The sequence below is a fragment of the Leptosomus discolor genome, chromosome 1, assembly GCF_034619465.1.
Source record: "Leptosomus discolor isolate bLepDis1 chromosome 1, bLepDis1.hap2, whole genome shotgun sequence".
NCBI lineage: Eukaryota > Metazoa > Chordata > Aves > Leptosomiformes > Leptosomidae > Leptosomus > Leptosomus discolor.
Genome location: NC_141391.1, coordinates 167,639,349 through 167,927,706, shown reverse-complemented (window position 1 = coordinate 167,927,706; position 288,358 = coordinate 167,639,349). Strand labels below are relative to the sequence as shown.

The 288,358-nt window shown below is 38.2% G+C and overlaps 4 protein-coding genes across 8 annotated transcripts; 3 read left to right on the top strand and 1 right to left on the bottom strand.

The window, feature by feature from the left end:
• Window positions 1–17,907: 17,907 nt before the first annotated feature.
• ELK3 (ETS transcription factor ELK3) lies at window positions 17,908–37,673 on the top strand. Of its 4 annotated transcripts, XM_086470844.1 has the most exons (5): window positions 17,908–18,114; window positions 28,204–28,544; window positions 28,764–28,998; window positions 34,350–34,472; window positions 37,575–37,673. In XM_086470844.1, the coding sequence occupies exons 1-5, from the start codon at window positions 17,908–17,910 to the stop codon at window positions 37,671–37,673; spliced, it is 1,005 nt and encodes a 334-aa protein (XP_086326970.1). The 4 variants fall into 4 exon arrangements, with proteins under 4 accessions (XP_086326970.1, XP_086326975.1, XP_009946760.1 ...); XM_086470849.1 differs by lacking the exon at window positions 28,204–28,544 and having other exon boundaries at window positions 17,908–18,110; window positions 28,656–28,998; XM_009948458.2 differs by having other exon boundaries at window positions 28,204–28,998.
• Window positions 37,674–44,917: 7,244 nt separating this feature from the next.
• Window positions 44,918–100,099, bottom strand: CDK17 (cyclin dependent kinase 17). Of its 2 annotated transcripts, XM_009948425.2 has the most exons (17): window positions 99,979–100,096; window positions 95,374–95,412; window positions 85,502–85,666; window positions 78,904–79,037; window positions 62,138–62,263; window positions 58,193–58,249; window positions 56,467–56,581; window positions 55,849–55,943; window positions 54,930–54,992; window positions 51,659–51,782; window positions 50,541–50,661; window positions 49,914–50,011; window positions 49,499–49,604; window positions 48,699–48,741; window positions 47,408–47,498; window positions 47,096–47,173; window positions 44,918–46,635 (listed from the first exon to the last, which is right to left on the bottom strand). In XM_009948425.2, the coding sequence occupies exons 1-17, from the start codon at window positions 100,094–100,096 to the stop codon at window positions 46,598–46,600; spliced, it is 1,611 nt and encodes a 536-aa protein (XP_009946727.1). In that variant the 3' UTR covers window positions 44,918–46,597. The 2 variants fall into 2 exon arrangements, with proteins under 2 accessions (XP_009946727.1, XP_009946734.1); XM_009948432.2 differs by lacking the exon at window positions 95,374–95,412 and having other exon boundaries at window positions 99,979–100,099.
• Window positions 100,100–137,289: 37,190 nt separating this feature from the next.
• Window positions 137,290–148,321, top strand: LOC147416377 (uncharacterized). Its single transcript, XM_086461815.1, is given in 6 exon segments — window positions 137,290–137,424; window positions 137,427–137,742; window positions 137,819–137,907; window positions 137,909–137,964; window positions 147,935–148,239; window positions 148,242–148,321. Coding segments are annotated over 6 exon segments (981 nt in total).
• Window positions 148,322–162,119: 13,798 nt separating this feature from the next.
• CFAP54 (cilia and flagella associated protein 54) lies at window positions 162,120–281,753 on the top strand. Its single transcript, XM_086461804.1, has 70 exons — window positions 162,120–162,316; window positions 167,482–167,587; window positions 171,852–171,998; window positions 174,093–174,264; window positions 176,070–176,128; window positions 177,466–177,609; window positions 178,040–178,153; window positions 178,253–178,354; window positions 184,375–184,573; window positions 185,668–185,763; window positions 186,833–186,945; window positions 187,073–187,241; window positions 187,893–187,978; window positions 189,867–190,001; window positions 191,042–191,192; window positions 192,983–193,038; window positions 194,069–194,197; window positions 194,894–195,041; window positions 195,857–195,934; window positions 196,018–196,139; window positions 199,540–199,713; window positions 202,851–202,943; window positions 205,341–205,526; window positions 206,595–206,737; window positions 209,310–209,457; window positions 210,431–210,586; window positions 212,197–212,319; window positions 214,489–214,626; window positions 215,970–216,066; window positions 218,888–218,977; window positions 220,116–220,242; window positions 221,137–221,248; window positions 222,205–222,353; window positions 223,949–224,179; window positions 224,583–224,719; window positions 225,821–225,829; window positions 226,508–226,644; window positions 227,346–227,573; window positions 227,784–228,007; window positions 228,104–228,239; window positions 230,281–230,417; window positions 231,360–231,505; window positions 232,028–232,225; window positions 233,161–233,248; window positions 233,672–233,878; window positions 235,460–235,526; window positions 237,720–237,902; window positions 242,657–242,743; window positions 242,991–243,113; window positions 245,950–246,003; window positions 247,687–247,903; window positions 248,318–248,412; window positions 249,986–250,155; window positions 254,854–254,956; window positions 256,406–256,544; window positions 257,504–257,661; window positions 257,857–258,042; window positions 259,347–259,473; window positions 260,916–261,071; window positions 262,253–262,361; window positions 264,825–264,930; window positions 265,698–265,790; window positions 266,320–266,461; window positions 268,557–268,757; window positions 270,017–270,225; window positions 273,279–273,464; window positions 275,231–275,337; window positions 277,120–277,309; window positions 278,656–278,733; window positions 281,634–281,753. The coding sequence occupies exons 1-70, from the start codon at window positions 162,120–162,122 to the stop codon at window positions 281,751–281,753; spliced, it is 9,543 nt and encodes a 3,180-aa protein (XP_086317930.1).
• Window positions 281,754–288,358: the final 6,605 nt, after the last annotated feature.

The following is a 288,358-nucleotide window of genomic DNA, read 5'->3' as shown; positions in this document are numbered from 1 at the left end:
CATCGTAAGCAACAACCCAATAGAGTGACAAAAATTAAGCATAGCTTCGGTGTCATTGCATGTCAAGAACATTCTGAACTGTGTTTACTGTGCTGGAGTGATAAACCTCGTGACTGATAACAGCGCAGTATCAATTTTAAAGTGTTATGCATTGAACATCACTGATGCACTGGTCAGATAGAAAATAATGTTGTTGCTTACTCTGAGAATTTCCAAATAAAGTTAGAAATCGACAGTACAATGCAGATATTTGAGACGCAAAAGAAGACATAAAGGATGTAAACTCCAAATACTGGAAATGTGTCCCTTTTAATAAATCCGAACCAACGGTTTAGACCTGAGGTCCACACCTTGAGGCTCAAAACTTAAAACCCAATCAGCAAACTGCCACTGGTCTGTCTCTGAGATACGATCCGGAGCTGGAAGATCTAGCTCGGATACGACGATTTGAGTGCCCCTTGACTTTTAAGATGTCATTTCCCTCCCTTATGCTGTCGTGCCGTGTTGCACCCTTTCTGTACTTCGCCACCTACGTGAGGGCCGGCTCGGGAAGGCAGCCAGCACCCCACCAACCCCCTGACCTCCACCGACCCCAACCGGGGCCGCCCAGCGCTCCCCTCCGCCGCCACCTGAGCCCCCAGCTCGGCGGGACGCAGGCGGCCGCCTCTGCCGGGCCCCTCGCCGTGCCGCGGCGGGACGGAGCGCCGCTCGTAGAGCGCTTCACCGGCACCGCTCACCAGGCAGCCGGCGAAGAGCCGGTGTTGGCTCGGCCGAGCCACCCCCGCCGGCCGGTAGCCGTGTGCCGCCGGTGGGCCCAGCGCCGGGCCGGCGGGAAGCTCCTCCCCAGGGGTGTAGCACAGGAAGAGGTGGAGGTCGGGGGAGCCGGCGGAGCTCCCTGCGAGCCCGCGGAGTTACCGTTACCCGTTTGACTGCGCGTGTGTCTTGTGTTACAGCCATGCTGCACATCAGTGGCCAGAGCGAGGGGAGAGGGGAGGAAAAGCCTGTTTACACAGACTGCAAACCGCCTGGGGAATAATGCAGGAAAGGAAGTGAGCCGGCTCGCTGTCTGACTGCTCTGACTTCCTGCTCGCTCTCACACGGACGGGCACACACACACACACACACACACACATACACACACACACCGGCCGAAAAAAAAAAAAAAAAAAAAAGAAAGGAAAAAAAAAGGGGGGGAAAAAATCAGGATCTCATTACAAGAGCAACCGAGCGCTTGCAGAAGACTGTCAGCATGGAGAACCGGGGGATTTTACCCAGCTCCCTCTAAACTACCAGGAGAGAGCGGAAAAGTCCCTCAGCCTCTGGGTAGGTACAAGTGCTGCTGCGCCCGCCCCGGCTCCCGCAAAGTTTCGGGGGGCTTCGGGGAAGGGGAGGCCGGCGGGTGCTGCGGGGGCCGGCGCCCCCCTCGCTGGTGGGGTGGCGGGGAGGGGGGACGCGACGCGCACCGCGGGGACAACCGCGGGGTGGAGGTGAGGAGCGCCGAGGGGGCAGCGGGGGGCTCGGAGCTCCGCCCGGGGCTGGGGCCGGGGGTCCTGCCACGGGGCCGGGGCCGGCCAGCGCGGCGGTAAAAGGAGGGCAGGGGGCGGCGGTTGGAGGGCGAAGAGGGGCCCGCCCGGGCAGAGAGCGGCCACGGGGTCCCCACCGCCCCCCCCCCCCCCCCGGGGTCCCCACTGCCCCCCCCCCAGGGAGCTGCGGGGGTAGGTGAGGGGACGGAGCGTGTGCGGGGGGCGGGCGAGGGGGAAGGGGCCTGGGTGTGAGGAGAGGCAGGGCCGGGAGGGAGGCGCTGCCTGACAGGGGGCAGCGGGTCGGGGGGAGCCCTGCGACCCCTCGGCGGTGCCGGGTCTTGTCCTGACGCCCGTCCCCGTCGGTGTCCGGCTGCCGGGGCCATGCGGGCCTGCCCCGTACGAGCAGCATCGTGCTAAGGGCGGTTGGGGCGGCGGGGGCCGCCCGGGTGGCTGTCACGGCGGCGGGGGGGGTGGGGGGGAGCGCGGCGGGGTCCCAGCGCCGCTGCGGGGCCGGGGAAGGGGGAGGGGGGGGGGGGGCGGGAAGGGAAAGCTCCTGCAGAAACTGCAGAAGGGTCTTTAAAAAAGAAGGAAAAAAAAAAAGTGTCGGGAGAGTTTCTGGCTTGTCTGGAAACAGCAAGACTAATTGCCATGCGCTTCCGGTTTGAAACTGGCAGCAGACAACATCTTGAAAATGAGTCACTGCAGCTCACAAAGAAACTCTGTGGTTTTCTCCCTCTCAGGTTTATGTATTTGCTCCTTTTTACAGTTTCCTTTGTAGTCTTCTGCCCGGCCCTCCCCCTCCCCGCTCTTCTTAGCCACCCCCTGCCCCAAGACCCCTTGGCCGACGTGGATAGTTTCCACGACCAACCGAAAAAAACACTAAAAATGTTTGTAAAGGAAGGGGGGAAAAAAAAAGGGGGGGGGGGTGGGAGCGAGAGAGAGAGAAAGGGAGAGAAAGTGGAGAGTTGTTTTTGGATCTGGCTTTGCTGAAGGTTAGAGGGACTCTGATGCTGCAGGGGGAAAAAGTTCCCTGAATTTTCCACTGGCTGCAGGAAGAGAGCCCATTTAGTCATGGCTAAGTAATGTCTGCACACACACCAACTAATCTCATTAGGAGTTTCCGTTCCCTAACACAGGAGGGTTTTGTGAAGCCCTGTCAGCCTTTCTAACACTGCAGTTGAAAGGGAGACAAGTTACATCTTTATTTACTTAGGAGTGTAGTGCTAAGACAAGCTTATACAATGCAGCATCTTTTCAGTCATGAGGACTCCGACTTCAAAAGTCAATGGTTTCATTTAATTTCAAGCAGAAAGTCATGGCTTATCTCGTAATTTGCTCATACAGACTTTCTGATTATTTCAGATTAAATCTAATTTATGCATAAATAAGATTTATGCATAAATTTGGTAGTGAGATGCAGAGACGGGGTACACAGAAGGCAATGTTACCATAAGCATGTTCTATGCATCTGTGACAATTGTATGCAATTGCATGATTAAAAGACTCTTGTGCCAAGGTACTGAGGTGATGGGCGTATTTGAAAAGTATATTTGCTCGCATAACCTTCCTGTGTTGGTGCTTTGCGTATCTAATTTTCAAGCGACTTTGCACATACCAGTTTTGACTTAGTGGTTTGTGTAATTATTTCATGATGATTTATTTTCATAGCGGTCCTGAAAGAAGTCTGTGTTAAGAATTAGAAAGATTTTTGCCATGCCCCACTGATCTTTAATTTAAATTAGAAGTTAACACGTTTTGTAAAAAAAAGTTCGGAGCAAACATAGAAAATGGAGTCTTGCTTGCAAGTGGGTTAACTTAAGGAAAATTAAAAAAAAAATGAATAAAATTGCATGTAATAGGAGATAACTCTTAGCTACTTACTTGAATTATCATGTGATAGCATTAAACTAGCAAATACTGTGCAAAAAAGTAGTACTTGGATGGAGAACTAATCACAGAATACCATGTGTTTACCTTTGAGGATCTTCAGTGTTTCCTGTACTTCCTATGTCCAAGCTGCATAGAAAAGTTCTTCATTAACATCAGTTTACAAAGGAATTTTATTAGTGGATCAGTGACACACTCTCCAGACACCGATGGCTCTTGATTCCTTAGTTGGACAGAGAAGAATTTTTAGAATAGTATGTAAAAGAGAAAATGCCTAATCTCAGTTTTAATCAAATGCAGTCATCAGGTAGTGAGAACTGTTTTCTGGTTTTTGAGTTTTATTTTCTTTGCAAAATTCTTAAATTTTAGAGAGAGGTGCAGTACTGGGCATAATGTTCAAAAATCTGTTGAATATGTTATGGAGCAGTTAGTGTGGCGTACAGCACCAAACCTCTTACTGAAGGGTGTTCCCTAGCTCTTATTATCTCTCTTTGAAATATGGACATTAAATTGCCCAGTTACTGCATTAAATGTTGCTGGCGTGTCGGTGTGCTGTGTAGTGAGTCAGTGTAGGTGAAGCACACATTCATACATACAGATATATATAGTCTACCTACACTATGTAAATTTCATGTATTGTATTCACTCAGCATAAGGAAAAAAATCTTGATGTCCTCATAGAAAAACAGATGCAGCAGTAGTGTACTGGTTGTGTATTCTGTGTATTTGAAAGAGTGAATGAGAAGTAATCCACACGTGTTAAAAATACAACAGTTCTGTTTGGAACAGAAAAAAAATCCAAATATCAAATAGCATGTGATGGTTTCCACTCAAATAATAAAGGTGTCTTAAAGGTGTTTTCACTGCAAGCACAATTTTAGTCTTTACCTGTTTTAATTTCCAAAATATGAAAGTGTGTGAGAAGACTATATACTGTCTGCTAAGGGATAAGATATCATCATAATTGCTTACATCTTGATTTTCTAAATCACCTCTGTGAGTTGTGCCTAAAAAGAAAAAACCCACTTATATCCTTCCTGATACCACCGACTCCAGCAACAGCTGAAGTAAGCAGCACAGTGTCAGGGGGAGAAACCCAGCTCAGCCTTCCTTGTAACTGTGCTTATAAACCAGTATGCATATGGATGCTTTTATATGTAGAAACAAAAGTCTATGTGGTTTTATTCATTAGCAGTTCTTACTGCTTCACAGTGGTTCTTCACAGTTCTTACCGCTTCACAATGGTTCTTTGCTCCTGTTACTTAATGTTATTTCATTAAACTTAAATCATGAAAACAAATCCAGTATCTCATTCCAGAGGCTGAAGTATTCCCCTTTGCTGTGCATGAAGTCTAATTATGTAAACAGCACCTCTTCTTGTAATGACCTTCTTGGGATGGAGGCGTTCTTATGATAGAGGTATTCTTATGGAAAGGTGTTACTGGTCATATGACTTAATATAACTGAAGCTGAAATCTACCTTAGTTTAAAAATCCGATCTGGACGACTTGGCACAAAAGGAAAGTAATTTTGCAGGTTCACCAGGGTGCATGGAGCTTTGTTCCGAGGGGTCATATGTTTACATGAGGACGTGGAGGTCTATCAGCTGGACAGAAAATAGATGGATCTTAGCCTTGGGTATGCAATTACATGACAACATCTTGCTTCAGAAGAGAGAAATAGATGCTGAAATAAACAGACATTTTGCTACTGAAGGTAAGGGAGAGTGGGATAAGGCTGGGAGAACCAGCACACAGTTGTCTGTGATGCATGTATTTATAAAAAATTATTTTAGCTAGTGTATCTTGGTGACATCATACAGAGTTTGTATGCTCTTGTAGTTACTGTTATCTCGGTGAGTGATTCTCTGTCATAGTATTAAGTAATCTGAGATAGCAAAGAACTGATAAATTAGCTAGTACTTCCTACAAAGATATGGCAGGTTGGACTCATTTGTGCAATTCAGATTATTTATCAGTCCATGGTTTTCTTCTGGTGGCAGTGGCTCCAATGTGCAGCATGCCTGGAAGCTGCTGCTTGAATCCATCTTAGAGCCCTGACACTGATTATAGGGTGCTGTTAGCCTGGGCCAGTTTCAAAGAGTACTGTTGGTTTTGAGCTGCTGTGTAGCTTTTGTAACCACACCCAATGGTTCATGCAACAGGCTGTCACTTATGGACCTTGGAAAGTCGTGTTGCGCTCTGTATCCCCGGATTGATTCACCATGGCTTTCTCCTCGGTGTTTCCCACAATAGGGAATCTCACAGTCTTGAATCATTAAACAGATGTTTACTTCATCTGTGGCTTGTTAAATGAATCAACTAATATTCTGGAGGCTGTTGAGAGCTCTTGAAAGACTGAATATGTCTGTTCTCATGTTGAAATATTTTGTTGAATAATAAATGATTAAAGAATTAGTCACGATTTTGAGGAGAATGTCAAGGTGTAGGCACAGGAAGTCCAGCTCACTGCACTGCAGAATACGAGGCTGCATGTATGGAAACAAAGCAGATGAAACACAAAGTACCTCTTATCTGTGCACTTCACAAAGAGAAAACGCATCTTTGTCCTTAAAACTTTCTTTAACTCATTGTGGGTTTATATGCCAGTAATTATATCAGAATTCAGATTCTTAAAGGGTTTGCTGTTCGGAGTGATTTTTAATTCAAAAGCTCTTTTCTAAAAGTGAAAACTAAGGAAAATAGCTGCCATAAGCATTGATATGAAAGTGTCACTAAGGCACTATCTGCCAGCTAATTCAATGCCAATTAATAACTGTGTAGTCATTCTGCATTTTTAATTTTGTGTGAATACTGTGGTAGTTTCTGCACTACCAAATCACAGAATGTACCAAAAGTACCCTGGAATTGTTGACGCACTTAATCAGTGTAATTCATGGCTAGTATCTCACAGTGTATTGAATAACTAAATATTTAAGTAATTGTTTTGAAGTTATAGTGCGGTTAAGAACATTGGAGACCAAATTTTGTCATGCCCTAAGCAGATGCAACTCAGCTGAAAAATTATACTTTTCGACTCCTGTGGAGTTACCGTTACCAACACCACGTCTGATTTTGGCCTGCTTGCTCAAGTAGCATTGCTGGGACTAGAGCAGTGGGGTTTGTCCCCTTCACATCTGTGGATCCATAATTATTTTTGAACGGTGGTGCAGACGCCTGTGTTACGGTTGAGCCTGCTGTAGTACTACTGTGGTACTTTTGTCTCTCCTTCAGGAGGAATCCACTGCCTCCTGCACGCATGGGCCATGTGCTGAAAGCTGCTCACCTGTACGATGACACCTGTGAATTTTTAAGATAAATCGCAATCAGTATGTAGAGAAAGGTTTCTAAAGACTATAGCGTGTGCTCTGTCTACATCTGAGCGGGTAGATACAGCTTAGGGTCTTCGGGAGAAGAATTTCTGTAGGAAGCCACAAACTTAATTTGTTTTGATCTTTTAAAGCACTTAGAAGTGTATTTATTTTTGAGTGCATCAGCACTTCTGTTAATACACTGAGACTAACTGCGTGTTGCAAACGTGTAAATGCTAGCTTAGGCCTTGAGTGTAGCTAAGGTATCGGAATAGCTCTTGCTTGCTCTGGGTGAGTGTCCTAGTCTTCCATAGCTTTACTCTCAGTTTTGCAGGGTCAGGATGTACTGCCCATTCTGTGGCTTTCTCCAGACGCATTTCAGAGTCACTTCACTCATGTCTATGTCTCTGTTTGCCAATTTGCTACTCATTATTTGAAGATTCAGAATATACCTTGGATAATCTTTGCAAATACGATTACTATATGTTAATGTATTTTAGCTGTCATGCAAACAAGTCTGTCTTAATTTCTTCAGCTTAAAAGTATCAATTGCTTTATCTTGGGGATCCTAACTTGAAGATCATTTGAGGTACTAGGAGAGAAAAACTTACATCTCACACATTGTCTTTTAGGTTTAGCTCTCGTTAAATTATGGGATGAATCATTTGGTTGTTGTTTTTGTGATTTTTACCAATCTTTCAAAATTAGTAAAAGTTTTCTAAGCACTAACCTAAGTATTAAGTGCTGTTAATACAATTTTACAAGATGGGTCTTTCTCTGAAAACATTAGTGAACAAGCAAAGAAGCTTTTGTAAAATATGCTTTCGTAGTTGTACAAAAAAAGAGTAGACTTGGATTATGTACTTCATCTAAAGAAACTAAATGGTTCTAATCGAATGTCCTCTTATAAGTTTCCCATCCTCGTTTTGCAAAACAGCTGACAGCTCATCTGGAAAACAGATTCCTATTACACATCCATTTGCCTCTTATGTGGTGACAGCACCTCTTTACTGTATCTCTGCATGTTTCTTCAGCTTTTTTTTTTTTTTTTTTTTTTTTGCTGTGAAGAAAATTGATCAGATGTATTTCAGTTTAAGCTTTTTGGGAAGGATGCTAATGAGTGTTATTGTTTCTAGATGTTTATATTGTGGTAATATTGAGTGCCCTCTGTGTTTCAAGTCACAATACAGCACAAACAAAAAGTTTATAGACTCAAGTATCACCATTATCTCTTTCCAGCAATTAACAGTAATTCCTGAGAAGAAACACTCTTTAAAAAGCATTTAGAAGGCAAGAACAAATTCCTATTGCAGCTCTGTTAGCAAAATCTGGAGAAGGTTGACTACCTTCAGAGAATTTCATCTGTGCTATACTAATATAGCTGAGATGGGAATGTGGGTTTAGATTCTAGATATAGACCTCTGTGAAGTCTGGTGACTCAGAGCAGACTCAGAGCGACTGGCGTGTGTGGTTAGTTTAGGAGACTGTGAGTGTGGAATAGGGCTGGTATAGAAAGTATGGCAGCAGCACTCCTCCAGTACTGCTGCTTCGGTCCTGAAGCTCTGCCGTGCAAATGCTTCCAAACCAGCAGTGTCAAGGCTGGGGTGATGATTCTTTGGGAGTAGGGTACAATAAAACTGACTGTGCAATTGCATCCAAGCTGAGGAGAGTCTTCACCTTTTATTTAAATGTGGAATCTTATCCAGAATTCAGTGTACAAATCAAAGTAGTGGCCGTTATGTATCCTGAGCAGCAGAGACACTAAAAAACCAGTTGGCATATTGATGTCACTTCTAAACATAGGCAATCTAGGCACTTTGTATACTGCAAAGTTTGCTGTAATCGTTGACATAGTGTCCCGTTTGTCTCTCCTTCATAGCTCGCAGCAGCCATGGGAATTAGTTTAAGTACACAGGACACAGACAGTACAGGAGAGTAACAACCAGATCTTTTGTTGGTTGAAATCTCATTGGTTTATGATATATTCTGTTGGGCATTCCAGTGTTTAATGAACGACGTTAGGGGAAATGTGTAGGTGTGACCTTCAGGTTCTTGTTGGTGTAGTAGGCAAGTGAATAATGTCAGAAGATAGGAACTGAGTTTCAGTTTAGCTTAGTGCGTGGTAAACACACATATAAGAACTTTGATTAGCACTGAGGAAGGAGGAGAATAGCAGATTTCAGAGATTTTGACATGGAAGAATGATTCTTAATTTATGTTTTTAGTATGAGACCCTTGCACACAGAAATAGTAGCATTTAAAGTGAAAAATAAGGACCTTGAGTAGTGCTGTGACTAGTTGTTCATTTTTTCTGACTAAAGAGCTTACACCATGCCTTGTGCTCCAAGAACTATTGCAATAGCACTAATGCTTTGGGAAGAAATTGTCCAGCTAAAATGTCTCTATACATATGTAGGTTACCATCTGCTGAATAGCGTAACACCATTTTCAGTATAATGCTGTGACTGACTCTCCTTGCGATGTGAGAATGTACAAGTAAGCCTGTATGTTATTTAAGGGTTTAATGGCTCATTTTGCTAATCCAGCAAATTCTGAAAATTCAGTGTGCATAGGAAAGTGAGCTCTGACTGCCACTGTAAGCTGCGATGATGATGATCTTGCTGTGCTTCAGGTCTGGCGGAAATTGCCAGCCACCTCGGGTTGCCTGAACAGAACTCCCAGGACTACATTTCCTGTCCTTGTGGCCGGGTTCCTCTCTGCTCACGGTATTAAAAAGACCTGCTTGTTTATCTAAGTTTCTAGTCTAGGAAAAATCCATTAGAGAGGGGAAGATGCGTTTAACAAACTGAATATGAAGTATCTTAAAAACAGCATTTGAGACAGTTGTATAGTATTAATACACCATTTAAAATATTAGAGCCACTAGTGTAGGTTACTAAGCATTTGGTCTGCTGTCCCAAAATTGGAAAGTTTAATACTTCAGATTAAGGGAGTACAGATAAGGAAAAATCATTTACATTTGGGAGTAATCATTGCTTGATATGTTAAGTAAACTTTCAGAATAGCCACTGTTCCTGGAGGCTGTACCCTCTGTCCTCTTTAGCTATTTTTTTTTCGATTGTTTGTTTTCATGGATATTTTATCTGAATTTATCAAAGGGACTATCAGAAATTTTATATAGGACAGTCAAATAGTCATGATCTGTGTCCTACTGATGCTGACAAAAATGTAAGAGAAAATCATATGGGAAAAATAAACATATAGGGCAGGCTTTGAAAGCAGAAGTCCCTTGGATTGCAGTGTAGCGTATTGCCAGCATGCCACAGATGTGCACCACATGAGCAGACAGAAAGCAGTGTGAGGAGTCTGCTTTCATTTTACGTCTGTCCGAAGGTGAACGGTTTGAGCCATTATGGATTTATGTAGTTTTGTGTATGGCTAGCTTTAGAAATAGTTGAGCAGGTTATTTTTTTTGAGCCTTTCCCAGGGAGGCAACTAGCCATATTCCCTCCTGCTAAAGGCTTTTACTCCAGTGGGATTAAAACTGTTTCTTGTACTGCACCCTGATGGAGAATCTGAAAACACTCGTGTGTTAGAGGCGGTGTCATCACACCTCTGCTTGGCAGGCCACCAGTCCTTTGTTGTATTAATTTGGAGGTTGCAGAACTTTCTTCCTTTGGACATCTGCCTCAGCCTTTCTTTGACTTAGTTAAAAAAAATTAAAAACTGCAAACATTGTGTTACCAAATGTACCGACTGGAAGCATTACTGGACACGTGGATGAGTGCTTGCTTTTCTGTAGTGGAACTTGATGTTATCCTATAATATTTTGCTGGATCTTGCTGCTGTCTCTTTTGTGTTGCTCTTAACCGCAGGCATCTGTTTATTTTTTTTAAATGTGCTGGGCCAGAACAGTGGGTATTCTTGCTTGAGAAAGAGACCTTGTAAATTATTACTGTAAATAATCTTTTAAATTAGAATATAAAGTTAAGAGAAGACTATTATACAGGAGCAGCAGAGTAGGCGTACTTCATGTGACTCTGTTAAAAAATGCTCTGTGCTGTTTTGGCACATCCTTACACCAGGCTGGGTTTGTGTGGCAATATTACTGTAGTTTTGCAGCAAATCGGAACTTGTGTGCTCGGGCACTCTGTAACTTTTTCTAATGTTTCCACTGGGTGGTGCTGCAGGAATTCCTTTTTTTTTTTTTTTCTTTTTTTTTCACTTGAATCTGCATTTCCCAGAAAGACGCCTCTAAAATATAATAGGAGGAAGTCCTGATTTAGAAAGTTTTTGCAGTTTCAACACAATGGAAGAACTCGGAGGATGCTCTGGCAGGAAATGTCCTGGTAGCTGGATGTGGAAAAATTACCAGCATTCTGTATCATACACACAGTCAGTTCCCTAAAGTGCCCTGGGTATGGATCGCATCATTAGTTTGATTTATTACCTTTAACAGAGAAAGTTCTGCATCAAGTTAAACCAGATATATTTACACGCTTAGTTGCAAGCTTATTTTTTCAAGGCCAATTAAATTAGCAGTAAGATCTCCTTTGATGAGTAGCTGAAAACTTTCTGAGTAAACAAATTGATATTTGTTTTTCCTGCTTTCTGGCAGAATCACTAACTTTTCACCAACCACATCCTATTTATCACCCTTGAAGCATCTCTGTTGAGAAATAAAGTGTGAGGACTGACTCAGACTTTTGCCTTGTTCTTTCAAATGTTTCTGAGCAAATGTTTGGTCAGATTTGGCCATTGTCGTTAACTTCTCATGGTATACTCATTGTTACACAGATGAATTTTCAGTGGAATATGTTATGGCTGACTGATTTTTTGATTATTCTAGAAAAGTTTATTTTCTTGATCAGCATAATTTTGCTTCTGTAATCGAATGCAAAACAAGTGTGCTTTGATTTTTATTTTTTTTTAATAGAAACGAAACTGTAAAAGAGAAAAATCGGCCTAGGGGATTTGTAAGCTGTTCAACTTTCCATACGGACATTCACTTTAGAACTAGGTTGAAAATGTATATAGCTGAAACAGCTAGAGACTGCCTTATTCCGTATTTTTCTTTAATTATACTCTTAGATATTTGTCGTTATGGAATGGAATTGTTTTGGCAAGGTCCAACAAAAGTTTTTTAAAACTCACGTAACCGTTTGTTTTATAAGTATTACTATACTTTAAAAACGAGTATGGTTTAGCAAAATCTCAATTTCTAGTATTGAGAAATAGTGGTTAAAAAAAATAATGACAAAAAAGTCACATTCTTTCACATGTTATTGCAGCAGTCATCTCAAGGGTTAATATGAACCTGAGACACTTAGAAAAATAAAACCAGAGCTGCTATTACAAACTGGGACAGATGTAGGAGGCCAGGTTTCCTGTGGCCCATTTTCCAGTTTCCTGGCTGCAACCTGCAGAAATAAAGGAAGGCGAATGCTAACGTGAATGAGAAGCTAACAATGCCCCACGTCATGCTGCCCAGAGAAACGTGCTGTTGGCCAGAATTAGGATACAAAAGCAGTAAATGGAAATACAAAATATATACACACGTTTTCCAGAGTAGTCGAAAAGTTAAAAAAAGGCATCTGTTACAGAGAATTGCTGTGTGCTTGCAAAAGCACATACTTGCCTGTAAGGGAAATGTAAGTGGAGGTGTGTGCCTGCCGTGGTGGGGCATATGAAAAGGAGATGAGTCTTTTGCAGCTGCTTTGGCACCAGAAGGAATCAGCAGTTTCTTCATACACTAAAGGAAATTAATTTCCCTGCCCTGACTCTGCCTCTTAATCCTTTTCATGTACATATCTGATCACCATCTCTCTGTGACTACATGTAGTGCATAATGCTGGCTAACACCTTTTATGTCTTCCTGATTTAATTGATCTCCAGCTGATTTTTTTCAGCCTCTGGGCTCCCGAGCCAGTCTGTCCCACTCAGCTATCCCTCCTCTGCCCCAAGTCCCACGACCTGCTTTATAGTTCAGAGTCCCAGATGTTCCTCTGCAGACCCTTCAAAGCAACAAGGGGCTGGTTTTGATCCTAATGCCTGGAGGGATTCCTGGTTTTAGCCTTCAGAACTTGTTGGTTGTCTAGGATCAACAGTCTATCTCTTTATTTTAGAAAGGCTTTGGTGGGGCTAACACAGAACTGGGGAGAAAGAATCTGAGTAGGAAACCTGAAGCATGTGAGAGAAGGGAGGATAAGAACACAGCTGTAACATAGCTGTATGGGAGCTGAGGACCTCTGCAGAGGTCTTGAATGCTACAGAGCTGCTTTCCAGTTTTCTGCCTTCTAGCTTTTCATATGCAAGAGTGCTACAAGACTTAATGCTCCAAAGAGTGTCCTACTTATCTCACAGTTCATGTTGTAAATCTTTCTAATACTGAGCTTTTTATTTAGCTGGCTTTGTCTCTGAGCCTCCTGGTTTTCTACTGCTTGGATTTAAAATGGCTTGCTTATTTGTTTTATTTTGCGTAGCAGGTTAATGACATTTTTTGGTTTTTTGGACCTTAGTGCCACTTTACTGACATTTTGTCATATGGAACTTTGTATGTCTTGTCTTGTTAAAAATAAATGGTAATGCAGCTTATCAGCATGTGTATTCATACATCTTAACCATTTCTAGTGTAACTTGCATACTGTTTGCATAATGCTTGCTCATGCTGGTAGAAGTCAGTCTTCGTACACTAAGGGGAGAGCCAGTGTTTGGCATTTGGGCACCCCCTTTACAGGAAAATCATCTCTTAGATGGGATGCTTTGCCCTGTGGATGTCTCTGTCCTTTTCTGTTATTCTCTTCAGGGAGAGCTTGTGGTGTTGACTTTGCTGCCGCTCCAAGTTTAGGCATTTCCGTTAGTCCTTAATTTGGTTGAAATGAATAGGGGCACTATTATCAGCACAGATATTCTGAGTTGTCTCCTTCCCACATCAGTCCTGAAATTAGAATTTGATCACTTTGTGTCACACTGCTCATGCAGTTGGTAGGCTTTCTGTGGGGGGGTGCACATCTGAAAGAATGTACATTGGTAATGGAGAGGGTGTTAAGTGTGGTTACCTGTCACAGCTGCCTGAGAAATGGACTTTGAGGGTCCTGAAATATCCCTTTGCTGTCTAACACAGCATTTCCAGATATAATTCCTTCTAGCTATGCCAGTGATTAGTTGCATCAGCGGTAGTGGAACTGATCACAAAGTAAAATTACTAGGCTATTTAGGTCGGGTCAACCTAGCAAATTTTGTTTCATGGCTTAGAAAATGTCTTTTGACTGTCCAATGCATTGTATAAATATTTAAAAAATGGTAAGATGGCAAAACCACATGTGTTAAAGTTAACGGATGAAAAAAATAATTGACTCTTTTGTCTGTATGAATCTTGATTAGGCTTTCCTTGACATAGAATATATGTTTCTTACATAGATTGCCTGTCTCATTCTGTACTGTAGATGGATGTCAGTATCTAAATAAGTGATTTTTTAAAAACTATTTTTCTTCTAATCCATGTAATTCAGTATGTGGTTCCATGTATTATTTATTGCCCAGCGTTCAAATCCTGTGCTGAGCACAGAAGTAACAGGAATGTTTATTATTACTATTTAATATTAATAAAGAGTTGAATGAAATGTGAAATACGTGCCCTGTAGGAAGTGACCACATCCTAACTCCCGTTTCTGTCAAATTAAGGCAAGACACTGAGTTCCCTTTGGGTCAGTAAAAATTCAAAAGAATTAGAAAATACCTAAGTGAAATACAATGTTTTCTGAAGATTTCTGACTGCTCACAATTATGATTTATAATAATTTTTAATACAGGTTGCACATTTTTTATTAAGTTACATGTCTTTTAATTCATCTGTCATGTGATTCTTTTGCTCCATCACTCAAATCAAGCACAAGTTAAGGCTTAGTACACTGTGTGGCCACATTATCCTCCCAAGAGGATAGTTAGTAGTTTGTGGAACCCCAAATTGGTGCCCACAGAGAAAGGCAGGTTAATACTTCTGTTGCCCTGATTGGAAATGAAATGTTTTGCATCAGTTTAAAAATCCTGTCAATGCAAGATCTTAGATTTTTACTGTTTCCCTGCAAACCACATTTTGGAGAATGGAAATGAGATGCAAAGTTTAACACCAGTTTACTGAATTCAAGGTGTTTAAGATTTTACACCACCATGTATGCTGAACACAAAGCTTCAGTTAGTTACAACTGTAAATATTCAGTGCAACTCAGACTGAACGCCTCAAGTTGGGCGCTTACAAGAAAAGGACCATACAATTAACGATCAGCTGAAAATGTAATTGGTATGATTTGTCTCATGTAGGAATCATGTACATACAGTTGCTATACAAGCAATATGGGAAGCTTTATGCAGGAAGTCGGTGGCAGACAGAGGGGATGGAGTACAATGCAGCATTGAGCTGTTTTAATCTCGTTTCTGTACGGGCAGACTTGGGTCATATCCAGCAGAAGATTTATGCACGTACCAATTAAGCACATCAGTGCTGAATTTTGAGGTTCACAGGTCCTTTATATAGCCTATTCAGAGCTATGCACTTGGAGAGTTGATGGTAAGGCAAGCACGGTACCAAGGAGCAACCTAAATCTAGTCCCATCACAGCCATCTGCTCTGGATCCAGCACCTGAAGCGCCCCCGGAGATTACATCTGTATCTCAGCTGGTTGAAGGACTGATTGCCGAAAAGTGAACCACTTCGAAAAAGGTGGCAATAACTCTTGATATAATAACCTGATGGAGGTCGCCTCTCCTTGGTCACCGGGGCAGATGGTGTGGAGTGGATTCTCCTGTAGGATGTTCTCACCCAGGCTTGCACTGTTCAGGCATTTTAGATTATGCCTATGGCTGAGTGAGGCCCACACTCAGTAGATAAAATGGAACCCAAAACTACATTTTACAAATGATAAGCATCAGAAAACAGGTTCATAATGGGAAATGTAGTGCATCCTTAGCTGTAGGTTACCCTGTGAGTGTTCTTGGGCAGAGGTGAATGAGGATGGAGGAGACTGTGGCAAAATGCACTTCACTGTGAGTTCAGTTCCGTCTGAACTCTGAAGGTGCATGATCGGTGATGGTCTGAAGGAAGATGTAATTTAAGGTCTGAATGAGAGAATTGTGTATCTGAGCTATGGTACCATTTTGGCTGATGGCATGGTGGTGGAATTTGTATTGGTGCTTCTGTAACTCCCTTCCATCCTTAATTTCCTCAGCCTAAGTTCTACCAACAGGTGTTTCTAGCATGGGACACCTGTACATGTTTTAATGGAATTTTGAAGAAAGCTGTTTATGAGTTTAATTTTCCAGAGCATAAAAAGTTACGTTCGTGACTTCTTGTTTGGAAGAGTTGTAGGATACAAGCTGAAATTATGCAAAGTATAACTGTATAGTAAGTGATGTACAGAAACTAAGATAATTTTAAAGCAATATGGCTATATATGACTACACATGTATAGTGAAATAACTTGCAAAATGTATAAATATTAATGAAAAAGTATGTATATATGATGTCAGGTTAATAGGGATACTTTAGCTATGCAGTTATAGATAAATAATTTGTAAATTATGTTAGTACTTGCACAGATGGTGTAGTTTAAAGGAACTTTTAAAGCCTGTAAAGTGAATATATAACTTTCAGGGATATTTAATTCTAGATATACGTTTTTTCTTGCCTTACACTGTGTGGAAAAGGATTTGTATAAAGTGATAAAAAATGCAGTGAAGCAAATGCAGTCTTGAAGTGGTAAATCTTCGCCAGCCGTCTGCTCTGCTGTTCCATGTGGTAGATAGTTAGAAATCTTGTGCCCTCTTGTGGTCAGGACACCGAGGGAAACGTCGGGCAGTAAACCTGGCATACGCTGGTCGTGTAATCTATTAGGATACAAACAGTAACATATTAAGAAACAAAATGAGCAAGGGAGTTAAAAATCATCAGCTTGTTCAGATAAAAATATCCATTGTTACATGTACAAAGATAAGTCAGGTTAGCCCCGTTAGCACCATAGTCAGTTAATCCAGTAATACCTGCACCTTAAAATCTGCGTTCATTAGACATAACATGTCCAAATTAAGTATCAGAAGAGGCCAAGAAAGAATTGATACGGTGTTAACATGCTAAGGCTGGCAATGTTGTTGAAAGTGGGAGAGTATCTCATTTTGTAGTTCTGTAGTTTAAAAGGTCAATTTTAGCTACATCTTCATTTCAATAATAAATTGTCTTCTGTGGTAATACTCCTGAGTTTTAAGTTGTGTATATGCCTGTGCTGAGTTGGAATACAGTCATTCTTAAGTTTATCCTTCTGTTTCAGTGCCTGAAAAAAAGATTTATTCTACAGAGGGCTCCATAGCACAGGCAGTTAGCAAAGGAAAAAAAACTCAGACAACCTTTAGCAGAGAAAAAATATTCAAACAACCTTAGAAATGAGATGCAGGCACTGTTAAAAATATTCCTAGTTCTCAGTCGTACATATGATAATGAAAGGAAAGATCCCTGTTAGAGAAAGGCTCAGGGTAAACATCACTTTACTGTGCTGAAGTGTACTGAACTTTCACCATCTCTGCACAATAGTGTCTTTTGAGCTGTTTGAATCGACAAACAGAAGCAGCAAGAGGCATTTCAGGCCCTGGAAGAAGCAAAATGGACAAAGGCTGTGTGACACAGGGAAGGCAGATGTGTGTGATGTGGGGGGGAAAGAGTGTGTTTGCTGATCATCTAACCAAAGGCAACTGATCGGGTCTTCCCTTTTCCTCCACTTCTTCACAGTGATATAGTCGAATGAGTTCAGTAAACTTCTCATGACAGTAAACAGCAGGTTTTTAGCTCACTTCAGTGGGTAGTTACATCAGGTCCTTCCGCGCCCCCCGCCCCCCCCCGCCCCGGCCGCATGTGTTCCTGTGAAGGGTGGTTGCATACGTTGAATTGAAGACACCAACTGGAGATGACTCTGTACCATGTGAACTATGCGGGCAATGCTTTTCTAAATACTTACTCTGTTTTATGTGTCCCTTCAGAAAACAGCAGTGGAAAAAAATACTGAAACAGGAGTGCAAGACGTGTAGGTCTTATGGATGTTTGGCTGTAAATGATATAGTAGCTTCCTTTGCTCAATTACGTAGGATGACTCCTACACAGAGCTTACTACTGAAATGAGTTTTGGGTGGAACGCCTGCTCCCAGATGTTTTTCACACTGTTGCTCTCCTTTGTCCCTTGTAGGTATGGAGAGTGCAATCACACTGTGGCAGTTCCTTTTGCAGTTGCTGCTAGACCAGAAACATGAGCACCTGATTTGCTGGACGTCTAATGATGGCGAATTCAAGCTACTCAAGGCAGAAGAAGTGGCTAAGCTGTGGGGACTCAGAAAAAACAAAACTAATATGAATTATGACAAGCTGAGCCGAGCGCTCAGATACTATTATGACAAGGTAAATTTTGTTATTCTCATGCAGACTAAGAAAATAGAAACACTACCATTTAGTATTTCACCTCTATGTGGAACCTATTCAGAAGTTCCTCTAACTAATTTTTACAACACACAAACAGTATTGAAGGAAATCACCGTGGAGGTAAGAGGGCAGCTAAAAGATGCACGGGAAAACAGTGCACATCCCATTTCTTGAGGAGGCGAGGTTTTGACCTAGGTTTACACTTACTGATGCTTTCATATGTTTATGCATGTGGCTACCCAATATTTTCTGTAGCTTTTGACAACAATAAAATAACTGTTGATAATGGAGAACTGTTTGATTATTACAGCCTGCATAGGATCTTCTGGAATGCAGGGAGGCGGTAGAAAGCAGTGATAACTGCGATGCAGCAGGCAGAGTGGCAGCTTTACCAGCAGGTATCAGCTGTGTCAAGAACAAGGAAAAGGCAAACAAACAACCCAACAGCATAGAGGGTGGGGTTGAGTTTTCACAGTTTTCATGGGACACATCTCGTGGAGCACAGATCCTGTTGGCTGGTGTTTTGGCTAGTCTTGCCTGAACTTTTCTTTCCTACAATTGTAATGGGTCCTAATTTATTAGCTGGAAATAAAACACTGAAACGCTTCTGCAGTTCTGACAGTGCAGTATTACCTCAGCAGGATCTCACTGTAACTATTCCTTTGTTAATGCTTAGTGTTTCTAAGAGTTTGGAAGTTTTTCACTATGTATTTTAGAACATCTGTGTTAGCTTCAGCAGTAGTCTAGATTATATGTTGCTATCATTTAATTAGCAGCAATATATATGAGAGAACACTAATGTGATGTCTTACTGGAGGAAAGTGCAGGGTAGGAGTAGCAAACAGGGAGAAGTCGTGGGTCAGATGACGGGTGTCAGAGCAGGGATATGTTTGGGTCGGTCTGTCTGTCAAGGGAGTAGTCTCATGCTGAGCTCATCTCAGGTGAAGGCTGTATTTGCTGTAGAATGTTAGATTTACTCCCACTTGGGAACTTAACCTTCTGGGTATCTTAAGTCAAAATAGTGGAACACGTGCTTTGGTAAGGGTTTCTTCATCCAGTTTTTCTGCCCTTGCAAGACCTACTGAGTTTTGCCCCTCCTTCATGGATACATCTGTTGAGGTTCAATAGAACTAAGAATACCCAAGGAGTCAGCTCAATTTGGGCAGCAACTTTATAACTGGCAAGCTGTGGTTATTTGTGTGCTCTCAGGAGCTAGTTACAGACAGATAGTGTAGGCATACACTTGGTGCAGAGCTGTTGGCTATTGAGAGCTCCGCTTTCAACTTCTTTATTTAAAACTGAAATCTGAAATAATAACATATTGAACATAGTAATCTGGACTTACTTAGATCATTCAATTTGCTCTTGATTTTCAGACATGCCCACAATCTAGAAGAGGTCAGTAGAGGTTACTAGTAGCTAGCACCTCTGAAAATAAAATTTCTGTGGTACGGTGATCATAAGATCTTGTGAAACCATCCTGTACATTTAGTCCTTGGTCTTATTCTTCAGCATGAAGCAAGGTGGCAACAGTACAACAGAGAACACAAAAATGAGAACAGGATATGTATTAGATTGCTGTAGCAGAAAGATATTTGAAGGGAATCTCTCAGATGTGTCAAGATACTAGAAAGAAAAAATTGTAGAACACAAATACAGAGGTGCTTTACAGTATCTTGCATATTCACCTTTCTCAATTTTAGACTCCAGCAAATTCAAGAAGTTTCCAATTTATTTCTCAAGCCTTTTTTTGGATTAACATTTTGTTGTTTTTACCAATTAATACTAAATCTATTCAGGATTAGTTCCCCTTAAATGGTGGTTTTTTTAGAATATGCCTGAATAGATTTTACTATTTCCTATATCCTTGAAGATTAAATATTAAAAAGAAGGACTGTTACTGATTTTGTATGTAAAAAAGGAAAGCTTTATAGCTTAATGGTCTATTCTCATCTTGATTTTCAGAAGAGGCAGTGAGATTAGATTGTATAGTGTTCAGCACAGTTATGGCATGTTTGCTGCCTGCACAAGGCAGAGGAAACTAGGTATCGTTTCTGAACTGAGCTCAGAGTGCTGTTGTCATATATTATTTGCAGTGCACTAATTCTTGAAGGGCACAATGGGGCTGGGTGCTATGCAGCCACTCTAACACCGCAATCAAAAAACCACATTGACTGCAAATTAAATGTGCACAATTTGGTGATCAGACTTTTCATGACTCACATTGGAATCTGGCAGGACTCCTTCTGTAAGAATTTTTTAGTTTCAGATTTAGAGCTGTATGTTCTGCAATGAAATGTTTGTAGTATTTTGTCCTCTAGAAGTCAGATGTTTCCACTTAATGTTTTTCAAAGGTGGCCTGACTGAGAAGGCACAAAAGGATTCAGAGAGGGCAGTGCAGCGGCTGTTCCGAGCAGTTGGTGTAATGAATTCCCCTTCACTAAGTGCTCGAAAGGCTTCTGCTCAGCATGGGCAAGCTCACCTCATTATATGACTCCAGCCCCTCTGATTATAAACTTGACTGGGATCAATGGAGACAGAGTGCCTACCGGTGAATGAACAGCATATCCAGGCAGAGCCCAAATACACAGTTAGGGACTGAACAGGCATTGCCCCTTAAAAACAAGAGACAAAATATTTGCAGCACTTGTCGTTTGAGATCTCCGTGATCTCTTCAAATCAGCAGAATATAATGGCTCCTTACTTGAGGGTCCCTTTCTTCTTTTGCCCCTTAACCTTTTTTTCTTTTACCCTTGTACTGTTTTCAGTTGCCCCCCCCGCACAGACACACCTTTGCCGTCTCTTCTGTCTATGCTCATGCAGCATCTGCCAGAGGAGTGGCCGTACAGTTTCTTCACCAGGGCTCTAGCTGAGGTGATTGCTGGCTGTTCTTACAGCTGCTTATTTGGACTGTGTGCTTTCTTCTGTCTGCAAATTTTATCTAGGTGTGGCACGAGGATTTCAGCTGCTTCTCCAGGAGTTCTGCAGCCCAATAGGGGTCGTAACTCCTAGATGGAAAGAAGGATAAGCTCTTTCTTCCCCGAGTATTGCGATCAGGGTTTGAAACCCCAAACCAAAACACAGCTATTGCTATTTAAACTGAAGGAGTAACTCCATTATCAGAAAACAGTGGAAGAGTCTCACTCTCTTTGTGAGTATGGTGTGTTGTGTCCTCTTGGTTCCCAGGCGAAAGGTAGATTATTAGGAGAGTGCAGAAGGACAGGGAAACTTGCTGCAGGTTTTGAAGTGTGAGAGATTCTGTAACAGATAATGAATGATAGTAGGCTGGCGGGGAGTGCTGAGCAGTGGGTTCAGTCCTAAATGCTTCCTCTGTCTTCAGTTCAGTCTATGCTGCACAGCGCAGAGAGGGAAGGAGTTGAGGAGGGAAGGAAAGGCTCCTTGGCATTCTTCTTTCCTTTCTGCAAAACAAAAGGGGAAGGGCTGGTGAGGTGAAACAGTCTCTCTGACTTTTGCACTCCTCTCCTCTGGACCGTTCAGCAGTTTGTGGGATAAACCAAGAAGAGTCTAGACCCTGAGGTGGCCTTAAGGAGCCTTCTGAGATCCTTGTGCCCTCCCTTGCTGTTGGTGGAGGTGGCTGTGTTGGCAGCTGGATGTGCTGGGTTGAATGGGATGCACACTGAGCAAATGGGATAAACACTGTGCAGCAGGAAAGGCAAGAGGCAGAACTCTGGGTAAGATTCCACTTGGATTGTGGAATTATGAACGGGGACTTCTCTACCTATAACCCAAATGATCTGGCAGCATGTGAGTTTGATGCAAAGGGCAGCGATTTTTTAGAAACAATGGTGGCACATGGGATGGACCCTTCTTTCTTGGGCTGCCCTCTGCTGCTACTGCATACAGCTGACACTAACTGAGCTGCTGCTTCATGGTTTGTCTTTGAAATTATTCACTGTGGAGAAATGAAAACTGATCACTGGATAAATGGAGGTTTATGAGCTCTGCCATTTTGCTTGGGGGAACGCTGGCTTGTTAAAATTCATCATCTGATTCATCTGAACTTAAAAGTAAATTAATTCCAGTACTGGAGAAAAATAACACAATTAGGACAAGTTCCTTAGCCTAGCTTTGAAAGCAAGCATGATGTGCTGTTGAGGCTGATGGCTAGATTTATGTTAAATTCACATATAAAGCACCACAGGAAATGTAGAGTGTGTCATGTCTTGTAATTTGCTACCATGATTCTGATTGCTAAGGGTTTGTAGGTAATCTGAAGGCTTTCCATTTCCTGTTTCGTTTGTAACGTGAATTCCCCTCCCTTCTTTTTATTTAATGCATTTCCCCTGTTACCTCAACAGAGCAGCAGGACAGATGACAGGTAGCGCTGAGGAAAGACATCCTGCACTCTACCTACAGCTTGAGCAGCATGTCCATCGTGTCACACGCTTCTGCCGGTCAGAAATCTCTTGTAATGCTTTCAGGCAAGGAAACCCTTCACATCTATTCCCACACGGAGCACTTTAGCTTGATGTGTGGAGCTCAAATACCTTTATAAGTAGGATTAGTAGGTTTCTTTTTGTTGAAGTTTCCCAGGTGCTTTGTTTTTCTGATAGCTGTAATGACAGATACCTTTTGTAAGTCTCAGAGGTTTCAGGTCTACTAAGGGTCCCCATAAATATTTCAAGATGACACCCCAAGAGGAAAGCTAGTGAGTTTTCCCCATGAGGTGGTTTGTTGGGTTTTTTTTTTGAGGGAAGGAGGATGAATTCAGGAAATTACATGCAGATACCGACATTAATAGGATGTAACACTTGTGGAAGTCAAGCCCTCAGAAGTTAGGAAATGCAAGAGTCATAGTTCCCTGGGTAACCTTAACGTTTGCTGCATCTTTAATTACACAGTCACATACTGTTGCGATGAGCAGCTATTCAATATTTTTGCATCCTTTCTGAATAGTGTGTGGCCCCAGGCTTTACTCACTGAGTGCTGTTCAATCTGTCTTCTAAAGACAGAATAAATCATTTTAGTTTCAGTTAACAGCTGCCTGCTTGTTTAGATGGGTTGGCCGTATGATGTGTAGGATATAAATAGTACAGGCTTCTTTGTGCTTGTTGCAGTGCAGGGGACAGAGCTTCTCAGGTGCTCTTAGGATTCAGAGGTGCTCACGGCATTCCCTTCCCTCCCATAACAGGTCAGACCCAGTAGCTTGGTTACTGGTTCCTATTTTTAATGCCCAAGTGTGGATGGCAGCATGGAAGAACTGTTTTGGGAAGAGGGTCCGTTGCTTAGTCTGCTTACAGAACTTCAGGATATAAGGAGATAATGGAAACTATCATTTTACTTTTGGGAATGTCTTCTCTTGAATTACCTCAGGGGAAATAGAATATTACCATGAAACAATAGCAGTATGATGGTGCTAGAGTACCAGCTATACGTTTTGTGGTGGTACAGGTAAGAGGTGTTACAAGGAAATACTTGAAGGAGCAATAGAAAATAGCTTTATAGAGAATTGGAAGGAGTTTTTTTCAAGAGTGATCTGTAAAAGTCAAGAAAGTGCTTGTCTAAAATGGCATGAAAGTGGTTATTGAGTGCTGTCCTTATGGAAAGTTGGGAGTAAAGTATTTGATACTCACTAAGAGGTGATGAGTAGAGGAGAAAACCCAAGAACCCCCCTGAAAGGAATGACAAATCGTTCATGATTGATGTGAGAGGAAAGGGACACTCAGTGAACTGCAACAGAGGGAGCAAAGAACCTAGCCGAAAGTGCCAGCCAGAGGAATGGCCTTTGCCTTCCAGATGGAGGTGGGTGAGGAAAGACTGAAATCCAGCTAAATGAGAGCCTTGCAACTTCCAGAGGTCAGTGCAGGTGCACGATTTAGAGCACTTCTGCCTCCATCAAAAATTTCACAAAATCTAGCTTCTACACACACAGTATAATAAGCATTAGTGCATAACGTATGGTATTAACAGAGTCTGCCTGCCTGCACACGCTGATGTGGACACACGCCCTGTTTTTTGGAGCAAACCGTGCAGTGACAGGTACCTCCTGCCAGCTTATGTACTTCAGACATTGGAGTGTGAGCAGCCCTCGTTCTGGGTAGAGTTCCCAATAGCTGGAGGCAGCCTGGCTCCCTCCTCATAGAGTCTTGTGAGGAATTCATAGCCTAAGTGTCCCTACACGTGTTGCATCCCTCAGTGCTCTTGGAGCCAGGGAACTTGCACCACATCCAAATGGGAGTTAAGTGCAGCAGCTACAGCTCTGGTCCTTCTTCTTTCCCAAGCAGCGATGTTTAGTACCTACAGACAAGTTCATCCTGTTCTGCCATAAATTTTGAGATCTCAGGCATCCTGATTATAGGTCACTTCCTGGGAAGAGGAAAAAACTCCCAATCTGGTCTTCCTGCCCCTGAGGCCCCTTATTAATCTGAAATTCAGCTAGAAACTGGGTCCCATTTCCCAGCTCAGTCTCCCGAGTGGCTCCTGCAGCCAGCAAACTTGCTAGCTAATAGGTTTGAGCCAAGCCACTAAAATCCTTGTGTCACACTGGTAGTATAGTTACACCTTAGCTCTAAATGGCTCAAACAGGGAGTAAGAGTCAGAGCTGATGAAAATAAAACACAAACACATGATAGAAGAAATGAAGGCTGAGTTGTACCAATGCACAGGAAACCTTCTGGGAGGAAAGAAAAAAATGGAAACAAACCCAGAGGTCATGTGCTGTTGAGACGGGCAAACACCTCCTGTGTATTTTGGGAGGGCTTCCAAAAGTAGAAGTGCATATGCATAGTTGACACAAAAGCCCAACCACATTGTAGCTTGGTTTACGCTGCAGGAGGAACTAGGCCACCGAGCCTTTGGCATCTGGCTCAGCCAGCTGGTCTGTGAAGAAGGACAGGGGGAGAGACCCATCCCTCCAGCTGGTGATTCAGAGCACTTGGCTAAGGCTGGATGTGGAGGTGCTTGTAAAGTGAGTGTCCGAAGGGATATGGTGTGAATAAGCCTGAGCTCCTTAACACGGCTGATGTGCTAGAGCAGACATCCGGCGGTGCTGTACCCAGTTCTTACCAGCAGCTGTCAAAGCACTTTGCAGTGGGGGGTGGTCATGTTTGCTGTAGTCACTGTTTTCTAGACTGGGGACAGAGGAGGGGAAGTGTAAAGTGTTCAAGTGAGGAACAGTCAAGAAGCAAACAGAAGAGGGGCATTCCCAGCTCCCTGCCCTCTTTCTAAATGTCAGAGTGCTGTCTCAGGCTAATTTTTTGTTTTGTTTTGTTTTAATCTGTTGGACTGGAGCCCCTGCTCCTGGCCTGTTTGCCCAGTTCTCCTCCCCAGCGGCTGCACTGGCCCAGCCGTCACCTTCCCTGACAGCGCAGCCCCAGAGCTCCCTGCAGCCCTGGCCAGCAGCCACTAGCACTCATTGCAAGCCTGTTCATGAGGGAATATACCTAGAAAATTCAAACAACAAGGGCTAAATGCACACACACACTTAGGGTCCTGCTACCAAGCAGGTGGTCTAGTCTCCCTGCAAATGCAGTCCTTAGTATAAGGAAGCCTTTGCTCTTTCAAACTGAGGGTGGAAACCCCCTGCTTGTCATGATGCCTGTCACTGTCTTCTGTGGTTTGAACCATCGTCCACAGCTCAGAATGATTCTGACAGATCACTGAGGTGATGGTAAAAATAAGCTGCGTTTTACCTTGGCTTCAATTATTTGTCAAAAAAATCTAGAAAAGTCAGTGGTGTTTCAGAGGCACTTAATTAACTTACATCCTTATTTTCTCTTACACGCTGATGGAGATTTCCTCAGGCTCCACATTTAAGAGAAGCCTGCAAAGTGCTTGAGGGATCTGCACTTGAATCCTTTTCATCTCCAGCCATCGTTAAGTGGGCCTTTGCTGCAGGCTTATGGAGTCAGAGAAGCCGCACTCCTAACTATAGTTAAAATAGAACTATATTTAGTAATAACAGAGGAAGTATAAACTCACCAGCCCGTTCAGTTGCTTTTTATAGCAATGTTCCCCTGTTTCAAGCCTGCACCAATGTACGAGTGCCACCCTTAAATACATTTAATCTTTTTCTACTGGGAGTCACATTTTCCAAGTAGGGTCTCAGTTGCCAGTGCTTGATGTATCAATAACTCAAAGGAGCAGAGGGGAGGTATTATTTTAAATTAAAAAATGTATTTTTAAAAAAGAAAACAAAATCCAGTTGGGGTGTTTCTTTTGAGTGGTTTGGAGATTTTGCCTTTTTCAAGAAGAATGTAATATTGAGAGTGTTGAAAAAGTGCGTCCATCCGACGTTTCATCTAATTAATGCAAAAAAAAAAAAAAATCTAGGCCAAGCCCAAAGCCGTGGAATTAAAGCTCATGCAAACTGAGATCCTGTGGGCTAACTATATGTCCTGAACTTTTGGAGGGCAAAACCAAACATTGCAGGATCTTCCAGGTGGGTAAACCTGCATACAGTTTGGCGTGGAAGAGGGCAGTTTTGTGCCTTTAGTCTGAGCTTGCTGAATTTAATTCTCCTCCTTGCTACAGATCCCTGTTACCAGCTTGGGAAACAACTTTCTCCATTTCTGCTACAGCTCCTGACCTGTGAAGCAAAGCTACATCCCAAAGCTCTTTGTAGGATTGATTTTGTATTCAAGAAGGTGCCTGAATGAAGTGCCAGGATGTTCAGATAGATGAATTGCAGAGTACAGTAACTCAGCTGAAAGACAGAAGAGGTTCTGATACCCAAGTGCAGACTCTTCTTTCCCAAAATGAGCCTTGTTTTTGTGACGAAGAACAGGTGCAGTGTGGACACTGCGAGCACCCAGCACTAGGCACAGTCCATATATAAATAGGGGTGATGTTTGTATTCCTTTTTTTTTTTTTTTTTTTTGTTTGCAGTCAACTTAACGAATGTTTCCTCTACTGGTCTCAGACTCTGTGGAGAACAAAAAACAAATTAGATTTTTAGGAATATTGTAAATACTTACATTCCCATATGTACAGCAAAGCAAATGTCTCTGTTTGCAGAGTATCAGCTGGAGGTGTGGCAGACATGTGCTGCACTAAAGGGAAGCTGCTTTTTCAGAGGTGACTTAAAGACAAAGTCTCTGCCAGGGGCTTCTAGAAGAGAGAAATCACTATAGAAATCTCAGGAAATATTGCTTCTTGTCTTCCACAGCACTTGGCTTAGAGTGGTAAATGTTCCAGGTTTTCCTAGGCCAGGCCAACACCTGGTGCCATAAAGTGCCTCTGCAGAGGAGCTCACATCGTGTCCTTGGGGCACATGATGTTAGAGCAGGCAGCATACCAGTGTTTGCAGGAAGAGAGCTAGGACTGGAAATGGGACCCTCATGGAATATTTCAATTTCGAAGGGAATCAGTTCTTTCCATAAAGGGAACGCTTCTATTATGGCAAATGTGAAGAAAGAAATAAATAGTTCTACAAACCTTTGAGAGGTCTGGGACTTTTTTCAATAATTAATTTCAATAGCCAGTTTAGACTCATGAAAACCTTCTGCCTGCACCAGTGAGCATCCTGAGCCTAATGCGCACCTGGAGATAGCAGCAGGGAATACAGCAGGACACAAGTACTTTTCCAGCCCGTGCAGGTGATTGTATTTGTCACAGACATAGTTCATGACTGTTGAAAGAAGGACAGTCACCGTCAGCCTAGGTCAGTCCTTCTGTGGTGGTTTTGTCCCTTGCAGACATTCTGAGAGTATTTCATACTCAGGGTAGTCGGTGTCAGTTTTGGGAGGCATGAAGGAAGGAGTTTGCCTTCGTTGTGAAACACAAATGGTGGTATGGCTTGAGTCTTCAAGGCAGCAGAACTGTTTTTACTGGAAAGCAAATATTCCTGAGCTACCTCAGAGGAAGCAGGAGGACATCAGCCACTGGTAGGTCTTTATCACCTAGTAATGGTGATTTTGGTAGGCACCATGAGGAGCAGGGGGTGGTCTCCCTGGCTGAGCAGAGGTGTGGGAACGAGCCGAGGATGAGCAGCATTAGGAGCCCCACTGAAATGACCTGCCCCCCCTACCCTTCTGACCCCCCTTATGTTTGCTGTACTCAGTGCCTCTAAAATGCTGATCTTTCTAGCATTTCCTTTTGTATTTGCAGAACATCATCAAGAAAGTGATTGGGCAAAAATTTGTGTACAAGTTTGTCTCCTTTCCTGAGATTTTAAAAATGGATCCACATGCCGTGGAAATCAGCAGAGAGAGCCTTTTGCTGCAGGACAGCGACTGTAAGATGCCTTCTGAGAGCAGGGATCAGCACAAGCACAGCTTGTCAGCACTGAAAAGCACAAGCCGAAATGAATATATCCACTCTGGCCTGTACTCCTCTTTCACTATCAACTCTCTGCAGAACCAGCCAGACCCTTACAAGCCAATCAAAACAGAAAAACTGGAGGAGAAGTCAGAAGGAAACACACCGGTTGAAGAAGTTCGGACTGTCATAAGATTTGTGACAAACAAAACAGACAAACAAGTTATGAGGCCCATGGTGTCGTTGCCTTCCACTTCCGAAACAGCAGCTGCCTCTGCTTTTCTCAGCTCGTCAGTATCAGCTAAAATATCTTCCTTGATGCTACCCAACAGTGCCAGCATTTCATCTCCATCATCGTCTTCCTCCAGGTCGCCGTCTCTGTCTCCCACCTCACCCCTCCCTGCAGAACACAGGAGCTTCTTCCTTGAGTCCAGTTGCCACGACTCAGATTCCCTTGAGCCTCTGAACCTCTCCTCAGGCTCCAAGGCAAAATCTCCATCTCTTCCCCCAAAGGCTAAAAAACCCAAAGGCTTGGAAATCTCCGCCCCACCTATGGTTCTCTCCAGCACTGACATCGGTTCCATCGCCCTCAACAGCCCCGCGCTTCCCTCGGGATCCCTGACGCCAGCTTTCTTCACTGCACAGGTGAGACCTGCCTGTCTCTTGCTTTAGCCAGGTGTTCCCTCCGTGTGGCCAAGAGTGTTAGCTCTATGGGTCTGTCGTCATCCGATGGGGAAAAAAAAATACGGGGAAGAGGGAAACATAGCAGAGGTCTGAACAAAGGGTGGAAAGCTCGTTCCTCTTGGGGTTCCTGCGTGAGTGTGGGAAGAGCCATCACAGTTCACAGACTGCCTGGAAGGACAGCGAGATGGGCAGCCATTAGTTAACATGAGTGAATCGCTTGTCAGTTCAAACCAGCCTCCAGGTCTACAAACCAAGCAGGAAAAAGCCAACAAGAAAAACGCAGAAGTTTTTTTAGGTCACGACTTGAGCATGTGCATTGTGGGATGTGTGACCAAACAGTGTGACCTTTTCAGTAGTTTTTGACTATGGAGCAAATTAAGTGGTTTCTAAGACAAGGCTTAAGCTAGTTTTGACTTCCAAAGTTTTACAGATCCATAGAGTACTTGCCAGAGCTTCCTTTCAACGCAGATCTACTGAATACCCAGTAGGTTATTTTGTTCTTTTTAATCACATACTCATGGTAATGTCAATGACGAGTTCTCATTTTCAAGCAAGTCTATGAAAAAAATCTGTCAGTTCAGAGGAGGAGAGGAAAATCATATAGATAATGACCTGGTGTGTTCTTTGGTGAGTTTTGTCTTACGCTACCGCTGCAAAATTTGACAAAAAAGTCCAAGAGTAAAATTATCCCAGTGGGGAACAGACCCTAACATCCGCCCTCTGAACTGTAAATAAATAAATACCACGGTGTATGTTACACACTCTCATTTACTGCGGGCTGTCTAGGGGTCACATCGTATCCCGAGTCCCCTTACCTCTTCCCTCTTGAAGTGGTTTCGCACGGATGCTGCCTGCAGTGCAGCCAGGTGTTAGAGGTCTTTGAGCTGACCGTGGGCAGCATCGTGTGCCTGCACAGCACGAAGGTGCCTGGCAGAGGTGAGGGTGTCGGCAAGTGCTCTTGGCCAGCATAGCACTTGCTCTTACTGAGCTTTTCAGCTGGCTGCCCAGCAAGTCTGTGCAAAGCTGTTGCAGTTCGGACACACCTGTAAGCCACCAAGATGCGAAGTTGTGTTGCAAAGAAAGAGAGTTTTGTGGGCCGTTATCTGTCATTTTTGACATTGTAAAGCCTTTAAGTGAAGTTGTGTTTGGCAGGAACAACAGAAGTGTGGCAAACCAAAATTGAGGTGCACTGACAGACTCTTACAACCTCTAACTGTGGTGTAACCACAGTAAGTATTTTGCTGGTAGGGAGCAAATCTGACAAATAAATCATATCAGATGCCAGCCAGACAGCATGAGTTATTACAAACTCGCTTTAATCTACTGCTGCCCCCGAACTCGGTATGAAAAGAGATTTCTTTCCTCATTTTGTAATTATTTGTTTGAACATTGAATTTTCTCATTCATCTGTAAACTGGTGTACTTACTGCCCTGAAAGACATAGAAGGGAATTAGGTAGGTGATTGTGGCCCTGCTTTAGCAGGATGGCGAGCTAGGGACGTGATGACTCTTATTATCCAACTTAATGCCATTACAAATCTATTTTTACAGGTTATCCTATCACAGAAGAGGCAGATGGCACCCATGTAGGGTAGTTCCTGGTCCTTTTATTTAAACTTTTGGCTACACAGCAACATAGCTTTTTTTCCTCTCTTTTAGCCTTCTGTTTCTAGTGTGGATAAAAGCACCCTGCATCCTAAATACTTGACCTAGTGAATGTAAAATAAAAACTATATAACAACTGTGTTCAGATAACTGTAATACCACAATGCAAGATAATTAAAGCCGTAATTTAGGCTGGAAATTTGGAGTTCATCAGATTATCCTAGGAAGAGCATGCATCATATCTCAAATGATTTCTGATTTATCAGATCCCTGTGGTAGACACCTCCTGCCATGGGGCAGGTGCAGAACAAGATGTCAGACACCAGCTCCTGCTCCAGGAGTGATGTAGGTTCGGAGAAGGTCCTGCTGCCTCAGAGAGGGTATTTTGGATGGCTTCCCATTGTACCTGCCTGTCATGAGGAATACTCTCGGGTGGAGCATGTGTGAAAGGGCACATGATAGGCACAACCAAGTTCAGAACAGAAAAATGGATTTGAAGATGTCGGTGCGTACAGTACCATACTTTGGTAGAGAAATGTCAGCTTTCCCTTTGGTTAGCTTCAAAGGGAGGTATTTTGATTTTGTTCGGTACTTGCTTCTTTTACGTATTACTTATGCTTGTTATTTTTGTAGGCTCTCCCTTGGCCAACGTGGATATATAATTTTGACCTGCTCTTTTTCTTCAGGCCTCTACTTCAGCATTTGTAACATGTAAAACATGCTGTTTCCTTATGGACAAAGTAGTGTGCCTGCAGCCAGCACGTGTGTGGTCTGTATTGTATCCACATACACCATCCAGGCTCCAGCACGTGCCTAATGACCTGGGAAGTAATGTATGTGTGACAGCACTTGTCTGTTATCTGACAGCTAGAAGTGACAAGAAAGATTGTACTTACAGGCATCATTTGTCAGAGAAGTCAGACGCCACGAGCATCGTTGCTTAACCTAATCCTCTCTGTGCAATGAATTATTTCTATTTAAACTGTTCCTATGCTTAGATTATAATGCCTTTTTTAAAGTAGGAACTTCCCACTGGGTTCCACATCTAATACCAGATGTACAGCTGCATGAGGGCAGAAAATGAAGTGATACATCAATTTCCACGTGTAGTTTAAGGATAGCCTGTGCTGTGGTGTTGTTTACACTTATGTTTCCTCTGGTGGTTTCGATGCTTGGCTGATGGCGATACTGAGAACAAGCCTGGGAGGCCCTGTGCTCTTTTTGCATTAAATATTAACAGATTTGGAGGCTTGCTTTGGCTGGCTTTCGGCCCTGGCAGAACTTGCAGACGTTAGTGTTCTGATCATCAGAGGACGTGAGCTTTTGCTTAGCACTGTTGTTGGGCACGTTAACATGCTTCCAGAGATGAATGGAGGACAGCTCAGTTTCAAATCTCCTCTCTCTGAAGGCTTGCTGTGGCTTTATCTAGGTAGGAATAAACACCTCCAAGTTTTTTTCATTATTTTCAAAAGACCCTCTCAAGAGGGGTGTCTGGGTAGCTGCAGCTTCTTGGAGGAGAATTAAAGAACTGAGGCATAGCTCATTGGAGCTCTTAGTACGGTTGGCACAATACAGTGTCCTTAGTCGAATGTTGTTGGGTCTTTCTGCTTACACCTTGGTTTAAGGTTAGTAGGCTCTTCTGTAAGTAGATCCCTGAGTATTTATCCTGACCTAATTCGGTGTGTTCTTTGTGAGTCCCGTAAATCCCCAACAATAGCTGCCTGCCCGTGGAGCATCAGCTTGTAATGCAGCACAGGAAAGATGCTGTCACTGGTACTGCAGTTTTCCTGCCCCGTGAAAGCACCGTGGTCCTGGGAGGAGGGTGTCTGTGAAGGAGCCGTTCACAAATGCCTGCTTGTCAAGTATTTTTTCTCAGATATCTTAACAAGAGCTCTCACTTGATGAGTTTTCTTCTTGCCAGGCATCCACTTGCTCTTTGCCCCTTTTATTGTCATCCAAACCCTGAGCTCATTGGTACTCTTGCGACCACCGTACCTGCTGCTTTAACTGCATGAACACCTTTTGCTTTCCCAGCAGTACCACATGTTTATTACTCCTTGAAGTACATAACTGTGGTTTCTTCCATGGGGTTTGGTGTTTCTGATCCGCCTTCTTCAGCACGAGGGAGGTGGCAGCGTCCTTTCCCTTTGCGTTTCTCCGTGAACCCTGCTTCTTTCAAGATACCTTAGCAAAATCGTCCCCTTCAAGAGCAGCCGAGCTCTTTGTATTAAACAGCCTTTCAGACACCTTGGGACAGAATCGCTGCAAGGACCTTAATGTTTGCTGCGCTTTGTCTTTCCCATCTCTTCTGCTGGTCCTAAACTAATTGTTTGACCCTGTTGTGAACTCCAGTGCGAGCATGTCAGAGCAGGTCTGTATTCCTGTGCGCTTGCACAGAGCCTCAAACACCACAGCCGATCCCTCAGGCACCGCTTTGCAAATAATGCGTCCGTCATATTCGAAAATCCAGATGACCGGTGGCACCTGCCTTTCCGAGCCTGCTCACCGCGGAGTCCTGGCAACGGGATGTGACAGCCCGTGGTGTAAGCCGTTGTTAAGTGACATCCTTGGTTGCAGTTGCCATATGTGGGAGTATATATTTCTGGCCTGGTGGGAAGCTAGCAGGTACCAGAATGCGTGGCGTGCTGGTTACTAAGGGGAGATACTCCTTATCTTCTGTCTTCTTTTTGTGTATTTTAAAGTCTGGACAAACCGATGCCCTACTGAGGCGCTTGTCCTATACAGTGAAACATGTACTTACTTGCTAAGCGTGGATTCAAATTCCATTAAGTGCTTTGCTAAACAGGACTGATTTTGATAATTGGCATCAAGATCACTGGTGAGATTAACTCATGATGCCAAATACTTTGTTCAAAACTGTCACATCACTTTCATGTTCTTTTTTGGAAAGAAAGAAGTTATTCTGGATACAGAATAATTCATGTGATTCTTACTTCAAATGGACATTTGCATGTGTTTTCACTCTACCTCCTCTCCAATTGTGCTTTAGAAGTGCTGAGAGCATTCCCAGCAAGCCTTGTGCGCCGTGGCACTGGAAGGAGCCACCTCTGAGTTGGGAAAAGCCTTGGATTCTTAGTTCTTGCTATTTTAGTTCTTTTCAATTAGCTGTGCTCTCCGCCATCCCTCTGGGCACCCAGCCCGTACCCCTGCCTCTCGCTGCGTCAGCCTGGGCACTGCCAGTTTCTTGAAACTTCTTCCATTTTGAACAGGCGCCATCAGAGGAATAACCGTCAAAGGCCAGCAGTGGCTCTTTTGGCTCCACACGCAATTGCCTTAATGCTTCAAAAGCTGCAGTCGGTTCAAGCAATTGCTGCCCTTCACAAGGTAAAAAAAAATTATTCTGAAGGAGACCAGGCTGTGCTGACAGACATTGGGGCACGCGTGGTATTTTATACAGTGGCACGAGTGGGGTTCAAATAAACAACTGTACTTCTCCTTCAGCAAATTGCAATGGAAATGAAATCAATTTACATATGAAGAAATATTAAACGTGCAGGTATCCAGTATTGACCCCTGCGGAGACGGGATGCAGGGCTGGATGGGCAGTTGCTGCCAACCAGCGTACTCAGCGTGCTGTATGACCGAGTTCACTGGGAGAAAGAGCCAGCAGGTGAAGTGTAAGGCTTTAGGAGCTGTAACTCCTGAGGCATGCATCATAGGGTGGTTTGTTTTTTTTTGTCTTGCAGACCCCAAATGGATTATTGCTGACCCCAAGCCCGCTGCTGTCTAGCATTCATTTCTGGAGCAGCCTCAGTCCTGTTGCTCCTCTGAGTCCTGCCAGGCTGCAGGGACCAAACACTCTGTTCCAGGTAGGTCTTTCCAATGCACAGGTTTCACTTCTGAAAGCGCACGCGTGGAAGAGACATGAGGGGCAGCATCTCCTCACATCGGTCTGCAGCTTTTCAAATAGTTTAAGAAAATACAGGAGTTAACAGGCACTTTCAGAGAGAGGCCTGCCTACTTACTTGTACCCTCTTTAAACCCTTGGCAGCACAGTCAGAACCTACAGGGCAGTCTACTGCAGCACACACACACATGCATTGTATGAAGGAAAAAGAAATAAGTGCTGGACCCCAGTAAGAGTGGGTACCTGAGCTCTCAGAGCTTCAGGAGAGTGCAGACTAGTCAGGGACCAGCCGGGAGACTGGTGGAACGTGGACGCTGGGAATACCAAGACCAGTTTGGGTCTCACACAATAAGGAGTGTCTAGGTTTATCCTTCTGTCTTAATGAGCTACTTCTCACTCAGAAAGACAGAGCATAGTTGCATTTACAGTAAAGGTGCTCTGAACCTGAAGGCTCCGTTGCTAGTTCTCCTGCATATTATCTGTGACCTGAGATATATTACCTGTGACCTGAGAGACCCAAAGGCCTTAGAAATGATGTTTGATTCAGGCAAAGGCCACAATGACAAGTCTGTACAGCACCAAGCTTTATTTTAACAGCAAATAGGAAGTGACCACCACAGCTGAAGCCTAGCCAACCCCACCAAGAACTACTGGTCCCCCTGCGTGGGTGTCGGGGCAGCGCTCTCCCCGGGCTGCCTGCAGAAGCCAGCCTGCGCTCCACGCAGCCAGTCAGGGAATGGAGGGAAGAGCTGGAGCTGCTCCACGAGTTGCTTTTGCTTTCACCTGGTCATTCGCACTGGGAGCTGCAAGAACATTTGGTCATTGTTGAAGGAGTCAGAATTCTGCCAGCAGCTAGAGGCCAGGGCAGCTCTGCAGCTGCCTGCCTGCCTCTGCGCCCCTGCCTGCTGGTGTGCATGGAGGAGAGAGGGGGTTCCCGTATTTCTTTTTCTTTCGGGGGTGTGCTGCTTTTCACAATAGCGCTGTGCCTGGCACTGCCTACAGTTCTTTAGTACTACTCTTTGTTAGTACAAGGACCAGGATGGGAGCCATCCACATCCATCGTCCCACTAAGCCCAGAACAAGCCTATGGGAAAGTACAGTCCCTCCTTAAACGAGCCAGGAGGAGCCTGTTCTGGCAGCGCTGGACACAACTACGTGCATGCTCCCTCACAGAGCACGTAGGCACTTACTAACCAGTAAAAGCTCTCCTTCAGTGTTTATAAGGTGAAAATAATGCCCGTACACCTACGCCTGTACACCCTTACAGCCTATGTAGAGCATCACTGAAATCTGCAGTCTCCTTTCACACAATTTACCTTGATATAGTGACCTACCTGGAAAGTCTTCCCTTTGAAGCCCCACTGCTGTGTAATTAAACTTATTTTGACGTTTCGCCATTAGTTTGAAATTGCTACATAACTGGAACAGCAAGAGACTTGCACAGAATTGGTTAGGTCAAGAAAATTCAGCCAAACTTAAGGACTACCAAGTTAGTTTGAATTAAGTGTTAACTGAATTAAGTGCTAACTAAATTAAGAGTATTTTCTTTGTTACTGCTGCATAGATGGTAGGACTGAAAGAGCACGGTCAAGTCCCAGATTCCCACCATACGGAGGCGTACAAATAAAGAGCATCGTCCTGGCCCCAGGGGCTACAGAAACATCAGGAAGAAGAACAAGAGAGCTGGGCTGGGTGGAGATCAGGGGAAGGATGAAATTGCAACACTGGCATCGCGTGCCTCTGTGCCACCATGCCACCCGCCTCGACAGACACCAAAGATCATACAACCTTCTTTTTGTTAGCTTTAGAAATCACGTGAAACACTTGGTAATCTACGTGTCTCAGTTTACAAACCTAGACTAGAAAAGCAAAAGCTTGTAATCAAGTTCTGTGTTTTAATGAATCTTGGCAGAAACGATGGAAACATTTCCTGAGGTTTGGTTTGGTTAAAACAGAGGTACTAGCCAGTCCTGGCCACACCAGGAGTGTGGTGCCAGCCCCCCCCAGCACACTGCTGAGCCTGGGCTGCTCGGCGTGGTTTTCAGCTGAACGTTGGAAGACAGATATCATTAACTAACATCTTAGTGGAAGAGTAATCCTGTTACAAGCAGATTACACGCACGTGTAGAGGTTGATTACACCACAGTTGGCTGTCGAAGGACTGATCTGATAAGGGGTAAAAATACGTGAGGCACTTGAAGTCAGGAGCTCTGTTATTCAGCTCTGTTTCTTTCAAGCCAACAGAAACCCAGCGGCTTGTGGAACCGGGCCTTGAGGCCAGATCGGTATCTGCCACTGGGATCATTCCCGCCTCATGCTGTAGCACGTTTATTCCACCTACTTGCTTTGCTTTTTCTCAGGTCAGATGTTAAGAACTAGTCCATACACATCACTGCGGGCAAGTTACAGTCAGGATGCCGTCATGAACTAGGAATATGTGGCTTATGTTTAGAATTGGTATTTTTTGCACAGTATTTCAGAAGCAGAAGGTTAATACTAAATTACAAGGTATTCTGGTTCACATATGGAATGATCCGGCGTACCTAGTTCATGGCTTCTTAGTGAATACAGAGAGAGACTGCAATTACTTGAGAGTAATTTCCCCCAGTTTCGTATTCACAATTGTGCATTTTCTGCCCTAAAACCACATCTCAACTTCTGCTTTCGCAAAGCTCTTTCCTGCTTAGCTTTTATGAAGGGCAGATGAAAAGCACGGATTTTAACTAATGTTTTGAAGATTGAAAAACATTTTTGGAAGCAGAATGGCTGGCAAATGTTGCTCGACAGTATTCGCTTTCCCAGGGTGATGATCAATGTACTTATGTGAACTTTTATATAAAATGTAGCCATTAACAGATTTACACATCCCTGTGCATTTACAGATTACTCAGGTTTCATCCTCTATTTGACATTCCTAATGGCTGATGCAGGCAGTTGGTGTATCTCTTACGGTATAGAAATGACAAGTCTTGAAAACATCTGGAGTCGGTTGCTAATGCTAAATGCATGTGCTCCTGGCTGCACGCTTTGAGATAGTCATTTTTTACCTTTTGGCCTCTTACAGTTTCCAACTCTGCTAAATGGTCACATACCAGTGCCACTCCCCAGTCTGGACGGAGCCTCTTCTCCAGCACTGCTTTCTCCAAACGCTCAGAAATCCTGATGATGCCTCATCACACCAAGGACTTACTGGTGGATTTAACACTTCATTCCTATGGCCTCATTTTTCCTGTGTCATGAGAAGGACATTATGAAACCCTGTCTTACTTTGGTTTGCACTTTTCATTACATGGATAATCTACTTTTATTATGTTAGCATTTTTAAACAGTGTTTATATATAAAAGTATATATAAATCTGTTTTGCATTAAATGAATTATAATTTTTTTTATATCATAGCTCTCAAGTGTTGAACACTTCTGTTGTTGATGAAGTACTTTTCTTAATGGATTGCAACAAGTATCTAATAAGGATGTGAAGCTTCTTTTTAATCCCTTTTTCTGCATATTATGCATTGTGCTTGTGTAAACTATAACCGGCTGTGCCTTCTTTTGCATAATGTCATGTAAATGATTTATATATTTTCTAGTATTAAGATAAAAAGTTGAAAGAAAAAGCTAGTATTGAACAGCCCTATGGTAGTAGTTCAGTATTTTCTCCACAGATAGGCCATATGACGCAGTGTATTCATGTAACTTTGTATTAAGTGCTTTCAAATTGTATAAAAATAGCCTTATAATTTTTCTTTGCTGAAGTGAAAAACGTGACCAACGTTACAGTCAGGAGATGATGCATTTAGGAGTTACAAAGCCACATGTACACATTTATGCCCAGGTTCTGCTGTAGAGTTGCAACAGGGAGGAACTGGGCTGTGTGTATTTATGAGACATTTCCAGCAGTTGAGAATACTTCTGGAGGAAAGGAGATATTGCTCAGAATTTATTTGGCTTCTATTTCTTACGAACTGTCAACATTACAGCTGGAAAGACTGCAGGTAATCTCTGTCCTCCCAGGGAATGAGGATCATTCCCGACAGAGAATTTCCAGGTGCTTTGTTCAGTCGTGCCAAGTGCCTTCTACTATTTCCCTGGAAAGATTATTCTAGCTACTAAAGCTCAGAAGGTCGCCTTTCCCCTTCCCCCAAAGCTGGAAAAGTTACAGGACTGTAAATTAATGCCTGGTGCTTGTGAAGAGGCATACTGTACGTGTGGGATGTTTATGTATAAACATCTGAATTCTGGATTAAAAAACAGCACTGTGTTACTATATACTTGCAACTTGAACTTACTGGGTATGTCCTCTTACCTTGAGGTGATGGCTTAGTCATCTAAATGTCAGGTTAGGATTAGGCTAGACTCCCTGGCACCACAGATTCTAATCTTGGCAGGGCTGATGCAAATCTTCAGTTTTCTGAGGTGGCTGAATGGGGTTGAATTCAGCTTTACCACGTAGGTTTTTCAGATGGGACCTTCAAAAACCAAACCAAAAATCAGAATCCTGTTTGCTACAGGTCATTAGAGCTTCTACTTTGCTTTCTGGCCAAGCAGCTGGCCAAAAGTCCATTCTTTTTGAAATTTATGCAGTGAGTTGTCTGCTGATTTTCTGCTTGGATGCATTTCAGTGATGATGTGTGTAGTTAATTGTAAAGTGCTTTTGGAGCCTTCAACCTGAAAGGTGCTAAATAAACATTTTATTAATGCAGTTCTGATGTTGAAAAGCCATTTTTGGGGCAGAGGTAGTATGACAAAAGACAGCAGGAATTTTCCTCAGGCTCCTGGGTTGCACAACCAAAAATGACTCCTCAGTTTCACTCGCAGTAATTAATGGGATAAAACCCTGCCATATCTGTATGAAGTACCAGCGCTGATAAACAGAGCAATTAGATGCAAGACATCAGGAAAAAGAATGAAACGCAGGGGATGGCATTCGCTCGATTCAGTGTTTTAAGAGCTCCGAGAGGTACCAGCCCACGGATTCAAAACCAGATGAACCTATGCAAAATTCATGAGTGAAGGGAAATTTTATACGAAGTAAAATCAGAACAGGTTGGCGGAAGAGACAGCATGTAACTGAGGGGACTGACTCGTCTAATGGAGATTAAAAGTCATGGGCTCGCAGATCAAACATTTCTCTTTCAGTGGATTCCTCCCAGGTACACGGAGTATTTTTCAGTAACCAAGTTACAGAGAAGCAATTATTCACACTCTAGAGCCAACTCTTGTCTCATTTTTATAAAAGCACGAGTGCCTACTGCCGTCGCCTCTCGCCTTGTACGCGCCAGTAGCTAATGGGAGAACAGGGCATAGAGAAGCAGCATTTCTCACTATGTGTTTAAAAAGTAAAGAGAGGCACTCGGGAAAATTTGGTCTTCCACTAATAAGAAGTATTGAATACCACACTGCAAAAATCTAGAGGAACATGAGAGGAGAGAGTACGTGACAAAGAAGAGATTCTTAAAAGAGAAAGCAACTGGATTCCCGTGATTGTTTCTTCCAAGGTTTTACTATTAATGAGACAGATTTTTTTTCTTTTCAAAAGGCTCAACACACCTCACACACACACCCCCCCACACCCCTCCCCCCCGCCTCCTACCCTCCTGCGCCTCGAGTGACTTTGTTTTTCTTTTAAAGACAGCAGAAAATAGCAATTCTGGGACAAAAATCTATTTCAACAAACTATTGTAAAGGATCCGAGAGAATCCAATGAAACTTAAGGGAAGACACCCAGAAACAGGAAAGTAGTGCTGCCTTCTCACCTTTGAGAAACTAAAAATAGCAATAGAACACATTGTCTTTTGCTAATTGACTTTTCAATTTAAAAAAAATAGGTTGTCAAAATGAAATCTGCCTTCCAAATTGGTCAATAATGTGGAACAAAAATTCTACTTACATAAATTCTTCCCAGTAGAAAAGTCCAGCCTCTCAAGTCTAACACTTACCTAAAACACTAGATTGTCATGCCTTATGCTTCAAAGAAAACATTCTATTGGTAATTTTCTATTGAATTTTATTAACAGGTATCTTTTTAACTGTAGAGAAAAATCAAATAAATGTTTTTAAAAGAAACACTGTGAAAGTGTCACTATTTCTGTGGCATTGAGAGCTCCAAGACAACAATCCTGGGGAACAAAACGGGCGATATTCTCTCTTCTGTATTCTTGGTAACAACTGCAATTTGATCATACTTCAGGGATTTTTTTGGATAGGCTTACATTTTATTCATGCTGCAGCAATACACAGAAAGTTTTCAGTACTGTATAGGCTGGGTACGTGATTAGGCTGGTTTTGGCTTAGCTTTACATTGTATTTTCGGAAAAGCAAGTATCCACCAGTAGGGCCAGAGCTACTGGGCAGCTTTGCCAAGAGATTGCACACATCTTCTGCCCTGGCACAGGTGAGCGGCTTCAGTCCTAAACAACACTTTCAAGGTGGGGAAAGCAGTGTCGGGTGATAACAAACTACAGAAAAAGATTTGACACGTGCCCATTACATCAACAAAGAACTATTTGTTTTGTCTGAATAAAACCAGTCTCATCAGACAGGCACTTGCCAATCTGGAAATAGCTATCAAAGAAGTAATGAACTGTCAATGAGATGCCTGTTTAACGGGGAAATGGTCCTTTAAAAGCCTAGAGCATTTAATGGAACAAATCTGTAATTAAGAAGCGGTGTGCATCCTTAGAAGCTATCATGGCCACCAAATCAATTTAGAAAAAGCACAGTAAGTACAAGGAGTCTTTTACGTAAGCGCCTCGCTGTTCCCTTCTGATCTTGAGACTGTCTCTGTATCCTACAGGGTAAACGAACACAGGTCACTCAGATTTAGGCATACCTCCACGAAGTCATCAGAAAACTACAACTTTTGAAATCCCTTTTAGCCCCAAACTGTAACTGCTCTTACTAATTAATACGCAAGTGCCCTGCCTATGCAGATGGAATACAAACCTATTTCTTGAGGGCAGAGACTGACAGCATTAGTGAGAAGGAGTATAAATTTATTTAAATGAAAAAAGGAGAATGAACCTCAGGCAATGACTCTGGACCCTGATCAACATCATGCCCTGCCTTGGGCAGGGATGGGGTATTTGTAGAAAAGCATCCTAGAAGGGAGGACTCTCGGGTATCTTGTTTTTTTTCTTGAAACATTCCCATCGGTTCATGTTCACTCTGCAAGAAGTGCGAATGCATAAACGTAACCTTAATGATTCCTCCCATGGCTCCAGGCCAGCTGCTTCCTCCTGCAAATTAAGGAAAAGGACGTGGAGGAGGGGAAACAAAAAAAAAGGTCTTTGAGAAAACAAGCTCACGGTGTGAAAGAGGAGGAGCAGGCAGCGCCGACGCTGCTGTGCAGGGCCTGGAAGGAGGTGCTCCGCAAGAGCATGCTGGAGAGGGGACAGGGAAGAGCATTCTCCCCGGTTTGCAATCCTCAGCGATGGCAATTCCATCAGCAAGAAGATCCCACGGCAACAAATGAAGGAACTTCATAGCTCTCTGGGGAAAAATAGGTTTCAAGGTATGGCATCTGAACAAGACTCATATTTCATTAGGAGGACCATAAAAGCAATCTGCTCAGGCAGGCCTGCTTCTTACAGGATTTTGGAGGATGCAGCCAGGACAATAAATTAAGCAGTTATTTACAGCAGTAAGTATGTGCATATGTGTGCATTCACAGTTTAAGCTGGCTCAAAAATTACAGAACTTAAATGAGTGAAGGGATTTTAGAAAATGTGAAAATAATGGAAAATTGTATATGTTTTTCCACTGACATCTGTCTTTTTCTTTCAGTTAACGAGACAGGCACAATACAGCCCAATGAAAATCACACACACAAGATTAAAAAATTATCTAGAATAGCTAAACTCTAATCCCAGTTCTGACAACACGAATTTCCACTGTGGAAGAGTGCGATTTCTGTGCCAGTAAACTCCACAGATGAAAAGGCTGTATGGCATGAATTACAAAGCCCACGTATCTACTTGGCTTTTATACTTTTCAAAATCATCCCACCCGTACAGCCACAGCTTACTTTACAATGAACCACTCAGCTAAACGCTTGTACAGTGCTTCCTTTACGTTTTATCATCTGTACTTGTTGTCTTGTCAATCTCTTAAATTGGTCTGACACGGATGTTGCTGAGACACATGGATGTGGCTTGCCCACATACAGGCCAAACAGGAGCATTAAATCCCAAACAAGCCCAGTCTCTGAAACAACGCCACCACCAAAAAAACCCTGTAAGAAGTAAGCATTCAAGTTCCTCCCCCAAATTAAGAAATTTCATAGAAATGTTGCATTTGGTTCAAAGCCAAACTTTACTAAGGGAAAAAAGGTATTAAACCGTGCTAACAAGGTGCGCAAGTTATTTCGACTCTGCCCGTTAGTGACCAGACAAAATGATCGCACGCCTGTGAGCACATGTTGTGACCGACAAGGTTAAGTTCTAATTCTTCTTCAGTGTCACTACGTGCTATAGCTGTGCATTGCCATTTCCCAGTTTGTTTGGACTTCTTTCAAATCTGACCTTAATTCCGGGCATTTCCTGGGTTTATAATACTTTGCGTGGGGATAGTTACAAGGTACCTTTCATATATTTTGTCCTCAATAACCGAACGTATTCTTAACCTTAATTCCATCGTAACATTGGGAAAAAGAAACAACAATGTACCTTTATCACACTGAAAAACTCACGCGCAAACAACAAGCCCAAAGAACGCTACCTTGCAGTTTTTCCAAATAATTTGCAGATACAAAGAATGTTGATTCTTTAATAATTGTTTATTTTGACTTTTATTGCCCAATTCAGGGATACACTCTGGCTACTTAATGCTGTGGTAAAGCAGCACAAAGATAACACAGCTGAGTTGAGATGCACGTTTCACTGGAGCATTGCTGAGCAGCTGGTTTGCCCCTTCAGTCTCCCACTCTGCCCTGTCCTGCAAATCCCCGTCCTCCACCCACCCTCTCTCCCCCTCAACCTTCACCTCCATGTGCACGCAACTGCATCGCCACCTGCCTCTCTCCTGTCTTCAAGCCCACCTTATTCCTACACACACCTACACACGCACCTTGGCATTCCTACCCGGGGGTAGATGGGCTACACCGGGTATCTTCTAAAAATAACTACGTCAGCAGCAACAACAAGCAGGCCATTTCTCACTAGCGGCTCACTCATCGCCAAGCAAAGGCTGTCGTATCAAATCTTGAAAGTCACCCATTTTTAGCGACTCTCTGCTTGGTTTTTGTCACGGTTGAGGTCTTCTCCTCAAAAGGCCAACGCTCCCTACAGTTCCTGGGGACAGTGAAACCACGTCCGTAGTGCCTGATGCTGGCAGACAGGAGGCACAATGCTGAATTGGGTGAAAACGGTGTCAAGAGAAATGCCCAGCGACTTCAGACTCGCTGAGTAGTGCCCCAAACAGGCAGCTGCCACGGAACTGTCTCTGCTGATGCAGGAATTTCAAATCATAGATGATTTAAAAGAAAAAAATAAAGAAACTGGCTTGACTGCAGATGCCAAGTTTCTTAAGGAATACATTCTTTAAAGCTACCTCCTAATGAAGCAAATTGATTTACCTGCAGGTCCTTAGAAAAATCTCTTTATACAAAGTGCTTTAATTTTATGGAAGATCTTTTCATCTGTACCAAAAAAGCTGAATTCCTACTTAAAATGGAAACCTCCTTTTGTTAGCTGCAGCTGATCCCTTTCTAAATTGGTTAATGCACTTCATTTTACCAGTTAAACCTTTAAGTCCTTTACTCATTACTGTCACGTTATTACTTGTTCTTTTATGACCTCTAAAATACTACTGTTCTAGAAATGCTAAATCCCACATTTATCCACAGTGAACACCGACTCTAGATCTTCACTACTTTTGTAAAAAATGGAGATGTTTTTCTGATACTTCTTTCTTCAACACCATCACGCCTACAACGTATTTCCTACAAAGTTAATCAGTATAAAATCTAGATCAGATCCATAGCAACTATAAAAAAATAGATATAACAACTATTTCAGGACAAAGGTTTTTTCATCAGTGCCAAATCTGCCTCTGACAGGCACGTAACGCTCCCACTGGTACCAGCGGGAGACCCACGTGCGTACCCGAGAGACGTATCACGCTCCCAGACCTCAGCAAGACTCCCGGTACCGTGTGACACACTTGCTATCGGACTACGGACCGCGGTTACGGTAAGATCCTGAACAGCCCCAGTGGCGGATGAGTCGCGTTACTTTTCACTGCCACTACCACTGCGTTGCATGAACCAAGTCAAACCCGGTGACTCCCACCACACACAGATCCAGCTACACGTTTCCAACAATGCCCCGAGAACCGCAAGTTCACTTAAGTCTGTATTTTTAACAACACAGGGCCTTTGTTGTTATAAATTTCAAAACAAAACCAAAGAATTCCACATAATATTTATACTTTCGAAAGTACAATATTAATACAGGTCGGTCAGTTAGAAATAACAGCAGTTTGTTAGGTCTACAAGATTTAACGTAAAACCGGTTTACAAATGCTGAAAAGCAGTAGTGGTCCAATAGTCACCATTAGACACGAATTTCTCTCTTCCAGAAAATAAAAAAAATCCCAATTCAAATTTACCAGTATCAATGAAATATTAATAAAACACCCCCAAACATGCCACAATCACTATTCACAAATAAAGTTAAAATGAAATATACAAAAATTCACTTAATACTGTTAAATAACAATAAACTACAAGATTTCCTGAACAGAAATGGTAGGACCCCTGAATGTTTTACAGTGAATGTCAGGAAAAATTAAGTTACCTATGACTATTTTCATGATATACCAGCCAAAGATTTACATGACCATTTCAAAATATACCAATAAAGATTTACAGTCTCTTTAAGATGCACTAAACAAATAGGTTCATAAAGGTGAACACAAATGCTTAAAAATACTGTAACCATCACCAAGGGTGTACTTATGATACTCACTGAGATGCATAAGCATAGTAGTAACATGTTTACTATCTCTGGTAAACAGATAACATCTAAGATCTGCAAAACTCTCTAAGTTCCCATTGTAAAAGCTCTGTAGTATAGTGAGTTCTTATCAAGTACAAACTTGCATCTTTCCAGTTGATTTCAAGTGAATAACGCACAAATGGCAGAGCAACAAGGTGGGAAAAGGGTGACATTATTCCCATGTTCTTGTAATTAGTTGTCCTGTTCCTCTGTAATGAGATTCTAAATTTCAAAAGTAAGCCAGGGTCCAACGTATCATGAGTCACCTTTTCACTATTTGTATTTCTAAGTTAAAAACAAGGTAAAAAAGTCATTGCTTCTGCAGGCCCCTTGCGCACAAGAATGTGCAAATATCTTATGCTGGAGTAAGCCTGACAAAATTGATCATCCAGTCTCCATGCTCTAATTTATCGATAACTAATGTAGGATCTGAGAGCAAATAATAGTTACTGTTCACTTGTTTGAATCAACTCTCACACCATGTGCTTTTCAAAAACATAATATGCATTATAATTGTTCAACTATTTCAACACATACTTCCAATGTTAAATAAGGATTTAAGTGCCATGAACTTAGAGCATTAAAGATGGTTCACCTATAGCCAAGCAAAGCTATGCTTACATTCCAGGAAACACTGCAGTTTAAGAAATACAAAAAAACCCCGCAGCAGAAGAACATTTCATGAAGAGAAACAGATGCATTCACATATTCTAAAGCCATTGCAACTTCTTCAGGCATGGAACTGTTGTGTTAACTATACAGACAGTAGTTATTTAGCAGCAATGATTCCGCAATAAATAATGCACTGTGTTTCTCAGTCCTGCACAAAAATTGCAGCTACAGTTACATCAACAGCTGTAACCTACTGGCTCTAGTGGCAGAGGAGACCTTAAAACCAACTGTACAAAAAATTGTCACACTGTGACAACAAATATAAAAACATAATCTGCAGGTTGGAAATAAAAAGACTCCACTGTGAAGAGGACAGTGTAGACAAACTGCGATTCCAAGTCCACCAACAGAGAGCACTGCCTTCAGATCCCAGTCCTTGATCGGTAGGATAGGCTTGGGTTTGACTCTGCATCGCCCCATTTAAAAAAGCATGCTCTGCCTTCTGTTCTTCCCATGTCCTGCAACAGAACAGCAACCGTGGTCAGAAACTGAAGCACTTCCTCAACACAGTATTCAGTTACTATCATCTACAACTTCTGTCTTTCTATACTCTTAAAACGCGTATCAGCAGCTTTCTTTTAACTGCACTTACTGCCTTTTTTTGTGTTGCTGGGTGGTTTTTTTGTTTGGTTTTTTTTTTTTTCATTTTGTTTTTTTTTTTACTTTGCTGCCATTCAACACCCACACGGTGATGGTCTGAAATTCCAAGAGGTTCGCATGTTAACAGTCCCTCTGCCCATCCCTAGTAAAACTCACCTCCTGCTGTGCATTTATTTTACCCGTCTCTACAGGTATCTGAGCAAATCATTCTTGGTATTTGTTTGAGTACATTCACACGGACCAATTTAACAAAGGATTTCTCAGTCTCTGGCGCAGCATTCCTTTTGCAGATAAGAGAAAATATTAAGCTTTCCGTACCTGTCTCTGGGTAAGTGGAATTTCGAAAGCCAGGGTCTTTTTGCAACTGAATCTCTTTTAGACTGAATATTGAAACACCTGGAATTAACAAAGAAAATAATTCGTACCTAAACACATCTATGAGCTTTACTGAACAGTTCTATTCTTAATTTTACAGTTTAGATTAAAAAAATGTTTCCTATTCCCAAATATCTAAGTCAATAGAGACCAGTCTTCTTTAGTAGATTAGATTTGAGAGCTGTTCCTTAAGCAATGTACTTAGCTTTAATGTTCTATCTTAACAACACCCTGTTACTTTCCTACTCCTCTTACTTTCAGGCAAAGTGTGTATTCTTGTTCCAAGACTTCTGAAGTATGCATGTTTCATGGCCTCTTCTGCTGAAATTCTCTTCTTCGATTCATACTATTAATGTAAAAGGACACAAGTGTGTTGGTTTTCATTAAAAAACTGTGCATCAAGTGATTTCAAAGCGATAGAGTTCTACTTGCTCAGTATTTCCCACCAACTCACTAGGACAAATTTGTTTTCCTTACTTTTATTTCACACACGAAAATCTAACATATGTTATCTAAATCAGTATTTTCAACACATAACAAGATTGCTAAAATAGTCAAAAAACCCACTGTAAATAGATGCAAGTCAAAAATATACTTAATCCTTATTTATAGATCTAACAGTTAGATGACAGACTTCTGTCTACGTTATGTTCTAGTATTAAATTGCAATGAAATGCTATTACAGGAGATCACAAAAGTTTTCTAATTCGGTGGACTACACTGCAGCGATTTGCATTAAAATGGAACTTTAGACAACAAGGTCTTCAGTCTGTGCTCAGATGTCTCCTGCTTGGCCCGTGTGCACATCTGGACAAAGATGCGGACATTTGAAAAGCTGTAGACAGGTAAAGACAAAGTCCAAACAAGGACTGCAAGCACTGTTCTGACACAATGCGTAAGCAGATGAAGACCCGAGGTAGAATTTACATCACAGGCTGCAAAGCAGAGGAGCTGCACTCCACCTTAGGTACTAAAAAATTTTAATGCCATGAAGTTAGAGTGCTTCTGCATCTACTTAGAGACTTAAGAGCTGGCCTTCCATCTTGCTTCTGCCTCATTTTTAATACAAATTAAAAGATTAAACCCACACACCACTTCACCTTTTGAATACGGTTTGCAAGATCAAAGATTAATATTACACCTTTGTAACTGCTTAGTAACTGAACTTAGAAGCTAAGTTCATCATTACAGAAACAGCACTTGTATTTAAAAGTTCTGGTTTAATACTGTATTTCACAAGAGACTGAAGTTTTTTCAGAGAACTGCTAACATAGAATCAGTTCTATTTGTACAAAAAGTAGTAAGAGAAGAAATCACTTCTGGCAAAAAAAAAAATAAAAAATTAAACATCGGGTTTTAAATTCTTACAGTACACAGGCTTCCTGAAACTGCCGTTTTCCCAGATCTGTCACCCACTACAGATTCTGCTGCATATTCCACTCTGAGATAGATTTAACAGATACTGTAGCTTTTAATACATTTTGTAAATAACATTAAAACTCTGAACTTGCTCTTTGATAAAGTAAAGCCACAAGACACATCTTACTTGAAGGAACTTCGCTATCAATTCGATTCCTTCCGTGTCTAGCCTAAAAATAAAAATATTTTAAAAAATCAAAACAATTCTTGAACTGTATTTACAACAACAAAACTGCAAAGGAACTAACTTCATTAAATGAGATCAAACCTGAAAATGAAATTTAAACATGGAAATGTCTTCACCTAAACAACATTTCTGCGTGTTAATGTATGTTCGTACAAGTACCAACATCTCAGAACAAGATTCACTGAAAAACACCGGGGACAGATAGATCCTGAGGTTGGATCATTTATTTCAGTAAAAAGCTTTTTTTTTTTTCTCTAAAGCCGAACACTACTTGTTTACTAGAAGGACACAATGTTAGATCTTTTTCTTCAGAATTGATAAAAAGCATTGTTGTCTTTGCTGTAAAGTTTACTTATAATAATCACGCAGATCCTTCAAATTCCTCGTAATGGCTTCAGAATGATTTCTAGAGACCGCTCAAGGAAACCTTGCCATTTTAACAATGGGCCTATTACATAACAGAAGAGAATTTGGGTTATTTAGGAAGTGTTGGGTGACCCCTCCTACTATGTAGGCATTATTAATCAGAGTTTACAGTTCTATAGGGCATTAAGAAGCTGCGGTACCTTGAATAATAATAGTACCAGGATTACACTTTGCATTACTATCTGCCCCCAATAACACAACTGATGTGTAGCTTTCCAGCATTCAGTAGCAGATTGTACTTGGAAACATGTTTACATTTACAAAAAGGTGAAGCCATAGGGATGCACATTTTCTATTAATAAAACACAAAGTACCTTGGTGCGTGGTTGATGAGGGGTTGTGGTTTATATTTAGGGAAGTTGTAGTTTCTAAATTCATCACTGGAAGAAATGCCTGGCCATGTTTCTTGACATGGGGTTCCTGCATTTAAAAAAAGCAACAAATTCAACTCAAAAAAAATGTAAAGAAACAACTCTGACATAAATAGGCATTTAATCCTGTAAACAGGAAACAAAGAAAGAAAAAAAAAAAATCAGTCAATGAGTCTATGTTGTACAAGCTCAGCTGTGCACTCAGCTCATTCATTTTTCATCAAGAGTGCACTCATTCACCTTAATTACAATGCAATATAAAATATCATTGCTTATAAATATCTACAGTTCTCGTGGAAAAAGTGTTTAGAAGAACAAACATACGATATTAACATTACTGCTAAAAGTATCCATTTACCCAGAAGTCTGAAAATTAAGTGCAGTTCATCTTCAACGGTCGAACCAGGAAAAAGAGGCCTTCCTGATGCCATTTCAAAAAATATGCATCCGACGCCCCTTTATAAAAACAGAGAAAAAGATACATCAGAAATAACCCAACAACTTCAGCTTTCAGCTGTTAAAGATTTCTATGATTTCTCTTCAATTAACACAAATCATTAAATTAGTTGGTAGCCACGTGCTGCTATTAAAAATATTGTTTCGAAAGATATGTAGCAACAAAAGAACTGTCAAAACCCAAACAAAACCTGTCACAGCTATCTTACACCCTCTTCCTTCAGATGTCAAGTTTATCAATTGTATTAAAGTTCACAGTAAAACACCATAGAAAACATTTGTTTTTTTTTCCCCTAGCGCTGTGGGCCTAATGCTTGCTTCCTCTAAGCAATAAAAAGGTACTTTGCATTTTCAGAGAAATAATAGCATCTTCCCTGCCTGCCAATCCTTTCTCTAAAAATCTAACTCAGTTGTTGCCTTCAAAAATTCAAAGGATCAGTATTTGAATGCTACTGTATAATAATAAAGAGTTGACATTTTTTCAACTTGACTGAGAACAAAAATTTAAATTAGACAAATCTATACAAACCACATGTCAATTTGAGTTGAATACTCTGAAGATCCGAGGAGAACGTCAGGTGGTCTGTACCATAACGTGACAACTTCATTGGAGTAGGTCTTTGTAGGAACAGACTTTGCTCTAGCCAATCCTTGAGAAAAAGGGAAACAAGAGTCCTGCGCAGCTTGCCAAAATCTCTTTTTTTTCAGGAAATTGACAAAGAATTTTTAACAGCTAAATCAACCTCATTATACTCGCTAAATACTTTCCCTTAGTGTTCATTAAAAAGCCCTAATAAATACATTTCTACAACTTGTGACTTGTCACTTAGTATTTTCAGCAATCTCATGATCAGCGTTTTTAAGAACAGAAGACAGGTAAACAGATCAAAACCTGGAGTAATCCTATAAATTTCGTTAAAACAACAAAGCGTTAGATCAATATGACACCTCCCCCTGCGAAAACCCTTCTGCGCCATTTGAGAATTAAGTTGCAAAAGGCAGAAGGCAACAAACAAACAATGAAATGGTGGAAACAGACCAAATGAGCGTTGGATCAGCAGTGGTTTTCCATCCTAACACTGTTAGTTTGTCAGTAATATCTTCAATAAAATTTAGGTCTATCATGTTAGATGCAATCTTCTGAGCAACTTTCATTCACACACAAGGGGGTAAACCAGTGGTAGCACAACTTTCAAAGGACCTTCCCGACATAGAAGACAACAGGAAACTGTGACTGTCCCCCTCTACTGGAAGTCCCAAAGGAACCTGGTGGATCGGTGATGGAGTAACACCTGACAATTTAGCACAAGGACAGACCCTTCCTCTCTACCCGTCACGGCTACTCGGCTTTGGAGTGACTGTGGAGCGTCAGGAAAAGCAACTTGAGCTCCACCTTAGGGATCTGACTAATCAGTTTCAAAGGCAGCTGTAAGACTACTTTCAAACCACAAAGTCAAGTCACAGCATTACCTGTACACGTATGATTTTGATTACTAATATCCTGTAACAGGCTGACTTTCGTTTTCCATCTGGGAACGCACAAATTCACTACAGACCCAATGTTCTCATCTTTTCTTTCGTAAAGAAAGACGCCTCTCTCTTGCTGAGTGAAGAAAATATTTGTTACAGAATAATTTCAGGCCATACCGAAGTCTGCAAGCTTCAGTTCTCCTTTCTCATTAATTAGTAGATTTTGTGGCTTCAGATCTCGATGCAGTACCTTCCTCCTATGACAGTATGCCAATCCACGAAGAATCTGGTATAAAAATAGCTACAAAAGAGAACATTTATATAAATTAGACTAAAAATGTTGATCTACAGATTACACGACTATAACAGCCCATTCGGGCACTGTAGAGTTAAGTCTCTGTATCGTAAGCAGGACAAAAACGCTTCTCAAAAAGTAAGTTACTTTTCCACATGAACATATTCTGAATATCATTACTGTTTACAGATTTAAAATCCCTTTATGCTAATGCACTGCTTTAACGCAATACTTTACGTAAAGATTTTCAGGGCAATTTGTTCTGCTTAACTGAAGAGAACCACAGGGCTGTATTTTTAAGTAAGCATTTACCAATGCTCTTCCCCACGCTAATGTCTTTAAAGGTAACTGTCTCTCACTATACTCAAGTCCCCTTCTGCAAATGCAGCTCAGCATCCTTTCTATCCAATTGCGCAAAATATATAAAGAACGTTTTGGCAAGTTATTGCAAAAATACAGTTGGATTCACAAGCTCACGTATACGCAGAAATGGGGAAATGAGGATTACTAAAACAGCCCAACTGCCTCCGGCACTTATATTCACCCCCTCACCTTGACACACACAGCTTTATTTTAGTCCTTTGGAACAGCAAGCCAAGCAAGCAACTTCAGTCATGCATATTAATGCTGCACATATATAGACACAGAAGTAGTAAGGGATGAAGAAAGGTTTAGCAGCAGGCAGCCAAGCAAGTTCACTGTATCACTGCATTAAGAACTACTGTTTCGCAGTTTCTCTGTGTATAAAGGGTCTGATCTTAAACATGGGACTTCTGTGTAGCCGTTGTTGGCATTTACCACACAACAGTCCTCAGCCAGTACAGATGATCAAATGTACAATGGAAACATATACAGCATGACAGAAAGCAATGTTTACCAATGCAACAAATTCAGCACATAACAGGACTTTTGAGAAGAAACACTAGAATGATTTTGTATGACCATTTTCTAACACACGAATTTATTTTTGTACCAGGTGACACCACCAAATTCTTTTTCCTAAACTGGATAAATACACAGCAGATGTAGTTTATATCCATCTGTTCTCAGTCTGCTTATGTGGGATTTATCTGTTCTAGAAAAAAAGGAATTTGGATTAAGATTTTTCTTTCTTTCTTTCTTTTCTTTTTCAAAGATCAGAATGAGAAGCAACAAGTTTTGTTTCATCTACTCATGACCATACTGTTGCAGATGTAGGCAGTCCCAGGTAATATTAACAGGACGGCTGTGGAAATCAATAGCCACCTTTAGTGTGCACTGGGACTGCAAGGATTAGTCAAGAAGGCAAAGCAGATTATTCTAGAGAAATTGTGGATCTTCACCGCAGTTGGCAGGGATCCTTTTAGAAATGCACAGGACAACATCTATTAGCTCAAAATTTTGTTTGAAACAAAAATACCTGCAGAGATCACGCATGTCTTTGTATTATACATGTTCTTTTTGTTAAAACCCCAAACCCTAAAATTAGCTCAGGAATGTGAGGGGAGTGATGACAAGGAGGTCTTTTAAATGTTAATAATGACCCTTTAACCCCCCCCAGTTATTGTCAGGTAAGCACCACAGCTACCACAGTTCAGCACCTGTTCTGGTTTCCCAACGACAAAGGTACTGACTGTACAAATCTGCTCTTAGGGCACAGATCAAACCACGGGCAAACAAGGAAAAATAGTTCCTCCGCTTAGCTCGGATTACCGCAAGCAGATCCTGCTTGTTCTCTAAATGTACTTACTATAGGAGTCAGCTTCCCACTTACAGCTTTTCTTTATTTCTTTTTAACCTCAAAGCACTACTTATTAACTTGTAGTTAATTAAAAACACAAGCGTAATTATGTTTTTTGTTGTCTCTCTGAAGTAGAGACAAATTAAAGAATTTCCCTTTGCAGACTCTCAAAGGAAGCAACAGAGCAGACTAAGGGCAGACATCACATTACATACAGTAAGTATCTGTAGGGAAAGTCAACAGAATAAAAGAAAAAGCTACCCAAACAGTAACCAGTATCTAGACTGAATCCCATACGAAATTCAACTAAGAACAGATTTCTCACATGCAACTAAGCCAAAAACAAGGATGACAACTCTACTGGAATGCACACAAAACCCATCACTTCACAGCTCTTAGTAGACTGTGCGGTCAACCACATTTGCGCCATGTGCTACTGTGTAAGAATAAAAGTAATTTTCCTACCATTCATGCACACTCATGGTTTGGTTCTTTAGGATCACAGCTTTAATCTTTTTAAAGAGGCATGGAAGAGTTTCTCAAATACATCTACCATACAAATAACATCCCTTATATGAATTATATATGGCTTAATGAAGAGGTTTTCAAGGTACAGTCCAGTACCACTGGCTGCAACACAGTAGTGTGATATTGGTAACCCAACCTCCTCGGACAACTTCACTCCAAGATAATGTTGTCCTCTGTTTGGAATCTCGCTTATAAAGCCGTAAGTATTCAAGAACATAGTTATTTCAGATTTCCAAATCAAAACCTGCTTGTTACAAGAGACATAACACTTGAACCCTGGTTAGTTTCAGCAGGCCAGACTGGAAACTGAGTCCCTTGACCTGGACACAGCCATAGTTAAAAGGAACAGACTTAACTAAACCTTAAATTTAATATTTTCCACTTTATTACTAATGGAAAGAGGAACATCACTCATTCTTAAATATGTATTTTTAATTTCTTACTTGTGTAGTAGGCAGTGGCATCCAAACCCACATTCATGACTGAAGCTACAGTTTCCTCATATATAAATGCATATATAAATTTTACTTGAGGATATATCAAACTACAGACTTAACTTAATAAATGAGTATAAAATAATGCAAGGACTAGAAGAGGTCAAGTTACGAGGGCATTATTTTTAAGAGTATTTAATTTTAAATACATAACTTCAGAGAGAATGAAAGCATACAAGCTACATAATCTCCTGTTTTCAGTGCTTTAAACACTTAAAAGCCATCAAAACTAAAAAGACTCCATCTGATGGCAAATGTAGTTACGACAGGCTCAAAAGTTAAAAAGGAGGTTGTTTCTTTATTTCATTTTTTTAAAAAGCCCTAAACCATATAGCTCCTGATTATTAAGTTATCTGAAATTCTTAGAACAGAGAAAGTTGGATGACAGTCATGGTCACTAAAACCACTCACCTTTACGTTGTGCATACTCATGATGTTACCACAGTCATCCATGTACTGCTTCAGATCCTTGTCCTGCCAAAACACCATCATCACTGTTCAGTAAAATTGTGGACAACAGATTATGTGAATATTATTTATTATTAGAACTGAAATGATTCAGCAGAAAACTCAGTTTTCTGCAAAAGACGTTCAATGATAAAAAAGCTAAAAAGCCTGAACATGTAGAAAACTCTGGCTTTCCAGAGGATATAAATAACCATGTTTTCCAGCAAGCTGCATCATCTCAGGCAACATTATGTGTTATTGCCTTCTCCTCCATCTTGTGTGCAGCACAGTGTTTTATGAAACTACTATATTCTCCAATTACATTGGAAGCAAAGAGTTCTTCTCCATCCCTCTTATTACACTTATATATTCCAGCATATTATATGAAAAGCTCATTAGGTAAAGCTTCAGTGAGAAAGTGAAAAGTCTACAAATGCAAGAGGTGAGCAAGTGAGATAAGTAATTGTGGACACTTGCTTGAAAAGGTTGTTACAAAAAGATGGAATGTGTTGTCTACTTCCAAGTACACTTTTTTCCTTAGCTAACCTGAGAGAGCTGCATCATAACAGAAAAGTACCATTTGAATAATAGCATGATTTTCCTTTTTACAGTTAATTATTTTGGCACAAGTAGACAGTTTGCTCAGGTAGATCACCGCTAACTGCTATTAATGAAACTCTGAAATGATCAGGGAAGTATTTACTAATTTACAGCAATTTAAGAACTGAATACACCGTTCTCATCTTCAGCTGAATGACTCTAGACGCAGGAGAAAGCTGTAACAGTCCCAGTATTTTTAAAAACAGTACAGAATTTTGTTATGTCTGTGTTACTTAGAAGCAGTAAATCAAATGTAAAGCTCACTGGCTGTTTAAGCACTTACCAGATATTCAAAAACAAGAGTCAAAGACTTGTCTGTGTGCACAATATCGTGTAATGTAACAATATTTGCATGCTTCAGATCTTTTAATAATGACACTGCAAAAGAATTGTAAGCATAAAATAAATAAATGCAAAACACACGAACAGTAAATGTATTTCTATCAAGTTCATACATATAAGCTTTTTTTTAAAAATTGAAAAGCTATTTTTAAGAACATAATACTCATATAATTAAGTCAGTAAGAAAAGTATTTAATCAAACACCTGACACTTCAATAACAAACCGCAAACATTTCCTATATTATACATTGCAGGCAGTAGTCATTTGTTAAAACATATTCCGAATCCCTGAAAGTTACGCACTAATAATAGTCTAATTCAGAAAAAAACCACCCATTTATAACACTGCATTTGAGAACAAACCACCTCCCCTAAAGTAAATAAAATCGAAGCACTAACTCTTAATATGTCTAGACCAAAATTTTCCTTATCAAAACTAATACCAATTTCATTAGTCTCCATGTAGCCTATGAATTTCCAAACACCAACAGTACTTTGGTCAAAAAAGAAATTCAGAAGTATCTGAAATTAGAAGAAGTAAAAAAAAAAAAGTTATCACCTTCTCTTATGGCCGTGCACGGCGCTCCCTCTTCATGTTCCAGGCGGATTTCTTTCAGAGCTACCAGGTTCTCTGTCAATTTACTTCTCCCCTTATAAACTGTTGCGTAAGTACCCTACAAAGTGGAAAAAGAAACTTTTACAAATTGTCCCTTCATGGAAAGATAAGTTAAAAAAGAAAATATAAACTTGCATGTGAGATTCTAATAGGCTTCATTTTGGATGCGAATAGTTTTTACATTGTCTTCTTTTGATACATGTAAAACTACAAAAATGGTTTTTAAGCACAGGTCTGAACCCACAGAAGACAAGGGACGTGCATGCTTAACAACTCTGAAAATTACATGGGAAGCTACACACCACACAGCTACCAAAGAAGGCAGATCAGGTAGCGTTAAGTTCACTAAGTTCACTGCTGGGATCATTTACCCTCTTGAATGTCTTTATTTGATTAAAACTGGTTCAGGCATCTCTACGCTACACTAAAGTTATGTTTCTGAAGGCTGCAGACATACTCTTCCATTACTTTTATGAAAAAATATAACTCCTTCTGATAGCTTCTTTGTTTTGTTACATATTTTATATGAGATTTTGGGAGGGGGGAGTTGTCAAAGTTCCATTTTGATTGACATACTGAACAGCTAATATCATGAAGCTTATCTTCGCTCTTTTTTTTTTTCCCCTTTCTTTTTTGCTTAGACAATAAGAGAGTCAAAGCTCTCAAGGCATGTTACATAAGAACAAGAAATTCTGACAAACAGCAACCAGGTCCAACTAATCCCAGCAAATGCAAAGAGGAAGCACCAAAGTTACAGAAATTGCCCTAGGTTACAGTACATACTTGGTGTTGTCCACTACACTTTGTAACGAGTAAGATAACATACACCCGCAACTATGACTCGGTAGCTACTAGATTAATATTCCTCCAAAGATACGCAATGTTATGTCATGCCTAGTGACCCATCTAATAAGTACTAGAGGCAAAATAAAAAAATAAATGTGTTTGGAAAAGAAAACACTGCAAACGGAGGACTGGCTGCAATATTCACCACAGAGATGCTGCCCAGCCCTGCTTCCCTCTGCAACGTTCGTTGTGTCCCATTCCACTGCTCCTTGTCCGTTTTTGATCCAGTTGGCCAATCTCTATCAAACTGGACAGGACTGACACGAATTCTACAGCTTCTCTGGAAGTCAGGGGCTGAGCGGAGGCAGACAGCCATGCTGCTGCCCTCCCACAAGGAAAGGCAAACTCGGTGTCACGTACCGCACTTGGCAGCAGCCGGCTGCCTGCCCACCTCGGGCGTGCAGCTTCTCTACCCTACTGCCTGCTCCCTGCAAGCTCTGGCTTCTTGTCCAGCATGAGTGCTCCCTAACAGCTAACTCACAGCAGGAGGACACCTGACTTAACTAGTTTTACTATGGACAGAATAATTTTGTCTATCTGCACACAAAGCCAGCCTACCTAAGAAAGTCACAAATCATTCGCTAACCGAGTCTTGCTCTTCCCCAGCTTAGTGATGGTTTTCCTGCTTTTTTTTTTTCCTATTATGTAGGCACAGAACATTTGTGTGGTTGTGACACTGTTACACATGATGATGTGTTTGGTTTACTGAAAATATAAATTAAATGAGTATTTCAATGGAGATTTTCAGTTAACATTTATGTAAAATTTTGCATAAGGCGTTGTCATTAAAGCAGTAAGCATTTCAAAAGAAAGCTATACATACCTCTCCAAGCTTTTCTAACTTGATATAGGTTTCCATTTTTCCAAATCCAATTTCTGACTGCAATGAAAAGAAATGGAAAAATTGATCACTTAAACTGAACACTTTATTTACACATCATTTAATCAGCAAGCTAAACTTTGTTTCAGAAAAATACCCGATAGTGCTTGACCAAACACTGCTCAATTCTCTTATTTTAAAAATGATTTAGCATATTATGATACTAATTGCGTCCCAGCATCCATGTTAGCCAGTCTACTGTGTACCCTGGAAGTACTAAGTACAGAGTTACACTTAGACCAAAACCTCACTTCACCCTACCTCCTACTTGGTCTTCTCCACTCTTCTGATATGATTACTACTCATGAGGTGGTTATAGCTTAAAGCACAGAAGTAATCTCAAACTATTCCACCCTTTCTCTTGCCTAGCATAACCACGTGCTGCTGCCTCTTTCAAAATAAGTAGTTATTTGCTACATTCAAGATCCCAGCTCCAGGTTTTCTCTCCCACTCGCACCTCTCAATGCTTTTCAGTCTAAATCTCTGCCAGTAAAATCCCTCAACATCATTCCTCCACCAGCTCCATCTTTGTCTCAACAATTCAGGTTTCATAGCTCGTAACTTCAAGTTTTCATGCATTCTACTTGGATCCATTCACCTTCTCTTTTTCGTCACCAACTTAGCTCTGCAACGCAAGCCAGGAGGGTGTGCCTGCCTATATAACACCCTTCTCTGAAGACTGTAAGATCATTCTGTTTTCCTGTGCAAATCTGCTGCTACTCTCATGTTTAACATGGCTATCTCTTACATTTCATGTAAGACCACCATCAATTACACCAAAGCTTTATATTGTTCTCACAGTGTAAAGAATGCTGAAAAGCAGACATGTAAAACACATCAATTTTTAAACCAATTTACAAAGTGCATATAGCTCGTACCCTATCAACCCCCAAAATCCATAGGCTTCATGGGGTTTTGCTTTACTGACAATTGAACATACGCTAAGACAAAAAAGCCAGGTTTTCTCCCTAGCAGCACCTCCTCCTTCCACTTCCAAATATAGCTCTCCACTTACTCTTTCTAAGGAACAATACTTTGACCCTGGACTGGCTTCAGTACCTATGTCCAGAACACATTGATTTGCTCCTAAAATTCTGACGGATATTAAAGTTGTGTATTATTTCATCGTAACACACTGTAACATAAATACTGCTAACTGCATTAAGATTTGACAACAATATAATACGAAGGTACACTACGAAAACTTGGATTAATACTTAATTTTTAGAATGTGCATAAAAATACATCTGAAGCAAGTGTAAGATTTTGCCTGTAAACACATTTGACACATCTAAAGAGAAAAAATGGGCACATAATTACATTAATGTAGTATTAATTCTGCTTTATTAAATTAGTGTTAGAATTGAAATGTTTTAAAACTGCATAAAGATACTTCAGTATCAAGCATATTTAGGAGTTTGTTGAAGCCAAGCTGTTTGTCACAAAATACAAGCACAGTTGGTATTTGACAACCCATATAACATACCACTGATACAGGCACAATGTTAGCAAAATAAATATTACGCTTCCAAAGTGCATTTTGACCTACTTAAACATATCTTGAAGTGAGTATTAGATGGTATTAGAATTAAAAAGATAGGCTGCTTAGCTTACAGGAGAAACTAAAGGGGAACTTACAGCCATTGGCCTTGTTATTGCCAGACAGTCTGGAATACAACTTAAATGTCTGATTTCTAAAGAAACCTCAATGTTGTTCACCAAGACTAATAAACTTACCTTCTTTAGACCATAAAACCATAGAATATTTCCTACATACAGAGAACAGATGTTCTTCAAGATCTGCCTTTTTCCATGTGTTTAATTTTGTAATCACATGTTGGTTGCCTACCACTCATAAGAAAAGCTAACTTTTACATTCCTCAAACTAAGATCAATTGCATTTTTCCTTCAAAATAATTTCTGAAAGATTTAATTTTTTTCTGCAACACATATCTGTCCATCTTGACTTACACAGAAACACTGATGCACTGCATTTATGACCTCTTAGTTCCGATGGCTGGTGCATAAGCGTTACACCTAGGCTACTGTGCATGCAATACTGTACATGTATACACAAAATACAATTACTGTGAAATACAAGAAAAAAAGATTAACTTTTAAAGAAAAACACCAGACCTAAAGTATAACAAGTCCTCACTTGATACCTTTTCCTTTTATCCCGACTAAGCTGTGAAGAGACACGCCTTTGAAGCAGAGCACAATATTCACATACTGCGATTAACAGTCTGCTAGCAAGCTTTAAATGACAATCTCAGAATAATGAAGTCTGAATTTCATTTTTTTTAAAGGTTAGTTTGAAATCATGACAGGACAATGCAGCACATGCATGCCTGCATACCACAGGACCGCTGGAAGGTTTCATTTTGGACTTTCAAGCCCTGAAAGTATTTTTATAAAAGGCAAAACAGAACATCCTTGTGTCAGGAAGCCGATGCCATACACACACCACATTCATTAGAGGGCACTGTTTTTCTGTCTGTCTTCTAGAAGGTAAAGAACAGAGAACTTCAACTGCTCTCAAGGCTCACCATTAGATGAGCAAGGGGATTTAGATATACAGGAAAATCCCCCCAGCCCCCAAACACTATATTCCAACACTGAAAAGGTTCTATTGAAAAGGTACTTCACCAGCATCAGAAAAGAGAAGGTTTGGGGAAATCTATTCCTCAGTTCAATGCTACATCAGTAATTAAGTGGTTAATGAGGTGCAAAATTCTGGCACAAATATTTAAGCTTGCTACTTTATTATCACTTTCAATACTTTGATCCAATCTTTTCTTCTTTTAATACTGTTCTTGTAAAAGGCGACATGCAGGTCAGAGCTTTGGCCTGGGCTCACTAAATTATATTTTTTCAGGGGAAAGATACATGATGAAACTCAACCATTGCATTGTTACAGACATTATTAATTCACAAAGAACAGAATAAGGATATTTCACAGTTAATAAAACTAATTCACTTTCACTACACAGAGTTTCATATTTATTTTTTCAGCAAATAAGCCATTAAATCAAGAAAACAAAGAACAACGCAGATTTCATAAATCTACCCAGTTTTCTCTGTAAAGAATTTCTTGCCAATGAATTTGCTCAGAAAGTCAGTAATGGTCTAGCAATTCTTTAAGACCTCGATTAACAATAAGAAAGCTGATACATCAAATTACAATTGAAATGTAGCAATTTTTGTAAAAATAAGACAATAATGGGGGGTTTTTTGACTATTGCAGGGATGTGCATATTTTATACGAGTATCCAAGGTGTAATGCATTTATACTCTAATTACAGTACAGGAATCCTCACTCTGCCATCTCCACAGAAAAGACCTATTCTTTAAAATAACCCAATAATCTAAAAAGGTATATGTGAATTTATTCATTCGTTCTCTTAGGAATTCACATATGCTTTAAAAAAACCCTATCATCTCAACCGCAATTTTGAGAAAAAAAATTTGTTATGAAATACAAAAAGAACAGTGGGGAGGATCTGCCTTCATATTATGCTGCTTTAGGCCCTTCATATCCTATGAGAGCCCCAGTCTTGACCTAAGACTAGGTGGCCTGTTTGCTCAAACAGATCATGCCTGCTCCAAAAAGCAAAAGCATTTACGTATGCACTTTGGGAGCTGAGTTTAGGCACCAATCTCAACGGGTCAAGACCTTCACTGAGAAATGACAGGGCCAAGTCCACAGAAGAAAAATGAAAGAAAGGTGAAATTCTTCGATCGATTTTTGACAGGTATACACTGAAGTTCAGGACATAAAAACCAAGATGTCAATGAAGCTGAATCATACCTCTGGTATACAGTCATCTGCATCAAATGGAATCTGAAGACCCGAGAGGTTGGTTTAGCAAGGCAGATTACACTTACTAGTGATGCTCTACGAGAACGTCGACTCATTGGCTGATCAAACGGCGGGCTATTAATCTGCAACTTTTCAAGATAGCCATCAGGTATCCTGATGTCAGCAGGCAGGGACAAGCGCTTGTTCAAATCCTGCAGTAAATAATGTTAAAAAGAGAAATGTCAAATATAACCCAGAATATCCTAAAACATCTTTTGACACCTGTACTGTTGTTTTTACAGTGTTACTATTTAAAACTGAAGTATTTATATGAATGAAACTCAAGTAATCTCACAGAAATTGTTTTAAAAGCTTATTCTTTTCTAGTAATACTTCAAATTGCTTAGATAACAGGTTTAAAAAACCCAGTGCTTTACAAACTCATTACTCTAACAAGAGGAATGAAATATTAAACTGTAGTTAATTACATTATGGATAAATGTATTGAGTTTACTTGAATACTTATACATACCTGAAATACCAGAAACTGAGAATTCCGAAGCTGGTAAATACATTTCTTTTCATATAGTAATTACATTAGAATAACAAGACATCTCCACGATTCAAAATATATCACCCTTTCTTTCTCTGACTGCTAAAAGTCAGTTTCTACTTTATTACTCTTGCAAAACAGAATAACTTCATGATTAGAGCTAGGCTATTACAAATTTTAATGTATTTTTCTATTTCAAACTCTTTACTACAGTATCTTTAGAAAACCAAAGTGCCATTATTTAAAAACAGTTTCCCCTACATCAGATTCTGGTTTTCACCAGTAAGTTTTTCCAACAACAACATGTATTATTTCTAAGACAAGAGGGAAACAAAATTACTTCACCTTTCAGCAAATGTGGAAAAAAAAAAAAAAATTTGAGGGGGGTGAGACTGCACATTCTCGTAATTTTTTTTATTTTTAGTTTGGTTTTAATCTCAAACATGCCAACAAATGAAAAGTGGCCAGTCACCACCACAGAGATAAAAGGGCAACATATCCTGACTCACAAAAAAATGGGAAGCAATTTCCAAAACAGCAGTAATTGTTTTTCAGCAAAGGCAGTTTATCCAAGAAAAGAAAATCACGCTCGCCATCAAACTATACAATCCACACCCACAGATTCTACTCTGAAGTCAGGACATCTCTGGAACAACCACTGTTTCGCAGTTTTCTCCCGCAGAAGAGGGGAGCTCCAGATTTCTGCTGGTGGCCCTCAAATTTAATCAGTAGTGACCGGAGGGCAAGTAAGCTCTTCTTGATGTTACCCTATTCTATCTTAGCTATCACCCCCAGCTTTGAATTCTGGGCATCCCGAGTTAACCTCAACGCTGGCAGCTACATCCCCATTTGGTTCCCCTCAGGCTTGGCCATGTGTTTCTACTCGTGTCTTTGCAGCAGCTTTGAACTATTTCAGCATGCTAAATCATCAAGAAACTATCTCAGGCGAAGTGCATAGCTTCCTGCCAGCTTTGTGCTCCGAACAGGTTCAGTGTAAGGTCAGACAAGCTCACAGCCTGAACACAGGGCAAGAGAGGCAGCAGAGCAAGCCCGGGAAGGCGGCAGCTAAATTGGCTTAGGCTGACAAAGAACTGGATCATCAGACTTTTCAGGACTTGAGATCTTGGTGAACAAAATGCTAAGCTTTCAGTGTTGATAGTGTATTTGAACCACCTATATGCATGATCTGTACACGCACCTGGAAGAACAGCTGAGCAAAAAAATATCACTTAGAAATATATATTAAAAAGATCAATGTAATTCGGCAATTAGTTGAGTTTCAGGTAGGACTGAAGTGCTAATATACATCCCCCAGATGATTGATCTACATATGCTATTCACTACGGCCACTGAAGACAGGCAGACATTTTTGGAGAGAAGCCAAGCAAGCTTTAACTCCTGGCAGCTGAGCCTCCTGTTTTCCTTTCGTTCCTCACAGCTCCTTAGGTACAGAGCACAAAGTCTGTTAGCTTCTACTTTACTGACCAACATCAGCTTCTTTGCATAACTGGAAAACTCAGTGTCTGTATCTCTCATTTTGTACAGAATTTTAAATTGTCTTTAAACAAAAGAGGTACTGTTCACATAATGGCAGCTTTGACCAACATTTTGAAGTTCAATTAAAAGAAAACAAAAGGATGCCTCAGTTTTGGCACTTCCAATTTCTTTACTAATTTTCAGCTTTGGTATTTCAGATTTTTCAAAACATTGACAATTTTAAAACTGCCTGTGTGGTTTTTGGGAGAGTGGAGGAACTAATTAATTACAACAGGAGCTAGCAGTAAACCCTACAGTAAACCAGTATTTTCCACTAAAGAATTTTCCTTCTTTTTGACACGCTCTGCTAATGCCATTTTTGTAATAGGCAACTCAAATTCAGTGAAGTTGAAGTAATCTGAAAAATGAAATGTCTCTCCCCTACTGAAGAAGGCTTCAGATTATTAAAAATACAGATAAATTCACCCTATCATTTATTGCATTATTCAGAAAATTCAGGTAGCTCATCAAATAGATGAGCACAAAGGAAAGAGCTCCATGTTGCTTTAAAGAAAGCAGCTAGATCATCTCCCTGCAGCAGGAAGCCATGGAACTGCTGGAACAAGTCAGGGACGGCAGGAAGAGCACCCGCATCAAGCCTCTACTCCATCCCATTGTAATCCCAGATCAACAGTGAGGCAATATCCTGATTTTCCTTCTTCTATTCCTCAAGAACATAAAATAAAGCAGAAATCTGACAAATGCCAAGATGGCAGAAGAAAAGAGCACTGGGCTGAGGTTTTCAATATAACTTCCTGAAAGCAGCAGGTATCATCATTACCGTATATACCCTGTGGCAAAATAGCTTTCTCCTACTCCTATCTATTAACTCTATGGCATTGAAACGTGCTGCAGTGCTCTTTTCTTACTGTCCCATAGTGCTTGTTTCACAGCAAGTATTTTAACAGAGTCTGCTTACAGGTATACTGAAATCACGGACCACAACTCAAAGGCCTCATGAAATACTGAGGCAATTCTATCCCAGAGCTCTCCATGTTCTCTCCTCCTACAGCACTCATCCTGAGGGCAGCCAAAGTGGTGCTTCACGCCTAGCTCCACAGCCTTGAAGTGGTGTTACCAAGCATACAAAGTTGATGGGTATGTAGGAAGAAGGAAGCAAAGGCAGCCTTTAAGCTGTGATGGCAATTTGAAAACTATGCCAGCAATTGTGCACAGCACCTCCCATCAATAAACACGTACCTTTTCAAAAGGAGAGGAAGAGAAAACAAGTCTAAGATGCTTTACAGCTACTAAGGATCCATTATTTTGGAGTCCAGCTACTGTAAAAACTGGAGATAACAATATTTTAGAAAATATTATATTGGGAGATAGTTTTAATTCCCCTTCCTTCATTCTCAAAATCTCTGCCTATGCCATTTCTGCAACAGGCACTTGCAAACCCCCGCATGACTGACTTCAGAGATCCACGTAACATCCTCAGTTCTAAACTAACTCTTTTTACACCGCACCCCCCACCCCCCCAATGTGTATTTAGTGCTGGAAGCCTAAGTTTTTGTCATGTTATAACTAAAATCAAAACATTGTCCATTCTTCTTAACTTCTCAGAGCTGGAGAAAGTTTCTTGTCTGAGAGGAAAACATAATGATTTCATGGAAACTGCAGCAGGTGCTTTATAGATTTTTCCTCCTAACAATCCACACTACTACTCTACTTGCAATACTCATGCATATTTGGCTGTGTTGAAATGTCAGCCAACCCAAGACTTTTTTTAAAATCATATATTTAAATTGTTACCTACCAGTCAGAAGCTTTTATGGCAACAACATTTGGAAGATTATATATAAAGTGACATATATAAAGTCATCTTTGTCTCATAATTATCCTTTACCTAAGTCCTAAAATAGGCAAAATTAAAGAAAATAATTTAGACTGCAAACCCAAACACCTGAAAGACAGAATTTACTACGTTTTGCTTGCCTGTATTTAATTCCTCCCAGTTTTCACAACACTTGAAGCAACCACCTCTGGGGAAAAGAAAGCAATCATAATTAAATGCTATACAGCAACACGATTCATTAGACATGCATGAGAGAAATAAGCACAGTGTTTCCTAGCGCCTAAATCGAGAAACCGAAAGCTTAAATGACCTGAGTTTGATACAGTTGAAAAACCCAGTTCATTTAACTGAGATTATGTTAAAAAGAAAAGCAAGAACCCTACCATACACCAACCAATTCTGAGCCCTGAGTATTCAAGATGGGGCAGTCTGCTCACACTCAGGCAACCTGTTCAGCTCTCGGCAGAAAGAGATTTATTTCCCCACGGTAGGCTGGGCTGACCCTGGCGAACAGGCAAGCCCACACCCAGCTCAGCTTGCTCCCTGCTCCCGCGGGATGCAGAGAAGATGGAAGGACTTGTGGGTAAAGGTAATGACAGTTTAATAAGGAAAACAAAAGCTGTGTGCCCAAGCAGAGTGGAAAATGGAACTGATTCACTGCTTCCCGTTGGCAGGCAGGCGACCAGTCGCTTCCTGGGAAGCTGGGTCCTGGTGCGCCCGGTGGAGGCTTGGGAAGTGGAAGACAAACACCATACCCACAGTCGTCCCCCTTCCTCCTCCTTCCCCCCAGCTTTTATCGCCGAGCACCAGGTCAGATGGTACAGAACAGCCCTTCGGCCAGTTTGAATTGGCTATTGAGCCTGGGGAAAACGTTTACGGAGAGGCCGACCTTAGCGTATGAAGCCCAGAGCTGCCTGTTTGAGGCAATCGCCATCTCCTCTCCCTCATGCTGCTAGTGCAGACATCCCATTGCAATATTGCTTGCTGCCGCTTCAGCAGCAGCAAAACCTGCTCTTCTGAACCCCACGGCTTGCTGCTCTTTCAGCATGATGCAGGATGGAGAGCAAGCAACAGTAGGAAACAGTGATTTAGAAAAAATTCTAATTCTCTTAAACCTCTGTGGAATTCTGTGAAATAATGAAAATGACACTTTCTGGACAGGGGACTTTGTTCACACTAATTTCAATGACCAACTGAATCTAATGATGTGTCAGCACTTCTCAGGGAAAAAAAAAAAAAAAAAAAAAAAAAAAGGAAAAAACCTCAACCCAAGGAAAACAACTAAAACCAAGAAATCTTTTATAATGCAAATTATTAGCAGGCTGTTACAAGACCCTGATACAATGCTGTTTAAAGGAATAAGGAAGCATGTAAAATTAATGGCAGGACAATTTTTCCTATGCTCTTTAATTTTTGATACTTAAGATTTTGAGTTCGTCAACACTACAGAGTTAAATGTCCATTTTTAACACTAATTAATTTTGCATCCCTTTATGAAACTTTAAAAAATGAAACAAAAATTTAGAAGGTTGTAAATCACAAGAACTCCCTATGTTATCTTACCCTTTTTTAAACATAACAGGTGTAGAAGTGGTGTACACAGACCTTGAACTATGCAGAGGGAATCTGGGTGCATTCCTTTGTAACTCTTAACAAGCAAAGGTTTACTGGAATGCAAAACCTTAGCTTTCAGGGACAACAAAGTACTTCAGGTTAAAACAAACTATCTTTTAGAAAATTAAAATGATAGCATTTGCTTGTACGTTACTTGAGATTTATTTTTCCAAACGAAGTCTAACTTATGAAAAAGCTCTTGTCAATTCATGACGTTTTCACATTTGAGTCTTTTTACAGCTATGCTTATGGCCAACTTGCAACAAAATATATCAGTGTTCCGTGAACGCGGTACTGTTAAATGCTCAAATGCCTACAGTTAACTTTATGTTGCTTAATGAGCTATTTTTTGATCCAGTTCCAGAATATATTCTGGAGAACATATTCAAGCACCATTTGCTTTGCTAGGGTAACCAGAACGCTTGTGGCATCTCCCTCCTCCTTCTACAACTTAAACCCACATTTTTTATCCTCATGTGCAATGCTTATTCTCAGTCTTCCTTTATTACTGGTATTACTGGCAGAGAAATGCATACTATTTATATAATTTGCCTGAAATGAGAATCACATTTGTCCTACTCTGCTTGATGGCAGATAAACATTTAAGAACTTGTGACACTAATATTACTCTGTTTTCTATAGAGATAAACTACCCCAAGTGGTGCTTATCTTTACTATCTATTTCTAATGCTAGCTACAGCAAATGCTCTGAGAAGAGCTTTGTCAAGCCTTTTTTTTCCCCATCTGCCTAGCATCCAACCACGTTGCTGTAACTTGATGTGGATGTTCTGACTATGGAAGCCTGGGAACAAAAAAAGGAGGCAGGTGCTTCAACTCAAATCTTGTAGGTCCTGTGAGCTGAGTAATTTGACACTACTACACAAACAATTCTTCCAAGTAAAAAAAAAAAAAAACAAACCACCTCCTGCTTTTCACACATACTTGGGAGTAAAAACCAAAAATCCCAACATTTTTGATTTCTTGACTTATGGTCCCCTTTTGGATGGCCCAAAATACTGTTGCAAATACATGCTTCTTGACTTGCCACCCATAGTAAACCATTCACACAGGAGTTTAATACTACCATTTTGTTACCACATTGTTTTTCACATTTGACTCTCAAACAACTCTATTCCTTTGACACCTTGCCACCAACTCTCCATAATACAAACTTACCAGCTATTCCTCTTTCTAATTGCTTGACTTGGCCCACGTAATAATCTTTAGTGCCACAGCGTGACACTTTTCATAAAGGCTTATTCCTGGTCAACAGATCAATTTTCACTTCTTTTACACACTGTCAAAAAAGTACATTTTTCCACAGAATGAGGCAATTCTTATTTGTGAAAGCAACATGGTTAACTTTTCATGCTTTAAATCAGATATTAAAATCAACAACTTCTCTTTTTCCTTAACTCACCACTTATTTTTTGCCAAGATGCACTGCATACTTCAGTAAATTTCACTGAAGTGAAATAAAGACGATTCTAATGGGATGCAGAATGTTTAAAATCTGCATGTTAAAACTGCTCTAAAAAGATGCAATTTGAAATATTCATACTTTTTAGTCTGTCTTCTAATGCCTCAAGTCATTATGTCTTTGACTTATATCGCACATTTAGAAAATAAACACTACTATTTTTCACAAAACAGAATAACAATATCCAAAAATAAAAAAATAAATAACCAGAAAAAGTGTCCCAGGGAAGGATTTATTGAGGTCTTCCTAAGTCCAATTCTTACTATGCTACAAGAAGCATAAAAAGTGAGACTACTTTTATTTTTATCCTTTAACAAATGTGCCAATTTGCAGACTGTTTCTTTCTCGCAGTAGCAAGAAATCTTTCTCAAATCTATTGGGCTACAAATGCCATTGATCTTTCAACTGACAGGCTGTTTCAGGCTACTCCTGCACTCAGCTGCAGCAAGAGAAGAAATATACAGGCTTCTGCTAGTGAAGTAGTAGTAGGCAAAAAAAAGGGCAATCCTGTAGTACCAAACAACTTGTCAGAAAAACTGGAAAGGAAAACCACGACAGCATCAGCCTCAGTTCACTATTCCTTGAATGTTTCATTTAGCTAATCTAGCAGACAACTACCTCCAATGTTCCCATCGTTTTTTGGAGGAGAATGGGCTCCAAGCTAACAATGCAGGGATGTGGTGGAAGAAAGTAAACTGGCAGAAAATCACCCCTTCAAAACAAAGTGAGCAATTATCTGCTGATGCAAGTTTAGGAGCCAAGAGGAGAAGGAAGCTGGCTCTGTCAGGAGCGGGTAGTCAGAAGACGACACAAACTACATTGCCAAGCTGCATCGTCATATACTAATCCTTACTGCTTTGGTTCCTCAGTTTATTGGTCAATTAGATTTCCAGACCAACTTAAGGTATGTACTTACTACACGGCACCGGAGAACGAGCTCTCCACCTCTCCCTGAAATTTTAGTTTATCTTTTAAGAGTTAATACTGTTAAAATCCATCAATAAAATTTTACAACAGCCTCACAAAGAAAAAGAATTGTTCTAAGTCTACAGACATCGGTCTGACACCACAAACAATCCCCTATAGATCAACTGAAAACACTTCGCTCTCTTGTGTAAGCATCGGTCTGAATTAGCCTTCTCACAAGTTTTAGCGAGCACCAGCAAGACATGTCAGCTGCAACCACAAGCTGTTCACTAATAAGTCACAGTGCTTTTGTTCACTGGAGAATGCTTCATGAGATCTAAAATGCTACATCATATAACCCTCTATGCAACACAGTTCAACTTCATGACATGCTTACTGTAAAAAAAAAAAAAATTCCACTTTTTATAGTATTCTTTCCTTGCATATTTTAAATAAAAATGTATATTATGTGCTACTTCATGATACACAAAGCAAACAAATTAATTGAAAAGCATTTGCTTATGTCAATGAAAATTTAAAGATCCTAATATACAGTCTTATATAGATGTACTTATTGTACCATTTTAGTATCAAATACCATGTGGAGGTTTTTCTGAAGGTTGCATTACCAAATTTCAGTGCATTTTTGTCAAATGACAGAGTTAGCATAGTTGAAGCCAACTGGATCCTCTACAGAATTATGACATACAACTAGACTGCTAGAGGCAAAAGCAAACAGTAAAAAAACCTACCCCCAAATCAGAGAATATACTTATAGAGAATTTTGTTGTTTAATTACGGCTGTGTAGACCTCCAAGGTCTTGAAGCAAAACACCAGCATACACATCCATCAAAAGAAATCTATAGCACCTTGCAGAATGGTATTTTAACACCTTTATAAATGTCTCGATTACTGTAACCAAAAAGAATATTTTAATAGCTGGGATGAGTTATCTATACTGGTTTTCCTTATAGGTCTATAAAACGATCATCATGCCCCCACTCAACTGACAGGTGTTAAGTACATTTTCATTGTGATGCAGAAAGCGCGTATTTTTCTGCCTTCTACAGAATCGTTTACACCTGAATACTACATTTTTCCTTTATACTTGAGTACGGTTGCTGTTATTATTATTTTACTGAAAAAATTACATCACAGCTAATCAATCACTATCGTGTTAAATTTGAGGAAAGGGTCATCAAAGAACATTTTCTTCTGTTAGAAGCAATAATGAAAACATAATCTTAAGACTCATCTACAAAGGATCACTCCCTACCTCTCACTTCACAAATCCATGCTGGGTTTTGGCCAGTCTATCGAAATGCAACACAATTTAACAAAGCATCAGTTTTGAGCACTGAATCAGGTTGCTTTTTATATTTGCAATAGAAATTACTCAAAATATGGAATTTATTCTTCAATTAAATCAAGAGGGTTTTTTTCCAATACACTAATCAAATCCAGTATGCAAAGTATTTTCAGGGGTTTTATCATCAGATGGAGTCCACAGGCTATTTCAGACCCACAAAAAATACCAATGACCACAGATATTGCATGTTCTCTGCCCCCTCCCCAGCATAACAACAGTTTGTCAGATTTGATGTTGAGATGCTAGGAAAAGACAAGGAGCCAAATGCAGTCAGTGAAATACTGACATTATCAAGAATTTTATGGTTCAATCTCTATTTTGCCCTTCTGTTAAGAACAGTCACATTTTCCCAGCACAACTACTATCATCAATGAACAAAGCAAGGACTTTACTACTAGTAGCTCAAGAAAGTTATTGCCAATATCTACAGCAGCTATGGCCACTCAAATAGATGTATTTTTTTAAAAAGCACAAAAACCACAATTGCAAACAGATAGCTTTGCTTTAATTTACTTTAAAACCATGAAAAACTAATGAAATTTTAAAAGTATCTTTTCAGTAATATTTGTAATTACTGTACAATTGTACAAAAATAATTAGTATTTTTGAACCCACAAAATTAGAACGGTGGCTCAACAGGTTTGGGTGGTTTTTTTTTTTAAATGTAAGCAGTCAAAAATATGAATTCTGAACAACTTCTTCAAAATACTTTAAACAAGAAATTAATTAATATGCTGCTTAGGCTACTGACTAGCTGAATAAAAAAGATAGGTTTTTTATTTACTACTTATCTCCCAGCAGTTTTAAGGTGAAAGGCTGAAACTGTTCAGCACAAACATAGTATTCAGAAACTGTATTCCAGGAGCTTCTATTTACAGCCAATGAAACCAGAACAAATACTTGTGACATAAAATCAGTTTTGAAAAATCTGAGAAAGGAGAAGTGAAACTCAAATATGAAATATTACTTATTTGCTTTTCATCAAGTGTAAAAGTACATAGAAAACTTGTGACAAATTATGCCAGAAATTCTTCTTAGGTGGGGTTTTTTTTTGTTTGTTTTGTTATTATTTTATTGCATCTCAGAGAGCTCGTAAGGAAGTGAACTTAGAGAGTATAAGGAAGAATAAGAAACATAAAACCAATCATAAAAAATAATGTCTGATTTTGTTTGGCTAAATTAGCACCTAACAAGGTATCACTCCGTGGCATCAGCCTCAACATGAATCCTGCTGAAATCCAGGGTCTGATGGCTGTTTGACTCAGTGGTAGGTGTGGGGCAGTAAGAGGTGCTAATAAAGCAAGCTCTGCCTCATTTACTACTACATCTTCCTGATTTTTAAACGCAAGATTTCTGTATGTTTTCATTAGTTTCTGGAACAGAGTAGTAGGAGAAACTGCCCAAAAGAAAAAGGCAGCAAGAGTTTATCAGCTTACAAGAAGAATGAGGTGGAGGGGAAGGGAACTGGAAGAAATACCATGAGAAATAAACCAGAACATATCACTGCAAAAATGCAAATCTGGACCCTTAAAGCAGTTCTGTGTAATGTTAATTACTAATATGAAGCATTCACATCAACATAAAGCTGCAAGTACCAAAGCGAAAGTCCCATGAAGAAACTGGCTAATTCAAAATAAACCAACTTCTTGAATACAGCAACTGAAAGTCTGACCTTTCTGAACAGGACAGTGAGGTCAGAGTGCAGGGTATGAAACTGCACCCAAGTACTGACTCCTCATCTGCTGCATTCCAGTGATTACTAGAGATGTGTTTTGTAGATGGCTGAACACATCCAATGCAATAGCAGAATACTCTTAAACGGAACTTAAACGGAGCACCAGGTTATGAAAAAGCAAAGCCAAAAAAGCAGATATTCCATCCTTATAGGAAGGGTACTGCCTAGTGCAGTAACTTTTCTAAGGGAAGTAGCACTTGCAAGTGGAATGCAAGAACTTTAGCAAGAGGATTACAAAGGTTCTTAACAGAAGGGCAAAAAAGCGGCAATTGTTGGTAACAGGTACCTCTAAAAAATATAGCGAAAGGCATGTTAAAGTCATCTGTCTGTTATCCAAGCTGAAAAGATTTTTCTTGTTGCAGTGTCAGTTTTCTTCTTTAGAAGAAAAGAAAGTCTGCTAATCAAATAGATCTATTAGGAGGTCCATCAGTTTTGTCAAAACCATACAAGTAATTTAGGACAGGCACTTGTGTTTTTAGAAGGGAGATTTCAAAAATATCAAGCTTTGTGTAAACTTGAAAGCAGGAATTTACAAAAATAATAGCATACTTTCTAGCATAACCTTGCAAAAGGTTGAGACAGCCACCAAGCATGACTGAATGGAGAGAATACAGCAACCACTGAATATCAAAAAGAAGTCTCGATTGTATTCAGATTCAATTTTTTTCTGTCTAATACCGAAATCTTCTGGTAGGTGACCACATGCTTAGATTCTCAGAAGAGACGATCAGAAGAAAAGCTACGTTCTCAGAGAAGGAAACTAGACCAAACCCAGTAATAAGGCAGAAGGAGTTATACGGCTGCCAAGTGCAGAAGGAGGGGGGAAGGCACAACCTTTGCTCAGAGAAGGCACTGTGTAGTAATACCTGCTGGGGACCCAAGGGAGCCTCTTGAGTGGCAAGAGATGTAGGGCTGAACGCTCAGGCTGTCTTTAATACAGTGCTCCCTGCTTCCAAAAGTAATGAGAGGAGAAAATACTGTACTGCTCCTGAATGCTCGGGTCAGTACTGCCATCCAGTCTGCTGTTCAAGAATTTAAACAATTGAATGGAGCCAAGAGTGCCCTATTTGCACACACGAATGGGGACCTACGAACCACATTCTAACACAAAATCTTGGCACTGAGTCAGCCGAAACATCAATTAATTTCCTGTGATTTTCTCTGGAGAAGGTACACTTGCCTAGCTGGACCAACAGCCGATTGAGTTACTTGGGCTGTGTCAAGGCCCTCTAACCAGTCACACCCCTGGTAAAGGGTGGAGCTCACTAAAAACATACTTCTCATCTACGTTCTTTCTTTTGGAAGGTGACCAGTACAACGCACACATGACTACAGGATCACTTCATAGCCTTTGCATTTCCCTCTGTTCAGCTAAAAGCACCAACCCTGCGGCTAATCCTCCCAGGGGAGAATTATACCCTGTAGCAGTGTGGTAGGAGCCGCCTGATCTGGAACACACTCCTGTCACTAATGTGACAGTCGGATGGATAAGAACTGCTTCTCAGGATACAGTATCTGGGAAACAGGCTGGTGAACAGTGGGTTATGGCCCTCTGCCAGTTCACATGCGAAGATAGCTTACAGACCTTGGACTTCTGGGAAAGGGAAACAGATGTTTCAATTTGCACAGACTGTATCTCCCTACTTTTTATCCACCACGGTTCTTAATGAAGCATTCACTACCCAGTGCATGGGGACAGGGCCCCCAGTGAACACTTACTGCTTGAAACATGAGTTTATATTAATGCATTACTGCCCATGTCTTCTTTTCCAGAAAACCCAAGCGAAAATGCTTTAAGCTGCAACTCCATGATCTAAAGAAGTGCTTCTCATTACATGATGAAAGCACCTATGCTTAAGATACAGACATACACATAATCATTCTTGGGCTGTATCACTTCTGATGCTTGAAAAAAGTTATTCCATACATCTGTTTTGATGAACAGTGTTACAGATTTACTAAGCAATCATTAATATTAGCATGAGATTAATAGACATCTTAATTAAAACCTAACAGATGTTTGAAGCCACATTCCTTACACAATAGATGCTCGCACATAATGCCAGCATGGCTCCGGAATGAGGGGAAGGAAGGAGGTGGGGGTTAAAAAAAAAAAAAAAAACTGCTTTATGGACCATTTGTAGTCTGTGGATTACAGGCAAAATAAACTTTATCTAGGCAACACAATGAGATTCTGGTATGTTCTCTTTGTTTTCTCAGCACATGATAACAATGAACAATCATTTTAAAAAAAAAAAATCTAGTCCCACAACTGCAGTGTTGTCGAATTCAGAAGCACATGCGTATCATCTCCCTGTCTGTAACAGTCATGCTGGCCTAAATTTTATGTAATTTGGGGCAGGACGATAGATTGAAAGTTGGTATTATCCATGGCTGCTCTGTGGATGTAAAGCTTTCACCCCAACAGATTTTTCACTGTGGAGTAGGATACTCTCTCATTGCAGTATCACCAATTCATATCTAAACCACTTCATATTTAGGTTACATTGCAGTATGATGATTTCCTATCTAAACCAAGTCAGCTTAAGGTTATGAAATTTCAGCTTTCTATTGCTATGGAGATTCTGCTAAAATAAACACATTTTCTAGTTGCATCTCCATTGTCTATTTCACACTTCTCTATCTTGCCAGATATCTGTATACGAAAATTTTAAAAATATCAAGTTTTCTTTCCCAACAAAATCTTTCATATACTCTGCACAAGAGAATCTGTCTGTTCTTTGACAATGTTACATTTTTATTTGTACCTCTGAATTATTTAACTATTACAGAGAAAGCAGCTTTATTACACGATTCGTTGCAGTGGGGATGGACACTGAGAATCAAAATGTGTATTCTGATGTACAAAACATCCCAGGAATACTAATACTCAGTAATGGTGACTGGCACTTTGATTACAGTATGCATGTTTTTAGCAAGTATTTCTTAAAAATTGTTGGGGTTTTTTTCTGATGGGTCGCTAATTTTCAGAATCCTAGAGGAAGTTCAAGCTGAGCATAAAAAATTTGGTTATATACACAAAGTTCTTACGAGTAAAAGAGACTGTTCCAAGGTTTAGCTTTACCTGATTAGTTACCTTCAAACCAAATCAGGCCTTCTGTCAATTCAGCAGAGAGAAACAAACATATATAACCAAGAAATTATGTATGAAAAAACTACAAATACTGAATACTGGCCAAACTAAACACAAAAAAGGATACAGTGTGACAGGCACATTCATCTTATCATGGAGGAATGAGGAAAATAGCTTTACTGAGTTTATCCAACTTCATGTATTTAATCAAATACATTCTACAACGTATTTCAAGTGTGACTAATGACTTCAGCAAACTACAGCAAAAGCATACTATCACACACATACTAATTTACTCCAGCCTGTATGTATAGCATACAGTTATAACTCACCCTCAATGACTATAAAGGGAATATGGCCTCAGGCTACCCAATGATATCTAGAGATGACAGAACCCCACAAACCCGAAAAATAAAACTGAAATAATAGAAACTTACTTCACAACAAAGATTGTTTCCTTCTCCTTATATAATCAAATTACCACATTCGAACCATTCAGCTCCATGGCACAAATCACCGAAGGCATGCAGGCAAGATTTCATACAAGAGGAAACTTTTACTTGGTTCCCTCAAAGGCCAAGGGAGCAAGCGATCCCATTCCACAAACGGTAAAATCAGTAAAACCTGGTTTTCTATGGATGTATGTCTTGAGACTCAATTCATATGTGGATACTGTGTTTTTTAATAAAGGCTGCATCTTTCCTAGTAGTGGATGCATTAGCATCTCCCAATGCAGAGCTTTTTTCACAGAAATAGAAAATTATCATCTGAGATTTCTATCCATCTGTCAAAACTGACAAAAAATGACCCACGGGAAAAATAGGAGGAGGGAAAGACAGGCAGACAATGCAATCACTTAAGGCCTTTCACTTAGGAAATGAGAAAGTCGACTGAAAAGATTATGATTACAAAGGTATTTTAACCAAAGCTACAAAGATGGTTATAGTTTTTTTCCTCTAGAATGCATGAACAGGTAAAACCCCTACCTACTCTGCTACAAAGCACTTCTAAGAAGTAAACTTAAGTCAACCAAAAATATCTCCCAGTGACAGCATTCTATAAATTCAGAAGTGAGAGTGTTCGCAGACATTAGCTGGAAAGCTTATTGGCAAAGTCACCATATCAATACTGAAGCGATCTGGGGGAAACGTTACAATTCTTACAGAATATACCTGAGTAACTGCCAAAAAATTAGTACAGTCATTGATCGAGCCAGTCAGTGAAGAAATAATGTTAATTTCAACCATCAGAAACAAGCATTATTAATTTGGAGAAAAATTGTAAAATTAGCATTGGATAAACAAAACTTAAATAAAAGCTTCCCAAAGCCTCTTAAATGGTAATATTAGAATTGTTTCACAATTAAAGAGGCCAATGAAAAGATGCTTTTAGTGGACACCTGAAAAATTACACAGGAATTTCCTGAACTTTAATGACTATTCCCGAGTTCTTTTGTAATTTCTTTTAGGGTTTCTTGAATCCTAATCTAAAAGAGAATCCTTTAATGGTTCTTAGGCCTCTCTGGAAGACTACACATTTCCATTTCAGTTTGTTAATTTCATTACGTATCATTAATGTCCTTATTTCTTTCCTGTTCTAAATGTATGTTTCAAAATGCAGAAGAAACAGACAATGAACAAAAAGTAAATCTTTAAAATAATGTCCTTGAGTTTAGTTTCTCCAGCATATATTCTGACGGGCAAGTTTCCACAATGACTTTTTTTTTTTTTTTCTTAATTTAAGCATCCTGCATAAATCTACAGACCCACCTTAGTTCTCCCAAGTAAACAGTTTAACAGCCTTTAGATCAAACCCGGGATTAACATACAAATTCAGGAATTTGAAGACAAAACCCCCCAGTTGTAAGAAACTATATAAATAATTAATACAGCTAATTCACAAGTTCTTGGAATCGTATCAGCATTACATGCTTGCGGTCTTGGAATTCCAAGCATAACGGAACGCCTCACAAATAAAAAATTTTGGCACATACACCCTACTGTAACTTATCCAGATCTGTTTCCCCAATCCTGTATTTGATACTAGGCTTTCAATGAAGATTTAAAATCTTACAAACTACGCATACCGGTATATACACTACACAGCAGCAACTACAAAATTTTACATGCTTCTGTAACAAAGGCATCATTATAACTGTAACTTTTATACACTCAAGAAACAGGGAAGTGTTCTGTTTTTCTTTGCCAAGGGAAATGGCAACAAAGCAAGCACAAGGGTGGCTAGTATTCATAATGAGACTCATAAATAAAGGAAATTATGTGCACAGTTATTCAAAAGGTACTTTTCCTCCTTTTGTTTACCATCCTGTAAAGTTCCGTTCATTAAAAAACAGGAAAAGAGGGAAAGGCTGAAGCAGTCAGGATCATCGCTGCTGTAGCATTCGCTTTACAAAGATTAGAAAACCGTTTTAAGGAAAAACTGTCGAAACAGTGTATCATCTTGAACTTACTCAGTGAATGGCACAGAATGTGACAGAGATATATTCAAACACTACACTTAACAATTCCCAAAAATCCAAGTTTCAAAAGATATTTAGATTTTCATAAACAATTCAAGATAACCATCTGACTTCTGTGTGACAAATGAAGACAGAAATTTAAGTAATATTAAAATAATGCTCTCTGCATGAAATATATGTCAGAACGGTTACAGTTAATTGAGAAGACAAGCAGTTACAACAAACAATTAAAGCAACCCCCAACTCTCTTGTCAATTTAAACGATCCTTGCATGAAAAGAAAATTACCTCCATTGAGATTCGTCTGTGTATCCGGTTTCTGAGACAAACACCTGTGGGAGACTGAACTTCATCAGAAGACGTTCCAGAAGCTTGGTCACTTTCACCATCTGACCCCATTTTCAGATTTTCATGAACAATATCTTAAAAATAATCCAAAGAATTGAAACCAGTTAATCACTATCCCAACAAACGTCTCTCTCGTACAGGTGGAAAACAACTGTATCATCACTGTGCTCTGGGTTGTATGGCACAGTCAAAACCTCATCACTGTCATGGTAGTCTTGATAGACCTTTTATGGCTCAGGAATCACAAAAGGAACACGATTACTTTATCGGACTTCTACACTAACTTTGTCATTATTTTTCTTACTGAGTTTGCAGCAGAACTCAATTTTCGAAAACAAAAGACAGACAGTTGAATCTCAATTTTAATTCCTATAAGCCACCTTCCCCTCATGGCTTCAGTTTCCAAATTCGCTCACTATCCCTTCTTGTTTAGATGCTCTTGGATATAAAACATTCTGGAGAATATTTAACATTTTCAAATCAGACTACCTGATGTTAGCAACCAAAACGGTATCTTCAGAAAGCTTAAAACCCCCTGAAAGTTATAGGTATTACTTTTCAGAAATGCCAAATATGGAAACTTCAGATATAAAACCCACCAGTGTGCATGTATAGAGGAAGGGGATGTATTCTGACCGCCTCAATAGAGTACCTACAATGTGCAAGTGGATTCAGCAGAGGATCCGATGTCTAGAAGCAATTAAGTGAAATCTGTGACCTTACTGAGGAGTTTAGGTAACAGATTGCCTCAGTTATACGATGTTGCAGGATCCTCATCTGAAGGATCCTCATACCAACTGAAATTGGTACTTTTAACACAATCCTGTAGATTCATCCACACAAAAGAGTTTATCTATCTTATGTACATACATATACATTACTTTTAAGGACCACCGGATCTTCCAGACTTTGGAAGACCAACACCATAATGAATCAAGAGAAGGTCAAGGTGGTGTCATTAACAGAATAAAGAGCCAAATGACTTGCAAAAGGGCACACACTGAGAAACTGGTCATACAAGCAATTCACTATGAGTAATACTCCATTATCACCTCTGAAATATTTGAACTTCAAATTAATATAGAGATTAAATACTCATACATACAAAGGAGGTGCTTCAAAAGACACCAATTTCCCTGCCCTCTCCTCATCCTTGGTATTAAGCATTATCTTGTACAGGGTAAAAGAGAACCTGAGGAACAACCTAAAATCTCAGAACTCGACCCCTAAAAAGTGCTAATATTAGCAAAACACACAGAGCTCAATCCAGCCTTACCACCAACAGACGTGAAAATATTTAACATTTGCACAGCATTACAGCAACAGAAGAGAAAACACAAGTTTCATGACTATCAACAAGCAAGAAAGCTGGATTTTCTAGAAAAAAAAAAGAGCCTTTAGGCCAATGTTTGGTTATCAGCATATCTCCTAAAATGTCTGTCTAGTTTGGCTCACATAGACTCATGTAGACTTCAAAGGATCAACTACTTCCTCAGTACAAAGAATTTCCTTTCATGGAAACCAGAATGGATATAAAAAGATTAACTCGTAAGGTATTGGCACCACGTATTTTAACTCAAAGTACTGTAATTAAACACAGAAACTAAGCATGCATCTCATGTACAAAGCAAATTTTCCAGCAGCAACATGGACGTAAATTGGATTTTCATTAAAAATCCATATTGCATCAGAATTTTCCCCGGAAGTCATGCTCAGATTTGGACTGAACGAGAAAAAAAATAAGCTGCACTCCTTGCATAATAAGAAGCAATCTTCTGGTTTCAAACAAGGTAAATACTCATCAGTGCTTCTAAAGGCATGGTAGTTTGAACCAGAGGAAAAGATTTTCAGAAAGTGGTCCCTATAGATCAGCCTTAACCTTAAGCTAAGCAGACAAAATGTGACTCCTTTGCCAAGTCTCTAAAAAAAAACAAAAACAACAAACCCTCTCTAGTTCTCTGTAGAGACTTGACAGCTGTCTTTTTAAAAATCTCTAACAAACTGCAGGAAATTATTTTAAGTAATACAAAGCATTAGCGAAAACACTATTTGCAGCAAAGCTGTGATGCCAGCATTGTTGTATCTGGTAAACAGCACATTGACCATATCAGTTCTAAAAGATTCTCTTTTAAAATACTTTTCTGAGAGGTCATGTAATCCATTTTAGCAATTACAGTTCTCAAGATTCTGTTTGTGAAATTAAGTGTAACAGCTACTGACAATTGTTCCCCAATCTATTTATCCTCATGTTAGTACAAGCCCATTGATCAGGCCCCAAAGCCTATTGTCTTTAGAGAAGCTAGACAAGAGACAGTTATCTGGGCAACCTCACCAAATAAGAAATACGAAATTAAAGAGCTATTGAATTTTAAGCCATGGAGCAATTTCTTTTTTAAAAAGACTGACACATATTAAAGTAAGCAGGTGATTGATACTATCATACTTTTTATATTAAGAGACAAAGTTTGATTAAAAAAACCCATATATATTTCAATACTACTGTAAAAAAATGACACTTGGAAACACAACACTCAGAACTACAAAAAGCATCCTAGTAGACAAGAGATAATTCTTCTACTAAGATGACCACCTATGCAATAATACACAACTAAGGACTATTTTAAGAACTCGTAACACAAACCCATTTGGGGCAGATAATGTAGCTGCAAGAAGTTTCTGCTCTTTATAAATCAGGAATGAGAAGATGAAGTGGGTCTGTACCACTCAAAATTAAAAATGCAGTATTTCACATCTAAATAAGATGATGGTCAGTCTATTTTGAATAGTGCTGTGATATGATTAACTCTGGTAAGTCTGGATAAGCTACGGACCCATAACCAAAAGGGTTTAAGCAGGAGACTGGCTGTAGCATCCAAATATCTACCACTAAGTGCATGCCTGAATTTCTGATGGGCTAAATACCCAACTGCTCCCACCTATAAGGGTTTGCAGATGTTTTAATTATATTCCAAATACGGATACTTTTAAGCTTTTAATAAATATCTTGACTGTGTTATCTTCTAATATAAATGTGTCCTTTTATTTTATTCAATTAAGAAGGCATTAGTAAAGCCTTATTTTCATTATTTTAACAGCATAAACTCAGGATAAAGCATTAACCTAGTAATTTTTGTCATTTTACACAGGTGCATGATGACAATATTTGATTAAGCAAGGACAAAAACCATGCAAATATTTCCCTAATTTCACTAAGCTTTTCTACAGGCAATTTCACCTGCACCACAGCCAGCTTGCATGGTCTTCAGAGGTTTCAATGGTTCAGTAATTTATTGAATTGCTTTCACTGAATACCCAAGCCATTCTCTTACACAGAAGTTTATTTTAATGTACTCTACATATCTAATTAAATATCCAGTATGGCCATGTAATGAAAAGCTGTAGATGACTGGAATATAACAGGAACACTACGGAAGCACATTTAAAAGAAAAGGCTGCCCTCATTTCAGCTGTGAGGAATGCAGCTCAGAAGACATTCATACAGGGAACCTTACAGTGCAGCAAATGAGAACTCCTCCAAGTGAGCTAAAATAATATCCGATAATTAGTCAGTAGTGAGTCAGACTGCATGATCTTTCCATCTTATTTCAAATTATTACAAAAATAATCACGTGACTTGCACATTGGATTCCTTCCAAGGTGCACTTTTCCAAAGCTTACTTTTTTGTCAAGCGCTACATTTTATGATTGGTTTCACTAATCACAATTCAAATTGAGGAAGGCCGTAGTGAGAAACTGTCTTTGCTGTTAACATTACCAAACTAGGAAAGCTGCATGGAAACATCATTCCTTTCAATTCCAATACTTACAACAAAGAATCAAAACTTCTCCATAACTATATCAACACAACTGGCAAAAAGAGAGATAAGCTCGTGTGGCTGCTACTGAGGTTCACCAGGAGGGTTAGTTTCAGTTGGTTTTGCAAATTCAAAGCACCTCTCCCACGTTCCCACTGATATAAATATGAAACAAGGACACTAAGTTGGGTCTGCATTCAGCCAGGTCAGATCCAAAAAGGGTTTACTGGCTCTGGCTCCATCACGGACTGCAGTAGTTAAAAGCTTCTGGAAGTGAAGACTTTAGAAGCTCTAAAGATATATACGAGCTAAAAAACCCTTAGATAGACCTTCATCCACATCAGTGGCACGGCTGATTCACAATTTGGCCTGAGAATCATCTATGTTTTTTAAAGTCATCAAGATAACCAAATACTAAATTAAAAACTACTATAAAATTTTAAAGGAAGGCACACTTTTTAGAGATGGGTTCCAAATTTTTGTCTTTACAAAACATTTTACAAAACCTAAAGCTAACAGAGATGTTTCCAAGTAGAAATTCTTTTTAAAATATTTTGGGGCTTTATACGTTACAACAGCAGAAACTCATGTTCAGTGCTCAGAAAGCAAACAAAACTCCAAAACCCTCCTGGGCTTCTCAACTGATTTATTATATTGATCATCTAATTCAAAAGCAAGCAGCATGAAGATGCACCTGTGGCAGGTCTCATTTTAATCTGTTTTAACCAAATAACCGTCCTTTAACTGCCATCATTTTGTAATATTTCAAGGACATCTCTCTGATAGCATTTTTCCACCACTGGAATGGAGGAAAAAGTGGAAAGAAAAAAAGATGAATGAAAAGAAGACGAATTAATAAAGCAAAGAAAATCAAAAGTCTCATGTAGTGTAGCATATTTGACCATCTAATTTCTGATGTCATTATCCCAATGGAGAAAACCTCAGCATCCTGCCAAGTAACAACCATTCTCATACGGCAGGAACAAAAGAAGGAAAGACACGAAGAAGGAACAGAACAAGCATTAGCAATTATGTTTGTATATGCCTGTGCTTGTGTTACCTACCACTAGATAACATGAACAAGTAGCTTACATTTTCATCAAATGAGTAAAAAAAAAAAAAAAAAAAAAGGCATCATTAACGGCACCACTGCATTCAAAGCAAAAGAGGTGTTTAACATATACATACACTCAGTAAATACATTCCATACTACTTCAACAAAATTACAAATTCTACAGGAATCTGTAGCTATTTAAAACATGTTATTACAACACTTCCTACAGACTAACATACTAAGACTGTGAGTGCTATTTAAACAGCTGATCACCTATAAAACTTGATTATATGAGAAAAATAAAATTAACGTCATTCTTCTGCAATTATTAGTATTTTTTTCAGGTGAAAAGTAAAGTTTTGAGAAAACTGGAAAACCATTAAAAGAAACCAAAAACTGTTCATGAATCTTCCTTTTGCAGAGCTGATTTGAAGTTCATACTGCAATTTTGAAGAGGAGCAAGTTATCGGTAAATTTACAATTAAAAATTCTATAAAATGTTTTTAAAGGCAACACACAAGAGTACAGAAGTATACATCTCTGCTGTTCCTGTATAGTTTATATAAATCTGATTTGACAAATAATCCAAGACTAAATATTCCTAACAAGAGATTTCTTTTAAGTACGTAATTTCTTTTTTAAAACTTTGTCTTCCTGTTAAGATTCTCAGCAACTTAAGCAAAGCTTGGCTAGGCAAAAAAAAAAAAAAAAAAGTATGTAAGACTTGAGTGAAATCAGGAATTGATAGAGCAGTCAAACTGTGCACACTAAAACCTGTTTTCTTCTGGGATAACAACAGCTGCTAAAGTCCATTCAAGGACAGGATTCTTTTGTCAGTTTCAATGGTAGCATAAACAGTAAAAAAGCAAGGTTTTGAACACTATGACTGATATTTTAGCAGAGGAAGGTATGAGTGGTTTGACTACTATCTTGACTCATAACTTAATCGTGCAGGAGATCAGTTTATCACACCCAGTTCTAAAGGAGGGCAGAAGACTGAAAAATTCATAAAATTCTAATTAAATTGTGACTCGCTCTCATTTTCTAGTATTAATTAATTAAGTATAATATAAGATAACATAAAAGCAGGGTAAAACATTAATGGTGACCGGAGGCAGCAACATGGTAAATGACTTGAAGGAGAAGAAAAAAAATTTCACAACTTATTTGCCCCATAGAACCACAAATACAGCTTGGGATCACAACAAAAAGATAATTATAGTTGAGTGGCCTTAATTTACCACTGAAAAAAGCAATTTTTTTCTTATAATAATGAAAAGTCTAAGAAATATACCAGTTCTGTTTAATTTCCACTTATATGATGATTATCATCTATTTTTATCATATTAAATTCATTGCAGTTCTCGCCAATGCTTAACTGAGATGGATAAACAGGTTTCTTGCAAAGTATTAAGAACGAATATTTTGTAACTTTTGGAACTTTGCAACTTCTGAAAGACTCATGGGTAACTTCTGTGTGTTCTTGTAATTGCTTTCTTCCTGAAAATCTTGAGACATACAGTACCTTAAAAACAAGAACTCCAGAAAAAATTACTGCATTCCCAGAGATTTATTAAAGCATTAGAATAATCATATCTCTTGCTAAGAATCAATACAGACATTATTCTTCACAGGAAAATTAACTTAAAAAAAAAATTTAGAAAATTACCTAATCTGCTCCCATTTCTGGGCATTGCCATGAAAGAGCCGAGGCTGCCCCCTATGACGCTATGTGGTCTCCGTAAAGGGGGCTTCTTGAAAGATCCTGTGTATTGGTGGAGAAATGAGTGCATGCTGTGAGACGTTGGAGGCCTGCCATTCTTCACAATAGGCTCTACAATTCACAAGGATCAAAATATTCATTCCCACAAGCAAGCAGGAGTGTCAGGAACATGCCAGAAGAAAAAAAAAGAAAAGAAAAAAAAATAGTTACTAGACAGGAAATCACCACTCTGGTAAGATTCTCTTTCATACTAACAGTAGACCACCATACTGCTGCCATTTCTCTATTAACAAATTAATACAAAACACAGCATTAAGTATTACCCAAATTTCATTTATTAAATTCTGTCACTCTGCTGCTGGATCAGTAAATGACCTGAATATACCGTCTAAAAATATGAATAAAACCTGAATGTAGCTTTTAATATCAGCATAATTATTTTCTTCTGAATTAATGATTCGCCTTATTGCACAATGTTTCATCTTTACCATAACTTAAACAGACCAGCTGTTAGATCAACTCACTTGATGAGCAAATCCAGCTGCAAGCCTTTGGAAATACTCTCCTTCTCAAAATTCTTGAGGGTCACTAATAGCAAGGCCTTGCTACTGGAAGTCCTTACAAAGAAACATACCTGTCTATACCCACCAGAGCCATAATTAAGGTTATTAACTTACAGGACATAAAAATAACTAAGTATTCAATGATTTATTTTGGCTTTCTATTGGATTGTGTCTCAAACAGTTCACTGTACTTAAGACTTAAATCCAGAACTGTAAGGGTTTTTTTTAATTATTATTGATAAACATTTTCTGAAAAAGATGAAACATTAGAAACTTTAAAATCTTATATAAAAATGTGCACAGAAATTAAGTGTTTGTGTTCTTTCAGCAACCTGACTCTGCACACAGGGAGTAGTACTCAAGGACTGCCATAGTACTAGAAGCAGTCTTAACTCTTAAAATACCAGAGGATTTTTTACTGCAACAAGAACAGATGTCAGCTTGCATTGACTGTCACAAAAATGGACTTATCAGAACCACTGATGAAGTCATTCATATGAGAAATTAAACAAATACTCTTGCTACAGAATAAGTACCCCGAGGCCAGAGTCACCCAGCAACTACACACAAGCGCTGTCCCCATACTAGGAAAAAGACCAGAAGACAGGCCCAAAGAACACTTTAGATTCAAGTAATTTTATTTTTCCATCACATGATTCTTATTACCATTACAGATACATGTTTTTTGGTATTATTCAGAAGACAGAAAAGCAGCAGCCACACATCGAGCAACCGCAGCGTGAGTGCTACTGAATAGAGTGGCACCTCCCGAGGTGTTTCTAGAGCTGCTGCTCCCAGGGTGTAATGCAGCTGGGATCTGCTCAGAGCTCCACTCACACCTGCTGGGACAGGGAGCAGTCTGGCATGCTATTTCATCACCCAGACTTACATTCTCGCATGCAGGGACTTCAAAATCTTGCTTTCCCTTCCAAAAATTATATAAGAAGAATAATATAGCAGCTAGGAGAACTTACTTTATGGAAAACAGAACTTCAGTGTTGAAGGAAAATAACAGCAAGAAATACCTAATAACCTAAGGAAAACATCCTGAAGGGAACCCGTTCCCTCCCCACATGTACAAAAACCTTTTGGGTATATTATTACGATTGGTCTGAAGCAAAGACACAGAAGTACATAGACAGAACTACATACCCAAGGAGAGGCCAGTGACTTGAAAAAATATTTTTTAAAAGGAATTTTTGCACATAAACAAGAATAATAGAGTAAGGCCAAAAAATCCCTTTAACTCAGCTGCTGCAGGAAAAAACATAAAAGCCAAAAAAAAAAAAAGCTTCAGGCAGAAAACAGAATGTGAAAAGACACGTCAGCACTGTCACAAACCTGCCTGCGTCTTTCATTTAGCATCTTTCATAAATACAGCTTCAAAGTGGGGGAACATGAGGAAAAATACACCATACGTCTGTGTATATGTTCGCCAAGTACGATCAGTGTCTTCACCTTCAAAACTCTGCACATCTCTGTCCCAAATCCTTATTTCTGTTTCTAATACATACCTTGTCATCCCTTTTGATTTAAGGGTGGTATCACCTTCCTTGTTGTGTGCCTTCAACAGCAGATTTATCCTAGGGCAGCAGGCAGCAAATTCCTCATCAGTTTTTGAACAGAATCTATTACTACTTCGACATGACAGGGAACAGGTTCACATACAGCACAACTACTGCTTTTGCTTTTTATACGTAAAAACTGCCGTCTGCTTTTTGACTTTCTTACTAATCTGATTTGAATTTGATCTAGTTTCTAGTCGAAAAACCTCATACTGAGTTTACACACAGTGCTGAACACTGAACATCCAAATACCAGATGAGTACATAGTTTGTTCTGTTGAGACAGTCATCAACGGTTATAACTATGATCCTCAGTGGGTTTTAGTGGCTAGTTTGCATAATTTTGAAGTTACTGCTTCATTTGTATTCCTTATATAAGCAATAAAACCCCCATATATTAAGCATGTAATTCCACTTCATTTTAATTGTTTCTAAAACTAAATTTTTATGAAAAGAGAGCGCCAACTCAAAGAGAAGCTTTTATTGGGAAACAGGGAAATAAACCTCTCCTTCTGACCAAGCCCTGCTACATCAAGAAAAGCAGAAGTCCCTCAGTTTTTTTGTTTTGTCTTGCTTTAAAGCCTTAATAATAAATCTAGGAAGAATGTTTCCAGAATCTTTTTTTTGTAGCGTGGAAACGTACTGCTAAAAATCACTCAAGTATTTTTTAGCTCTGCCCCTAGTGTCAATAGCCTTACACTTTGGAGGGTAACTTAAACCCTCAGTGAAGTGCTGAGACAGACCGATGCTTGGTAACTGGAAGCGAATCTCCCACGGCAAGACTGTCTCATGCACAAAAATGCAAATTCTGCATCACAGTAAACATTACTTTTCCAGTCCTAATGAGAAACTGAAGATGCCAGGATACACCTCAACAAAGGTCAGAAAAGCACCAAAGGCAGCACAGGAAAGGGCTGGAAGCAAAACTCTGCCTGTGAATGTGACAGCATGTGCCTCAGCCATCCTGGCCACCCATACCCACACCTCTATACATTCGCTGGATACCACCAGTACCATTAACCACACTGGTGTGTATGCACACATGGGAACTATAGCTGTGTTCATAGAGCAGAGAGTTAATAATTTCCCTTTTCTACTCATGCTGAAACTATTCTATCTCCATGGACTGCGTAGCACGTAAAAAAGGTCAGAGGTTATGAATGACTAAGTAGAGAATGGAGTTTTATGTTCATTACTAACATGACAGTGTGATAAACAGAGATGATTGCTTAAAAAATTTGTTTTCCTCATGGCACTGGTAGATTTGCACATATTTTACAGCTTAAAAACAAAATTCCTAAAACATCCTAACGTACAAAAAGTTTGGCTCAACTATAAGGATAAACACAGGTCACATTAATAAGCAAACAGCAAATTTATATAAAAATGAAAGAAAATGGTTGGCAGAATAAGATCCAATTATACAGAAATAGCTTTTGCCATGATAGGCAACTATTACCTTACTGCACTGTCGAAAGTACTGTTCTAAATTATGGAGCCCATTATAAAATTTAGCAACAATTATTTAGGTCATGTAGTAGGACAAGCATAACTACCAACAGACAGTGAAATGAAGGTTACAAAAGCTCTCAGATTACTAGTATACTTCTGACTAAGAGAAGTGTTAATGGTACTTGCTTACAAAAGGTTTTTAAAATCCTAGTATACATTAATTTACAAGAAGGAGGAATCATATGGCATTTTATGATGGTATCACATGTAGACTTCTGGTCTGAGAAAGTATTTTTGTTATATAAAGTTTGCATCGTCACATGCTAGAAACTTTTAAAGAAACATTCGCACGAATTCTTCATTGTGTGCTGCCTTCTCCTTGCAAATGTGACAATAACAGCTAAGAGCCAGAACAAATACTGAAAATGATCAAGCAAACTCTTGCAGGAAACAATTTACAAGATGGTTTACTATTATTTTTGTGCATTTAGGAGACACAAGATTTAATGAAAGTGCTTTTGAAAAAAAGTGTTTAACTCCCTCTGTCTGAAGATCCCCAAGTACTTCTTCCAAGATTTCATTTAATTCACTTAAAGAATTTTTTTTTTTTTTTCAGGAGTATTAATATGTTCAATCAGTACATTTAAAGGGTTAGCGCTGCAGTTTTGAGGTGCAAATTTAGTGCAACTGCTTGGTCTTGAATAAGATGAGTCAAAACTGTAAAAGCTAAATGCCTTCACTACACACAACTATAAACTGCTTCTTATAATTTTATCTCTGTGATTATAGGTCTAGTTTGCCTTTAAAAAAAAAAAGTTTCCCTATATAAAACTCACAAACATTCCTTACATTAGTGCCACTGTACTTGGTAAATATATCTCGGCAACCACTCAAAGGAGGTGTTTCCAGTAGCAGCAGCACAGTAGGTATTTTCATGGTGCTATTGGTTTAATATTCAGCCACAGCCAAAATGACAGAAATTAAGCGGGGAGTAGAAAACCACCACTATGCAAGCGTATGGATCTACTGCTATTATGCACAGTTCTGGTCTTCCTCTCTCAAATGGGTCAAAACTGCCCAAGTCCGAAACAACCCACAGACCTGCAGGAGGGCTGAAGAGGGCACCCAGTGATCAGCTGCATCCACCACCTCCTCCAGCACAGGAGCGAGGGTCACTGAAAAAGCCAGCGTGGCAGGTCACTCACGGAAGTGGTTCTTCACACCACGCAGCCTGCAGAAACCTCTCACCACGGGGCGTTAGGGCTGTCAGAAGCTTACAGGACCCAAGGGGAGACTGAACAAGAAACCTGCTCAGGGTTACTAACTGCACAGAGACTTGCCTAGTTCAGGAAGTCTCTGAACTAGAAACCGGTACAGTACTCTGGGGAAACGGCGTTATATTTTGGGCTCTAATCTTAGACTTGCCCTTAAATGTTATCCTCAGAGACTGGAGAACAGACAGGTAGAACTCCAGCCGTCCTTACAGTGCAAGACTTGTGCAGCACCTGGGCAGTATGCTCATGTTGGCTCAGACTGGCACAACCATTCCGGCGAGGGCGTTATTAATTATTTACCTCTAGCTTCCCTTCCTCACCCTGCTCTATAATCTGTAATTCCAAAGTGGTAAAACTTACAAATACAGAAAGAGAACTGCAAGACAGACTTCTCAGTGGTTCTTTTTAGATCGTCAGTTTTGGTCAGTTGTTATTATATTCTCTTCAAATTTTGGCTAGAAAACCACTTCATCTTTGACTCATCTTTCAAGGAATGTCATTTCAATTCTGACATTTCTTATGCAACCTACTAAACTATCATGCAAATCTAGTCTTTAAATGTGAAAAAAGTTAACTCAAACATTCTGAATGAGAATATTTATAAATACTATACTAGTGTACATGATGAACACGTGGTTATCTTCTCCAAGTCCCTGAACACTTCTTGAAATATGAATATGTCCTGCCTTTTTTTTTTTTAATTTTACATATATATAGACATATACACACACACACAGATACATATGTACACATTTATTTTAATGCCACATCCATGTTATCTTGCTTAAGAGTGCATCTTCAGCAAGGTTTAAAATTGGGCAACACATGATGACTGTGCACTGCTGTATTACTTGATTTTCAAGTCTGGCGAACGCTGAGCTGCTGGTTTATTTAATTTGGATCCTTTTCTTGTATTTCTCGCATTCTATCATTCAAGCTTCCGTTATTATTGGCATAATGCAAAGTAACTACAACAGCACTATTCAAAGAAAATACTGTTTAAAATGCAACCAGCCTCGTAAGAGTTGCTAGACCATGTTGCTGATCTGTTTCAGAATACACACATATATTTTAAGAAAATACGGTACCCAGTGAGGTACCACTGCTTTGCCAAGCTTAAAATAATGCCAACACCAATGCTAACAAACATACAAAACCAGGAAATAACTCAAATGAGCCGCTGAAGTCTTCCAATTGTGAAGTGACAGAAATTTATGCTTGAACATAAGTGGACCTGATTTTTTTATTTCATATTTACGAGAACTGCCAGAGTCAAGTAGAACAGTATCATATATATAACCAAGAAGCTTGTCTGAGGAATTAGTTAAAACCAGTTATTTTATGAGGTTATAAAGAGGTCTCCTCTTTTTCCTTTAACTGCAATTTAAATTAACCACAAACCCTGACCTGAAATTACTCTCAAGTTAAGCAATTTTTAGTAAATCCCCAATGTTTCTTTTCCTTGTCCATCTATGTTAACAAAGAGCCACACTACCACTTTCTTTCCTGTGCTGGATTTACTTAACTGGATTTACTTAATCTGAGCTCCAGAGAGCCTGCAGAATTGCCTGGCATTTCTATGCAAGGCCTCAGCAACTGACATACTGTCACACGTCAGTCAGCTGGTGGATTAAAGAAAGAAAGTGTTTTCATTAGGAATGTAAATGCATTTTAAAAACACATTTTATGAATATATAATACCACGTATTCAGATACCTCTTTTTTCATGTCCCATGAGCATCTCTATTATGTGACAAAAAGACCAAGCTGGCTTTCAGATTTCACTGCCTGAATTTTCAAATGGTATTTGCTTCAGCTAGCTTTAATAAAGAATCAAAATCACCTGTCATACATGGTGACATCTTCCCCTTAAATCAAGCACCTCTGATAGAGCTGAGTAAGTCTGCAAGAAAATGCATTATTCAGTAACCAATATCCATTCTGGACATGGAAACCATTCTAATACATATTTTAATTTCATACAAATAAGGTACATAAGGGTGTTTTTTCCTAATTAAAGTAAGACAGATATCAGAAACATAGCATTTATGATCTCTGACTGGGGTATATAATGGGGATTGAATCCAGGCACGCTCCTATTCTAAGTAGGAATGAACTTTTGTGCGACAGCAAGCCTGCCACATTTCACTGCTGCTACCAAAAAAGGTGGCCCAAGGTCCTCCCCCAGCAAAAAAAATAAGTGTAATTTTGATTTCAGTTTTTGAACTAAATCATCACAGGGCACACAGAGTGTGGGTGCTGACAGAAGGGTGGAGGCAGAACCTCACCACTTTTAGCTGCAGCTTGACTTCAGATCGGCTCAACTATAACAAAATCTCACTAAATGCCCTGAGAATCAGTGACTGTTTTTTATAGGACAGGACTGTACCCTGACCTCACCCTTGCTCCAAAAAACTTCCAGGGTTGTTTGTTTTTTGATTTGGTTTGGTTTTCTTTCCATTTTGATAGAGAATGGGAAGTGTCAAAACTCTACACGTGTGAAACTAAATATTCATTCTCTAAAGAGACTTGCATTCATGAAGCTTGCGATGCATCATGATAACCTTTTAAAACTATTTATATCGACTTTCTCAAATGCTGCTGTCGTATAGCTTAATCATATTTTGGCATCATCTGCTACACATTCATTTTACTAATCTGAATGTATGCTCTATTAATGATTACTCAATTTTTACATGCCTATTGGCAACAAAGACTGGGTTTTTTTGGACCTGCAATACAAAATATTTTGAACAAACAGCTTTCCTGAGTTGTCAAGAAGCCTTTTATTTCTTCAGAAATTGCAGAATGTAAGCAGGTGAATTTCTGATACTTTAGAGCTGGTATGCTGCACTGTACAATATTTAATTACACTGCTGTAAGGCTGTTAAGACTCACTCAGTAAAATTAGGTGATTGCAGGTGATAGCTCCTGTAGAAGAACTATTTAAACAACCCAAAGCAGCTACACGTTTGCTGTACCTGTACTCTCAGAGAGCTGCAGGAGGAGCACTGTATAAAACACCGTATATTTATACATTATTTTATGGGATTGTTTCCTTGGACTCTGTTATGTGATATCCAGGAGACCATTAAGTGACTCTAAAAATAGAGTAACCACTCAATACCACTTAAAACTCTATTTATTCATTAAATAATAACTGAAACCTTCAAACTATTGACTATTACAATATTAAAAACTTAGCAGAACCTCAAGATATTCCTCCCATTGCTCCATTTGAGTACAGCACTCGTTTCCAGAGCAAACATTCTTCACTCGGAAGACAGAGGACAAAAAATATTGGTAGTACGTTTGAAGAAATATGCTGACAGAACCTAAAGAAACAGTCTTCCAAGTTTCTCCCAGAAATGAAGTAACTCAATTATTAAAATGGCACCAAAACATCCTGTAAACTGTTGGTTTTGTTTGTTGTTTTGTTTTCTTTCTCTCTCTTTTTTTTTTTTTACGTGGGACAAAAAGGACCGAATTTAGAATTTTTTCCAAGGAATCTGTTTAAACTACAAAAACAACAGGTAACACACAGGGCAAAAAATGAGACTGAGATATCTAAAACACACTATAAAAAGCCTTTAAAAGTTGACTTCATATACAATGAGGTTTTGCCTACAGTCTAGGTACCAAGACGAAGAAGATCACAATCAAATGAAATACATTCAAAGCGGAAAACCTTCGAGATTTATGTATTTCATACTGTTTAAAAGATAATTCTCAAGCTAGTACTTCTGGTCATCAGAACGTGTACTGGAACATAAGCATGGTAGTCCCATACCTCCAATCATGTATGGATGACACACCACCAGTTACTAATCTTCCCTTTTAAAAAAGTAACTCCAGAAGGCATCGCACTACACCAAATCCTTCAGATCACTGTTTCAGGTACAATTTAAAGGAATGTGAGTCAGCACCGTAAGCAAGATACAAGTAACCAAGGCCTCCATCCTTGCGCCCCCACACACAACTACCCTGTAGCTCTGAATGCAAACACCTGTGAGGCCACACTGCCAACCAAATTAGGAAACAGAGGATCTGGCTCCTCCTTGTTACACATATTTTACTTTTCTGTACTTAACAAGTCCATCTGAATGCCATTTGAGAACAAATCCCTACATATCCATCAGCGAGCCTACGCTAGCAGAAATGTGGTGTATTTAGAGTCCAATCCTGCATCTAAGCATCATATTCTCTTGCCAAACCTGCGTTCCGCTTGTGAAGGAAAACACTTATGAGCGGACAACACCCCCCCAGGACTACAAGTCTCTGCAGCATGCTTTTAGGCACCGAATTTTCATGCTCATTTCACTTTATAAACACTTCCACACATGAATAGAGCCTTCAGGTTTTGTGGGAAGAAGCAAATTAAAACAGAAGGGAAGAAAGAACACTATGTTGTGCAGTGTACGTGGGATGGAGAAACCATACTGAACAGTAACAAAAATTGATGTATGCCACAGCACAGAAGGGTACATACAGACTATAATAAAAACATCGTCAGTATGATGGAAAGGACAGTACAAGGTTCAATATTTATCTGTGACAACTGCCAGTTACTTGCCGTAATCTGTAGCTCTGGAATGAGCTCTAGCACTTTGGGGGACTTTCTCCTCTTCCTAGTATTTTTATATTGATACTTCCCTTCAGTATCAACGGAAAAATTTGATTGATTTATTACCAGTAAGTATTTCTGTGCTCATATTTTCAATTCAATAACACTGTCTTGAAAATATGTTGCAACACACTGTTTTCCTTCCATACTCAAGGAATCACACATAGCAGATGGAATGGGAATTTCTCAGCTGCACTGAAGATGGTATGAAATGACTACAACTACAAAGACATTTGGATGTTCTGAGACAGTATTGCAATGTGTCAATTTTTATAAACATTCATTCCTCTTATCAGAGTATTAACTAGTCATTAAGGCCTTAAACCTAAAAAACACTTACGCACTTTACTGTGGCTGATCCTTCCATTATTACTCACACCTGTAAAATTACAAAAAAATTATGCATGTGTTTGTGAGACTGGATCCTGTGATCACATCACTGAGCTAAAACAGACCAAATGGAGATATATATTATTCTACAAATTCATTAAGCCATTTCCATCACAATCTCACTTGTTTTGGTTTAATACGTATGTGTGTATATATCTACATATAAAAATAAAAACTGGCATTATAGAATGGCTTTCCAAGTTACTTATATATTAATGCAAGAGCTGTGGATGTATTTTTGAGCAAATCTTAAAAGCATGTTTGGAGTTTGTGATAACGTATTTATAATATTAGACAATACAGCCACATTTTTGCTTTCATTAGAGAGCATATTCATATGTATTTAAAGTATTTGCATACATTTTACAGTTAATTGGGTTTTAAATATGCATGATTTGGATGTTACTTCTAGCCAAATTTCATTAGTATGTCATTGGCAACGAAAAATTTCAGGAGCGAATTTAGTTGTCAACTGCTACAAATTACCATTTAGTATTTTCAATATTAATCTGAATACATATATAAAGGTAGAACCTAAAATTAAAAAAGCAAGCCAGCACACTGTTAGTGTCCTTGAATCAAGACAGAATGAAAAATAAACCACAAATCCAACTAATTGGTTTTACATGTTGAACATTAGAGACCAGGAAAAGCTCCTGTACTTGGACAAAAGAATAGCTCAAAGTATACTTCATACAGTCCACAGTTCATAAGGCTTCAGATGTATATTAGGCATTTCACTGGCCCCTCTATTTTTACGGCTTATGCAACTGATTTGGCGATGCTTCCTCACGCAGAAGCCAATTATGATGAACATAATTTGTAAGGCAGATTTAATTATATACACGTTTCTGGTCACTAAATAACTTGATGGTGTTCCAGAAAAACCAAACCCAAAACTTGGTTATTCTACCTTCAGTGCAATAGCTCTGTGCTACCACATCGAACAATATGGGTTGATCCCTGCTAATCCCATTTTGCTGCTGATGGATGAGTGCTGCATACTGAGATTGTACTGACATCACGCGATGAAGGAGGCTGCGTATGAAATGAGATTGCGTACAAAAGGTTAGCTGATTCAGTGGTATCAATGCACTGTGAAGAAATCAAAAGTTATGAATCTATTTTTATGTCTGTGACCTACAAATGGGACAATTTGTTCTGCATTAAGAGTCCTGTTCTTTAAAAGTAAATCTTCAAACAACCCACTCAAAGCCGGAGCTAATGACAAGGTGGGTCTCTGGATTGGAGCAACAGTTATTTGAAATCAGAGGCAATTGTTCTGGGAGAGGAAACATTTGGCAGGGAGCTGAACAAGACAGGTTATTGCAAAAGGGTGACCATGACAAAAGGTCCCTGGTAATATGTGCATGAGATCTACATCTGGAATCGCAGTGCTATAATAAAGATTTTACAGAAGATGTATGTGAAAATCAGAAAGAGATGAGCATGGACCCTAGGTCAGTACAGATGTGGTTTTCTATGGAAGCAACCTCTACAACCTCTATGGTCCAGTAACACAGTTTTTTTCCAGGAAGGAAAAAAGCCAGAGTGTGTAAAATTATATCCTTCAGTGAATTCAGCCATCAGAATGGAATGACAGGAGACAAGACGGGGGATTTGCTAGGAAGAAAAAAATAGAACGAAACAAAACTGGACAACAATGGAAGAAAATTCTGCTTTAAAGGCCTTCACTGTGCAGGGTCTATCCTTGCCTTCTGGTGTGAGAAGAACAGTTGCAATGTCCTTCAACTCTCATTTCTCAAGATCATGATGCAATAACGGTTGAAAATAAACCACATTTGAAGAACCACTTTCTGAAGATTGTTTGTATCCCTGACTTTGATTCTCTGTAGATCAAGATACCGGCTTGCCTTTGATTCACTAGACTGTGCTTTTTAAGTTCCCTTAAGAACAGATCCAAAGCCTGCAAACTGGGCACATTTGTGTTTCTCTGTTCCACAGAGTAAAGGAGCTGTTTATTCTTCTTAAAAGCAAAACTAGGGAGATGGTTACTCCTGTGTTCTGCACTCCTGAGATCAGCACCACCGCAGTAAAAGATGCACTTTCAAGATCTTAATACAGCTATCACTTTATAAACTATGCTTCAAGAGACTACATCCTCTCATGTGTCCCAGCTGGATATTTACAGTTAGCACAGGCTTCCTAGCATTCTGATTTTATGACATGCCAAGGCAAATCTTCCCCATTTAAGCACTCCTCTGTAAGTAATTTTTAAAAATAACATCCACTGAAGGATTTTTTTCCAGGCTATACTCTCTATCAAACTTGTCTTTCAGCAAAAGAGAGAACTTGTTTCCCAACTGTTTTTTCCAGCCATTGTTGTTGCCCACACCCCCATTCCTATGGTCTGTCTGAAAACTACTCCTTCCAAAATACCTTGATCCATGGGAAAAAAAAAAAAAAAAGAGCTTCCCTTAGAAAAGCAGGACTAGCTGGTGTACCAAACATTTTCCAACCCTACTTTCTAAGAAAAGTAGGGTTAGAAAGAAAAGGGAAAACAAAGGAAAACAAAAGTCCACAGAGTAGTATCCTGTTCATCTCTACAAGATCAAAGAAGGACAGATACTAATATCTGCATTCTAGAAGTATCAGAAAAAAGGAAGCAAATGTCAGTAAATTTTTTTTTAATGACATAGAATGATGAGTTAAAGATTACGCATAGCAAAAGTACAGTTTATATTTATTATTCTTCCTCTATCAAGAGGATCAACAACACGTCAGGGTATCCAAAGGTACTCTAGTAAGGTATTAACAACATTTCTGAGTTTTAAGCATAGCATGTATTGTATCACACAATACTAGCACATAAGCTTTCTTTTGGCCAACAAAATAATGTGAAAAGCAAAATAAAAGGAGCACTGAAAGCTAAATAAAGTAGTTGTAATTAGAAATATTTTCATCAATTGTATTTTTATCACTTTAAATACCTACTGAGACGTTAACTTTGTCAAAGTTTGGCAACAAGCATGCAGAAAACAAAAAGTATTGCTGTTTGAGATAATTCTCAGATAGATATTACAAATGGCAAATAGATTCATACATGGTTAAGATGGTGTAAGCTCATGCTTCTATAAACGAGTTATTGTGTCCTCTGTCCCTTGAGCTGGCATTTAGAACATGGTCCAGTTTAAAGTAAAACCTCTTTACTCTTCATGGATCCAGGTTTCAACTGAATCAATTCAGCAACCCAGTTCACTACATTCACTGATGCTGGTGATGATTTTTCATGTGCATTTCCCAGTGTGAAAGTAATACCTAGCAGTTATTTGCATAATGAAATCAATCTGTCAGAAGTATATACAGGTCTGAACAACATATACATGAGTAACAATGGCTAATACAAGTGAAACCATGTGGGACAACTGCTCAGTGTCTCAAAGCACTTTGTACGTATCAGTGCAAAAATACTACAATAATTGTTTCAGAGTAGACCTGTTGTATCAACACATAAAAAGTTTCAATAAACATCATTTTCCAAACTATTGGGCATGGCCCATGATGAAGACAGGACAATAGCAATGAATATACCAGGGCTTAAGGGTAAAAATGAAAAATATGGATAGCCTTGTTTTGACAAAGGTAAATTCAGCTTTCAAAACTTTGGTATGCAACAGATCTTGGATGGGGTTTTAAAAGTCTGCAGGGCAAATTCCACTGCCTCTACTTCTCAAATTTCCCAGCCTGTCAGTCGTCAGTGGGAAAATTCAGAATCATTTATTGGCGTGAAGCAGGAGAGGGGAAATTCGGATCACATGATGCTTGAGAAAATCTTACATGTCAGCAGAGCAAGAAATAACAGTAACCAGCACAGAAGATGAAATATGACTTAAATGCTGCAGCCCAGGAAACAGAACAAAGCAACAAAACCTCTTCCAGCCGTTATTACTGCAGATTGCATTCAAAAGCAGTATCATCATTAATGTGGACTTTACAGCAGCCAGTACATTTACGGGATCAGCCAAAGACCTGCATAAGAATATACAGGCAAGCTGGTTGCCCTGAATGTTTCTAGTCACCTTCATACTGCTGAAGAGAAGTACTATTCAGAGACGTGAAGATGTGACAGAATTCTCAGACTAGTGCACTGCATGACCAATGATAAGGTAAACAGTTTTATTTATAACACTTAATCAATTACTATCAATCATATTACTCAATAATGATTTTGAGAAAAAATTTAATTTGAAGCCATATGAAGTAGATGTGAGACAGATGAAATTCATACAACAATGGGTTCATTCACTGAAAGAGCATCTATGACCCTTGCTGCACACCACATGAAAATATCAATTTAGGTAGCTTTTGACAAACAGCTGTGTAACAGTTCAATATCAAGGCAAGCCAAACCAATATGTAACAATGTATCAACCTGTTAAAAGAACTACGGTAGTCAGGTGTAAGACAAATCAAAAGAAAAGGTTAGTGAGAAAGTCCATGCAGTTGTGAAAACTGAAATAAAACCCAACAGTGCTCACTTGAGTGGGGCTTGACAAAATTCTTACGTTTTCTGTAAAGTGAAAGATATGCTTACCGTTATCTTTACTGCTGTTTTCTTCAATTGTCATTTGTTCTGCTAGCTCAGACAGCGATTCATCGATGGTCTGGCTTCCACGCAAGGTTAAGGAAAGTCTCCTCTTAAACTTTTTCATTCTATCAATATTAAGTCTGGCTTAAGGAAGCCTGAAAAAAAGAGATTAAAAAGCAAAAAGTGAGGAAAAAAAACTAGTTCAGCAGAAAATGAAATTTAATTAACTCACATAAAAATGCAGGAAGGCTTCCAGAAAATTCAGTCAATATGCAAGTTATCCTTAAAACAATATCCTTAAAGCAAGACTACTCCACTGGACTGAAGAAGAGTATCTTGAGAGGTAGATGCCCATACATTTTCACAATTTTTATTTGTTAGGGAAAACAATAATCTTTTTTAAAAACAAAACAAAACAGCTAATTTGATCACTAATTTTACAAACTAACAACAAAATAGTCATCCGAAAGCTTGTGCGCTCTGTTGCCTCCTCTGCAGCCTCTTTTACCAAACCCACTGAGGAGGAGGAGGCTGGAACCTTCTCTCTCTTTCAGCCCATTTGTTTACAGATGAGAAGTTACTGAACTATATTTTGCCCTTCTCACAAAAGGAGGAAGGGGATAACACTAAAAGCCTTAAACACAAAAGCAATTCTCAAACCTGATCCCACCTCTAGGGAAATAGATAGCCAGGGCCTGATAACGACAGCTAGAATGGACATTTCTGTACAGTCAGGCAATAAGGCTAAACTGGGAACAAAGCAGGAGGCACTTTCTCCACAGAAAGTGTAAGCAAACAAGCATAATAACAAAGGTCCAGGCCAATAAACACGTTGCCCCAAGTCTAAGCTGGTAAGCGACCTTCGCAGTGTGTCACGTTCGCCTGTACATGACAAAAAGCACCATTCTGTCCTTCATTACTCCATATGGACAATTCACCCTAGATGTTATTTCAAAGCAGCTTGTTAATCAGCTCATAGCCTCCAAGAATCACATAGACAGTGTCAAACACAAGCACTGCACACTTTTAAGTCTAAGCTGCTCATATATTTTTTCCTGCATCAGCCTCTTTGCACTCCAAAATGAGTAATTCACACACAAAATTAAAAAAATCAAATTTTCCCCAACATCCTCCTTTAAACAGAGAAATGCAAGAAGTAGTATGCTAAAGATCTACATTTAACAACAAATTGTGAATGTGATTGCTTTTATATTGACATCCCTTTAAGTATACACATTTTAACTACATAGCTTACTCTTTGTTCAGATAGTACAGAACAAAAAGGAGAACAAATTGGCAGAACAAGTTGGCAGTGATTGGTGGTGGTAGTAGAATGCATACACAGCCTGAACCACCACAAGTCTAGATTGCACAGGATAGTAAGTAACACATAAGGATGGATAAAAGACAACCTTCAAGATTTGAGCCCCGAAGTTTGAGGGGAACAGCACCATCATTGGCAAAGCTGCATCTGCATCCAAGGGCAAGGAGATGGATCACAAAATGGGATAACATCTTAGACAACTACAGCTACTACAAGCAGAAATAGTCAGGCATCGAGTACAGATATGTAGGAAATAAAAACGTAACTGCTGGAGATACAGGTAAGCCAGCAGCCTCCAAACAGCCCTCTTAATGCATTGCTGTATGTGCAATAAAGCCACACCTTAGTATGAATAATTTTGCTCTCTCTCTCACTCAAAAGCAGGATATTCTTATTGTTAAGAAACTGCATTCAGAGAACATTCCAAGGGGAACATTTACTTTTCCTGTTCAGGACCTGCTTTAAATACCTTACTTGAAACTGCTTGATTTCTGCATTTATTTTAACTTTCTCATGGCCTATGTTTCTCTTAAAAACATATTTTTTAAAAAAATCAGAAGGACACATCCTTGATATGTGATTTTACTCAATTGTCCTATAGTGTTCTCTGAAACCTGCATCTTCCTATGTGTATTATTCTCAAAAAGGATACATGCAATTTTTAGCTATGTAATGCCCTAAAGCTACCTGACAGCACAACAATTTCTTTCCAATTTTCCACTTGGGTAGCAACTGAAAAAACAGATGCCTTTATATGGAAAACAGACTGTTCCTGGCTTTTGATCTTGAAAATATTTAAGCCTACACAATTTTTTAATCAAAAAGAAGGTCTACTGCTAAAGAATATCACATATAAATTAACAGACACATGGATTAGAAAATCTGAGACAAGTTCTAAATCTCAAGATAATATAAAAGCAAAGTATTTTGCTAACTATAGTTACAAAATTTCTCCTCTTAAAGTGTTTCCTGGAATGCTGAAGCACCATTTTTCTTAAGATTCTGAATTAAGTTCAAGGCTTGATTTTGAAAGAATTTAACAGCAAAAAAGGAATCAGGAGCAGGAGTCCATACGTAAGGGAATGCTTCCCTCTATTGAGATGTAATTCATTTTTTTTTAAAGAAAAAGATGCTTGCTGATATGAAACCAAATTTTCCTCCCTTAAAGCATCAGTATTCTTGTCAATTCAGGTATGTAAAGGATGCATGTATTGAAAAAGAAAAAAAAAAAAAAAGGAAAGAAAAAAATAGGAGGAGTGACCAGCATCTAGCACCTGGAAATGTCCTATCTTTTTGACTGCTTTATTCTCACTTCTGGACAAAGCTGCAGAAGCTACTAAATCTTGGCAGTTTGAGACAAGGTCTCAGTCAACAGAGCTTTGAAAATATGATCTGTACAACCCAAAGCTAGCACTGGTTCCCTAAAATGACAGCAATTTCACACACACACAAAAAGTAAATTTTAATTCAGTTTAACAAAATGAAAGGGAAATTGTCCGACAATCGTTTTCACCAATTCGTAACAGATGCATACTTATTTTCTCCATTTAACAGCAAATCTAATTTAAATCCAAAATAGAGTTACTTGATTAGCAACATACATCCAGTGGCTATGATTAGATGCAGTAAGACTCCTGACGTTATCCCGAATTCTTACCAATTGTGAGAAAAATATGCACTGCCATGTCTCTTCTTGAGCTTTAGAACAGAGCCCAGGGCTTGACTACCGTGTTCTATAAATTATCTACTGTAAGCTGTACCCAAATCAAACATCTTAAATGTCACGGCCGATAGATGCATATACTTGAATGAAACTAATGCAAATTCTAATCTTCTGCAGACGGAACGAGGACAAGGTATCTAATACGATACTATCTGACACAGCCCAGAAAAGCTGGCAGACACACACCTGTCCAATCCTTACATGATACGAAATGAAGGAAGTGACAATGTATTAAAGGAACTGCTGCTTCTTACAAATGACCTCCAGTCTAACCCTGAAAGGTCGGTATTTTTACTTTTAAAAGCAACACCATTTAATCATAGAATCACAGTTTCGGTTGGAAGAAACCTTCAAGATCCTCAAGTCCAACCTTTGTCCCAGCTCTATCAGCACCACTAAACCATGTCCCTCAGTACAATTGTTGAAAACTATGCTAAAATTTACCTTTCGTACACATTTTTCTCCTTCAAACCTGTAGAAAAAGTATTTTCCAGCATTCAATGTCATTAACTCAGCTTGCTTCAATAGCCTTAAACTCCCACTTTGCTCTCAATGTAATTTAAAAGCAACTCTATTACACAGTTCTGAAAACGAAAATCATATAGGTAAGATCAGATTTCAACAAGCATGTAATAAAGTATGCATCATTCATTTGTTTGGCTGTGTTAGTATTTTTAGATGCATCTAACTTCCAAATAAGTTATTTCTGAAGGTGATAATCCAAGCTTGTGTCAGAGGGGTCCGAAAAGCTTAGAGTACTGCAAACAATATTAATTAAAAACAGAAACAGGAAACACCTGTCAAGGATATTGTCCTCTTAATCTAAAAAGAAAATCAGCTTTCCATAGTCTTTATATTTATCTAACTGTTCTTCATCTACTGGAATTCAGAAAAAAAATAGCTATGGATCACATAAGCACGTTGCACATCAAATACAGAGAAAACTATTACTTACAACAATGGGAAATATATGGATAATTTATCTAAGATCATAAAACACCAGTTTGAGCACTCATAAAATTCACATCTAATACAAATGCACTTCCTTACAACCACAATTCTACTCTACAAGAATGGATTTTAAATATGGCGTGTTACTCATTGCATCTGTTCTTTGTATTTGTCTCAACTAACATTTGTTCACATTGATGAAAAAAATTTTCTAATACATTTTTCCATGCTCAGTCTCTAGAAACCACACAACTCTGACAAACTAGACTCTTCTGTCAGGAACAGAACTACTTAAAAAGTTATTACCTCTTATGCTGCATTAGGTCAAAGAACTGACATGGTACAGATGTAAGTGACGTGTGACAAACAAGGCCTTTGTTACTGATGAAAGAAAAATAATTGTGAAGTCAACAGCCTAGTTTGACCTCCCAGTGAAAAAAGGGCAAAAGGACCCTCACAGCCTTTTCCTTATGAATAAAACAATATTCAATACGGAATTACACTTTTGAGGTGAAGCCCCTTTTTACATATTTATAGAATGGCAGCCAAACAATTGCTGAAAGAAACGTGTTCACAAAGGTTAATTTCTTATCCCAGGCTAGGTTTCCTAGTGAATATAGGCAAAGAGGCTCCTCCCGAGGTGAATAAGAGCATCTATATTCAGCTCCTGATCTAGATCATCAACTGGAAGAACCACTGCAAACAGAGGAAATCTATGGAAATTAGCTTGTCCTAATTTAATTTAGATTGTGAGTGTTTTTCTGTATCTTCCCTCCCCCCCATCTCCTCATCTTTAAAGATCAACAGACAGAAATCAAAAGGAGATTTTTTTAAAATAACAATTCTTTAAGTTATATATATTGATCATTACTACAGGCATATTTAACTATACTACTGGTACAGAATTTAAAAGAAAGAAAAAACCAAATCTGCCAAAAGGGTCAAATCTTGCAGTCCTTTTTTTATATCCTATGCTTATTTTCCTTCTCTTGGACTCAAAAAGCTTTACTCAGGTAATCACACCAAGATCACATTCTATAAAATGTACACCCTCACATAGATACAAGCAATATCAAACAGTAAAATCAATAAAGACATTCTATTTGATAGATCTCCCTAAATTAGACAGGATTGTACTGATGAATAGCTCCACGCTAATTATCAAAGGTTCTGTTCTCTCAACAAAAAAAACACAGTATGAGTCTAGTTAAATTGGCTGACATTTAAGCCAATGAAACGACTGAGCTGACTGGCAAAGCTTCTTGCATTTGCCATCAGACCCATAAACCAGAAGTCTTTTTTCTCTAGAAGGGAAAGGCAAAAACCAGGAGGTTACATGGATGTAGCATGTATACTACCAACAAGCCATGGAACTTCCCATTTCAAAAGATATAACGAGCACTGGAAACCAAAAACAATGTCTGTAATTTTACTAACTTTGATTAATAAGCATAAAGCCTTAATACAGCTTTCAGAAAAAAAAAAACCAAACAAAACCTTAAAAGAATTTGTGCACACAAAGCTTGCTGCTCCCTAATACTGAGATTATTTTAGTGACAGATTACAATGCTACAGTCATCACTTCTGGGATCAACCTCCTCAGACTTTGGAAGAAAACCAAGCAGAAAACCTCTTCTAGACTCAAGATGACAATGTTAGTTCTAAGACTGAGAAGCATCTGCAATCTTTTGAGAGCCTGAGCAATTTTGTCAACATAAGGCATGCACTTTCAAAAACTAAAGGCTTGGGGTTTTTTTCCTGCCACAATTCAGGCACCAAATCAAAGAATCTCATACTGAAGAACCTTCTCTCAACCTCCAGTAGCTGTCAGCCCAGTATCACCTGTCCTGTAAGCATCTGAACTTCCATGACCAGTCTTCAACCCTTGCTGCTTCTTGTGCTCACAAAAAAGTTGTATTTACAACCCAAGACCAAAGGCAATTAAAAGCTTTCAACTTATTTCAATATTCTTGAATCAAGCACCAAGAGACACAACAAATACACCATAGCAATAGAAAATAGACAAAAACTAAAGACACCCCTGATTTGGATAAACAAAGAACAGCAGTACAACTTTCTAAACAAAATAAAAAAAAAGGTTTTGGCCTTTTTCTCTTAAAACAGAAATTAATTACACTGGGAAAGCTGTTGAGGAAACCTTATCATGGCCTGCCTGGAAATTAATCACCAAGTGAGAGCTATAACAGAGCTCATACCAGGAAAAAAGCTTTGTAATTATTAGAACTGCAGACAAAATGAAGACCGTCATAAAAAATTAATTTTCTATGGTTAATTAGTACAATCGCTGCAAATTTACAGCTCACCATTTTCCTCCAAATGTCAAATTTTGGGGTTCATTACTTGTTGAACATTCTGTATAGTGTGAACACAAATACACACCCCACCAAACAACCCAGAGAGAAAGGCCTTACATTAAAACCTACAACGCAAAAGCAAAACCAAACCCTTCCATAATTATTGTAGGCAAGCATGTCTGTGCCTATGAGTAATATCAAAGAGTCAGGAATGGTTTAAAACCAGCCAGCTTTGGATGCATTTCTCTTATACTTCGATGTGCATGCAGAAGACAAAAAAAAAGGCAAGGCAAACAAAGCGGTTTCACAGTAATTGAGGGTTTTGCTGGGTTGTTTTTGGACAAAAGCACAATATAGCAACACAGGAAGAATTTTCAATAGCAAGTAAGACACTATAAGCAGCATGGTATAGATCACGTTCTACAGTACTGACAACATACATGTATATTTTTCCTGCAAATAACAGGCCATATTAAAGATCTGATGCACTGAAGTCATTATACTCAGACACACAAAAAAAAGACATTAAGAAAAAAATGGTAGGATAAAACAGACTCTTTGGAGACTTATTTAGTGCACGAGAAGTATCAGTCTCTTCTGTATTCTGTATTTTTCTAGAGATTTCTGATAATAATAAGCTGTGGTACAATTACTATTTCTGAAATAATAAAGAGATGGAATTCCTTGGCTACAACTAAGAAAGTAACCACTGACAGAAGCAACAGCCTAAACAAGTTTCTCATAGTCAAGCTGAGTATGTGTAATACCCCCACTGAGATATTTTAAAGATAATTCCAAAGGGGCAGTAAATAAACTTGTTCATGCAATAAACAGTCTTTGAACTATGATTCAAAAATGTTTGAATTAAAGAAGGTCTTTTACCTAAACTTAAATTGCTCTGACTTGGTATTTTCTAAAAACTCACAAATTATTCTCTTTTCTTCCCTTCTCCAATCCTGTAATTGGCACAACTTCAGGGATTCCTCATAACAGAAAATTTTTGAAGAATATGTCAATTACGAATTTTTCTGCTGTATTAACTTTTACGTAGCAGTCAAGATGTCCCAGCATGGGACCAATTTATTCTGTTACAACATTCAGACAAATGTTGTCACATCTGTCTGAAGTGTTCGTGCTACCATTTAATGGTCAACTGGATATGCACACATGACCATTTCAGTATCCACTGCCAACAATACTAAACACGTAAGAAAAACACTATTCCTAATGCAAATTATCTAGCTGACAACCCAGGAAAGAAAGAGTTTTGACATATGTTTGCCAAGTGGCTTCGCAAATAGTTATGTTGGCAACAAAAAGGTGGTGGCAGTATGCCCTACAAGGCAGAGAAGAAAGCATAAGCCTGCTTAAGCCAATTTAATATCTCCACAGAAGTAGAGCACTGATCACTAATGCACCTCAAATGCAAGGTAAGACTGTCCTCACTGGGAGCAGTGTGATATAACCGTGGTGTACCAGAAAAGTAGCCTGAAAAACTGCAGAGTTTTGCCTTAAGCTTATTTAGCCTAGCTAAACAAAAACTGAGATCTGAAATAAATGCAATCTGTGAACAAAATAAAGGACAACAGCAAATGCTGTTAACAAACGATGACATGGGAAAACAAGAACAAATGGATATGAAGTAAAAGTAAAAGCATTCAGCACAAGTGCCTTCATCCTCTGCAACAGGTTCAGGCTATTTCAATTCCCACTACACAATAACCACAAGCAGATTCCTCTTTTTCTGTCTCTTCTCCTGCAGCAACATCCCACTCCGAAATTAAGTCATTCTGCCAAGCCTCACAAAAGATGTTTTCCAGGGCACTTTCAAGGAGCAGGAAAAAAAAACAAAAGGTACATCTCCATTTAAACATACAAAATAAGGCAACCGCCATGCATCAAGCTGTCACAACTGTCACTGTTGGCTCAAAACCAAGAACCCCACATGGAGACTAACAGATTTGGAGACTGAAGATCTTAGTGTATCAGCAGATGTTCCTTTTCTTTGCCTGTGCAGATAATTCTTCCCTGTGTGTCTTTCACACACAATCTTATATATTGCTTTTCCTCCAGGTAACTGAGACTGTCCAGACAAGGGTTTCCAAATTCCGAAACTAAGCAGAACAACTAAGCTACAAATACCTAATCTGTGCAACTCCAGTTAACCAGTTTGAGAGGTTACTCCCCTCCCAGACTGGGCAAACAGTCTAGCACATTAAAGGATACTACCCAAACTTTACATTACCTTCTCTTAATGTAACCAGTTCTCTACCTAAAGGTACCCAAGAAAGTTTTCTGGACCTTGAACAGAGACCAGCAGAAGATTAAGAAACAACAACAACAAAAAAGGTTATACTGAATTGAGACAGTGACAAGACGTCAGCTAGACTCAGTGAAGAGGAAACAAAAGGCAACTGGTAAAAGCGGAAAAATATGTATCTGTAAGTAAATGACAGATCAGTAAGACAGCATCAGTATACAGGAAACCTGGGAAAGTAACAACTACCCATGTCAGTCAGTAACATTAAACCACACATGAATAATTAGCAAACAAAGCCTGAAAGACAAGTAGTCTCCAAAATTTTTTTCCTAACAGAATTAAAAAAGGTAAAATAACTGTGACTACCAGGCAAGCAACAAAAGTAGGCACACACACAGAGCAAAGCAGAATTTCTCTAGGATCCTGAGAGCTACAGCTTAAAGGCAGAGTTAAAGATAGATGGGTATTTTATTACAAAATCTCTGTAAAGAAGCAGTGAAAGGATCACACAACATGCACAGAGCACTAACTGTTCTTACAATGTTACCAGATAAGGTAACCCTCAAAATGGTGACCCTACCATGGCAGAGGGGTTGGAACTATACGATCTTTGAGGTCCCTTCCAACCCAAACCATACTATGACAGTAGTCCAGTAAAGTTAAAATCATAGAATAGTTTGGGTTGGAAGGGACCTTTAAAGCTAGTCCAACCCCCCTGCAGTAATCAGGGGCATCTTTAGCTGGATCAGGTTGCTCAGAGCCCTGTCCAACCTGACCTTGAATGCTTCCAGGTATGGGGTTTCTACCACCTCTATGGGCAGCCTGCTCTACTGTTTCACCACCCTTACCATAAAAATTTCCCTCCTTAAGTCTAGTTTGAATCTCCCTTCTTTTAGTTTAAAACCATTACCCCTTGTCCTATCGCTACAGGCTGAGCTGAGTTGCTCAAGGACATGTGGGATCCCTAATTCTCTATGGCGAAAGAGCCATCCAAGCTCTTCTAATTCCTTCCTCCCTCCCCCATTACATTCTTTCAGTTACTTAGTTTCCAGAATGTTGGTTCCTTGGTTTTTGGGGGTTTTTTGTTTGTTTTTTTTTCTTTTCTTTCTGGAATCTATGTGCTGGGGTGAAGATATGCATATTAGAAAATTCAGGTTAAAGCAGAATTAACATTCAAAATTAGTATGCAAAGTTTAAGGGCAACAGATGTTATCTTAGAAATTAATTTTGATATTTTATTTATATTTTTTTTCTCACTAGCTGTTTGGATCTTTGTTCCTTAACCTCCTTTGGAAAAGCCTGCTCTAGTATGTGGTCTTTCAACCTTTGAGATATGAAGTCCAGCTGATGATGCCTGTCATCTCAAAGAATAAAAATTACATTTTGATTGATATAACACAAAGCCTATTTCTTTAAAATTTTAAGATATGCTATTTTTTCATGAAACTACTGCTTTTATATCAAGTACTTGAGCTGTTCTTGAATTACCCAGTTCAACAGCCTTGGAAAACAGTATCCTTTTGCCAGAATATTCTTTAAAATAAATTTATCTGCATTTTAAGGGAAGTTTCTATCTGTTTTACCACCCAAGTATGCTACTTTTCAACATACCTAAATATGCTGAAGAGTAACCAGAAGAATCCTCCCACTGCTATTTAATTCCTTTTGATAACTAGGATCCATAAGCCTGAAACGAAACAGTCCAAGAGGCTTCTGGTTTTCACTTGTAATTCAGATCTATAGCTTTGGTTTCTTTAAAATTAGTCTATATTTCTGTTTAATAAAAGGGAACCCAAGAGAACATCTCCAAAAGGACTACTCATCTACGCCTCATTAGAAATTTGTAGAAGCATGAAATAATCAAGTACTATCACACTGAAATTTGAGTCATACATTTTAAATGCAGTTTCAGCACAACACCTGGTAACCAAATCTATCTGTGAAGTAAATAAAACAAGCTGTTAATTTGTTTTTATCATGAAAACCAAAATGCATTCGCTTTTAAAGACCTTTTTTAAAAATAAAATAAAATAACTTTTTAAAAATCCCCTTGAATATTCTCCTTACACAATTACTTCACTCTCACATTCTGGTGAAAACTTTAGAATAAAAATCTGCCAGACTGTTGCCATGAAGTGAGCCTTAATCTTCTGTCTCCCTGGACTCTTATGTTTTTAATACACCTTTATAACAAGACTTGAGAATGACACTTATCATCAGCTGAATGGTAAACCAGAATGGCAGAGGCTTTCACTATTACTATTTACTGAAGTAAACCATAGGTTTCCTTCATGTAGAGACAAAATACACATACAGAATTAGATAACTTTGTGTTTATATTCAATAACAACAAGCAAACTTTGCTAGTATCAAAGAAACTAGTTCTAATGAAGGCCTGGTTATACAACCATACAACACAGAAATAAGGAAAGTGATTTATTTCTGTCTACTGAACTGTGCATGCTTCCTTCAGCTGAACTGTTCAGAAGCAGTCTCTTTTCTGCCATTTCCGATTTTAATCATACGAAAGCAACAGTTGGACAGCAGTCCAGTTGATATCCCACCTAAAGGTATGTTGTATATTTATATAGCACAATAAACCCACATCTTTTTCTTCCCAACATGGTACATGCAATATAGGTGGTATGTCCAACAGTAATCCTGTAGGCATTACCATTTCTGGCATCAGAATGACTCACGGGAACAAGTCATACCCTTTGACTAAATTGAGAGCAAATTTGAGGTTCTATTTCCAGATCTTGTTACTTAAAAATTATTACAGGAAGATATTTCACTTAATAGAGACTACAGCCAGATATCAGTTCACTGGATTAATCTGATGGATTCGCCTTTTTTTTTTTTTTTTTTTAAATTGTCATGTCAAACAGTTGGGACTGTCTCACTGCTCCAACAGCCTTTTGGAATCTTCTGTTCCCCATAGTTAGTGAAACTTATGACACCATTCCTCCTCCACTGTCCACCTCTGATCCAGGAACGTTCCTAGTAGAGGTCATAGGAACACTTTTTGAAGGGATTTTTACCAGGGTATTTAAATAAGTACTTCTGACATAATCTGGGGTTTCCTAGCTCTTCTAGATGATCTTCATTACCTCAGCAGTTCAGGTTCTTCTTTCACTATAATGCTATGGTGACCATAGACTGTAAGATTTCTTGACAAAGGACTATAGTCTGACACTTTCCTCTTTCCTCTACCTCGTCAGGCATGCATAAACTTGCCTTCTGCATAATAAAGAATGAGCATTGTTGTTTTTTTAAAGTTTCCTTCCTTCCTCTACTGCAGTCAGTAACTCCTTAGATTGGAACTTCTTCAAGATCACCTTACCCTATTTTCTCTGTTGCACACAAAACACAAGTGAGTCAATTTCAACAGCTCTAAGGAGGTACTACAGATACTGTAGCCAGTTCTGATACTTCTTAATACTATCCCAACAAGTATACTTTCTACAGCTATGAATGTATTCTTATTGGAGAGGAGAGGCTCCAATAAAATGCAGATGAAGAGCTCAGGACATCAACTGATTTATGAAAACCTAAAAGTAGAGAATAGAATCCACCACAGAACTAAAATAATGTCATTATAGTAAGATGATGAATGTTTACAAAATTGTTTCAGAAATCTAGAGTTGGTTCTTTACAACTCAGCTATCTCTGCTGTTGGAAGCAGGGTCCAAAATGTAGTTATTGACCACGAAGAATGAAAAAACAGATAGAAATTGTTATGTGATTACAAAATATTTCCCTTCTGAATTCATTAACTTTATTGCGAAAAGAGCCGTGGGAGAAACTTGATGATGGCAGCAACTGTGGTAGGCATGAAGTGCCTTCTGTCTGACTAAAATTGCAGTAGAAGCACATTCACTTTTGCTTTACACAAGAACTATAAAACATACTCAAGTTAATGAAAGCAAAGGTGGTTTCCAAGAATCAAAACTGAATTTGCTGAATTAAAACACAGTTGCTAAAAAAAAAAAATCAATTTCAATTTTCAGAGAAGTAACAAGCAAAAATATGTATTTTCTTGCTATATTGTTACCGAAATGCAAACAGACATAAAAGCAAAATCTCATACAGAAATCTGTGAAGGTGGCAAGCAACCAAGTAAACATACAATAACTGCATAGGTTATAAAGATCAAAACACAATCCTAACCTCAATGTGATGGTTACTGTTTAACAGCTCAACCTGTACTTTGCTGTCCACATTATACTTAATATAAAAGCTACTTCATTTGTCTGTTCAGCTCATCAGTCCTCAATTACACTAAAGCACATGAGCTACAGAAGAGAAAATATGTTCTATCACCATGCAGTCCCAGGGAAAAAAAATTGTAAGGTATTTTCGTTGCTAGTATCTTATCGATATTTAAACATCTACTAAAAAAGACTGTTAGCAAATTACAGGTCAGAAGCAGTACATATAAGCTTGCTCTTGTTAGCAAAGTTGCTCTGGAATCTACAGTTTAAAAGCTTAGAACAAAACAATTTTTAAGGCTAAAAATACACTGATGTTTCCATGATAAAGCGGCTAGAGCCACTGACAATGAAGCTTGAGCAAGGAACTGTAATGGGCAATGAATGACAGACAGACACAAACTATAAAATGACAAGAGAGAAGAAAATGAAGTAGAAAGCAGACTCACAAGGTATTGAAAAGAAGTGAGAAAAAGGACTGGAGTAAGCTGTACAAGTTCCCTCACCAGTAAAAAGGGAAAACTATGTCAGACACTTGATCTACATCTCAAGACAGTATACTGGGTATTAGGCAGACTAATCACTTAATCAAAAATCCACACATTCACATGATGCAAAGCATCAGAGGTCTCCAGCTTCTCTGTACAAATCTGTTCAAAACGCTGTTCCAAACCTACGCTGAACAGAGAATCAGCTGTCCTACCACAGCCACCACAAAGCTGAAAAGCAGCATTGTTGCATGTTCTGATCAAGTCAACAGAAGTGTTACTCTTTGCTTACATTTGATCTGGATCAAGTTTGTACTGATGGGTGATTCTGCAGTAAGAGTAATGAACAAATCTGCTATTGCTAGAGGTGAAGCTGTGATGTGAGGTACAGGAGCCCACAAAAACTAGCTGTACAGACAGCTTTCCAGAGTAAAACAGCAAAGAAAAAACCCTACAGCCCCCTAAACAAGCTTATTTGAGGCAACAAAGAAAGAAGCATTTTCAAGAAGTCAAATTACAGGTTAATATTCTATTTTGTTTAAAGAAATCTTTTCCACCATTACTTGATTTAGTAAAATTTTATTTATTTATATTTCTATCATTGACCTACTTACTCTCCCACTGAAGACATTAAAATTCTCATCAACTTCTGGGAGAACGATTAGACCAACATAAGACACCTGAGAGACTAAAAGGCTTACTTTAAATCTCATTTGAGAATAGAAGTTTTCCAAAATTTACATCAGCTCGATAAGGTTTATAGTAAAATACAAAATTTTCAATTTTCCAAACCTTCACCTACTATTCCATGGGATCACCTTGAAACTAAGGCTTTGTCTTGCACAGGAGGAAAAAAATGAAGCATTTAGTCAAGATATTCAAGCCATGCTTATTACTTTTTACTTGACTTTGCAAAATTAGCCAGATTATCTATGAAGTGTCTAGTCTCAAGGGCTGTTCCTCCAGAAATGACTCCTAAGAAGGACACACAAGAGTAAAGGAAAAGTTTGGGCTAGCTTGTAGTTGTGAAGTCTTCTTATAAAAATAATGCAAGAAAGGTTGAAGATTTATCATCACTTTTGTTCTATCACAAAATATGCTAATTATTTGCCACATCCACTTAGTGAACCCTTAAGTGCCCATGGCAAGTTTTAATCTTTAAAAGGGAATGAGACACAAGAACTCCAGAGCTTCAAAGATCTCTGGTTTCCTTTACTGTACACAGGAAGCCTTAAGTCAATATAGTGTTACTATCTAAAAATCATTTGAACATTTAGTCAAAAGAATGATGCCTACTGAAACCACAGAAATTGGTCTAATTCCTCAGAGACACAAATACACTATGTAAGCTCTATTTTGGTACTCTCTTCACTCATCCCATCCTCAAAGACAGTGGAAAGACCAAGAGTGTGATGAAACCAGAAGTCAGGCCATGAGAAACTGAAGTAAAGAATAAAACCTAAGAACAGATTTATCAAAAGTCCTCAAAACCCAAAAAGGATTTTTGTTTTATTCAGAAATAAGGTAATAGTCAAAATGGCTCCTTAACAGAATTAATTGTAACTCATCCCCTGCAGGTAAACCAACAACAATTTTTTTCCTTTTCAAAAATAGCAAAAGACACATGCTGTGATTTATGTGAGGATGCCAGCATCAAAACAAATGACAACTCTTTCAGAGAAGAAGCAGAGAAGAATGCAAACTTCTTATTTATACAGTTTAGTTGACTGCAAAAAACCTTCCTATTTTTATTAAACCAGATATATCTTAAAGCAAATGCAAACCACTTTAGAGTTATTAATTCAGTTTTTATATCACGTATCCTACCGCTCTAAAACAGCTTGCTCTGAAAAATTAATTGTTCCAGTCTATGTTTTCAAAACTATTTCCTTGCCCATAAAATTAGAGTAGTCCTTTCAACTATGAAGCAGATCACTAGCCAGCCATTGCTTTGCCACCTGTGTTCAGTTCCTTAGCCTAGATGGCCAATTTAAATTTCATACAGCTGAAACTATTCAAGTAAAAATACTGAAGTGTGCTATTATTTCTAATTACCTTGTACCCTGCATAGCAGTTTCTTAGATTTGAAATAGCTTATTTGACAGGAAGGTTTGATATTTTCCATAATTTAGAGTTGTCACAATGCATATTCATATCTGGTTTGAAGCAATTACGACTAACACGTCCAATACAATAAACTACTAACCTGCACCAGTTTTTTTTTCAAATTCTTAAAATAACAGCTGAACAATAACACAGTCCTTAAGCCTAAATATTAATGACAGAATTTATTTCTTGGGAGCAAAACCAGATTCCTCTTTACTATGAAAAGCAACACGCTCCAGTTAAAGACTATATGGTGATCAGTGTTGATTTTTCTGTTATCTCAATGCTTAACATGTTTTTAAATTTTTAACTTCAGTGAACAGCAAGAGAAAGGACAAGACTGCTTGGGAATAAATGTGTTATTACTGAAGGTACAGTTTTTTAAAACTTTTACTTAAAAATCTGCAGTATTTGACCATATGTAAGAGCAGGATTGGCTAAACAATAGGTATCTAACAGAACGGAAAAAATATACAGCAATACAGACAGTTACATTAACCACCTACTTGATGCTTTCATCCCTGAAGGTGGACAGTCTCACCATTTTGCCCCAAATGGATAAATTTGACAAGAAAAATATTAAATGAAAAAAATCCTAGCTTCATTGCATTTGCATGGCTAGTGTTGAAAAGTATGTAATCAAAACCAGTACTTCTGGAGAGAAAATAATGTAAACAATATACCTATATACTAATCTTCACAGAAGGATTTGCTCTGGACAAACGTACACAGCAATCTTCAGCTCTTTGTAGGGATCATTTAAGTCAAGCAGTAGACAAATTGGGATTCAATACTGGGATGAAATATTTTCAAGAAGTTGAAACACGAAACACATTCAGAATAGTTAAGCATCAAAATCAAACAAGGAACAGTATAAAGTGGTCAGTAAGTCAATATTACAGAAACATACCCATTCTTCCTGACAATTTTCAGAACAGTTTACCTTGTTACAGATTCATCTAAAAGCCTGACATCAAAGCATAACATATGAATGTGGTTTCAGAATCCATTTTTCCATCTTTTCCCCCCATTATCTAATCTAGGATTATTTTATCTTATGTAATAGTATAAGCAAATATTAAAGCCATATTTAGAAGTTCACATCTTGCTATTCTAACAATGGAAGGAAGTAAATGCATTTTACAGTTGCTTCTGGTCTGATCCAGATTCCATTATGATGGATACTGCTCAGAAAAGCATTTTCAGAATCTTGAGTGTGCCTTAGAGGTAGCTGGATATTTTTGTGTTTATCTTTCTCTCCCCTTTTTTTCTTTTCCTTTTTTCTTTTTAAATAAAGGCATTGAAAAAGGAAAATGTGAAAGCTCTTGCAAACTGCATGCAAGTTGAAACTGGCTCATAAAAACAACAACAAACCCCAGTAAATAACCCTCAAATCTTTCAAGCAAAATAAGAAAGAGCACTGAAAATGTATTTAGTCTCTCAGCCCTCCATGTTCTCTACAGAATCCAAAGTCTCATGCTCAAGATAAGACAGTCTTGGTTTTTAACTGCATGTGTTTACAAGACCACGTGAGAGTGCCTTTACAAAATCCACGCCACTAAGCCACCATAGTTTAAAAATATTCTCCTTATGTAAGCGTACTTTAATATGCATTTCTGCTCTTTAGTTTACTCTTCCTCGTGTGTCGCAGCTTATTCTTGATTGCACTAGATATGTGAGGCATGAAGTTCTTCAGCTCTGCTGAAGGTAACCTTTCTGCATATAAAGAAATAAGAGACACACAGCCAAATAAGCAAAGCTACAATGAAGATTTTAAAGCTAAAGAACAAAGTAGTAATTTGTGGCTGAGGCATCTATTGAAAGCACCAGAAATTACATACTATAAGGCTGAAATCTTGACAAATACTTTTACTACTAATCTTTTCCTCTTCTAGCATTGATTTAAAAAATTTCCACTTTCAAGTTAGGCTAAAGTTTGTTTAAACATTGGCTACAATTTCCATTAGAAATGAAAATATCCAACATTGCACATTTACAATGAGGAATTGTCGAAAAATTGAAAGAATTTCGCAGATCTATTTTTAATGTTGAGAGATGCTGAGTGAATTATGTAGGAAATCCTATCCTTTTCAGGATACGTAAGAAATACGTAAGAAATCATATCATTTTTCTGAAGTTTCCAAACTTGAATCAAGTAAGTTACTGTGAAGAAAAGTTGAAGAAATGAACAGGGATCATAGCAAAGATGTGCACAATCAAGTTCTTGGAAAAATAAAGATCACATTCGCTTTAGCTTTTCTGGCTAAACTCTGTAATTTGTACATCAATAGCAGATCTGAAATACTGAATCAATTTATTTATCAACCATCAAAATATTCATCGCCAATACCGAACCCCAAGAATCAATACTTACCTATCATAGACTGGAGAATCAACATAAACATATTAATGTTACACCTTAACCTTCAAAATCTTAGGAGTTGTCTGAACCTACACAAATATACTTCATACTCTACATACTTAAAAATGCACTACTTTTTCTTCCCTCTCTATTTTTTTTTTAAGTATTATTTGTCTTTTCCATATGAATTTACATCTCAATCTTGCTGTTAGAGTGACAATATAAAAGCCAATTAATGCTAACGGTCCTCATGCTTGTGCACACCTGTTGTCTAGGGAATAGGCAAAATAATCAAGCCATTAAGAAATACAGATGAAAGAAGGCAAAAGTGACTTCTTGAAAACCAATTACCTAACTTTCCAGATGCGGAAAAAAAAAAAAAAGAAGTCTGGTCTAAAGGCAAGAAGTAGCAAGCAGTTTTCTAGTTCAGTAGAATAAAGTGTCAGTAATGCTACACAACCTGTTTTATCTGATGATTCAGAGATCGTGACCACTTAAGCTCATACACTTCTCTGAACACATAAGGAAGCTACAGGCTACCCCTACAAGGAAAAAAAAAAACCTATTAGCGTGACAACAGCAGAGGGAAAGGAATATTAGAAGGATTGTCAAATATTATTTCCCATAAAACATTTTATTATTGCATATTTCAGTACTGACAGTGGAATACTTTTACTTTATGAGTTTTGAAAACTCGTAACATGACAACAGGTGATGACAATCCAATAAAACACACAATCTCCAAACAAGCTCTTGCTTCACACAGCCTCAGCAAACATATTAACTTCAGCACAACACAGACTATTTTTACTCTAGTCAACCTGTTTTATTGGATTGGATTTTCAAATTGTGTAGCAAATTCTTGGGGGGAGGGAGAAATAAACATTCAATGATCACTTGCAATCACAGACTGAGAAACAGATTAATTGTTGAAAAAACATTTGCTCTAGTCACTGAATGCTGAAGTTAAGTGGTATGTGGAAAGGCGTAAGGGAAAGGTTTTTAATCTGCAGGGAATAAAAAACTTCAAGTCATGGAGGGAGGTAACTGGAAGACTTCATGAAAAGTTTTATAACATTTTTTCCAATTAATTCCAACAAACTGCTGCTGTCATTAGCAGTATGCAAACCAATTACTTTATAGCCAGCTCAGGTATCGGCACTGTTGTGACTGCAGTGCAGACAGAAGTCAAGATAACGAAAAAGATATGCAAGCCACCATATTAGAGTTGTGACAAACTATTTCCTCTAATGCTTTTGTTTGAAGTGTTGTTCCCTATACTGTCCTCATAATATGCCAAAGCACAAACAGAACTATAAGCTTTCACAGTTTAGGTTTTTACTAAGTTTTAGAAGTGCCTTGGCCTCTTGCTAAGGCAAGCAGAGTATGAGGTGCAACTGCTTCTGAATTGCAGGTAGCTTTCCACTTAGAAATGCCTTAATCAAATGTGTAACATCAATACACACTAGCTAGTCCAGGTAGTCCAAGTACAAGCAGACAACCTATGTGGAAATATTCTCTGCCTAGCAACAGCAGTGTTGCCTGGCCCCCTAAATATACCACTATCAAGAAAAGAATTATTTTTTCACCTAAAATCTAAAGAAATAATTGCTGTCTTACAGAATTAGAGATTAACCTGGCCTAGTTCTTTTCAAATGTCTTTTAATTTTAGCCTCTATCACTATCTAATTTTCTCTCTTTTTTTTTTCCCTGGGTGTAGGAGGAAATCCTACCCCCCACTGACAAAAGAGATGGTAGGAGGTAGCAATTACTAATGAACTAGCAAGACAAGCTCTTCATTATAAAGTAAGAATTCAAGAGAATCTGAATAAGGAGAGAAATACCCACACCTTCCTTTGGTGGCAATAAGGATGAAAATACATTTTGGACTCCTCAAGAGCTCTGACTACATTCCCAGAATGATGCTTCTGCCATCTCACATGCTGGAAATCTGGATAAGAAAGCACAAATGCTTGTACATGTATTCAGAGCATGTTTTCCAGACTCATACCAATTAGTTCCTTCCCTTCTGTTTCCTATCACTTGAATAAAAACATTGGGAAAGATCCAAATAATGACATTTTGTCAGAAAAAAAGCAAAGGCATTCAAACATTACTGATGCAAATACGACATAAACCAAGCACAGAGGTACCTCTTCTCCCAACACCTAATTCCCTATGACATGCTTCCATGAACTTTAATCAGCTCCTCAACAAAGATCATACACTTCCTACACACTTACATTCTGTAGGCACAGATCAACTACGTTTCCAAGAATCAGTCTGTACCTGGAATAAGCTTGAAGAACTTTATGAAGTGTTATAGAAAAAAAACACACAAACAAACAAACAAAAAACACTAAAGATGCAAACATAACGATATGCAGCTTGCATGCCTACACAGCTACAAGATCCTAGACTCAGGCAGAGAACAGGACTCATACTGATGCATATTTACTGCACCTGATAAAGCGATGCCTGAAGAGCACCTTCTCCCTTCAACAGGGAACAAATGAACATATTTGCACATCTAACTTCTGAGCCGAAATAACTAAATATACAACTACCTGCCAAACTGCTAGAAAAAGCTCTAAATTTTGAATTTGAAATATTTTTAATTAGCATGAAATTTACTACTTTTCCCATAGATAGAGGGGGGAAGAAAATGCCAGAGCTAACATACTGAATGTCAGAGACACATGCAGAGAGTCAGGATGCCCTAGGGACAAGACTGACTGATCTGTATGATCTGTCCCTTTTCCCATGTCCATCTTCCACACTTCTTGATCACTCTTAAGATGACTCAACAATAAAAAACCTCTACCATCCCATTAAAGAATCTCCTATCTATAGGGTTAATAAAATTGACATTGATTTGTGTTTCAAATACGTACGTTTGTACAAATCTTTACATTTGTATGTTAAGCATTCAAATCTGATTTACAAAGCAAAGGAAGGTTGGGACCGACCAACGCTTTTTCAGCCTATTCTTGCCACACATATGCTCTGCATGTTGCACAAATCTATTACAACAGAGTTACATAAACTAGGTATCCTGCTTCTGTCCAGACCAGGTTAGCTCTTGCTTGCCATTAAAACATGACAGTGTAAGAGACCACTAAGCAGAAGAGACTTTTAGTTGATCAGAAATTTCAATATAAAGAAAATTAACCTTTTAAAGGCACATGTGTATTCCAGCAAGATGATGGAAAATATCAAAATATGGTAGGTTAAACTAAACTCTTACTTGGCAGAAGGAACATAGCTTCTGAGAGAAAAGCCAAACTGGAATCTAAAGACTATTAGAATCTAAGACTAAAGAATCTAAGCTTCATACATGTGGCATCCCAATGTAGCTAGCATAAGCTGAGGCCAAGCACACTTTTTTAAAGCCAAATCTGATGAATTCTGAATACTTGAGATATACTCTACATCTTGTATCATCTCTTTAAAATACACATTAGTACATTTTCTTCACAGTAATGCAGAGCAAACTGAATATCAAAAAAATAAACGGAAGGCAAAGAATCGAAACACAGATACTGCCTTTCATAACAGCAAGAAGCCTTGCTAAACTTTCCATTCTCAGGCATAGCAAAACCACATCCAGTTGTAAGCACCATGCTGAGCCCCTTGTGCTCACTCAGCCTTCACAATAAAATAAAAGCAAGAGTAAGGATCAAAGTCTTTCTACTACTATCAAAACAGTATCATCCTATCTACTGCTCAAGAAATTTCTTCTGGAACTTTATTTCTACTGCAGTTCACAGTTTGCAAACTACCAGCGAAAATTCTTACCGAATGTATTTCCTTAAGACAGCGCAATAAGCTGAAAAAGCAGCTTGTTTTGTTACGACTTACAGGATTGACATCATTTGTTTCGCAATTTATTATGACACTCCAGAAATTGTTCAAAATGTTTTAATTATGTATTATGCTAACTGACATTCAGTAAAACATGATGAGGATATGAGAGGTAAGTGTAGAATAAATGCTTCTTATTAATTAGGCTTGTAACGAACAGCTTTCATGGGATCACTTAATTTATGACCAGTGTCAAAGTATCCTCCGTGAGAATTACCTAATTTAGTCACCACGTCAACCAAAAGACCTAACCACCTCCCTTCATTATGTAAACACTACACGTACTCTGCAGAGCATCTTGGAGGACAAACTGAAAACATGCAATTTTTTGGAACGTACATGTTTGGTGAACAGCAGTTCAACACATTAATGCTTAGGTCAACAAGCATATACAGCAGATAACTTCACAGCAAATTACTGACGTAAGAGAAAAAGATGACTAATCATGAACTCCTCTAAATGGCATTAAATTAAGCTACCACCCAGAGAGAAAAGCACTGCGTATTTACTACCCTGTTTACAGCCCTACTGTGGGAATCCTCCTTTGATGAAGTTTGCAGAGCAGGAGAGCAGACCTGGAGCACCAAGTGGTGGAAAAGGCCGTCTTTCTACTCCAGCCTCATGATCACCACATTGCATGGAAAACATAGCGTGAGGACAAGGCTAAAGCAAGTGGAGTTAGTGTTACACACGGCCATTTCCAGTTTCCTCTTTCAAAAGTCTACCTTAATTTTCATCATTGTGTACGGTGCAACAGGGGGAAAAATAATTTACTCAAGTTGGTTCAGCTTCAGAACAGCCTAGTACTGAACACACACAAATCCATCCAGACTTTATATAGAGAGACATTCACCAGTGCCACCGCAGCTGGCTTACAATCAGTTTTTCCACTGTATCTGTAGAATAGCAGGGGATAACGCCAGGCACAAATCCTCAGTTCAAGAATCCTTTTTAGAGTATCAAAGCAAAGGTTTTATTTCTGTCTCACATTACAACTTTATGAACAAAAAATAAATGTCAGAAAAACACATGGATTTACTAGCTTTTTTACAGACAGGTAGAGTTAACTAAGGAAATACCTTAACACAAAAGGATCCTGTCCATATTTTTATATAATCCTGTCCATATTGGTATATAATCTAGTCAGTAATGACTTTTGGAGGTGACAGTAAATACATATTCACTTCAAAGCTTTTTTACTCTTAAACAGCAACTTCTTTTTCTCCTTAAAACAGATGTGGCACAAACAGGTGAAATACCCTGAAAATGAACGTTCATTCCCCTGTAGCTCACAATATTCTCAATCTAATCTTTTCCCTGGAGACAGAAACCTTTATCTTGGTACCAACATAAAGTTTTTATAGTGTATATCTGCTGACTAGGAAGACCAAATGACCACGTTTGTGAGAATACAGACAGGAATGGGAACATGAGAATTTACCAAATACTGCTCTTAGAAAGAGCTAATGCAGCAATTTACGACGCTTTTCCGAGCCTTCAGGTAGCAAGCTAGTTTTATCATTAAAATATGCACCTGCTAGAGCCACCACAAGGGGAGCGACGGTGCCCACGTCACTCTTGCTTGCGCAATCAGGCCACAAAGAGCCCCGTCCCCACCATGCCCTGACCCCTGTCAGCCTTACACCCCCCAGGATTGGAATGCCACTCCCAGATACCTGTACACCTACAGAGGCAAAATCTTTTACAGAGGTAAAAAAAGCCTCAAACTTTGTTTTTAATTCAGATTACGTCGATTTGGTTATGTAAATAAAAACACCTTGAAGATACTGCTATTTTCATTAAACAATACTAAATTACAGTGCACTGTTTTGATAAACAGTACATCACATGCCACAGATCAGGTTAATTTTAGCATTGTACATAATTTCATACAAAGAAAGTTCACTTCCCCCTTTAAAATAAACAATTAACTTTGTATAATTACAAAGAGCTGTTAAAAAGCAACTTTTTCTTTTAACCCTACTAAATGATTAATACTGCTGTTTTGAGACATGATGTCTAAATTTTTGATGGTGAAACTGTCTCGAAAGAACAGTATTTTTAATTGATTTAGTGCTCGTATTAAACTTCTACTTTAGTACGATAAAGACTTGAATATTTGTTATTCACACGGTGGATTATTTTAAAAAGTGGTCCATGTACGTCCCATGCAGTTGAGAATGTAAACACGTAGATATTGCTGATGACAGCATTTAGGTCAAGAGAATTCATTTACTCTCTCAAGTGCCGCTAGACAATTATGTGTAACGAGCAGTGAAAATACTGAATAAAGTATTTATGATTTACACAGTATAAATCATATTCTGTTATGCCAGACATGCATTTGCAACACGTCCAATGTACATTAATCATGAACTGTGCCACAAAAGTATCACAGAAATTGCTTATAGAACATGCTCTTACATGTGCAAAGAAAATGTGGTAGCATTTCTTTACATCCCATTTGCTATATAGAAATTTCATCCAGCAAAAAACCTGCAATTTTAATCTCCTCCTCTCAACATATTGAAAGTTTCACTAAAGAAACCTGACACTTTCAAGTAAAAATGGTTCCAAATACGTCATAAGCAGGATTTTCAATAGTCCGAAAGACAAACTAAACCTAAAACTAGGTCACATTTATTAAAGTTACTTCCAGATATCGTAAACAAAATATACAAAGGCCTATGGTACAGAAAGCCTACTAATGCTTATTATAATCCCAAATACCTTCTGTTTTCTACAAGGTCATAATGTCCTTCTATCCATCAGCTGCCTTTCTATCTTCTATTAATTTAATTAACATTTTATATAGATGTTTTCTATTTTTATTTGTTTGGAGTTAAGATTGCACACCACTTGAAACAAAATTCAACATCTAAAAAAACTTCATCATGATAGACTGGCTGTCTCTTTAAGTAGTGTCTCAAAACAACACAGAATTAAATCATTCTACAGCTCAATCTTCTATTGTTTTCAAGCATACTTTTCCCATGCTAGGAAATTACGTAAAATGGAAGAAAAACACATAATCAATTTTAAACTTTGTTGAAAATACATAATTTTCAGATGAAGACCCCAGCCTCCATCAACACTATTAAAAGCATACACACCAGCAGAGTTCCAAACAGGATCTATGAAAAAAATTAAAGCCCATATTATATATTGTGTTATACTGTCAAAAAATGAATAGCCCTAAATATTGTACTATCACATACTGAAACGTCAGTATCATTTTAAAACGAATCATTTAAAGTAAATCAAACAAAAAATGAAGCCAGCAAAGTTATAGATCAAAAGCTACAAGTCTCAATCTTTATTAGAGTAACACAAGTTTCCACAGTTAATCTCATGGAATTATTTGAGTACATAAACTTCTGCACCACAGAAAAAAGCAAGGAAAACCTGGGCTGAGAATAAGATTGTATGACTAACTTTGTCACTTTGCCACTCAGTGATCTAGGATGCTTGAAGTAACACCAAAAATATCAGCTTTGCCATCTGATGAGCAAGGCAGATGAAAATTATTCTCACGGCTCTTAAAAATAATTAACCTAAAATTAAAAAAAAAATATCTAAAATTCAAATATTAATCATTTCTAGTAGCATCCAAATTACTAAAAAAGACAAGGACAAAACCCAGATAAGCTGCAAAGATTTATGCATTTAAAAATGTCCAACAACAACAACATAACATGCCTCTTGTAATTTTCCCTACTGACATTTTTTTAGGAAACAGCAGTTCCCAAAATAATGATGGACCAAAAAGATAACAAAACTATATTGGAAATTAAGGAGAAAAGCTGCTTTTTGCCTTTAGGAAGTTTAAACCTTATTAATAGAATTCCCAGTATTTAACTTCCATACACTTAAAGCTTCAAAAAGCTTAAAAACAGAAGAGAAGTCATACAAGGCATTTCATAGCGTAATTCTGAGACCTGCACTCCATTGATGGGTACAGAGGTGCAGAAGTGAACAGTGTTCTGCTGAAGGGCTGGTCAACAAAAAACTGACAGAACCACAGATAAGATTCAACTAGTATCACTACAAGACCACACATTAGGACACCCAAAACATTTCTTAGCCTCAATTCAATCTCCTCTGTCATAAAACTTTTGATGCTACAGAGAGTGGGTTTGAGAGCAATGAATAGTGGCATCCTGTAATCACCTCTAGCTTTTCTACATTATATTATTAAATCTACAGCGCTTCATGACTGGAATTTAAAAACAAAACAAAAAAAAGGATACATTCTTATGATCTATTAAAGTTCAAACCATTTAATTATCCTTAGAACACATAATCAGCATGTCTTACTGTATGCAGCCTCACTCAAAGAAAACCTGCAGTTCAGGGATCTAAGAGTAGATTCACATACGCTGTGTTTCACTACATAAACACAGATGTCTGACTTTTTAGATCAAAATACTGTTGATAGCACAGACAGCAAAGCCCTAAGACAACCCCTAGGCCTTCCTCCGGCTTAAAAACAAAACAAAAAGCCCATCAGTTTCCCAGTATTTCACAAGAATGCACGCCACTAATATCCACCTCTGGATGCAGTGTGCCAGAATGCCATGCCCTACCTGTAAAGCTCTCCTCTGGTCCTAGCTGTGCTCTCCTTCCCTCACTTCTGACACACGAATTCATCCCTTTTACTACTCAACAAAACCACTGCTATCTCTAAGGTTTGGTTCAAAAAACAGCAAAGCTACCGATTTGAGGAGGAGAAAGGGACATTATTAAAAATAGAAGTCCACCTCTGTGCTGTAAAACAAAGCACAGCTTCTCTGTATCTCAAACTGCTTAATCCAAAACCTTCCTAGACTTCACGATAAAGAGCCATGATAACTCAATCCAACTGGAATAATATTACTATCTAGCAGAAAAAGCAAGGCTTCTGCACACTGTGGAAGGAGCTTTGTTAGGAGTTAAACAAGATGAAAGGACCATCATAAATGTTTCCTACTTCTGCACAAAACAGAATATGTTCTTTTTCCAAACCCTCCTACAATCTAGACTGACAAATATTTTTAAATTAGAACATAACACAAATAACATGGCAACTATCACAAATAACTTTGAAAGGATATTAACCCACATAATTTTCTTTATCCCATTTAAACATCTGAATACAAGGAGAAAAAGTTCTATTATGTCACTAGGATCCACTAACAGTTAAATATATTACCTTTGGGGTGTGGCTCTTCTCATAAAAGTGACTATACAGAAAAGGAATTTTCTCTGTCAACAATTTTGCTTCCTGTGCTTTATCAGAGGTTTGAGGTTTTTTTCCTCCTTAAGCAACAAAGTCTTTTTTTTTTTTTTTTTTTTTTAATAGTGTACTACTGGAAGCTCTGTATACCCAATGTAGTCAAGACAAAATATTCCCTACAGAAGAGAGTCAACAGGACTGTTTTCCAAGTCTGTGTTTCAGGCTTGTTTGGAAGCAGTGAGGTTATGTATGTTAGTTCTGTCCGACATACAACTGGAAAAGGCACCAGTGCAATTACCTAGGCTGAGATGTAAAGCAATAATGTAGGTTAAATAGTCCAGGATAGATTCATTTACACTGATATAAAAAGCCTGATAGCAAGATACCACTTCGCCACAGAAAAGTGAAAGCTATACCATTGTTTCAGTATAAAGCTGGCTTACCTGTATTTTACAGATATATCATCTGTGCTTCTCCTCCAGTTCTGTCTTAGAAACATTTACCAGAATCTATACCACTAGGTTTTCAGAGACAGACACTCTTGGGGTATTATTTCTGTTAACATGTCTCTGTAGCCAACACTGTTAGAACTGATTTTCAAAACATCGTCAAGCATTGCACCCTGAAGATTAGTATCTTAAAGAAGCCTCAAGTTAAGCAATCAAAAATTGACATAATCCATCCCTACATACTTCTTGAGCCATTGATGCACTACTCTCCATGTAAACTGGCCAATGTCACTACACAAAACCTGTTGCAGTTATATCCTAAAATAGTATCTTCAACAAGTTATCTAAAGCAGCATAGGACTTGGCAAATAATGTCAACCAACCCAAGGATATCGTTCTCAATATACAAGTGAAACAGAGATTTCACATCTTATCTTCCAAGCAAACACAAAAAACAAACTCTGAATTACTATACAATTTCAGTTGCCAAGACCAGATATAACAATCCAACAATGTAAAGACGTAAATTTACAACTAACTTAATGCAGTGTAATGTCATTAAAAAGTCAATAATGAACATCAACTGCAGGTGCAGTATATGCTTCACTGGGCGTATTTTGTCATGGAGAATATATACACCAAGAACCAGGTTCTCAGAGTACAAAAAACCAGATCTTTTTTGTTTGGCTTTGCAACCCTAGTTTCTGAAATTGCCACGAGACGTAAAATGAAAACAGATCATTGAGCAACCTATTTCAGTATTAGAATACACTATATCACTACTACTAACATGACTGGAATTTTAATTCATGCTAAGCACCTGCAAGCAAAATCAAAGAATAAAGAAAAATCTGCACATTTTCTTGCCTACAAATAGCATAAATTGCGGGGGGGGGGGGGGATTCACACTATTCATCTTGAGGCACTTAGAAGTTTCATAGCAGTTCTGGGGTCATTGAACAGTTTCCCACCACCAGCAAGAAAACACTTGGCTCCATCCCCAGCCACTCTCTCTTCCTTCTTCACCATCAACTGTGTAACTCCTGTCCTCTCCCTTCCCTCCAGTACTTTCCAGATAGTAGTGGAAACCTATTCAGTTTACTAATGCAGTAAAAATTATTCTGAAGCAAGTGCTTAATTGACCTCAATCTGTAATGCTGTAATACAAAAACAATGCCTGTGATGGGCTCCCTCCAAGATAAATGTGGAAAGAAAGACACCTCTGCATCAAGATCTCTGGATTACCCTCTGAACCTGTTACTCTCTACTGATTATAGAGGTGAGTATTTAAAAAAAACCCATCAAACCCCAAGTCAGCCAATCTGGCAAAATTCGTATTTTAGACGTGAATAAACTATCTGCTGAAAAAAAATCCAGGTTTCATCTATGCATTCCTAGATACAGATAATTAAAGACTATATAGGTATTTTGTTAAGACGCAACTATAGGTGCAAATCATCACTGGCTATCCATTCCCCCCCAAAATAACTTTTGGCAATGACACACAACTTATGACTTAAATCCTTCAACTAATGTCTACCTCTTCCATTACTAGAAATATTCACAAATGCCAGGGAACCAAAACTCCTGTTATGTAAGACCACTGAAAGAAAAAAAAGCCCATTTTAAAGGAAGCTGGTTTAGAACACTTCATTAACAACACTCAACACTTTACACTTTCTACGTGAACTAAAACCAACATATTTTAAAATGCAGTAACTAAGCTTACTACCAAACCATATAAAATCCGTACCTTCAGAACTCATAATCTACTTCACACTGCTCCTAAAATACTAAAATTGCATAATTCAACAAGAAAAGTGTATATACCTATTGAACAAACTAACTACTATACACCATTATGCTGTTTCTCCTGTGCTGTCCAAAAAAAAAAAAAAAAAGAAAAAAAAGGGCATGCTTAATAACGAAAGGCCACCTTCTGCCTAAATACATTTTAAAGCTACTTTTTTGGCTTACAGATCACACATTTTGATTTTGAGAATTATATTGGGATGCATCAAAAACAAGCCACAATAAAACATTTAGGTTAACTGCATTCCCTGATAAACAACCCAGAATTACAAGCAGTAGGTTTAAAAATACTGTGACTTGTGCAAATGGGAACACTGTAAGCTGTTTATCTTGTTTAATCCTGAAGGTAAACAGCATAAGCTTTAGAATATTTTGCTTCTTCGCTATAACCTACTGAATCATACTGACAAAGGTAATGAAAGACTATGGAGAATCTTAAACTTTTTGAAGTGCCTCTGAAATTGGTTTATCCGAGTATTTCACAGGACATTATTCTGAAGAACACTCAAGTGTAAATTTCAGTGATTTAAATCCAAACTGCTGCTTCAATGAAGCCAAAGACCTCTTCTCTCCTGAGGTGATCACTTCTTTAGAAGAAAAGGACCCTGCACAGCTCCCCTACTGAGACCCTTTAAAATACGACCACCATAGTTATTAACTGATTATTTTTTTTTATTGTTGCTTATTCCAAAATTTTTTTGAACTCCTACCATAGCTCAATTTCAGCTTATGTAGTTCAGGTTTTAAATATTATTTTCGGTTTCCTCAGATTTCCTTACTCCAACAGCAACACTTTCCAGACCAAAAAGCTATTTCCTTTCATACCTCAGATGCACCCATATTTAAAATTAAGAATAGATTTTCTAAGATTTATCAGTAATTATTTCCCCTCTGTCCCTTTTTATTCAGGACCAAAATAGGTTTCTGAGATGCTGTTTTACACATCATTTTTAAAAGACTTCAGTATACCATATATGTTTGATATATTTAGCAGTTGTGGACCTCCTTTCCTCTCTATGCAACAGGAAGCTTCCCCTCCCATCTGCTGAGGATATTTTAAAAAATAAATTATTACAAACTTTGTTTTTCCATTGATTCTGCAGAAAGTGACTACTATCTAAGTGTACAAGCAAAAGTAAAGTTGAACCCAAATGCCTACTTTAACCTCCATCAGTTCCCTGACATAGCCACCACATGGTCACAAGACACCTGCCAGTACAAAGGCAGGAGCACAGAGATGAGAGCAGCAGCCAGCAAAGGGGAAAACAACCACGGCTTCAAGCCAAAGTTATGCCAATTTAAACTGTCCGTGGAGCAACAAAGCTACTCGCAGGCAGCACCAGCCCAAACTTAGTCTCCCAGTCATACAGGAAGACTTAAGTTCTGTATTTAGTTTTCCAAGCAAACATAAATAAGGTGAATAACAAAATAGTTTCACATTTTACAAGCAGACGCTTAAATAATTTAGTAAGATACTTATGCCAGAGCTTTAAGACTGAATAGTACTCATGAAGGAAACAAGCCCCCTGCATATGTAAATACTCTACTGCTGTTGATGACAACCAGGTCTTGACGAAGACAGAAAATACAGAGGAAGATGCACTTACAATAAACTAAGGACAGGCTGAAAAAATGGCTTTTAATTTTCCCCAGTTAAATATATATATATATATATGACCACAACTTTTTTGGCCTACACAGAATGTTTGTAAATTCTACATTTAGAAATTCAACTTTGCTTCAAGATATACAGAAAACTGGTGGAACTACAATAAAATGTAATCTATTATTTCATAACTGATTTGCCTCCTCTTGTGTATTACTGAATTATTAATTATATTAATATTTTTTAAAATAAAAGCTTTCCCTAAAACCCACATACTGAATGCAGACCAACACTTAATATCTGTTCTGCATTATACATGAGAAACTATTCCAAAGCTTTACAAAATAAATTCCCAAACTAAAAGCTTATATTAACAGCTGCTTATATTTGATTTATTTTAATTACAAAATATCACTAATTTTTTACAGAAGTTAATACACTGTATTTAATCTTTTAAAGCCTGATATAAAATGCCACATCACGTAAACAATCAGGAAACTGCCATTTTTCCAAGCATCCACCCTGCGCTAATGACCCATTCTGCAGTACCTATTGTTTTCCCAACTTTCTGGGAGACAGAAAAACAATCAGCAATTTCCACTGGCTTTCACTTCATTAGTGGCAATGCCCGACAGCAGGCACAGAGCAGGTTTCCCAGTGCTCCTTCATGACCGTACTTTGACGATGAGGAGTCCTCATCATATGCAGTTACGTAACGGCAACTATTTATAGTTAACCACTTGATTCGCATTATCCGCCAGGTTTTAAACCATTTCATATGCAGACACTTGATCTACCATTTTAGTTCCTTAATCAAAATGCCACGTAAGAGCCAAGTAAAAGGTTTCAGAGAAGCCCGTCTGCAACATCAACAATATTAAATCACACAAAGTTTTTAATCTTATGAAGAGAACCAGAAGTGAATTTCACAAGATCAGTCTTCTATAAATATACACTGAACAACAGTTATTTCCATTACTTAAACTCCTGCTCTGTCAATACCCATTACTACGTATATTACTAACTTTTAAAACCACTGAAAGAAACCTCAAGTTGTGCTAAAATTACAAAGCTTCTTAGTGTTCCGAGACCTACTGAAAAACACGACCAACATTAACACTCCAGAAAGTGCCCTATCAATTTTTACACTTCTTACCATACAACTTCAGTGGCAGCTGTTTAACATCCTCAGGTTCTCTTAGGAAGGGTCTCAGAGCATCACATATGACTATCAGCTGGTTTACTTCTGAATATTGCAGTATTTAATGAACATCAACCTCTGCTGAAGATCATCAAATGCTAACATTTTCTTTAGCATTTGTAACAGGCTAATGGCTTTGTCAGAATTCATTTTGCTCTTAAACTATGCCTTGCCCTATTGCCATAGTCTATGACAGCATGGGTTTTCCTCATCACAGTCTTCGGCCTCCCCTATTAATCATACTCAATTCTTTACATTTTTTTTAAACTGCCTTCTTTTCTTCCATAGGCCACTGTAAGGTTTTAACTCAAACAGTTTTCTCTCAATCACAGGACAATGGGTTTGATGATAAGTAATATTCTTTGGTAATTTTCAGTACTCCTTATTTCCCAAAGATACTCATTTTAGTTAACACCAATTAGCACCCATTACTGTAAACCTCATGTTGTATAAAAATATCTTGCACGTACCTGAACAAAATGCAAACAAATCAAGATACTTCTGTATCAGTAAGGTAGAGTAGGAGTCAGAAATACTTGGAAAGAGCTGTTTCTGAAAGAAGACTACACAGGCTATGGCAGTTCACTATGCTACAAGACTATCAGTACAGCTCATGCCTGCAAAATGCCCTTTTCCACTGAGCACAGAAGGGAAAGTCATGATCCTGCCAACTTTAACACAAACTGAAAACATGCAAGTATCCTTAGTGAAGCTGACGAAGTGCAGATGTTAAAAATCAGAGATCATCGTGCAGCTCCACCAAGCCTTGCAAACAGCAGCAGAGAAAGCAGTACAACTATGAGGTATAGATTATAATTAAATGAAATATGATTAGAGGGCACAAAGTAACATTCACTTATGCAAGATACCTAGCAAGTCCAACCTAAAACACAATGACAAGCAAGAACTGCAGCTAGGAGTGTCAGACAGACATGTCATTTCTTTGTTCTGGTATAATAACATCACGACTAGTTGCTCAGGGAAGATGAATAAAAAAATAAGGAAGAAAGGTCACAATCAAAACCCAGGATAAAAATATTCTTCAGCTTACAGTATTTTCAAGGTATTACAGAAATAAGCAAGCAGAAAATTGTCCTGAAATTCAGAGAAGCCTTTCAGTGTTTATTTTTAAATGTTATAAAGTTGGTATTTTCCCTTTTCTTAAAAATCACTATGCCTAATTCTGCTCTACCACTTCTAATGAAAAATTAAAACATGACTTGACAGTTGTTTCTTCTGCTGCTGCATTTTTTGTCGATGCTACTCACATTTCTTTTTTTCTCTTAACATTCGTGCTTATACATAGCATGCCTGATATTCCCTAATGAAAAAAAACTTCTAATTCTCTAAAAACAGCCACAAGACCACAAAAGCCCAAACATGCCAGTAAGGCAGGGAGTTACAATGACTTCTGGTATCACTGTGTCTATGGTATGTTTTAATACAGTCAGATACAGGGTATAACGATCTCCAACAAGTGGCAAAAGCCTTGTTATCCAAGGACTGATGCTGATGCAAATTACCTGATCTATGCATACATTAAGATTATTGTTTTCCATAAAAGCGGATCACAGAACTAAAGAACAATGCTTTTTTTTTAATGTTCTTGTGCTCCAAGTTGGCAAACTAGCTCAAGTTCCAGTATTGTTTATTCCTTGTGACTATCAACATTAGTGGTTAAATGCTTGAGGTTTAAACCACTGTTTGTAGATGTTCTAATTAGCCAGTTCTACCGAACTCTGGAGTTGACATCTCTGCTAAAAGGAGTCAGGAAACCAACAATTCTGGAAGAACTGCCAATCCATTAGGTTAGTTAAGAGTGCACATGTATGGATTTGTATTCGATACAGAACTATAAATAGTCATTTGCCTAAACGAGCATTAACTTTCACTATTCAGATAAAAGTTGTCAGAAGTACATCACAACTCCACAAAATACACAGGAAAAAGAAAACATTCCACACCATTAGTGGGCATTTCTAGGCATCTAGTTCTGGAGGAAGCAGTATCTGTTCTTCCCTACTTCATGGGGGAAAACGTTACTAGGCCCCAAAAGGTATACACAGCAGGACAGAAAACACTTTGTAAGTTTATTAAAAAGCCCCTAGTCTTAGATTTTTAAAGGATTTTAAAAAAATAAATGAAAATTAATGTCTAGTGATCAATATATTTAAATATAAAATGCTTTTACCTCTAACACACAGGGCAGTCTCCACATCAGCACATGAACAGGCACCAAAAAAAATTTCCATTTCTTACACTCAGAAGGAAAAAAATCATTGCTATAGCTACGTGCATTGCAAAAAAAAGACAACGATCACTAGCAACACACTGGTTTAGTTTGTCCTTTAAATGTGAAGCAGAACTGTTGAGAACCATTTGGCATTTTAAAAGCATTTTTACATGCTAAAGTTGTGGAGTAGTGTTTTATGTCAAATTCTGAAGTGCCACTGATTACAGTGTGGTCCAGCTGCCTCAGCAGATACACAGTAGATGCAGAGCTTGCTGTAAAAATAAAAAAAGCAAGCATTAAAAAGCATGCAGCTAAGAACTCAAGATACCTGTAACTTAAGAATTGCAAGCAACATTTAGTGAGCTTACACAAGGTGAGTTTATGCTAGAAAAGCCCTATTATTATTGAGCTTGATTTTTAGACATCATCTTGTCCATTTTCACACTGCAGAGGATTATGCATTGAATAAGCACACAACTAGTACATGCGCCTTTTTAAAACACAGCTGGTTAGCTTTCTTGGCCAACAAATAAAAGCTGATCAGTAAGTAAAATACCAACAGCTTCCATTAAATGTGAAAAGAGGCTAAAAAGCAAATTCCCAGAAAGATTTTAATGCAGACTGTTCACTGAATCAGTCTCCAATGGAGCCTCTCCTGATAGCACTTTTTGGGCACAATTACTCAAATACACTGTACTGAACCAAAACTTATTAAGACTAGTGAAACATTTTTTTTCTTCTAGCAGCAGGCAGTCATTTATGAAATTAAATGACTTTGTATGTTAGTAAGCCATTCAAAAAATTCTGCTCTGTAAGAGCTCCACATTGTAACAGTAACAGAGGCATACAGAGCATTTTGACATCCATGTCATAAGCTATATCGTATTTTCACACTGCAGTGTTATGCAGAAATTGAAGCCAGAGTTGTTCAGAGGAAAAACACAACCCTGTCCTGGTTTTCAGTTATTCTCAACCTAATCACATTTGGAATTATAAATCAAGTATTTCACCATGTTAGTTGCATTTTACATATTAAAAAGATCAGTTAATGCACTACATCCTTAGCCAAGCTTAAAATAAATGACTCGGCACTTTAAAACTGTAATTTGCTTCAGACAATACAGGCTCCAATTTGCAAACTCTTCGGTATGGATGTAGGCAGACCCCACCTACTGATTTGTGTACAGCTCCATCCCAGGTAAACACACAGCTACACCACACAATATGCAAACACAAGGTATGAACTTCACTGTGTTATCCTTCCTGAAGATTTTTGTACGCCAGACTCATTGTTGTCAAAGCAGTATTTAAATAATTCCATCAAAAAAGATGCTTTCATCTTTCCAATTTAAGTGGCCCTCTTAATGCCAAGTTAACATTATAATAGTTTCTCCATGTCGGAGAAGTAAATTCATTTTGTTTTTTCAAGTACAGGATAATCTTTACGGAATTTTTTCACTATGCATGTCAAACATATGATTTCATGTTTTCATAACTGTAACTTTTGTTTTAATTATTTGAAACAATCACTTATTGAAATGCAGATGTAAATAACAAGAGCTGCATATGAGGATACAGAATTCCTACAATAAAGCAATAGGGCAATTTTTTAAACGTCGTAAGCACATAAAATACCAGATCACCTACTTCACTTTTACCCAATTCTAATATGAAAACAAACCTGAACTTGGTTCTAAGTCTAATTTCATAAATGTTTTCTTCTGCCCCACATCTTCCAAGTATTTAACCTTTGGTCATCTAGTTTCCCGTTCAATTAATAGAATTAAAAAAGGAGGGAGCAGGGGGGAATGAAAGAATGTTAAACCAGGCTTCCTCTCCTCAGATCTATGCCATCATTGCTACAAGAAAGTTGCTATCGATCTTCTGCTAAATTACAAAAAGAAAAACACAAATATAAATTATTCACCAAAATTAAAAAAAAAAAAAAGGAAATACATGGTTTTTAAATTATTAAGTTTGGATTATGATATACCTCAGTCCTGTTTCCCTCACAACATCCGTAATACTGTTAACCACCATTAGCAAGGTGCCAAAGACGGCACCGAGTTTAAAACAACTCCAGCAGGAAAGACAAAGGGGATCAAGGTCAGCATTCTTCTAACGCAACAGCTAATCCACTCCTATGAAAACGGTACTGGAACTGGTGGGCATAGTAAATTTCCATGAAATATGAAATATACCTAGTACCACCTAAATTCCCCTGTCCTTGCAAGAGAAGAACCATTTTGCTCTTACTAGACTCAAGCCATTACATATCTGACAGAGGAAGGGGAGGGAGGAGTTCACAGAAGTTCAGGGTCAGCAAATGTTCACGTATCCTGTCATCTACGAACTCAAGAGCTCAGGGCACAAAAACTCTTATGCCACGCACAGAAACCTACATATTTTGGGTGTGCGTGTAGGGGGAGACCTGCAAATGTGTCATACGCGCGGAGGCTGCGAGGAGAAGAGCTGTCAGGAGAAAGCTGCCTCGTTTGAAGGGGAGGAGGCGGTGGGGAAAGGACGGTTACGAACATGGGATCACCAAAAAACCCCGCGGTGCTCGCCAGCTGCAAGCCCCGGCTCACCCTTCAGGCCCGGCTTCCCTCGGTTCCCCCCGCAGACGGGGCTCAGCCCCCCGGATCTGCCCCCCGGCCCCCTCGGAGCCGCTCCCAGCCGCCACCGGGCAACGGAAATCCCCCACAGCTCTCCCCGTCCGGGCCGGCCCCGGCGCCCCCGGCCCCCGCGGGCTCCCCGAGCAGCCCCTCGGCCCTCTCGCGGGGCGCCCACCCCCCCCCGCCCCAGCTCCCATCCCAGCTCCCATCCCCTTCCCCCTTCCTTCGGGGCCGCCTTTTCGCCTCACCCCCCGCACGTCCCACGCACACGCAGGCTGAGGGCCCCCTGCAGCCCCCGCGGGCCAGGACCCAACCCCGCGATCCGGACCCGCACCCCGGGGCCGGGAGACAATGAGCAGCCACAACTCACCAGCAGCGCCGGAGCTCCGCGGGTCCGGGGGCGGTTCCTCTCCCCCTTCTCCTTCCCCTCCTCCTCCGCCCAGGAGCGGTATCCGGCCGCTGGGAGCCGAGGACCCCCCCCCCCCCACCCCGCTTCTCTCGCTGCCCCGAGAGCCGCCGCCTCCTCCGGGCCGCCGGCCGCGCTCCCTCCCCGAGGAAAGTCACTTTATTCCTCGCTCCAACATGGCTGCTCCCCCCGCCGCCGCAGCCTTCTCCTTGCCGCGGCTCCCCGCCGCCTCCGCCGGAGAGCGGCCGCAGGCCGTGCTCGGAAGCCGCCCGGCCGGCCGCTGGCGGTGCCGAGAGCAGCCCGGGTAGGCTCGCGTCAGCCGGGCCAGGCAGCGGGCTTGCGCGGGGAAGAGCCGAGCCGAGCCGAGCCGGGCTGGGCTGCGCGTCTCGGCTGCGGACTGACGCCTCCGCCCGCTCGCACCGCGGAGGCTCGGACTGAGACAGCCCCGCCGGCAGCCGGAGCGCAGGAGGGGCCGCGGGGGAGGCCCGGGCGCCGGCGACACCTAGCGGCCGCCGCGGCGGCCCCGACGCCGGCTGAGCCGGAGAGTGCGCGGAAAGCGGGGCGGCCCGGCCGCGGGGGGGGGGGGGGGAGAGCTGAGGGCGGAGCGGGGGGCCCGCGCCGCGGGGAATGCCCCGGGCGAGGCGGGGAGGGGGGCTCCCGCCGCGGCCTTTCCCTGGACCGCCCTCCCGAGCCGAGGCGAGCGAGGGGGGCGCTGCTGCTCCCTCCTCAGCGGCCCTGCGCAGCCGGCTCCTCCCGCGGGGGGAAGGCGATGTCCCCGGCGGAGGCTCCCGAGGCCCGGGAGGCCGCCCCGAGGCCCTGCCCGCGGCTGGCCTTCCGAGGGGGTCTCCCCGACTGGCTGCAGAGAGGGCAGTGTGGGAAGGGGCGTGGGGTCGCTTCATGTTTTCCGGCTCCTGGCAGTGTTTCCTCTTGGGTTTGCGGGGTGATTTAGCTCATCTCTGAGGTAACAGGCATTCCCCCTCTGCTTCCAACACCCACACCCCCCCCCCCCCCCGCCCCCGGCTGACAAGTCAGTGACTGCAGTTTAGGGAAGCCATGTGGCTTTTTAGATCGATTTCTAACTCGTCCTTTCCGTGTTTATTCTTGTGGTATTTTCTTTCCTTTGTTTCCGCTCACGGTCCCCGTACCTATCCCTCTTGTCTTCCTTGTGGTCGCTCTGCCAGCGCCAACTGTGCTTCCTTCCTGTCTTTGAATCTTTTTCCCCTCAAAGTGATCCAGTTTGTGTTCCCTCACTTCTCAGCCCTTTCCACCCCTAAATTTCTTAGGCTTTGTGGATTACTGAAGAAGACCTAAAAGCTAGAAGCTAGTCTTGTGAGCCAGTTATTCTGCACTATCTGTTGTTTTCATATTTCCACCACACAGAATAAAATATAACAGGAAGGTCAAATCTGAAGTGATTTGAGTGACATGGGTTTGAACTTCAAATACCAGGTCATAGGTACACTTAGAGCAGAATGTGGCAAATTGTTTGGGTTTTTTTTTTTTTTTTCCTTTTGGACATTTGCTGATCCTCGCTGCTGGCCTGCTTACTCCCTCTTACTTTGTCAGCTAAAGTTCAGTGTCACGACCACAGGGCCTGTCTTCAAAACGGACCTCCCGTGGTCGTGCAGACCAGGGTTACTGACTGCATACATCAGGCCACGTCACAGGCTCCTTAGGAGGAATTAACTCGCAGATTGTTTGAGTCTTCGCTTCTCCACACTCCTGCATATGCTGAGGGAGGCCACAGCTCCATCGTTCTGCAAGCAGGTCTGTGCTATGCTGTGTCTGGGAGGAGACTAGAGTGTATTTTAATTTGCAGCAGCAGCAGCAAGCTCCTGATCTGGAGGGGCTCTGTGCAGCTTATTCTGGCCAGTCCTCCACAGCAGGGCCAAGTGGGAGCTGCCTTCACAGGAGCAGTGCCAGCTCAAAATTCCCCCGCTTCCAGCTCCGTTGCACCCTTCCAGCAGCATAAGCAAACCAGAACACAGTCGAATATGCTTCCCAGTAAACAGAAGTCACTTGCTCTTGCCTAAAAAAGGAGTGCAAGTATGAAACCACTTCTTACATGGTCAGAAATTCACTTTGCTCATGCTGATGGAGACTTCTGGTGAAATCAGTTTAGCATAAAAAGAAGTAAATATGACTCAGAAACAGACTTGTTATTTCTAGAGCAAAACATGATTACTGAGGTCTTTTTGAATGTTTTCGAGACGTAGGATAGCTACCTTACGTTTGCAAAACTTGTGGGATTTTTATTAACACAGAGAAAGCAGACATTCAAGCTTTGAACTTCCTGGTAATGCAAAGAGAGCCCTTATGGATCTCCTTTAAAGCTCAGGACCTACCAGTTCTTGCTAGACCTACCAGTTCTCCTGATCTTTGAAGGCTAACAAGATGATGTGTGTTTTGTTTTATCTTATTCAATTTGAAGGCTATTTTGGGTAAGTAATATCATTGTAAATGATTGTGTGCAAGTTTGTTATTATATACGTGATTTGTAAAACAAGTTCTTGAGACAGCGCAGCAGTGAGTGCATTTATTGCAGCATGTCCAAGTAGATTATGTTCCATAAATGAGGTATGGGGAGAAGGTGGAAGTCTATGAAGCCATGTTTTTGTTTTCAAGTATTAAAAATATCAGTAAAATATGCTTGGTTTACTGTATACTCATGTCTGCCATTGATATGACAGGAAAGTAATCATGACAAACAAAAGAAAAAACTAAAAAATGAGCAGTTAGGATGAGTCACCCAAGAAACAGAGGATCAACACTGATTGCAGTGCAATGAGAGTATTTTAAGGTTTCCCATTTGTAATGGGGAGAATAATGAGTTGTTAAAAGGGAAGAGTCTGTAACAGTATGACACTTGATATCTGTCTGGTCTTTGTAGCCACCACTACCTGGTGCCCTCACAGAAAGATTTTCACATCTGGGCAAAAGGCTGTGCAGAAGTAAGACAGAGTGATAGACATAAGTTTGAAACGTAGGCACTGATTTTGATTAATTTATCCCATGAGTCTGGTTTTAGAACTATAGCTATTGATTTGTTTTATTATTTAGTGGAATATGTAGTAATCAATCATATTTCCATCTAGCTAACCATGATTATTAATATTTTAAACTAGTTTTAAGATGGATTGGCTGGTGAGTGCAATGGGTCTGCTCTCTAAGCCAGAGAGGATGGAGTACGCCCAGGTTACATGGAATGAATTATTGCCACTGGACAATCGGATGAAATCTACATCAGCCATTAGAATATAAATCCAGTGGAAGGAATACAGTGCTGTCAGGGGACCAGGATTTCCTGCTTTGAATATGAATACACTGGCTTTGCCTCTGCATTTATTGAACAGAAGGACATACTTATTTTGTGACAGTAAAAGTATAGGAGTTAAGTCAGTGAAGTGCACATAATGGTAGATGGAAACCTTACAGAAACGTATGTATTTTTAGCACAATGTATGTGGAAAGCAGTTATTTTCCTGCCAAAAGCCAAGTTCAGGATTCTGTGTTGCAGCAGCAGGAGTCAGCGACCTCGCAACCAGCCAGCAGTGTGGGAAAGCATTGTGCTCAGCTACAAGGGATGTGTTCGTTTGCAGGGGAAAGACTGGAAGTCTTGGCAGGTAATTAAAAGGGGAAATGATTTTCAAGTACAATATTTTGGGTTGAAATACAGTTGGTTTTTTTTTTCTATTGGATGCCAACAATTTCTGAAGAATGCAATATCCTCTAACTAATTGTATCTGTGCACAGAGAGAAGAAACAGAGCTATTGTTCTGCGCACAGCACGAGCTATTTATATGTTGGTCTGTGTAGCACTCCTTTCTGTAATGATCGTCTTCCACCTACGCAGAGCTCCAATCCATTTAAAAATAATCAAATTAAGGTAGTTTCTTGCTTTCTTATACCAAGCTGGTATTCATATAAAGTATTTTCCCGGTTACTTGGATTTAGTACAAAGGCCTCTAGGCTAAAAAAAAATAATTCTCTAACATCACTGGAAGACCAAACCCCTTCCTCTTTGAATGAATGGAAGCAGGAAGTAGCAACAAGAACGTCACCCTTGCAAGCAACAAAAAGCGATGTACTTCTGCTAACACCAGTTGTAGCCGTTTCTACCATGATTTGAGTAACTGGTAACTGGCCATGGACTTCATTGCACCGTACATTTCAGATAAAAACAGGGAAAGCTACTATCTGTTCTTGGAAACCTTGCTTGTTCTGCAAGCAGGAAAGAATTCTTGTGGTGCAAATAGCGGGGTGTTCGTTATTTACATTTGAGATTTGCATTTGTGTAGCTATACTGGTGTTTGGAGACTGATCAACTGCTGGAGAAATTGTCATTACTGGAAGGTCTGTGTCATCCTTATCCCTTATCCCTTTATTTTGTCATTTTATAGCATATAAATATTTATTATATATGACATGACATATACATATGACATAACATACACATCATATCACTCTATTCTTCTTCCGATTCCTTTATGTTGCTCAGCCTTTTAGTTCTCATATGTAACTTCACAACATCCTATCAAAATGCTACTTAAATATTATTTCTCATTTCCTTACACATTGTATGACTAAATTTTGAAGATTATTTATCATCCATGTAGGTAGTAATTTATGTCTTTTCAATATCTGAGTTGAGGCTTTTATTTATATCTGGCATTTCTGGGACTTGGACTTACAAAGTGTCTATCAGTTGTGTATGTTTTTAGGATGTGGGGCCTTGTTTTAGTGGAGAATCTAGCTTTTGCTTGATTTTTCTTGATTTTTTCTCTAGTTGGGGATTCCTCCATCTAATATAAATAAAGTTTTAACATTGTCTTCAGCAAAAGTTAGATTAATCCTTTTAGAAGAAAGTTAATAGCACAAAGAGACTCTTTCTGTGTATTTCTGCCCTGTTTTGCAAACAAAGGTCTAGACACTCCTTTATTTCTCTGCTACTGCTCTGAAAAGGAGGACATCCTGCTTTTCAAAACCAAAGATATTAGGCCTGCCCCAACGCAGTACAATTATCATACTCAGATAGGAAATGGTATTTTCTGTAGATTGCCATAAATGAGGTTTCTGCAGTAGAAGATAGGTCGCTGTGAAACTCTAGCCTAGAGAAAGAGATATTTTTTTCTCATGTTTTGTTTACATTTGGTGTTGGAGACTAAAGAATTTGAGCGAAACAATGAAGATCTGCAGGTAATGAAAGCTGGTCACTTGTATATGCACACCTCTGCTGCTTCTCCTTTTCAAGTACCATTCAGGGATACACTTCTCCCTTTATGAAATAGAAATCTGAAATGGCAGAGGAAGAGGCTCCTGTTTTTCTCCTCTGTTTCTTTCATGCAGGTTGAGTGTCTCGGACAGAATAGCAAACATCCCTTTCTCTTCTTCATTGCAAGTAAATTGCTTCATAGAAATTTGCAGCCATTACCCACTGAATTGATTAGAAATGCCATCAGTCAGTCTCAGAACATGTGTACTGTTGCCAGTTCAAAGTACTTAGTGGATTCGAAAATAAAGCACAAAATACAGACAGACTCCTGCAGTTACAAGATTATAGGTGTCAAACTTCTGATTTTTTTCCTTATTGTAATGGTTGCTCTCTCCAGAGAGTTTTAGGACTTCAGTGAAATTGCTTTCAGTCATGGCAGCTGGTTACTTTCCTGTAATCCTGTTATATAAAACCGAAGTTTGTTCTAGCAAAGATGGCATCTGCTCCAGCAGAGATGAAACCGGATCATTGTCAAATTTATGTTTTGAAGGTTGGACAGGAAGGTGCGGAGAGACATGGGAGTAAAAGAACTGGGACTGGAGCTAGAATCCAGTGTAGAGAATATGAAGTGTATGAGAAAGGGCACATGAAAATAGAATCAGTATATGCAGTGGATGTTAGAGATAAAATGAAGTGCAGGAAATCAGGGGACAGAATGAAGTGAATTGAGGGAAATTAGGCTACTGTAGGGAGGACTGAGTACTGCACACATTGTTCTCATTGTTCCCTGCGCTGCAAGTCAAGGGCATACGATGTATTGTTGATGTGCAGGGAATTCTTTATATATTCTAGAGATCCCTGTGCATGCTCAGATCAACTACATTTTGGAGTTTTTTGTGCACTGGCAGCTGGCTGTCAGGACTGCTTTCAAATTTATAATGGTGGCTTTTGAGATGTCAGTGGGAGATCGTCTATGCAAAACAAGCACTAAGGTAAGAGAAGAGGGACAAGAGGAGAGCTGGGGTGATGAAAGAGCATGCAAGAGAGAAGATATGGAAAAAATGCAGGAAATTAGGAGGTAAGTAGATGTAGGGCTTTACCTGGCAGTCTAGGCCAAAGGCTTTTGCTGTCTTATAATCTTAGCAACACTAACTATGCAGGGTAGATGGGTAGAATTAAGATGTTACTGCCCCAGCTAGTTGCCCTACCCATCTGCTGAAAGTTGTTACACCCTGAGGGAGAGGAGACCAGAACCATACCTGTTTCCCTATATAGTGTGGCAATTAGCTTTAACCACCAGTGAGGACATTGAGGCAGGTGACTCAGACGCTCATAGTTTCTTCTGCCACACCTCCTACAAGGATGGTACCCTCTGGCAGATGGGAGGGACAAAGCAGTGTGGTCTGTAATTTGTTTTAAATCAGCACAGCCAGATCAGTCAGGCTTCTCTTAACTAAATTTTGCTGTCCTGTGAATCCTCCTGCTTTAGGCAGCTGTGTGTATATCCACATGTTGGTGCTAGATTTGGAAGACTGCAAGCGAGAGAGAAAAAAGGGTGGCATAAAAATGGAGGGGTATAGATGGCAGCTTCTACCTGCTCATGGAAAGAAAAACTTCCTTATAGGTGCCAGTGAGAAACTTTACATTTCTGCATGTGCATTTAAGGTTGAATTTTGATCCTAGGCTGGCTTTCTTATGAAGAACAAAAAAGAAGACAATTGAGTAAACTAGTACGTAACACATGGAGTATTTCCGACGCTGAAAATATCAAAGTGCATCTTCAAATGAGATGAATAATCTCTACAGATGTAAAGATAAAGAATGATCATTCATAAATTCCAATTGGTTTAATTGTGGAATTCCTCACTGATTTCTTTTTGGGTAGCTTCTTGTTACTTACTTTGCTAAATCGTTGATTTATCAACTAAATTGTTCTCTAAGTCAAGCACAGCATTTTTCAGCGCAGTATAAAGTAATTAGAGCTATAAACAAGAAAGAAGCAGGAATGCCACAAACCCCCACATATCTATTACTTGTCATCTGTAGAGTCTAGCTGTTACCACAGAAGTGTGTTAAAATTAAATGCTGAGCTTTATTTAACGTACTTATTTGTGCTCTCCTTCTTTGCCTTTACCGTTCTTATTTCAAAGCTCTTTTGATCACTTCACAACATGGCATATTCATGGTCATGTAGATACTTATAATCCACAATAAATTGCTGTACAATTATACTTGGCTTTTAAAAACAAACAAATGTTCAGTTGGAGCTTTTGGAGCCACTACATAGGTGGCTGTTACAGTTAGTTAAGTATTTTGCAGGACACATATTAATTTATATCAGTTTGAGGACCGTACAGAATTTAGGATAAATGTCTACTATAAATTAAAAATGAAAATAATAAAAAAGAGAAGGGAAGTATGAACTTGAAATTCTATATTAGCATGATTTCGTATCATTAGCATTCTCATGCAATATTTTGTTTTAAAAATTAATTACCTTTTTTATAATTCATCAAAACAGTTTATATTGCCCACCAATAAGCTCTCCATAGAAACAGTCGTCTCTTAGTAACATACCAAGAATAGATTTTAGGGAATGCACTGCATCTGTGTATACTACCCATAAAGAGACATTTGTAGTTGTTAAAGGGAATATGAGAGTTGTCTTTCCACAACTGGAGCGGGCACAGCACTGCAACACAACACGGCTCGGTGCTTCCTAGACTGATCTCCTTACGCATGAGATACAGGTCACTTCTACCTGCATTTTTCCTTGGCACTCATAGGAACATATCAGCAAAGATATCAAACTGCTGTCCGTTACAGCCGAGGTTTTATTTTTTTGGTTTTGTTTTAATTGGATGCTAGCCAGTGAACTACACAAACACCTTTTGCTTTTAGCCATTGTGAATTGAATTCAAAACTGTTTGGGCTACTGCCTGATTTTTTTCCTAGTCTTTCTACATAGAAAAATCGTGAAAGTCTTCTTGCTAGTGTCACCTCATGTGGATCTATAGTTGCTCTGTTGGGCACTCCTTTTCCTTCATGTCAGAGTCCAGCTGGATGAGTCCAGATGACCCTAGCTTTACCAGCCCTCTTGCCATTTTGCCTCTCTCCTTTTTGTTCTCCCATGGTTGCTGCAGAGCACCTGTTTGTCCTCTGGCGCCTAACTGTTCTCTCTGTTCCTTCCATGTGCAGCGCTCTCTCTGAAGTGATCCAGGGGAACGATTATGATGACATTTGAGCTTCTCTGCAGCACTGTGTCAATACTTACACTGAGCTGATTATTAGCAAGTTAAATGCCATGCTAGTATTTTGTCCAATTATAAAGGGACAAGGCATCGTTGCCAGCTGATTCCTAGACCGCTTTTTAATTATTAATTGCTGCATCCCAGCTGAGAGTAATGTCTGCCTTGGCTAGTATTCTTCTCTGATTCAAAGTAACCCAGGCCGTTTAACACTACAGTAAAGTAGAGGGTGTTCTAACCCCAGCTCTCCACAGAGGCTTTTAAGATGTCAAGCAACAGAACATCCTATCCTGGGTTTTGATTAAGGGAAAGAGTGGTTATCAGCTTTGGTTTCAGGCCCAAACTAACTGAGGGAGTGAAGACAGAGTCAAGATCTCTTGTCTCAGCATGCAGTTGTTAAAAGAACTTGTCTGGAGGCAAAGAAGAGGCCTAGGAACCAGGAGAAGCCAGGCAGATTTAAAAAGAAACTCTCCCTCTATGTGGGGAGAATGAGGCAGAGAGAAAGACTCTGCTGAAATGTGGTTTTAAAAATTCTGTATTTGTGTATTCAATCAAAATTTGCGGCACTAGCAGGCAAGCTATTTCAGAAGAAGGAATGGGGACACTGGGAGGGGTCTTTCTTTTTGTTCTGGGGAATGTCAGGGTTCTATGAGCTGCCAGTGATGTTTTAGGAGGCTGAGTGAGGATGAAAGGAGGCTGAGGTGTGAAAAAAAGCAGCAGAGTTTTAGAAGCCCTGGGGGCTTTTACACCCCTCTGTCACAAGCTATGTATGCCCACCCCACCCTAGAGACACTCTTCCCTCAGTTCTCTTCGGCTATGGCACCTCCATGCTCAGGTCTCATGCAGTGGTCAGTCCTCACTCTACAGCCTGCATCATCTTTCAGCAGCCCCACATGGATGATAGTGGGGCAGGCCTAGGACCTTTACCACGATGTGAGAATGGATGTGGAAAAAGGAGAAGACAGAGCACTGATAGGACAGCAGGAAGGCCTGCAGCGATATTGAAAGGTGGTCTATATGGAGGGAAAAGATTCAGCCTAAAGCAGCCGATCTCCTCTCCTAGGCCCTAGCCGAACTGGCAGATTGCTGCCCTCAGCAGCTGTCAAAGGCTGTGTCTACATTAGCAGTTTGTTTCAAAGCAATAGCGCAGTTTGGAAGAAAATCCTGTCATTGTCTCCATTTAACATGTGGTGTTTCAATTCTGAGTGGTTTTGGTGCATACAAACTGAATTCCTTAAGGAAGAAATGAAAACAGAAGCTCTGCTTCAAATCTGCTCCACATGCGTCCCAGTCCTAATGGGGACAGTAGGTTCCAAAATAGCATGAGCTGCATCGTCACAAGGTCCTCTAGCACATACCTAACACTTCTTCTTCGCAGAAAGCTTTGAAACACGTGTAGCGGAGGTGTTTGGTTCTGGGGACCAGGCTAAATATAATCCAGAATAAACGCCTAAAACACATATCATGGAAAAATGAGGTGCCTCAGTATCAACTGTTCTACTGATCCACTCCTAATGTGCTGAATTACTTTCTCATGAAAATACTGCCTACTTTGCCTGTACCTTGAGCTAGCCCTGGGATATGGCAAATCTAACATAAATAGTACCTAGAATGTTTCTTGTATCTGATGGGGGGATGTGCACCCAGGTTAATTATATATGTTAGCTTTTAAGACAGCTCTATTACTGTTGCTCGTCTCAACTTGAATGGAGGAGATATAGCAAAACCTGCCAGCAATCACAGTTGTAGGTATGGTGGTACCATAGCTGAGGATACAGGGAGAGCTGTGGAATTATACACCAGAATGGGTAAAGGCACATGAGCTGGAAACTGCATTCAGTAAGATGCCTACCCACCAAGAAAAAAATAAAAAAGAGGCATAGCTGGGTGAATAACTGTGACAAAATCATTCTCTTCTAAACGGAAGCTACTACGTGCCTGCTACCAGGGTAGAAGAAACCAAACAATGTTTAAGTCAGAATGATGAATAGATGTAACAATCAATACTTGCTAATATAATTACAAAGTGATATAAATTCTTAACTGTTGTATTGTCCTTTTTTTCCCTATGATTTCCATTTATTTATGAGCTTATTTATTTGCATAGCTCAGTGACAGCCCTGATCTAAGCTTCTGCAAGTACTCTGTGCTGCTATTGTCACTTACAGTCAAGCTTTAGTTATAGCTGCTCTCGAGAGCCGTAATGTGCCCCCATCCCTTACATATCCTACTGTGAATTGAAAACATGTTCTAACAAAATGTTGTGAACGGGCATGCAAGTTTACAAAGACATTTTTTCATATGGAAAATTCTCATGTTCTTAAGGAAGCTATAATTTGTACAGTTTAATCTTTTTTTCTTACCATGTCAGATAAACCTAGACATTCTGCTCTCAGATGATAGCACGTTTGGAGATCTGAGAGAAACAGGGAGCTGCTGGAACATATTGCAGAAGCCTAAAGCACTTAGCAACAGAGAGAGTGTGGGATGCAGCAACAGAAGCCAGAATGTGGAAACAAGTGACATCAAGGCGGCTGTTTGGGAAAGAAGAGCTTTTACTTTGTTTGTAATTTCAGTAATTCTGAAGAACTTTGCAGTGTGGGAGGTCACTGTGGTCTCTGACTCTGCATATATTCTTCTTTTTGTGACTGTTTTTCAAACTTATGATAGTTATTACCCAAGAGTGCTGGATGTATTAATTTCCTTTTGTATTGCATGTTTCCCTCAAAAACCAGAGAAGTAAAATGAAGATACTTGTTTTGCTTCAGTTTAGCCTTTTAAAACATACTCATGTGACATGTGCTATGAAGAGATACATACCAGGAAATAGCTTGATTGCAGAGCTTGATTCTCCACATAGTAATATAACTCTCCTTCTGCATACAGTGAAGCAGTATTCTTATTTTGTAATAAGTCCAGTCTTTCAAATCATAACGTATTCTGGAGTGATACAAGCATTCACCTTGATGATTTTTAGTGCTTTGCCCAGGAACATCCTGGTAGCGTACACTTCTGATGGATGTCAAATCACCAGTAAAGAGAAGATGGCTGAGGTGCTGACTGAGATAAATAGAGTTGAGATAAAGAAAAAAGGTCTCCAACATCAGAGTGAGTTTTAGAAGGGGATTCAGAAATCGGAGTGTTTTTGAGCTCCACAGGTCCCACTGAGGTAGGAATGATCTGGAGAACTGGAATTTTACTCAGCAGTTCTTGGAAACTATTTTACTGAACGCATATGCACCTGCAAATACAAGAATCTCACTTCCTCTGAACAATATTTTTAATGGAGGGGGCTGCACAGCTCTTGGGTTGAAACAAAGGCCATAGGCTATAGAGGATGCTTAAGGAATTTGGAAACCTTATCATAAATGTTACATTTTCTATTTAATGAGAGTTGAACTAGCCATTAGCTTGTATTTTCTTTTTCCTCCCTGTAAATCTCTTTACAGAGATTATTCAGTAATCTCATTGTGTCCACTTTTCAGGTATTCTCCATTGAAAATAATAGTCAAAGGAAATAATACAGGTGTACTAAATTATGGTAATAACAGAGGTGCTACAAAAATGCATAGAACAGAAAAAAAACACCCCTAAATTCGTATATAATAACGATGCCCAAGCAACTACTAGTATTGAAATCTAGCAAATTTATCTACTCACTGAATAGAACAGTGTAGAATAGTTTCAGGCTACTGTTGATATTCTTTAACCCCACATATGAACTGTCATTGGGTAAGTACCCTTTTAAAGGGAAGTGGATTCAGCCTACCTAGCGATCAACAGTTTACTTCCAAAATGCTGCGGTAATTCCAGTTATTAAAATGCAGTAATCACTTTACACTAAGTGGCAAAATTTTAAAAAGAAAATAAAGTAAAATAAATTGAAATTAAATAAAAAAAGGACACAAAATGAAGTCACCAGACCAAAGCTGGGTAACAAACACGTTACCAACAAAATTAATAAAGCACAGAGACATCCCTAGACTGTAAGAGGAGCGTAGTGTAGACAAGGCATTATCAAATCATTCAGGCTACAACAGGGTGAATGTGAAAAGTCATCCCATGGCAATTAGGAACAGCAATCTCTTCAACATTCCAAAACACACTGGGACCTCTTCCAGCTCACTAGTGAAGAGAAGATCATCTTGGCCTGAGCCTCCCTAGCAGCCTTTGCTTAGGAACAACCCTGAAGAAACGCTCCACCATTTATACCCTCAGGGCTAAACAGTTTTCCTTGAGGAAGTTTCCCACAGGTCCCTGTCTGCAAACTTCTCAAGGACTAAGCGCCAGACTGTCTCTCTACATTTTAATGTCTCTCTTCCATATTAATAGCTACAGAGCTCCAGAGAGGAAGTATCACCTGTTAAAGAGGTTTAAAGACCTGAAATTCCAGCACCATTGCTAAAACATATGCCTTGACCTACTTCCACTTCATGTTTTTTCCTTTCTTCTTCCTTTCTTCTATTGCTCTCAGCTACTGCCTTTCTTTTCTCCTAAGGAAGACCATTATCTCGTTATTTCAGATCTCTGCTGTACCCAGTATGCCTAATTGCCACCATCAACCCTGAATTCTCTGACTCAGAAATTTAAGTCAGAGGCTTGAGGGAGCTCCACCCGCTCTGTAGAGATCTGCCCGACCCCCTCACCTTCCCATTCAGCACTCCCACTCTCTGCCTTCTCCTCCAACTGCTTCTCCAAAATACATCTCAGATAGTGGAAATTGTAGGAGCAGTAGCATTAGCCCCCACCTTTGCCTCTGCTGAAAATCTTCACTTTTGTTTTTAAACGGTGCAAAAGCTTTTCCAAAGACAAAAGAAACACTGCAGGGTGCTACTGATACCATATTCTTTGCAATAACAAATTAAGGCCCTTTTTCCTAGAAAATGAGCCTGGAACAACCCTTTTAATGTGTTAAGGCAGCCAGCGTCACTGTCACACAGGGAGCTGGTGCTAGGTACTAGTCAGTGTTGTGTTATCAAAGGGAAGTTTGCCTGATTTTAGATCTGAGCAACTGAGGCCTAGGGTCTGCCACAGCTAACTTAACCTTGTTCCTTGCCCAAAAACCCAAACCACGACAAACGTATATATGAAAGTATCTCTTTTAGGAAGAATTCTGAAGAAGGTATTATTTTTTTCTTTTTCGTATGTTTCCCTCTTCTGTCCAGACTGTCTCTCGCTATTCTCCTGAGCAGCCTTTGGGGCTGTATTGAGAGACCTACTTCCATCAGCGTTCAAGGCATGATTTCTTTTCTTTTCAGGGAACTCTCCTCCTGCGATTCTACTCTTAAACATCATGGGGCACTTAGGATGCTGCAGCCCATTTCCTTCTCCCTTTTCCCCTTCCCTTTTCCCCTTCCCTTTTCCCCTTCCCTTTTCCCCTTCCCCTCCCCTCCCCTCTCCCCTCCCCTCCCTTCTCCCCTCCCCTCCCCTCTCCTCTCCCCTCCCCTTTGTTCTGTCTTTGCCTCCTTGCCCAGTGCTTTCTATTTCTCCTATATTCTCTCTGCCCCCCTCACCTCCTCCCCCCCCGAAAAGAATACCCCTTGCATGCTCTTTTCCATCCTGTACAACTACAACAGAAGTTGTACTATCACCTACTACAGTTCCTTCTCCTTGTACACCAGATGCCACATCTTACAGCCCTTGAGCTTTCCAAGGCAAATCTCAGTCTCTTACTGCATCCCATTCCCAACAGTCTCTCCCATCTTATCATGTCCATATTTTTATGTTCTCAGATCCTTCACTTTTTGCACCTGTGGTACTATGAATACTGGCCATTAAATGTGCACCCACACTATGCAAAGTAGCACCCTATCAGAAATACACAACATGAACCCAGATACACTAACTTCAGAGACAGACTGTTCTGGTACATCCTTCTGCTGTAATTACATTGTTTTGGTATTTCCACACAGCACAGCGCTATGCCAAGTGGCTAAGCCTGTTCAGAGCTGGCTCAGATGCTGCATCTGACGTCAGATCAGGACTGGCAACAGCCATCTGATCTCTTACTGAAATTGGAAATTGGCATTGTGGCACTGGTCATTTAATTTCCTTTTCTTCTTCCTTGAAAACACACTGATTTTCACTCTCCTTGAACTATCAGGCTCTTGTGAACTATAGATCATATAGGTGCTGAAAAGTCAGAGGAGAAGCCTATTCTTTGGAGTGTGCACGTTGCTGAGTGAGGGCTAGGTGGGTTTTGCTGGCATATCTGAACAACCATCAGGAGCAGTATTACAGTAGGATAGGCATTATTCTTAATGTGTTTTGAGGAAATTATTATGGGTTCTTTGGAGGAACCATGCACATCTGCAGAATGGACAAGGGCAGGCTCTCTATTCTCTCAGTCCCTGCAAATGAGTGTAGTAAAACAGTGTGAAGAGAGCCTTCACACTGAATCTTCCAGTCAGTGTGACTGATCTGCTGCTTACCAACTGAGCTGCACTGACAAGTGGTCTCTGGGTTAGGGACAGCATTTACATGTCGATGGCCTGTGAAGAATAGCCTGAAAAACATGGAAGCTCCTATGAAAGTACATGATGCATTCAGCTTGTTATTTTAAGACATAAACCAAAGATCTAAAGAAAATTGTAATTCCAGAGCTGGAGAACACTTTTTGTAGCAGAGTTTAATGATGTGATCCTTTTTTCTTAACTAAATCATGAGACAAACCAGGGGCATAGGTCCCAGTCGTAAACCTTGAAACAGATACCGTATGCAATGCTCTGGCATGTTTTGTTAGGTATTTATAATCACTGCAGTTTTGTCATCTATGTTAATGGCACTGAGGAGACACTGAAAATCTTTTCTGTGACAAGTATGAAATGTTCAACTTGTGGCAAATTCTCTCTCCTCTGTCTGCAACGAAAAGTAGAGGTAGCAGTGGTGTCTTAGTAGGCTTTTTCTTCAAGTATAGGTATTTTAAAAAGCAACTCTCCAGAAATGGCATAATTGCTTTTCATGTTGCTTCAAAAATTTTTGTTTCATAATTACCAAAGTAGGCTATGGCTATATTAATAAGGAAAGCAGTGCAATCAGAGCAGATCTGTACCATGAAACAATTAGTCCCAGGGACCAAATGTTCACATAATGGACGTTTTGGGGGTTTTACTTTGTACTCATTCTAGTCTGTTCCTAGAGACTGAATCTCCAGTACCAGCTGGAAGATGTCAGGTGTGCTCGTGGAGCGCACATTTCAGCTTAGTTCCGTTCAGAGGGACTTCAACCCGTGCACTCAAGATCATTCCGTAACATGGAAACAAGTGCAGGAGATGGGATGCTTCAGAAGTGCACTCTTGATCACAATCAAATTGCTAATGTAGATGCAGCTATAATCTCAGATCTACAAAGTAGCTTGGGTTTTTTTTATTCATGTTGGGTACCTAGTGATTATGTTTCTGATGACTAAATTATATTTAAGTTACCTTTGTGCTAACTCGGATGTATAATGCTTTATTTCAGTGAAGTTGTGTCTACCCTCTCTAAGGAGTCATTCTGTCAGTCTTAGAATGGAATTATACAGGTACAACATAACAAAATTTGCTCCTTTAAGGATAATTTATTAAGCAACTGTATTGCTAACAGTAAAGCAAGTTTGAGCTTTCTAATTTGAAATTCTGAGGGAGAAAAGGGTAAAGATTACAATGTTATTTAGTGTATTTCTTGGATGAAAATAAAAAAGTAAAGAACAGACTGATAGTATGCTGACCAGAAATGTATGTAGTTGTATGTATAATGTCGATAATGGTCTTTTGTGTTCTATAAAATGGCAATCCAAAATGCTATGCTAAAGGAATGGATGGTACTATTGATACATTCGTAAGGAGCTAATTGCATGGGTTCAGAGTAATCTTTGGAGAATGGGAAGTAACAGTCTCTTCATGAGAAAAGTTGTCAGCTTGGCAGTTTAAGACTTTAACAGAATGATAAAACTGCAAGAATTAGGAGCTATTGTCTTTTTTTTTTTTTTAATCTGAAAAACTATAATAGAGATACTGAAAACACCTGAAAAATGTCATGCATAAGATCTCAAATTCACAAGATGATTGAAGTATTCTTCACTCACGTAAGTTCCCCAAAATCATGTCACTATTTCTTGAACAGAGATTCCCAACAGACTATATATATTACAGATTATTTGCCAATACTGTTTTAATAATTTTTTTCATTGTTACACTTTGTTGCTAGATGAAAGTATATGTTAAGGCAGACAAGCTAAAGTTTATTGAATTACAAATAACCAAGCTCTTTACTCTGTTCTTGTTTTGGTATTTTATATAGGTATGTTTTGGAATTTCATATACATATATATCTTTTTACTGCCTCTCTTTCTCTGCATTCCTTTTTGTTCATCTCAAAAGAGAGAGCTCTCAGCCTAAAGTTTCACATGAGTCCAGCTCAGTCCTGGAATACTACTCCATCCGAGTTCTGTCTGCCTCAGACAGAAGTTCAAATGTACAGCTAATAAGCTTCACTTTGTCTGCCTATTAAGAGAGGCATGTTTACAATTTTGTGGAGGGTCTTTCAGGCTGATCATTAACCGTTAAATTACCTGACTCTGAAAGAACAGTGTTTCCAGGTGACTCTATTGGCATTTAATATAATTTTAATAAAGTATTATAAAATTCTAAAGTATTTTTAAAGTAGACTATATGTTGTTAAATATAAGCCCTAGCCAAAACTTCTAGTAAAAAGACAATCTGAATAAATTAAAACAAAAGAAAATCCTAGGCTTTTAAATAGAAATAATAATAAAAATGCATAGCAAACAAGGGTGGCTGAGAAAAAAAGAAGGAAGAGATATAAAAGTATCAGCTATTTCAAATCCACTGCAGTCAAAACAAGAAATCACTTGCCACGCTGATTATGAGATCCAGGACCAAATACCAGGAAGAGTAATTTTTTTTTTTTTATTTAATAAAGGCACTCCACTCCCATTAAGCATTTGCATAATACTATTAACTTTTGAAATTAATACTGAAAATAATGGTCTGTCCTTTAAAGTGTTAAGGAAAAAAAAAAGGCTAAAGGAACGCTTACTTCAACTACATTAGCTCTAACAGAGCTACTTCTGCTCTCCAGCTTAATTTCTGAGGGTTACGTATCAGTGGCAATCAGTGGTTTACCACCAAAAGAAGTCAGAATCCCTGCAGGAAACACCTGCACTTCTGCCCATTCTCGTTAGCAGCTGGTTGCAAGTCTGGGATTTTAATCTTCCTTCTAGCAACTCTTTATGTTTCTTTAGTGTCATTATACTTTGATATTGTAGCTTTTCCTACAGCCTTACAAGGGATTTAATGATCCAGTATCTGCATTTCTATAGATATACTGATAAACATATAATCCTGTTTCTGGATGGGTTTTATTTCATAAAATATAATCAGGCAACAGCACCAATTGCTCTAAAAAGAACTGATTCTAATTTTTACTTAATTGTATGAATTAAGTAATTCACACATTCTTCAAAAAGAAAATGAAATAAAGCCAGCATGCCAATGTTCCACTATTCTAGGAACTAGACAAATAACCTTCCCACATGTATGTAGAATGCAGAACAATTCTTCTTAAACATTAATTTTCTAAAATCCTAAAGTACTGAGATAAAAGCTCACAATCACATAATTACATATATCATTATTAGAAGTAATATATACCAAGATAATACAATAATGTATACCAAAAGCTCAGACTGGTCTATATTATCAGAAAGAATAACCTAGAAAATACAATTACACAGAATAATAAAAAAGTATTGTTCAAAAATATGAAATATTCAAGTAGCTATGTGAAGACAAAGATGTTTTTCTACTTCCTTGAACAAGCAAGGCTTAATAACCAACAAATAACTACCCTTCCACATTGTGTAATTTTCTACTGCTGAATTCCAAGCTGCTAAATCTCCTAGTCCAAGGTCAGGCTATTGCCCAAAACAATTTCTGTCAGCTGCTTGAACAAACCTCAATCAGCAGATACTTGACCTTGGAGTGAAATATTCTGGCAAGTGAGTGAGAAACTAATAAGAATGGAAAATGAAAGCAATGAGGCCAAAAAGTTTCAGAATTCATACCGTAAGGCAATAAGAAACGTCCTGAACAGAAATGCATCGATCTAAAAATATTGGAGGTCATCATCAGGTTATTTTAGGTCTCCCTTTGTTTGTTGCCAATGGTTAATTCCTAGAAGAGTCTATTTTGATCCTGTGAGTACTCCCAGACCAAATGCACAACAGAGAGCGTGTTATGATAAGGATGCATTTGGCTACTCAGGAATTATGCATACAAACAATGGTGTTACTTCCCCAAGATGATTTCTATCTACAGCATTTGTGGCAGCTCAGAATTATAACAGCAAATGTGCATCAAGAGAATATGAATAAAAATGCACTGTCATATTTGGCTTAAAGAGAGATTAGGAAGGTCTTCAGAACTCAATTTAATTCTTAGAATAGACTGTACTTCCCCTCATTTAAAGTTTGTCTTGAGAATCTTTATGAAATGAAGAAAATGCATGATGGTTTTAAACAAAACATGTCACTACTTTTTTTCCCGAATCAAATCTTAACTACTAGATGCCTAGCAATCAGCTTAAGCTGAATAGAAAGCAGCTAAAATAGAATTCATTTCCATTCTCCATCTCTGCTACTTCTTTTCACACATTCCATAGAAAATATAACCATCTTGCCTGTCTCTGCTCAATAAATTGTACGTTGTCTTTAGCTCAGGCATCTCTCTAGGTTTTAATATGTACAGCTAAGTGTTCCACATTTTGAGTGTGTTTCTAAGATGGAGCTTTCATGCACATCACTAAAAATCTTGTTCACACTTTCATCTTTTCATGATTGGAAGGGATTTACAGGGCTTTTGCACAAGACATCTTTACTATCACTCTAAACTAGTTTTAGGTATAGCTTCTTCATTAGAAGAAAGCCTACAGCTTCCTGAGATTTGAGACAAGATCTCTGAGTGAGACAAAAAGTGTACCTCCATGGTCTGTCTAATGAACCAAAATTAGTACATCCTCAGAAGAAATATTTGCAGGTCCCTGGAAGTCTTTCCAAAATAAGCTATATCAATTGATGTCTACTGGAGTAGAATGTACTTGTAAACTGGAATAAAGCACATCTTAATCAAATAAAGAAAATAACAGAAATTTTAGGCAAACTATCTTATTGAAGCAATAGTTTCATGTTTTGGAAAGTCATTGATGTGTCCAGCTGTTACCTTATGTACTTAGGTCCATAAAGCAGATCTCAGAATCTGTTGTGTTTCAACTTAAACCTCTTACAAACTTGGGCAGCTGTATAAAAATCCTGCTCCATCTCCCTCCCCAAAGACTGGTTAACCCACTCAATACATAACAATACAGCCAAAGTGGGTGAGTCAAATCTCACAGACTGTTCACGCAAATATTACACATTCCTACACTTTCTTTGGGAGAAAAAAAAAATCAACAAGATCACTTCTCCCATATAACACGTTTTCTGCAAATCAAGTGAAATTCTTCTATATGCCTAAGAATATTTCCCTAAAGATAAAAAGAATCTGAGAAAACCTTTTTGTGAGCATTCACACTCACATTAAAAAAATATTACTTCTATATTATAACCTTGAAAGCTTACACTTCATCTTTAGAATTTGGCACTGAAACCTTTCATATGATACAACCAAAACACTGTGACAACTGTCACCCCAAACTTGAACACAGCTCTGTAAGAACCTGGCAGTTGCACAGTTCTCAGTCATTGCAGTTCTTTCGTGTTGATCACTCTTTTCCCTTCCTCGTACTACACTGATGCACTAGATCAGAAAGGAAGCCAAGAACCATTTTCAAGTAAAAACTTACCATTTTCCTTCTGTTAGCATTCACTTGCATTAAACCTGTCCCTGATCTGCTTTTGGCGTATCTTAAAAGACCATCAGTTGCTCATCAAAAGATTTACAAGCTTCAGCTACTCTGTGAATGTATGTTCCAGAGTTCAGAGACCATTCCATTGTTTGACAATTTTTTTATACTGCTCGGTGACTGGCAGAGCACTGGAATACTTTACAAATATGTGTCACCACCTCAGTAAAGGACTCGTGTTTTGTTTGAAAAGCTGTCTGTATTGTGTCCTGCATAAGCCATTTCCACCATCTTTTCACATTTCTCTACCTTTGCAGTCAGGCACGTACCTTCCTAATTCAGGACTTGTTTCTTCACAGTACAGCAAAAAAATACCAATGCTATCAAAACGTGACAGCGTATGTGTCATCTCCTTATTCTTTTCCATCGAAAGGCAGCAGGTAGCCCTTAGATAAGCTTAGGAATCCACAAATTCAGTTTGAATGTAAAGGCAGATTTAAGTAAGGCATCTGAGTTAGACTCACTATCAGTAAGCCACAAGCAGCTCTCCACTGAACAGCCCTAAAACACGAAGGGCAGGATGGGAAGGAAATGATGCCAGTATAATCCCTCAGAGCTACCTATAAAAGCCCTGTATTCCCACATCTGTCTCATCAGTTGTAGGTGTAGAGAAGTGCCACAGCTTGCGATAGCAATAAACTTGCACGTCTGCTGCACCTCTCTGCTTCCTGTACAGTTAGTTATTTTGAAAGGTACAATGATTCCAGCAAGCAGTTTGCCTCTTGTGAGCTTAGTACAAGTTCTTCCTTTTTCTCCTCCCATTGGACAACTTAATCACATTTATAAAGTGTGCTCCTGGCTTCAGCAACTTAGTTCACCTCTTCCAGCTATCTGATGGCTTTTTAAGAATCTTTATCGGGCAACTTAGAGGTATTCTTTTGTATCATATCTGATACCCCTATACCACATGAACAGCAAATGCTGTGCTGTCACATAAGGCATTTTGTTTCCTTGACCTTGTTTTCCTTGCCTAACTCACAAACTGAATTTCTCCATAAGAAGCAGCACATACCTGCCACAGCTGCTTTCTCTAGCGTTACTTCTGTTTTTTAAACCCAACAATGCACTCCCACTCAAAGGAGAACTGTGGATTCTCCCCGGCATTTACAACCAGGCAGGCATACCTGAAGTAGAGTAAATGCAGATCGCAGTTCTGAATATGCTAGTCCATAAACATGATAAACATTATTTCAAAGTCCCATGTTTTCATTAGCCTATCAGCCTAAAGATGCTAAGCGATGGCCCAGAATCACCTCAACTCAGACTTTTTTTCCTAAAAGCATCAAGGAAGAGATGACATAAATTTAGCTCTTTCATCTCCGAGGACTGTCAATTTACCCTGCAGAAGTCTGGTAATACAGCATCCATGACTGCCTCTCGTCTCTGAATATCAAACAGCAAAATCTATAGGCACCATAATTCAGGTGTACGTTTGCTACAAGCATCCTAGGAACTGATCTGAACATGCATCTCAGAATTACTCATAGGAAACAAACTTCTATTAATGTACTAAATAGGGCTTGGCAGACGTTACCTCAGCCTCTGTACCCTGATACCACTGGACACTCTTCCTGCCCAGCTCTGCTGTGATCATACAGTGTTTCCCCCCTTTGTTTGCTCTCAGTATCCACTGCTGTTCACACAAGTGGAACTGACACACGAGAAGTAAGTAGGCAGCTTGTTGAGTTAGCAGCAAAGATTTTCCCCTTTCCAAATCAAGCACACTCTTGGCCTTACAGCCATGAAAGCAGACACTTCCTGTATGGGTTTTTACAAAGTTGACTCTTTGTGGGTCCTTCTGTTTCTGAGACAGCTTCCTCCTATCTGACCTGGTAGTATTAAATCACAGGTTGCTAGGACCTCTCTGCTTGGGTCAATGGATTTACCTAAATTCCATTTCTTAAGATCCTGTCTATGCCAACTCTCCATAATCTCACCTAGTTCTTCCCTTACTGTAATTCAGATTGTATCTAAAAGTTCACCTACCAATAATGAATAAATCATTAGCCTTCCATCAACACATCACATTTTTGAGGGTGTAGGGACATATGTAATTCAAAGAATTGCTATAAACTTTCCAAGTCATATAGGCACTGATATGTATAATCCATTTTTTGAGGAAATTCTATCATGGTTGCAACTTCAATAGCCATCACTCTCTTACTGTTTTGTGTACAGCAAGCTTTTTTTTTTCCTATTCTTCAGGCTTCTGAAGAATCTATAATCTTTCTGAAGTTAAAAAGTTCTATTCATTTACCTATAAGTCTTTTGGACCCATTAAATTTTCAGCCTATTAAATGTTAGCTGGAGACTATCTGAAGTGTATATTTGAGTTCTCTCCAGAATACTAAGATAGGAATCAATATTGTAAACATCCAAAATTGAAGTAATACACATAATGCTTGCTGCGGTGTATTTCCTTGTTATGGTTCTCCAAAGCTTTCCACCCTGGGTGCTGAGAGGGTCAGAACTACCCTCCTTACACTGACCTCTGCCTCGCAAAGAGTGCATGCTTGCACCATGTCAAGCTCTGCCCCAGGAATTTTAGACTGAACACTCTTCATGAGCTGGCTGATCAGCTCCACCCTGATCAACCTCCCAGTGGTTTAAAGCTTTATCTTTACATAGTTCTGTAATCTTCCCCTTTGGGAAATGGCTATACTCCCTTTCTCTTACTGTTTTCTTTGATTCAAGTTTGTTTCTATGGCTGAAACACTAATTCAAACGGCTAATCATAGGATCATAGAATAGTTTCAGTTGGAAGAGACCTTCAAGGTCATCGAGTCCAACCTTTGTCCTAGCTCTACCAACACCACTAAACCACGTCCCTAAGTACAACATCTACCTGTCTCTTAAACTCCTCCAGGGATGGTTACATTCAGCCCACCATCTGCTAGCCAAATATTTAGAGATATGCAAAGTTTTACTCAGCAGTCTTGTTTCCAGTCTCTCAAGTTCCTCTTGAAACTTCTAGCCACTGCTGTTTTGTTAAGTGCACTCCTCTGCGTCCCCGTAAATGTGAAGATCAGCCCTTTGGGATACAGCACCATCTAGTGAGGCAAACTAGCTCAAGATCTTCACAGGGACTTGGAACAGATGCCACCAGCAACACTCACAGTGGCACAAGCAGCCTTTCACAAGGGGCCAGTGTTTATTAGTCATCTGGAATCCATCACAGGAAGCTCTTCGGTTAGCGTGGCAAAGCACAGGGAAAATCTTTAAATGCAGCAGTAATTGCTCTCCAAGTTCTCATATTTCAGTTGTCTTGTAAAATTCGCCTCTGTACCCAGTGATTTCTAAATCCCAGCATCAGCACCTCTGTGCCATGTCTTTTCATTGCAGGCTTTGTTTTCTACTGCCTTCACAGAAATCTGAGGAACCCGCTCCCTCTTGTACTCAGCCATTTGCTGCCACCCGAATGCATAACCATTGTCACTGGAATTAACTCCACGCATATGAATCGACTGTAATTATTTCTGCTAACACCTTCCTGTAGTCACACAATACCTGTTGGGCGATGGATCCACACTACTCCAAGCAGGTGACAATAAAAAAATCAATGTGTAAAATGAGTCAGACACGTTATTCATAAATTTTGTTGGTTTTTTTTTGCAAATTCCCCATAGTATCCAGTTGATTCCCATATAATTTCTCTGGCCTGGTTAATGCAGTATTTTCTGGTTCCCATCATTCAGCATGCCAATGCTGCATCTCTCTGGTCACTCAAAGGCCGGTTCCTTTACTATCTTTATGAATTACCTAGATGCACTTTTCAGGTATTTCTTTCCTTAACCCCTCTCTATTGATCCTTTTCCATTCAATGTCAAGAAACTGCCTTCAACTGGCCTTGGCTGCCAGGATTCATTGCTCACTCACCACATTTCTAAGCTTTCATGTTTTCAATTAAGCTGTCCCTTAGGCTCATCATGACAATGAACATGGCAACATAGCCGGTTTCCTTCACATCCCTCCCAAACCCCTGTACCATAATGCCAATAAAACACATAGGTTGCTATGGCCGCCTCCTATAACATTGATAAATACAGCCTGGTTGTTTCCTAGTTTGCCACCTTTTTTTTTTTTAATAGACAGATATAACCGTTTAGAGGGTTAGCACACTTTCTTCTTTTATCTGGAGTCGTGCAGGCTCAGTGATGCATTCGGTAAGTTCAAAATGACATCCCTGGTGAAACACAGGTTCCTGAAAACCCGCCCCATGAGGTGCCTCCTGGCCCTGTCCGAGCTTCCTCCAGCACCCTCCTCACGGCAAACCACCTCGATACTGCAACGCCTTTTGCTGCTCACGGTGCCCGTGAAGCTCCTTCAACTGCCTCTTGGCCGTGTGTAGCCTCAGAAACAGGGAAAGGCTCTTCCACCTGCCGGGGAGAGGTGCGAGGCCTCGCGGCTCGTACCCCTCCGGCTCTGCGAGGCCCCCCCCACGGGGGCTACAACCCAGCCCCCGAGCCGAAGACCCCTTCCCCCGGGGACGAAGGCGGATTTCAACCCTCCGCCGCCCCTCCCGGAGCGCGGGGTGCAGCGGGGACTCGTCAGCGCCGCAGCCGGGCCCCAGAGGCCTCCGCGGGGCCGCTGCCGGAGGCCGTTGCCTGGCGACGCCGGCGCGTTCCCGCAGCGGCCGGGCCGCAGCATGGCGGAGCCCGCCGGGCCGCCGCTCCCCGCCTCGGGCCCGCAGCCCCCGCCGGCCTCTTTCTTCGGGGCCGTGGCGCCGGGCAACCCGGTGGTAGACAGCTTCGAGGCCGAGCTGCGGGACGTCCTGGGCTTCCTGCGGCGGCTGGGCGGCGCGGGGGAGGCCAAGCCGCAGCAGCACGACCTGCACCGCCGCGGGTAGGGGCTGCGCCGCCGCCCCCTTGTCGCCCCCTTGTCGCCACCCGCGCCGGGAGCCACTTGCCGTTCCTGCCTGCCCTTTCTTCACACCGCCCCCCCCCCCCCCCCCCTCCCTCAACCGCTCCCCTCTTTCTTCGCTCTCCTCCTCCTCCGCAGCCCCTTCCCCTCGCCCGCCCCGCGGGGGCTTTCCGCGCTGCCCACCCCGCGGCTCTCGGCCTGCCCTGCCCTTCCCAGCCCGCCGGGCGCCCCCGCGGCGCCCTCCTCGCCCCTTCCCGGCTCCCTCCTCACGCCACATCCTGCAGGCCGGGGAGCCCCTTCCTTCCCTCTCCCCCTGGCCTGGGAGCTCGCCGGGAGGTTGTTCACCTGGGGCAGCTTCTCCAGTAGTGTGCCAACTCCCCGGCAATCCGTTCCCCCCCCCCCCCCGTTTTTTTTTTAAAAAAATTAAAACACTCCAAAATCTGAACACCTTCTTTTTTCAGTACTTCCTAGAAGTTAATGCTTTAGGGAAAAAGCACAAGGTGGTGTGGAAGTTGGCAGCATCACTGTTGGCTATATCAGAGCTGCCTGAGCTTTCTGGTAGGAAAATCCCTTCCCAGTGCTGGAGCAGCTGGCAGCCCACCAGCATGTGCTGCTGCGTGAATACTTGTGGGCGAATACTTGTGGGCACGTACATGCCTTTAAAAGATGCGCTTGCAGTGGGGCTACATGAGGATAACGCCACACAGCTCTTTTTGTGCATATGTCTATGTCTACGTCGGTATATTTTTATACCCATAGATGCAGGCAGAGCATATGGCAAGTATAATTGTGCATATTTGTTTGCTCGCATACATGCATATCTGTGGGTATGCATAAATCTAGATTTTGTAATGCACTTAAGACAGAGCAACTGGAATCAGTGTATGATTCATAGCGCTTGCATATGTCTTTTAGAGACTGTGCATTTCTCATGTAGCTCTCCCTCCTGCATGTAGGTATGTTATGAGATAAGAGTTCAACTGCTTCTTTCAAGGTAAATTTTCTGTCGTTATTATCTGAGCAGTGTTCTATTCTAAATTTACAGGTCTTTAACATTAAAAAAAGCAAGTTTCCCAGGTTATAAAAATTTCATACAAAACCAGCTCAGGAGTTAGATTGCAAGGTGGCTAGCTTATCACTTAGGTGCAGCTTCTACCCTTACGTGTTTCACTCAATACTTTCCTAGATGTAGACAACAAATGACTGTTCTCTAAAGGATCTGTATATATTTTCAGGAGGTACTCAGATTCTGCAGCCTGGCATTTGTCTGCACTGGAGATCTTTGCTTTTGTAAGCTATCTGGATTTCTAATTTGTTTACGTGGCATGTTCATCTCCAGGTCTAGGCCTAGATCTATCATGCAGGTATCAGCCTCCAGGCTTTTGCCTCTAGTGTTTTGAATCTCATTATGTTGGCTTTTTATGTTGCTTCAGCGGCTGATTTCAGTGCCTTGCTATTTTTAATCCTTTCTGTGGCTTCAGACCTTTTTTTGATTTAGCTGGTCTGTATTCTTACTTTGAAAGTTATCCCCTCTAGGAACATCACTCAGCTGCTTCGGACACCACCAAAATTGCTGATAATGAACACGTTCATTGTATCTTTTACACATTTCATTGTATCATCTGGTTGGGAGTCGGGTGTACTGAATCTGAACTGTTTGCAATGTCATGCCAAGTTGCCAGTTTTTGTGAACAGTGTGTCCAAGTCACTTTACACTCTGGAATATTTTGACCTGAGTAGGCTGTCTTATTCAACCTGGTATCTGTGACCCATGTCCACACATAACTCAGTTAGCATGAGGGCATTTTCTCATCCAAAAAATTCTGCAGCGTATATCATGAAGATGAGAGCTAACGCTACATGGGTCTTGATTCCAGAAGTCACTGGTAGTGGTGAACCACACCAAAATTCCAGGGCATTGAGAACATTGTGTAACACGAAGCTCTGCATCCTTTGTCATTCTTCCTTTGTATAAGGGCAGTACAGAGGTAGAAGACTGGAATTCTGATTATTAGCATATGTTCAGGCAGCTGGCAAAGTCATGAGTACTTATTTGTGATTGTGAAATTTCAAGGTTTTTTCTCCCTGCCTCTCATTGTTCGATAACTTAAAATTGGAGCATGTGCTGCTTGCAGAACCAGCTGTAGTCTAGTTGTTCCTAAGAATTTCTGAAGGTAATGGCTATTACAGATGCTTTCCTAAATGCTTTAAAGACTTCTTGCTGTGTCATTTGTCAAGCTACTTTTCCTGGGATGGGTTGAGATCAAAGTGATCTTGTTATTCGAGGAGCAAGAAAACCAGCTTCCACATGGCAAGCATGTTCATTTTAGAAAAATAAAATTGTCAGCTTCATTCCTCCAATGCTGTCAGCCTTTGGGATTGGTAAGTCAACAGTAAGGCCATAATTTAGGCACTTACAATGTTCTAATGTAAGAAACAAAAATTACTGAGGACCTGCCCTGTACTAGAAGCAGGAATCTTTTTAATCAGACTTTTAGCCCAGAAGTGTAGCCATGTGGGCCTTACCCTGTGCACACTATTATGGGTTGACCTTAGGGAAAGTTTTTTATTATTCGTAGAGTGGTTGGAAATGAAGAAACTTCACCTCTGAGTCCAATAGCCCAGTATTTTTTTAAGAATTCCCTTGCTTAGCTTGTTATTATGGTGTCCTGCACCCTGTTTAAAGGAAAGGGCGATGAGCTGTTCGGGAAGTGTCTCACTCTCCTCCTGTGAGAGACCTCCTGGTCTGTGTAGAAGAAAAATTCCTGTGTCATAAACTCACTTGTAGTTACCCATGGCGTTGTAGCAGATACAGTTTACCTTGATCTTCCCATTGAAGTTGGAAGTCAGGTCAGATTTGTCACTACTTGACTAAACTAATGTATTACAGATTTGTTTCTCATTTATTGCATCTAAGAATCTCCTGTGTTAATACGAACATTCAAAACAAAAAATGAAGATGACCTTCAACTGGGGACTTTCCAGCGGACAATCTTAAAGAAATTAGATAGTCTCACCTTCCAGAGCTTTATCCACGGTCCTTCTTACTATCGGTTACTTCACAGCCTTACAACCTGATAATTATCTTTTATTTTTGTCCTTCTTTCTCCCCGCTCCCTGCTCCCCCTCCCTCCTCTCCACCCCAGCAGTATCCATCAAACCTCTTGGACTCTGCAGTGCTTTTCCTAAGCTTCTTCCTTTGATAGTCCAAGGCAACTCTGCTCAAATGCCTGACAGATTCCTTGACTTTGGAGGCTTTTTGCAGATTTGTCCCTGCTAACTGGAGTGGGATACTTCTCTCAGTATAAGAAGTCATTAACCACCCAGGCTGTTAATCGGTTATGGATGGACCAGGAGGGACTCATTCCCCATTTGGAAGGTGCTCTTCATTACACTGGTCTATGGTTTGCTTAAAAAACATAATGCCTTAGAACACTTTATTCAGATTGTTGCTTTTGGCCTACTTTGTGCTGTTACTGCATTTTTCCTTTAGGATACACCTCTAGAATGTCCTACTTATTTCTTTGCTGCTTACTTTCAGGAACTAAGAACTGTGCTGTGATGATACTTTTAGAAAAAAAGGATTATGACTTTTGTAATTCTTTGGTTTAAAGATCATTTTTACAGGTTTCCCATACAGCCGTCTGTTTCACCTTGAAATGTGAAGGTGGCTTGCAGCTTTCTGTGTGGAAAAAATGATGTTACTTGTTGTGCCTTTTTTTTTTTTTTTTTTTTTTTTGTTATTGGGAGTCTTGTTATAAGATGAAATGAAGAGCTGTCTGGGAGACTGAGAAGGATTCCAAGTTCCTGAATGCCAGAAAACAGTTTAAGAAATTGTCTTGCATTCTAGTCTACCATCCCTGTCTTAAGAGGTTGAAAAGTTCCAGTTACCTCACACCAGTAAGCATAAGGTTTACATGTGAGAATTCAGCTAGAAGGTGGTTTTCAAACATTAATTCCTCTCTTTTCAGTTGTTTTACTTCCCCATAAAGTGTTACCTATGAATAATTTAGCTGTTGCAGTTTCACAAGGCACTCTTTGCTGAGGCTTCTATACAAGTGATTTGTTAAGAGAATAAATGTAAGAGATGCCTGCTACCGTGAACGCTGTCAATGCTATTAATAATTAGGTAACAGGATTCTTTTCTGAAAAATCCTTGTGCTTATTATCAGTCTGTCTGATCGATTATTATTTTACAGTTTGAATATATCTTTCTTAAAGAAGTCTAGGATGGGAAAGTTGAACACATGAGGGCACTAACCCGTCGAACCGCAGTCAGTAGGGACTATAATACTGGCATGGTGTAGTCAGTTCCTCTGTAGAGGAGGCAAACTGCTTAGAGCCAGTTAGTGTTTGTGGGAGGCTTGCTGGTTCAGCCAAATAAGTAATTTGTTACACAAAGTAATCCTTGATGACAACTGTGGCTAGAATAACAGGCAGGGGCAACAGAAGGAGCATTGCAACTATTGCCATAAAATCCTTTCTATTTTAACAAATGTGTCGTTTGTGTCTCTGTGAATCCTACCCTTTATGATTTGAAATTCCCGAACATTTCATGCCAAATGCAGTTCATGCTAGAGGCTTTCTAATGACTTCCTTCTTTTGTGATTCATGGTATAGCTCTATATATTATAGCTCTGTGGTTTGTTTCATGGCTATCAGTTCCCAAGTTTTTGACATGTATTGTTATTTTGGGATCTTTTTTCCTGCTCTTAGTATTTGAAGTTTCCAGTCCAATACTTGCTGTGAGCTGTAATTCATTAAATTTCTTTAAAATATCAAATTGTTTCTTTAAACAGAACCTCTCAAATGTTAGCTGAAAGGTGAGACAGATTTTCCGCTTGTGACCATGTTTGAACAATGCAAGGAGATTAATACAGTGACATTTTAATAAGAATTTACACAGGAGAAAATTCATCCTATTTTAAATGTGTGATAAAAACTAGTGACAGAAATGAAACCCAGAAATGTCCTTGGCTGCCTTTTAAATCCAGTTTTAATGATCAGTTGTTTTGAAATATGTAGAGGTTCAAATAGGTTTGGAAGAAAGGAGCTTTCACAGTTTGAAGTTTTCCTGATTTGTTTACTTGTTATGACAGGTCTACTGCCAGATTAATCTGAAACCTTTTCTCCTATATCTTTTTTAGAGCAAATACTTTGTTTAATATTTGGATCAAATATAAGCCTCGACTGCCAGAGTGGTATTACAATGAAAAACTTCTGAAAGCTGGTGATTCCCTTGCTCAGATCAAAGTAAGTCACATGAAAACAGAAAAGGCTCACGCAGTCTTTGTTTCATTATGTTTCTATGTTACTTTAATTTTTAATCCTATTTTACTGGAAGCTATTTAGAAAGTAGCAAAAACTTTTACAAATAATTCCAGTGAGAGTTGGTGGCTTGTGTCACTTGCTCTCATTATTGTAAAATTGCCCTGATTTTTTGATATATTTTCTATATCTGTATCTTCTGTACACCCATCACCTTTTTGAACACCCCAAAATCTTTCAGCACAGTAGAGTACAATATCTGACTGTAGATGCTGCTTAAGTACAAATTGACAGTGATAGAGCAATGGTGGTTTGTTTCACTGAAATGTCAACTCGGTGCTCAGTTAACCAAATTTGAGTGTAAAGAATTATCAGGAGAGGAACAGAGAACAAAAACCAGAGCGCAGTTACACATTATACAACTGTATGCATCGATGATGCTCCTGCATCTTGAATTCTGTGTGCACTTCTGGTCTCCTCAAAAAAGGTAAATCACAACTGAAAAAGATCCAGGAGCTAGATTGCTGAAGACTTTGAGAGTGTTTGGGGGATGTTTCATTACATGATAACTATTTTTATACTCTTAACCTGGTCATCTGTTACTGGCTGCTGTTGTAGATGGGATACTGGGCTAGTAGCTATTGGTCTGACTCAGTAAGGCTGGTTTTATGTTGTGTTCTCAGATAATTGTCCTTTGCGTCTGCTGGGAAAAAGGCCCTCAAAGGTGTGCCACTTATTACGTCAGTGATATTTGTGTCAGAAGATCATTTTGTAAAATCTGGGGCTTTCAAGGGTAATTACTAAGCAACACGCAGAAGCAGCTCAAATATGTACAGCTGAAAGCTACTTGCAAGTCATTCCTTTTAGGACTGAAGAAGGATCTGTGATCCCGAGTGATGGAGTTACGAAGCAGAAATACTGATGGATTACAGAATTATAGGTTAATTTATTGTAAAGGTTCAGTACTTGAAAAGTTGCTTGAGAGAATACATTTAAAGTTTATAGAGAATTAGCATAATTTAGAGTAAGGGACAGCTCATAGATGCTATCTGCTTAGTACGATTTTGTGTTTTTAATGATCCATCAGTGGATTTTTCTACCTTTTGCCACGGACATATTAGAAGATATTTAGTTGGTCATTAATACTTTCCTAGCTGAAAACTCTGGCTATTTAGTCTGTCTGTGTTATGAACCAGTCAAGTGTACATTTTAACGATGTCCTTTAGTCTTTCAGGCCTATTTTGGACACAGATTTTGGATATTAGTCTTCTAAAAAGTTGATTGTAATAGACAAATCATATATAGCACAAAAGTTCGTGAAAGTCTGTATTAGTAGAATTCTTCCATGCATTTGGAAAGGTTTCTGTAACTTCTACTTAATTTTTGAACAAAATGGGAATAAAAAAATTAGGTTGAACGAAGTCTGTATTTTTTTCAGAATGGGAGTATTAAATTTTAATTTCCCCCCATCCTGGAAAGAAAAACAGGTAACTGACACTGTGTTTAAATTGAAAATTGTTTTTAAGAACAATCTATTGACTCTTGCATTAGGAAAGCAATTAAATGCCAACTGTCACCCATATGCACCCTTTTTCATCCTCTGCAGCATATGACACTGATAGTTTCCCTCTTTTCTGCCAGAAAAAAAGAGGGCATAATTGGAACTGTACCAAGATAGGTTGAGGGGCCATCTTTTCGAGGAACATATCCAGTGAAACTATCCTTCCACTATCATGTCCTTCACTTATGGAATCCAGCGAGGATAAATGCTATTCATGCTGTTTATGGAAAGCATATGTATTGGCTACTAGACGAGCTTTTCCGCAGACCACGGCAAAGGTATTGAGTGTCATGCAGATGTTATCCTTCACTGCATCTGCCCTAAAGAATTCTGCAAAAGTGGCATGTCTCCTGAATAAAGAACAGCAAGCTGAAGCTGAACTTCAGCAGCACTCAACAGTCACTGATGGATTGAAGAAGGCATATAGAAGAGTTCTATAACTGTGGAGCCATTATAACTGAAGGTATAGGCTCATGGTGCAGGTTTAGGAATACTCACAGAAATTCTTAAGCTTGAATTACTGCATTTGTTAACAGCCACTTCATTGCCTAGGCAATTCCATTCATGTTTTCTTCATATTCATGTTTTCCTAAGTTTTCATAGCTTCTGGGCCCCAGGAATTGCTTGGAATATTACATGAAGCTTTTAGTACTTGGGAGCTGCTGCTCTCACAGCGCAGTGTACTCAGTAGGGTTATTTCAAATACATCAAACCCTGCTCTCTGTACTTTATATTGGCTTCCTGTAGCAAAACTCAAGTGTACTAATTTGGTCATTATGTTCAAGGTGCCTGATGACCCGGCCCTAGATTGCCTAAAAATAATCTAGAATTCTGGGTAAAGACTTCTGCTTGCAGCTTCAGTCCTCTTGCGTAATGTGGTTTTCTACAGTAAAGGTGAAGTTATCGATGTCGTTGAAAAGGTTGTTTTGCTGGCCAGCCTAAAACTTTGAAATGAACTGTCTTTGGAACTCCCGTTTTTAAGTGCATCTCTTTGACTCCACAAACTTAGCTTTCATTTAATCAATGTTTTCCCCTGGAGAAAAAAAAAAAGAAAGAAAAAAACATGAGATGGATGTTAGCTACAAATTTTGATGCATTACTGGAAAGATGAATGTGGTGTAACACCGAGTTCTGTGATAGGTAGGGTAGAGCCTATTCCATAAGTACCCCTCTTGACTCCTAGTTGAAAACTACTGCTGATTATTTTAAATTTTAATCTGCCTTTATGTTATGTAGTACTTAATAATGTGAAGTCTTTAAAAATGAATAACTGAATATGAGTAGTCAATGGGTAAGCACCAACTTAACTTTCTGTCCTCCTGCTATTTTTTAAATGCCTTCTCACTTTAAATTCCTTCCTATTATACATCTGCTATGTATCTTTTAGGACACACCTAAATTCATTTTGTCATATATCTGGAAATTAGTTAGTCCATTAGTCATTGTCCTGATCAGTACTGACTAAGTTTTTGCCCCTCCCTCTCTGCCTGTATCTGCCTGTTATCTCTGTCATACATAGATATTTTAAACTGGGAGACAAATAACCTTTTTGCTATATATCAGTAACTAGTTTAATGATGTTCTGATCCATGACTGGTTTCTAAGAGTTATCACAGCCTGAATATATGTATTAGATTACACAAGTGACCGACTGCCCGTAGCTGTCCATGGAAAGCAGAATTTTCTATGTACGGCCGCTGCTTTCATGCAGCAAAGAGGACAGCGGGGCCATGTGAATGAGACTCCTCAGATGATCAAATATTTAGGGTACATGTCACTGTGGTGGTAGGAATTTATGTTGAAAAAAGTGAGTGCAAGGAAATGCTTTTGAATTTTCTGTGATTAAACATTAAAGGAACATTTTTACGAATACAAATTAATTGCTTTTTTCCCCCGGAATTTATCACGACTGGTGTGGTGTGCTAGAATTAGTGAGGTTGGTAGAGAAACCTCTAAATAATCTTTGCTGCAGGAAGTGGTGGAGGTGAGTCAGTGAATGGCACTTCCACATCTGAGTCAGAGCTGAACTATAGTCTCAGCATGATGCTAGAGTGGTTCAACATGCTGCTGGGGAGCTCTGTTTTGAATGAGACATAAAGCAACATCCTGTTTGTTAACAGCTCTTAAAGACCCAGGGGCAATTTCTGGTCTGTTAATGCTGATTTCTTGGCCATATGTAAATTCCGGTTGTCGCTTACTTCATTCTTTTTTAGTGCATCTCATTCTTCCTTTTCTCTTCCTTTCTGCTTTTATAAAAAAGGGGCTTTGACATCAGGGAGACAAGGGAGAGAAATGTGATAATGTCTGTGTACTGTTTATAAAGTACTTTTCTCAGTAGTCTGGTATTATTATCACTACTGTTGCAGAGCTGCGGGACATTCCAGGAACACTTTGAGTTTATTACATTTGTTCAGGATCATACTTTACGATTGTTGTCTGATATGCCATATTTATGATTAAAATAAACAGAAACTCCCAAACCACAAGGTCTTCTTTTAAGTACTTGAACCTTTCATATGCTGAGTGTTCACATTAGAAATTACATTGCTGAATTTTTGTGTGAAACTTTAGTGTTTTACTTCCAGCTGCTCTTTCACATTGATACTTTTTTCACATAAAGGTAATAAAAAATAGCACGTTTTATAGAAATATACAAACTATAAAAAGTACTTATTATTTGTTCTTCAGGAATATAAGTTAGCACTTCTACAGTGCTATGGAAGATACCTTCAGCAATTTGTTTCTGTAAACCTTGATGATATCACAGATGACGTGCATCGATTTAAATCCATCTTTTTTCCAAATGGTTTCAGAGACAAAAATGCGGCACTTACGGTAGGTTATTTGGGTTTTTTTTTTTTTTGTCAAAGACATTCACAGATTCAAAATAAGTAGCCTATTTTATCCTCCACAAATGTACTTCATATTAATTAAATATTAATACTAACTAATCTTTAATAGTTTGTCAATAGAGATTGTATTGAGATTTAACAGTCACATGTGTGGTATGAACTCCAGAGTTGGTGTACGTTTTTAAGAGGATATGAGTGCTTATGCTTTTGTGGCTTAAGCCAACCACTATCAGTTTAGCATTAAAAAGGCAATTTTCTCTGAATAGGTTATTCTGTAACTGTCTACAGCAGTTTTTGCTCTGAAATAGTTGCTATTAACCACTGTTAGAACCAGGATCTGGGCAGAACTTTATAACTGTCCTGAAATTGTTCTAGAAATTTCTGTACCGTGTGATCTAAGAACTGGGCAGAGTGCAAGAGAATTAAAACATTGTACTGTAATTTGTGCCACAAATGTGCAAATATACTACATGTAAAAAACCCTCATGACACAGTAAAAAGCAGCATTGCATTGCTCTCAGTAGCTTATTTGCTCACTGTGAACAAAAGAGACAGAATGCTGTATAGTTTTGTGAGTGCTCTAAGCTCTGGGTAGCTCAGTGACCTCAAGAGTATGTTGGCGTCCTTCTGTGTTAATTGCTTATAGAGGTAGGGGTTTGCAATTTATCATTTGTTATCCATGGAAGAAAGTGCTTCTGTAGGTGGGGAAATGCTAACTGCATGTTAGATTTTACCTTAAGCAGTTCTTTGCTGAGAAGGTCTATTTTCAGTACAAGGTGGATATTTTGAAGTAAACTAATGCAAGTTATTCTGTGATCAAGAACAACAAAAGGAAACCATAGGCATCCCGTGTGTATTGAGCTAAACAAATTCATATTCCTCTAGTCAGTTAGATTGTAAATAGGTGTTTAGTAAGGAGAAAAAAGCAGACAGTTTGCTTAAAAGCTAGAAGCAGATGTCATGATAGAGGAGATACTCTGTTTATATATATTTTTTTTGTTTTTCAAACATAGTTCAGCTTCCTAGAGAGAGTATGATCAAAGACTATGTTAATCCATTGTATTTGTTTATTTATTTATTTATTTTTAAAATGCTTTGTAAATAAATTTGAAATTCCAGAGATGGTTTCTCCTGCTTTCTGTATGTCTGCCTAGATCTTGAACCAATCCTAGTGCCAGATGTTATCATGAGTCTGTACTAAAATGCCTGTTCTATAAATTGGACTTTGAGATATAAATTGGACACTGAGATATCCCTAAATTTTCAGATATGGACTTTAGTTTGACAGTGATCTCCACATTTGGAAACAACTAATGTTAATGTGTCAAATGATTACATCTAAAGGCTTTATATGTAATTTTTTTTGGCCAGATTTCTGTGGCTAGTTTTTGTTTTTGTAATGTAACAGAGAGGAAATCATAGAAATGGAGTTCCAGGTCTTGAAACTTCCAGTTCCAGTGAATTAACTGCAAAATTAATATAATTTCAAATATTATGTTAGCAGGCTTCTGAGAGGTTGATAGGTACTGACTGGCCATGTCCCACTTAGCTTATTTTCTCACATGCTGATTTGTTCAGATGATACTGTACTCCAGACAAGACCAAGATCACATTATGTTAGGTATTACAAGGAAGAGAGGGAACAATGCATCTACAGAAGACAAAAGTAACGGATGAGACTGAGAAATAGATCTGTGATACAGATGGAGAAGTGCAGAAAATTTCAGACTTGCCTTAATTTGCAGAGGACATCTACAGAGACGATTAAAGCCAGATTCTTTGATTATCAGTTTAATGCCTCATTCATCCTTTCTCCCTGTGCCCCTTTCAGAAGCCCTAGTGCTCTAGGTGCATTTCCACACAGTGCAAGCTGACTCAGGCTAATGGTACAGCAACCTTAAAGCTTTAGCACTTTCTCCATATTCTAATGCTCATTTCAATGCCACACTGATTTTTTTTTTCTGGTATGCTTGGTTTTTGGTACTCACCATTTTGTTGTACTTTGCTGATGTGAAACTGACGTGTACGCCTATTTTAACAGTATATAATAATTCTATATATGTTCCATGTGTTTTAGCTCCATGCTTTGCAACAGAGAAATGTTTGCCTTTATCAGATGGTTTGCAGCAGTGACAGCAATCTCCAGAATCAAGAGTCCCTGCAGACTTGTTTCAACGTCTTGTCCTCATTACGACTCACTATGCAAGTGGCTCTACCTCAGGAGAATTTGTGTTGGCTTATCTACAATGGTACCCCAGGCTTTTCATTTCTATTTCTTTGCTAAGCAAACCTGTGGAGGAAACTTTCTACATATTCTTTAGGGTCAACCTAAGGGTCATGAATAAATCTCTAGTTAGTCTTCTATCACAGTAGGTTTTTTAATTTTTTTTTTTTTTTTTCTAAAACAAGGGATTTTTAAATTGAAGTTTCTACATAGTGTGCCTTTTTCAGGTGGACTGTTGTAAAAGTAATAGCTTTTTCATCGTAGCTGTGGTTAGAGTGTACTAATAAAATGAAATCTAACAGCATAATAAGGGCATTTTTTGAGTGAAACCTAATTAAAAAAACCCTCAAGATTTTTTTATCAATCAAATGTTTGTGTTAATGAGTTTGGTTTGGTGTTTTCTTTTGAAAAGGGGATTGCAGATCTAAGAGTAGAAAATAATTTTCTGACATTATGTCTTTGATTTTTTAAATGATCTTAAGGCTAGGGTTAATAATACAACTATTGTGAAAAATACCATATGACATTTAAGGATTTGAATATCTGTATATGATTTTAGTGTACTACTTATAAATGTTTGAATTAGGAAAAAAATGAGGAAAAATTGGAACTTCTGTGAACTGAGAATGGTGTATCAAGATTTTTATTTCAAGAACAACAGGTATTTTTGTTTTGAAAGGCAATGTTATTTAGTTACAAGTCAAAAGACTATTATTAATTTGTTCTACTATGGTCAGTTGTCGCAGTATTAATTGAGGAGATAGTGTGTTTTTAATTTAATTTTGGAAAATTTATTTTCTCCAAGCCATAATTGGTCAAAATTTTTATCCTTTTGTTTTGTTGTGACTGCTACTGACCTCAGTCACTACTTTTGAGGTGTGGTTTTTTGTTTGTCTGTTCCTATGGGAGAAAAATTAAAATTAAAATATGATCACCTGCCATTCTTAAGTCCCACTATCAGTGTGTGGGTCAAGCCTAGCAAATAATCTAATGTAATTAGAAGTAGGCGATAACTCAGATTTTCCCTAGTTCCTGAGCATTTTTCTGCAATTTCTGGTGATAGATTTTGTGTCTCATTACACATTTGACTGATACAAAGAAATCTTCCTAATGCTTGCTCCATTCTTGCTTATTGGGATAATAACACCCTTCTAGCTATGACAGTTGACATTGTGATGCCTCCCGCTGCCACAGTGTCCCTTTCTGAACATTCGTACAGACAGAATAATAGACATTTTTTTTTTTCCCCAGAACTGCAATATCTTTTCCACATCTAGGGCTGATTTTTTAAAAGCAATTTTGTGACATAGCCTAAATTAGGGAAATTTTTGACAGGATTTTATTTGTAAGTCACTTTGATGCTTTTGAAAACTGTAGTCACAATCAATTTTCTTCATTTCACTTATCATACTTAATATCATATAATAGTGGTGTTGTCTGCCAGGACAGTGCCATGACAGACTAAAAGAATCATGTAAGGTAAGGTCTGTAAGGAGAGGTAATGCTTTTTTAAAAAAGGCTTGCATTTGGGGATAAAAATAAGATTATTCTCTCTATCAATTACTTAATAAAAATTTGATATAGTATATCTTTAAGTTTTCATTCTTAAATTGTGTAGGTATTTTGGAAGCTAACATCTCCCAAGAATTTAATGGCTTCATCTTCTCTAATTTAAAAGTAGTTATATAGAAAAGTCGTTAGTTTTATTTTTCATTCTCTGGAAATAACAACCCAGATATTAAGAAAAAGTTTCAGTTGGTTAGCATAACAAATTTAATGTGGGATTATAGAACTTACCTGTTTCTTATTTATTTTAATTTATTTTTGCAGGTACTATTCATATTTACACCATATGCAGACATTTGATGATGATAGGTCAATCTCCTAAGGTATGGCAAAATAAACAGAGACATTTGAAAAATTTATAGAAGATTGGAAAATGCACCTGTATTTTGCATAACGCTGTACCCTGACTTTTCTATTTCATTGTCATTGCCAAGAGTAACACTTTGTCACAAGGGAATAAAATGTTGAATGGCTAATTTCTAAGCCCTCATGCCTTCATGACTCTGCTCCTTCCTCAGGTGTGGAATGGAGCCCAGCATAGTGTCTTGCTGGTCTTTGAGATGGGATGTGTTAGACTGTTTCAGGGGGTTCTGGATGCTTTTTTTTGGACGACTATATCAAGTCCCAAGGACTGGTCTTTTGTTTCTTAAACATGTGGAAATGTACTGACACCTAGTGGCTAGGTTTTTAGCTGTAAATATTTAATAAAAATTACCTGGCCTTTCCCCGCCTGCCTTTTTCTTTTTAACGGTGAATATAATCTTTGTTTGTCTTAGCTTTACTTTTTACTCCTAAAACTTGAACAGAGCCTGACTCAGCCTTTATCCAGTATATTTTCTTATCTGTTGGCTATATTAATCTTTCATTGAGCAGGAAAGATTTTTTTCTCTTTGAACATTTTTTATTGAAGTCAGACATTATTTAGCACCTCCTTTCATGTATTCAGGCATTTGCTATACAGGAAACAGAAGAATCGATCGTAGGTATTTCAGATTCTTTAAATTCAGACAAAAAGAAAATCTGTATATTGACTTATTTTAGGACTAAGGTTGTGCATATTTTGTGTACCTCTGGGAACAGCTGATCCAAAGAAAATATGAGGGGAAGATATTGTTCAATCAATTTAGTAGGGCTGATTCTTAAAATTAGACTGCTGCAATGACTGTATTGGCCCTAAAGGTAAGAGCTGATAGTGTAGTTCCATGGTTGTAAATTAATCTAAGCACAGGCTGTCACCAAAGAAGGCATACTCCATTGCATCACAAATAAACTGGCTGATCTAGCTGCAAACTAACTTAGAAAAAACTAGAGCTGACATGAAGGAGAGGAATAACTCTCAAGATAAGAGCAGATGAGAGAGAAGGGCAGGACCTCTGTCATGGTGGCAAGGCTATAGTGAACTGGAGTGGTTAAGGTAGCTTGGAGGCTAAAATATGTTTGACAACAGTTTCAGATGGGAAAAACCCAATAATATGCAGGAGGAATGCTCTGTAGACAATAAAACCTGTTAAAATTAATACAGTTTTTGTGATTTTTTTTCCCTCTCTTTTAATTTGTCCTACCAGGTGAGGATAAGTCTTTCTTGTGTCCTTTAGTAATAGGACGTATGCTTATACAGGTTAAAATGCATTCAGTTTGAAACTGGATTTCTCCAATACAGGTGCTGGAATACTTACTGTGGGCCAGTATATGTATGGAATCATCCGTTCCGCTCTTATCCATACATTATTTGACGTGGAGAACCACCCTATATACTGCAGTTTCTCAGTGTTACTTTGATGGCCAAGCCAGCATTCATGGAGAGGTATCCTGATTTACCATATGTAGCATTTCAAATGCAATGAAACGGGAAATAAATATTTATTTAAATATTTCTGCTTATAGTCAGATAGTGTGTATTTAGAGTTTTGCCCATATTCCAAAATTTAGCTGCAAAGTAGAGATGTGTTTCCACATGTAAATGTGTAATCAATTCAAAGTTAAATGCAGTAGTACTTTGTAATATAAACATAGTCATAGACTTCTAGCATTAAGTAGTGGCCAGCCCCCATGCATATATGCAAAAGGTATTTTGCTAAGGTTTTCTTTTCAATTGTTGTTCATGACCTGGCTTTCATTGCAGCTCTTTGCAGTTGTCTGAATTCAAGAATGATATGATTCTAAAATTAAATACCGACATCCAGAATATGAAAACAGAGTATAATTTATTTTTTTTTTTAAAATACATTGGACAGGTCTTTGCTCGCCGTGGTCTAATTAAAGTTGATGAACTGAAGCAATTAGAAAATACCAGTTCTTTGCTGGAAAATTCAGAGACAAAAAAGATTTTTCGAGAGGCCACTCTAAAGGTATCATTCTGCAATTCATTATAAACAGGTAGAGTAGTTACAGTCTCTACAGACAGAACACGTAACACCGTTGCTAACTTACTTTTTTCTTTGTGTCAGATGTCAGTAATGATTTTCAAGAGGGCAGTATATGAATCGAGAAGAAAGCCGAAAAGCTACTTACGACCTAAGATACGGGTTAGCCTGAAAGAAGCACAACACGTAAGTCTAACATTTCATAATGCTCTTCTTTTTGTTTACTATTTGCATGTGATTAATATGTAATGTAATTCTGCTTAATACACGCTATTCACAAGAAGAAAGTTTTCCTCTTTTAGTTTCATAGTTAACATAATTTATTAATAAAACTCAGAACAAACTTGAAAGGAAGGAAGATGTAATTACTACTTTAGAAAATACTGATTTTTCTAGCATTCTTTCCTTTAGCAATTATGTTAGCAATAAAAATAAGAGAAATCTTGTTCAAATTCATACCAAGTGTATGGGAGTCCTGAGTTTGCCCTGCTGTGTTAAATTACTGTGAAGATAAAGGGGTACTTTGAAAAAAAGCTACCTTTAAGGTCATCAGGTCCATCTGCACTGCAGAACTCTCTTGAGAGATTGTTTTTGAAGGTCACTTTCTCTTCTGCAAAATCCAATGAATTAGAGAAAGGCATCCAGGATACAAAGTTGACTTTTAAGGAAGTAAAGAAGTTCCTCGAATTTCACTCTTTCCTTGTGTTCTTCTTTCAGCCAGTGTCAAAAATGAGTGATCCATTGGGATGATAGTTATAAATAATCAAAGAAAATGCTTTTTTTTTTGTGTGTGAGTGCATTGTCCCTTTTTTCGTCAGCATATAGACTTTAGTATATCAAACTTCAGTAGTTAAGTTTATGCCATTATGCTACAATGTGGGTTTATAATGTTTATGCATCTAACTTAGATTGTATAGATCATTTTTGGTCATAGGTCAATAGGTCTTTTGTATTCGAGACCTTTCCTAGATGTAGGACTGCACAGATAGAATAGAAAGTTCTCACTTTGATTTCACTGTGCCAAAGAGGATACTTCTGAGTGGTTATTCCCTTTGTGATGGACAGATGGTTGTTTTGCTTTTCTACTGTTTTCAACTGTGATTTAAATAAATTTAATTCCTGCAGTATTCCATAGGAAGCTGTTGAGGAGCGACTAAAAATACTAACCAGCAAGCTCTCAAAATCACACTCTCTTACTGAGTAATATTGCCTGCTCATTGGGATGCTTTGCACCCGTGTAAGCAAAAGTTCATGATCTCTTTGCACTGTGACACTCTCTTGTGATAAAAAGCATTATTCTGTGGAATGTTGTTAGCTGATGGTGATATAAATACAGATGGTTTGATTTTACAGAGTAAAATATTTTGTTTTGCAAACACTGCATTATGAAGAATTATTGTTATTGCACTATCATAGGAGTAAAGATGTTGGTTGCATGGGACCTCTGGAAGCCGTTTAGTCCAGCCTCTGACCTGAAACATGACTTTTGCCAATGATATATCAAATCAGCTGTGGCTTTGTCTTCTAAAACTTCAATGAAGGATATTTCCTAGTCAATCTAGATAACCTCTTCCAGTACTGCACTAACCTCCTAATTAACATACTTTTCCTAATGTCCAATCTGCAAGTTGTCCCTGATGCTTTCAGAGTCATGTGAATTGAAGTCGTCTAGTCCAGCCCCACAAAGTTGAAACTGTGGGCATTACTCCTTGTTATACAATCTGTTTCTACTCAGAAGAGTTTGGCTTCTTCAACTAGATTTAGAGATCCCTTCCAACCCAATACATTCTATGATTCTGTGATAAGTAGTTGTGGGCAGCTATTAGGTCACCCGTTAGCCTCCGCTTTGCCAGAAAAACTTAGGCTTCCTCAACTATTTTACATTTTATGCCCCTAATCATCTTGGTAAACCTTCACGAGACACTGTCCTGTTTCTTAGCATCATTCTCACACAGAGAAGCCCAAAAGTGGACATAGTACTCTAGGTGGAGCCTCATGAGTTCCAAGTAAGGGAAGAAAATGTGCTGTACACTTCTCCTAGTGTAACCCAGTCTGAAGTTTGCCTATATGACAAGAGGACAGTGCTGGCTCAAGTTTAACAACCAGGTCTTTTTTGGCAGTGCTGCTACTCTGATAGTTGGTTTCTAGTCCGTACAAATGCGTTCCTCCCCAGATGCAGAGATTGGCACTTCTGCCAGTAGAACTTCTATCTCAAATTTCTCAAGGTCTCCTTGGACTGAAATTCCATCATCCTTTAGTTCTCATGATATAGGTATAGAACCATTACCTATGTACCTCATAATAGAATGGCAAAGTTGATGAATCTCTTTGCACTTTTTTGAAAGACAAAAGCAAAGAGATACTACAAAGTGACAACTTCTTTGCCACAGTTTATCTGATGCTAGAACAGACTGAAACATTCAGAGCTGAACGAATTGGATTTTTTTGTTCATAATTATCTAGTTTGTTCATAAAATACTTCAGAAAAAACTAAATAATTTGAAATAAGAATGGCGTATTTTCTGTCTTAAATAATTTTTTAATATTGATATAATTTTTATTCAATAATTTCTTTGCCATTATTCTATATTATGTTGTATTTTTAAAAGAAAATTGGCTGTATTAGACTTACCAGAAGCAACTGAAATTGCTCAGTTGAACCGCTTATGCTTAACAGAAAAATTATGATGAATTTATACCAATATGTTATAGATGCGATCTGCTTGCATTGAACACTTCTGTCACGTAAGTTATTCATCAAACCTTTTAAAAGATAATCTGATACTTCAGTTTCAAATCATTGACTTGAATCATAATTAATATTTAGCAGCTGTGTAGACAGCACAATCGATCCATTCCAAACCTCACTTACTGGAAATTTCTCCTTATCCAAGATGAGGCCCAAACCTCAGCATGTTCAAATATATGTGGTTTGCACATATAAATGTACCGGTCAACTTTCTTAAGGTCAGTTGATTCTGGAAGACTTAAGTACTTCTGGATGATGATCATCTAAAAGTCTTGCTGAACAATTAGGATGTTAGGAACTCAGCATGCTTTCAGATAGGGTGTTTGCTCATCAGGACATGTTGTGCTACTAGGGACCTATGTCTGTCACATAGCAGGAATCTCGTATACCTGATCTCTAGAAGCTTGAAAAATCTTCAGTAATTGATTTTGTTCTGCAGTGTCTGTTTGACTTTCTCACAAAACTGAACGCCTGAAGTTAACAACAGGTTTTTAGAACTTACACCATTCATAATTCCCCCACCAAAACTCTTTTGCTTCTAAAAATGTGCTAGTTTTCATTACCTTATTTAAGAAGGAATGATACTAAATTTTCATATTTGTTTCTGCATGCCTTTTGTAGTTTTACAAGACTTGTTGAATGATGTAAAATCTGAAAGCACTGTTTTAATCATTATTTCAGAATATTTTGCAGGTTTATTAAGTGTCAAGTAAATGCAAAAATATGGGACATTTATTTTTGCCTAATGTTTTGACTTTCAAAACAATTTCCTTTTTTAAATTGTAGAACACGTACAATGTAGTATAACAGGTAGAACTGTTATATTTAGAGCTCAGTCCAGCATGTTACAAAGCACATTGTGTTTGGACTAGCAAAGTATTAAAGCTCTTCCTTCTAGTATGTATGCAGTGGAATTTGTTTTTGTACTTAAATCATCTTGAAAAATGGAAACAAGCTGGTCTAATCTGTTTAGTTTGTTAGCTTTCACTTTGAGGTCCTTCTGCACCAGTGCAACATTTGTTTTCTAAACCTGACAAGACAATGCTTATGCAAAAATATTAGGAGTAGGAAATTACATGCCCATTCTGCTCTGCATTTTAACGAAGGTATTTAAACAATACCTGCAATTTGTGCTTAGCCTGTCTTGGAATATATGTAATATATTCCAAGATATGCAAGCTTTCTACTAGATTGGGCTCATAAAAACAAATCCGCAGTGTGGGGAAAAAGGTATATTGAATGCAATGACAAAAAAAAATAGAAAAAAAATTATAGTTTGATTTTTTTTTTTCCCTCCAGTCAGTGAGCATTATTATTTTAAAAAATGTTGAAAATTTGTCTTGGACTTGTTTTGCTATGAAAATGTGCATCACAGAATCACAAGGTGGTTGAGGTTGGAAGGGACCTCTGGGCGTCATCTGGTCCAACCCCTGCTCTAGCAGGACCACACAGAGCTGGTTGCCCAGGACCATGTCCAGTCGGCTTTTGAATATCTCCAAGGATGGAGACTCCACAACCTTTCTGGGCAACCTGTGCCAGTGCTCACCCTCACAGTGAAAAAGTGTTTCCTGATCTTTAGACAGAATCTCCTGTGTTTCAGTTTGTGCCCATTGCCTCTGGTCCTGTCAATGAGCACAACTAAAAAGAGCTTGGCTCTGTCTCCTTCGCACCCTCCCTTCGGGTGTTTACATGTATTGATGACATCTCAGCTGAGCCTTCTCTTTGCCAGGCTGCACAGTCCCATTGCTCTCAGCCTTTCCTCATAGGGCAGGTGCTCTGGTTTCTTAAACATCTCCGAGGCCCTTCGTTGGACTGTCTCCAGTATATCTATGCCTATCACTGTGGAGGCCAGAACTGGACACAATACTCCAGGTGTGGCCTCACCAGTAGAGGGGAAGGATCCCCTCCCTTGACCTTCTAGCAATACTTTGCCTAATGCAGCCCAGGGTACTGTGAGCCTTCTCTGCTGCAAGGGCACATTGCTGGCACATGTTCAACTTAGCGCCCACCAGGATGCCCAGGTCCTTTTCTGCCAAGCTGCTTTCCAGCCGGATGGCCCTCCCAGCATGTACTGGTGCATGGGTTTGTTTCTTCCCAGGTGCAGGACTTTGCACTTCTTGTGGAACATCATGAAGGTTCTATCAATGTGTTGAAGTCCCTCTGGATGGCAGCACAACCCTCTGGCATATCAGCTACTCCTCCCAGTTTTGTGTCATCTGCAAACTTGCTGAGGGTTATGGGAGACAGTTTCATAGGCCTTACTGAATTATAGGTAGACAACATCCACTGTTCTCCCCTAGTCTACCAGGCAAGTCATTTCAACATAGAAGTGTATCAAGTTGGTTAAGCATGACTTCCCGTTCGTGAATCTATGCTGACTACTTCTGACGGTTTTGTTGTCCTTCCTGTGCCTCAAAATGGTTTCCAGGATTAGCTGCTCCACCAGTATCCAATATAAACTAACTTTCGTGTTTACTTTTATTGTACTCCCAGCAGAAAAAGTTCTTCCTTCTTTGGAAAAGATAGATAATTATAGTATTGATAAGGCTCACTCATTATGTAAGCTATTTGAAATAAAAAATAACCCGTTAGCTTTAATACTCTAAATACTGACAGATATTGAACAGATCAGTCTTTTTTTCATCAGGTACATGTACCTGAGCTTGCTGTGAGTATTAATTTGGAAGCTAAAATAAGGGATGTGGATCCAGCAAAGCAAGAAGGAAATTCCAAAAATTTTGTCTAGTCAAATGTACATAGAAACCAGTCTAAAGTGCTTTTCTTTGGAAAAGTGCCAAATAAATAGAACTGAAATGTTGATGGATTATGAGCAACATTTTGTAGTACTGTATCTCTGATTTACTTTATGTCTGGTAGTGGTTTGGTAACCATGTAAACAGAACATTTATATAAAATTTTAAAATATTTTCTTATATAGATCTCTGATTTCTTAGCTGTCGATAGTGCAAATATATTTTTGTGTGTTCTGCCTTGTATTTTTATGTTACGCTGTTTGAAATGTGCAAGTGAGAGAATATAATAGTGTTTTGCTTTCACTGCTGTGCTGAGCATCCTAAACTTTCTCTGGTTTTCTGGAAAGTGTGTAGAACTTAGCTCGTTATGGTCAAGTCTGTTGTCATTATAAGGAGAGATCTGGGTGGCATTAAACTAAATGGCCTTAATATTCTCACTCATAATTTCTGTTGTATCGTTTTCTAAGTAAAATACCATGCATCAGTGTGTCTGGTTGCTATGAAATTATGGCACTTTTTAAGTACTATAGCCACTTAGCATGAGGCCTTTGAAGCATGAAATTCATAACAACAATATGTTTTACAGTATATTATTTTCTGTTTTAGATGTGTGCTTTGTGATGGAGAACCGTTTTGAAAGAAATCTTGCTTTATTGTAACTCAGTTTAGATATTACAAGGCTTACATTACCTTTTTTTACTCAGTTGCCATGGCCTCGCACTACTACCGAACGGCTGCTGTCAGAAATGTTTGATGGTGTTGCAGCTCAGTTCCTTGCCATCCTGGAAGCCCTGTCTGATAGCAGCAGGCATGTGTTGCGCCCTGCCCCACCTGTTCCTGATGAAATTGAAATTCGTGATGTCATTTCGGAGCTTTTATTTGCAGGCCTGGAAATCCTCTCAGGTAACAGCATAAAGGAGGAAAAAGAGTGTTGATGAGGAGGCCAGACCTCAATTTTATGATTTTTTTCTTTGCTAGAAAAGAAAGAACTTGCCTGAAGGCGTATATTTCGTTTATAACAATAGCACCTCTAAAAGCAGGCAATCTTTCTTATCTTCATAAAATTTAAGACAAAAATCTGGGTTGGTCTCTGTGGTCTATTATATCAGTAAAAATCTACAGTAATTTACACATATCTTTTCTGAATACAATGGAGTTCACTTTCTCATAGCAGCCTGTACGATGCTGTGCCTTGCATTTGTGGCTAAAACAGCGTTGGTAGCACAACAGTGTTTGGGCTGTTGCTGGGCAGTGCTTGCACAGCATCAAGGCTGTCTCTCCCACCTTCCTCCCGCAAAAAGGCCAGTTGGCTGGGGGTGGGCAGGAGGCTGGGAGAAGACATAGCTGGGACAGCTGACCTGGATTCATCAAACAGCTACTCCATACCATATGACATCATGCACAGCAACAAAACCTGGCGCTAAGGGAGAGGATGGGAGGATATTAGTGGTTACAGTGGTGCTCTTCCCAAGCAACTGCTACACATCCTGAGGCCCTGCTTTCCAGAGAGTGGCTGCATATCTGCTTGCCTATGGGAAATAGTAAATAAATTCATTTTTTTGCTTTGCTTGCACACACAGCTTTTGCTTTTCTTATTACACTGTCTTTATCTCAACCCATGAGTTTTTCCATATTATTTTCTCCCCACTGTGCTGTTGAGGAGGAGGAGTGAGAGAGCAGCTGGGTGGGGTCTGGAAGCCAGGCAAGGTTGACATACCATGGTGTTTCACTTTTTTATTTTTTTAATTATTCAAAAAAATCACACAAAAGTTAGATTTAAAAACTTAAGAAAAACACTTGATGATTCCTTCCAAACATTTTTTTGCTGGGCTCTGGACTGAATATAGCCATAGGTATAGAGATATTTTGTTAATAAAAAAATATATAGAGACTAAATACACTTCAGAATCATATTTTCTTGTTATGAATATTGGCTAATTGGAATATAGCAAGTCAAATACAATATAAACTGATTTAAAAAATTTTCTATATTATAGGTGGAGTGAGCAGTACTGATATTCAAAGAAGTCATTGCACTGATCGTTTTGGTATAATTAATGCATCATCAACTCTTCTGCAGTTGATTCTAACAGGTAAACTAGCTTTGAATTTTCAAAGGAATCTGTACACAGTGAGGCAAATGCTTGGTGAGCAGAATTCATTTTCATGTTAGTAGTAGTTCTATGCATAAAGGGACTGCAAAATGCTGTCCTCTTTGCGTGAGATATACTTGTTTATATATATAATGTTAAGGCATTCAAAAGGGATTATGTATAGAAATCATTATGGTTTTCTTAACACGAGTATTATTTAAATAGCATACAGTAATATATGGACATTGTAATCACATACTGTGCACCATAGCAGTTAATCTATATATATTAATGCCCCTAAACAATCATTCAAAGGCCAAATTCTGCAATGATGTCCTGGTACATTCTTATGGAAGAGAAGTGGGATGCAGTAACAGAAGGACTGTCTTAAGCTTGTTGAGATCCTTGAACCTATTGTTGAGCTGCTTTGGAAAATAACAGCTGTCTGTTACTAAGTTAATATTGCTAACATCTTTTATCCGAGTGCCCATGTGCCCAGGTGATATAACAATGACTACAGCATGTTCTTAGGACTGCAGAACACTGCTGAATATATTAGCTAAGACACTTAACATTCCAAGGATCAGGAAACCGCTTTTTTGCCTTGCTGTGGTTTGGATAAACTTGAAGAGTGAGAAAATAGACTCCTTATGTGTACATGCACATTTTCTGATACAGTAATCAGAAACGCTCACCTATCTTGCAAGAATGTGTTCATGTTTCTATGCATTTTTTAAACTAAATTTCTGATAAGAAGGGTCCTGATGGCGTGATACTGTTTCTGCAAAGAAAGGACCAGATCCTTGTATTCTCTACACGGGTATGTTAGTAGCAATAATAGTACAGCCTCTTTGGAATGTAACAGGACATTGCAGAGACATCATTAAAGTCGTATCTAATCATAGACATTACAGGAAAATAATAAAGCTATGTTATCTTGAAGAGCTATTAAAACATCCTTCGAGATTATGCTAACTGTTCAAAAACATGTGAAGTTTTATCTTTGTATTTATCAATACTGAATATCTTTATATATAAAACAGATAAAATATTTTTGTCATCACTGCAGGAGAAAACGGGGTGTCTGGAGATGCTGCTGTGAAATTTGTAAAATTAGCTTTCAGCTATGAAGAGTGGGATGTATTTGATTCTGCTATTGAATTTGTTGTTAATTTTCTTCAGGTAATCTGAATGCTATTTAGACATTCTTTATGTAGTCTTTTCCTATGAGGGTCAGGAAGAGTATTCAAAGTACATATTTTTTAAACAGGTTTCTATTGTGGGTTTTTTTTTTTTTCCTCTCAATTAGTCTCAAGATGACCCAACATGGAAGAAAGCTGAAATGGAACTCAAACTTCTTACACTGATGCAACCGTTACTATTTCCAAGAAAATTTAAACACAGCTTTTCTATTAGTGAAAATATTGCCAAAGAAGCTAAGATGCCTCATGATTCTGAAAAGAAGCAAACATTTAGAAGTGAGTGTTTTTCAGTTATAGATATGTTTGCATTTCACATATTTTTGCATAAATAATTTTTGTTTATTATTTAAAAATTATGTAATATAGTGCATGCAGTATTCTACGACAAAAACTAGCCATTGAGAAACTGCTACCTCTTGAAATTTGTCCAGTTTTCATTTGCCAAAACATGACTTTATACTATTTCCCTCAAGTGTGAAAGTGCATGATGGGTCTTAAACATACATCAAGTTATATGCAAAGATATAAAATGAATGAATGTTTTCAGACAAGTTTTCAGGGAAAAAGTGAAACAGACATGTTTAACTTTCTTTTTTCTGTTCTTGTAGTTCATTTATGTAAAATTTCTTGACATTGAAGCAAGAAAAACTTGTTAAAGCAACTGTAGTTTAATGCTATGGCATTCAAAAAAATCTGCAAACATCTTGAAAACTTTCTCTTTCCAAAAATAGAAATGCTCACTTTTCACAGAAGTGAATGAACTTGGGAATATCTGTCCCATTTTCAGTTTACTGTTTCTTAGACGGTATTATCTGATGGCATAATTTGGTAAATCAATTCACTCAGATGTTTTCAAAGATAGATTTGTAAGTAGAGATAATGTCTTGCCTTTCCTTTTCTTCCTTTTTTTGTAAACATTGAATGTAGAGGGTTCCTTAAAGCACGGAGAACCTTCCGATGATCTTATCATTTTGGCAACAACAGTGTTTTCCTGTGTCTCCATGTCTAAGCAGGTAATAACAGAATTAGAGATATTTCTTCTCAATGAATTGCTTAATCTGTAATGAATGCATATAATTGAAGAGCAAAGGAATCAGTTGCATGATTAACAAACTGCAAGAATATAAAAAATGAAAAAATGTAGTTATGAAATGTGATCAATTTGTAATTTTATTTTTAAAATTTGTTTCAATTTTTTTAATTGATGCTATGTAATCAGGCTACTTTTAAAATGCTTACTAGATACTAAATCTATTTGGAAAACTATAGGGCTAATTGCACATTTCAGCTAATCAAGCAGAGATCGAATTTCTTAAAGTATATTAGATTTAGGTGGGCAAATATGCTCAGCTGTAGAAAACATTTCTGCAATATTTATAGAAATGGGAGCAGTTACCCTAAGGAATGATAATGCCTTTATAGCAGTGATACGCCTGCAATTTAAGGTAAAGTCTCACTGTAAAAAACCAAACAAGCAGCAGCAACAACAAAACCAAAGAGAGCGGGTCATTTTGTGTTGCAGTCTCTACTACAGAATAATCCCATTATATATCTGGTGGTTTATTCCCAGAGTAACCACTTTTAGCTTACTTGCTCAAACTAAGATTTCTCTTAATATGTTACTGTGGGTGTAAAGAAAATTACAGTGTGTTTCTCCACTAGCATTTGCATTAAAATAGTTTGTGATCCAAAAGACTAATGACAAATTTTCCTTAGAAAAAACCTGTTCTGCTAACACGGCATATGTCTTAACTGCAAAAATTATTTCAGATATAATTTGAATATTGCTCCAGTTGGAGTATAACTGGGGCACACACAATTTTAGCTTTTGTGTAATATTTTCATTCAAAATATCTTGCCTGTTAGGTAGGTATACCTTTAGATACCATGATTTGTCAGTTTTGTTTACATGACCATTTTATCATGGGCAGGTTACCTGGATTTAAACTCTTCTGGTTCTTCTACACTTTCCTATAAATCTCCTCAGTTCCTAATCTGTCCAGGGAAGAAAGACAAATTCTCACCTGCTTAACAGAGAATTCACGGATGGTGAAGTTACATGATACAGCTGAGCCAATCTAACAGCTTGCTGCCACCAAACAAGTGGCAAAAGTAATCTTGATTACTTCTTTTTCAATCTTCCCCCCCTCCCCTATTATAATTATAATTTTATATATATATATATATATATATATATATATATATATATATATAATCCAAATTATAATAATATTGCCTATTAAATTGTGTTAATTAGGCGGTTAACTGAATAAAGTTTTGAATTTGTTAATTATTCTCTTCCTAAGATGCAGATCTGTTTTAACATTTGTTTCAGTTGTTAGATACTCCACTCCAACCTTTTTTCTAGTTGTTTAAGTTTTCTTCAACACTCCCTCGTCTGAGATGCACCAACAACCCATGGAAGTACTTTGTCAATGGAAAATGAAACCTACTAATTTAGATATTCTTCTGCAAATATTTAAATACTGTAGTAAAAAAAAATTGTAATTAACCCCCCCAAATGATTAAATTACATTACTTAGTTTCCCCCGAATGTATTAGCTATTATAACATTCGCTTGTGTCTCCCATGTAATTTTCAGCTCACTGCTTTCCTTGTCTGTGTTACTTTTATAAGCTTGACAAAAAAATTAAAAACAAAACCCCAAATCTGTAAAAGCACTTGTATTGTTGGGAGAAGAAAAGCTTGGGCAGTCTACCAGAAATGACTTTAAAAAAAAAAATTTCTTAAGCTTTCAAAACGTCATCTTTTATAAGGAAGCTAAGTATGATAATGGTTTATTTACTTTGCAAAATTTTGAGACTGTTTATGTACTGAGTGTTTTGAGAGTGTTTATATACATATCTGTTTCTACAATTGTATTTTGTTTTTTCTTTCCAGAATATCCAACCTGACAAAGAAATACTTGTTGATGTAATAATGTTTTTGTGGCAGAAGTGTAAAACAGGACTTCAGCGAATCCAAATGAGTGGAAGTGACTACATAAAATACATCCACAAATGCAAAGCTTACCAAGTACTCCTTTCTTAGAATGTATTTCTCTTAATATGAATGCAGTCTGTTATAGTAGAGCCAAGATACAACACTGGTATCCAGTCTAAGCACATTTTCTTGTGGTAAAATGCAAATAAGTCTTCTTCACTGAAAATGTGAATTGTACATACACTTTGAACACACTGTGCTCCCATATGCCAGTATCAAAATATCTCTTAGCCTTTTCCGGTAAAGTAACCCATTCTCTGTCAGTGGGCTGTGGTGGAAAGAAGATAAAACAGTGAAAGCATTCAGGCATGATGTAAGAAGCAGCATTTGCTGTGTTGTGGCAGAAAAGAATATATTTCAAGAAAATTTGCTAGATCAATTGAACAAAGTGGCAAAAACATTACAGCTTAAGAGAAGGGATACGGGGGTCAATAGTAATTGGCCCACTGGATAGAGACACAGCCTTATCTTAGAATTTGCCTGAGACCGAGAGGCTCTTGGTGAAACGCAGCCTTCTGAAGGATAATTCACGCTAGTTTCTTTAGGCTGCCAGTTGACGCTAACCAGTTTCTGGAGGAGTTAATTTTGCGGCCCTGATCCTTATAGTCAAATTGTTCAGAGCTTCACCAGAAGGTAGTGTACGGTTACTTTCCTCTGTGTGTACAGCAGGAGCATTCAGGTCTCTTTTATACTAAGTGGGAAGATATGGGGATAAATGAAAAGCAAATGAACAAATCTGCTGGAAGGCTTACCACACTATGACAAGGTATAAAAGCTATGAATATTCATAAACCTTTCTAAAATAATAATAAAATAATTATAAAATGAAAAAAGTTTGCCGTCTGAATAAATAGGGGCTTTGGAGCAGTATAAATTCAGCATCTTATCTGGTGGCATTCAAAAAAAGAAGCGAAATCTGAGAAAGGAGTTGTGTCCATGTTTATGAATTGTTTTAAACAATTTTGAGTGCAAAACTCTTGTCTACCTCTGTAATACATAAGTATCTTCCAAAAATTTGTCTTTATTCTTGATTCTGTCTTGATTGTTTTTCTTTCCTCTCCCCCTATTTTTAGTGGGTTCACATACTCTGGATAATAAATGAAGTCATTCAGAAGAGCAGCATAGCAGACACTAATGGTGTAATGCTTGCAGAGATAACTTTACGTCTGAGTGCAATATTGGAAAATGCAGCTGATTCTACAAGAAAATCTAAGAAAAAAGCAGGTAATGCTTTCAAAAAAATTAGTTTTCTTTCAAGAATAACTTTCAAGATTGGAGCTTTTCTGAGCAGAAAACTGACAAATATACACATTTGAAAATTATTCTAAAGTGGGTTTTGAGAGTAGAATGAGAATTTTTTGTACATGCAGTTTCATCCATAATTGGAGCTAATGAAACCTGATTTTCGGACGATTTATGCCTTATTTCCTTACATTTCCAGTCCTATCAAAGTAACCCGATTTTGAATCAAATCTTTTATGACTCTACCTCCCTACAGGTCTTCTGCATATCTCAGCCCCTTCAGAGTAGCCTCATATGTTCTCTGAATATTGGCTAGGCAGAAGGCAGTATGCTCTGCAACTCATTTGGAGTATTCAAGTGCTGGTTGACTAGTGGCAGGACAAACAGAAGAGGGAAATACTGAGGTCATACTAAAGCTTTTGCCTTTATTGGGTCATATAATACTAATTTATTGGATTGCTTTTCTATACAAGTCTTGATTTTTGCATAGGAATTCAATTGCCTTTAAACTTGAATTTAACTTGGCTGACATTATTGAGATATAATGCAATCACAATCAAATTAAACAAATTTACTTCTAAAACCTGAGTAATGATGTAAAATATGAATATTTATACGTAGTTTAAAAAGTTCTCTGTTGTTGTGGATGTAGTATCTTGGAATATGAATCATAGTTCTCATAAAAGTTTTATAGTAGCTAGAAAGTACGTTTCAAAAACCCTTTTAGAGCATATCTAGGAACAGAAGAGAATGACAATACCTTTTGCTCTTTTGAAAGTAAGAAAATCTTCAAAGACTGCTATTGATTATAAAGTTAGAGCAGGTATTGTTTTCTGTAATGATTATGAAAATCGTGCCGTTCTGATCGAGATTGGATGATTCCTCATTGTAGCATCACTACTGTTCTTTTTCGTTCAGTTTAAATATGACTTTTTGGAGGAAAAAAAGCTGAATAGATAGGAGCCATTGGTCAAAATAGGCTGATAAACAGTCAGTTAAGCACATGTTTATGCTGAGAAGAGTTTTTACTGAATGAATGCTGAGTGAATATAGATTTTCTTATATATAGGAAAGAGACAGGGAACAAGCAGAAATAAACAGGCAAAAGTGTACAAGGAGTACAGGAATGACTAGAAGGTTGTCCTTCTGAAAGGGCAAAAAATGACTTTATTTTGGTGAAGAAATAAGATTTCGACAGGTTAGAGGGCTGTAACCAAGAACAAAGAAACTGCTTCCTCTTGTTTTGGAAAGGAAAATTCTGGATGCAATCTTTATAAATGAAAATAGTTTAAACAATACAAATGAATGTTAGAAGGGTGATAATACCCTTTCAAGGAATATTAAATTGAAATAATATATATCATAAAAACGTGACCTCACTTATTTAAAAATCCTCCTATTAGTTAAATTAGCATTAAAGCCACAGCAAATTAGGTAACAATAGATTTGAATTGATTTGAAAATGGAAAATTGATATGAATTCTACAATGTGAGGAACTACAAAATGAGTCCAAGTTTCATTGGCTTGGATATAATGTTGCTATGAAATATAGAGTACGTTTAAAAATACTACACTGAATTAGTATAATCATACATACGTTGCTATTGTGTTTAAAACACCAAAACCTTTTCATGAAACCATACAACTACATCTCATAGTACTGAAGAACTGAATTATTGCCAGACTCTTAAGTAGTGAAGCTAAGCAATTGGTACTAACATTTTCTGAGTATATTTTATTTTGACTTTCTGATTTTCTTCCTATAAAACAGGAAGAAGTGCCTCTGTCTCACAAGATGAAACATGTGATATGCCTGAAATACTGATGGTAACGTCTAATTTGTTTTTATTAATACAGTGTTTTCAATGCATTAAGAACACTTATTTCTGCTTGTTTGCATTTAATTTTATAAAGCTGAAATGTTTCACACAATCATGCTTGTGCAGAGGAAAAAAGCAAAGATATACTTTTCAAATATATTGAATTTTGAATATATTTTGAATATATATATTCAAAGATATATTTTTTCAAATGAAATAAAATCTGAAATTTTTCCTGTAATCTTTTTTAGTAGTCTGTGTTATGAAGAAGTTTTATTTGAATCTTTTTTTACAGCATGATCATACTGGTTTCCACTGTAGACTCTTTCTTACGCCAGTGTATAGTAGCAGCTTTAAATGGTTTAAAGTTCGTACAAACTTTAGTCTGTGCTTCATTTAGGAAAATATTTTGGGTTGTGCTTTTGCTTGTTTGTTTTTGTAAAGGTGATGTGGAATAGACGGAACATCCTAAGTGCCCTTGCTTTGTACAGTGTGTTCAGTGCTCAGCACTTTGCAGAAGTGTCCAATCAAATAGTTCAAAATTACTTACTAAAACACATTGAGAAGAAAAGACATTCATTAGCCTGAGGATTCAGGAATTTTGTCAATGATATCTCTTAATGCTTACACACATGGACAAGTTTTAATTCAGTGACAGTCTACTTAAAGGTGGTGTTTGCTGAAAAATAAGTGTTTTCTCAACAGCACCTAATGGAACATTGAAAAACTGCTTGTGAAAAATACTGTGTTTGTTAACTCAAGTTCGGTTTCATTCTGCTATTAGCTAACTCTTTGAGTTAGTAAATTGTTTTTTGAGAGCTGAAAGAAACTCAGTCCTAAATTAATTAAAATTACTTGACATTTAAAACATCGATATTAGTATATGAAAGCACGGGGAGCAGTGCCTGTGTAAAGAGTATTTGACAGAGTTTAAACTGCAACAGCTAAAAATAATAGCACTTTACTTTTGATAGTCCATATTATAGCTTTTAATACTGTTGTCTAATAAAATGTGTCTATATGCTTTTTCATTTCAGAAAAGTCCCACAGAACAATTACAAGTTGCTTATGAAAGTCTTGAAAAAGCAATTATTGGAATGAACACATCTCGCTTAATGGCCCTTCTTCCAGATGGAAAGTCAATATTTGACAACTGCTGTACAAAGGTAAAGTGTACAAAAAGCTACATTGCAACAAAATCTATAAATAGTGGTGGTGACACAAAACTCATCTTTCCTTCACACTTAGAAATCTTAGTGTTATCAAATGTACTTTGTCTCCCTGCCCTGTGTAAGAAGAGAATAGAAAAAATAAATCTCTGTGTAGCAGAAATAGCCTTTTTCTCTTTCAGTAATGAACTATAAACTCTTTTAGGTTTTCTTTGCCATTTTCTTTTGGAAATAATTATACTTTACAGTTTTCTCCTGTAAAATAAAGGCAGAAATCCTTTTTATATTTATTGCTTGCAGCTGTTTATTAATTCAGATATCAACTGTTGTTAGCATTCTGGACCAATATTCTACACTATCATCAACTGTTCAGAAATGTTAGCATTCTACATCAATACGATTTTTGTTTTGTGGACTGATAATGCAATAAACCAATTTTTTCTAGAGTTTCTATTTATTATTAATTCAGTTTCCCATTGATTCTTAGGTCAGTTTTCTTTGTCTGCTACCCATTCTTTCTCTGTCTAGTCATTTGCTTTCCTTCCAGGCTTTCTTGAATGACTGCATATTACACAGATATGACAAATATCAGTTTGTCAATTTGTTGAAATAATAATATCAATGTCAAGATAAAAGCAGTAAGCTGAGTAATAAAAGTTTGTGTTTGCTTAATTGCCACTTCCTATTTATTAGGTGGACCCAAATGATCAGAATTTGAATTCTCTTTTTGGATATGGTAATGATAAGACAGGAACAGGTAATGGTTTTGTAATGGATCTACACTTAGAGCTCATTCAGGCCCAACATCGAGTAGCTGTGAAACTACTTAAAATGACACAAGGTAGGTTTCAGTAAAGCTAAATGATGTTCATAGCTTGATTAAAGTCCTCTGTTAATATATTTTGTAATACTAAAAAATAAAGGAGTATCTATTTTCTGAAGAGGAGCTGATGTTGGGCAGTTTGTATGCCATGTACAGACAGAAATAATGTACTGAATTGGCAGAATTTAGATCTACCACATGATACTAGTCTCTAACCTCTGCTCAACCAGTGGGAATCAAACTTTGCTAACAACTACTGGATTTGATTCCTAGACAATTTGTTGTGGTATTTTAGTTATAATATTAAATGTTACAGCACTGTTAAGGGAGAATTGGGGGATGCTCTGCAGATTTTTTTTTTTCTGTAATGTTAATTTTCTCTCTAAAGAGTGACTTGAATATTTTATTCAATGCTCTTTGTAATCTGAATTTCTACTCCTGTGAAGCTGTCAGTATCTCTTCCCAGTCAACATCTATCCCACTCTTGCCAAATGCTTTCTGAAAAAAAGTCTTCTTGATCTCCCATTCCTGTGTTGGTTTTATTTATTTTTTTTTTTTTAATGAAAAGCTAGTATTAGTTTGACACTGTAGAGCTCCCCTCTGCACTGCTCCCTATGATCAAACAAGATCCCTCTTTTTCTGCTAAAAATGTTAGAACATGAGGGTAGAATATTTTTAGTGGCATGGTCAGTCCAAGAAATTCTCCTTTAACCAAAGAAAAGAGAATAAGATGGAGCAGAGCTTAACTACAAAACTATGTTTTAACCCCCGTCACTGGCATTTTCTCAATAGCACTGTCAGAATGAGTAACTTGGGATTTCCTTCCCACATAGGTGCTCAAAAGGATGAGAGAAGTCTTAAGTCTAGCAAGTCTCATGTGAAGAAAATTAAAGATTTCCATTATTTAACAGGTAAGGCTTATTAATCAAGATTTTAGAAGTATAATGAATTATTGCTACTGTTTTATAAATGTCTTAAAATATCTATTTTACAGAGACACTTATAATGAGAAAAATAAAAAAGAATAAACTATCCAGAGCAATCTTTTTGATGCAAAAGGCTGCACAGAGGTTCCCTAAAGAGTTGACCACTTCTTCCCAAAGGCAGCTACTGGAGGTAATAAAAAAAAATAATCTTATGGTAGAAATTCTTTATCATTATCACAGTTTTTCATGTTCTGTATAATTAAGACTCAGATTACACCTTGTTACAAAAAGAAGAAAAAGGGAAGGGATTTGAGGGACATCAGATGTTTTTAACTTCTGTTGTAAAATCTTCCTTGAGGAGTTTCATTATGATGAAAGAATAAAGTGGCTTAAAACAAGGAAAGGGCACATCCCCAAATTTTATGCACACATGCAGCTTGCAGGAAACCTGAAAGAAGATATGATCTTTCTTTCTAAGCTTAATCACCTAGACTTTGCTATTATGATCCCATGCCTTGCCAAAATGTCATGCAGATTTCCTTCTCCGCAATGCAAGCTTCAACGTCCTTTTTCCAAGATCTCTAAGTTGTCTTAGATTACCGTGGCTGGTTATGATGACATGGACTTTATTTTATTCTTATTAAATAAACAGTTTAGAAATTGGAGATTTTGGAATTTAATGAGGCTAAACGTGTATTCTTCATGAGCTCATTTCAAAGTCTTTTAAAATCAATGGGAGTCTTTCTATTGACCTTTGTACCAGTAGCTGTCCATGAAAATTGCCTTCTCATCAGCAGGGCACAAAATTTCTTTATAGCCTGTACAACAGATAATAGAATCTACAATTCTCACTATATAATGTATGAAAAAGTATTTTAAACAAGAAGTTACTAACTAGGGTTTTTTTAAGTGCTACGAATTTGGAAGCATGATAATTAACACGCATATCCTTTATGTCAAAAGAATGCAAAAACTGATTCAGAAAAGACATACACTAAAAATGTCTCTCATATTTTTGTGAAATACATGGTATTTATGAATATAAGATGTAATGATTTGGTATGAAAGTTGTAACTGTAGTCACCAATGAAGACTTACACACAATTACCAAGAAATGTGTGGTTATCCCAAACAAACATTTACAAAGGCCTTATACTGACCTTCACTATGTTTTACTTCTGTGTACTTTTCACAGAGAAAGATATAGGTAAAAAGAGTATAATATATTTGCAGGCAGTTGCCAGAAAATGTCAGAATTAACTCTGCCTGGAGAAAGTTAGCGTGATCTTCTTTGATACTTGTACTATCATGAAATATTTAATTATATGCTCAATTAATTTTCCTCTTTGAGGTGGACTGTTCTCATTCATAAACAGCAAATTTGGACCTTTATTTTCGTGCTTCTGTGTAGAGGATTTTTCATTTTTTATCATAGAACATCCAAGAGCTCTATATAGAATTACTCGTATCTTCTGGTCTTTTCTACTGTATTCATCACGGTATGCTATGTCTGTTGTTGTTATGCTGTAAAATAGGAAAGCGGATTTTTTTTTTTTTTTTTTTTTTTTTTTTGAGAAACATACAAATAACCTTTTCTCATGCAGTAAACCACCAAGCAGGTATGGAAGCTTTTGAGTCATATGTTTATATTCATCTACATCACACTGCTTAACTACTTGACCTACTGGGTACCTTTTTCTTATTTTTATTATTATTTCTCTCAGAGTTGTTTCATTTTCCTTCCTGTCCTATATGTCTAATTGGACATCCAAGTCTTTGCAGAACTGGGTACACTTGTAGTTCTTGTTGGCCAGCTGTAAAATCAAATTAATGTGATTAAGCTAATACCACAGTGCAAGTTCGTGACAGAGGCAGGAATAAAATGTGGTTTATCACAGGGCAAGTCTGTGGCAGAAGCAGGGATAAAACGTGTGTTTTTATAGTGACATTTGGCTTCCTCAACCGTAAGATTATTTCGTCTTTTGCAATACTGCCACATTTCTTATCTTCCAAGTTCTACAATTAATGAAGTACAGGTCATGCAGTACCACTCTCACAACACATGTGATAGTCACAACACTATCTTTATCCAACCTGGGGACAGTTCTATCCTTGCACTAATAAGAAATATGTCTTCAGAGAAGAATGAGTCTGTGATTCTCTTAACTATAAATTGTATCATATTACCATAAAGAAGTGTAATTTTTAAGGAAGCAATGACATTTCTTATTACTGGTTGCAAAAGTTAAAGAGTCACTCCATTATCTTGCTCTTTATCTCATATCCTTCCCTAAACATTTCTCACTAGAGTGGATGCAACCCTAATCTAAAGGGCGGGGGGGGGGGCATGGGATGAAATGAGGGGCTGTGCAAATGATTAGCTATGTGATGTGACTCAGGATCTATTAAATCTTAGCTCCCAATTTCACTATAAATCTATGGCTAGTTTTTCGTCATGTTCAGACGTGAGATACAAGGCTTATTCAATCTGTGATCCGACGCCGTATGATTGTGCTCACAGCCTTATAAAAGTATGAGGTCAGAAACAAGGAATTGTGAAGGTGCAAGATTATAGGACTGTCACCGAATAGCCTACAACTTGGGATTTTCGTTTTCAGTTTATCTTTCAGACTCATTTCAGCCTAAATCCTTGATCCAGTGAATGGTACTAAAAGGTTTCAAATAAAAGCCCTAGTTGTAGGAATATGTCATCTCTCTTCCCCCAACAGAATGTAATTTGTCCAAGGCATCCCCAATCTCTTTGTCTCTGTGAGCTGGCCTTTTTGTCTTTGATTTGCACTGGACAGCTGACACAAGTAAAGATATAAAAGTACTAAGTTCTTAATATTAGATTTCCAGGTTAGGTTTCTCTTATCCTGACAATGCAGACAAGGTGAAGAAACCTACCAATTTGCCACTCAGTCCAGTAAGAAAAAAATCTACCCAGATCTCCATCCAAATGGACACATAATCACTGTGTGCAGGAGGCCCCCACGTTTTTGGAAGACACTAATAGACTGTCAGTCAGCTCTCAGCTCTCTCCAGCTAACCAAGTGAAGTAGCTTAGCCCTACTTTTTCTGTGCCTGCATTCTCCTCCCTTTTCTTTATTTCTGGACTTTATTTCTTTGCTCTATTTCTGGAGTACAGAAAATCAGTTTGACCACTTATACAGCTCCTTCAGAAATTCCACAGATTAGGTCTCCATCACTCTCCTAAATAAGAGTAGATATCTTTTTTGTTTCTTGTTGGAGCTAATCACTGGTTGACACTAAATGCTAATCAACATTATTTGTGTTCACTCTTTTTTCCTATCGGTTCTTCCAAAACTGGATATGCCTCAGCCCTGCTCTTTCATATGCAATCCTGTATTCTCTTTATTGTACATTTTGAAATTAATTGGCATATGTAAGGCTTACATAAACTACCGTTCATCCTAATTTAGGATGTAAGATGGTATGAAAATGTATAAAAGTTTTCTATATAGCAATGAATTTTTGTAAGATAATTTTGAAAATCATTTATAAGTGTTAAATCTGTCTGATTGTTATGTTTTAATAGCTGTTACCTTTTGTTTTAATTTAAATCATAGGAAGCACTAACTTTAATTGAGCAAGTTGAAACTGAACAAAGTGCATTGTATCACAGTCTCAAAGAAGCTATGAGCAGCAAGAAAAAAAGCAGGATTCCTCCTCCTCCTCTATTACTTTCTCGATCACATTGCTCCATGACATTTAAACCAGCCCCATTCTCTTCAGATATTCAGGTAATGTTTTTCCTGATGACTGCGTAAGAACTAACTAAACAACACACAAGAGAGCAAAAGTTGTTTCAATAGTGCTATATAATTTTTTCTATTGTTCTTGAGAAGATTATTTTATTCTGACTTAATTAAGTATGCTTCCCCCCCTACTCTGTGAGTCAATTGGGACTCACTGTTTTGATCTTCATGTTTGCATGAAACTTTCTTCATCTCATGGATCATGTTCCTTGGTGCTTCTGTCATATATCGCTCACTTGTTCTACTTGTCAAAAGTTCATTCTCTCGCTTAGGGGCTGACATACTCCTGGTTACCCTCTGAAGAGGCTGTTGCATCATGTGATGCAAGAAATTACCACACTTAAACCTCTGTTAATGCAGTGCTGAAGTGCCATAGTTCAAGTGGAAAAATCTACCTTCTGTTGAACATATAGAATCACAGAACTACTCAGATCATAAGGGATTTTAGGAGAGGCCTCTAGTCCAACCTTCTGCTCAAAGTAGGGTTGGCTGTGAGATTAGACCAGGTTGCTCAGGGCTTTATCCAGTCAATTCTGACATCCTCCAAGGATGGAGACTGAACAGCTTCTCTGGGCAACCTGTTCATGGGGAAAACTGTTGGAATCTCTCTTGCTTCAGTTTAAGTCTATTGCTTTTCATCCTCCTACCATGCACTACTGTGAAAAGCCTAGCTACATCTTCATCACTTGCAGGCACTCAAGGGCTCCTGGTCAATCTCCTGAGGCTACCTCTTCTCCAGCAAGAATAAGCCCAGCTATCTCAGCCTCTTCTTGCAGGGCTAATGCTCCAGCTCCTGACCATCTTGGTGATCCTCTGCTGCAATCACTCCAGTTGTTCAACATTTCTTGTTAGAATGATGGAGGGCAGGAGGGAAACCGGCCATGGTATCTAGACGTAATCTAATGAGTGCTAAGCAGAGGGGGATAATCACGTTCTTCAATCTCCTAACTGTACTTCTGTTAATACAGGCCAAGATGCTTTTAGGCTGCTTTGCTGCCATAGCACATGGCTGGCTCACATTCAGCTTGCTATCTAACATGTCCCCCAGATCCTTTTAGTGCTGCTCCCCAGCCCATTAGTCCCAAGCCTATAGCCTTGCAAGGGATTCTTCCTTCCTGGGTGCAAGAATTTACATTTGCCCTTGCTAAATTTCATGAGGTTCTTGTTGGCCAGTTCCTCTGGGCTCTCTCTGTCCCTTTGAATAACAATCCTGGCCTTAATGATTATCAACTCTTTCCCTCAATTTGACATCATCTGCAAACCTGGTGACTGTGTGCTCACTTTTTGCCTCAGGTCATTGCTAAAGATATTAAACAGGACAGGTCCCAGTATAGTCCCCTGCAGTGCTCCACTTGTTACCACCTCCAGGTAGAGTACAAACTGTTAACAACTACTGTCTGAGTCTGACCTTCCAACCATTTCTTTACCCATTTATCTGTTCATGCCCCCAAGCTGTATCATCCTAACTTGCACATAAGAATACTGGGAGATAGTGTTGAAAAAAGTGCCTTGCTAAGGTCAAGGTAAACAGTAACTCTTCCCTCCTCTGCAAATCAAGTAATTTTGTGACAGAGTGGTGGTCAGCCATGATTTGCCCTTGGTAAATCAGCTTACTCTCCTTCGTATGCCCAGAAAGGGTTCAAACAGGCTGAAGTATGAAAAATTCACTAGCTGCCATTTTCTTGAGAGAGGAATTTTCATAGTGATTTTGCAAGCTGCTTCAGCAGTAGGATGTGTATAAAACCAGTAGAAACTCAAATCTTGGTAATAGTTGTAAGGGTGTTTCTGTGAACAGTTGTTTTATAACTTGCAGTTTTATTGCAGTTTGATTAGTGAATTTCAAAGAAATTAATTAGGGAAAAGTTATTCCTTTTTATCACTAATGAACATAAAAAAGGAAAAAATAATTCTTTAAAGTCTGGTAGTTCATCTCTTCTAGTAAATGTTAATAATTCATTTTGTTCGCCTGTGATACAGGAGAGTGAGTGTAACATACTCGGCCACTAGATGGCGGAATGTGATTAGTAATCTTAGAAACAGTGCGGCTATTCCAGAAGAATTTTTTTTCTAAAGATACACAGGCTGTTGAGTGGACATGAAAGGTATTTTTTATTAAGAACTTATTAACTGGAAATGGATACTTAGGATTTAATTAGATGCATATAGTTCTTGTACTGGAAGCTAAAGCATCTCTAAAGTTTCATGATCTTAAAATTGCTCATTTGCTGAAAATGATCTCTATTTCAATATTTCCTTCTGAAAAACAGTCAGGATTGATTGCAAGACAAATCATGTGTCTTACAAGAAGAATGAACATTTTTAGCTGTATAGGATTTTTATATGTTGAAAAATGACCTCATCTGCCAAACCTCAGGTCTGTTTAAATGTTTACTCAAAGTAAGTAAACTTATTGCAAATTTTAGTAGAAGCTTAGTGCAAGAAGTTTAGTAACAATTTAATTTCATCAGATGCATGCCTTACTGAAATCCATCTGCCAAGTTCTGCAGAGATGAAATCAAAATTAGTGTCTGTGTTTGACCTACTGAACTCGACTGAGCACTGATTCAGGAATGCATGCTCGTGTTCCTTGGTTAAAGAAATTGAAAAGTGTAGATGATGTGCCAATGAGATTATCCGCAGCTCGGTGGCGTTAAAACCCAAATTATTTCAATAGGAACTAAGAACATGGCTTGTTTAGAAAATATTACTGAGTTACTTCATATTCGCATTTCTGTTGCCTGCTTTGAAGGGTCTGTCCTCAAGTAGTTTGCTGAATCAGAACCTGATGTCAACTTTAGAAGAATACCATTGCAAGGATAAAATAATGGGATCTAGTGGACTTTAAATCTACAGGATGACTTATAGAGTTTATGCTTTGGGATAGGTTTGAGTTATAGTGTAGCTCAAGGTAGGAGATAGGACTATGGAGAGTCATCTGCTTCTATTGCCATTGTAGTATACCTAGTTCTCTAGCTAAATCAATTAATTAATCTTTCTAATGCAGTTCGACTATGCATTTTTATAACTAAGTTTTTTTTCAGAGGCTGTTGTCACAACTACATTAGGCTAAAGTTGGAAATACTATTATGTATCAAATAATTTTGTTCTTGTTTTCTTCAAAGGTTTCGTGGTACACTATTTTGGGCTCTGTAGCAGGAGGAAGTAATATGAAAGTAAGGTTAAATAACAATAAACTTCCAAATACAGGAGAAGAGGTAAGACAGAGGTAAAACTCCTTTAGGTCATTCTCTCTTCCCCAACTTTCTACATGTATACATCTGACATATTTTTTTTTTAATCAGGTAACTGGCCAAGCCTTTGACAAATCTTTTGATCTTTATTTTAAGCAATTGAAATTTTTCTAGGCTGAAGGCATACCAAAACCCCCCAAAAGTTCTAGGAACCTTTTTTGACTAATGAATTAAGTGATTCAAAAGCTTAATGTTAGACTATAGTCTCTCTCCCTTCTGTTATAACTCCATTTTTTTTGAGCGACATCTAAGAAATGCAAAAGAAAAAGAAAGTATATAATGTACTTAAGTGTGCCCCAGACGTTACTCTTTCCAGGGATTTACAAAAAGAGAAATTCTAAGCAGATATAAAATTTAATGTTTTTCTTAGTTGTGTAACTTTTATCAGCTGTTTCTTCTTAATAGGATTGTATCCAAGACCTTACCTTACTTGATTCTGGCAACATGATAATATAACTCTTTCAGTAACCTTCATGTTCAGACATGATAGATTTCTATGTTTCCCTTTAATACTGTGAACATGTGGTATGACAAATCATCCCACACATCTTTGATTACTTATGACTGATCATGTGACATTGTCAGTACTCTTTTGCATTATTTCTTCATTACAATTTGACATTTTATTTTCGGAATTTGTTTTTTTGTTTTGTTTTGTTTTGTTTTGTTTTGTGTAGTATTAGTGTAGTGTTTTCCTTTGGATAACACTCTGATATTCCTGCACAGACTGAGAGTCCTGGTTTTCACTTGCTTATGCATGCTATTGCATTGTCCACCTGAATGATGACTGTGATCCATCCAAACCACATTTTGGGTTTTAAGAAAGGGGCAAAGAAGTTTCAGCACATCCTCTTCAGCAAAATGTACTGTAGTCTCAGACCTGAGTGATCATTTTTGTATCCGGAAGTCTTCATGAAGAGTTCTGTTCTTTGCAGGGCAGGTCTCTGTTTTGCATTGGGGCAGAAGAATGATCCCAACCTCTTTTGCCCAATGTTTGAAGCTTTCCTGGTTTTGTGAGCAAGCTGTATACTAACAGTGATAGACCTGTCTTTGGTGATGGAGAGGAAATCTATCCCTTTGCGTCTTTTCCCCCTAACCCACCAAAAAGCAAGGTGTATAAAAAGACATGTGTGTAGCTACTGGCAATAGAGGCTTCGATGTTATTCTTGATATTCTTATTATCAAATCCAGTGAATCAATCTTCAGGCAATGTCCAGTGAGCTAGTTTCAATACACTATTCTGCTCCAGGTGAATTAAGTGTTTCACTGGAGACTTTCACCCCACTGCTAGCTGTTCTTTCTGTGAACTTGCTGCAATCCACTCAAGCCACTGCCTGCCTTAGCTCTGGCAGGCACTAGAGATGCACAGACCTGAGGTTAACCATGTGCCTCATCAATGGAACTTCTGTTTGCTTTAGGATATGCTTTTGCAAAATGCTGATCTGCAGACAACATCTCTGTCTGCCTGCTCCATGGAAAAGATTTAGAATTCTTGGTGGTGGAATGATCTACCAACTTACTAACATGTGAAAAGCTTGCTCGAAAGGGGTACTACTGACTGTCTCACACTAATTTATGGTCTGCTGGTTGAAAAGATTTCTGTTGTTCAGAGGTCCCCTTATGAAGGCCAGACGGTATTTGAATGAGAGCACTGTGTTGATGCTACATTATGATGATCTCATTTCTCTTGTTGTGCTTTGGTCACTGAGTTGTTTGCTGTTTTGAGACCCTAAAACTTTACTTTGTGTCAGTTGTCCTGGTTATGGAGGGGAAGATGGAAAAACCTGTTAGGAGTAAGCTGTGATGTTAAAGTGCAGGTGGATGACTACTTGAAGGGAAGATGAAGAGAACATCTTGAAAATATGTTGTTTCACAAACTCTGAAGTCCTGTTAATGGTGCTGAGAGGACCTGAGACATCCTCTGCCCATACCTAGTACATGCATGTGGCCTGTATGGAGGAGAATCATATGCTCCTTCTCTGGAAGCACAGCTCAGGGCTAGAATGTTTCTAGTTAAATGACTGCAGATATGCACACTCACGATGTGAATGTGCAAATGGACAAAAACATCTTAGAGAAACTCCAGGTCCTGGTACTTAACTGTTCTCTTAGGTTATGTGCTCTGTATTCTCAACTGCATTCAAGAGAAAACTGATACCTTTTTCCCCTGTCATTTCGTTGTTTTCTCATTGCCTTCAAGAACCTAATATTACGTGGAAACATGACATGTCTGTTAATCTAGGTTGTACTTTGACTGTATCCAAGATCATTAAATAATTTATTTAAGAATAAAAGTTTAGAATTTGAAATTTGGTTTTGATGTGTACAGTGGGTATAATTAGAAAATACTTTTATTGATAGATACCAGCTGATGGGAAAAGCCTCTTGGAAATACATGGCTTAGATCCCAATGAGAAATACATATTTGCAGTTGCAGCATATTCTTCTGATGGAAAACTTATTGGTGACGCCATTGGGGAAACGACTAAACCCATCCTTGCTTATCCACCTCTTTCTACTACTACTGTTCGAGCCTATCTAACTCAGGTAGGATTAGAGTCTTCGATAATAAACACATACTATAATTTGGTTGTAATTTCTTGTTTTCACTGGTAGCTCTAAAACTTCTTCTGGTAAAAACTCAAGACTTTCTTGCCAAAAGCTTGATAAGCACAAATCACAATTTATCATAACACATAGTATATTCGAGTAACTCAGTTCTTGAATCAACATTATAGGAAATTCCAGTGAAGGGGAAAGATGTCTTTCAGCTAATTTTTTTATCCCTGTTCCTGTTTTTCAGTCTGCGTTTAACTTACTTCTTTTTTTATAATTTGTTATTTGATTTTTGTGATTGAGGCCAAATGCTAGAAATCATCTTACTAGTCATTACAATATGGGATGAAAAATGTGATTGAATTTACCAGGTTTCAAATCCAACCATTTTCATACTGAATTTATTTTTGGTGTCTTGTGGAAGACCACAATGGCTCTGTCAGACCTTTATCATAATTTCCTGTATTCTTAATAAAGAAAATTTAAAACAGGTTGAGGCATGGAGAAAAGTGAAATTGTCTAGCCCTATAGATCAGATCACGGGGAACAGTTTGAAGATTTCCTAAAATCTTCCAAAATAAGAGATATCCACATGATTTTATGCCTACTTGTGCCAGTCTGTTTACATCCCATTATCCAGAGCAGCAGGGCATTCTGCAGTATTAGCAAAAGTAAAATGAACATACATGAAATAATATGCCTTCAAAAACTGCAGCACAATACCTGTAAAGTGTTCCACAAAGGGCAGTTAGATCCTTGGTTAAGAGTCAAGAACGTCTTTTGCCTTCTCTGATGCTAATTCTGAAGGCAAACTAGTATTAGTAGAAACAGATTGCTACTACATATGTTTTATTCAAACAGGTCAGAATATTCTTACAGAAATTGTAAATTTACATGTTGGGGAGGAGTTTGAAAACCTTTATGAAAAGCAAATAGCCTTGGCTTGGTTATTTGATGAGCATGGAAACTTGCTAAAATTTGTTGTTGTTGCTGTTATTTGGGGGGGGGGGTTGGTGTTTTTTTGGTTTTGTTTCTTTTTTTTTTTTTTTTTTTTTGTAGGTAGCCTATCAGACTGGCAACTATACATTAGCCAGAGAATCATTTTCACCAATGTGGGATTATTTTGTTTCAAATTCTTCTCCACTGCCTGCCAGTGCAGCTGTTACTTCTGCAAGTCGTAATTTGACTATATCTGAAAACAGGTAACTGGTGAAAACAATGTTAAAATAATGGTTAATTATAGATATGCATGTCTTATTTTAAAGAGTACCAGGTTGTGAAATATTGTTCAGACTTGCGATATGAAAAACATTCTGGAAAAAAAAGGTGTGAAATGTGTTATAAAAATATGGTGGTTTAGAATTAGCAGAGGATTTTTGTTATTTATGAAACTGCTAATACTTTATAATGATTGTTTTCTTAAGATAATTGGGAAACATTTATAAAGTGGCTATTAATTCTGCGTGATGCATTTTCATATGCAAAATATGTAATATGCACTGTGTTCTTGACTTTCCAATTAAGGGAGGAGTAGAGTTCAGAAATTGTGAAAATTTTGTCAAGAACACCACTCAAAATGGGTAAATGCTTGCTAATTTTGTTTTGGGGTGGCTATATAAATCTGCCAATAATATTTGAATATAATGAACTGCTTTAGAAGAGATATTTAATTAATTTATAAAAAAATTTGAAATGTTCAGCCATAATATGACATGTTTCTCACCATGACAACGCCCAGCTTTTGCAGTTACATTCACTGAAATTCAATAGATTCAAATGGAAAAATAATAAAACCGTAATTAATTCCCAGATTAAAGAGACTTGTATGAAATAATAGACATGAAATACTATAGTAAGAAATAATAGTTTTAAATGTTAGCCAACTGCTTGTAATTTGACGATGAATTAACATCAAATATAACTGAACACAAATCGTCATCTTCACTTCTGTGCATTTCTTTTTAGACTAATTCTTTCATTAGGAAAGTTTTGGCAAACTTGTGGAGGAGGTATGAAACAGTTTTACAGCATCTCCATTTCAGTTTGACAGCCTGTCTTAGTCTTGAAACCACAATGACAAGAAGCAACCTTATTGCATGTGTGTTAATAGTTAGTGAATGTTTCAAGAATTAAACAAGAAATAAAGATCTTTGTTTCAAGAAATAGGTATTAGGGGAATTTCCCTAAAGTTTTGTCAGAATACTTCCATTTCCACTTTACAGACAGAATAACCAGTTATCAGCTATTCTGAGACACAGAATGTAGCTAACGTTTTCTCTATAATTTGATATATGTGCATCAGAGCCCACAGTTTTCTCATGGTAAAGCTGTTTGGATGCAAGCAGAATGTGTAGACTTGTGTGTGCTTTGAATCCTGTTACAGAAGAAAGTAGCACGTCTGAGCAGACTTCATGTTCTTTGGGGCCCAGCCAGACCACTGGTGTGGTCTGCTTTCCTGTCTGCCCTTCAAGTGCCACCCTGTGTCTGATAGTAGGCATACAAATTAACTGAGGGTCTTGATGTTACATGCCATAAGAGCATCTGGGATTTACAGGCAGCCTGTGGACTGCATTGATGCAGGCAGATAATTGCTAGACATCCTATTTCATGACTATGTGGATGTTTTAAATCTATCGCTGGCCTAGGCAGCAAGCAGGAATGCAACTCTGGTCATTGTGCTTTTTTTTTTTTTTCCCATGTTTCTCACTGATCTTTTTTCCTAATCAGGTGTTTTTTTTTTTTTTTTTTTTAACGTATACAGCACTAGAGACAACATTTGAATGAAGCTGCTTTCAGATAAATAAAATGAAGGTGGAAAATTTTAAATAGCTGTGCAAATCAGTTTTCGGGATTTTGCTTTTCTGACAGTTATGTCCAAGCCTAATTTTTTTTTTTTTCATTTTCAATTAATACGAAGATTCTTAAAGCTGCAGTATCAGACCTGAAATAAGGCAGTTTCAGTTTTACTGATTGACAGCTAAGAAATTAGATGGACTAGCTTGAAAGTACGTAGGACTTAAAGGCACAGTAGAGGGAGCTGGAAGGAAAGGAAACTTCTTGCTTCCAGCTGGAAGCCCTATTGATATCTTGGTAATGTCAAGTATGTGAATGTGTCTATTTGATCTTCCTTCTTAAGTTTCAGTCTCTTTTAGGAAATACAATAGAGAAGAAGAAGGAATTTATTTTGTATATTTCAAAATTGTAGCATTTTTCCTGTAACAAAAATAGAAAAAAATTATCACAAGGACAGATGCCCCCCTACCCCCAGGGAAGAAAAAAACCAAACCCAAACCAAATAAAAAGGCAGCCAGAAGAAAAGAGATTCTTTTGAGACTTGTAATACAACACATCAGTGATGAAAAGGAGTCTGTTACTAATGTTTAGTAATGGACTTCACAACCGTATGCGTCATTGTCTAAATACAGAAAAATGTGTAAAAAGAGACAGTTAAAATAAATAAGCTGTTGCATCCCAAGTTTTCAAAGAAAGTTCTCAGTAAATTTCCCTGAATTAGATGAAACAACTAAGGAAAAGCTGTCTTAGGATAGTAGAAGGGGGACAACAATTTGAAAAAGACTTTTATCTCTTTTTATTTATTTTTTATGTCAGAAATTTCAAGCAATTTATTTAATTTTATGTAATAGCTATAGTAATCCTTTTTCCCTGTCATTTTCAATTTAAAGACTATATTTTAATATAGTGCAGTTACAGGCATGCAATATCTGAATCATCATTAATATGCTTTTACCATTCTTTTGCTTTTTTATTTTGTAGGTTACATTTTGAAGCTGTGTCTCAGACTTCTCCTATTACCTTGCACCTCTTTCTGAGGAATATATTTGCTGTCTGTGACATTAATGTCATGGAAGGAGCACTCTTCTGTGATTCCATCTGTTCCAGGGAGATACTTTATAAGGAACAAGTATGTGTGGCTTAAAATAATATACTGGATTTGATTTTACTTTTTGATCAGCTTTATTTCATCATTGCAAAATAAATGTTGCAATATGCTAATCCTTTTTACGAAATACTTCATTTTCCGTGAGTTATCGGGTCTTCCTTTCTGAAGTATTTTAGTATTTTGTGTCCTGGTGGAAAGATGGTTTCTGAATCAATTACTGCCTAATCCAAAGCCCACCAATTCTGCCTGAGGAAGGATTTTTCCTTGACTTCAGTGGCGGTAGACTATAATTTAAGAAAAAACTATAACCATTGTTATTTTTGTCATACTAAGATACACCTTGGATTTTTAATTCTAAACACTTCTGCTATTTAATACATATATTTTCATTAACACTGAACTTCTAACAAGGTTTCATGGTTTTAATATACTAAGCTGCTTTTATTTCAGACTTTCTTATAGTATAATGGTGTGTTAATGAAACAAAAAGCTTCCTTTTTTTTTATTTAAATAGTCAAGCTTTGCCTCCTGTATTATATGGCTATTCCACTCTTTCTTTGCTGAAGTACTTGTCTCGTGAAAATTTGAGCAGTCAATAACTCAGTGACTTTACTGCATCTACATGCAAGGACTGCAGCAGATACCCGGAAGGGAAAGGAAGGAATTGTTATCATCCCCTTGCCTACTCCTAGGTTAGCATGTGAAATTTCCACTCCATACAGGTTGAGGTTGTTAACCAGGCTTTGTAATTCATATGGGTACATTCAGAGGGCACAATTAGGTCAAGAACAATCGTTTCCTTTAGAGTCATGAATAATGTTGCTTTTGTTTATATAATTCTATCAGGTGACAATGCAAATTGATTTTTAAACTTTTGTCCTACTTGCTGCTTACACTGTTTTTTAAACTGTAGTAACATTTGTCTTCTTTCACTCTCAGATGATTTAAAACAACAGAATTCATATTTGAATCGAAATGTATTTTTCTTTTGCAGGTTGCTAGATTAGCAGAATGTGAAAGAATGACTGTGGCAATTGAACTTAGCAATTGGTTGAATGATGCAAATTACACCCTGCAGTCTGTTGTACAATGTTATGGTCTCCTTGCTCCAATTATTTATCACAAGATTTCTTCAGTGCCAGTAGTTCAGGTAAGAGCATTTTAAGACAAAGCAGCTGGCATCCTACAGTTATAGTGATTCAAATTAAACTTATAATGGAGTGTGCAGTGGGAGAGCTAAATACCTAGGCTTTGAGTTCTTAGGAGCTGCTGAAAGAAAAGTATTTTATGGTTTTATGTGTTCCCACCGCATATAAGTTCAGCGTAAGCTGCACAGATTCTGCTCTCAGATATGCTAAATTAACAGCAGGATATTGATTGTCTCTTTAGGATGATTTGTTGGTATTTTTAAACTATAGGAGAATCTGTGATGTAACTTTTACTTCAATGCTTTTTGCAGATGGCAGTTTTGAGGAAAGAAAAGCAGCATTCGCCTATGGCCTATTTTGGAATGTTTGCTTCATATACAGTTTTCTTTTCTTCTTATAAAAAGAAGGCTATTCAATGTTTTGATAATGCAGTCTTTAGTTTTCAGGCATGTGCTCCTTTCCAGAAGCAAGCACCTTCTCTTTGAGAAGGGTACCTGAATCCTTTCCTGCCATTTCTGAAGCAGTAGACATGTTTTTTAAATTCATCAAGGATACAGTAGAAACATGGAACTTTTTTCCAGTAATTAGGTTGTTTTGTCAGGAGAGAGAAGTAAGAGCACGTTCACTCTGTGAGGAAGGATGAGGTGACTGCAGTGCAGGCAAGGCACAGGCTAGCAGCATCTGAACATGGCAAACAGAGCAGGGTGTTGGTAAGAGGATCCACTGAGAGTCCAGAGAAGGGGAAGATAATGGGCTGGCCCAGGGTCTGTTCAGAAGAAAAAGTCAGGAGCTGCAGGAGTTGGAGCCACAAACTGGAGACAAGGCTACAACACAGGTCTGAGGTCCATCCAGGAGACAGAACTGAAGTCCAGTACACCAATACCATAGCTCAAGCAGGCACTGAAGGCTTACTTGAAACTCCTGGGCCCCTGTGAGAGACAGCCCCAAGTAATGCTGCTCATGGAATGACTATTGGGGCACTCAGGGCCCTGAGAAGTTTTTAAGAGTGTTTAGGAAAAAAAATAAATCTATTTACATACAGGGATAGCCTCTTGCTTAAGAAGTCATTGGCTGTGATGACTTACTAAAGGCACAGCTAGCCACTGGAAATGGCTCCTGTTTCAGATTTCCTAATTTAAGGGAAAAATAATTTAGTCACATGTTCTTTTCATGTCTGATAGACAAAAAGGAGGGAAAGAAGTATTTCATTTTTAGAGCATATTAGAAACAGTTTTCTTTTATTTAAAATTCTGACCAGCTCGATACATTTTTAAGCAGATCTCTATTAGTAATATGTCATCTCACTGAATTAAGCATTCTTTGATTTCATGTTAATTAAATCAGCAAAAATATCCATCATGTATCTGTAATTTAATATCTGTGATGTTATGTGAGTGTGTCATTTATTCCAAAGGGCTGTGGTTGAAATCTTGACAGCGTTAAATTCAATGGAAACTTTATCACTGGCTTTCGTAGAGCTAGGATTTCATCCTGTCTGTTAGTTTTCAAGGTATTTTTAAAGTTCAACATCAAATACAGTAGGCTGGACAGAGGTAGAAGCTCGTAAGTGTGTGGCATACTCCAAAGTTTGTTTTAACCCTTGTATTTACAGATCCTCATTAAGTGCTTGGCTGTCCTTCAAGAAATTCCAAGTGCTACTTTGCAGAAGAGGCAGACAGGATGTTACGAGAGTATTCAACATATGATAGCTTGTACTTCATTTTATACAGCAAAGGTATGGTATGTATTATTGTGCTTACAGCTTAGTTTAAGATGCAGTTCTTGTCATTTAGAGAAAAAAAAGATTTAGTAAGCTGGCCTTCAGAGTGATATCTCAGAGAACTGCCACTCTTAAATAGTAAAGATAAAGAAATATTTATTAGTATCTTTATATCAGTGCATTTCATATAATAATGACATTTTTGACTTTTTAACAGAATTGAGAATTTTTATTTGTTCAGTAAATAGACTATTAGCAACTATTGTCCATGACATGAAATCTGTGTTTTATATCATTGTGTGTATTTTTACATTTAAGGTAGTAGTATTTTCAATAAGGCCTTTATGTAATACATAAATTTAAAAGTTTATTTACTGCAAATAGGCCATATTTGTAGTTTTAATCAGAGTAGCATATCTGTCTTATTTGCTAATTAGATACAAGAGACTTTGTACTATTTAGTCCCGCATGCTGGCAGGAACATAAACACCTTGACTTTTAACCATAATACATCTCTGTAGATCACATTTGTGATTCAGATACTCAATCTATTTAGTGAGATAAGGAGAAACGTGGTACCAGTAGGATTTTTTTCTTCAGGTATAGAGACATGCTAGAGTTAAAGTACCCACCATGATAAATATATGATGCTGAAACAGTCAGCTTTCCTCTAGCTTTGAATACACCTCAGCTGAGAGCTAATACTGAAGCTGAGCTGTGGCTGATGCTTTGAGGGATTCCCCTGTGTTGGTGATCCTTCACCCTGGTCTTTATAGGAGCTGGATCTCTGTGCTCACCTTACAAGACCAGGTCAGTGTCAAATATCCTTAAAAGTACACTACAAGAAGACCCAGTTTTCATTCTTTCTATAAAAATGAGTATTTTAAGCCTTAGTGTTGTCATTTCCGTTGTATTAACCAATTACTTTATGGCTGTGAGGGCAGTGGTAGGGCATGGCGAGGGCTGGGAAGCCAGGAGGCGAGGGCAGTGCTGTGGCTGACAGGGCAGCACCTGGCAGTCAGGTTCAACCAGGAGTCCAGATCATCGGGTGAGTTCGTGGATATGAGGCAGGTCTGAGATGAAGCTGGGAAGCCAATCTGCAGGTCAGGATCAGGTCTGGTGAGGGTAGCTAGGGTCAGACATAGCCCAGCAGGCTGGTCATCGTGATGGGAGCAGTCTGAGGTCAAGCTGAGGACTCAGTCCATGGGTCAGGTGTCCAGGCCAATGAATCCATTGCCAGGCCCAGGCATGGCTGGAGACCAGCATTCCTGCCACACAGCAGCTGGCAGGGACTGTAGGCTTAGGCCTGAGCTGAAAGGGAGCTCCTGGCCCCATGGGGGAGGGCCCAGGTGGAGGATATCAAGGCCAATAAAGCCTATTAGGAACCTTGAAACCTTGATATAGTGTTCGTTTATTCTTGGATTCCCCAGCTAAATGACTGCCTGCTTGTACTGCTGTTTGGCTTTTTTCCTTAGAGATAACATTTCAACAGAATAGCATACAGAATAGCAAACAGAATGAGTGAATTGCAAATGCTTCTCATTAGTCCGTGGTGTATGGTTTTCTGTTGAGTTACAGTCAGGCCATGCACTGTATTTATCCTAAAGTAATCTATACACTTATTTTGTATCCCAAAGACAAACATCCTAATGTGAAGTTACTTTGCACATAGTAGAAGCTCTTTGGCCTTTAGAGCTCTATCTAAAGAAGATAAAGCCATCTAAAAACATTCTCTACACTGTTCATTTATAAATTTCATAATTTAAAAAATAAATTTCAACACTCCTTTCACTAATACAGCTGGGATTTTCAAATGTGCACTTGATACCAGAGAGGTAAATGAGGATCATTTAGTTACCCTTTATATTCTTTGATAGCAGTACTGCCTGAGAACAGGGAGAATGTCAATCACAGCAATAGATACTTCTGGTTAAACCTTTCTATTCTCTGAGGGATAGGTTAAGCAGAAGGAGAACATATGGATAACATATCTGCAATTCCAATTATTTTACAGGTCTATAGTCCTGGTGTTGTTTTTTTTTTTTAATGAAAGGAAAATTAAGTATTGAGTAATTAATTATTATTTGTAATCATGCGTTTTGACAATGACAATTATAAGTACCCAATAATGAAACATTGCATGTTATGCAAAACAAAAATATATAACAGATGATTCTTTAATAGGTACTACGTTCATGGAAAGAATATGAACTAGCAGTAATTATTGTTAACTATGGGAAAAAATTGTTGGATTCCTCACAAACAAGATCGACCTGCCTGTCAGGAGCTGTGAAAACCGAAGAAACACACACTAACAAAGAAGTTAAAGTAATTGCTCTGGTTTTTACTTTTTCTTTTCTCTAAATACTGTATTCTATTATTTTGAAGACTACATTTATTAACTTTTTATTTTAGAAGTGATTGTATGGAATAAATCTTGTGGAATAAGAGTTCCCCAAGTGCAGCTGAGAGACTTCTATTTGATTGTGGCCATCTTCGTTAAGACCAGTTGCAGAATGCAGTGGGTACAGGGTCTCATCTTGTTGAACTGGAGAGGGGTTAGCAATGTTACAATTCAGAGCCATGAGGATCCTGCAGATATTTATACAAACGTCCCTAAGTGATCTTCACATACAGTTTCCAGGAATGCTTTATTAGACAGAAAAAATAATTAAAGAATTGTATAAGTAAAGAAGAGCAAAAATATCCCAAATAATGTAGAAACAGCCTCTAATTTTGGTAGCAGCTGCTCGAAACTCAGTCATGATAAGAGAGTAACTTAGGAATTGTGTAGACTAAAAAATATTTCTCAACAGATGAAGAACTTTCAATCACAAAGACCTTAATACTTAAATTACAAAGAGATGCATCAGGTTGTGAGGATTTCCTGCAACTTAGAATCAGAGTAAAGTGTTGAATCTCCATACTTTTCTGTCTGTATTTTCTTTAGATAATTTTAGAAGAGATTTTACTGGAGAGGAGGTATGAAAAAGAGGTAAGAAAGGAAGCAGTGTGAACATGAAACTGAGATATATTAAAGACAGGGGCGAAAACTTAATCAGCTTAGGGAAGGATGTCTTTGAGAAAACTTGTAGGACACTTACAGGATCCAGGAAAAATTTTCTCCATTGTTTATTGCTGAATTTGTGTTAGCTGCTCCCAGGTTCATACCTAAAAAGAGAAAGGAATCTAAGATGATAGGAACAAGAGAGTATCTCAAGCCCAGTAGGACCGACTGAAAATTACATTTTCACCAAAGTGAAAAAAAACTTTTCCACAGGAAGATTTTGATTTCTGTAGGTAGAAAATAAGCTACAGAAGATTATTTTTTCTGGAAAACAACACATTTTGTCAAACAATCTGTTCAGATATGTTGTTGTTGTAGCATATGGGACTTTCCTAAAATGTATTTGGTGGCAGAGCAAATCCACTCATTTCCTTGGAGATCAATCAAGAATGAATCATGGCCAGGTTTTTGAAGCCATACTAAAAAATTCATGAACATCAATTTTTATTTCACTTGAAAAAAAAAAATAAGACAATATTGATGAAATTATCAGATACAAAATTAGAAGAGTTGGGATCTAACCTAAACTCCACTGTTGACCTGCTGGTTTTAGTTAGGTAAAAGCTAAGTTTTCATAACTAAGTATTGGATATTTCAGATCACTTCTGCAAAGATATCCCATTTAACTGCAATGGAAAAAGCAACTGAAAATCTAAGTGCTCTTGAATCAAATCTCCTCAGACTGACAAAACCAGGTGGGTTTCCTGTTAAAACACTTCTTAACTTTTTCTATGGAATTTTCTATGCTTGATTTGTAAAAATTATTTACCTAAGAAGTACTTTTATTTCGTGTATCTTCCATGATAAATCAACTAAAATCATAATTTCAGTGGTCTTTATTTATACCTGGTAGTGATGTGTATAATGACTTTTATTCATCTATTTCATCATTTCCACTGAAACATTCATTCCTTCTTAGAAAGGAATGGTCATTTTTGTTCTATTCTGCAAATATATATGTCCCAATCTGCGTAAATTCGGTTCCATGTTATCAGAAAACACAGTGGTAAAAACCTTTGTCTATTTATAGCATGTCTTACTATCCTAACAGTGCTAGTAGTAATGACCACTGCAGGAAATTTTAGTGGAGAAAAGGCTTGCTGAAGAAAATTAACAGAAATTGTCCTTTTTGTGTAAGAATTACATGTACAGTAGCATTTAACCACCTTGTAACTCAGGAATGAATATATCAACTTTAAAATAACTTAGAGACTCGATGAAGCACAAGAATTTTCAGGTTAATAGTTCTACTGAAGTTAGATGAATTAATAAGTAGGACTTCTAAAAGAAATTTGATTAGAACTTAAACCACAGATCCACTACTGATTTTTTTCCCCATTATGTACATGGTATTTGTACTCCTCGGAGCCTGGATAGAATCATAAAACAATTTAGGTTGGAAGGCATTTCTGGAAGGCATTTGTTCCAACCCCCCTGCTCAAAACAGGCACAATTAGTTCAGATCTACCTGGAATTTTCTGATTTTCAGCTTGTGTCTGTTGCCTCTTGTGCTATCAGTGAGGACAGTCTTGTCTCCACATTCTGTATTCCTCCTATTAGGTAGGTGCACACTACTCTTAGCCTTTTTTTAAGAGTGAATAAACCCAGTTCTTTCATCCTTTTCTTGGTTTATCGTGCACTTTAGCTCCTTATCATCTTGGTGGCTGTTCACTGGACTTACTCCAGTATGTCAGTGTCTTCTACTACAGTGTCTGAAAACAAACACAGTAATCTAGATGTGATCTCACAAGTGCCGAATAGAGGGGAATAGTCACTTCCTTTGCCCTGCTGGCTATGCTGTATCTAATACAGCTCAGTATGCAACTGGTCTTTGCTGCAAGGGCATGCTGCTAACTCATGTTCTAGTTATTGTCCATTATTTCTGTATATCGCACTTGCCTTAGAAGAGAAAGCATTTCTGCAATAAATAGGGTAAAAAGAGTGACGCAAAAATTCCATTGATCTGTGCACTGGTCCTTTGTTTTTTGCTGCTGAATTTGATGCCTGTATTCCTGCAAAACAAGTTACAGAATGAATGAATTCTGTTAATTGAAAATTACATTGATTACTTAATAAAATGATGTTCCATTCTTAACAGAAAGGTAAATTAATGGGTTGATCAGTTAGAGAAGAACACCCTTTCAGTAACTGGCAAATACTTGATGGCTGAAGTCTGCTCTGTTGCTGAAATAGCATGTTTGTCAATAAGTTTCAGGACACAAATCGAAGACGAGTCTTTTGCTGAGGCCATGCAAAACAAACAACAAAGCCTACAGCCACCCTTACAAATGTGTATAATGTGCACACCTATAGGGCATGCTGTTAAAAATGTTTTGGAAAAAACTTTGTCGTAGGAAATCCTTTAAAGGGGATCAACACTTAGTATTCCACTGATGATGGTCTATAAGAAAAATGAAAAAGAGATGAATCTGCCTCTTTCATAAGAATCTGGGAAAAAATATTTCATAACCAATGCGATTTAAATTCTGAAATTTAAAAGGTTTTCTCATTTAAAAATTTTTGGGAGGTATCATTCTTTGTGAAAATGCTCATTTGAAGCAATACATTTTTGAACTTGTCAAATAGGAGAGGATACTAACAAAGGGTGTGACTTGTCCTGAAAAGAAAATAAAAAAAAGTCTGCTTGTCCTGCTGGCTGTCCTGTTTAATTGGAAATTACTTGCATTCAACAGACTTTAACTGGCTGCTGCCACTGGAGGGTGTAGCTATCGATCCACTATCACAACTGGTTGTTCCAGAGTGCATTTTTAACCTTGCTTTTTCAACATACTATCTGCATTGATCTTTTTCAACCACAGAACTTGCTTAAGCAGTCATGTTTCTTTATTAAGGCAAAATAGCAACTAGCACATGAAACATTGTTCTGGTGCTCATCAGCTGGTAACACAGTTGTGTTTAACTCTCGGAAGCTTGAATCCAAGTTATTGTTCTCCTACACATTTTATATACTATTTATATCTATATATTGTAGATATGATTTTCACTTACATTATTTATGGAATAGAAATACATTTGTATACATATATTTATATAAAAACTTAGACAAAGAAAAAAAAATCCTTTACCTACTTATGCTATCCATATGCTGAGCATGTATGTAAGCTCTAGTCCCTAGTAGCATCATGTGTTCAGTTCAGTTCATGCTATATAGCTTTAAATAACATTTTTAGACACGTTCTTACTGCACATCCTCCTCCACAGATGATTTGTGTGGACCTTTGTTAGACCTCTGATGAACTCCAGACATCCTGCTCATTAGTCTAGTAGCTGGGATTTCATCAGTCACATCCATAAGCTCTTCATTATTTAAGTGGCACAGCTACTTATGCTAGAAGAAAGGAGCAAGCTTTTGAATCTCTCTCTGTATGACAGAGATTTAAAAGCAAACTCTGCTAAAGAAGGATTTTTCTAGTCTTCAGTTACAATTTCAGGTAGAGTTTCTATTGTGCACTATCACTGCTTGTTGTAATGGATTTGATTTGGTTATTGATGTAGCTCATGGATCAGAGCTTACAGGACAGGAAGATCCTTTGTTCCTCTACCCTGTAATTTCATGTTGGACATCAGACAGTGCTTATCGAGAAGGTAGGATAATTGGTGTTTATTTCAATTGTAAAGGCTTCCTTACTTTAGAAATTTGCCGGTAGAGCTATCTACCTCTTGCTTGGAATAAGCTCTTGGAAATTTTCTCTTAATTTTGTTCTCAAATATACAAAATCAAGTAAAACAGAGCTTAAAAGAAGTTCTTAACATAGTCATATTTAGAAGTGTATGAAATACTTGCAACAAATTAGTTTAGATGTTGATGTTAAGTATATAAAATACTAATATTTTAAAAAATTTGAATAATGTTTATTTTCCAATAACCTTAAAAATGAGCTCATTTTTTTTTAAGTTCTGTGAAGCTTTCAAGGATTCTGTTTGTGTGGAATGCTCTTTTTAAATTGAGATACCCCATTTCCACATAAAATCATGTTACTGAAAGAGGAATTTGCAAAAGTCTGAGTACACTTGTGGTTTTGAAATAGCGTCTAAGATTCTGCTATGTGGCCTTATTTTTTGTAAGATTGGTGTTCAAAATAACAACAGAGCCTAGCCTGTAAAATTAGTACAGCTTTCAGATAGGATAATTAATTATTTATTTCTTGATGGTAAAAAAATTATGAAGACAGCCAAACAGTAAAAGCAGTTTGCAAACAATTAAAAAGCTGCTTAAAATCTAGACAACACAGTGCCACTGCTGCAATGAGAACCGCGTGGTGCTTGTACTCTAATGTGACTGTCACTGAGAAGAGCAACTTAAGTGGATAGGATGAAGTTACTTTGTTTATACTTGCTTTATTGGTTTTTTCAGGATTTTCAGGCACATGTACAATGAGACATGTTGAATATTGTTATAAAATATTTTTGCACTATGTACTGCATGACACAAAAATAGTTCCAAACCTGTTTTCTCAGTACCTAGAATGTTTGTCATTCTAGGTATGTAAATAGAGTGAACTTGTGATTCTGGATGTCCCATCACAAGAGGAAGTATTTAGCAGCTGCTATTGTGTATCATGACCGATCTGATTTCAGTATCAGTATGCCCTTACTTCATCAGCATGTAATATGACATAAATATCTGCTTTGAGACATACATAGCTGTAATTATAGCTGAATTCAGAAACCTGCTACAGCATAAATACAAAACCCATGATAATTATTTGTTACTTTGTTGCAGTGATGAAATTCAGAAAGGAAACACGTTTTCTTGAGTTCTTTGTTCAAGTTTTGCACAAAATCCTGAATGAAGAGAAATTTCAAAGTGTTCTGGAATGGACAGGCGAAGTGCAAGTTTACTTGAAAAGGTAGATCTTGATAATTGTAGTAGGGAAAAACTACTACTTAGGTTCACCAGTGTCACAGTTACAGCAGAAATTGTAAATTGTACCTGGCAGAAGACCCGTCTGGAGCCAATTCCATGGCTCCTAGTCTGCAGAAGTTCCATGAACACGGAGCATTATATAGGTACAGAAGATACTGTATTGTGACCTCGTTACACATGGAGACTTCTCTCTTGGCTCTGTCTGTTCAAAACTCCTGTCTACCATCAGCAATTTCTAAGATTTTCCTTTTCACAGACACCACTTGGTAATATGGCCATTTGCCATATTATTATGAGGCAGTGGGATAACTTAGAAAAGTATGTTGGGTTAAATCAAAAGCAAACTGATTCGGGCCTACTGTAGTGTCTAAAAAATTTCTATACTGAAAAGATAAATGGAACAAATTGGTAACACTTACCTAAAAAGATCCCAAAGAAATGTAACTGTAACTTTGTTAAAAGCACACACCAGTATTTCTAAAATTTGAAAGACCAATAATCAATGAAAAGGAGATATAATATAGGGAACAGGAATTGCTGTTACAAAAGACCAAAAAAATTGGACATGAAGAAGTTCTTTGCAGAATTCTGCACTAGAATTTGGGGAATGAAGCAAACTGGTTTGTTTTACTAGGAGTTAGGAAGGTGAGATAGTTAGTTGTTCCCTATAAATTCAGATTTCTATAATAAACCGTGAAAGTGAGCACTTCATGTTTTCTGAAGGGAAAGAAGGAAAGAAAACCTGCTGAATTTAAAACTCCCAGTGAAAAAGGAATTGCATGTGCTCTACCTGTTCCCAAAGATAACCCTTTAACTATGGAAGGAGTTGAACATTATGGTCATGATGATGATGATTTTAACATTATTTGTTTGTCAGAAGGAACGACCACCTTCTCTGTATCAATGGTATTTCAACACAAGAAACAAGTTCTCCAACCCCGTCAGAAGGAGCGGATAGATACACTACAGGAGCTATGGAGTTTCAGAAAGTGAGTTTTATTTTTAAGGAGTCATGTATGTCTACTGAGCAATACCATAAGCACAAAAATAAATTTTTAAAAGCTGTCTTATAAAAACCTCAGCTAGAGACACGTATAATTACTAAAATTTGGGACACAAACTCTAGTTGTTAACTCGTCTCTGCCCTCCTAAAACCAGGAAGAAAAGTTGGCATGGGATTTATCTGAAAGACCAACGATTGTGAGGAATTTGAGATGAGTTAGAGTAATGCATTCCAAAATCAATGAAGCTTTCAACACCTCACATCATCTCCCTTTAAAAACCCCAGTACGTTACTAGGAAATGCCTTCGGTACCGTCACATTAAGAAAAGATCAGCTCAGGCCTTTTCGTACAATGTGTTGCACTTACTGTTTCATGAGTAGATGTTCATGATGAGCTCCTTGTGCAGATATTCTAATTGCATAATAAAGGCTTTTTGTTCAGAATTCTTGCAAAATACATTTTTGCCTTTATTGGGAGGTAAGAGTAATCTTAATGGATTTGTGTTCTTTTGGAGGAAGAGTTTTCTCCCTCACAACCCTCTAGTAATGCTGTAATACTGCTAGCATCTGAGACAGATTAGGGAAAGGATTTCCTGTCTCAGTTTTTACATTGCGAAGTTTTACTATTTATAATAATAAGAAAAGAACTATCATTATTTTTGAGATGAAAAACACTGGTATATGAAAGAAAATATTTGGGGACCCGGTGGCTTCTTAGTCTCAGGCACATGACATATACCTTCCAGAAAAATTGTAAAGCTTTCTGGAATATTAAATATTTCTTTTGCTGTCTTATTTTGACAAACAGTTCCAGACTTTATTTTCTGTTCTGTTCTGTTTGTGCATAAGCCAAACTGCCGTACACCTCAAGTAGCTGATAATGTACGTATAAATAAGTATTTCAATTATATTTAAGATTTTAACGGAAGATTTTTTTTAAAGAGTATGGAGACCTCATCTTTAAAGAAACCGAATGCATCAACTCTGAAGAAACCAAGAAAAGAAGCCTTGAGTCCTATTCGAAAAAGACAGACTCTTAGACAGTATTTAGTGAAACATTCAAACATAGTGAAATCTCCAGAAGCACAAAGGTAAATGAAGATAAGTTGCCAGGTTCATATTCAGAACCAAAATATTTTTATTGAAATTTAGTTTACAATTAAGTGTGTATTTTAAAACATTTTTCTATCAAAGGGATGAATTTGTGCATAGTCCACTCACTTTTCTGTTTTAGTTTGATAAAAAATCAGCTTCCACTCAAGAGAACAAAATCTTATTTAATTTCTATTTCAGAGAATAACTGTTGCAGATTTTTAAGTCTTTGTATTAACAATGAAATACTGTATTTCAGTTGTGTGAGCCTGAGCATATTGATTCATCATGGTGGAAAAGCTATGTTAATCTATGTACTATAATGCTTTTCAAACTGTGTTGGGGACCTTACCTTTTAGAAATCTAATAAAGAATGTTTCTTTATTCCTGATGTTCAGGTGGTTTTAGAGTAATTTTTGTCATCCTTTTTGCTAGTCTTTTTGAAATATCTGTTCTGTAGCTTTCAGAAAACTATTTCTTGGTCGAAACAAATGATAATTCATTCAACTTTTCTTCTGGCAGATAATTGTATGTATTTGGTTAACTTAATAATAATGGTACCCTCTGACATAAAAGAATTTGTATTTGTCATTCCCTGGTGCTTTAGTCACTTATGCTTCCAGCAATTAGCAAGGAGAAAACTAGAAATATCTGAATATAAGCAATTAAATAACTGATTCTGGGTGTTTTAAATAAAAAGATTTTCCATACACTATCTTCTAAATATTATCTAAATCATCCATTTTTTCTCTTCAACAGAAAAAAAACACTTACTGTACAGGATTTTCATGGTTTTTGGTGGAAGAGGGGATGTTTAACTTCTGCTGCGCTTTTTGCTTTTTCAAATACTCTTTCGTATCTTACATAATAATATTGCTGTATAATATAATCAACATTGTATATGGTACACTGTTCTGCCCACATTTTAAAGGTGGAAAACAGGCAGAAAAATAATTTAAGTTGATAAAAGGATCAATTTACGGTTTATAAAAAAGGAAAAATGAGATTTGATTTGACTACAGCATTGTATGTGAGCCAGGTAATATAGAAAGAATTGTCTGACCTGGCAGAGAAACATAAATAAAAATCTATGGCTGGAAATTAAAGCCAGGCATCCAAATTTGAAATAAAATTTTCTCTTCACATTGAGGATGATTAGCTACCAAAACACAGCAATAAAAAGAATGATCTAAATTTATAGTATAATAGTAAACCCTCCATCTCCTGAACAGACTCTATGAAACAGATTGTATTTGCTATAATGATCTGGTTGGATGTTTCAGGTACAAATAACTTGTGCACAAACAACACAGTGCTAAACTTTTTGTGAGTACTAAAGCAAACATCTTATAGAAGTTGGTAAAATGTAATATAGGATTTAGCATGTGTTAAGTGCACTTAAAGAAGAAAAGCATAATTGCTTTTCTTGACTGCAGCAAAAAACCTTTTGCTAGAAATATGTCATATGCTTCTGAGTTAATACAAGGCTGTATATGCAATGGGATACTTCTGTGTATCTTTACCACGATTTTCTTTTCTAGAGCTTCAGTAAAACACAGTTTCATGTTTTGCTACTTCATATATTTTGGTTTAGGAAATGCAAGGAAGAGTTGCGAAAAGTAGCTCGTCACACTTTAGTGGTACTGCTGAAACCAGTTGTGAGTACTTACTTAAACCGAAAGAAGTTTCATCAAATGTGTCTTGAAGAGATGCCCTGGAGGTCTCAGATGAATATCTATCTGGCAGTTGCACACTACAACTTATTTAAAAAGAAACTGGAAGAGCAATATAACATTGGAGTTTGTGGTTCACAGCATCTGGACAGGTGATTGCTATTAATACAGATTATTGTGTTATTGCCATTAGTGCAAACAAATCTGAATTTCAGTATCATCAGTCAGTTTGTCATGTGAATATTTCAGCTTCCAAATGCAAACTGATTTACTATGTAACAAGTTTTGCTTTCCATCATATAGCTGGTGACACGCACACTGTTGATTGCTCACCTGACTGCTCAGATGAAATTTTTGAAATATAAGATATTGTGCTATTTTTTTGTTCCTTATAGCTTTTGTCTATCATTCCTTATTTCTGATTCCTAAACCTGCTGGAAAGTAATCAACACTCACTTTTGAGAAACTGAATTTTGTGTGTGTATATCAAAATTATTTTTAACATTATATCTGAGGGGTTTTTTGCGCTTTCTTCTTTTTTCTCTCATTCTGCAGTTACAATATTTTGGATCCCGAAATATTCTCGTTAAGTAATTCTGGCACTGTACTGGTGAGAGAAGCTGTAGAGAATAACACGAGAACACCAACTCCTCCTCTCCATAAAAAGTCAGGAATAACTGAAAAACAAACTTGTAAGAACTTTTAATGGGTGCACAACTGGAATCAGTTTCATCTTAACTTTTTCTTTCTCTTAATTGCTATCTTGACCTCTGTCATCAGTTCTCCATATCACCTTTGGAAAAACACTATGCCAATTTAAAGAGAAGATGTAGAAGATGTTTCTGGATTTCAAACATGTCCTCTTTTTATCTTTTGGCATACCTGTTATAAAAGAAATCGTAGTCAATAATGGGACATTTATAATAACTCTGATCATTTTTTATTGTATTGATAAATACATTACTTTTAATCAAGTGGTTATTCCTTATCTTATCTTATACTTTAATAACAAGTTTATACATTCTGATAAATTAGTGATACTAGATTTTGGTTTGCAGAAGCCGTGCTACTTAGACCTATTAAGCTGATAATACTCAAGATTATTATAAATGCAATGATTTTTATCAGTTTCTGTGGTTGTTAATCGGTCTGTAGTTTCCTTTAGATTTCCCAACAGGACAATAATTTCCTGAGTCATTCTGTAAGTCTTTCTTAAAATTATAGACTGAAGTTTATTATTATCTTTCAAATTTTAAGAGGAATAATACAATTTTCCTTCTCTACTGCTTTCTCTCCAGTGTTTTCCCGTGGCAGAGGCTACTTCAGGAGCAATTTTTTATCTTCTACCACTTTTACTTCAATTCTCTGTCTTTCACGTTTGACTGTTCTGTTATCCAAGCTATTTTCAATAACATCCTTTGAGGTTTCAGCAGGAGCTGAAAGGCTCCTGTTTGTAGGTAATCTTGAAATATAGGACTTTTATTACTTCAGACACTGGTGATAACATACAAGTCAATGCCAAGTAGTCTGCCTAGCCACCATTAAGTTCAAGAAGAATTCACAAGCCTTGTCTTTTCAATAGTGCTTCAAGGAACACATTCTTGCCATGCTGTAGAAAGAAAAATTCTCCTATGATTCCATGTAGGACTTCCTTAGGTAGGAATCAAACCTCCTCTTTGCCTTTTCCAAGGAGGTGTGACAAAAACTAGTAGTTGAATTCACTGGTTCTCTTTACAACAGCTTACTTTTAGTTATACTTTGTTGTCTTGACGCTTAGAAGTTACAGGACCAAGTCACTGAAAGTTGCTGAAAACTATTGAAAATCCTGTTTACTGCCTCCTAGCCTTTGGAGCAATTCTGAATGAAAGAATTTCATGAAGTGTGTGGTTTGGCATAGAGTTCAAATACTGCTTAGCTTCAAATTAGCTTCTGCCTGAAACCTGTAGCTCAGATATTACTGTATCCCCCTACCATGAACCTTTGTGTTTCCCCTTGGAGGATATTTGGTATTGAATAAAATAATGAGGCAATTCTACACACATCACAGAATTTGTCAGAAATTTTCCTTTCTTCCTAATGTCTCCTTTTAAGCGACCTTGGTTTCAGAAAATTTCTTGGGAGCTTGCCACACAGTGATTTCTTCCTTAAAGGGCTATTGTATGAAAGTTGTGTTTTGGCTTTGAGGCTGAAAACTATTTTGTACACATTATTATTTTGCTCAATTTTTTTTATCCCTGCTTCTCCCAACACTTACGTAAAAGCATCTTATATTTTAAATATCATAACCTTATAAATATGATAACCTTAACACTGGCATTTCCTAACATTTAAGTATTTAGCTACCATGGGAAAGTCCTAGCTGGCTGATAATATTATCTTTTTTATTTTTTTGAGAACTTTAACTCTTTTTTAACCAGTGAACTTTTTGTCTTCAGGTAGAGATAAATCTTCCGAGCACAGCATTAAACTGAGTGGAATAGATACTCCTCAAACCCAAACAAAAAATGATACAGAAATATCCATCTCTCATTCCCCCAAAGAATACAACGAGTTTCTGTCAAATACGATTTTATCGGAGCATTGTACAAAAATCTTTTTGCATTTGAGAAGAGCAGTGGTAAGATACGCTTTCTTATTAAATGTTTTATTTATTACTAAGCATTGCATTACTATGCTTCCTACATTAAAAAACCCCACACTTCAGAAACTTTAAAAAAACTTCAGTGGGAAAAAGCAATGATTTCTCATCTTCTGCAAAATGTCCAAGTATGGTGTATGAAATGTTAGACATATCACCTATCATAATGTATATTTTCATGAAACATATAATAATTTATATAAATGTTTTGGTTTTCATTCAGTCTTTGTAACTTTCCTTCTCATGTTTGTTAAATCTTTCCAAAAATACTTGCAGACTTACTTACCTTTCCCTCTACAGGTCTTAGTGAATGCCTCAGTAGTATAAACAGCAGGACCAGTGATTGAAAGCAAATACATTTTTGCAACATATTCTTCCCATAAACCCTTCTAAAACCAAGTGAAAACACGTGTATAGGTGGTGTGAATTAACTTTTATTTCTTATTCTCACACCCAAAAGAACAATTAAATTAAATTATAACTAAGTGCTGCTATGAAAATTTCCAAATTAAGATTCTATAATGCTTTATGTAAATTGAAAAACTGAATGATCTGTTATTAAGGATGATCCATAGACTGTAATTTTGAAAGATTGCTTATACCTAAGGTTTGTAATAAAAGAATGAAGCTTTTAATTTCTGATTTCCAAAATATGATTGCATTTTGAATTATATGCATAGGTTCTCGCTCATCGTGGTGGCCACTGGACGTTGCTTCAAAATGCTTGTCGAGAGCTTTGGAACTATACTCAAGAATTACAATTGATTGCTAACCATTCACATTTCCATATGGATACATTTCCCATTACCAGGAATTTTCTTACGAGCACCATTTGGTTCACATTTTATTTGGCATCAGACATGAGCATTGACATGATAACTGAACTACAAGCAAGCAAGTCTCTTAAGGTAAAAATTATTTTTATTAAGACAATATACTCTTTATTATCACATCTTCAATAGAGATAGTTTTGTTTATCTGGCATTATATTCTGATATGTCCAAGTTATTCTCTTTATCAAGTTTTTAGAGGATTACAGTATTTTCTAATCTTTATAATTTGATTTGTTCTAAACTAAGTTTGAAAATAACAGGTAGAATAATGTTTCTTCACTGTAGATCATGGATCCTGAAGGAGACTTCTGCATTCCCAGTTGCTTAGGAGGTATTATGGATGAGAACGGTGGTTCTAATCTCCATCCACAGTCTCCCCTGGATGATGTGAATGTAGTTGACTTGAAATCGATATGTAATCTGATTCTTAAAACAATAGAATTGTTATATCAAATGAAGAAGTGGGAAGCACTGGTACACATAGCTGTACAATTTAACATATTTACACAGTAAGTTACATGAACTCTTATAAAAACTAAAAAGCAACATTATATAGTTAAATATACCGTTGTTTCGCTTAATTACTATACTTTGCTTTTTTTCAGTGAGAGATACGCAGAACAAGTGAGTCCGCTGCTGGTGTATGCTCAGAGGCAGCTGCTGGAAAGGATACAGCAATTCAGTGTCCCAGACAGCCATAAATCTAATTTCATAAAATATCTGTCTGCTAATGCACATAAGGTGAACCACAGATTTCTTTTTTTGGGCACCGTCTCTTAATATGGGAAGAACTGAACTAAATATGGAGAAGTACATTCACTGATTAGATTAATATGGTTTTTCATAAAAGGTTTATGTGACATGACTTCAGCAGCAGCAGCAGAGGTCTGGACTCGATGACCCAGAGAACATTTCTTCCATGCATAATGTACACATTCCATATTATGAGCTTAAATCTAATTTCATGTTAGTTCTTGATGCCAGTCTTTTAACCTGAAAACATTTACTTGGATATTGTGCAATCTTTGTGATTAATTAAAATTAAATACAGAGATTGCATTAGAACACTGCCCCTAAAGCCTGAAATTGATCAAATAAAGTTAACCCAAACACTGACAATACCAATAAAAAACTTCAAAAACTTGATCACCAACAAAAAAACCCTAAGCTGCTCAGCAAGTTCCTCTTATTAAAGGCCATGGCCCTATATATTTAGTAAACTGACACTGCCATTTGGAAATTTTTCATAGAATTAGCTAATAAAAATTAGGATTTTCCATTTTTTTAAACCTAAGGTTTATTCCTAAGAAGTTTTCCTAAATTCAGTCACATGGTTGATATTTTTAATATGTTTCTATTACTAATATATACATAGGATTTGGAGGAGAGGGGGGAGAGTGGGGTTTAGAATTCCAAATGGGTTTGTTATGAACATGAACATGGGGTTCAGGAGCCACTGCCTTGCCTGGAGACAGCACACTGCTGCCCAGGGCTTGCAGGAGCTCAGAAGGCACTCCTGGCTTGCGAATGACAGGTGTTCTGTCTTGGGGGTGTTCTGTCTTGTCCCTCTATAAGGCTGTTTCCTGCTGGCTTCTTTCAGGCCCTGCCGTTCAGAATGTTGTTCTTCGTGTGAAAAATAGGGCAGTGGCAAACCACCACATACCGCTGTAATTGTAGAATCATACAATCATGAGGTTGGAAAAGATCTCTTAAGATCTTCAAGTCCAACCGCTGACCTAATACCACCATGCCCACTAAACCATGTCCCGAAGTGCCACATCTACACGTTTTATGAACACCTCCAGGGATGTTGACTCCACCACTTCCCTGGGCAGCCTGTTCCAATGTTTGACCATCTTCTGGTAAAGACATTTTTCCTAATGTCCAATCTAAACCTCCTCTGGTGCAACTTGAGGCCGTTTCCTCTTGTCCTATCGGTAGTTACTGGGAACCCCCACCTCACTACAACCTCCTTTCAGGCAGTTGTAGAGAGCGATAAAGTCTCCCCTCAGCCGCCTCTTCTCCAGACTAAACAACCCAGTTCCCTCAGCCGCTCCTCATAAGAAGAGCAAAGAGAAAAAGTAATTGCAGTTTTGAAAGACAACTTACAGAATAAAGACTGATGTTAGTTAATAGTAATAAGGATTGTCAAAAAAGACATCATCAAGTTAGAAACTTGGAAGGTATGGCTACATCTCACAATGCAGTGCCACTCAGAGACTCTAGAACTAGCTCTGAATGGGTTCTTTTGCTTCTGAAGTGATGTAGCTACATTAGCAAAATGAAATGTCTGTGCTGGATTAGCCCTTTACAGAAGTCTAGAATTTGCTTCTCTGACAGGGTTAGACAGCTTCTGTTATTTGCTTAGAGCTATTTTGTATATCCCTATGCAGCATTACATTGTGCTTCACAGGCAGCGTGCTCTGTAGGCATGCTTACACTGACAGGTTCTTTGCAAGCATGTATTTATCCAAAGAAAGTGGAATATTTGCTGAACATCAACAAGTTGCTCATGATTATGGCAAATACCAAATAAGATACAAGTTTAATTAATTAACATCTAAATGCTTATATTTAGGTTAACATTTGTAAGTTGTATATTTAGGTGTTGTGAATATTTCACCTCTTACTGACAAGGGTACTAGCTATGGGTCATTGGTGTCTTTGTAAATTAGTCCTCTTTCATTTTGTCATATGACTGTTTAGATACTTAACTTGAAGCACCAAGCATTGATTTTTCTGAATATTATTCAATTATCATGAAACAAAACTTGCTTTTTAGATGAGCTGCAGAAACTACATAGGGCAGAAATTACAGCTGCCTGTTCCCCATTCTGCTAGTGAGCAGATTTTTCCTGGATGCTTTTTCTATCCTGAGATGAAAAATTATACAGGTCAGAGCACATTTCAGTATCATGAGTTCTCCTTTCTCCCAAACTCTTTCCTTTTTTTTTGTACTGGATAGTTCTTTTTGTTTTCCTCCTTATTGTAGATCTTCCACTGCTCCTATAATCTGTTCCTTTTAATATAAACTCAGTTTTCTCTTCAGATTATTATTCTTGATATTTTGGATAGAGAATAATGTTGTCAAGACCTTTCCAAATATATCCAAACTGTCTGAAAGCAGAGAAAAGCAGTTGTTATCCAAATGCCAGATGAACTACTGTACGTTGAATGAGCTCAGTGGTCTTGATCAATTTTCCATTGGCATTGTTGGATACCCAGCAATATACCCAGAAGTTAATGTGAACCTGCACTGTTATCCATAGAACCAACAGAAAAACTGAAGTGAACTGTAAGGTGACAAACACCTCTTTTCCCCACAGTTGTTCTTTTCAGTCAGGATTAAAATGTTATAGCCATTAATGGAAGTTTGTAAAGTATGGTTCCTCATATGACAGATATGTCATGGTATGTGTATGGTAGATAATATCATGCACCCAGTGGAGAGAGCATGCCAACTCACAGGTTTGGTACATAGAAGCCATGGTAATTGTAGTAAATAGGATCAGCAGTTGCAGTAAATGGTTTGTTTCCAGATTTCAGACACCAGAATTCAGAGCAGACAGCTGAGCTGAGGCATGCCCAGGGCAGATGGAATTCAGTGAATATAGATGCCACGTGACAACTAAAATGTAACACTGAAAAATATATAAACGCTCAGAAGTGTTCCTGGTGTTTAATAATTTTGCTTTAATTCATAATCCATCAGCAAACAAAGGTGACAATTACATTAATATATCTTAGTTTTGAAGTTGTGGAATTGTTCAAATACATGTTTTGCAGGGTGATTTACTAAAAATATATATTTACGTAATGCAAAATTGTTATCCATAATTATTGACTACTTTCAGGTTGCAGTCAAGCAAAAGCCCTAGTTTATGTACCTCTTGATGTGAATGATACACTGAAATGTTTTAGAGAAACTCTACAAAAATCTAAGTATCACAGCAGAGCACTGAGACACAGCAGAAAACTACTTTCATTATTTCTTTCACACACACAAGGTGAGTTATATATTGAAGTGTTTCTCACTTAATAAAGTATATATTCAGTTAAAATAGTAAACAGTGAAAGGAGTTGTTTTTTTGAAATTCAAGTTTTAGTTGTTATTGACCATTAGAGAAAACATAGAATACAAAGTTATACATGAAGGTCTGTAAGCACAAGCTCTAAGTGTGACTTTCTTATTTTTGTCTCATGATTGGACGATAAATTTTTTTGTCATGCAGCTGTGTCACTTGTCTGTCTGCAGCCAAACCTCTGTCAGAGGACTGGCTGACAGATCTTCCCAAGTTTCTTTTCTCTAATAGAGCACATATTTTCGTTTGGTTGCACTGACCAATGGGTTATGGCCAATGAGTTTCATTAGAAGGCACACACAGAATCATAGCATAGGAAACCAGATAAAAATAGGGTATACAGGAGTTGTATATTTGTTCAAGTAACGTGGTGTGGAAACATTTCTGCTGCTGGAAATAGTGTAATACTTTTCCAAACTAATGCTATAAATCACTTTTCTGGTCTAGAAAATGCTGGAAGAGCAATCAGCAGTCATATCTCTTCAAATAGAAGGCTGGAATTTAATGTGGGAGCTGAACTGATATTTCTACCAACACCACGTGACATTTCTCAAGAAAAATTTAATTTCTCCAGTATGGTTGAGAGTAAACCAATACCACAGTCACAGCTTTCTGTAATTATCTCTTCCTATGAACAAACAATTGGTAAATTTTTTCATAAATTTCTGTTTACAGCTAAGAAGTAATATCATTCTGCCTATCTGTGTTCATATATGTTTATTCCAGTGTTATTTTCCTCTGTCAGACAGCTATAACTGTCTGAAAGCTGGTTTCCAGAGATACACAACTTTCTTTCTGTTGATTCAGATGAAAATCTGCATTAGATAGATCCTAAACAAGCCACTAGTTGTTTCATAACCTCTACAGTTATCCCATCTTATAAAAAAGCTTTCAAAAAAGTAATGCTTTTTGGTTTTATATAAAAAAGCTGGTGTTATACTCGTTAATCCCAAATTAAAAATCTTCTGTAACATTTAGCAGATTCACTTGACTTCCATGATAGTTTTTTTTCTAGCAAACAGAACTTGTGGATTCTGTGCATTTGAATATAAGATGTAGTTGCTTGGCTTCAATCTTACATTCTAGTATGGCTTTGCTCATACGGTTACAGCTCAGCAGTACTAACTGTTTTTGCTGCATGACAAAACAAGCGAGGTATAGAAGGTCAACAGATGCCGTAAGTGGTTTTATTTGAGTTAAGGGATCCAGAAATGAGCCAGGGACAGTACTATTGTGCTGTATGCAGGCAGTGTTGTTTAGCAGATCCAATGGCCTGCATCCCACTGTATCTCTTGAAGATGACATTTGAGAGGTCTGAAAAAACCAAAAATACAAAAGCGTAGCTAAACAGGTCCATAGTCCATAAATACATCCTGCCTTTGTTTTTAAGTTAGTAAAAATACGAAATTGTACCTTTGAAAGTAAAATATACAAGCTTAATAAAACTTTCAAAAAATATTTATGCATTGAATTACATGTGAATGCATGTCTACTTCTCATGCAAAATTTGTTCAAGCTTCAGTAACTGATTTAATGACGTGACAATATTTTTTCTAATTGATTAAAAAAATAAATAACAGGAATCCTTGAAACAAATAACCAGAGAGACCTCAAGGTTCAGGCTTTACACGAACTTGGAAATCTTCACTTTTATGCTGGAAACAAAAGGTACACAGTTATTGATTTTAAAAAAGAGCATTGTTTCTTTTTTTTTTAATTTGCATTCGTATAAATTTCAACTGCCTTGTAAGTTCTTGTGCTGTCCTCAAGTCCATATAACTTCTTTCATCTAACTCACTATTAGCTATATTTTGAGAGGCTTTTTCTAGGAATTGTTTGTTTTTCTTAGCTAGCTAATTGCAATTATGTAAACTAATTAAGCATCTCTATGTGTTTTTAAGAATTAGTATAAGTCCCAATAAGTCTGTTGACCAGGAACAGAATCTTTTTGTGTTTTAGAAACTGTATTTCAGTTTTTGACCTAATCAGAATTAGTTATACTTCAGGCAATAAATGTAAAATGAAGTGAGTCTTATCTTCCACTTTGGAAAATGTCAGCAATATGATGAGAATGTTTTTTATGTGTTACAGAGCTGCTTTTAAATATTGGTGTCAAGCCCTTGATGAAACACTCAACATTGCTGATGCTCTTAACAACTGGCAAGAGTTAGGTTTTCAAAAAAATGCTACAGACTTCTTTGCAGTTGGAAGATCGACTGATATTAGTCAGAAATTTCTTTCTCAGGCTGGAGTTTGGGGATGTTTACATGCAGCAGTCTTAGTGGCTAAGATAGCTCAGTAAGTATTTTATCTATATATGTATTTCTTTCATATTTTAAACAAATTGCTCATCCAGGACAATAGGCAACTTAAAATTCATTTAAAAGCACTAACGTGTTGCTATAAAAAAGACTCATCAAAAGCAGAGGAATTTTTCCTTTCAGGAAGAAAGTTACTCTTTTGAAGAGTATTGTTTGTTCCCTTTTCTTGAGTGCTCATCTTTGATCATAATTACAGCTGTATATTACATGAAGAGATCATTGAAATAAAACAAAATGATAAAAAGTCATAAGTGCAAGGATTTTACAGTCATATTGATTTTCAATTGAAATACCACATCTCCCAAGTCATTGCACATGTTAAATATTAATGTAACTCGAGGCCAGATTTACTGCCTAAAGTACTCATTTTCTGGTGAATTACAACTAAATGAAATTTGAATTACTGTATTAAAGTCTACCATCAATAAATATTTCCGTCCAGTACTCCTTGACTGCTGGTAAAACTATGGATGTAATTCTGAGCTGTTCCTTGATGTATTGTACAATATAAAAATGTACAAAATATAAAATTTAGAAATATATAAGCCAGCTTGAAGTGACCTTGGAAGCATTATACCCATGAAAGGGCAGAGCTTCATCTAAGTAAACTGTCTTACCTGACAAGCAGATAATATTAATAGCACTGTAAAATAGCTGTAAACCAAGATAATTTTGAAAGTATTAGCATGGGTATTTCAAGATGAAATGGCATTGCCATATCCAGAATTAGCACCCAAGAGGAAAAGGAGAGAGTTTAAGTTGATTCTAAACCACAGCTCTTCTAATTCTGAGAGGTGGTGCAGTCTCAGGTCCAATTAGGCAAGACCCAATCCCTAGCTGCTTTTACAGGTGCTTGTGGCACATATTTGCTGCACCGTTTACAATCCCTTTACTGCTAATATGTCCATTCCAAATCCTGGAAGGGATCTGGAGGGAGCTATCCAAGAGGCTTCTCCCTCAGGCAGAACTTTTCTATTCAGACCTGACTTAGGCTGTTAAACATCTTTCCCTTGAGTTGCTCTTTCTACAGCAACTTAGTCTCAGGCTGTAAAATGCAGATTAAATGATTCTAATATTGTATTAAAGATTTCTAATATTGTAGATCAGAGGAGTACCGTGCTACCAGGATGGTTTAAAGCTCTGATGAGGTACTGTGTGAGATTCATTTAATCTAGCTAGACACCAACCATGTGAAAGTCCACATGTGCTAGTTATCCTAGGCTTCCTTTATGGAAAGAAATACACTTTATGGTATGAGTTGCTTGACCTGCTTTATCTTTATAGTTTTGTGTGAGATTAATTTTGCGCTTAGATTGCCTGTTTCTCTCCTTTAACTTTAAAGAGAACCTAGACAACTCACTTTGTCTAGGTATGTCTTGGGTCACACACTTTCTTTGCATGGCGTGGCTGAGCACCCATCACAGAACAAGCAGCTGTTTTCCAATATGGAAAACATCGAGATTGTGTTAGTATCATTATTATACTAGATAAAAAGAAGAGTTTGAATAATTTATATTGACGGGCACCTTCATATTTCTTATTATTTGTTGTACTTTAGGTATATAACACCATCAAAGATGAGAGTAAGAACTAAATACTGCTGGTTTTCTGCTATACTTTTTAAGGTAAGGATACAAGTTGAGTTAGAAATCGTGAAGTTGACAAATTGCTTCTAAAATTTACATCTCAATAAACCTCTATTAAAATATTTCTATTTTGGTTGTAAAGGAAAACTGGAGATCAGAGGTAGTTGACAATTTATGCACATTAGATTACATGTTTTTATTCTCTCTTTTTTTAATCATTATTCTTGTATTATAGCCTAAAAATTATCACTTCAATAAGAGACTAGTGTCTCAGAGAAATAATGAAATACTGAAAAGTGAGGATGGCTAAAATATTTGGCAGTCAAATATATTTTTCTTCTCTTGAAGTGTTCTGCTCAGGAAGAGCTGGATGGCATCAACAACAGCAGAGTGCTCTCTGTCAGATCTGTACACAGGCTTCACAGATTGACACAAACTTTCAACCAGGAGAACAGACTCTTTAGAAAAAGAAAATTTTGAATCGTTTTTAGCATTGAAAGATTGGTTTGTAATACTAAAATCTCAGCTTCGTAAGAAGTTTGCTCTAAAAATAGAGGGTAGTCAAAATGATTCAGTTTCATTTATGAAGCAAATGAGATCATTAAAATTAAGTTTGCAAACTTTCAGAAACCAACTATAGACAAATAAAGGACTTCAGTTTACTTTTAAAAGGAAGACTTGAGATATCAATAACAAAAGTGATACAGGAAAAAGAACAAGTATTGTGCCAGTCATACTCCACTGGGATCAATGCTTAATCATCCCAGTGCAGCATCAGGAAGTTAGCTGGCTTGTTCCAAAACAAACCAATGCCACTTTCTAACATCTTGTGCCAGCCATGACTGTGACTGTGTGACCTGTGCAAGGCCATGTTTAAAATCTCATTAAGTTCAGCAAAGGGAGAACAAGTTGAAGAAAAAAAGGTGAAGGAGAATTTTGACTAGCTTCTAGCACTGTAATTGCTGGTGGTACAAAGCTGAAAAATTTTGATTCCTCCTTTTGACAGAAATAGTAGTAAGCTTTTGTTCCAGTTGCATAATGGTAGAAATAATTGTGACTTGTCTGAAGTGGGTCTAATATTAATTGGGATACGAGCAGCTTGCAGGATGTCTTGAAAAATACAGTCAATTACTGTCACTGTACCTTGTGAAGTTCAAGCCCATAATTTGTTTCTTAATTTGGAAAGCTTTTATATCCTTATTTGAATTCCACCTCTGATATAGTCTTTAGGCTTGTTAATATCTCAGATCTGGGTTTGTAAACGCATATTTCTCTAGCATATCATAGCTAATTACAAGATAAACAGTATTGGAAAGAAATATCCAACATCGGAGACAATGTTGGCATTCCTCCTTTTTTAAAGGAGGAACATTTAGGTTACTTCTTTAAAGTTCACATCAGTTTTAAGTCATATGAATGATTTAAGCTGCAGTAGTTGACCTAGTTAAAGGTGCAACTAGGGTGGAACTAGCTTTTAACCAGCCTTAAAGTCAACAACTCTCCCAGAAATGATGGCTGAGGTGATGCCAGGGCAAGGACTTAAGGCTAAGTACAATCAAACTAGCTTTCTTAGCTTGTGGGGAAAATAAAAGGCTTTTCTTCTGATGGAGGACATTTTCCATGAAACATCTCTGGACTGGTAAAGAAATGTTTGAACACATCCCCAGAATCATCTCAACAAATTTTTCCTATGCATTTTCCTTGATTATGGAGATGTTTGAAGAAATTATTAAGTTTTTTCTGTCTGACCATCAGAGTCTTGTCCTGAGAATTAGATAAGAAGTCTTTGTGAGAACCCCTAGTGATTTGTTAGGTTTTTTTCCCAGTGCTTCCAGAGATTTATTTGGGATGCTTTGACTTAGAATCTGAGAGAAACACCATTGGCTCTTCAGGAAGATTTTTCATTACCTGGGAAGTAGTTGCTGAGGAATCTTTCATGATTATTTTTCTACACCTGGATTAGTTTTTCTCTTTTGCTTGTTCTATGAAATACTGTCCTTAGACTATTCACAGCCTGTTTTGTTTTTTTTTTTTCCCTCCATCAAGTTCACACATGAAGCATTTTTTCTAAAGAGATTTTTCATCGTTATGTCTGGAACAACTGGGTATTTAAGATATTGACTAAGTTTCATTTATGAAGTCAATTATGATTCTCAAGGGTTGGAGTTTTATAGGGTTTCACTAATGCCTATACACATCTTTTCACAAGTATTTCATTATTTTTACTTTCAGACCCTGTTTAGAGCTTCTCTTCCACATCCAACATCTGACTGTGACTTTGCACAATATGAAGCAAATATGCTTATTCCTGGTATCGACTTGTTCTCTGATCGCTGGAGAGCTGATATCTCTACTGTAGTTGCAAGTCTGAATTTCCTTATGTTTGAACTACATTGTGCAAAACAAAATTTAGTAGTAAGTATTATTTTCATACTCTGGAAATGAATTTCAAGACATCAAGTCTTTTTTTTTTTGTGTGGGTGTACTTATGAGATACCTTAGAAGCTCTAGCAAAATATCTGTATGGTTAAGTTCTGTGGCACTGAGATAGAGGCAAGGTATAGCTTCCTGCCTATGACTTTTAGAATATACAGCGTGCTTGTTTATTCAGGAGGATGACAATACAAGGTCCACTTAGAGGAAATTTCCTGTCATATACAGTTTGAAATACAATGTACCGAGAATTACTTTAAATGCAGTATGTCCAGAATGCTTTCAATACTTCTACTTTCACATTCAGTAAGTGAAAGTCCCTTCTGCCTTTTTTCTTTTCATGTCCTCTTATTCCTCTGTATGGAGTGTTTTTACAGCTTCCCTCTTAATATTGATCATGTGTTTATTTCCTCCATTTAATGACTTCCACTTCCACTTTAATTTAACTTATTTCAAAGGTGCAGTGCTCTATGTTGGAATAAATAGATTGAAATGCTTACTAGTTCTGAAAAAGGCACAATTCTACCTCTTTTCCTGTTTGGTCCTGTATGCTCTAACAGTTTTTCATGTCAGGCCATTATTGTATACCTCTATAAATCAACTCTCAGCATGACAGAAAACTCCTCAGCAGAAAGTTTTCTCCTGCTTTAATGAGTTGAATCCATTTATGGAAAAGTCCTGCAAGTGGCAGAGCCAGTGCAAGGGAGGGGAAAAGATTGTGTGGCTGGGGCAGGGTAGTAAGAAAAGTTTAGGGGGTTGAGATGGAAGTAGAGTTAGAGAGGAGGAGGCAGCAAGATGTTGCCCTTTTTTGTCAGCAAGCCATTTGTTGGATTGATTTCTTCTGGAACTTCAGGCTAAGTGTCTGTCCTATTGTTGTTGCTTCTTTCCATCCTGCTTTACTGGAGTTCATTTTGTTATTAAGGTTTGTCTAACTGCCTTCGCTGTGGGAGATCAAATGAGAACAAGGAGCAGTTCCCTGAAGGCGGGGACACTTAATTTGACTGCTTGCTTCACATGGCCACGCACATTTTTGATTCTTTCTGTGCTTGTACTAGCAGAATATAGATCCGGGTCATAGATCATGGTCAAAGCAATTGTAGTTTCAGCAAGATGAGAGCTTCATTTCCACTGAATGTTTAATGCATGGGAATGTTTTGGATGGTGGGCACTAAGTTGATTTGACACTTCAATCAAAATACATCAAGATTCAAGTTTTATTAAAAACAAGACTTCAAAGACTAATTTTATTGAACTACTTCAACTTTAGGAAGGACAGGCAGGGGAGATGAGGCAGGAGTGTTGCCTCATCTATCTCAATGACCAGCTGGAGTGCATGGAGCTCTGCCTGGGGATGGCTGAGGAGCTGACTGAGAGCTTATGGGTCAGGATTAAAGGGAGGGTAGGGACAGGTGACATTATAGTGAGGGTCTGCTACAGGCCACTGGACAAAGAAGACTGAGCAGATGAGGCCCTCTATAGACAGATAGGAGCAGCCTCACATTCACAAGCCCTGGTCCTCATGGAGGACTTCAACCACCCCGATATCTGTTGGAGGGACAACACAGCAGGGCATAATGAGTTGATGTTAACTTCCTTCTCGAAATGAAAGAGGAGCCAACGAGGAGAGGTGCTATGCTGGGCCTTGGTTTCACCAGCAAGGAGGGGCTGGTAGGGAATTTGAAGCTCAAGGGTAGCCTTGGTTGCAGTGACCATGAAATGGTGGAGTTCAAGATCCTTAGGGCAGCAAGGAGGGTGCTCACAGCAAGCTCACTACCCTGGACTTCAGGAGAGCAGACTTTGGCCTCTTCAGGGACCTGCTTGGTAGAGTCCATGGGACAAAGTCCTGGAGGGGAGAGGGGCCCAAGAAAGCTGGTTAATATTCAAGATCACCTCCTCCAAACTCAGGGTGATGGTTCCCAACAAAGAGGAAGTCACGCAAAAGTTCCAGGAGGCCTGCATGGATGAACAAGGACCTCCTGGAAAAACTCAAACACAAAAAGGAAGCCTACAGAGGGTGGAAGCAAGGACAGGTAGCCTGGGAAGAATACAGAGAAATTGTCTGAGAAGCCAGGGATCAGGTTAGGAAAGGCAACGCCCTGATAGAATTAAATCTGGCCAGGAACATCAAGGGCAACAAGAAAAACTTCTATAGGTATGTCGGTGATAAAAGGAAGACTAGGGAAAATGTGGGCTCTCTCCAGAAGGAAACAGCAGACCTGGTTACCCAGGACATGGAGAAGGCTGCGTACCCAATGACTTTTTTGAGTTAGTCTTCACCAGCAAGTGCACTGCCCAAGTTGCAGAAGGCAGGGACTGGGAGAATGAAGAAGGACCCATTGTAGGAGAAGATCAGATTTGAGACCGTCTAAGGAACCTCAAGGTGCACAAGTCCATGGGGCCTGATGAGATGCATCTGTGGGTCCTGAGGGAACTGGTGGATGAAGTTGCTAAGCCACTATCCATCATCTTTGAGAAGTTGTGGCAGTGCAGTGAAGTTCCCGCTGACTGGAGAAGGGGAAACAGAATCTCTTTTTAAAAAGGAAGTCACAGGGAACTACAGGCCAGTCAGTCTCACCTCTGTGCCCGGCAAGATCATGGAGCAGATCCTTCTGGAAACTATGCTAGGGCACATGGCAAATAAGGAGGTGATTGGTGACAGCCAATGTGGTTTCACTAAAGGAAAACCATGCCTAAAGCATTTGGTGGCCTTCTTTGATGGGGTTACAGCATTAGTGGATAAGGGAAGAGCAACTGACGTCCTCTACCTGGACTTATGCAGAGCATCTGACACTGTCCCACATGACATCCTTGTCTCTAAATTGGAGAGACATGCATTTGATGGATGGACTGCTTGGTGGATAAGGAATTGACTGGATGGTCGCACTCAAAAAGTCACAGTCAACAGCTTGATGTTCGAGTGGAGACCAGTGATGAATGGTGTTCCTCAAGGGTCGGTATTGGGAACAGTGCTGTTTAAAATCTTTGTCAGTGATGTGGACAGTGGGATTGAGTGCACCCTCAGCAAGTCGCTGACAACACCAAGCTGTGTGGTGCAGTGGACATGCTGGAGGGAAGGGAAGCCATCCAGAGGGAGAGGTCAACAAGGCCAAGTGCAAGGTCCTGCACCTGGATCGGGGCAATCCAAAGCACAAATAACAGGCTAAGCGGAGAATCGATGGAGAGCAGCCTTGAGGAGAAGGACTTCAGGGTTTTGGTTGACAAGAAGCTCAACATGACTCAGCAATGCGCCCTTGCAGCCCAGAAAGCCAATCACATCCTGGGCTGCATCAAAAGAAGTGTGACCAGCAGATCAAGGGAGGTGATTCTCCCCCTCTAGTCTGCTCTGGTGAGACCTCACCTGCAGTACTGTGTCCAGCTTTGGGGCCCTCAGCATAAGAAAGACCTGGACCTTCTTGAGTGGGTCCAGAGAGGGCCACAAAGATGATCAGGGGCTGGAGCACCTCCCTGGTGAGGACAGGCTGAGATAGTTGGGGTTGTTCAGCCTTGAGAAGAGAAGGCTCTGGGAAGACCTTATAGCGGCCTTCCAGTACTTAAAGGGAGCCTATAAGAAAGGTGGGGAGGGACTCGCTATCAGGGAGTGTAGTGATAGGATGAGGGGTAATGATTTCAAATTGAAAGAGGGAAGATTTAGATTAGATATTGGGAAGAAATTCGTCACTACAAGGGTGGTGAGACGCTGGAACAGGTTGCCCAGAAAAGCTGTGGATGCCACCTCGCTGGAAGTGTTGAAGGCCAGGTTGGATGGGGCTTTGAGCAACTTGGTCTAGTGGAAGGTGTCCCTGCCCATGGCAGGGGGGTTTGAACTAGATGATCTTTAGGGTCCCTTCCAACCAAAAACATTCTATGATTCTATGAAATAACAGTTGGAAACTGTATGAGTACAATTAAAACATTTGCCTCAAGCTTTTGTAATCCAAATTGAGAAGTATTATGCCACTGTATGAAAACTAAAAGTGCATTTGATAAAAGAGTAACAATGCTGATAGCATTTTCCAAGCCCGAGGACATTTTAAAGAGAAAAATGTAAAAGCTGAACAGTAATTAAATTTTGGAATTTCTTCCATTTTCAATAAACAAATATATCTGTTAGGGAAGAATCTGCTTTTTCTGAAATATTATATAATAATAAATACAGTGTTTGTGTACTTTACTAGTACTCAGTTTTAAATGTTTTTCATTAGTTGCCTCTACAAAAACTTTCGATTTGAAATGAATGCAATAAATTTGTTAATAAGCCTCATCACCATCCAGTTTATTTTACAATTGGTATCATTTTACTTAGACAGTTGCAGGACTTAATTGTGTTTATTTTATAAAGCTTGCAGAATTCTGTTACTTATACTGAAAAATATTATGGCATCAAAATGCAGACAGTTTTAGAAATCCCTTATATCAACATCTTTTGAGTAGGTTTACTTAATAATGGTAAATAACTGGTAAATAGTAAAAAAACCTACCTCAAACACATAGAGTAATTTGATGAAACTTCACTTTCTGCATTGTGAATCACATATAAAATAGTATAAGGGGTTAGCTTTAGCCAGCTGAAGAAATTTTTAATACAGTCCTTGTTCACAGGAGCAGTGGTGATATGTGGCAGTGAAAGCAGTACTCCTATATTATCTATATATTTGTGATATATAATTGCAATGTACATTTCAATAATTGTACCCTTTATGACATTTATCACTAGATGACCTAATATTTTCCTACAGATTTTACCATTGTTCACATTATACCAATACATTGTTTCCGAGATTTGTAAGGACCCAGCTAAATGTATTGAAGGAAGAATCTTCAAGGTAATAAAACATATGTTTTTTGTGTTTTTTTCATTTTTGTTTTTAGAAGTGAAACAAACACCTAACTTTGAGATTTCACTTATTTACTATAAAATGTAAAAGATTTCTTTCCATTGAATAACATTCTCCGTCAATGGACTATTCCAGCAGTCAAATCTACTTGAAAATTACCTTTGAATACATCTTATTTTGAGCAAAAGAATAATTGAAAATTATTTAAATCAAAAGCTCTGTTATTTTTTCACAGATTAAGGTACTCACAGATATAGGCTTTTTTACGGAGGCCTTTCATGAACTGTCTTTGCTTTACTGTGGAGAGAGAATTCCGTGGAAAATACCTGCAGGATACAGAAAAATTGAACAAATGAAGGTAAACACCAGTAAAGTATAACTTGGAACTATAGCACTCAATTCTCTTCATGAAACTGCTCATACTCCATGTCTGCGATTTATTACACATTCCTAAAAAATTCCTTTCTTTCAATAGGCAGGTCAAATATTAGGCAATGAATGGCACTTACTGAACAGCAGGAACAAAAATAACTTTTGAATCACACACATTGTCTGTTTTATACAGCGAGTAATGCAGATAATACTGTTGAAAAAAAGAGTGTGTGATTTCATATGTAGACATTAAAGACATGGATAGAATTCTTGCCCCATTAATGGCAAAATTCCCACTGCCCCAGCCAGGAGCAGGGCAGCGGAGGGCGAGCTGGAGCAACCCCCAGCCCAGGGCATCGGGCACCTCTGTGGAGCCAGGGGCAGGCCAAGGCCGGGCTGGGCCATCAGCCTGCAGGTGGGGGTCAGGACCAGGCCTGGTAAGGAGAACTGGACTCAGACACAGCCCCAGGATGGACGCACAGGGCTGTGGTGTCTGGCTGAGGCTGAGCTGGGATCTGGCCCACCGATGGGCCTGGCTGAGGGGGCCCGTGGCAAGGCAGGGCTGTGGGGAGCTGGAGACCAGCGCTGCTGTGGCCTCGCTGGGGCAGGGGCTGATGGCCCCGGGGGGCTGACATGGGGTTGTTGGCCATGGGCAGGGTGAGGGGAGCCCCAGGAGATGTTGGGCAGTAAGAGCTGTTGGTGCCCTCAGAGCCCTGATGGTCACATCAGCTCAGGTCAATGTCTTTCATCTTCTCCACGTCTAAAGCCAAGTGATCACTAATGTGCTACAAGGTTTTGAAGCTGTTAACAATTGACCTGGGCTTCTCTGACTTGCCTATGAGCATAGCTGTGCAGACAGATAGAGTCCAGAGCTGTATTGGCAAGCCTCCCCCATAACAATTACACAGCCTTTCCTTGTTTTTCAAGTACATACCTAAATAATCTAATGAGTTATTGCTGGATGGATGGAATCAAGGTCTCCCTTATCTGAGTGGTGTTTTTGGGTAGGTGTCACCCTATGACAAAATATTTGTGCCAGCACTAGGGAACAGGGCTGAACATGCGGTAGAAGACTAGTGGGACAGGTAAGGACACCTCTTTTGACAGCAGCATGGATTTAACTCTGTTGTACAGCCACATTCTATGCATGCAATAGAGTGATATTTCTAATCTGGTGATAATTACAGGCTAGTGCTGAAAGGTGAATTCCTAACCCACCTCCATGACTTCACATTTGCGTCCCTTACCCTGTGTTGTAGACAGTGAAGCTGGCACTCCAGAGCAAATGGAGTTTAAAGAGCTGATTTGAAGGGAAATTTCCCCTCTCCCACCTCACCAAACCCTGAGAGGGAGTTTCCAGGTGACTCAAGGGCTGACTGTCCTTACATTGCAGCCTCACAATGGCTATAACCAGCACAGAGCAGCTGTAGCTTTTTTGGCAATAGCCAACAAATCAATGTCTAAGATAATTAATAAGGGAATAATTGCAGTTACATTTATGATAGGACGTCAAATGTTTAAATTTAAAACCAGAAATGTGTACAAGCATTCCTCCTAGAATAACCTGCAGTGAGACTAGATTTTAAATGAATTGTGAACTTCATAAAAAGCAGAATTAAAAAATTTGTCAAAAAAGGTGACCTTTTCAATTTGCCAATGACACATTCATGCTAACTATTTGAGAAGATAAGAAACTGAAATCCAGTGATTTTCCCTAGACCACAAGCTACATTACATTCTCACTAGGTTGAGCCATAAAGAGTTATTGACATCGTCACTGGAGTTGATTGTGCAAAGCTTCCCTGTTCATAAATACAGTAGAATGCATTTACCCCTTGATTCTATTCAGGTTAAAATGCATCTTTAAGTCCTTTCCTTAATTTGTATATTGTCTGAAGAGCTCATAGAGTTAGGATGAAGGTTGATTTGTCACTTGTTTTTTTCTAACTGGATTCACAGGTGAGTGCTCAGGTGAATAGCAGAGGAGGTTCAGCATTAGGTCTCTGGTTAGGGTGTCGACGCATGTAGAAGCTAAGTGCTTGCTGGATTTCTGCGCAGCTCTCAGAATAAGAAGGGCTCATCTTCCAGGGAATGACAGAGATGACAGAACGCTACATTTGGAGTATAGAGTTAATAAATGCATTAATAAAAACTACATAGAACCCAAGTGACAGTTATGTGTAGAGCTCTCAGTTATGTCGAAGGCTGGAAATGATCTTTACCTCTGCCTTTTCCTTCCCCTCAGTAGACTGATTTATCTCCTGGTGAAAAGTTAAAGGGTTTTTGAGCAAGGACTAGAATTAGGGTTAGGGTTCAGAAAATTGAAGAACATATAAGTGACGAAATAGTTGTTTTAAGAGCCCTCAAGGAGGCTGACGTCTCAAGTTCATCTTGACTTTTAGCTCTCGTTTTCATTCCATTCACAGATCTGTGCTCTGGTGAATAGCAGAGGAGGCATGTGCTAAGTCTGGAGTTAGGTTTGGAGTTCAGAAACGTAAAGAACATAAAGGCAATTGATGCTTGGTGTCTATATGGCTCCTAGATTTTAGAAAAGGATTTTTGTTGGTTTATGGCTTTTTTTCCCCTTGCTTCAAGTTGAAGAATCCTGGCAAATGGCATAGGTGTAGGGATGGTTTTTTGGGTCTCAGTGTATGGTTCAGAAATGTAAAGCCTGTAGAAGCCAAGTAATTGTTTGTATTTTCAGAGCCTTCAAAGTGTAGTTGGAAATGCACTACCCTTGTCCGCACTTACCCTTGCTAACTCACTTATTTTATACTCATATTGTAACACATTACTTGTTTTTGGTTTTGCCCATTTTACAGGCCTCACAGAAGTTTGACTCCTCAAAATCTCTCCTGTCTGTTACAAATTTACAGGTAAAAAAGAATCTGAACGAGCTAAAAATTTTATGCCAGACATAAATATTTATTTCCCTGGCATCAGGTAGAGATTATTTGGTTCAGAAAATGTACTTCTTGTTAGTAAAAAACAGTAAACAGAAAACATATTCTCCTCAACAGTTTACCATTTCTTAAATTTTAAATATTATGGCTGACCTGTCGTGGGAGAGGCAAGTACCATTATCATCATTTTTCAGATAGGAGACCTAATACGTATCATGCTATCACAGAATCATAGAATCATAGAAGAGTTTGTGTTGGAAGAGACCTTAAATATCATCTAGTTCCAACCCCCCTGCCATGGGCAGGGACACCTTCCACTAGACCAGGTTGCTCAAAGCCCCATCCAACCTGGCCTTGAACACCTCCAGGGAGGGGGCAGCCACAGCTTCTCTGGACAACCTGTTCCCGTGCCTCACTACCCTCACAATGCAGAATTTCTTCCTAATACCTAATCTAAATCTTCCCTTTTTCAGTTTGAGATGTAAAAATCTGTAACTCGTCTGTGCAAGGCATACTAGTAAAATTAATCAGGTTTTGTCATAATATGTAGGGTCTGGTGTTTATCTTGCTAAAATACTCAGAACATAAATCATCTAACCTTACAATTTCTATCAATCAGTGCTGTCTTCACAGATTTGTCCTAATTCAGATTGGGGTTGAAGTCCATTTTGGGGGGGGGAGGGGAAGAAAAAGTGAATGTGTAAACCACTTAATGAACAGTCATTTCTCATTTTGATTAAAATCACATGTTCATCAACAACATGTTTTTTGGTTTTCAGTTTTAATAACTTTCTTTCATTTGCCTTGTCACAGATCCATTGAGCCAGTAGCAGTAAATGTTAGCAGAATGTGGAAAAGAAGCTGTACCATAAAAACAAATTGATAAAGTAGAAAAAAAATACACTTTTCCCCTTCACTTTTCTCTTTTGTTTACAGTAAGCTTTTGTGACTCCTACAACAGTCAATACTAGAAGACAGAAATGAGATGTCTTGACAGCTTTTGATCTCACTAGTTTCAGATTTATTTTGAAGTTGTGCTTTATCTTGAGCTTTTGATTTGAACACTTCACAGTCTATACAGGGCTCTTATTGGTATCCTTATGATTTTGTAAAGCTGTGTAGACTTTCAACTTCTAAATTTATTAATCTAAAGTGAGAATATTAAACTCAAGATAAAACAAGGTTGCTATAATGAATAACAAAAAGAGTCTATGAAATATGCTAGAACGGACTGATACAAGAATTTTTTTCCTTGCTTAATCTTTCTAGTTAGGATGAATTGTAACAAGAGACTTTCCTTTGAGTTGAGATTTCTGAACTACAGATTTACTCACATACTTTTTGTGACCACCTTAGCTCAAAGGGTGCTATGGACAATGCAGAAAACTAGAACTCACACAGAGTAATAGCTGTAACTTCACAGATGCACCTTCTACTGGAAAACTGCCCACTGAGGCTGGAGCAAGTGCTATTAAGGGGTGAATTAAGTTTGGAAAGGAAAACAGCAACTCATCCTTAATGACTAAGAACATATTACTAATATTATTCATGTTAATTGTTGATAAACATGATTATTAGTAGAAGCAGAATGTGCCTTGAACAAGAAAAATGTAAAATATGTCATTTCAAATAGTCCAATTGTTAACTTTCTTGTAGGTACTCGAAGGCATATTTAATTGGAGTCTGTCTTTAACAATGGTGCCACTGTGCAACCAACAAACTATGAATAAATTAACCTTAGCCAAAATGCATTTCATCATTTGCCTTTCTGCCACAATAAATAATTTACCTGAAAAAGTGGAAAAACACATCTATTCTGTTGATAACAATAGCTTGAAGGAGCCAAGCAGAATTACAGCATCGAATGTAAAAGGTAATTATAAAGGTGGTGGAAAAGTGCATTTATTCTGCAACTTGTTTCAAGCATAGTTTTTCCTCTTTTAAATGCCTATGCATTAATGTGTCATACTGTAAACAATATTCATATCTAATGTTGCTGAAAAAATAAGTCATTATTGAAATAATAAGCATTAAGATTTTCAAGGCGTTTTTAGCTAGTATCTTTAATATTATTAGAACTATATTACATTATGCTTCACTTGTTTTGATACTGAAAGTCCCAATTACAAATAGAGAAAAAAGGGGCATATTCTTCAAATTACTGAGAATGCTTTGATTCTGCATCTGTTATCATAGAACCATAGAGTCGTTTAGGTTGAAAAAGACCTTTAAGATCATCAAGTCCCACTGTTAACTGCTGAAATTTCATCTGAAATGTATTTGACAGTTGATGCTGATAAGAATCCAAGACAACAGGAACAAAGAGGCATAGTGGTGCAGCTCGTTGACTGTAAAGATGAATTAAATATGGCCATGCTGAAGGTAATTTTGGTTTTTAGGAAAAAAGGCTTAAGAAGCTGCAGATTCTTCCAAAAACATTATTAATGTCTTCAATGTAACAGAAATTATGACAGGAGGACGGCATGAAGAAGGGGACTAGGAATTTCTGTTCCTAATCTGACTGTAATCTCATTAGCCATACATCATGTTTGGTGGTTTGGTGCAGTTTTTCAAACGGTCTCTATGGGAAATATTGTCATAATTAGATCCCAGTATGACTGTTTCAGCAACAAGAGAAAGACTGAATGGGATTTCAAGGATAAATCATCTCCTTTCAGAGGGTAGCGCCTGCAGAACACATCAGAGACTCTTTGATGGGGCAGTAAGCTCTACAAATAAACGGAAAACCATTCTCTACTGTGTGTGAAATGCCTCACATTTTTCATGTTCCTCTTTCTTTATTTTGGAGAAAACGTACCACAGCTTGTTAGCTTCTTTGTTTGAACGGGTTTTGTTTGTTTGGTTTTGATTTTAGTTTTTGTTTTGTTTTACTTAATTGTAAACTTTATGCTTGGCAGTTTCACATCACAAAAAAGCCTAAAACCGAGGACTGGCATATTCTTCTTTCAGAGGGGTCTTTCACTTTGGAAGTATCTACTTTTGGCCATTGTTACAAACAAAGCAATGTACAAAACACATCTGGAGAAATGGAGGATGGTTTTGTGTGGGAATTGGTATATGCCATACACTAGAAACTTGAAAGTTTTGGTATAGCTTGGAAATAATTTGAAAACAGCATCTGGAAAAGAACTAAAATAGAAATGTTAAATTAATTTGAGTGGGACTTGTTTAAGAGACATAATATATTTCTTACCCTTCTGATCTTTCTTTAACCATTCTTTTTTTTTTTTTTTTTTTTTTTTTTTTTTTTTTTAAGTAGAGCTCTGAATCCAATGAGGAACCTGGTCAAAAAAGATATTGGATGATACAAAACTTTGAATTATTTTTGAATTCTGCTGAAAGCTCCATGATTAAGATTTTATTTAAAATTAACTTTCTTTTAGATTTGTTTTTCACAGCTTCTTACAGCTTTGTTTGTCAGAAAGACTGTAAATTGCAGTTGAACTTTCAGGATACATACTGCACTCAAAGATCTGCTAAAGTATAGATAGAAAAGAATGTAATACTACTTGCAACATCTTTAATGTTGTATTTTAGTGCTGTATTTTATTGTTTAAAATTACTAAGCATAGTAAGAAATACAGTATAAAACTATCTAGTATAGCTATGAGATAAAGACAAGAATTAAAAATTATTGAGTAATATTGCTAAACCTTAAAATATATAGTTAAGCATAAATTGCACCACTACAGGCACAGTTAAGGTGTTAATTGTTAAAAATTCAACACATTGAATCTGTAAATCTGAAAAAAGCAAAATCACACCCACCACCCACACCCCACCCCACCCCAGCCCCCCTCAGTTACATTGTATTCAAGTTGATTTGTTTCAGGATGCAGTGATAGTAGGTTATAACAGAATAACATACTTTTAAAGAAATTGTTTCTTTCTTTCATTATTTTTTGAAATTATACAATGCTGTGTTCTTCTCTAGGGGATTTTATTGACAGAAGCTGAAGAAACTCTTAGCCATCTTGTACAGAACATACAGGACAAATATGACGGGGAGATATCTGGGTGTTCTGCTGAAGATTTAGAGGCTCTTACTGAGGCCAAACTTCAGCTTGCTGCTATTTCTCAGCAAAGACATCAAGCAGCTTTCAGGTAGGTAATATTATGAACAACCATATGTTGCACAGCCTTGACTACAGAAGATTAAAAAAATATCCAGCAATTTTTTCTTTGAATATGTCTACATTAATATTCTAAATCTTAGCAACCAACCATAACAACCCCACTAGTATATCTACAAAGGTAAGTTACGCTGGCATTTCATTTTTTATTATTGCTTTATTTTACTTTTTAAAAGATCATTAGTTATTTGCCTATGATTTCTCTGTGAGGTGTTTTTGTGATACAGTGTTATGCAAAAAACAAAGAAAAAGCTGCAACGGTCACTGTTTTTGTTAAAGTAAAAGTCTTGATATGTTAGGTCATGGGTTTTTATATAATTTTAAAGTGTCTAGCAGAGCACTAATGTTCTCTCTGAACTACTGAATTCTACTTTGTTCTAGAACGCCCTGTGTTGCTGCCCTAAAAGAACATTTCCTCATGATTAACTTCTTGGTGTCAAAATGTTAAAATTATATTTTTAAGATTAATTTAATTAAAAAGCATTGATGTAACAACATTTTAGAACAGATTTTAGCTGTCATTAATTATATTATTAGTGATAGTGTGTAAAATACTGTTGTATTTACATGATCTGCCAGATATTTTCTCCAAATTATAATTTCCAAATTCCGTCATTCTTCAAGGTTCTTTTGGAGAATTTAGTGAAATTACAGTTGTGCTGTTCGTTGAATATATGGGGAATACAGAAATATATTAACTCTTTGCAGATGTTAAATTCTGAATATTGTTTTGATCTTTTAGCTAGGAGGATTCTTCTGTTCAGCATACCTATAATTTTAAATTAATTTGTGTAAGAAGCCTGTAGTTTAACAATACATAATTTTTATTAGTGTCAAGCTCTTTTTATCTGATTTTTTTATTAGGTTCAAAAATCTTTGAGGGTACAAAATGCTAACTAGAGGTGCAGCATATAGAGGTGTAGCACTGTCGCTTGCCACGCTATATTGAGGGTATATTGGGTAGAATGTAATCAGTATTTGGAACTTTTGTTAGGTCTAATCTGACTAAACAGACCAAAATTATTACAGTAAATCTTGCATTATATAGTAAGCACGAAGCAAAATTAACACTTTTTATTGTTGGAATACTGGTGAAGATTGCTGTAACACTTACTGATGAAGTGGCAGGTGATTCAGCAGGCCAACAGATAAACCTGTCTCAGTGGGTTTTTTTTTTTCCTTTTTACCAGTTAACCAAAATGAAATGTTTTCTTCTACGTCAAAAGCAAACTGTCTTCCTTCTGCCAGCTGACTTAGGTGACTAAACAAACCTCCGCATCAGATAGCCTTTGAATAACACAATTCCTTTTTAGCTGCTATGGTACAGCAATAAGAAAAATAAAATGAGTAAAGACAGGAGCTTCACAGTGCTGTATAGACCACTGAACTGAAAACAGTAAGAGCACTGCAGCATGGTCTTTCACCAAAGTTTTGTTTATGTTATTTTAAAAGATAGAAATTTCCCAAAAGTTCAGATATTAGGACTGTAGTAATTTAGTAGTAATGTCATTACTGAAGATGTGAAGTAAGAACTTGTAGGCTATTTGTGGACATTTCTCAGCATGAAATATTAATTTATTTCAGGGCCTTTTGAATTAGATTAATCTACCACAAATTTGTCAAAGAGAAAACAATAAATCACTGGACAGTGACCTAATCATGCTTTTGAGTGCCATGTGGATTTTATAAAATGACTATATGAGTAACTAAGGACCAGTACGCAGACTTATGAAATACCTTGTGCATAAAACCAGTGTAGCTTGATACTAGGCTTGGTAAAACCTGTATTAGCAGAGTTCTGACCCAAACCTTCTCACCCTGCTACACTGGTTCCAGTATGCAAGCCACTTTCAGTGCAGGATCCTTCTTTTTGACATGCAGTTATATCCTAGAGTTTAGTGTCTCTCTTGGTTTATAACTTGTCTCAGAATGAGGAAACTTTTTTAGAGTATCAAGGGTTCCAATGACTGTCAAGCATTTTATGGATCATTTTCTGGGACTCTCAAATTTTTGCTGGGCCTTATATATTGACAGTGGTCAGATAGCAGGAAAAAAACCCCACCAACAAACAAAGCAAGGGTTTGGGTTTTTTTAACCTATTTTACAATTTTATTGCACTACCATCCATGGAAACTGCTGATATATCTGCCCCAGATACAAATGAAACATTCCTTCAGACAGCTGAATGTTTCCTGCCTGCCAGCCTAGAAATCAAACTTTGCATGATATTACAGAAATTCATCATTTTTTTCCTTTGGTAGAACGACTTAGTGGTGAAATTGTTATAGTCAGCTGTGCTTTCCTATTTTGATCATCTTGTCACTTTCTGATTCAGCTGATAAAAGGATGTGTATTTTGTCAAGGGAAATATATAGACCCATCACTCTTGTTGACAGCAGAAGAGGGTCACAAAAATTTCATCAAGGGAAGCTTCTACATTACAGCTTCTGTCTTGCAAAAAATTTATGCCTCAGAATAAGTTTATGTATAGGACTAATTCCATTAATCTCAAGGAGAGTACTTACATGGTGTCCCCCCTATTATGTGAGTTTTCTAGTTACCCAAATACACAATGTATGTGCTTGTCTGCTTATGTGAATACCTTACTGCTTTAAACAATACATATATGAATCTTTGGGCTTGTGGTCTACATTTTACTCATGAAATTTTTATGTATCCATGTAGGTAAAAATGGTCTCATTTTCAGAATAGCTAAATGTTGACAACAGCAGTTAACTGGAGGCAGTGGTGCTCAGGATGGTAGGATTTCTTAAAAGCCTCTATATACTTTTGCGTGCTTCAACTTCTCCAACTTATTTGAGAAATATTAGCCATAGCATCTCAAACAACATTTTGAAAAACTTCAGGCTTTGCTGTAATTTTAACTCTGATGCCTTGTTTCAGGAGAAAACTCTTCTTAATAAAAAGAAAGAAAAGCAGTTGGCATACTTCATTGCATTTGCCTTACCGTCTGTTGCTTTTATAAGCAAATTCTGTTTCCTTTTTCCCACTGTTACAGAGAAGGTTATCATCAAATTCAACATTGATTTATTCTGGTTTCATTTTTTTGAGTAAAACTGAGGTAAAGGGATGATGAAGGAGACTCATAGGGATTGAATCCTGAGAGCTGAAAGGCAAGATATTAACAGTTTTGGTTCTCATTGTTACTTTGGGGTCTATTTGTGCTGAATTGGTGTAATCCATCCAGGCCTGCATCGCAAAACAGCAAACAAGATAGAATCAGAAATGACAAGGAGACTTTAACTACCCTCTTATCTCTGGAGGTTATCCATCCTGTGGTTAGATACATCTTGGCAGAATGATGTGAGTAATTTCAGAGTAGTGCAGCTCTTCTGACTTCTTTGTGTGTGAATCAAGAACTTTGCCTTTACAACAATTAGCCTAGAACTTCTCAAAAGCAGTAAATTAACATAAAGCCTGAAACTTTCTTGCATTAAAAGCTCTTTAGTGTTCTGGCAGTGTAAAAAGGACTTAAAGTGTTCACATATTATTTTTTTTTTCTTTTGTGTCATAGCAGCCAGTCTCTATGTAAGGAAAGTCTCTCTATATAAAAAGACAGCATAGATGAGAATTTTAGTTACACACTTTTAAGAAATAACCTGCTGGGGAAAAAAAAAAAAAAAAAAAAAAAAGAGGTGATACCCTTGGGTACTTTTGGATCATTAGGAAAATACATTTCAAGTGGTAAAGAATAAGTAGAATAGTAAAAAAAAAAAACAAACCAACCCCAAAAATGTTTCAGAGAAGAGGTAGGAAAGTAGAGATTTACAGAGATAGGGGAAAATGTACAATTAGAGATGGAAGACTAATAACATGAGACATTGGCTTTGGCAGTTCTCAGAATACTTTGAGTAGCTTGTTCTTTGGGCAACAAATCCTGTTGTGAAAAAGATCTTCTCACTATGTTGTTTTTGCAAGTGTCTTCATATCATGAAAATAACTGTATTCACAAAGTCCACTGTTGTAGCTATACATTTTTACAGATGTCATGAAAATTGAACAGTGTATCTGAAACCTTTAAAAAGACAGCATGAAAAAGAAAAAAAAAAAACAAACCCTAGTAGTTAATATCTTAAGAAACCTGACAATATTTTGAGATCCCAACTCACAATGAAACATGGGGTTGAATGCTGCACCAGTCCTAACAGTGTCTGTATCTTTCTAGATGCTGCTTGGAGTGATCTCCAGAAAAAGATTTGTGATTGGGGGTGGGGGGCTGGAGACTCAGTGCCACGTGACGAGGTTTTGCCAAGACGGTACCTGGCTCAGTCTTTGGTTGATGGTGTTTATTAAGATCCTGTGAGTCACGTGGATTTAACAGAAGGATTAACATATAGCCTGGAACATAAACCTCTCTAGTTGTGGATGAGATACAGAACTCTCCTGATATATTTTGTCATTTTCAGTATTTTTACATCTTCGTCTGTTATTGGCAAAACTTTTTCTCTTACTGCTGTTTTCTCACTTCCATACTGCAGTGCCTACAAATTCAGAATATAGTCCGAGTGCAATTTTTTTGTTCTACTGAAGCAAAAATTGATAACTGCTGATAGACCTGACACAGTCAGAAATGAAGTATCTATTATAATAAAAGCATAAAATGGCAAATATAATTAGTATTTTTTAATAATATTTTTCTGTATCACAGTGTTGCTTTGGCTTTCTCTGCAATCCGACTTCTCCAAGATGCAAAAATTTTTAGGACGGAAGCAACACATTTGCAAGAAGAAAAGGGTGAAAGGGAGCATTCGGTATGTGTGGATATTTGTTTTAAACTATTGCTTCTTATTATATAAAGTCTTGTATTAAGTGTTGAGTGATTTTCAGAATACTAGAACACAGTAGTCACCTGTGTTATGTGGTTACCCTTAACCTGGGGAGAAAATGATGTATGACATGCTTCAGATACCTGCTTGCCTATAGTATATGCAAGATGTCTATACTCATAATTTTAATTTTTATGTGGTTAGGAATTAAGTTTTTATTTGTGTACTCTCAAATGGCAGCATTGAAAATCCATTTCTGTTTAAAAAACCCCAAACAAACAGAAAGTGGAAAAATTAGCTATCAGGTGAAAATTTTATATTATTCAGTTAAGGTATTTTAGGTTTTTTGCTTGAAAACCTACTTCAGAGTACCCTTTTTCAAAGAGCCAGACTGACCTGTTCACACCATTGTTGTGTTCCAAATTTAGCAGGATTTCAGCTGACTTCTGTTGTCTAACACATAGGGACACTGACCTGTACTTTGGAAAGCCAGTGTACAAAACCTGTTGGTAGTACGCCCCCACGGTCGCTCTTGAGCGCACAGGAAGTCACACAGACTCATAGACAGAGCAATTGAACAGTGAGGCCGGATTTTGTAACATGCATAATGGGACAGGACTTCCTTGCAGGCCATGTAATTATTCTCTGTTGCTTATCAGGGTCTTCTGTCTTTCTGCACTTGCTCCTGCATTTTCTTAGAACTGCCCTGTAGCCAGTAACTCAGCTATGACTATTTTTTTTTCCTCATTTACATCAATGTGAGACATTCATGATGATTTTTGAATAAGTAAAACAAAGGTGATGCAGTGTCCATTTGTTTCTTGCTGGAACAAATCTTTAGAATATGGCCTGAAGAATTTTAGTAATAGAAAGACTGTTTATAATATGTGAAGATGGTACAGGGGGTTGAGCTGAGAATTGTCCCAAATACTTCCAGTACTATATTACATTAATATTTGTTTCTAATCACCAGAAACACTAAAAACTAGAAATCAAAATATAAAAATTTCTTTCTAATTGCTAGTGAGGTACCAGAACTTGATATTGATCCTGCTCTATAATTAGACTTTTATGTGCCTTAGTGTTTTGTGTAATGGTCCTGTTTGAGAGGAATAAAGTCCAAACTGTTAGAATTATTCTGCATGACACATATAGTATATGGATATATTTATGGACTCTCCCACAAAAACTGGCTTCATTTTCATCCGTTACAATTCTTCATTTTCTATAGATTTAAAGTTAAATAATAAATGGCCTCCTGTTATTAAAAATATGTATCTACCCTTCAAATAAACTTCTGGATATAATTCTGTTATTATTTGTAATATATTTGTATTTGATTTATTTTAGACTGATGCTGTCCTGTTGCTTTGTTTGTAGTAAAGTAGTTGACTTGGAAAGTAACATTTCTCTTGCTTTTGGAAATTATATTAGGACTCTTGCATTGGAGATGTTCGACTGCCTCACAGTATAACAGCACAGGAACATATGAATGTACATCTGTGGTTAAAGTGTCGTACAGTGTTAGCGACTGCACTAGTAACACAGATACATGGCGCTGCTGATATGAAAGGTATGACTCTTTTTTGGTTTAGACCTCTGGATTATAACAGGCAAGTGAGGCTATTCAGACAAAATTTTTATTCATAAATAAAAAATATTAACACTAATTCTGAGGCTGTATTATCACTGGGCAATTATTTGTATTAAATTCATTTAATGCAATAAGGAAAATATATTTCTGAGCACAATCTCTCCCTAGAGCATGTAAACACAAAGCATTATATTAATTTTCATCTAATGATCATTATCTTTTGATAACTCACTTGTGTGCGAAAAAGTTTCAGATGTTCTAGTGTGATTAAGTATGCTTGTTTTAAAAACCACTGTTGCTACATACTCCTAGTTTCAAAAGTCTCAGAAGGTTTTTTTTACTTTTTGTATCTCCAATAACTGGAATGTTCCTCTATGTCTCCTAAAAAATAGTCCAGGTTCTTTTTTTTAAAAAAGGATTTGAGATACTACAAAATACATTTTTTGCAGTTTGATTATGAATAAAATGTTTTTTATTCCTTTGTTCTATGAACTTACTTAAGTGAACGTCAGAGTTTATACTGTCAAAATCACAGTCTAAGACTGTAGCCAAACTCTTACTTAGTCTTTTCTGAATAATTCCTGTGAAGGCTGTTACTATTTTGAAATGATAACTGAGATCAGATTTTTGAATATGTAGAATATGTTTTATGGGTGAGAATGACATCTGATCTACAAAATCTAATTATTTATGCTGGTGGTTTACATATAAATAAAGCATTTGGATGAACTTAAACCAAGTGCAGTTTAAAAACTAAGTGGTTTTTCTTTCTTTTTAAAGTAAAGTTGTCACAGAATCGGTGACATGGTAAATGTGGAATCTATAATTTCAAATTTTCTGTAACTTTTTAGTGTGGAAGTGACTTCTTAAGAATGGTAGAAGACACCGTAAAATCTTTTCTATTGTATTTTTACTATTCACATATGCTTTTCTTTTAGAAAACGATGTGGCTGAACGCAGAAGTGTAATAAAAGAAGTAATACTAGAGGCAGAAGCTTTTGATGATATTGAGACTCAGGCTGAAATGATGGTGCAAGCTGCTATTCTTGACCTGCAAGAAAAATGTCCCATCACAGGAATTAAACTTCTTTTGCAGGTTTGAGCACAAAGGAGAAACTGTTTGCTTTTCTTGGATGCATTTTTCACGTAGTTGGAACCGCTGATACCAGCATTAAATAAGCTTGAAATAGTGGCTCTAAAATAAATTTTTTTTCACTTTGTGTGATTTGTTCTTATAAATAGACAGCAAAAGTAGTAACCACTTTGGTTTATGTTGTCTATGTCCAAACAGAATATCATCAGTTTACTCCAAGAGGATACATTTATTTCACCTCCAGCTTCTTTGACTCTTGTGAAAAGTATGCTTCTTCTGGCAGATATACTAACACTGCAAACAGTAGAGGATACAGAACATTGCCCTTCTACACTGGAACCATTAAACTTACTAACTTCAGCACATGAGCTTACCATGAAAGCAGTGAGTATATGTTGGTGATTTACACAGCATTTGCAAATCCTTCCAACATTCTTAATTACCTATTCTGGAAGCTATTTTAACAATATACTAAAAAGGGCTATTCCTATTAACTGAACACTTCCATTTTAATTTAATTTCATTCATTTTATCACTGGATTACACAGTGTAAAGAAGTAATTCATCTGACCAAATGTATTTATGCATACTCATCATGCATACTCAGGTATGTAGTCTGGTATTTTCATACAAGTTAAAAATAATGAATACTTGAAAAATGTACATCCACATGTGAAAACTGGAATAGGTAGTTTGACTTTTAAACAGATGCAGAACACTCACATTTCCCATTTGAAATGAGGGATATGTTCATACTCAGCGCCTCAGGAAGAATGTACATCTCACAAAATTCCTAACTCTTGAGCATCCAAGTTTAAGAATTTAGCTTTGTATCTTAAATTAGAATAACTTGAATTAGAAAATCTATATAAAGTAGCATCTTGTTGAAGATGTTTTAGATTGACAGACTGCTACAATCAGTATGAAGAAATAATTTCCATGTAAAAATTTAAATGTTCAATAAAATAAATAAATCTAAAGAAATGAAATCTGTGAGAGGAATGTATAGTAATAAACCATTTACCTATTTGGTGATCCAAAACCAGATATGCGCTTCTGCAGTCTCTACCCATTTTTGATACAGTTTATAAAGAAAAGCTTTTGGATCAAACTCTTTCCTCATATTTCCTAATATAGAATTTTAATCCATTGAAATATTTGTTCCCCCAAGTAATAAAGAATCATATGAATCACTTCAGATTCAGACTTCCACTTGTGAGACTTGCTAGCCATCAAGAGACTTAACACTTTACAGCACGTCTCCATCCCTTATTTCCATGAATGAAAAGTCTGACTGGTCCGTACATGTTGTTTCATTTTTCTTTTCTGGCCTTTCTTGGATGTCAGATTTCTTTGTAGAAATGACAGTTTCTTTCAAGGGCTTGGGTCACTTGGGAGATCTCTGTCTTAAAGACCGATTTGAGGGAGTTTGCTTTTAGAAACCAAACCTTAACATTAATAATTTGATCAAGACTTCGTTAAAATTGTTCTTTTGCTACCAAACCCCTCTGCCAAGAAGATAACTACAAACTGAAGTAAAGGAGTCTGGGAGTATCAAGCCCTTTTCTAGTGCTCTTCTACAAGACGGGTTTGAGTTCCAGGGTTTTGCAATACCTAATTTACTTTTTCAAACTGCTAATTAATTTGCTGTCTGCAACTTGATTTTACAAAACATACTTTTTTCATAGATTTTTGTTTGTGGAGAACCCATTGAACAGCAAATTGAAGACAGTACATTGACTTGCCTGGTCCTACCTACAAAAAATATCTACTTGCCACATATCAACTTGCTAGCCCAAGTCAAAATGAGAATTGGTAAGAAAAATGCAAGTCATTATTATTTTTAATTTTTCATTAATTTTCATTCCTATTTTGTGCAACAACAGATAAACTGATGCATCAGAAGTGAATGTAGTAAATCAACAAAATAAAATATTTTGAAAACCAACAGTAGATGCTCCATGAAATGTGTATAAGCAAGGTACAATTCCTATGTGAACTATAATCAACAAAGGCTTAAATATTAATGTTATAGCTCGATGAAACTAATGGGAACTTACCTTTTTTTTTTTTTAAGTGGAACTTAACAATACTTTTCCAACTTGCACACAAAGCATCTATTCTGTGAAAACTTGTATATGTTCCATCTCTCTGGAAGTATTTATATGGGAAGTAACTAATAATATCAAATCATACAGAATAATAGTGAGAATTCTCTATCCCAATAAAATAAATAGTGTCTGTTATTGTTGTCACCCTTTAATTTAACAACTTTTCTGGATAACTTTTCTTTATATAGAAATCTGGAAATACGCTGAATAGTAACAGAAAATAACCTTTAAGACTGAGGTTTGTTGCTCTATAGCAAATATAGGGAAAGGGTTATTGCCTTCGTGTTCCTTCTGCTAACCTTAATTTTGTGTATACCTGACTTATAATGGACTAGAAAATCTAGAAATCACTTACTGCACTTTGGTTTGCATTGTGGAGTGGCCTCAGAGTGTTCTGGATTCTTTTTCAGGAAGATGTGCTCAGGAGCACACCATTGCATCCCAACCACTACTTTGATTTCAGCCCTTAGGGCTAGAATAGTCCAAAGTAAACACTCTGAAATGCATCTGCTGTGCCTGTCAGGCCTTCAACATCAGCTAGTTTGCTCTAGAGATCAACTCTTGCTGTGCTTTACTGCTTGTCAGTGCAGGCACGACCAGACTCACTCATAGTAATGGTCATGTGTGACCAGTTCCTGTTTCTGATTCCACATTTTTAGGGACAGCCTATGAATACAGACAAATATTGGGGAGTACAGTATAAGAGGTATGCAATACATCAAACAAGCCTTTAGAACTGGCTAGTACAAAAAGAATTTTGGAATTTGGAAATGTTCAGAGAGGTTTAGAGTTTGCCTACAATGGCCTAGTGAAATAAAGTTATGAAGTGGCTTACTGCTAGTCTTTTCATATAGTTTGTGAAAGGATTGATTTATGTAGCCTGATCTTCTTTTGGGTGGCCTAGGTAAACCTTAATGGCATCTTAAAGTAGTTAAACAACATTATAGTTCTGTATTTATATCCATTAATCACTTGGATTTTTGAGAATTGTAACAGTAAATACATAACAGCATTTGTTCTAAGGAAGTTGCTTCTTTTTGCTTAAATTGGTTTTCTATTAAATAATTTACTAAGAACTGCAGGGTTTTTTTGTGTGTGTTTTTTGTTTGGTTTTGTTTGGTTTTTTGGTGTTTTTTTCCTCCTTAGGGCACGCATTAGCTGAAAAAGTAGCTTGTACACCTGCAAGAGGAGACCCACTGCAATGGCTACATGCTCTCAAACATTTAGAATCAGCATTGAAGCTTTGCAGAGCATCTGCAACAAAAAAATTAGATATGGAAGCTGAACTTCTTTTTCAGATAGGTAAATAAAACCCTGTTTGTACATCGTCATTACCTTCCTAGGCAATATTATGCATGTGGCCTCTCTTGAAATGGAGACATTTTACTGTAAAAAGTAGATCACATGCGGGTATTTCTTGCCCTGTCTAGCTGCAGATCTCTCTCCTGTGTTTAGTATCACACCAGCATAGTTCAGGATGCATTACACAACAGAGAATTTCAAAACTGCAGTAGAACTCCCAGCTGTGTGTTATCAGGAACCAAAGGGTGTAGCCAATGAGATTGACACTGTAGAGAGATAATTAGCTTCTTTACATCAGTCTGAACCAAAGGAGGGGCTCAGAAAGTATTTCTAGATGATTTAACAAAGCTACTGAATTACACAGTGTTTGCATGCATTTGGATTTTAGTGGCATTATGTTTTGCACCAGGAGGTGTTGGTTTGTTAGCATCCCAGCCAGAAGAAGGCAGTCAACACTCTGTAAAGTGTCTCTTAAAATGCCATTTATTGGACTTAACACTATAAAGAAAGAGAGGATAGTGTAGATAATCTTATGGCCCTTCAGATGCTTGTGCAGTATTGAATGCGCTTCCAATCAGGGTGCAGCACAACACGCAGATCCTTTCTGTGGAAAGGTTGCCTCATTTTGGTCTTTTGTGCTGTTAGAGGATTTTCTTAAAACAAAACAATTCTATTCACCATTTCTATGGTCAAACAAAAAGCTTATTCACATAAGAACTTCTTGCTGCACTTTTACAGAAAGGGCAGGTGGTGTAAACACTGGTGCTGAGAAGATGCTGCCAAGGGGTTCTTTTACAGCTAGCTGGCTACAATCACCCTGTGGCTAAGGGATGTGCACAGCACAGGCCTGCAGGCCACACTCTATGTGCAGCGCAGCGCAGCACAGAACAGGCTTATGCCTGTACATTAACTCCCCCATGTACAATGGTCTTCTAGTCAGGATCACTACATGTTGGGAGTCATTATGATTCCAAAGCTTGATTATTTTAGCCACTCTACGAAGTGAGTTGCTATACAACCATTGTGCATTACACTTTAAGCAAACTGGAAAAGATTTTGCTTATCAGGAAGAAAACAGATAATGCACCATGTTGTTCAACATTCCTGGAGGGAAAAACAGGTTGGGTCTTACAGAAAAAAAATAAAATCTTGTAAATCTGCTTTCTATATTTTTTTCTTAGGTAAGGTAGAACGCCAGATAACTGAAGCAGGCAATAACAAGTCATCTCAGGCTGTTGAAACCCTGTTGGAGGCTATAAAACTCAGCCAGCAACATGATCAAAAATTTGAGTAAGAAACTAGCTATATAAGTTTCAAAATAATTTTAATCACATATGAATATAGGTTTTTGACAGTTTTCTGAGATTTGGTGTAGGATTTCTATTATGAAGCATCTTTTACATTTTGGATAATTTTTTTCTATTGCAGTATAGAAGAGCTACTGTATATTTATTCTTTTATTTAAAACAAATGCTGAGAACATTTTAAAGCGTATTTTAGAGTATACAAAGTTACAGCTTTCTGTTCTATTTCCAAATTTGTACCCCCTCTGTCAACACCAGAAACAGAGCTATCAATTAAACAGGGGGTTTATTCATATTTCAGAAGATGAGCTGTGGTCTGCCCCTTTCCAGGCAATAGAAATCCAGCTTGAAAAGGTTAGCAGCCAGAAACAGTCAGAACAACAGAGGCAGAAGGAGCACAGGAAATGTGTTTCTAACAGATATCAGGACAGTGACTTTGGCATCAGTTATCAGCATAGAAGATGCCTGAAGAGCTGAGCCAAGCCAGCCAATGAATTCTGTCAAGCAGCTTCGATACGTTGGACTTCAGTTTTTTTTTAGTTTCTTGACCAGTCGTAATGAATAATGTGCCATGTCTGGTTACAGACAGTGTAAAGGCAGCAATTTACCTTGCTCGTTTGGGTGTTCTTTTACTTAAGTTAATGAACCAGAACTCTGAACACAGAAGAAGTAGCATAGTAATAAACCTCTACAAGCAGTCAGCATGATGGAAGATAGTACCAAAATGGACTGCGGTGTTGTTTTGCAAGTTTAATTTGCTACACTCTCATTTAATTTGCTGCTGTCTTTCTAAAAGAATGTACAGCAACATCGATGGACCTTGTCTTTCTTATTTTAGAGAACTAAACATCTCGGTCACCTTTATACAAGCCCTCTGATACTTATGGGATTGTTTAATTAAAGTTGTTTCTTGATGTCTCAAATCCTTTTTTGTTAGCAAGACTGGAAAGTTAACTAAATTGTCACCAACTAAGTGTAGAACTTGCCAGCTTCCCACTTAATTTGCCCTATCTTGAACTGTACAGCACTCTTTGACTTTTGTATTTTGCTTTACATAAATCATATCAAAGCTGGAATATATTGTACTATATAAACAGCCAATATGACTCTGTCCAGAATAGTAATTACATGAGCAGGAGTTTGTCGCTATGCTTAGGAAAGCTAATTCACATGGGAGATCCAAAGAGATCTACAGAGCCAGGAGGAACCAGCATAAAAAGACTGCTATAAACCCGTAAGAAATAGAAATGTTGGAGTTGTTCTCCAGATACAGTAATTTTCAGCAGGTCAAGGGAAGAAATTCTGCCTGTCTGCTCCGCTCTCATGAGACCCCACCTGCAGTGCTGTGTTCAGCTCTGGGGCCCCCAGCATAAGAAAGACATGGACCTCTTGGAGTGAGTCCAGAGGAGGGCCACAGAGATGATCAGGGGGCTGGAGCCACCTCCCCTATGAGGACAGGCTGAGAGAGTTGGGTTTGTTCAGCCTGGAGAAGAGAAGGCTCTGGGGAGACCTTATTGCAGCCTTTCAGTAATTAAACAGGGCTTGTAAGAAATATGGGGCTTTTCTGTAATAGGGCTTACAGTGGTAGGACAAGGAGTAATCATTTTAAAGCAAAAGAGGGCAGATTTAGACTAGATATAAGGAAGAAATTTTTTACAATGAGGGTGGTGAAACACCAGAACAGGCTGCCCAGAGAGGTGGTAGAAACCTCATCCCTGGAAACAATTAAGGTCAGGTCGGATGGGGCTCTGAGCAACCTGATTGAGCTAAAGATGCTCCTGCTCACTGGAGGGTAGTTGGACTAGGTGACCTTTAAAGGTCCCTTCCAACCCAAACTATTCTATGGTTCTATGATTTTTGCCTCGTTTATAACACCACTGTAAAACTAACTGAAAGGAGAAGTAAGTATAGGAGCAGAACAGGAACTGGTGAGCACAGTCTATCTGAAGATTCTGGTACAGAACTCAGAACTGAGAAGGTTCCTCAAATGACCCCAAAGAAGAAACAAAAGACTGTTTTGGTCACTGTGGGTGTTTTTGCTGATTCTTGGAAGAGTTTGACTGAAGATCCGTATCCCATACATGCCTTAACTTGAGGAAGGAAGAGGAACCTGTACAGATTCTGCAGAGAAATACCACTTCCTTTGCAGAACTAGTTTTCTTACTAAACATTTGCAATTTATTTATGGAGTACTTTTTGCATGTAATGCAAATTATATTTGACATACACTTAAAATAATGTGTTATTTGTTAAGCATACCATAGGGAGGTTTTAGAATCACTAAGGCTTTAAAACAGGATCGCGTGGCTTTCTGAAAGAAGATGAGAGCTGGATGAATGATTTATTTGGTGAGGCTGTCTGGCTAGTCTTATGCAGGAGTCAGATTGTATCATTGTAATGCTTACTTTGATAAGTAAGCATTGATTGATCTGTGTGTTGTTTCTTGCAGGTTAATAAGAAGATCATACCTCGAAATAGCACTATTATATTTGCATTTTGCCACAAATAATGAGAATGTGTCACAGAAAGATAAGATGGTGCCTTCCAAAACGAACGTATGTTTTCTATCTTTTGGGTAGTAGCTTCTTCAAAAAGGAAATATATTTCCATTAGAACACTGTGCACCTATTGTGCCAAACTATTACTTACAGTGACCTATAAATCACACTGATATTGAAAAATCCTACTACTAGAAAAGTCACACAAACACATCGTATAGTACAGCAGTAGAATTTTATCTTGTTTGATGTTATTTCTCACGTTTATTGCATTGAATGATAACATTTAAAATATTTTTCTGTATAAAATAGGAAGAAACAGAACTAACAGTGTTTTAATTTCTGATTATGTACTAATGAATTTGTAACTTGCAAAGAAAACATTTAAACCTGTTTTTTAAGCACTAATATTTATACTTTACCAGATTTCAATTTTTCAGTAGAAATTAATGACAGCATGAGAAATATAAAAGGCTTTAACCATGTTAAAATGGCTACAAGCCATAGATTCAAACCATAATGTGTAACATTAGAGAAAAGAGGTAATTAAGATTCCAACGAATGAAAATTATAGCAAAACTGTATTCAGTAGTCACCATAGTATGAGTTGCTCTAAGAAAATTTTTACAGGAGCAGCCAATTAGTATGCTCTGGATAATTTTTTTCAGTGTTAACATTTAATCCATGGATTTACAATCAATGCCGACTTTTACAACTTGCAAATAAAACAATAGTTCTCTAAGTAGGAGAACTTTCTTCTATAATAAATATATTTTACCGTAGTACATTTAGAATCCTAATTATGAACTGGTGTATAATTTTAGACATGTTCTGGAGACCTCTCTTCTGCTGAGGAGGCTCTGAAATCAGAATGCTACAAAGTACAAGCCTGGATTGCAGTAAGAGCAGCTACACAGGTTGGTGCAATATTCTGAAGAAGTAACTTTTTTTTTTTTTTTTATTTCATCTTATGCTACTTACACAGGCAAACAAGAAAATGCAAGCAAGACAAGAATTAAGGTTTGCTAAAATTTCTGGCATGGGTCTTATTTGAGGAAATTAAAATGGACACTGCCTGAGTAGTGCATTTAATCTCTCTTGGACAGATCTGACTCTATTTACCTCAACTTTGATTTAGTGCAAATAAAACAGCACACTGCCTGATATATGTGCACAGGTATTTGACGTGTGGGTAGACATCAGTGGCATCCAGGTGAGGATATCTGATTTGAAACCACTTATGTAGTAATTAAGCTGTCAGCAGTAATGCTTTATTTAAGTATAGTATGTACCATATGTCAGAGAGAAATAGAGTATTTTCCTGACTTTAAAAAATAAAGTATGTTGAGTAATTAATTTTTTGTCATCATCTTGCTACTCTCAGATTTTAAAATCTATATAAATATTATAGTGAAATGGTTCTGAATAAAATAATAATTATTTTAGGTCAGTGAAGCTGTGCTTGCTTCTCAGCTATTAATTGGAATGAAGAGTGTTAAAGAACACAGCATGAAGGATGCAGTGCAACAGAAAATCCCAGAATTTGCTTCCATGGATCTTCTTGCTTTGTACAGAGAATTCTTATCTGGTATTCCTTTATACCTAGTAATATTAGAACATTAAATAACTAAAAACTATGTATGCCATATACATTTAATATCTGATTTCATTTATGAAAAATTAAAAGTCAAATTTGGAAAGTAAAAGCAAAATCCTCATCCCACATGGCAGTACAAAATATTAAGCAGACTTACTGGGTCTTTAAATATCAGTCTGTGCATGTGTTCAATAGGTTAAGAAAAATTGCATTGCTTGCACAGTATGGGTCAGAAAAATAGAGTCCATATACTGCCATACTTTGAGGAAAAAAGATGTCACAGGACTTCCCAGACTTCTGGAGTAAGTTTTGGCCCCCTTATCAGTCATCACTGCTTTTCTTTTCAAACACTGATTTAGAACAGATGTTTTCCCTGGATATATTACCTTTTCCTTGGAGATTTTCAGTTTTTCTTTTGATTTTGCAAAGACATATTAGTGTCGAATAACTTGTCTCTCCCTGCCCCACCACCCCCTCTCCCTCCAAACAACCCAAAACACCAAAACCAACAAACCAAAATTCTTGCAAAGTTATCTGACTGGGTACTGTATTCTAAGAGTCAAAGTCAGTATAATAAAAAAAATTTCACTGTCTTTCTACTCCAATGGATTATCTTTTAGAGATGCTCCATTAGCTTGGTAGAACTTTGCATTTGCCTGGTTTATTTCTGACTAACTTCTGCATTTACTTTACAGCTAATGGAGCTGATGAAATGGAAGTTTTTGATTTAAAAAAAAAAATCAGTGAAACTAGAAATTCTGGGATAATGGTTGCCAGACATTATATAAACACTAAGGCAAAATATCTATATTTATTTTTAAACTGGGAACCATTAATTTAGTGATAAAATTTTGGTTCAGTGGCTTAATTTCAGTCATCCCAAGTGACTGACAAAGATTGAATTGCTCTGCCTGATAGTTGCTGGCAAAGCTGAGCAACGTCTGCTTACTGTACAGTGTTTAAACATAGGTGTTTTGATTGGTTTATGAAAACAAGTGTTGTATGCTAAGACTTTCCATCAATCTGATTGTTTTATACTAGCTCCATTTGCTCATAATTACAGGTCATTTTTTTCTTTTAGCAAATGCAGCAGGTGTTTCTCCTGATAGTTCTGTTAGGCAATACAAAGAAGAATAGAAAATGTAGAAAGGCAATAGTAGGCCAAAATATATAAAGGTAAATTGAAATGGAAATGATCAGCACGGCATGCTAAATATTTTCTGTAAAACCATTAGTGAAACACATTGTTTAAGTTTCATCTATAAACAACATGGCCATTTTAACTAAATTCAGTTTTTACAATTGGCAGTGAAATATCAGGAATAATGGAGACATTCACATTTTGTAAAAGCACACGTAATTATTTTCTGGACGTTTACTATTAGGAATTACTGTAACATAATGTTTGTTCAATTTGGAATGAGAAACAGAGCAGAAGAATTGTGTGGGCTTTTGAGAGCGCCATGTACTGATACAATGGAAAAAATATTGAATACGAGCAGTGATATAGTGATAACTGTACCGGTATTTTTTGTCTTCTTTTTGCATAAGTATAACTTTTAAGCAGCACCAAAAAAGATTTTTTTAGTCCATAGTCAAGAACACATTTCATTGATAACGTGCTTAACATCTGAAAGCAACTGGATTGAAGCTAACAATAAACATTTCAGAGTACCTAACTCTTCTGAGTTCAGGTCAATATAACTGGGAAGTTCAACTGCTGTAGTTATGACTGATAATTCTCAGTATCGATCCCACTTAGTAAATAACTGCTATTGAACAATGCATAGAAATAATCTTTTCATATTTAAATTCAGAGAGTGAGTGAGCACCTAGCTCTCTACTCCTTTTAGCTCCTTGCAAGGAGCAGTCAGATTCCTGGCCATGATCTGAGAAATATTTTCTTTACTAGCTCAACTAATATTAAAGCAGAATAGAAAGAATTTTCCTCTAATGAAAACCATAACCCAGTTCACAAGTTACATTTTTAGTTACAGATTAGTCAATTCCCACACAATGCAGAAATAGCTTTTGAATTGCAACCGCTCACTTAATGTGTATTGTTGAACTGTTATTGGATTTGCAGATGGATACAATGTTGTCTCTGAACGTCCCAAAGCATCTTCTGGTGAAAACAAACAAATCATACAAGATAAGCAGAGCCAAAGGGAAGGAACAGAAAGTCTTGCCGCCAAGGCCAGCCAGAAGAAAGAGACAATAACATGGGTTCACTTAATTCGCTACCACAATTATTTAAAAAGACTTTATAACACAAACCTTCTATTTGGTATGAATTTTTAATTCTGCTAGAAAACTGCCATAGGTGAGATATTGTTCTTGGGGACCAACAGTGTCAGATTCAAAGGCCATTATCTGAGATAGTCTCGTTTTAAGTTCCTTTAAATTGTATAAATGAAAAAAAAAAAAAAAAAAAGTCTTCACTGAAACCAAGATTTATGTCAGTTTACAAGTGTTGTAAGGGAAGATATTATTACCTTTTTTTCTGGTAATTATTCATAAGCCTTCGTGATACCAGGAAAACCATCCCTCAAAACTTGCTATTAGTATATCTGAAGCATTTTTAAAAAATTCATCCTCTGTATTCATTTCTAGTTCTAGATACATCAGACTTAAGTCACCTGAGAAATAAATCTGTTCAGTTTGGGGACCTGTTTGTGAGACCTCAGTGTGGTGTAATGGGAAGGCTGAGCATTATTGAGTGTGCTTTGACTAAAGCCCCAGATGTTATGTACATACTTGGTTTATTTCACTATAAACAAAAGATGATAATAGATAGGGCCTTTCAAATAGAGTAAGAATCCATTAATTTGAGGGCCCTAATATTATGCATCTACATCTGATGGCCAGCTGCTGGGTTTACAAGTGACAACCTGATAGGTGAGAACAGAACTAGATTGTACATATAGGTGCTGCCTAGAGAGAAACCTCGCAACGCTGAAATTAATAATTTCAGAGAGGGTTGGGTTTTCTCCTTGCAGCACCAAATGAAAGTAAAGTATTCTACCTCACCACAGAACCAGAAGGACAGTAAGGTATCTACAAGTAGGTGTCAAAATGTGCATGTGTATCTCAGCTGTAGTTACCAGTGATGGATCCTAGGGAGCGGCAAAGCTGATCAGCCACTACTTGTCTAAATTACAGTCCTAAGAGCTCTTAGAGCTTCTTTTGACTGCATTGAATACATATGTGTTTATTCTAGTGGGTGCTTAGACATCTAGCGAACATATTGATGCTTACACGTCTAAATTTAAGTTCCTAAACCCCAAAACTGCACCTCCCATTTTATGCTACTTTATAATGTCTTGATAGAGCTTGTTTCTTTATCTCCAGTGAAAAATTGCAATACAAACAGCATAACCTGGTAATATTTAAAGACAATGAATATATTTGTTGGAAATGCATTCATTTGATATTGAATTGATTTACGTATTTTACTATATTTTAAAGATGTACAAATATTGAGTAGCTGTAGAAACTTTACTTTTTAATGGCAAATTAATATGTAACAAAAATCTCTTTTCAAAGCTGCTCCTAACTCAGGGCCTGGATCATTTTCTGCAAGAGATGGACACCTTAGTTCTGTTTTTGACACAGGGATTGTTTTACGCATAGCAGAAATGCATTCCTTTCTTAAAAACCATCTGTTTGAATATTCAATGTGTTGTCTTGAGAACTGCCCAGAAGAGCTACATGATGTAGAATTGCCACTTGGTAGGCCAGCTGATTCTTCAGAGGTACTTATTTTCTTTCTGATGTTTCAGAAATATGTGTTATACTTGTATTTTGCTCACATTCTTGCTGGTTCCAATGGTGATATTCTGAGAGCACTGTAGAAGAGTGAAATTCATTATGCAGAGAATAAAATCCTGTGCAAGCAACGAAGGACATATTTACAGATGCAAATACCTTGCCCAGTGTATTTAGATCCTAGAAGATAAAGAAGAATGATATTTAAGAAGATTTTATTATTATATATAATATATAATATATATTATTATATGTTGGCTGTGTTATTTGGTAGGACTGAGGCTTTTAATCTTGTACATCTCTATGTTTCATAACAAAAATGTCCTGAGGTGTGCTTTGTAATTTGTACGTACAAGACTCTATATGGTTAATTTGGCCTATCATAAACACACGATTTTCAAAAATATATAATTTATATTTTCTTAAGATTTGCTGAAGGCCTTGTGTGCCAATTTTTTTCACTGATTATCAGATGGCTAGAAAATCAATCCTTTCAGATCTCTGGCTTGTGAACAGCCTCTTTGAGCTTTCCAATGTAGGCAGCTCAGACTGTATTACTCAGAGAAATCTTGAATTGCAATTCTGGAGTCTACGCTGACCATGGCATATGTATTGAATATTGAATGGTAAAAGTCTTTGAAGATTCAGTGTAAAAATAATTGTCTTCAAAGATTCTTCATCCCACTTCTCACATTAATAATTATGCTAATACTAAAAAATTAAAATGACAGGTCACTCTCCATGGTTTATTTTTTATCTGTTGTGTTCAGTATTGGATGAAGACAGGGGAGCCTTGAGGAGTGAGTACTTGTTATCTTATAAAAATGAATTAAAATACTTTTGTGGAAGTAGCTCTTCTAGAGTTGGTGAACTTTCTGCAGTGTTGGACAGCATATCATTACTCATTTCCCAACAAAGAGCTGACTGTGCCACTGAATAAATTGTAAATATATGGTACGTGACATTTATAACAGCCATCGTATATCAAAAATTATTTTACTCTGTCTGCTCTTTTTTTGACATAATTAGTATTACACTGTCCTAGAATAATAAGCTTCAGAGCTCACTGTCATGTTCATGACAGGTGCAAGCTGCATAATCATGTGTTAGCTTCACTGTTGTAGACAGCTAACAAGCATAAAGCTCTTACTTTTTTTAATTCTAAGCTTCATTGATTTTTATCACAACATTTTTAGAAGCTTCAACTATTCATAAAGCTGTATAAGTTATTTTTAAAATGTTACTGTAATTTGATACTGGGATTTTTAACAGTACAAATAGATACAATTTTTGAAAGAATGATTTTTATGTACAAGGTTGTTTCGCTTACATGTGCCTTGTAATTCTATTTTGGACTCTTGAAGGGTTTTTCAGCTCTGCTGTACAAAGAATCCAAATTACATTATGAAGGCTGTAATTAAAATGGTATGCCCTGTTACATTTTGCATGCTTGCTTCTTATTCTACTCCATGGTAGCATGAAGGACTGGAAACACCTAACTAAGACAGTTTGCTGTTTTCAGGCTTTTGAGAGGGTTAAAGAGATAAATATTTATGTATGTAATTCAGCAGCCCTCCAGTTTGACAGAAGCAGTTGTAATATCCTTCCTCAAAAAGATTCAATATGATGTAAATAACAAAAGATGCAGTTCAGTGAAAAAGAAAACATACCACATGTTTTAGAAAGAAATATATATCATAAAATGGACTTTTCAGAGCAGGGGTGCAGCATAAATTAGGTCGTTTCCACCTCCATATATGTGTTTTCTCATAATTTGGTTTACACACCATGCTAGCAGGATAGTGGGTGCTTCATTGCCAAACTAAAGATCCCAAATGTAGAAGATCCTTGTAGTAGGGGGTGATCCATGCACACCTCGTGGCACACCATGGGTTATGGACACTGTTATCACTGCCTCAGTGTTTAGAGTGGCATGGATCATCCCCAGTTAATTGTCCCATGCCATACTGAAGGCATATCCATATGCTTGAATGCATGACTTCATCTTCATCTTCACTTCTACCATATTTTGATGTGGGATGGGTTTATGAAGTTGATGGCTTTATGAAGTAAGATTTTGTCACTGTGAAAAATCCATCTTCTACTCACCTGGATTTACTGCCCTGTATTGGTCATGAGCTGTATTTTCTGAAAATGAAGTGAGTCAAATTCTCCAGTTCTTTTCAGCAATGAACATTGAACGTTAAAAAAGAACTAACTCCCCAGGCAGCTCTTTTCAGCGTCCACATTTTGAAATCAATGATGGAGACACTAACAACCTTTTCAAATAGCTTGAGCATTCCCCCAAAATGCCACTGTTTGGCTTCCTCTGTTCTTCACAGATTTGTGTAACACTTTAAAAAGTAGAAGTGGTATGGCGCTGTTCAGCCTTTATACCAAATATTTTACAAACTTAGAAAAAGCTTTTATTCATGAATGAATGTTGGTTGACAGTATTCCTCCATTACTTCCTTGGTAAATGACAGCCAAACAGTATCTATTTGATGAATAGCCTGCTAATGTTCCATATATATTTTATCCTCACAAATTAAATGACTGAATTTTCAGCAGGTATCACCCTTTCTTAGTTGCAACATAAGAATAAGAAAACAAATAGGTAAACATAAATAAAGCACTAGTCTAAACATTCAGATGACTGTTTTAATTATCAATATGTATAGCGGACAACTTGCTTTTTCAGCACTAAATTTTGTATGGCCAGCATGTCATATAATATCTTTTAGCAAAAAATGTAATGCCAGAAGGAAGACAAGTCAAAGGTAACAATCACTGTTGCTGTAGGTGTCTCTAAGTCAGCCCAGAGGTCCTTTGGATTACCTTTAGAAATGTCTCATCATGTGAACTTTGAAAAGCCTTAACTTCGTAAAATGGACACCCTTTAAAATTACCCATTTATCTAAATAAGCATATATTTGTGCAGGAGTGAAAGTCATATTGATTCTAGTAGACACTAGATTATAACAGATTTTGCGTGTTACAGTAGGAAAAATGCAATTTAAAATTTACTTCTGTGTTTCAGACGTCTCTTGAAATTACTGGAATTACATCAAAGATATCATGTGTGAGAACAGCTTCTCCGGTTTCTGTCGTCGCAGAAGCAGAGCGTCCATTGGAGAGTAGGGCAGCAAATGCTTCAAATAAGGAAATTCACATTCAGTGGTACATTCCTTCTCTAGCAAAGTCATCAAATGATACAGAGACTAAGGTATAACTACACCAAAACAGTTCCTTAGGTATTGGAACAAATTAAGTCTCATTCCCAATTAATATTTGTGTTATGACTGATCAGCTTTTTAACTGAATTATGCATACGCTGATTGGCCGGCTGGTCAGCAGGGAGCTGTATATTTACTGTGCCGCAAACCTGCTATGTAGGACAAACTGAATGCTCTGACAGTTTTTTGGTGTCAGGCCAAAGAAATTGTTGCCCACACAGAGCTTCCAGGCCGTGTTGTATTCATGCTTGTGGCAGGTCCTTGATGTCTTAAGACCTCCACTCTGTTTCGGTTAGAACTGACCCATACATTCCAACTATATTTTTTGGTGGGAGGCTGTTGGAAAAGCAAAGATACATACATACAGGGAAAACGGGATTTTTGTAAACCTCATTTCCCTAAGAAATTAGACTAAACATGAAAGATGAGAGAGATTGGAGGGTTGCAGGAAAGCAAGAGACTAGAACATGTAATTTATTATATTTTTAAACAAGGGAACAGCATGTAGGTAAAATTTATGCTACTGCACTAGAAATCCATCATCTCCAAACTTTTTGGCATAGCAGATCAGTGTCATAATTTCTGCTAGACCGTGTTCATCTCTGTTAGTTAGCTGATAGAAACTCTGTGAAGTTAAGTGCAAATAATGTACTTTTCCATATAGTTTCGCAGGTTAGTTTAGCACGACCTTACGGATCATTAGAGATCCAGAGACAACTCTTGAAAACGACTAATACATGAATGCCACATTCTTGACATTCTCCATAGAGTCAAAATATTCAGCTGCCACTAGGAAGCATATTTTCAATTGTAATCGCAAAGTATTTCAGTGAAAGATAAGAAGATTATATTTCATTTTCTTGTGCTCTTATGTTGATACAGCTTTATTAGATTGGTGAGTTATGTGCACTTCATGGATTTAAACCTAGCCAGGCACAAGGCCATATAGCAAATTTAACTCATTACATAGGGCCTTTGGAAATTCAGTAAAAGCTCTCTGTTCAGCCTACCTGAAGTCAGAACTTTGGACATGAGCATAACTGGGATTGCTTGACCAAGATCAGGACAAAACTGGGATTTTGATGGTGGCTCTATAGGGTAAAATTAATTTTCAAACCCATATAAATGATATCCATAATTAAATTGCTTTAAAACCCATAAAAACTTGGGTATAGTCAAATTCGTATGAGGCCACGGTCCCCTCTTTTTTGAAAGTCAGTTATCTAAGTCTTCACTAGTGCACTTGTCCTGGTTTGGCTGGGAAAGAATTGTAGGCCAGCCATTAGCAGTTTCAAGCCAACCAGGGCAGCTGACCTGAGCTAGCTATGGGTGTAGCCCACATCATCATGTCATGGGCATTAGAAAAGGGGAAGGTTTGCTGAGGGAGCTCCTGTAGGATTCCTGCTGGGATTCTTCCTGCTTCTTCTCTGCTTCTCCTGAGGACCACTCTGCAGTAGACCCTGACAACAGCATACTCATTTGGCTAAGTATTTTTCTGTTTGTCCTGGTGGTGTTTTCATTAAATCTGTTGTACTTTTACCTACTGGTCTTCTCTCCTCTTTTCCTATTCCTCTCCCTGGCTGTTGAGGGTTCACTGGGTGATAGAGGAATTGTTACAGTTTAGCGCTGGGTACAGGCTAAATGTAGACAACACTGTATTTGATAGTTATTATAATCTAGTATCACTGAAATAGCTCAGGTCTACTATACCATAACCATATGGCATTATAGCTTATCCATTCTATCCCTTTTACAGGTTTTGCTGCTTTATGCTTATAATACGGAACCTGTCAAGATTAGCAACATCAAGATTTTCAGTGCGAAGTCTATGTTTTCAGGCCACTTGTGGATTCCGTTGGCTAGGTAAATAATCATTGACCTTATCATGTTATTTCATGCTATAATAAAGATCAGTCAACCATTTAGGATGAGAGAAAATGAAGTACAGAGCTCTAAATCTTTAAAAGCATTCATTTTTGCTTTTCAGTGCTTTTTCACTATAGAACAAAAGTAAGATGTTGTACACACTGTTAAACTCGTGCAAACATATGCCTTTTCAGTACATTAGCATTTTAGTTTTGATTCTTAAAGAACTCAGTAATACACGTTAATTATATTACACTGACATAGCAATGTAAGAAAACACTAGGAAATCTAAGAAGCAATCCCAGCAGTTATTCCCATTCTCTCACTGGATCGGCTACGTTCTCCAACCCATATTGCAACTCTGAGCATGCTGGAATTTTTCTCAGTTGTAGCCCCAGACTCAGCCCTTCATTTTACATCACAGAACGGTTTGGATTGGAAGGGACCCTAAAGATCATCTAGTTCCAAGCCCCCTGCCAGGGACACCTTCCACTAGACCAGGTTGCTCAAAGCCCCATCCAACATGGCCTTGAACACCCCCAGGGAAGGGGCAGCCACAGCTTCTCTGGGCAACCTGTTCCCGTGCCTCACCATCCTCACAGTAGAGAACTTCTTGCTAATACCTAATCTAAATCTCCCCTCTTTCAATTTGAAACTGCTACCCCTCCTCCTATCACTACACTCCCTGATAACGAGTCCCTTCCCACCTTTCCCACAGGCCCCCTTTAAGTACTGGAAGGCCGCTATAAGGTCTCCCCAGAGCCTTCTATTCTCCAGGCTGAACAACCCCAACTCTCTCAGCCTGTCCTCATAGGGGAGGTGTTCCAGCCCCTGATCATCTCTGTGGCCCTCCTCTGGACTCACTCCAACAGGTCCATATCCTTCTTATGCTGGGGGCCCCAGAGCTGAACACAGCACTGCAGGTGGGGTCTCACAAGAGTGGAGTAGAGGGGCAGAATCGCCTCCCTTGACCTGCTGGCCACGCTTCTCTTGATGCAGCCCAGGATGCGATTGGCTTTCTGGGCTGCGAGTGCACGTTACTGGCTCATATTCAGTTTTTCATCCACCAGCACCCCCAAGTCCTTCTCTGCAGGGCTGCTCTCAATCCACTCCTTGCCCAGCCTGTATCTGTGCTTGGGATTGCCCTGACCTACGTGCAGGACCTTGCACTTGGCCTTGTTGAACTTCATGAGGTTTGCACCAGCACACCTCTCCAGCCTGTCCAGGTCCCTCTGGATGGCCTCCTTTCCCTCCAGCGTGTTGACCTCACCACACAGCTTGGTGTCATCAGCAAACTTGCTGAGGGTGCACTCAGTCCTCCTGTCCGTGTCGCCGACAAAGATGTTAAACAGCACTGGTCCCAATAATGAGCCCTGAGGAACATCCTATGGCATTTTTCATTACTTCTTCCTTGTCATTAATCTAGCTTCAGAATTTTGGAATTGCTAAGCAGGTGGAGGGGAAGGAATAATGGACCAAGAAGTGTTTCAGCCCCTGCCACCCTTGTGTTGGTTGAATGAGAAAAACTTTTCTTAGCGAGGCATACGTAAAATACTTCTTCTTACCATTTTTAATGCAAAAAGCTAACGCATTCTCTCTTTCCACTTTCTTTAATGGAAAACTTCATTTTTATAAAATTATGAGATCAGTCTTGAAATGAAAGAAAATGTAGAATTTAATCAATATGTAATAAAACCTAAGTCAGTTTAATTATAACCTGGAAACAACAAATATTGTTGTTTATATCAGCAATAATGAAAAATTCTTGTCTTCTTTCAGAATTATTTCTTTACAGAAGAAATTATCTAAGCTGAAACAGCAAGTTGAAATGTTGATGCAAAGTTCTAAAAGCCTGTCTTCAGCTTCAGAACCTACAAGTTTTCTTGAGCAAAGGGAAACTTTGGAAAGAAGTCCTTTAAAAAAACACAAAATGAATGTTGCAAAAGTGCATCTTGATGAAAAAACAGAAGTAAGTGAGAACAGTTCCGCTCTTAAATATGTTTCACTTTATTTAGGATTTCTGTTTTGGGGAAATAAATGACAGGTAAATTGGAAGGCAGACATAAGAGATTAAACTTCCATCAGCCCTTTCAAGAAACGTTGAAATATTTTCACTTTTCATTTAATATTTAACTTTTTCTTTTCCTTATATATTGCTTGTCACTTTACAAAAATATCAGGTATCTTCAACCTTCCACTTGAAAATAAAGGCTACATCTTCAGGTACAGAGATTTGAAATTTGGTGCCTAATTTATAGTAATCTACATCTGAAAATGCTTGGCAGAGTGTTAAATTAGCATGGCAATCAACCCAAAAATGCTTTTTAAAAATCAGTTACACATCTTCAATACAAAATGGGCAGTTATGGTTTCTGAAACAAGAACCTCCTAATAACGTTATTGAGAGAGGAATAAAACTGGCAGTGAATTTATTTTCATGTTCTCTATGCTGCCTTCCTCTTTTCTTTTTATTAGCAAGGCCAAATATGGTCTGCAACCAAATAACTCCCCCCACATACACACACAAAAGAGGTAATTTCAGAATTTTCCATGTGGTCTGTTTGAGATAATGTCATTGGAATAGAATGTTGCCACAGCGTAACTGCTGCTTGATAAATGCCAAGGCAAAATAGACGTTTATTTTCAAAGTGGGAGACATTTATCATGTGACAGGATTCTCTTTATATCTATTATATGAAATGATTAATGATGTAGAGGCTGTTATTTTGTCTGATGGATGCTGTGAAACAGTGACAATTGTGCACTGTGCCATTATTACGAGGCTGTATTTTGACCGGCTTGGAGAACAAATCGTGTTTTGGCCAATCACAGCATTTTCAGGAGGGTAGACAGAGCTGTCCTTTAGTGGGTGTTCCTGATTACCTGAAGGGTTTTGCTCAAACTTTCATTAATATATGTCAGTAATTGGGAAAACAGTGTTTAGAATACTAATTAGATTAACATGCCATGCATTATACATGTATAAATATCATCTTGTCAGAGTGTTTGTTTGTAATGTCTTCAGTAAACACATAGCAAAAGTATGCTCTCTCACTGGATTTAGCACCTGAGCCAGGGGCAATTCTGCCTCAGCAGAAACTGCAAGGTTTGGGCACTTGTGTTTGTACAGCAAACACAACTATTTGTGTTGCAGAAAATTTATATTCATCAGCTAAGGTTTATTTTGCTGTGAATTCAATTAGAATAACCTAAAACTTGATTGCTCTGAAAAATTTGGTAAAGCTAAGCCATCTGTTAGCTTATCAGAGGAGACTGATAGTACAACATTAGTTTTTTCTTGTTTTGTACCGTTAGGAAATGGCTAAAAGGTGTTTATCTGAAGTCAAAGCGCTGCTGTCTGTTGTTCCAGTCCTGTCCTTGCCATTAACTGAGGTATGCTGTTCTCATTAATAGTAAAAATCTGTTTTCTAAAGTAAACCATTGTTCAGTTAAACTGAAACATGGATTACACTATTAAGTAACTTCCCATTTTTTTCTCATACACTGTTGGGCTTTCTGTTTGGGTTTTATTTTTTCTTCTTTACAAATCAAATACAAATGTGCATGATTACACACTGTGAATATCTTCACTGTTCATTAGAATCACCTTTTTATAGACACAAAAATGTATTAAAAACGAATCTCACTCACAATGGGTTCATCCAGCTTATCCACCATTCTCTGGTCATTGTGTACGCAGACTCCAGTGAATTTCCACAATGCAATTGCCAAATGCAATTTCTTTCCATCCCTCTGTTTTTAACAGTTATTCAGGCTTTCCTTCTGTTTTCTTTAGCTTTCTCTCTCTTGCCCAGGACATGTCCTGAGAGGCAGCATGCCATTTTTTTGTCCATGCTGTTGTATTCCTCTTGTTACGTGGTCACAGTCAGTATCCCAGAGGAAACGATGGGGACTGGCCCACAGCGGGCAGCAGTACTGCTCACAGTTCTCAGCCACCCTAGGGGATCAGGAAGGGACCACAGCTGCCAGGGCTCAGAGAACCCCGAGGAAGATTTTGGAATCCACTGTAACATATCACCCCTCTACTAATCCCCAAATATCTTGCCTGTAATTGTTCACAGTGGAATGATAATGGATAAGTGTGGGAGCGTAGCTCGCTGAAAACAGGCATGGAATGCTAGAGGGCCTGCACAGGGAAAACTCTGTTGAACAGTTTGTCTAAACTAATATAGTAGGCCTCAAGGATGCTTCGGCCTTGAGGGTCAGAATAGAAGGATTAGAAGCTAACATCCGTATGAGGCGGAACGCATTAGTATTAATAGTAAAGTGATAGGTAGAAGCAGATGACTGATGTATGTATAGCACAATTAGAGTTTATGAAAAACTGCAAGTCATGATGACTTTGGAAAATTATGCTATATAAGAAAGTGCATCTGCACAATAAAACGAGTTTTCCTGATATAACTCATATTGAGTCTTTTGTGGATTCTCCAACTCCCGTCTCCACAGATAAGGCATCCACTGTACACTTCTTTTCCCATCAGGTAGCTACCAGAGGAGAATCTAGAGTTTTTATCTGGTAACAGTTTGACTAGTGGCCCTTTACAGAAGACAGACTCTGTAATGCTGTCCTGTGCACCCTGCAGCCTCGTACCTAGGAGCACATGCTTGCCTTTTATACATACTGCACCATTCTTGCCACCCCTTGTTATCCATCCTGAAGGTTTCTCTCAAATAACTCTCAGACCTTCATATCACTCAATCTGGCTTTATTAATGCATCAAAATCCATACACATTCATTCTGCAAAGCTGTACTTTTCACGGTCCCACTGAAATATCTTCCACGGTAGAGAGATTTGACAGACACCTAGCGAAAGGTACAGCCCAGCTTTCACTGAATCACATGGACCTACTGGACCTATTTTAAATTCTTGTGAATTCCCCTTCGCTTATCCTGCTTCTGGTTGTGGGCCTACGATGAAAGTGAGGGAGCAGATTTCAGTGGTGTCCTTCCAGTAAGAATATGATGTTAACTGCTCCGTTTTCTTCTGGCTAAATGCCGCAACAAGCTAAAATGTTTCAACAGGTGGAACAATGGGCTTCTTGTCACAACGTTTCAGATAGAGACTTCAAACTGAGATCCTATTAGATATGGCAGATTTGGTTGAGCCAATGCAGCCTAATCCTTCAAGATGCTGAGTATCTTCATTCTTCTCTGAAGCCAACAGAACTTGCAGAGTGTTCAGCACTTCAATATGTAAAGCGTATTTCTAAGTAGTTTTTCCAAACTTTCAAAGAAGGTGTATGTGTGCATCACCCAGTCATTTTGGATAGAGATGGAAAGCTCAGAGGGGGAGCTACCTAGACCGTAGGGTAGTACATTCCCTTTGTTTTCAAGCATGCAGGAGAAGGCAGCAGATACCTTGCTTATATGTGGTTTTACATCATTTTTCCCCACCACACTTTTTTGTTGTTTGCTTTCTTGTGAATTAATTGGACAAAGTCGGTTCTAAATTGTGGTATTTGTTTTCTCATTCTCCAAGCTGTCACACTTTAACTCCTATCATGTTTCCAGCTTCTCTTTGATTCTCTTTTTTTGTTCATGTGTCTTACGGTGCTTTTGATTCAGCACTGAATTATATTTCTAAGTGGAAAAAGTGCATTTTTATTGAATTATTCATTTAAAATTATTTGATTGTTCATGTTTTAAGAATAAAAATTGATCAGCTGGCTGGTTTCTAAAGCTATTTAATGAATAGCTGTGTTCTTGAGGGGTATAATAAACCATAGTGTTTGAGAGCGCAAATCTTAAATGTTAAAAGTAAATGTAGAAGTAAAATAATTGCATTAAAAATTAATTTCCCTAGATAGCTTGTTCCAAGCTTCTCTTCCTTTAGTTAGCTTTTCTTAATATCCAAATCAGCTAAATAGTTCTTCTCCATTTCCAATGGACATCCAAACCAGTTTATCATTGCCCTCCGTTTCACCTTTCACAGTTAGCTCAAGTCTTTCAACTTCTCATCTCAGGAAAAGCCTTCCAAATTACCGATCGATCTTGCTGCTCTTGCCTGCTATCTCCATTTCACCTACAAACTTTGTGAGCAAGACTGTTCATAGAAATTTCCTCCCCTTAATCCTGTTTTACTAGTTTCCTGCAAGAGATGTCATTAACCATGAATTTATATTGAGGCGATGAGCATTTCTAACATATTTGTTGGTTGTAGGTCAGAAATCTGGCTTTAATATGGAGCTGTTTGTATATATGTACTTTATGGTACCTACAAGCTTAATAAAGTTATTTATTTGGTATTTTTTTCCCTGTTTTTTTCAGATCCCATTTGATGTTACTTTGCAATCAATAGCAAGTTTGGAAGATATGTTTGATCCTGCCAAAGGATGTATAATAACTGAACAAAGCCTTTTCAATTGGATCATTTCTCTGTTTCGCTAAATTCTGTTTTTGCAGTGACTTAATCTGTTGCTGAGTGCTATAGACTTAGACTTAACCTCATTAATCACACCAGGATTTGGCTCCTAATGGTTTCATAATTTTAGTTTTTAGCTTATTTCTAATTATTTTAAAATTAATAGTTTTTAAAATTAAAATACATTTTGGGGGATTAAAACTAGTTTCTTAGTAAGAGGATTAAAAATTTGATTTATTCTAATTGAGTTTGTTGAGGTTTTTCTAGCTTTTCAGTAATTTCTTATTGTTTAGAAAAGCCAAATAGGCTTGTAGCCTTCTAGCATCCGTTAGTAGATACTGCTCTTTCCCTGAACTTTTATTCTCATCAGCAATTTTTTAATTGCTTTTGCAGTTAGCAAAAGTTGGTTTTATTTTTGAGGTTGAGATTTTTTTTTGGCCTAAAATCACCACCGAGTTTGTTCTTTTACACTTCTGTTTGGAACTAGCATTTCAGACTTTTCTGTCTTTTGTTAAAGAAAAAACATATCATAGGTTGCTGAGGATGAACACAACCATTCAGAAGTCTCCATAATTTCAAAGCATTTTTCTGAAAAAAACCCGAACAACTCAAAACAAAAAAGCCAGTTTAAAAAAACATACGACCCAGGACGTTTGGGCAGGAGCCCTGTGAGACTTGTCCCATCCCTAGCTATGCTTCTGTGTAGCTATGAAAATTCCGGACTAATAGTTACCATTCTTGTATTCAATTTCAGTGAAAAATAAACAATTGGGCTGAAACGCCAGCCCCTCTCACTTCAGTCAGGCTCTCCCTGTGCTGTAGCCCAGTGATAAAATGGTAAAATATTTTGAGCTATTTGGAAATTGCAGATTTACCTTGGCTTGTGCCTTTCAGAGAAATGTTACCTGGTTGAGTGGAGTTTCTTTTACGGACAGGGAGAGAGAGAGAGATGTAAAAGATTCAGCATAATGGGTATCTTAAATGTGACCAGTAACAGGAAGAAATGGGGTGAGGTTTTCTGCTATCTTTCTTTATCCCTGTAAAAGAAAGAAAAGCGGATGTATTTGTGTTATGTGTAGCTTTTTAAAAGTTGTGCCTTTTTTTGGTTTTTGTGCAGCCTTTTCTGGAATGCTGTAGGCAGTACGAAAATTAGAAAGATCATGACACAATGATAAAAAGAAGGTAAAACCTGAGTAACTGATAGGGAAGGTATTTTTGCAAGACAATTTTAAAACTGAGTTAGAATGGTTATTTAACTCGGCTGCCCAACAGCCAGTTCGGAGGAGATAATCCATATTCTTTCAATTAAAAGAATTTATTGTTCTGCAGTTCTTCAAAAAGCAGGAAAGATAAAAATTGCCGTTACTCATTTTTCTTTTACAAGGAACAAGTAGAAAATTGCAGCTTTTTTGAAAAGCTACTCAGTCTTTCCTTGTGCTTTGCAAAAACTGTAAACCTTTCCTTTTCTGTTTGGGGTCACCTTGAGGATTATCAGAGGACTTCCGTGCAGCTTAATTAATATTTGTAAAACACTCTATAGCATCAGGTGAAAATGGAAGTGAAGTTCTGTTACAGACAAGGTGTTTCTTCAGTGCTGCCAGTCTGAACCTTGTTATGATTCCTGTACTTGAAAGAGAAATATTAAATAAAACGCTTTACCTATGCATTTAATATACGTTACACTTTCCAAGATATTTTTGTGGAAACAGAAATATTATCCTACCATCTCCTTTAGCACAGCAAAATAATAATGTTGAAACACTGGCCTCACTGTATCCATAGCAGCAGATTTTACTCTCCTAAACACAAGATTAAATATTCAATGCAGGTTTCAGAAGAAAACATTGGAGAAAACATTTTTCTTTTAGCATATAATTAAACTCTTTAGTTAAAATCTGCTTGTAAAGAAGGAAGCTCATATCTAAACATCTCCAGTAATTGCACAGAAAAAAAGTAGAAAGCTAATTGCAAAGTAAATTGTTTCTTTTATGCATTATAGTAGTCTGGGTGGGTTTCTCCTTCCCAATGAATGCAGACTAAAGCTTTCAATATGTGAGACTAGCATAAATTTGTGTCAGCACCATGCTCAATTAAATTTCTATAGAATACTTGTCTGTGTCACTGTCTCCAAAACTAAAAAGGAAGAGGGGAAAGGCACCTTCTTTGATTTCACAGTCTGAAGTGCAAGGGAGGGCCCTCCTGCTATGCGAAGGTTCCGTGATCTGCCCTGTACAATGCTGCCGAAGGGCTGCTGACTGCCTCGACAGCTTTGAGCCACTGGCATGTTTACCAATTCTTTTCAAATTTTAACTGAAATATTTCTCAATTTCCCATCTGTGGAAGGAATGGATAGTGTTTCCCTATCTGACAAGTTGTGGGACAGGGCAAGGAAAGAGAGAGCGAGCGAGCACTGTGGGGACAAATTGAAAGGATTCTGAAATGAGTGACATTTTATCTTCAGTGCATCTGCTGGGTCAGGGACAAGAAGGACCCAACAGGGAACTAAAGAACAGTAAAAAGAGGTTTGGGTTTGTTTTTTTTTTTAATTCCTTTGGTATTGTCTGTTCTGTGAACTAACTGAAGTAAGTGTCCTGAGAACAAAACCAGCTTCTGGTCCTGTAATTAATAACTGCGTCTTTGAGAATGTGCTGAGGCTCAAATTGAAATTGAATGGGGAGCTTAACATTGACAGGTCTGAACGGGGTTTAGAATACTTCATTTTTCAAATACTGCTTCAAAATACTGTTACGTTACATTGCTGCCTTGAGTGAGGTTCTATATTCAAGGCATTCGCAGCATTTGTCTCGTGCCTAAAAATATGAAGCAACCTGAAATTATTTCTGGTAAAATTAATTTTATGATGTGGAAATTAGTAATTTCACACAGATTAATTCAATTATATGTGACTGGTGTTTAAATTCCACTACAGCTCCAATTCACTTTCATTTTTTGTTGGCCTAAATATTTATCCAGTTTTTGGATGACATAAATCTAATGAAATCATCCTAGTAATTAGCCTCACTATGCCTCAGTTTCTTTATCTGAAGATAACAGTAATCCCCTCATCAGCAAGGCATCTGAAGTTTTCTGCATCAACATTTGGAAAATATTTTCAGATCCTTGAATGCAAGAGACAGGGAATTTAAGTTATTATTCAATTGAGACACAATGTAAAAGGGATAGTAATTTGTTTCCAAATCCATTTTCAGTGAAATCCAAGAAGAAAGATATTTTAAAAAGAATAATGATGGAACTAGAATTAATTGTTGGAATTACAGGCTAATATGCTGAACTAATTAAGACAGCAAAGAGTTCCATTTATGTTTGCCAAAGATTTTCTTTGAGTTAAAGATACTGAGTACATCATCAAATGAGAGAAGTGAAAATATGAAGCATAGGTTAATCTTTAAAATAGAGTGGGTGAAAGGGTCCAGAGGCAAGTGCTGAAGTCAAATATTTACCACTGCAATTTAATTTTCCGCTTTGAAACCCCAGAGATAATTAGAATTATTCTCATTTGTCTCCCATGTCAGCATGATTTAGGATCCTTCTTAATGCACAAAGGAAAAAAAAAAAGTACGGGTTGAAGGGAATTACACCAAAAATCTCCGTGTCACACAGTGGAACACCAGAATATGCTACATAAGAAACCATCGCAAGGCGATGGATCCGGCTCCGCAGTCTGTCTGGGCTGTTCTCAGGACAGCTGTGAGGAGGGTGCCGCTCTGTAACGAGTCGGTGCACCTTCAGGGCTGGTTTAGCTCCTGGCCAGACATCCGGAATTGAAGGGAACATCTCAGCAGCCACCGAAAGATAACAATGTCCTGGCAAAGCTCCTTGCTTCTTGGCACCCGTGTGTTCTCCTCACTGAGGCCCGGCGGGGTCTGCACAGGAGCCTCTACGGTGGGTTTTCAAAGGCGAGAACTGCAAGTGCTTGAGGGCTCCCATGGCTGCTCTGCAACGGGAACGGAGTGAGGCCTGTGCTTCGTGCGTCGCACCTTGCTTCACTCCCCACAGATACCGGCATCGTATAGCTAGAATACGGCAGAGCCAGAGGTAAAGCTCAAGATTCTCTTTATCCTGTAAAACTACTGAACATGTTTTATTATCATACAACGTGTAGTTTATCAATAAGCTCTGGTATGTTCTTATGATTCCACTACCAAGTGGAATAACACCAACTATTTCAAAACTGCTTTAAAGCACAGTTATAACCATGAAGAAATCCAGGTTCTTTGTTCCCCAGTGTCCCAACTGGTCTTATCCCCCAGGAACTCTGCGGTTCACCATTCAGAACCAAGTGTCACTGCCGCTACACTGAAAACCTTGTTTATGGGCAAAAACGAAACCAACCTAAGTTTAAAGCCAGAAATTTATTAGTGTAGTTGAAATCTTAGTGTAATTTATGAATCGTTATTAACCCAGGTCTAATCATTACTTCTATGCAGAAAATGTTTAGATAATAATAATAGTAATAATACAGTTAAAATTATTATATAAACTGTTACTATTTTTGCCCGTCTTCATCTGTGTAATGCTCACACTTCCTCCGCCCCCCTGGGTCTGAAGGTCAGTGGTTTCCTGCTAGTGTGTGTGCGCGAGGAGCTGTTAGTGCAAGTCACCGCATCTGGAGTCACGGGCCAGGAAGAATATGATGATATTTCCTTCTCCCTCACTCTAGGATCAATGTGGAGTAATTTTTTTATGTTTAACACACTTTTACACCTTGCTGTTCCTCTGTGGGTTTGCAGTTCCATGTTACACCTAAATTCGGTATACATGTTTTACGTGTGTTAGGTACCCGGTTTTGGTTCTCCTCGTTACCCATGAAAACTGTCTGCGAGTTCAAAGCTCTGCGAGTCTTTAACTGAGAGCGAGTCATTTGTAGCCGTGGGCTCTCCAGCACCAGGGATGTGCCCCATCCCTCCTCACTCCATCGGCTGCGTCCCGAGTCTCCACTTCTCAAGGCCTCTGCTGTCCTGCCCGGACTCCATATTGCTGCACTGTCATTATGTCACTTGTGATGCAACTACCCTCTTTCTTTCTTAGTGGTAGGAAATTGATTGGACTTTTTCCTCTGTTTCAAAATCTGAATGTGCACACAGCAAAAACCTTGATGAAAGGAGTGCATCCTGCACTTGGATGTTCTTGATTTGTACAAAATCATTAGTCACGGGCTGTGTATTTGGCTGAGATTCCCAGAGAGGGGCCGGTTCTCCTCCTTTGGAAAGCTCCGTGAAGAGGGTTTCCCCTTCCACCTGCAAGGCGGTTTCCCTCCAAACCAGGTGTGTCTGTCTCAGGTGCGAGGGAACTTTCTTGGGGAGTCTCTTTTACAGCTCCGCACTCTGGCGTGGAATTCCCCGCCTTGCGCGGGCGGCCTTCATCCTTTCCAGCCACAGCACCGCCCCGCTTTAAGAATGGGGCTTCTTGCTGCCGTCCTTTCCCCAAAGGTGATACCCCAGGATGTCCCAGGGGTTTACACAGCACAGTCACTGGCATTAAAAAACGCCAACAAAAGTCCCAGCAGCAGGAAAAACAGATTCAATTGAGGGGGTGTCACAGAATGAAGCAAAAAACCCTGGTCACGCTTACTTTAAAAACCCAAAAATTTCTAATCGCTCAACTTCGAGGCTTCAGGGCTTGGAAGGCAGGTACTCACCTACCTTCTGTAAACACAGTTACGCTCCACAGTGAGGAGATAAAAAAGCCAGAGGATATTGTTATGGGAAATAAAAAGCTTTTGGTCCTGTGTACTGAAGATAGAACAGAATAACAAGCATCGGCCTTAGAAGTGAAACATGATCGGTTTAAAAGCAAATCGGGGCAATAAAGTGGAGTGGGGGTAGAAGACTTGCAGGAATGCTGTAGATCCCTGAACACTCAGGTATCTGAGAAGACTGATGCTGGGTGATATAAAATAGGACTAATGATTGGTTAATGAGGATGAATGGCTGCAATAAAGACACGATCCTCGCTGCTGTAGGGAAATAATAATGGCATTTTGTATAACAGTGACACGAGGTTCTTTCCAGATTCTGAGTTCACTTGCACAGACTAGAAATGAACTGAACTTGGAAAATCAAAACTCCACCAGCAAAGGAAAGTGAACGTGGCATTCCAGATCTACTGATTCTAAGGGTACACAAGGTAAAGGCTCATCTGAAACCAAATCTCTGCAGAAACACCTAGTTTTGCTACAGTTTTCACATCTAACACTGCTTTAAAGACAACCTTTTAATAAATCATTTTCTACTTTGGTTTAGAAAGCAGAGGCAGTGAAAATGCATTATTACCTTTGAGGAAGTGCTAGGTTTTATTTTACCAGATGAAAAAATAAATAAAATCTCTCCTTCTATTAAATTGAGCATGATCAGAGTAACAGCTACATTCCAAGTCAGGGTACAGATGCCACAATTGCTGGTTACCTGACGTTATTGGATGGAAGTAAACACAAAGGGTATAACAGGGTAAGTTACAAATAGGTATGTTGTTAACACGAAGTCTGTAATTGAAAACTGACTCGCCATGTTCCGATCAAGAACTTCCCTGTTTGGAATGTATTTATTATTTCTGATTCTCTGTCACCAAGATATCCTACTGATGTGTAAGGACCGGGCCGGCTGTGCTGGAT

What these genes read in the sequence shown, in the direction of transcription:
- ELK3 (XM_009948458.2), top strand. Translation starts at nt 17,908, where the DNA reads ATGGAGAGTGCAATCACACTGTGGCAGTTCCTTTTGCAGTTGCTGCTA. An exon ending in CAGCTTTCTTCACTGCACAG is followed by an intron (nt 28,999 to 34,349) that starts GTGAGACCTGCC and finishes TTTGTCTTGCAG; the next exon opens with ACCCCAAATGGATTATTGCT. An exon ending in GACCAAACACTCTGTTCCAG is followed by an intron (nt 34,473 to 37,574) that starts GTAGGTCTTTCC and finishes GGCCTCTTACAG; the next exon opens with TTTCCAACTCTGCTAAATGG.
- CDK17 (XM_009948425.2), bottom strand. Translation starts at nt 100,096, where the DNA reads ATGAAAAAGTTTAAGAGGAGACTTTCCTTAACCTTGCGTGGAAGCCAG. An exon ending in GATCAGCCACAGTAAAGTGC is followed by an intron (nt 85,667 to 95,373) that starts GTAAGTGTTTTT and finishes TGTGAATTGTAG; the next exon opens with AGCCTATTGTGAAGAATGGC. An exon ending in GTTCTCGTAGAGCATCACTA is followed by an intron (nt 58,250 to 62,137) that starts GTAAGTGTAATC and finishes TTTTCATTGCAG; the next exon opens with TCAGAAATTGGATTTGGAAA.
- CFAP54 (XM_086461804.1), top strand. Translation starts at nt 162,120, where the DNA reads ATGGCGGAGCCCGCCGGGCCGCCGCTCCCCGCCTCGGGCCCGCAGCCC. An exon ending in GGTTCACAGCATCTGGACAG is followed by an intron (nt 224,180 to 224,582) that starts GTGATTGCTATT and finishes CTCATTCTGCAG; the next exon opens with TTACAATATTTTGGATCCCG. An exon ending in CAAATGATACAGAGACTAAG is followed by an intron (nt 273,465 to 275,230) that starts GTATAACTACAC and finishes TCCCTTTTACAG; the next exon opens with GTTTTGCTGCTTTATGCTTA.